Raw genomic sequence first — 288,358 nt, 5'->3', positions numbered from 1 at the left:
TTATTGTGTGCATGTGTGTGTGTAAGAGGAGGGGGGTCCATAAACCACTTGTGCCCAGGGGCCTCTGAATTCTTAATCCGGGCCTGGTCTTTAGTTCTGTATTTTTAGTTCTACACAAAAGTGGGACTTCCTATTTTTTTATTTCCTATTCCTCTCGTTTGTGGTTTAAAAAACACACTTTAATCCTGCTGTACTGTAAATATAAATCCTCATTTTATTCCTGTGCTTTGTCTGGCCTTTCGAGCAAGTTTACTTCCTCTGTACCTTTTTGGTTCGGCAGATCCAGAAAACTCATTCATTTTCTTGAAGCATGCAAATATTGGGGAATGCTTCATTTGACAATAAAAGATCATTCAAATGTTCGGGAAGGCTTCATTTGAAAATGCAAGGCATTCACACTCACGCAGAGCCGCGCATGACGTCGGACGGCTAGGCAAGGGACTTCGCAACCCCTGAATGCTCTACCCAAGCAACCATGACTAAAGTGGCCATTCAGTGCCGGTCAATATTAAACAGTATATGCGACATGCGATCGCTATCCATTCATCCGAGGTTCCCGGTTAGCGAGCAAAGTTCAGGCCCTGTCAAATCCTAACACACACGACACAGAACCCTGCGGTTCTCGCGACCCTGCCGATCATCATTTCCCATCTGTGCTCGTGTTTCTGCATCATTAGAAGAGTCGCTGTTGGGTTTCAGCGTGGCTCAGGTTCACCGTCGGACTTGATCTTCGCGTTACCCAACAGGGTTCTTCTGCACGACGCTCTCGTCACATCTTCACCAAAGTGTGAATTATTAAAGCGTAACAAGCTGTCGGGACACCAAACTCAATTGTGCGTTGTAATTAAATGTCTTTCTGTCGTTCCCTCTCCCTCTTTCTGCTGACAGAGAGACTGTGCTGTTTGTGAGCAGACGGAGGACACACGGCAAATGGACCGGCCTTATCTGCTTACACAACGTGTTGAAGCTTTAACCAATGGTTTCGTGATTCGCCCGTGTAATTATTCGTGTATTGGTGGTGTTTGCTTAGGCAAGAATCACTAGCACTATTGCTAATACTTATTTTTAAGCCCAAACCCTTCAGCAAGAAACTTCCACACCGTGCTATTACCTTTCTTAGCAATCACACTTATCATTTTCTGATGAATAAAAAAAGAAATAAACATTTAGACTTGTATAAAGAGGAACCCAAAGAAGATATTTTGAGAAATGTCCATACAACGGAAGTCGATGGGGTCCAATGTTGTTTGGTTACCAGTGCTCTTCAGAATATCTTCTTTTGTGTTCTGCAGAAGAAAGAAAGTCATACAGGTTAATGACACGAGGATGAGTAAATGATGATAGACTTTTTTTATTTTTGGGCGAACCATCCCTTTAAATCTGCTTTGAATGTCTAACTATGTAAACACTTGTAGGTTTGTGGTGTTGTGACCCCTTTGAGGTTAACCTCAGCAACTCGAAAACACATAAACACAGTTCCTCATATCACACACAAACACATACTGTACACACACGCTGTGGCAGATCACTGGACTCAGCAGTAAATGAGCAAACGCAAGGCTTGTGTAGCAGAAGATCACAGGTGTGCTGACAGAACACAGACACTGTCCCTGAGCAGACAAATGCTGAAACCACACGCACATACACAACAAACAAACACGCACACACACACTGAAGATACACTGCACGCAAGCGTGAACACCAAGTTCCGTATTAAGACTCTGAGACTCAATAATTTACATGAATGAACACGTTGCAGACACACCCAGGCATCTCAAGTGCTTGTTGGTCCTTATGTAAAATCAAAAAAAGAGCTTGTTATAAAGTTAATAGAGATCATACTGATGCAAAAAAGGCACGAATGTATTAGTGAGGATTGTACTAATGTCAACAGTTTATGGTTTTTATTAATCTAGTTCACAAAGAAAACATATGCCAAACCTAACTTTAATAATCCCCCCCACTTCATTCCTTAGTACATAATACAAATACTGTTTTTTATGTATATGTCTACATACAAATCAGCTTAATATACAATTTGCATTTAAAATGTTGTAATCTATCAACTAAATGTAATTTGAGCTGAACTTGCCTTCTTCAATAATAGATAGTATCATGCTGCCCTCTGGTGGACACAACATTAATACGCATGTAAGGAAAACCATGTAGAAAATGTATATGTAAATGTATAAAAATGTACAAAAATGTACTCTGTATTTCGCATGTGCTTTACGTTTTTTTTTTTTTTCAATCGTCACGATCAAAAAGGTGTGTTCGACTCTATGCCACGCGAGAGCAATACGGATGTTAGTAGAAAAATCCATTGTGTGAAGTCATTTTTAAAAGGTATTCTACGTATATCTATTGAACTATAAACAGTTTGAAAAAAACTTTCCAACAAAACTATTTATATTTAAAGATGATTGAGAACATAAAAAAAACTTAAGGGCTGCTTAGGGGCTTTCACTTTCACCGGAAGTAATAAATCTGATAGAACAAAAGCCCTACATTTCATTTAATAAATGAAACACATGTTTGTAGTTCGTTTTTATTTACGATAAAAGGCATAACAATGAATATTGTTTTATTTTATTTTACAATAGCTGACGTTTTGCAAATGCTTTTTTAAATAGTGCGTCATTTTATTTAAATGTTTTTATTATTCATTAAAAACTGAGTTTTTGTGCGTATGCATTTTTATCATTCCTTTTACTCAAGTTGCTGTTTTAATATCATCGTATTCTTTAATAAATCGTGTTTTTTAATAAAAATGACAAAAGTCACAGGAAGTGACGCATTACGGCCTTTTCCTGCTCAGCTCCAGCTAGCTGCCTGACGGACTGTCGAGAAATCGACAAACGCGTCCGGATTCCGTGCTTTTATTTTGGCACCGGAGTGTATTTGTCGTCCGTCGTCATGCCAATGTATCAGGTAAAACCCGTGAGTCCCGGTGAAATAAAGATTGATTTACCAACGTGCATGTACAAGTTACCGAATATCCACGCGCAGGGAACGAGCCGCGGCGAGCACGCGTTCCAGGTAATCGCATTGCTGATCTGATCTAAAGAGTGAATGAATACATTCAAACACCACATATAAACCTTACAAAAAAAACGAAATGCACAAAAGAAACACACAGCTAGTGTCAAGCTGTCTGATGCAATGGAGCCATGCGTGTGTGAAATGATTGACAGCTGCGTATCTGCACTTGGCATTGCTTTGAGCTCTGGAGTGAGAGGTTGGTCCATATGAGCCATGTTTGGTTATCTGGTATAAAACATCCAGTTCTTCCACTGCAGTGGATCAGAAAGCTGCAGTTCTCTCCAGTTGTGATCTTTTTAAGTTATAACGTATAATGCAGTTTTGTCAGGCACACAAGAAAGGGGAGGGCTCATTCTAGAATGGATGAGGATGATGTGGTAAATTGATCATCTCATGCATTCTATAACAGTCTGTTTAACACAGCCCTGTGTTGATTTGTTGTGTTAAACTGCATATTCGCCAACAATTGTTTTAAAATCTGTGTTTCACCAGAACGGGGAAGTGGATCCTGCTGTGAAGGTGCTGGAGGCTCAGCAGGATGACATCTTGAAAAAACTTTATGAACTGAAGGCAACGGTCGATGGGCTCACAAAGACCGTGACCACACCTGATGCAGACCTGGACGCCACAACACTCTCACAAGGAGTTTCGGCAACAGTGTCTAAGGGCACAGCAGACCTGGACTCCTTACTGGGCAAGGTGAGCTGCTGATCATACAGTTTACAGTATTATGTGACTGTCATCGTCACTTACCAGAAACAAAAACGTACGTTCACTCAAACAATAAGCAGAACGTTTAAGTATAATCCTTAAATCATATGGGTCTTTGAACTGGGTGGGTGAACTGAAAACAATTGTTCGTCCTCCACCCTTTCACTTTCACCCCTGTTTGTGTTAAACTGGTTGATCAAGTTTGAGTTAAAGACAACAAGCTTGTTATGCATGAGTTTTTTTTTATTGTACTTTTTGTCTTGCAGGATCTGGGTGCGCTGAGGGACATAGTAATAAACGCGAACCCCTCCAATCCTCCCCTGTCTCTGCTGGTTCTTCACAGTCTGCTGTGCCAGCGGTATCGGGTGCTTTCCACCGTGCACGTGCACTCCTCCGTGACCTCCGTGCCCCCTACGCTGCTGTCCTGCTTGGGCCCGCGGCACGCAGACAGCTACACACGCCATCGCTTTGAGCTTGGCTTCACTCTCATATGGAAAGACGGTGAGAACGGGCCGCTTTTAAATAAAGAGAGCTCATTACAGCAAACACGCAAATGCTAAATCACTGTGCCCATGTGTCTCTGTTCAGTGTCAAAACTGCAGATGAAGTTTAACACACAGAACATGTGCCCCATCGAGGGAGAGGCCAACGTCGCACGCTTCCTCTACCGGCTCTTGGGTGCCGAACCCCAGGACCCCGTCCTCGCCACGCAGATGGACAGCTGGATCGATACGGCGGTGTTCCAGCTGGCCGAAGGGAGCAGTAAAGAACAGGCGGCCGTGCTGCGGTCGCTAAACGGGGCTCTGGGCCGTTCACCCTGGCTTCTGGGTCAGGAGTTCTCGCTCGCCGACATCGTGTCTGCCTGCTGCGTCCTGCAAGCTAGCGACAGCACCTTGGCACCTGCAAACGTACAGCGCTGGCTCAAGTCCTGCCAGAACCTGGGCCACTTCAACTGCGCGTATGAGTTACTACATTGACCGGAACTGTGAGATCAGTACGGGCCGTGCTCCAGTTAAAGAGAGGCGATAGATACACCGATGTTTAAAAAAAGGGAAATGGTGGTGTGACATCATTGTAGACCAAATGTAAATGGACACGGAGATCGGTTCTGTAAAACAAACCGTTACTTCCCAGAATTCAATCTGAGCTCGGTCATAATGGGTGTTCCAGTTAGTATGATAATGTCGTTGATGCTGTTTTAACTGGAGTCGATCTGAAACTGATCCCAGGTCAGGGTCGTAACTGCAAACACTTTCAAACAGAAAGAGCATTTGGAACAGATTTTAGGGTAATGATACTGTAAACGCAACTCCCTCCCGCCTTGTGCCTAATAGAACGCTGTACTAGAAAATGTGTGTTATATATTACGTTAGGTCGAAGCGTTTGAAATGTGAACCACAGGACCTACTGGTATGTATGAGGGGTGATACTTTGTAGCGTCTTTTTCTTAAAATCTATTAAATGTTTTCACTGGGGATTAAATGTGTGTGTTATTATTTTTAAATACAATTAGATGTACTGTAGTGTGAAGCAATTGCTGTTTATGAGAGTTAGACAAGAGAAACGCAAAGCAGCTTTATATGCAATAATGTTGTTCTTTGACAGAACAAAATATGCAGATTGTGTTAATTTTAGTAGTAGAGTAGTAACTCATAAAAAACATTAATGAGAAACTAGGCTTTTCCATGTTTGTGTGTAAATTTTGGATGCAAACTCGTATCATAACAAAGGTGTCTTGTCACTGCTTATTGGTTTTGAAACAAGCCGCAAATGTAGATCAAATTGTCTGCCATAGATATTTGCTGTCTCTCCTTCAACGTGAACGATGTCCATCAGGTGAAAATGTCTAATACATCACTTTTGCCCAGCGCTTTATTTTTATATTTAAAACAAAAAATCCCATTAAAAACTATTTTACAATTTAAAAAAAATATTTTAGCAGTTAATATTTTCTGGAGCGCCAGAAAAATAAAGAAAAGTAACATTTTTGTAAAGTACATGTTTTCATATTTTACACCTGACACACATTTTTTGCTGTAAATTTCTGTAATTTGACATTTCGAAAATATGTAAAAATTCCATCAAATAAAACTGTCAAATTCTGTTAAAATACCATGTTTTACAGTGATGACATAGCACACCTGTCCTATTTTACATTTACATAAACAAGAATGTATAGGTCCAGAAGTGACACCGTGGGCTGTAATAGTTCATATGTCCTGCAGATGGCAGCGTGTTCCTCATGATAACTCCCATCATGATATTCAAGCACACTTGAATATCTCCCTGTAGTCAAAATCATTGTAATTTCTCAGGTCTGTTGTGTAAAGCAGGGCTGTGCAAAATTCAGAATTTAATTCAATTGAATGAATTTGAATTGACTCCACCCTACAGGATGTTGAATTGAATTTGAATTACAGGAAGTGGAACTGAATTCATTGCAATTCAGTGAAATTCATTCTTATCACATATCAGTGACAATGTGATACTTTTAACATATATTTTTTTCCTAATGGACGTACAGACACTAACATTAAGCATACATTCCCTTAATGTTGAATTATTAGCAATATCTTCATTTCAAAGTAATCAAATGAAACAATGTTTTGGTAAATGCAATTATCATTTATTAAAGTACTTTACAAGGTAACATTGTTGCATCTAATGGTCAAAAGTTCCTCAAATGTTTGGTCAACCATTTTGAAAACTTGGATACAGCAAGGTATTCTGGGAAATGAAGTACTATCCTATCATTTTCCACAATTTGAAAGTTATTACAATTTTAATTATCTGTTTTATAGAGTATGTTTTTAATGTTAATTTGTGGTAAAATTATACAATTATATCTACTATAATAAAGTATTGTGTACATAAAGTCCATACAATAACATCTGTATGACATTTATGTGGTAATCATATGTAATATATACTGTAAAGCTTCATTGTTAAATACACCTTAATTATGTATCATAAATTTCTTTGAATTTTATGGAATTCCAATTCTACTTTCTGCAATTTGAATTGCAATTCAGCTTCCTGTTTGCAATCTCAATTCAATTTCTAATTCAAATTCAAGAATTGAACTGGAATTTAGGGGTCATTCTCAATTCAATTAAGAATTTTGTACAACCCTGACTCACAGAGGATGGAATTCACACAGCACACAACACAAATGACACTATAAAGACAGACTGAAGCAATGCTTGTGTATCTGGATCAGCTTATGTTGGTCCTGGAGGTTGTAATCACATTTTGGATTGGTTTCAGTTTACTGCTTATTTAATAATATAACATGACATTTGGCAGATTCTTTTATCCAAAACAATATACAATCCATTCAAGGTGATCTATCTATCTATCTATCTATCTATCTATCTATCTATCTATCTATCTATCTATCTATCTATCTATCTATCTATCTATCTATCTATCTATCCATCCATCCATCCATCCATCCATCCATCCATCCATCCATCCATCCATCCATCGGTTTAGCTAGACCAGTGGTCACCAACCCTATTCCTGGAGATCGAGCGTCCTGCAGACTGCAGCTCCAACCCTGCTTCAGCGCACCTGTCTGTAATACGCCCTTTTCACAGTGACGTCACTTAACTCCCGCCTTTTTGCAAAGCAGTGTATCATAACATCCGTCTTGCAACAAACAAGAAGAAGAAGAAGAAGAACTTCCGTTTTGCCGTCGCGCTGGAATTTAACAACAGCGAGAGAAAAAATTGACAGAACACGTATTGAAGTACTTATCCTAGCACCTTCGCTAACACAAAAAGAAAACAAAACACTTACCTTCATAATCAAACAGGTACTCTTCAACGAAGAATTTGTATCCTTTCTCTAGCTTTGATCTTGTCTTTATCGAAAATTTGTCTGCAAGACGTTGTACATCATTTAGTCGTATTTGTGGCAGATGTGCAAGCCACTTGGTAAACTCCATTCTGAGGCGCTAGCGGAAGTAACTTCTTCTTCTTGAGTTTTACTGGTGGTTGGCAAATCAGCTTATAGGTGCATTAACGCCACCTTATGAACTGGAGTGCTAGCGGAAGTAATGATACACTGCTTCGCGGCAGAACGGAACATGCGTGACGTCATGTGAAAAGGGCGTAAGCAAACCTGAACACCTTGATTAGATAGTTCAGGTGTGTTTGATTGGGGTTGGAGCTGAAATCTTCAGGACGGTCGATCTCCAGGAGCAGGGTTGGTGACCACTGAGCTAGAGAAACAAAATACTGTAACTACAGGAACATTATTTGAGGGGTTGGGTGTCTTTGATGGTTACATTTCCTCCAAAAACATCATACGATCCCTTAAACAGTCCAGTTGTGTACACAGATTTTGGCTAAAAGAAAGTGAATTGAAACTAAAACTCCTACACTTAAAAATAAAGGTGCTTCACGATGCCATAGAAGAACCTTTTCTCCTAAATGGTTCATAAATGGTTCCATTGTGGCGAACAAGGTTCTTCAGATTATAAAAAGTTAGGAAAGAGATGGTTCTGTAAAGAACCTTTGACTGAATGCTTCTTTGTGGAACCAAAAATGGTTCTTCGATGGCATCGCTGTGAAGAACCCTTTAAGCACCATTTTTAAGAGTGTGTAGCAGTAGGGGGTGGGGCTTCCTTTTAATTGTTGATCCCCGCTTGAATGAGCAATTAGGGTAATAAGGGCTGGTGTATTTAACCGCATTAGCCGAACGCATTCGAACGTAGGTGTTATGCCTGTCCCTCTTCCGGTCTTCAGTGACTGTCGTTCATTCGTTCCGTCAAGTGCCCGATGAACGCTTGTAGGTAGGATTGATATCGAATTGCTATGTTGTTGTTAGATTTTGTCTCGTGGACTTAAGGTTCTCTTGTGTTTTTAGTGGAACAGTTATGAAGGCATCTTAACACCTAGATGTTTGTGGATTTGATTATGTATGATTTAGTTATTTTTTGTTGTTGACTAATCTGAGTTTCTTATTCATTGGTATGTTTTGTTTGCAGTCTCCCGCAGCTCACGTGCTGAACCGTGTGTCGTGCTGCTGTTTGTTTTCCCCGTTTTGGTTTATTATCTTTTGTTGTAATTCTGTTATTTCATTTTCGTTATATTTGTTCCGAGTTTTTGTGTAATCAGTTGGCTCCGGGCCGTCAGGCTGAGTTGTAGCGTTGGTGTTCTTATCCCCGTGACATTTACAGTGTTTCTGTTTAGGTTTACGGCTAGACTGAGGTAGGACGCCGAGTACGCTATCCACTAACGTTTGTTGCTAGTTATTGAATGGTTTTCCTTTGTCCTTTTTGGTGCGTTTGATATTTGAATGAATGGTTAAGATGTGTATTGGACCTAATTACTTTTGTTGTTTTCCAGTTTGAATCAAGGCTGAGTGTGCTGAGGGGGAGGCTAGTCACGTGGGTGGAGCACACCGTTGTGAGTTTGGAGCACCAGGTTGTGAACACCTCTTACTACTGTTTGATGTGTGCGTGTGGTTGAACACGATTCTTTTCAGCTAGTTTTCCACCCCTGAGGTAAGCTTTAGCCTTGTTAGCTTCTGGTAATTAACTTAACTTTTTGCGTGTGGTCCAATTTATTCGTCCACATTTGATTGTCATTTGAATGACCCTTATGCATGTTTTGAAGATGTCCATTTTCCTGTCTTGAGTTTTTTTTTAAATGATTGTTATAATAAACTTTGTGCCTTTACTTTTAACAATTTAGGGTTACATTCTACTTTTTTTTTTTTTAAATAAACATGCCCCTTATTGAATGCAATTACACGTCTCGGTCTGCTCTTTGCACCATCCAACTTGTTCCATTGTTCACTGAATTCCTTGGGTGCAATTCCCAGGGTGGCGTAGTCGTTACCTAAACCTAGCCAGAGAATACCATTCGGTTACAAGTGTATACTGACCAGTGACCATTAAGTTCATAAGCATATGGCTACAAGCATTTGTTTCCCCTTAAGAGAGGAATTAGCGTTTGTATTGAGTGCTATTGGATACATCAACCCTGTGTCAATAATGCTGATTACACGTATATTAACTTTCTTCCATGAATGTTAATGAGTAAATCATTCAGCATTTCTTGAGTATTGAGTGAATGCACACAGAGTAGTGATTTTCTTTATTGCAACTGGAATAAACGCCTTTGAGTATTTTGACAGCTGTGCCCAAGACACTTAACTACATGATAGCTTTAGACATACAGGACTGCAGGCAGGAGAACAAAAACACTTGATGTCTTTATTTTTTACTCCTTTCAGTATACCAACCATTATTCTAGTCATGTATTTAAAGGGGTTATATAACACAAATACATGTTTTTCTGTGTCTCTGGTGTGATATAAGTTGCCCATGCATGTATTAGACTCGTAAAATTGCAAAAATGAAAAGTGTGGGAACAAAAGATGCATTCTATCTAAAAGCGAATGCTCACCCAGACCTGCCTGAAACGCCTCGTAACCACACCCCGGCGAATGTATGTCACTTCGTAAAATGACTAGGACTGCCCAAATCTAAACGCAAGTAAGGTGGGCGTACCTGTAAATCTCTATCGTCACTGTCGCAGCCATGTCGCGGAGATGCTGTGTGTTTCGTTGCGAAAAGAGACTCTTTGTTTGCCCTGCCAAAAGATGAGGCAACTAAAAACGAATGCTCAAACTCTGTATGATGTATATGGTTGTTTGTTTATAACCTCGTGTATATAAAAGGTAAAACGGTTAGCTATAGTTTTTAACTATTTAACTTTTTTTTTTTTTTTAATAAAACCTTACCAATCCTTTACATCCTGCTCAAGTCGCGCTGGCAAAGTTGATGTATTGGCTCGATCATCTTTTTCCGTATCAGATTTGGGCTTGAAATGATACAAGGAAATACCGATGACATTTTTTTCACCTGTCGGTACAATTGCTTGGGAACATGATGTTCCGAATATGGTAAGAGGTGTAACATTTCCGTCAACGCTTGCTGTATTTGACCAATCACTACGTACTGGTTAACTGGCCAATCATTTACGTTTACATTTAGTCATTTAGCAGACGCTTTTATCCAAAGCGGCTTACAGATGAGGGAAACAATGGAAGCAATTGGAACAACATAAGGACAACAAAAAGCGTAAGTGCAATAAAAGAAAATTGGTCTCACATAACCTATCACAGTGTACAGGGCTAAGGTGTTTTTTCTTTTAAGAGAAGTCAGAACTGTTTAGTAAGGAGTTGACAGAAGAGATGTTTTCAGACGGTTCTTAAAGATGGCTACAGAATCTGCTGATCTTGTAGCAGAGGGCAGATCATTCCATAAATGTGGAACCGATCCCGAGAAGGTACGTGAGAGATTTTTTACGTTTTTGGGATGGCACCACACGAGACGTCGTTCGTTTGCGGAGCGTAAGGATCTGGCGGGTATATAAGTCTGCATTAGTGAGTGAAGGTAAGGGGGTGCCAAATCAGTGGTGGTCTTGTAGGCCAGGAGCAGAGTCTTGAATTTGATGCGAGTGACTATAGGGAGACAGTGTAACTTAATGAAGAGAGGGGTGAAGTGTGCTCTCTTCAGTTCATTGAAGACCACTCTTGCTGCTCTTCTGGATCATCTGTAGAGGTTTGGTTGTGCAAGCTGGGAGTCCAGCCAGTAGCTCATTGCAGTAGTCCAGTTGGACAAAACAAGAGCCTGGACTAAAACTTGCGTAGCATGCTCTGATAGGAAGAGTCTTATTTTCCTAATATTGTAGAGGATGAATCTACAGTGGTTCTGGCAACATGATCAGTGAAGTTAAGCCAATCGTCGATCACCACTCCCAGGTTTCTGGCCATTCTGGAAGATGTGATGGTTGATGAGCCCAGTTGAATGGAGAAGTTGTGATGACTCGGTGTCGGCCGGGATTACAAGCAGTTCTGTTTTAGCAAGGTTCAGCTGCAGGTGATGGTCGTTCATCCAGAGCGAGATGTCGGCTAGGCATGCTGAAATGCGTGCAGAAACAGTCGGATCGTCAGGCTGAAATGACAGGTGGAGTTGTGTATCATCCGCATAGCAGTGATAGGAAAAGCCATGTTTCCGAATGACAGAGCCTAGGGATGTCATGTATATAGAAAATAGCAACGGACCAAGCACTGAGCCCTGAGGCACCCCTGTGTCGAGTTTTAGCCATGAAGGGGAGGAGAGATACCGGTCTGTCATAGCACACCTCACTTTTCAGAGCGATGAGCTTTGTAAAAAATCTGTGCGTTTCAGAGAGGCGGGGCAAAGAGGAGATACAAACATGCACGGTATGTGGAAAATACAGCGTTTTTGAACATTAAATCGTGTATACACATTGCATTACATCTAAAACAAATGGTAATATTCGTTTAGCCATGTCATTTGACCACTTTAATATAGTTTAGGCAAAAAAGTAAAACTTTGTGTAAGAGGTTAAATCTAAGCAAAATAAGAAGGTAATACAACTATACTAAATAACCTGTGGGCAGTTTTCTCTTATGATGTAGAGATGATCAAGCTAGAGACAAACCATTACACTGCATGATCATTTCCTAACACCGTGTCTACACCGCATCCAGTGTGGACAAAATTGTAAATTATAATGGGTTCTAATGCGTTTCTAATGTCTTTTGTCACGTTGCGCCGGTCGCGTCCGGTGTAGACACGTTGTGAGTGAAGATGGAGTCTAAATAATATACTGCGTTTATATATTACATACAGTACATATCACACATGGAATTTATTTTAAAGATAAAGATGAATATTTAAAAGAAAATATTTTTAAGCAAACAGAGTTTATGAGGTTGACACATGACTAATCCAAACATCTCTGTCATTGTTTGAACAGTTGTTGCAGAAATGACATCCAGCATCATTTGTTTGCAGATGTCTCTTTGTTTCAAGTGTTTCCATATACATTTTTGAGGCCACTGTATATTGATTATGTTTAATATCAATATTATTGATGCCTAGAAACATGTAGTTCTGACTCTGAGATCTTTCCTCATGCATACTGTGGGTCAAGGTTTCATCAAATGCAATGCGCTTTCTAAAAATAACACTATAAAGGGCACTATATAGTGTTTACCTTTGTTGTGTTTGTCCAGGATGTCAGACAATGAGCTCTCTCCTCTCAGATCAACACACTCAACCTGCAGTTTTAATTGGTGTTAACATCACGCTTTCAGACTTTTATCACACCCGCCTCTCTTCCGCTACCACGCTCGCATTCATGGCAACATAATCTCAAGTGCTTTCATTTGCACGGCATACATACAGCCGTGAAGACACGTGGGATATGTCTCTTACTATGTTGTACGAAAGATGAAATGAGGACAATGATACAGCATATCAGAGTTTGTGTTGCAGACGTCTATTTTTGGATTTAATTTAATAGTGGTGCTCACTAATGTAAGCATTAAAGATCTCTGGACTCATGTGGCTGGTTGAGGAGAGGTGTGCGATTACCTTACATGTGCTTAAAATCACTTAGCAAACGTAGCAAATCCTTACACAAAACCCTTGCCGTCATACACCACAGTATGATGCTATGATTTGTAACATTTCATTACCTATTGATAATGGTTTGTATTTTCCAAATGTTACAAAATTTAATTTCTTTGTTGTTGGTGAAAGCTACATTTTTGGCTTAAAAACATGATGGCTAAATGTACATTACCATTAAAAAATACACTCTAAAAAATGTTGGGTTACTCAACCCAGTGTTGGATCGAAAGGGAAGAACCCAGCCGATGGGTTAAATTCAACCAGAAAATGTTTCAACTGTATTTGACTCAACAATGGGCTAAAACAACCCCAGCATAGGCCAGCATTTAGAATGCAAAATAAATTAAAACTGTTATATGTGATCATCTTCAGTGTAGAAGTCACTGAGAATTTGCAGAAATGTTTTCTTGTCATTTTATTATCAAGTTCACTCAAAAATAAAAAATATTAAAATGGTTGTCAAAGGTGCCCCAGAATTTCCTAAATTCTTCAAAATATTTTCTTTTGTGTTCAACAGAACAATCGGAACAAAGAATTTTAAACTGGTTTAGAACAACTTGAGGGTGAGTAAATCATGACAGAATTCTATTTTTTTTTAGTGAATTATCCCTTTAATGAATTCACCTGTATTCTGCACTCTTATTCACTATTCATCCATTTCATTTTTGTTAAACTTTTAGTTTTCTAATGAAAGGAACGAATATATTAGCTGAATGATATTTTTGTCAACAGAAGTACTTTCCAACATGTAAGCAAATGCCATTCGATAAAAAAATAAAATCATGAGAAACATTTCAGTCACGTGACCCGAAACTTTTGAAAGGTAGTGCACATAAAAGTACCTAAATTACCCATTACAGGAACTCCACATACACCTGTTTTTCTGTCTTTTTCCTTTCTAGAAGGTAGAGTCATGGGTATCTGTGAATAGATCCTTTTCATTAACTGGCTATTGATGAGGTTCTGTGTTCATGTCCACCAGAGCAATCAGTGGAGCTGCAGTCTGAGTGTTCAGAGCTGATTTCAGCCACACATCCTCCATCGATCTGCTGAGCTGATCACACACTCATCCGGTGGTCAGGCTGATTTTCTTACAGCCCCTCCTCCAGCTTATTACACTATAAATATCAAAGATAAACTACAGTCTCATATAAAAACACCATACCGGCCCCTTTACGTCTTTATTACGATCCCTGAGAAACATTCATATCGCTAATGGATTTAGCGGCTTCCTGTTCAATAGTGCAATTTTTGTGCGAGACGTGTTAAGCTAACGGCTTGCTGTTGTAATCTCTATGTCTCCCTGGAGAGACTGACTAATGGTTTTGCTCTGCGGGTCCGGTTGAACTGGATTGAAGGAAAACAGATCTATCAGATACTTGACATAAACTCAGTAAACAGTCGCTTTTTAATGCCTCCCAATGAGAAACGATTTGATTTGTCCTTCAGAGCACTTTGAACACAGATGATTCAAAGAGCTGTGTTTCATCAGACAGTGTTGTATAAATGACATTTGCCAAGAATGATGTTATTACTGATTGACCTCTTGTGTTACGCCAAGACGTAGGCTACCTAGCTTTGTGTACCATGTGGGTCCTGAATTATAGTATAGACGGTTTCATCTTAACAACATAAACAAACGTTACTGCGCATTCGTCAACTGAACTTCCAGTACACATTCACAAACAATAGAGTGCCTGTAGATTATTTCTGATAACAATCAAAAGAAACCGAGAAGAACCGTAACTTGGCTAAACTTGTCTCTCCAATAATTTTGACTGTGATACCAAGCTCAACCACTAGATGTCAATGTACCATACGGTTTCTTTAAATTTGACCAAACTACAGGACCCATTCAACAAACTGTTTATTTAATAAAATGAACATACAGCAAAATTCAACCAATCGTTTATTTAATACAATTATTACACAGTAAAATAATAATACAGATTAATATTAACATAAATTAAATAAAATATAAATAGTTATAATTCACTAGCCAAACACAAACCGGAAGTTAACTGGGGGTCAGGCGCGTGCGCGTCCGATGAAAGGTCTATAGCAGGGCTATTCAATTAGTTCGTCATGGGGGCCAGTTCTTGAAAAACTTTCCAAATGGGAGACATGAGAGATATGTCTTGCAATATGAGGGATGACACAACAATAATAAGAAATCCGTTTTAATTTTTCCCAAATTCAAGTTTTAAAGGGGAGATTTTTTTCTACTTTTACACAAATGTAATATAAATCTTAGGGGTCCACAGAATGTGCCTGTGAAGTTTCAGCTCAAAGTTCACCACATATATTTTATTATACCATGCTCTAATTGCCCAGTTCTGCATGTGTGTTTTGGTGTGTGTCTCTTTAAGTGCAAATGGGATGCTAGTCTCCGCCCCCTTTTCAGCAGAAAACGCAGCCAGGGCTGTGAGCCTTTGCTTCCAATGACAAAACAAGAAAGAAGGGTCACATAAAGCGAATGAGAAATGCTGTGTCTCGTCTTTAAACACCAAACACATTGTTTTCTATAAGCAAACAGACAAAATAAATCCATTGCTCTCTTATCTCCTGTGAGGCTGGGAACAGTGTTCTGTGTTGGTCCGTGCAGCCAACAACAGAGCAGTTGGCATTCTTTGCTTTGCTTTGCTTACTTTTGCCATGGTGTCGGAACTAATTCATACGCGAAAACAAAAATGGCGGCAGCGCCATGGGTGGACACTTTCAGAAAAAAGGGCGGTAATATTATAATGATAACGACTACCTAAATCTGAATGGCTCATTTTCTCACAGGCTTGCAGAGATAAGCTCACATAAACAAAGTTACTGGGTTGTAATTTTTCACATTTTCTGAGTTGGCAGATGCAACAGAGACCCGATTATAGCACATAAACATGGAAAAAGTCTGATTTTCATGAAATGGCCCCTTTAATATTTCTGGATTCTGTGTTTTCCGTCCTTTACTACACTACACACAATAGTAATATATTTGCCCACATGAAAAAATACTTCAGTATACTACAGTATTCACTTATAAACTATATTAAAAAACCTGCAGTAGATAGGTTGAACTATACAGGGAAAAATAAAGTCTATATATTTTTTTATAATATTTTTTATAAGTTCTAATTTTGTATAATGTTACTAGCACATTTACTTTAGTTTACTAAAGTAAATAATATACTCAGTAAAAATCAAGAGGGATGGTGTGGTAAAATGTGGGTGTGTTATAACTTGTTCAAGTTAACCGGACTTTTATTTTGACGGGTCGCCGCAAAAGGTGTTTGACAGTTGCTTTTCTCACATGATGAAACAGTTCATGTGCACGCGTTCTCTGAAAGCTCCACAAGCACACGCAAAACATTTAAACACCATCTGAATATTTCTAAAGTTATTCATGCACAATTTGAATTTTGTTAGCTGTTCGGTGCTACTTTCTGATTAAGAAATAATACATTTGCCAGATCCTAAGTCATTCCGCATTATACAGCAAAATCTGTGTTATGCCTGGAATCCGCGATTCAATCATAGGGCCCTAAATATGGGAGCCCGTGTGGTATTTTTATACACCCAAACTTTTTTCCTACATTTAAACATGCTGATGTTGTATTTTAAACTGCACAACAACAACATCGGTGCATTGTAAGACGCCCAAGCATGCAACCTGTTCATTTGTTGTATTTTGAAACTGCATAACAAAAAATAGAAATTCAATCAAACAACATTAACCTACACAGGCGCTGTTCTCCGACGTATTATTCTCCGCCCTTGCCTCTGTAGTTTTGAAATTGTGGTCCTATTCGTGCTAGCAAAATGTCAGAAATGAAACTAATAAAAGTTTGTCCACAGGAGAGAACGGCTGAATCCGAAATCGCATACTGTCATACTATATACTAGGCGAAAAGCAGTAGGCAAACGAATAGTATGTCCGAAACCTCGGTCTTCATAAAACAGTAGGCGAGAATTTCCCGGCTGGTGCACTATTTCTCGCGAGATTTGGAGTGCGTATACTACTGTTGCGTCCGAATACGCCTACTTACCTACTATATAGTATGAGAAAACAGAGTAGTATGTCCGAATCCTCAGTATTCGAGTAGATGAGAAATTCCCGGATGGCTTACTGGTTACGCCCACATTCTGAAGCACCCAGCGACAGATACTTGGGATACTACTCTATCCCATGAGCCCACAGGACAAAATAAATTCATACAGGAGCATGGCGGAGAACTGCGAGGCAGGTGTTTTCAAAAGTGAGTATTACTAGCCAACAACGCGTTACTTTGCGTTGCAGTCGCATTTGTTAAAGTGTTGTAGCGTAAAGTTAAACTGTAAGATGCTAGATAGTAAAGTATATTTGTGATTTTGATGTGGAAATGCAGTGTTTTAATATGTCTAGCTTAAAGAGAGCTCCACGCACACGCGTCTTCGAAGTAGACTTAACGTTACATATACTAAAACCATACCCAAGTGAAAGTGACCTATTAGTCAGATATGGTGACCCATACCCGAAATGTGACCTCTGCATTTAACCCATCCAGAGAGTAGTGAACACACGCACAGCAAGTGGTGAACACACGTACACCCAGAGCAGTGGGCAGCTATCACTGCAGCAAGTAGGGGTAAGGTGCCTTGCTCAAGGGCACCTCAGTCGTTACCCGCCGGCCCTGGGAATCGAACCGGCAACCTTCTGGTCTCGAGTCCGACTCTCTAACCATTAGGATATATAAGTAATGTAAATAAACATATTTACTTAAGTAACTAAACATAATGTATATATTTTATTTGTCCATTACTACAGTTGAGTTAACACATGTGCAACTACCTCCACATTTAAATGCAGTATTGATCACAAATCACAGAGGTCACTTGAATCTTGTTTGACTGTTACAGGGACAGATGAGCACACTCGTTAAAATCACGAAGGTGGCGACGGTGGTCCGCTGCGAGATGGCAGTAGGATGTGGGGTTCAACGCCTGTAGATACAGGATATAATTTATTACAACAATAAATTGAAATAAAGCTTTGATTTATGTGATGTTTACTTGTATATGTATTAATAATTATTAAATTCATTAATTTTCTTACATCAAATTTACGTATTTTTTAATCATGTTTCTTCTATATATCATTCAGGAAAAAAATAAGTATTGGTACATTTAATTTATAAGCAATAATACTTATATTCCTTGACAATAAAATCAGCAGTGCTCTCCTAAGGCGAGATCGTCGAACAGCTATCCGACGCCTCCTTTGTGAAGGCATTACAAACATGTTGCAAATGCTGGAAAACTCATGGAAGGTAAAGTTAGCATTACTGATGTTAATGCACCTGTCTCTCATAACTTAAGTTGTTGCGCTTGTTATTACGTCGCATGGTTAATCTCTGGCCCGTGTACACTCCAGTACAGTAGGTGGCGGATATGCACCACAAACGTAATTGCTCCCCGCCATTAAAAAGGAAAAGAAGATCATCAATATGGCGGACAACAGCCGATCGCATTCATACTACACCCATTCAGGGAAAACAGTACGTACCCATTTAGCCCCGTTGAGTACGTACCGACTGAAATTAAGTATCTACTCATTGAGTATGCGATTTTGGACTCAGCCACTGCTTGCAAGTCGCACCCCTCACCTAACGCCACGTGACTCCTGCTCTGTGCTGCTCTGCCCTGCAAAGGCAAAGGGCAATAACTTTACTTTTGGTCGAAAATCAGTTAATTATATTTTTGGGACATTCAAGACCTCTTTTATCATGTGGATTAGTATCTTGAGTAAATTTCTATGTTTTTTCAAGAAATAAATGGGCTGTAACTTCAAAACGTCAATGAGAAAATAACAGGTAAAAATATTTAAAGCCATTTATCTCAGTTTCACACTCTAGCGAATAAGGTCTTTTGCCTTTGTAGGGCAGCGCTGCAGCGCGTGCTGAATGGAACAGATGCGCGTCACTTCATAACTGTAGGGTCCATCCCGACTGAACTAAATTATTCTAGACATTATTTTTCTTGCTACATGAAGAGCCGGAACAGAAATGAAGCATCGAGGGCCGTGTTCGACCCGCAGGCCGCCAATTGAATAGTCTGGGTCTATAGCCTGACATCAGTGTTGGGTGTAACTAGTTACTAAGTAATTAGTTACTGTAATTTAATTACTTTTCCCTTGAAAAAGTAAAGTAAGGGATTACTCTTATTTTTTCTGTAATTTAATTACAGTTACTTTTGATGTAATTAAACTAAATACTTTGTGTAATATGTGTGTGCAATAGTGGAATTGACATCAAAATTCAAAGTCTAACTTTAAAATCTGTGCTTTAATATATAATTCTCACATTTGTAATACGTTGGTCAGTTAATAAGACTACTTTATGTAGTTTAATATTATTTATTTAAATGAATTAAAAGAGCCCTTTCATGTCTATCCTTGAATCACTTAACTAATCAAGGTTGATGTAGGATATAGAAAGTAATTAGTAATAAGTAACTAAATACATTTTGGAGAGAGTAATTTGTACAGTAATCTAATTACACTATTGAATATGTAATTAGTAACTAGTAATTAATTACTTTTTGAGAGTAACTGACCCAACACTGCCTGACATTACAATTTGATAGAATATTGTAAAAAACAATGTTTTCTAACGGTAAACTTCCAGAAAGAACTAAAAGCAAAGAAACAATACATGAAAATCGCATGCATTACGACAAAGTTTTGTCTTTAATTATTTGATATATAACAGATCATATAAATCTTCTTTGTAGTCTACCTAATGGAGAGCCACATGATGAATCAAAGTTTATCACTAGTGGGAGGAGAGATGGTGCTCATATAGTCATACAAAAACACTTGTGACAATAATGCTACAAACATGATTAACATCAGTGGTTCTCAAACTCCATGATCCAGGGGGGCACAGATTTTGTGGCATTTTATGAAATATAGAAATGTATTATACATTTTATGCAAACAAACATGGGTCATTTTCAAAATATGGTCACAAACCTGTCCCTACACTTTACAGGCATGTAAAAAGCTTCCAAATGAAAATATACCCGTTTTAGCCATTAATACGCAACTCAGCGCCTTTTTATAATGATGATTGTTGAATGAAGTCTTTATAGTTTTGTACATTTTTTCTAAATTAATTTGAATTTCATTTGTACTTGAAAAAACACATGTCCCCCTCCCTGTGTTTAACTCTTTTGTATGGTGTATCTCCTTTTCTTTTTTAAAATTAAGTTAACCAATTAAACACAAGTATAGGGTCTAATAAATGCATAAAAATGCAAACCAAAATAATTATTTATTAATACAAATTATTAAAAATATATATCTGTCCTTTGATTTTGTGTCATTTGTTGTTATTGGTGACACAAACTATATTTTTGAAATAATAAAAATATGCAAGTAAGTACTTACAATTCAAAGGTCAACAAAGAAGATGCTCTGTTCAAGCACACATGGTGAGTGTCCCTTTCCTTAATTATACTTTTTTTTAAATGTCGGTTTTTGGCGTAGTTCTTTAAAAGCGTCATTAGTGTTGCTTTGGTTTGTGTCAGTATGAAGGATTTTTTTATTGAAAAAAAAGAATGTTTATCAGTATAATGTATAGATTTTAGTGTGCCTCATCATGCTAGTTTTGAGGTGACTTGGCCATCATTTTGGAAAAATAGCCTTTCATGGAAATTCGTCACTGGTGTTATACTGTACAAATGAAAAGAAGACAACCAAGCCAAAGAATTGATGTTCAACATTGTATAACTGAATCTGTTTTTGGTTTAATTCAAATGTTAAGTTTAAGATCATAAGTCTTGCAAAGCGATGCACTCTACACAAGGGGGCCTTGCAATAAAAAAGTTTGAGAACCGCTAATTTAACTGGTAACAAATATATAAAACATGATTATTTAAATCCGATCTCATCAAATGTGAGAATTCACACAGGAATATGTAAATGTCATTTATGTAAATCTCTTGTTTTAATGTTGACTTGTTTTTTATATTTTTACCTTAACTAACTCAACTAAAAATATTCCTACTTTGTGACGATTTGTTACTTTGCAAAACAGTATTTTCATGTTTACTGTGAGTGAATTATTTTAATCCTGTGGTTTATTAGTTATCATGTTTTAGGCTACTTTAGCATTTTTTTGTTTTTGTTTCGTTTTATCACCCCTTAGTACTTTTACACGGTATTCTGAAGATAAATATTATAAATACATAAACAGACATGGACATGTTACTGTATAATGATGTGCACACACATTAGATTCAAGTATGGTAATGAATGCAGAGCATTAGCTGAATAATGAAGATGCATTTATCAGTGAGATAGCAGCTTGTCGAGATCTGTGGCCGAATATATGAAATAAGTGATTTCTATCTTTTTAAGTGGTTGTATTCTACAGTAGGCTAATGTTAAAATATCCTTTATTAGTATGCAGCATTTATTTTATGTATAATATTTGGCAAGACAATGCAGTTTACCATCAGTGATATTTTAGTATAATGGATTTATGACAATTGTTAGATCATTATGACTGATTAAGACAGGTTTATGCTATAAATCTAATGTTTTATGCGTGTTCTAACTGTGAATATGTTTTACAGGGACGCCTAGCAAAATTTGACGCCCACCAAATCATCTGAAAATAAATATTTTGTGAAATCATGCATTTGGTGCTTGTAATTCATGTGTCGAGTAACCTGCGTTTGCCTTTCAGTGTGTTTCCTTTTCACTCTTGGTTTCTTTGAGGCTCAATAAAAACATGTTTCCCATCATGAAAGAGACGAGCGCATCATTTTATTCTTAAGCCCACACACGAGTTTCTCATTGGTTCGTGTGACTGAAGGTGGGGTCTTAACATCGCAATCCTAAATTAAAGCCGTCTGAGTTTGGAAAAGAGGGGTTTGGTTATGGCAAACGGACACGGTGATGGCCAAAACTCCACATAAAGCAAACGTGATGGGTGAGCTCAGAGGGGCTCGCTATATAAACAGCAACATGTGGAGGAGATGCGCTCAAGTTTCCTGACACGCGGGATGCGATGATCAGATCTGAACAAAAGAGCGCAAATGGTACCCAAAACATGACGCGCTCCTGCGCTTGAGCGGCGCGTGGATTATTGTCGCTGTTGTTACTAATATGAGTGGCCATGGCTTGGCGTGACCGTGGAGTTCAGATGCTGCTGGCCACCGTCGGGGCTTTTTTGGCGTTTAGTTTGATGAGCATCGCCATCGGGACCGACTATTGGCTTTATTCTCGGGCTTATATCTGTAACGCCACCAACACCACGGCGGACGAGACGCAGACGCAACCCAAGAAAGTCCGCGGAGATCTCACGCACTCCGGGCTTTGGAGGATCTGCTGTATTGAAGGTATAGGGCGTTTTGTATGCTTTAGTAAAAGAGAGTGAAAGAGAGAAGAAAGTTCATTATTCTTGGTCTTGCGCGATGGAGACCGAGAGGCTTTGTTGGGAAGCTTTTGTTCCTCACCCCAAGTGAAGTCAAAATACAGATGCTTAATGCATTTTTTGACTGGGATTTAGTTCAAGTGTGTGTAACTGGTGCGCAAAGGGAGTTTAACTTGCCTATGGAGACATTCGAGTTACCCAACATCACTTTTCCTTTAACCCTTCAATAACCCTTTCTCTCCGGGGTTTTCCAAAGCGGCCATGAGATCATTCACGAGATCAATCTTCTGTTTACTAAATGTGTATCCACAGTCATCTCACTTCGGTATTTTTAGAGTTTTAAAAATGTCTCAAACTGTTCCCTGATTTGTCAATGTAGGCTAAAATCAAAGTCAATTTCAAATGTGAAATCAAATTATGTTGACATTAACATTTAAACAAATCAACGCTCAAAACTCTCACAACGTCAACAAATGTCTCAGTTTTATTTCCCCAAAGGAATGTTAGGAGAGATGAAGTTGATGACTAAATTGAAACCCAACCCGAGAATTATCATGTGCCTGTAAGTATCATGTGCTAGGAAAGAGCAGCAATTGAGCAATAAAAATGATGTTCTACCATCCAGAGCAACTCGTTGAAATGCTTTCATTTGGGTTCAGCGGCTCGCTCTAACTTGACATCCACTCAGAAAGAACTGAAAATGTTTTCCATTTCTCTCTTTTGACGAGTTTCTTGAATGGACAGAAAGGTGGAATCAGACCGGCGATTCTCCTTTTAAATCTCTTCCTTCATTCATGTCTTTTTTGCATTTAATGCTGTTGCTTGGAAACAATATGTCTGAAATCGCTATGGTAACGTGGCCAATGTTTAAAAATAGATGAATCTGTTGCTTCTTGTCCTTGTCCATAGAAAGGAAAATAGAGGACAGACAGGGAAAAGGGCTTGACATATGTTTTTAAAACAAATATCATTTTAAGAGGCACACGTTTTTCACTGATGTAAGTGATGTTGGGGAGCTTTGAGACTGATTACATCATACATGCGTGCAAAGGCTAAACAACAAGGATAAAATCTGGTCATTTACAACCATACCTTCTAAAAGTGTCTTTTGTCATTTTCATGATCTTCCACGTAAAAACAGTGCTTATATTGCTATCAACAGTGTTTTTAGGATCAAAAACATTAGTTGATGCCAGAAATGACTACTTATCTTGATTCACAACAGTATAAGCATATAATAATGAACCGTCTGGCATGATTTCATGGCAAATGTCAGACACTTTGATACACATAAGAATAAGTACATAAAAGTAACCTGCAAATCTATGTTTTAAACAGAGATGGTGATATAGAGGCAAGAGTTACAGATTCCAGCTTAAAGGGATGCTCCACCCAAAAATGACAAAATTCTGTCATGAATTACTCACTCTCAAGTCGTTCCAAACCTGTATACATTTCTTTGTTCGATGAACACACAGAAAGATGGAAAATGTTAGCAACTGACATTTCTGGGACATCATTGACTACCATAGTGGGAAAAATTTAAATGGTAGTCAAATGTGCCCTAGAACTGTTTGCTTTCCTAAATTCTTCAAAATATCACATTTTGTGTTCAACAGAAGAAGAAAAAAACAATACAATATTTTTTCCTACTATGGCAGTTGCTAACATTCTTCCAAATATCCTTCTGTGTATTCATCAGAACAAAGACATTTATACAGGTTTGGATGGGTGAGTAATTTGAGGATGAGTAATTGATGACAGAATTTTCATTTTTGAGTGAACTATCCCTTTAAAACTGACAAGAGATGTAAGCATAGTCTGCACAAGTCTGGCCTCATTGCTTAGTTGAAAGGCATGTCAAGGCAGCCAAAATCTAATCAAGAAATAAAACGAAATACAAACCAAACTCTGGATTTGTACAAGATCAATAAATCCAGACAGCTTTACACTACTCGGCACACTTCAAGGTAACTCAGTAAGTTGTGTGTTAAATAGTTGCATATAAAACAAGCAAATAAATATTTTATTGTGCTCCTGAAGCTCAATTGGGAGAACATTGGTAGCACAAGTCATGGGTCCGGTTCATAGAGAACACATGTATTGATAGTATCCAAGCTGATTTAGATAGAAGCATCTGCCAAATGTATGTATGCTTGATCAATTCTATTAAATCATTCAGACTTGGAGCATTTAGTAGTTAATAGCCGTATGCTTATCATTGCGTTTGTTTGTGGAGGATTTTAAGTGTCTTCTCTGTTCTCAGATCTGCAGCGGCTGAAAGGGCATCGAGTCTGTAATTATATCCATCGCCTTTCACTTCAGCAGTCATCACCACGTGCCTTTCTGTCCGCTCACCTTATAAACCTCAACACACTTTCATGTCTGATGGAAAACTCCATATGTTTTTCAATAAAAGAAGAATGATCCATTGCTGCTGATGAGATACAAAAATGATTCTCTGTGATCGTATTACATTTTATCCAAACAGAAATACAGTTTCTTGTCATGGGTCCCGAAGAGCCACACAGGTTCTTATCCGGGCTGTATTGCTGTACCACTTGTTTTATCTGGAAAATGGATGGATAAGGACCAAAGGCCCAAGAGTGTTGAAATATTCAAATGAAGGGGGTCCGAGTGATTCAAATTTCATTATTACAATTCAATTATTTTGCTGTTTGCTTTGATATGGTGTCTGACAGGCTGTAAACACGTAAGCATTAAGCAAAGGCATTCCTGTGGACTTCAATGTGTTATGGTGGCCTGGGTGCTTTTCTTACTGACGCAAGTCAAAACATCCCACCGCAAGGTCTATATGATATTCTAGTCTTTAAGATATTATATTATGTTGAAATTGTTTCACATAGGACACATATTTTTATAAGTATATTTTGCTGCTCAGCAACTCATACAATTTTTTTGATTCAAAGTTCCAGACTAAACCCGAGATAGTGGCACCACGTTTGATGATACATGGCCTAAACACCATTAATAAATAAGGAGCGAATGTGTTCTTCGCTGTGTACTTCACCGGTTTAATCGCCATATTGACAGATTTGTGATGACAAGGGAGGGCAAACAAACTGCCCTAACATCCAAAGCAGTGATTGGTTGAATACATCAACGAGGTGTACGATTGGCTCCCCACCCCGATTCACAATTATAGCTAAACGAACTCTTGAGGCGGCGCGAGGAGTGGAATGTGACAGCTGTTTCCTCAGCTCGCTGAATCTGCCCGGCGGGGATGTGAGTTCGGGGGACAGGAGGGGGCTTTTGGCACGGGGAGAGTAGAGCATGGCTGTCTGCTGTATTAAACCACAATGAAGATGTCAAAGGCATCCTTGGAGACATTATGGAAATAAGATTGCTGGATCAGACCTGAGGTTGCCATGGAGGAGACATGCTCATTGATACCTCCTGGGAGGCCGGAGGGAGCGAACGCTCGCTTTCTCCATTCTCTCTCTCTTGCATGCATCTCCGTGTCAGTCAAGCAAGGTCTTTTATTTTGTCGTTATGAGGCCGGGTACACTTCAATCGCGGAGTCGCTAACCACCACCCACATATCAACAGACTGAGAGCATCTCCTATGACACATCCCGCTCATTGTACACATTTAGGAAAGTTCTCAAATAAACGTTTAAAAGCAGTTTGGGTAGTTTGCTGAAGTTCTGGTACACTGGTGGGTGTGAGAAGATGAAGAGTTTGGTTACAAAATGAGATAACATTTGAAAAAAAATATATTATAATGTTATCATATTTTTATTGTGTTTTTTTTTAAACCGAGTATCTCCAAACTCTTCAGATGGTTCCAAGCATGATGGGTTATCATTGAATTGAAAGAATAAAGACTGCCTTTACCATGGCCCAGCAGCCCTGATAGTCGCCAGTGTTAAAAAGGGTCAAATGAACTCTCACAGTGTTTATATAATCCACACTTTGAGAGTGTGGATTAGATATACACCGTGAGTGTTAATAGGACCCTTTTTAACACTGGCGATTTTACTGTGTGGGATCTTAGTGTCACAGTGAAATCTTTTACATGTTTCAGAAGGACAGTAGACATAAATACAGTATGTATGTATTATATATGATATATACCATCCAACTGTTTGCCAAATGTATAGTTGACAATATTTGAAGAGTTTGGTTCCAAAATGAGATAACTCATGAGATGTTAATTGTGATGTCAATTAATATCAATCAAACTGCAGTTGGTTTGTTTTGATTCGAGCCATATTAACTAAAAAAATAAAGCTAACTAACACAAGAAAAACACGATAACATAATAAAAAACATGATTTTTGAATTTGTTTAAAAACTGAGTTATCTCATTTTGGAAACAAACTCTTCATTTACACTTATAGTGTACTCACCCAACAAAATATATGTACTTGATATGGGTTAGAGTCAGGTTTAGGGTCGTATATAGTTTCAGAGTTGGTACTTGCCGTATACAATTACACAGTAAGCACATAGCACCTACAGAATTATACGTGTAGAACAGTACTGCAAAATAAATCTATATACCATAATATCTGTATCTAAGGTTTCTCACAGAATAGGCTATTTTTGAAACAATCCTTATAATATTTCATATACTGTTTAGTCGTTCTTTTTACAGTTTTTTAATACAATGACTAGACTAGAAAACACACGTCCCACTTTCTCAGACCTATTTAATATTAATTCATTTGCTCCTTTTTTAACACTAGACCCAATTAATGGCGCACAGAAGCTGTGTCACACAGAAAACACTCACCTGGAGGCTGATGTGTAATGGGACTCTTTATTACAGTATGTGTTTCCAGCATGTATCACCTCGCTTGAAGTGAAAACCAAGCTTAATTTACCTCTATTCGCTTTCTCAACACACGTCCCCTAACTGTGTTGTGCACAGTATTCAAAAGAAAGAAACCATTATCTCGTACAAAACAATTGCCAAGCAAACCTAGTCTTACATAGCCGACCTTTCATTGGCTAAGCACCACCCATGAGGCTGTCTGACATGTGAAGAAACCAATCACAGTAGGTTGTTTAGTCATGTCATGACTCTGCCTTATCTTGTGATGGTTTTCTTGGTCTTGTGGCAGAGTCATGACAAAGCCTTTGGTTTTGTGTGGAGAAGAACAGATTATCGTCATTATTGACATAATATGCATCCTCTCCGGTCTTGTCATTGGCCCCGCCCCTCTCATTCCCTGTATAGCCTTCCTGCCGTGTCTCATGTTCCTCACCTGCCCCTTGTTATCTTCCTTTGTTAGTTACCCTATATAATGCCCTCATGTTCATTGTCCTGTGTTCGTTCATTGTATTGTATTCACGCCTGTTCGTCTTGATTCCTAGCTTTTTTTTTTTTTTGTTCTTTCTTTTTTTATTTTTTTTTTTTTTTTTTTTTTTTTTTTTTTTTTTTTTTTTTTTTTTTTTTTTTATTGTTCCAGCCTAGTCTGTTATATATTCCCTGTGGCATTGTTATTTTACCCCCGCGTGGGTTTTTCCTTTGTTGTTTGTTATAAATAAAACTGTCTTGTTAACCCCTTCACCACCGGCTGCCTGCATTTGGGTTCTTCTCACTCATACCTTGACAAGTCATGTTTAGGTGGGTGAAAATGTTGATGCCCTTACAGGTATGTCTTCTAGAAGTCCTATGTCTCCAATCTGCAACAATGACTTCAGATATTCTGAAATTGTTTCTAATGTTGTGTGTCTTATGCATCAGACGTTCAGCCTATGGCCTGTGGGTGTGATGGCTGAGGCTGAAACTAACAAAAAACCTGATAACTACTGAAGCATATATGTCATGACTCTGCTTCATCATGTCATGTCTATTCTTGGTCTTGTAGCAGAGTCATGGCAAAGCCTTAGGTTTTATGTGGAGAGAGAGATTGTTGACCTTTCGGCCTTCCATACTCTCTCTCTCCGGTCCGCGTCTCTGTTCCCGCCATCTCGTTTCCTCGTTAACTTTCCCTGAGTGTTTTATTACCCACACCTGCCCCTTGCTAATTATCCTTTGTCTGTCTCCCTATATAATGCCCTCATGTTTCTTTGTTTTGTGCTGTTGGATTACGTTGTATGTACGTTGTGTATGTATGCGGTCTGTATATGCTTGTTTGTTTACCCGTGTTCTTGTTGCCTTGCCCTGTCTGTGGATTTTAGTTTTATTTTGATCTTGTCTTTGCGTTTTGCCCCCACGTGGGAAGTCTTTGTTTTTTATAAATCTCTCAGTTCTGTTTTCCCCATCGAGGGTGTTTTGTTTTCATTATTAAAGTCTTGTTTTTGTTAACCCCTTCACTGCCTGCCTGCATTTGGGTTCTTTCCACCGCATTCCGTGACAATATACTGTTGTCATAACTACTGAAGCATACTGTTACGAAGTAATCTACCATTGGTTAACATAAAAGCAAATGCATTTAGAGAAAGGTTTAAAGGCTCTTTTAAGGGTAGAGCATTCGACATGTTCCTGTCAAGAATTCACAGAAAATATATTTTTTGAATTTTGTGAGGGTTGCGGATGACCGGAGCCAATTTGGAAGATGCCGCTATGCCGGATGCTATGGATGATGTTCTTTGTTGTTTCTCATCTGTGCTACATCGGGTGTTTCTTATAGATCATGTCACAATGAAACAAATCTTGACTTCTTTTATTTTTCAGGTCTCAACAAAGGAAGTTGTTACAGAATCAATCATTTCCCTGATGATAATGATTATGACACAGACAGCTCTGAATATCTCCTACGTGAGTGAACTTGTTGTATCTTCAAGAAAAATTCTGCCTCAAGGCCTGTTCACACTGAGATTGATGACTAAAGATAGCGATTCATGCATTGTGTTTATTTGAAAGCTCGTGTGCTACGGTTTCACATTTTAAATGTGCTAGCCCTTTAAACTGGAATGTTGTCAATCGTTGATCAGCTGGAAAAAATCACTCTGAATGTGATCCCAACAATATTGTTTTTCAGTATTGTTATACTCATAGTATGGCATCTCTTAAATTTACAAAGATTTTTTTTAAATCTATAGCTATCATCAGTGCTTAATTAGTAAATTCCGAGGTGTCGGAACAAGGGGGGGTGGCCGATCCGGCAAGTTAGTGTGGTGGGGAGAAGTAACGGACTGTGCCATCTCTGAAGGGTTTTCTATCCAACTATATAGATGTTTGAAAAAGCGCATAAGGCCATGTTCACACTTGACTTCTTTTTTGACAAGAAAAAGTTGACAATGGCGCTTTTTTAGTCAAAAAAACGCTGGCAGCGTTTGGTTACAAATAGCAGCCGAACGCCATGACTTCGGAGGCAGCGTCTGTGCACGAAGGCAGCCCAGAGAAACCGATAGGCAGCGTAATTTGAAAAAAGCCTATTTGAATTATTAACAGAGAGCGTCTTTGCAATAACAAATCACCTATTTTAAAACTACAATACTAATTTCTCGCTAGAAATGCAATCAGAAGTTGTTGAAAGTGAAAAATTAAACTTACATTTATACAAAACTATGCACCAACGTGTGTTTCGGCCGCCATTAAATTTTTTGATGACATTGCGAATATTTGTGCTTGTAAAACACCAAAAGCACCGCCCTTCAACATTTGTGTAGAATTCAGAAGTTTAACGTTAAACTTAAATGACACCTGCGGGTGCAGGTGGAGGCTGCCGTGTATAACGCATATTAAGCATTTAATCATTTTTCATCAGTTCTTCTTCGTCTCTTCGCAGCATTTAGTAATGCTTTGTCCAACAACAGAAATATCTCTCTCTGAAGTGTCCATCACGATAATTTCCCTTCAATATACTGTATAATGCAAAGCATGCGAAGTGTCAGAAAACCACGTCCCACATTCAGAGGTGGACAGTAACGAAGTAAATTTGCCTGAGTACTGTACTTAAGTACACTTTCTGAGTATCTGTACTTTACTTGAGTATTATTTTTTCTGAGTACTTGTACTTTAACTTCACTACATTTGAAAGACAAATATCATACTTTTTACTCCACTACATTTATAAAAAGGTCTAAAAGTAGAAAATGGTTTCTATGCAGCGGGTTTTCCTGTGTGCGCAACTTATCTGGCTTGCGATCTGCCAGGACCTTTTACTGTTGCCAAGTATTTCAGTTTTTCTTAGCTCGCGGTTTTCTGGCAAGCTTTGAATGGCCATTTGGCAGATTATTTTACGCAAATTTGGCAACTCTGGGATCTTCCCCGCTAACTAATGTAAACGTAGGCGCTGCTACACCGTTGATAGCGCTCTAAAAAGGCAAATAGAACAATAAAAGCTGAAAAAGGCACATGTTAAAGTGTGGTGTAATCATCTGTGAGTTACGATCAGTCAAAGATCGTAGAAACATTGTCACGAAAATTATAGGCATAACGGCTAAACGGTAAATAAGCATCACATACACCTTGAGCTACGCGTGCGTGTTAACTTCTGATTTGCTGCTATATCATTTAAAGTGATTTGGAAAATGAATGATGTTTTTACTGAAGTAACTATAGTTGAAGTATTCCTGTTGAAATAAAAACTATAGAACCCTGCCCAAAATACAACATAAAATGTAATGGATTTAATGGTTATAATGGGAATTGTACTATGGATAATTGTTGTCTACTTGTGTGTGATGGATTCTATTGGTGGGATGGTAAATCCTATTGGAATAAAACCCAAAACACACTACAAAGAGGAATTTAATTTAAAAATTAATTTTAAAAAGTTTTTTTCAGCAGGGATGGTATTTGCAGTAAAACCACAGTATCTACATATTTACCATTTTCTATATATAGGAACCATACTCCAATTAATAATCTTTAGTAAAACCACAGCAACTAAACATACCATAGTTTCATTATACTAGCTATAGTTTATGTTTGTAGTTAAATTATGGTAATACAAATGGTAATAAATCCAACAAACTCATGGCTTCTACACTTTACTATTTCAAGAACCTTACTACTTACTGGTAAATTGCTGCTAAAACTGGTAAAGGGAATATACAAAATAAAAGAACACTGCTCATAAACGCATATAGGCCTAGGGGGCTAATGAGGATAATTAGGCTAAATGATCATACAGTATTATATCTAAACTAAACATACTGTATATGTGCTAAACATATAAAGCTCTTAAACGAGTTGCTCACTGCAAAATTTGCCCCCACTGACTTTCCATAGTAGGAACAAAAATTACTATGGAAAGTCAATGGGGGCAAATTTTGAAGTGAACTACTCCTTTAATACAACTGATACTGTGAGCTACTCTGTGTATTAAGTAGGTTGCTTCAGAGGCATAAGGTATAGGACAATAAAACAATGCATAACTGACATGAAGGAAATTTACTTTTAATACTTGAGTACTTTTAAAAGCACGTACTTCTGTACTTTTACTTAAGTAAGAATCTGTCTTTACAACTTTTACTTGTAGTGGAGTAATATTTGACCGGTAGTATCTGTACTTTCACTCAAGTAAGGAAGTTGTGTACTTCGTCCATCTCTGCCCACATTTCAGAAGTACATCGACGTTTTTAGAATGATGTAGTCATAGTCTTATCTGTTTGACCATAAATCATCACAGAGTTTTTAAGTTGTTTCTGCAGTTTTAAGTAACAGCTCAAGTGATTGTGCCGGCACCTTACGTGTACACACAATTTTCCAGCAATCGCAGCATCTTGACTGCTTGGTCGTGAACAAAATAAAATACTGTAGTTATTTCCATTATAATTATTATATGCGCTTTTTGATTAATTATATGCACGCAACAGGTCAGCACAAACATTTTCCATTGGCGTTTGAGAAGCGGGATCTGCCAAATGAGGTGAAATTAAACCTCGGTTATCATCATCCTTGCTGCGAATGGGCCTTTACTATCTGTTTCTCAACATGAAAAGTTTTTTTGGGGGTAGCATTCAAGCCTGGAGTCACTGAAAATGTGTTTGTGCACAGGTATCGTGCGTGCCTCCAGTATGTTCCCCATCCTCTGTACCATTCTACTGATGCTGGGGGGTCTGTGTGTCGGGGTGAGCCGTATCTACAGCAAGAGGAACAACATATTACTGAGTGCTGGGATACTGTTCGTGGCAGCAGGTATGTGATCTTTCAGTTCATTATACTTACTATCAACTTTAGCAAACACAGGTTTTTTACTAAATATAATTGTAAAATAGAACAAAAAACATTGTAATAAATGTGGAATTTCACTTCTTTAAATTTAGTTAGTGAGTAGTATAGTTGTTTGAGCATAAACAACATCTGCCAAGTCGCAACACTCAAAGTTCACAGAAAGGAAGATATTTTCCACAATGAGACTACAATGAATTGTGAACATATACTGTAGTTACTATTATGGTTATTATGATTTTACTACAAATAAAAACTATGGTTACTATAGTTTAACCATGGTTAAAGTTCAACTAACTTCCAACAAAAACAGTTTCCAAGTAAAAAGTTGGCACAATATGGTTCCAAAAATATATTTTTTAAAGGAGTCATATTGCACAGCTAAAACGAATATTATTGTTTGTTTTAGATGTAACGCAATGTGTATACACCATTTAAGGTTCAAAAACATTGTATTTTCCACATACCTTGCATGTTTGTATCTCCTCTTTGCTCCGCCTCTCTGAAACGTGCTGATTTTTTACAAAGCTCATGGCTCTGAAAAGCGAGGTGTGCTATGATTGGCCAGTTAACCAGTGCGTAGTGATTGGTCAAATACTGCAAGCATTTCACGGAAATGTGACGCCTCTTACCATATTCGGAACATCAGGTTCCAAAGCAATTGTACTGACAGGCGATACAATGAGATTTACAATTACGCCCACCTTAACTATGTGTAGATTTGTGCGGTCTTAGTCAAATCACACCACGAACTGACGTAGATTCGCCGGGGTGTGGTTACACGAGGCGTTTCAGGCAAGTCTGGTTGAGCATTCGCTTTTAGATAGAATGCATCTTTTGTGCCCACACTTTCATTTGTGCAATTTTACGAGTCTAATACATGCATGGGCAACTTATAACACACCAAAGACACAGAAAAACACGTACTTGCGCTATATGACCCCTTTAAATAACAATTTTATTAGTTATTTTATTGCCACATATAAAACTGTACAAAGTTGTTTGTCACTCAAAGTAGTAAATAGTGTTGGGTTAAAAACTAAAGCTGATCTAATATGGTCTACATGTGCATTTAATATGCGGTGCAGGTTTGGGTCACAAAATTCAACAGACAACATGACTGGACCATCCGAGGAGGTTATCTAACAAAGCCAGTATAACACAAACATTATTACTTAAGTCTAGGCCTATTCAAAAATCAAATCAAATGCTGATTACAAAAAGAAAACAGTCACACCCTTCACATTCTCTGCTCCTCATGATTTTGTATTTGATGTTCTATCAAACACCATTCTTGTTTTTTGAGATTTAGATCTGTTTAATGTGCCAAATGTTATTTGACTGTCTTTCTAGGTTAGCATAAATGAACAAGACACGCAAGTTGTTCTCAGTCTTTCTCCTCTCTGTTTTTTGTCCGGCAGGTCTGAGCAACATCATCGGCATAATCGTCTACATCTCCAGCAACGCCGGAGACCCCAGCGACAAGCGGGATGAGGACAAGAAGAACCAGTATAACTACGGCTGGTCTTTCTACTTCGGCGCGCTCTCGTTCATCGTGGCCGAGGCCGTGGCCGTTCTGGCCGTCAACATATACATCGAGAAGAACAAAGAAGTACGTTTCAAAGCGCACCGAGAGTTCATCAAGTCTACCTCTTCTTCTTCTCCGTACTCCCGCATGCCCAGTTTCCGCTACCGCAGACGGCACTCGCGCTCCAGCTCTCGTTCCTCTGAAGCTTCTCGCGAGGCGTCACCCGTGGGGCTCAAGATGATGAGCTCAGCGCCTTTAGGAGAAATTAACATGTACACGTTGACAAGAGATCCCCTCAAGTCAGGGACGGACAGCTCGTACAGCCCTGACCACGATTCTGGATTCCTCCAAGTGCACAACTGCTTTTCCAAAGACCTTAATGACGGTGTCAACAGGAGGACAACGCCCGTATGAGGCTACAAATTGGAGAACCGTTTGGTAAGGATAGCCAGTTGGGGTCGGTGGCCTGTGACAGATGCCGGAGGAAAGGATTCTCATCGGTGCAGCCAGTCAAGAAATGGCACGGCTCGTTGGTGAAGGAGAAGCACTGTGTTAAGAAGAACAGATTTGGTTTTGGATTGCTGGTGTGTGTTTTGGAGAATGTTGGGAATCTTTTGAGAAGTTGGAAATTCTCAGAGACTCTTTGAGACTAGACGTGAAGCGAACGGTCTTCGAACGATACAGCATTTAAACTTCATATAAGCCACTCAATGACTCTGTCGATAAATATATTTTGCGTTTGTCAGTACAGTGCCATACTCCTAATGTATACCGATATGAAAATGACTTATGAATTATTTGGTGCTAATGTTGGCTCACAGCTGAAGCCTTCCCCTCCAAGTGTGTTTAGCTCGAACCCGAGTTGAATACTGAACGTCTTTGCACATGTCCTGATGTTTGTAGCCATAGTTGTCTAGTCCTCATTGTGCCTATCAGCTTGGCAGTGCTCACACTTACTCTAGAGCCACTTTCAAACAGCTGCAGAGTTTCTCGGTTTGTGTCGTTGTAAAACTACTGTAGGAGTATTAGTTAAAGGTGTTGTGAGTGATCCTCAGACGTATCCACTGAAGTACACATGCGTTTTGCTTTTTGTGTAGTAGATCGAACTGTTTTGATCTTCTTGTGTCCCATATTTTGGCTGCCCTTACAAGAGGAAATAGATTGACCAGCAGAAAGTTGGCTCAAAGTAAAAAATTTTAAGCTGCTTACAAATTCTAGGGAGTCACACAGATGGAAGTGATGTTTTATAACACATGTTACAGTGATAGGTATCTATAGAAAATCACTTACAGCACCTTTAATTTGTAAATGTTCACTGGCTAAGGGATTCACGATTGTTATTGTACACACTGCTGAAAAAGACCGGTTTAGACCAGTGGGAATTTCCATGTCTGTGTATTCTGGTTTATGCTGGTTGTTGCTGGTCTAGCTGGTTGACCAGGATAGTCTGGTGAAACTTGTTGATGAAGGAACACTCCTAAAAATAAAGGTGCTTAAAAAGTTCCTCACAGCGATGCCATAGAAGAACCATTTTTCTGGTTCCACAAAGAAGCATTCAGTGTACGGTTCTTTAAAGAACCATCTCTTTCTTCGTTTTTTATAATCTGAAGAACCTATTTTTGCCACAAAGAACATTTTGTGAAACACAAAGGTTCTTCAGATGTTAAAGGTAGGGATGCACCGATATGTAATTTTTTGTCGATAACCGATAATTATTTAACATTGGAAGCCGATAATCGATATATTGGCCGATATACAGTATCTAAATATTAATATGACATTTTCTGAGACTGAAAAAAAGGCAAAAAAAGTGGACAACTGCTTTTATTTGAAACATTCACTGTAGAAAACAAGGTTAAAAATCATTAATTCTCTTTTCCCCCCGAAAATCATGTACCAAACCTACTTTTAGGGTTGGGAATCGAAAATCAATTCCAATTTGGAATCGGAATCGAAAGGCTAGGAATCGGATCGGAATCGAAAGGAATAGGAATCGGATACTTGAGATTAAAATTTGAATTCCTCTTATCAATCCCTGTGTGCATACTTTCAGAAAAGTACATGCGTTGCATGATCTGCTGATATCTCAATAAAAGCCCTTATGAAAATTATCGATATTTTTTACTATAGTGAGCATAGTTTAGCTATAGAATTTGCATTAAAGCACAGGAATCACAAATTAACCATTGTTGCATTATGGTAACTGCAGTTTAACCATGATGTAGTTCAACCATGATAATACAAATTGTAATAAATCAGAAAAGGTGTGTTTCTATGTGTAAATATACACAAAACGGTGCTCATAAATATATAAATATATTTTGCAAACAAGTCAATAAGCAGGCTAAATGACCATACAGGTTGATATCTAAATGTTTTACTTCAACTGTGGAATCGAAACTGGGAATCGATAAGAATCGAAATCGATAAGCAGAATCGGAATTGGAATCGATAAAATTGAAACGATTCCCAACCCTACCTACTTTACACTAGTGAAAGATTCTTTAACTTTTAAACTTTTCTGGTATAATGTTTACTAAATAATCAAATGATAGATGTTCTTCCAGAGCAACCCAGAAAAGTGTTCTTAGCCACGAGTCTAACAGGTCTCAAGACAGAAAGCATTCAGACAGCAGTCTGATTCAAACAAAATGCTTTTGTTCCTATAATTTACACATTCGTAAATCTCTACATAATGTAGGCCTACCTACTGTACATCAACAATGTTTTACACTGCTAACAGCAGTAAGTGAATGATCATGACAGAAAGACAGTGCTGTACTGGGTTTTAACTGTGAGCTGAGTACGATAACATTAAAACTGACCATTTATCGGTCAATACCGATATAGCCGATAATTGATCATGCATCCCTAGTTAAAGGTTCTTTATGGAACCAAAAGGTTCTTCTATGGCATCGAAGAACCTTTTGAAGCAACTTTTTTAAGAGTGAAGTCTTGGTTTACGTAAATCGGTATTGGCAACCAATGTTACCTCTCTATTGAGACATATTTCAGAGTAAAGCAGGTCATACAGTAAGAATTTTAAATTTGCGTTAGATACAATGTTAGTTATTGATGAATTATTTTCTTTAGCATAATTTGTGCTGGTAAATGATGCGCAATAAGAGCATCATCATAAGTCTGTTGACTTAAACTTGATACAAAGTCTGTTGGAGATATTAGTGTCTTATTCTGGGGACCATCGTCCAAGAAACATATGATCACCAATGGTTGGTGGTCTCTTCAGCAGGGCAGATCCACAGTACTCAACACATTGACATGTGACTACGGTGGTCAACAATCAACAGTCAGTAGTTAACCAGCCAGTGTTGTTTCCTCCCATTGTGAATCTGTCAAAGAGTGATGTTGTATAATCTCTGCCGAAGTTTAACTTCTTCTTGGTATTTGTCTGAATGTGGGTTAAACATAGCCACGCCTTCTCGCGAATTTGAGTGATGGCCGTGTTGCGTCTGAATGGACCACCACTGGGGATCTGACATTGTGTGAGTCCACTGATAAAAGGATGCTGAGAAATGTCAGACATCAGGAAATGAAAGACCATTTTTGGAGTTGGTCAGCCCAGAGAAGCGTCTCAGAGACAGCTGATAAATATCTAGACGAGAGCAGCATTAGAGACATCAGTGTGGCCGATCCAGCCCTTTAGAAGACCATTCAAAGTGTCTTACCCTCACCAGAGCCTTACGCCTGGAGTTGACATCATAACCTTCTCCCCTCCTTTGTTTCATCTCCGTCCCGTGTCCAGGCTCCTTCGTGGAAAGTCAGTTTTCCAACAGTGGTCTCGGAAGATTTCATTATCCGCACGAGTGGTCAAATTCATGTCGCTAAAATTGTTTCCTCAGCTGGAGGAAACAGCTAGCTGTATATATCTGGTAGGTGTGTGACTAAATCAAAGCATTTACTGCCACACGTTTTCTTAGTAAAGCCATTATGACCTGAGCTTTAAGCCATGGCTTTGTAGAGCGGTGTGTGATGGGTAGGTGTAAATGTTTGCATGTTTTTCTTTACCCCATTCACTTTGTGCTTTTAACAGTATTATTAACAGATGGATCTCACTGCCAAGCATCAAGCACTATAAATTCCTGTAATGTTCTCTCTGTTCATGGAAGGCATTTAGCCATTTTCTTGATTTAATAATGTTGATCTCAGTATTTCTCTGTACCACAGATGATGTCAACATATCGTTGCTCACCTAAATAAAGTAAACCGGGGTGTGTTGTCTCGCTCGTGTATTTGTGATTTGTTATGTGTCTGGTGTGTTTTGCAGAACAAGTGCAATGCAGAAATTGATTTCAAACTCATTTTAAACAGTATTTTGTCTTCTTTTCCAGTTGTAATATATCCAAACGGGTTAAATGGCTTTGGTAAGGTCACGTAAACAACAGAAATTTGTGTTAAATATAATGTTATTACACATTGAAGGATTATAAAGAGATAAAATATTTCAAATTCATCTTAAGCAGTATTTTGTCTTCTTTTCAGTTATTATATCTGAATACCCAAAACAAGATAAATTTACTTGAGATATCAAAAAAGAACATAGAGAATCAAGAGAATATATTTTACTCAACTCAACTTTATTTATATAGCGCTTTTTACAATTTTCATTGTTACAAAGCAGCTGTACATGAGACATATTGACTATAAGCAAAACAATTAAAGTTGTACATGTAAAAACAAGAAAAAGTTGAACACAGAAGACAGACATACCCACATACAAAACACTCCACACACACAATATGCACACGTACTAACACATACACACGGACGTACACATACACACACACACAGACAAGCACGCACACACACACACAGACACGCATGCACAGTGAAAGCACACATTTAAGATGAAGGAGAGAGAAACACAGGTCAAATATTAAACAGACTATAAATTCCTATATGCAATATTAATTAAGTAAAACTGTAAAATTCTAAAGCAGCCCCCCTGCCAGGCAAATAGTGCAAAACAGTATGCAAACGGTGGCGAGGAACCCAAAACTCCAATCGAGAAAAAAACCTCAGGAGAACCCAGGCCCAACCAGGGGATTCCAGTTCCCCTCTGGCAAAAGCTGCTGCCTCTGCACAAGCTCCACAGTGCTTGCACAACAAGGCTAAATAAAAATAAATAAACTTACTAATAAGGTAAATTATAGTTTAAGATTATCATTAATAATCTAATAGCATTTGAAATTTTGTTGTGAAGACTTGTTATGTTTCCGCTTCCTTCTTTATCCAGCTCTATCATCTCAGCTCTTGTCAGGTCTCCTCTTTCCATTCTCTTCTCTACCATCAGGTCAGGCCATGAACTGCATCCTGCTCGCTGTGGTAACCTTGGAACAATGAGACAAGACTGGCTGAGAGTAGAGTACTGTTCTTCACTCTTTGATGCAACAAGTACATCAGTTGTGTTCCTGGTTCCGGTTGATCTAACTAATGCAGCCTAAGCCCTCAGAGGATTTATATTATGGAAGTGTAGTGTATGCAAGATTAAAAAGATGCGTCTTTAGTCTAGATTTAAACTGACAGAGTGTGTCTGCCTCCCGGACAGTGCAGGGAAGACTATTCCAGGTTTAGGCGCTAGATAGGAGAAGGATCTACCACCTGCACTTGATTTTGAAATTCTAGGTATTACCAACTGACAGGACGCCTGAGAGCTTAATGCACGTGAAGGACTGTAATACAAGAGGAGTTCATTCAAGTACTGAGGAGCTAAACCATGTAGGGCTTTATAGGTAATAAGCAAGATTTTAAAGTTAATGCGATGCTTTATAGGTAACAAGTGCAAGGTTGACAGAACCGGGCTAATATGTTCATACTTTTTTGTACGTTTAAGAACTCGAGCTGCCGCGTTTTGGACCAGTTGGAGTAACATTTTACATGTTACTTTTTTCTCTGAACCAATTAAAAATCTGGAGTAAGAAAAATGAACTTTAATATGTAATATTTAATAAATAGGTCTTATTATTTTACACAATTTTCCTTCTAAAGTGAATATATTGCTAAGAATGACCATGACCTTCAGGAGATTAAGATTGAATTTCACATATAATTACTTCTTGAAGTTTAACATTTTGATTTGGTTATAAATGTTCTGATGGTTGTATTTCAAACATTTGTAGTGTTAAAACATGCTTCCGGACCAGCATTGAACCAGCTTTGTTTACATCTTACGAAGTGGTCTACACAGGAATGGTTAAATATTAGATGGGAATACACTTTCCAAACATGTGTTGGAATTTCATTCAGATATTTTTATTAGGAAATAAAACTGCTCAACAGATGTGTGACAGTCCAAATTTTAAACCAGATTTTGAGCATTTTTACAATACAGTGACAAGCCTGATGTTTTAACACCTAGATGAGGTTTTATTAAAGGGGTCATATGACACGACTAAAACGAATATTATGGTTTGTTTTAGATGTAAGGCAATGTGTATACAGGATTTAAAGTTCGAAAGCGCTGTATTTTCCACTTACCGTGCATGTTTGTATCTCCTCTTTGCCCCGCCTCTCTGAAACGCGCAGATTTTTTACAAAGCTCATGGCTCTGAAAAGCAAGGTGTGCTATGATTGGCCAGTTAACCAGTGCGTAGTGATTGGTCGAATACTGCAAGCGTGTGATGGAAATGTAACGCCTCGTACCATATTTAGAACATCAGGTTCCAAAGCAGTTGTACTGACAGGTATGCCCACCTTACTTGCGTATACATTTGGGCGGTCTTAGTCAACTCATACCACGAACTGACGTAGATTTGTGGGGGTGTGGTTACACGAGGCGTTTCAGGCAGGTCTGGGTGAGCATTCGCTTTTAGATAGAATGCATCTTTTGTTCCCACACTTTCATTTTTGCAAAGTCTAATACATGCATGGGCAACTTATAACACACCAAAGACACAGAAAAACACATATTCGCGCCATATGACCCCTTTAAAATAAAAGAGATTTCCATTCACTTCTGTATAATGACTGAGTCAGACCTTCCAATGTCATGTATTACGGGGTTGAAAGATTTGTGCAGTGAAGTGATATCAGCTGAAAGATTGTCGGTTGCTTATTCAACAAAAAATATCTATGAACACGGATTGGTTTCGATCTCAAACAAATGTGACTGTTTTTACTTGAACTGAGGTGTAGACCTCCTAGTTGCACAACATTACTGCACTATTTTTAATACAATTTATTAAACTATTTGTTTGAACTACATTAAACAATGGTTTACATTGTTCATGGTTATGGAGAGTTCATGCTGCTAGTACTTTTTTAGCAATGAGTGGATCAATTTTCAAAAGCTGATAAATCATTGTAGGAGGTACCTGAGTCATATCTCCAGAACATCACAGAAACCTGAAGGTGGACTCTTTTGACCTGAGCCAGTAAACAACGATTTACCCATCACTCAGAATACCCTAGCAACCACTCAGAACACCTTAGCAACCACATACCAAGGCTTTAGAAAGCACCCAAAACACATCAGCAAGCACAGGCAAACACTGCCTAATCTTCAGATGATGTAAAAATGATGAACACCTTTTTTTGTCTCACATAGAAATACCGATGTGCTCTTACTGTATTTAAGATTGTCACACAATGGAACGACATAAAAAGCTTAGGCAAATGTTTAACATTTACTGCCATTTACGGCCCCCACTCCCCCTCCCTCAGGCCCGCAACTGACATCAAAAATATAACGCAATCCGGCCCGCAAAAATATTATTATTTTTAAAATTATTATTATTTGTAATTGTTTTATAGCAATTTAAACTACCCAATTCAATATGTACTAAAAACACGGTTAAAAAAACCCTGCGCTTGCCGGAAGACTTGATAAGACGTTAGCTGGTTTCTGGGCTTTAGCAGTTTCTTTTTTTGTTTGGCTGTGAACGAAAATATGTTTAATTCCAAACCGAAAAGGAAAGTGGATGATGAACACAGACTGTTTCAAGAAAGATGGACACTGCAGTATTTTTTTGTGGAGTTTAATGGAAACGCCACCTGTTTGATATGCAAAGAAAAAGTTGTCGTTCTGAAGGAATACAATCTCAAGCGTCATTACTCGACTAAACACGGAGACCAATATGAGAAGTACCAGGAAGACGAGAGAAAAAAACGAGCCACACAGTTGCAGAGAGAGCTAACGTCCCAGCAAAGCCTTTTCCACAGAGCCAAAAAGGATGCTGATGCTGCTGTTGAAGCGAGTTATGTGGTGAGTGAAATGATCGCTAAAGCAGGAAAGCCATTCACTGAAGGGCAGTTTATGAAGGACTGCATGTTGAAGGTCGCTGATATTCTATGTCCAGAAAAGAAGAACATGTTCAACAATCTCTCTTTATCGGCAAATACAGTGGCAGAGCGGATTACCGAGTTATCGAGTGACATTTATGATCAGCTACGCGGGAAAGCTAGAGTTTTCACTGCATACTCTGTGGCGCTTGACGAAAGTACAGACAAAACTGACACTGCTCAGCTAGCTATTTTCATCAGAGGTATTAATGACCAGTTTGAGGTGACGGAAGAATTGCTGAGTTTGTGTCCAATGCACGGCCGTACAACAGCCAAAGATATATTTCAGCAGCTGTGCGACGCGATTGAACGCGCTGGTTTGCCGTGGAGCAGACTAGTAGGCATTACCACCGATGGCGCCCCGTCTATGACAGGTAAAAAAAATGGACTGGTAGCGCTGGTACAAAGAAAGTTGGAAGAGGAAAATGCAGATCCAGCAGTTGTTCTGCACTGCATTATACACCAGCAGGCACTGTGCAACAAATGCTTAAAATATGAACACGTCATGTCTGTTGTCCTAAGATGCATCAATTACATCAGGTCAAGAAGTTTACAGCACCGCCAGTTTCGAGCCTTTTTGGAAGAAATTGAGGCAACATATGGTGATGTACTTTACTTTACTGAGGTACGCTGGCTCAGCAGGGGAAATGTCTTGAAGAGATTTTTTGAGTTAAGAACAGAGGTGAAGAGATTTATGGAAGATGGCAGAATGGATGTTCCTGAATTTGATGATCCTAAATGGGTCATGGACCTTGCATTCCTAGTGGACATTACACAGGAGCTGAACATCCTTAACCTGAAGCTCCAGGGCCCTGGTCAGCTCATCACAGCAGTGTATGAAAGTGTGAAAGCCTTCTCCACAAAATTGAGATTGTGGAAAACTCAGCTTTCTGCAAAAAATCTCAGTCATTTCACAACATGCAGATCTCTTGTGGAGGAGGGCATAGCATTCAATGGTGATGAATATGCCTCTGCTGTTGAAAACCTACTTCAGGAATTTGATCAGCGTTTTGCTGACTTCAAGGCACACCGTGACACTTTCCAACTGTTTGCAGACCCCTTCTCAGCTGATGTGGAGAGTGTCCCAAATTTGTTGCAAATGGAACTTATTGACTTGCAGTGCAACAGTGAGCTAAAAACAAAATTCAGAGAAGCACAAGGAAACGCAGACAAGACTGCACAGTTTCTGAGAGAATTAAATCCATGCTTCCCAGAGCTTTCCAAAGTGTTCAGTTGGTTAATGTGCCTTTTTGGAAGCACATACCTGTGTGAGAAACTTTTCTCAACTATGAACTTCAATAAATGCAAATTCAGGTCCAGGCTTTGTGATGCTCATCTTGAAGCTGTACTCAGGGTTTCAACTGTGAACTCCATCAGGGCAAACGTGGCTCAGTTGTGTGAGCAGAAGCGCTGCCAAGTGTCTGGCAAGAAATAGAATAGTTTGCAAATGTATTCAGAGATCGCAGTTGTTAAATGTAAGGTTCAGCACAGTTTTGATAAGTTACTTAAGTTAAAATAAAGTAGGTAACTGTTAACAATTTTTAATTATATAACAATGCACAGACACTGTTGTTTGTATTTTTGTTAAGCATGACACAAATATGTTAGTAATGTTTTAAAAGAAATGTGAGCTAATATCTCAGCAATTAAAGTAAATTCCAGAACTTTTGTGCTATCTTTTTGTGCTTCAATGTTAAAACGGCCCTCCTATGAGATGTCAGTCACAGCAATGGCCCCCAGCCAATTTGAGTTTGAGACCCCTGATTTAATGTGAAATCTGTATTCTTCAGGGTTATTATGGTGCCATCTTTAGCAAGTGTGTCTATGACCTTGCATGGCCATGCTCTCTAATGGCCCCTATTAACACCCTGTTTACTGTGTATCAAGAAATTAGTCCATTTGAATGGTCTGATCAGCCGGTTCTGCCGCATTACTGCCCATCCAGTCTGTAGCACAGATTGAAAGTAATGTAGGATGGTACAAACCGATTCGGTATGCGACAGATCTATTTTCAGTGACCTTTATGGAGATTGGCCCGAGGGCTCTGGTAATCTAATTTAGCTTGAATAATATTGCCTGTCATTAGGAAACGCATACACCTCCTTCTTCTGCTCTGCATAAAATCTGAAACCAATCACCATTGTCTTCCTATTTGGACACTAATGCATTTAAAAGAATCCAATTGTTTGCCATTTATTTTTATTTCAGTGAAGGTAAATGAAACGCTGGAGACAGGGTGAGATGGATTTCGCATTACGAATGTCATGTATTTGTGACACGCTCAGTGCAGTGTTCCACAGGACCGGGTGAGCTGTACGTATGATTGGAGATCAGCTGGGGGTCCAACAGTGTCAGAGAGAGGGGAAGATGCTGCGGTGCTGATGCTGATTGTGAGGGACTCATCTGACGGATAAGCTGTTGCTTGTGACCCACAAATATCAGCGCCCATGTGACAAAAACTGTACCATAGTAGGGAGCTGATCAAATGAGCACACATGGGCCAAATAACAGCTGATAAACAAAATTCTTTCAACTTTACCCCACGATAAAATGTGAATATGCACACCAGAAAACGACAGACTATAGTCATTAAGTAAGGGATAATGTACAGGTAGCCGGTTGTTATCGCAGAAATAAACCCTGACAGTGCCATCAGGTGTTGGATCAGGACCCTACTAGAAGCGGAGGGTCTTGTATCACAATGAAGGGGCTTATTTCGCTGCTTGTACATTATCCCGCTTATTACATGGCTACTTGCCACATGAGAAAAAACTGGACATGAAATGTGAATTTGAAATATTTAATTAACTGATTTTTACCGAATCCAGACCTTCTGCGTGGAAAAGCCATTTACTTTCAGTTTTAAGTTAAGAAACGGGGTTCAAATGTCACAAACAGGCAACTTGGTTTAATCATTTGTAAATATAATGTCATATATGTTATTAAAAAACATATTTATATTTAATTTGTCAAAAAAAAACTGTCAAAATGATTTGCTGGATCCAGGTTACCGTGTGTTATAAGTTTTGCGAGGTTGTTATCTGGGAATTAGAATCGTGTAATAATCATTAATATTATTAGTCATCCTTAATGTTTGGCACTGGGTTTTGCAAATATCTAACCAATAAAAAATATTAAAGCCACAATATGGACTAATTTTGTTATGAAATATCCAAAAATCACTTTCACAGTGTGATATATTTCAGGCAGTTGTGTACTTACATTATCCCAAATGTTCCCAAGAATGTGCAAATCCAGAGAAATTCCTATTTAAAATAATGGCCCGTCCCTTGTCTCCCTTGTATTTGTGGCATATCAGTGACTTAATATCCGGTGCTCCGCACTACCCTCAGTTTCCGGTTGTAGAAACTACGGCAACACGCAAATGCGGAAGTGGTTTGCAGCATCTGGGACGCAGCATCTGTTGTTCTGTTATTATGGATCACGATTACACTTTGGCGAGTAAAGGAAACCCAAAAAAGCATAAACGTGGGCCAAATGAAGTAAGCAGGTTAATGGACAGAAAGATTAATATCAGCATGGCGTTTTCTAAATGGAGAGAGCTTCGCGACCAACTTGGACTCGACAGAGACTCCGCTCTCGCATGTGTTTTAATAGACAGATAAGCACTTTTTTTTTATTGTACACGAAATACTCATGCACAGATTATTTGAATAGTTATGAATGCAGTTACCCTATGAAATACAGTATATGTCGCACAAAAATATGTAGTCAGTAATGTTACTTATAAATGCTGAAGGGTCCTTCAAATTTACTTTTTAAACGACTGCTTTATGACTGTTTTAAACAGGTAAAACTGTGTAGCATTACGCTACCAAAGCAATTGACAAAGTCGATTATCAGTCGCGTTCTAACTTAGCATTACAGTCCACGTTTCTTGCAAGCTAATTCATTACAATGACATAAAATAAAATTAATTCATTACCTCGTACGTGAACATGATGGGCGATCTCCATATGCCTCTGGATGGTGAAAACGACATGTCCCATAATTTCACTCTCCTGCATAAGGTCATTTAGTTTCGCCTTTTGTTGTTGTTAAGAAAGTGCACCATCTAGCGGTCCACATACTCCATATTGTGGCTTTAAAAAGTGCTTGTCATCTTTGAAATATGGAGGACCGAGAATGCCGATTAGACTTTGACAACACAGTATTTAATCATTTAAAAGTTCAGTGTTTTTTCCATTTCCTCAAAAACAGCAAATTTGGACATGCAAGTTTTGAGAAGGACAGCGATGATATGTAACACAGTTGAATGGGGGACGTTTGTCTTTTTCTACACTGTTTAAGCACATTATTACATTTCAGTTGACACATTGTTCACAACACAAATCCACAAACACAAAACACTTCAGAATCTACAATCAAACCTTTTTCTACTTCTGAAACGATTTTCATTTCTGTCATGTTTCTTGCTTTTCAATTCCTAACCTGCCTTCATTCTGATATAGCTGACTCACTTTCATGATACAATCATTCCTGATGGATAGCATCAAGTCCTGCCCTGGTTCTTTCTACGTAAATATCCTGTTTCAGTCCAATATGCATCAAATTCCCAAAATAGAATGGGCTGTAAATTTCATTTCATGTTGCCCTTTAAACAGAACCTATGAGATGAAGACCTGAAATGTTTTACTAATTCAACTGCCTATTCATTCCTGATAGTTATAATGCACATATTTGGCTTGCTTTCCTTTAAAGTCAACATGACATCAAAACAATGACAATTCGTATTCGTATACCTATATATATATATATATATATATAGTATATTATAAATATATATATATATAGGTTTTATGAAACATTGAAGTGTTTTTTATAAATTATATATCCGTGAAGATAATAATCCTTTTTATACTTCATGTGCTTTCAAAACCTTTCATCAAAAACTAAATCTTTTCTGCATGATGCGAGGTGAGACAGTAGTTTTGATACATTTTTAGCAATTTTGTTATTTCTTCATTTTTTATGTTGCTAGCCTATAGGAGATTAATTTACTTTTATTTTATTATTTGTTTTTTATTAATTGTAGTGCCTTTAACTTATATCAGTTTAATTCTGAGGCAACATTTCAATTTTTTTCAATAATTTTTAGGCCAATATTTTATTTGATTTTGATAAACTGATGTATTTAAAGTATAAATTTTAGTAAATAACCTTGCTGTCCAATGACCCAACTACCAATAGTCCATCAATTCCCAGAGGACAAAAGCCCTGCCCTATATTTCTTTCTCATTCCAGGGACATTTCCATCAGCTATACATCACAATTCAGAAGAAAACACCATCTTGATTGAAACCCTTCCAGCCCACTAACATATTAGATAAATGGATGAAATAAGGTTAATTAGAATAGAGCAAAAATTGGTGTGGAATTGTGAAATCAGTGTCCTTGGCTGTGTACTGTACATACACATGAGAGTGAGATGATTGACAGGACTAAAAGATCTGACTCATCCCCAACTTACAACTTTAGATTTCCCTTGTCATTTGGAAGAGATAAAGACTGCAGAAAATAATGTTTAAACAATTGCACTGGGAAGACCTGGAAACAAGTCTTTCTTTTGATTAAAATCTACTCTGAAATTGCTGGGTTGTTGTCAACCCATGGCTGGGTAAAATATGGACAGAACAAACATTTGTTATACAACCCATGGTGTATAAATCTAGTTTACTGTTTAACATTTAAAACTGATAGAAAATGTGGTCCCCATGAATGTTGGAGGTCATTGTAATGTCAAAAACAATCTATTTATAAGCGCTAAATTATTTCTGGTTATTTTGGGTGTTATTATAAAACATCTCATTTCATTCACAAATTGTCATGCTTCAGCTTTGTTGACCCCATGAATGTTTGGTTGTGACCTGTCCAAAAATAAAAACCATAACAATAAAAAAGATATGTTGTCTTCCATTGCACTGAAAAACATAATAATTTACTTAATAAAATCCTCATAACAATTTGCACAAATATTATTTAAGTAAAATGCGCTGCTATAATTCAAGCACCACTTACTAACCAGAATAAAGCAAATTCTACTTATTAAATACATTTAGAATTCGTTAAAATATTAAGTATATCTTACTTAAAGTAAACAAAAAATTCAAACTTCACGGTTCACTTACTTTTATATTGAAATTTACTATTTTTTACAACATGGATGGTCAACTGAAAAGAAACTGGTGGTCTCTGGCATTAGCACAGTTACTCTGCTCTTCTGAACAATGGTAACCACTTAAAAAACCCAAACTTAAAAATAATACAAAATCTCTCCTAAATCTCACAGATAAATCAAAACGCGAACAAGTCTTTCTTTTTACTGAAAAACACTTAAAATGACAGTTAATATGGAAATTAATCTCCTAATGCAGTCAGATGTAAAGCATGCTGGGAACTACAGATCAACTGCCAATGCAGTTATATCTACAAAAATTATTTATGTAGTCTCAACACAAAATAAATAAGTAAACTTAATTTTATTGAAATGGTATCAATTAAAATTACTTGAACAATTGTTTTAAAATCTTAACAACCAAATTGAGTAGATTTAATTCCCAAGCTTTTTACATTATTTTAACTCAACTTTTAAACTTCTTGTTAAAAACAGGAACATAATTCTATTAAGTATGTTTTAATTAGGGCTGTCAACGTTAACGCGTTAACGCATGCGATCAATTTTTTCAAATTAAATATTTATCGCAATTAACGCAGCATCCGTTTGTTTTGACATCCTTTGTCTAGCGTTACATTATGTAATCACGCTCTTATTCGTGTACAGGCTTTTAAACCATTTAAGCGCGATTTGAAACAGTTGCTTTGACGCGTTCAATGAAGATAGACAGCTTCTAAACTGTGGGACGCGACAAAACGCAACGCGAGGTCCAGTCTGGTGTAAACAGTCTCTGGCTGAAGGCTGCGTCGGTGAATCTCTGTCAGACAGCGCATCCGTGTTAAGTTCTCTTTCGTGCTTGAATGGATAAAACCACACAAGATTATGTCAGAAAGCCCGTTTTGTCTAGCATTTTCTTAAGCAAGACTTCAAAGTGTAAAATAAAATCTTAAATGAATGCAAAGAGTTGTGAAAATGGGAGTGCGGTGACGGTCAGATCTGCGTACTGAGACAGCTCTTAAAGGGGCCGCGTTCTTAAACGTGCTGCTCTGACTCCTGTCACTAATGTTAATCAAAGAACAAAATAAAAGAAGAAATTAATGTGATTTTGTAGCTTTAATGAGAATTCTTCTGCATTTAATTTATAATTTAGCATTAAAGACTGTAAAGTGTCCTTCAATTTCTGTATATTTCCTACATGAGCTCTCAATTATACTGTTGAATGGCTATAATTCATGTTAAAATAATCAATTTATTAGAGACATCAGTTACAATACTAATATCAAAATGTTATCTTTCATAAAATGATGCTGTTAAAGAAATATGTTGTTTCTACATCAATTTGAAGATTAAATGTGAAATTATTAAAATGTAAATGTATATTTTAAAATATAATTGTTATGTGTGATTAATCGTGATTAATCACAGAAAAAAAGTGTGATTAATCCGATTAATTATTTTAATCGAGTGACAGCACTAATTTTAATAATTTCGTTTCATAAAATCTACTAAAGCACATAATCATTTTTTTTCCAATGTTGAACAGTAATCCAGAATAAAAGTTGGCTCATAAATAGTGGCCTCATTACATGTAAATTCTCCCTGTTGTTATAAAAGAATCATAAGTGGTGCTTCTCATTTATAAATCTCTGAAAGACTGATGCATGAGGGGCTGTTTGAACCACAGCTACATGCAACCTCTGCCCATCATCTGAATCTCTGCTTTTTCGTAGCTACCATCAGCCTGTGGATGAACCCTCCATCTCAATGACTCTGTGTACACAACATACATTAGACCTAAGATGTTTTTTTTAGCCATATATGTTTTTTTGGCGTGTGTCATCTTTTGACACGTGTTTTGTGTAAAAATGGAAAAGGACATGAGGAAAACGAGAAAAACAAGACTAGGGACCAATGGGAGTGTCACAGTACTCCCCCTCCCGGTAGGTGCGACCTCGCGCCGAGGAACACCCAGGGGGGGGGGTGGGCGTCCTGGAGACTCCCTGTCTTGTCCCCCGTGAGTCGCCACCAACATCCGACATCCACCGCGGGAATCCACCACGGTGCCGGTAGCTCGGGAGGCCTGGAGGGTGCTGGCCGCACCGGAAGCCTGGAAGGTGACGGCCGCTCAGGAGGCCTGGAGGGCGCCGATCGCACCGGAAGCCTGGAGGGTGCCGGCCGTTTGGGAGGCCTGGAGGGTGCTGGTCGCACCGGAAGCCTGGAGGTTGCCAGCCGCTCGGGAGGTCTGGAGGGCGCCGGCCACACCGGAAGCCTGGAGGGCACCGGAAACAAGATGGCCGTCCTGTCCCTATACTGCGCCCCCCAAAAAATGTTTGCCGCGAGTCCAGGGGCTCTTGGCCGTCTTCAGGACGGGGCTCTGGGTAGGCTTTAGGACGGGGTTCTGGGAAGGCTTTGGGACACTCTGCAAGGCCGGACGGGACCGGCTTGGAACACTCTGGAAGTCCGGACGGGACCGGCCCGAAACACACTGGGAGGCCGGGCGGGACCGGCCCGGAACACACTGGCAGGCCGGGCCGGACGGGACCGGCTCGGGACACTCTGGAAGGCCAGACGGGACCGGCTTGGGACACTCTGGAAGGCCGGACGGGACCGGCTCTAAACACACAGGAAGTCCGGACGGGACCGGCTCGAAACACACTGGAAGGCCGGACAGGACCAGCCTGGAACACACTGGAAGGCCGGACGGGACCGGCTCGAAGAAGAGCTGGGCAGCGGGCTCAGAGAACCCGGATTACTGCGGGACTCATCTCTGGTGGAGGACTTCGGGGTGAGGTGAGCTGGGTCGCTCAACGCTTGTTTGGACAGGATCGGATGATGATCGATCTCATCCGGGATGGTCTCGCTCACACCGAGGTGAGATCCCATTATCCACCGGATGAGATCGATAAACTCCCCAACAGGTCTGCCCCTGAACTCGGGAGCCAGACACCGATGGGAGACATCATCCAACCCCATCAAAAAACACGCATTGAGTGAGCGATCATCCCAACTCACCTCACAGCTCAGCAGTGATGTAAAGAGTACCTGAAAACCATACTTAAGTAAAAGTACAGATACCTTGCAGCGAAAACTACTCCATTACAAGTTACAAGTCACCAATTCAAAAATGACTTCAGTAAAAGTCTTAGAGTATCTGAATTTAACAGTACTTGAGTATTTTACTCGTACTGAATGTAGGCTCAAAGCAGCACTAGTCCTTGAACACTTAAGAGACATGTCAGTGAAAAACAAGAAACAGTTGATTCATGAGGAGAGCAATCACATTTATTTTCTTAAATCAAAATAAGACTGAACACCTCAAAATTGCAACAAATCATGGTGGACACCATAACACTCAAGTCTCATTTAAGCTCAAGTGATCATAATAAACCAAACTCTTTCAAAAGGTTTCTTCAATATAACGGATAAATAAAATAATGTTAAGTCCAATTAAAAAGTCAAAGCCTTTTTAAACTGGGCATGCTGGTTTTGGCCTCATCATCAGCTGCTGTCATGTCCTCATTTCACATAAACCGCCAGCGATTGACATTGATAACCCTATCCTAACCCTAATTGATAATGCACTCTTTATTGACATAAAGAAGCCATGTTAACAAGTTTTAGTAAGTAAGAGCAAAACCCACAAGATATAGTACCTTCAATGCCTTGTAAATGGCTATATTAATTCTTCTGTATCAAAAATAAACTGCCGCAAAAGAATGATGGGTACCAGGTGAAATGTAATGTGTAATTGCATTAGTCATTACAAATGTAGTGGAGTAAAGAGTACATATACTTGTTCAAAAATGTAGTCAAGTAGAGAGTAAAAGTTGCTAATATCTTTAATACTCAGTACAACTACAAAGTAGCCAAAAAGATACTTAAGTACAGTAACTAAGTACATTTACTCCAATACTTTACACCACTGCAGCTCAGTACGAGGAAGTCCTCCATATCACTTCAGAAGATGGCCATCCTGGCTGAGATGGTGTCTTAGATTGTCGTCTGGAGAGATGTTGAGCCGCAAGTAATCCACCATGTTAGCGGTCGGTTATTCTGTAACAGTCCACAGATGACGGTGACGAGGAACGGATGGTGAGTAAAAAAGGTCTATACCCTGTGGTACTGCCACATTACTGCCTGCATAGATATACTTCCATTTATTATAGAAATTCACTTTGGCTTCAGTTAGAATTCATCAGAAAACATCATTTCTATTATGATTTAGAAACAGGATGAATAATAAGATTTGTCAAATACATTTCACAATGAAAAGGGAAGCATTTACATGTAAAACTGCAATGATGATATTTGGATATTAAGGTGTAGGCACTCACTCACATTAACTGACTGTAGGAAAGTAGACCATCTACTAATAAAAGGAAATTTCCCATGAGCCTCTTGGATCAAGTAGGCACCAGCAGCAGGAAATAATTAAACTGCCTGAGAAAATCAAGGCACAGGATAAATTAATCAAAGTCATCACAATCAAATCATCAGAGAAGTAAAATGATGTATAAAGTGTATCGGCTATTTAGTGTATCTAGTTTTCCCTCTTAATTTTCTTTTCAATTCATAAATTAAAATGCAGAGCCTTTATATAAATATGTTTTGTATTCATGTATTTATAAAACCATAGTTCATTTTCAGGACTTGCCCTCATGCTACAAGATGTTGAACTGGAGAGACAGGAAGAGAAATTCAGCACAAAGCCTTTCTTTGGCTCAATTCTGAAGTTAAATTAATCCAGATTACAAAAAGTGTTTCTTCCAATGGCGTAAAATGAAAGTTTATTACATGAAATGAAACAACATGAAATGTAAATTTCATTGTAAAATGCTGAATATTACTTTCATCTAATGTTTCTGGAAATACCCCATAGGTTATACACAGAATTAAAGGTTTAAGTATTTATTTTTGTAATTTTTCTTGATATATGAAACTACTTGAATTAGTTAAAAGTAGGGATGAACCCGATACCAAGCTGATATACTCGTACTCGTACTCATACAGATACACCGATACCTCACGTGACATACCTGCAGAACTGACTGAAATTTGTGCTTTGAAAGTTTGTGAGAAGCACATAAAATTGTCTTTTTCATAATGTGTTTTGAGGCAGAGGTATTAGTTTCAGTGTGTTGTGCTTGGAAAATATAGGTACAGGCATCGATATTGGTATCGGTGTCGGAGTACCAAAAAAACATATTAATCTCTTTCTTTAAAAAATGGTATCAGAGCATCCCTGGTAACAAGACATCACAAACCAGTTCTGAGAGCTCCCCAATCCATGTCCTCACACCCGCGCCCTATGGCATGTCAAATGTGGTGCTAAATGATCATTTTTCTATTTCAGTGTCTCCCAGTGGGAGCGGCAGTTGTAGGGTATTAGTTAATACGCTTTTCTCAGTCTACATGGTGAAGGCTGTATTCTAAAGGCACAGCCCACCATACTAAATGTCTTTCTGGGAGGGAGAGAGAGAGAAAACTAGGGCACTATTATCTGGCCTCTTTTTCCAGGCAGAAGCAGAGGTTTGTGGACAGCGAGCTGAAGTGAAGAGACAGAGTGTTTCTGGATGATTTTCCTATTTCCCTTCGTGCATTGAGAAGTAATCTAAACAAAAGCGAAAGTTCAAGGGTTCAAGGACACCTTCAAAACTCGTAGCTCGCTTATCTCCAACGGCCACCATGCTGGAGGACAAGAAGACCAAGATGAAGATCACCTTCCTGGTTATTCTGGTGGGCATCTCGTCCATGTTGGTGGCGGTGGTGACGGACCACTGGGCGGTGCTGAGTCCTAGGGTGGAGCGCCTCAACACCACCTGTGAAGCGGCCCACTTCGGGCTCTGGAGGCTGTGTAAGAAGAGCATCTTCATTGTGGAGGAAGACCCTCAGGGCAAAGGCTGTGGCCCTATCAGCCTGCCAGGAGGTAAGGAAGTTCAGTTCAAGCTACCTTTAGCCATTACTAGACTTTACGCCTGGTGTAGCCCCGAGGCATAGACGTCCACAAAGAGTTTTTGGAAGAGTACCTCATTCATATTACTGTAAGTTTGTAAATGGAAATTGGGAAGTCTTGGAAGCCAAGCATACTCTCAAAGTCTTTAGTGCGGCACATGAATCAAAGTGAGCCGATGTCTCCCCACAGTAGCCTACCTAAAAAGTCACGAAGAAGATTCATTTGAAGAGTAATCTTTACAATTTGGGTTTGAATTTCATCTTTGAATGTTGTTTCAACATAGTGAGTCTTGTGTCTTTGAGTTGCTAAGTGAGGTCAATGGGCACACTGTTAATGAAAAGAACAGGCGTTGATTTGTGTTTGTGATATCAGAGGGTTGTATAAGGCTGAAATAGATAGGTTAAGGTGATTTATGAGGTTGTAGATTAAAGAAATGCGGGTGAACTGTATCTACCTGTGGGAGATGGCGAATAACTCGACTTCTTTACGGTACACTTGGGAGGAATCAGCCTCATTTCTCTCCCGTGCCCCAGGTCAGATAGATTTAGAAGATAAGAGAGCAAAAAGGTAAAAGCAATTTACTAGCAGCTTGATGAAGACCTATAGAATTTACAGACAGATCATATCTTTCAGTCTCTTGCATTCCAGACATTTGACCGTCAAATGTGTGCTGGAGAAATGCTTATATTTTTAGACTCTTAGGTCATGACCGTGACCAATGGCAGATTTTTATGACTGATGGATGAGAGGGTTAAGACACAAATCTCAGACAAATTGAGTTAATAGGTAATTGGATCCAGGCTGTCACCTGTGTGATGTAGGGTTCTGTAAGAAGCAGTATTGCGCATCCTTATCCTTATTTATCAGAGCTGTGGGGATAAATGGAGAGATCACTCACTTCCTGTCAGCCAGCATGCATGTGTTCCTGTGAACATCTGAAGAGAACCTCCCTCTTCAGCAACATTACCTCCCTCTTCAGCAACATTACCTCTGGATGAGAGATGGACAAGGAGGCCAGAGCCTTGCAGTCTTAAATTGTCTGTTGTTTAGCATTATTTTATCATTTCGAGTTTTGAAAAATAATCAGAAGGTGGTTGGTTTTTACATAAGAACCCACAATGGCACAAACACTGGTGCGGCTCTGGAAAGGTCTTTTTTTAAAGCTTTATCTCTTTTAACTCATGAAGTCTAGGTCATGTGACAATGTGTGAGTTTTATGTTGCCATGACAACATTTCCAATATTGTGGTCTGTCTGATTGCCACATCTTGCAGTGTCTGTGTTACTAAAGGTGGGTTTTCAACCTATCTATCAATTGTAGTAACGTTCTATATCACATGTAACCTGCTAAAAGAAGATGTTTTCAAACATGATGATAAGAAGTCCCTTTTCACACTGACCTAGCAGGAAGAGAGAGCCTAAGCATTCATTAGAGACTTAAACCATGAATTATTCTGTACTTTCTGTATCAGAAAAGGTTGGTGTTAATCATGCTTAAATCATCCATTTAAAATAAGATAATGCTGAATAATAATTGATTAATATTTGTCAAAACCACATAAAAATATTTATATTTGAAGTAAGGTGAAGCCACGTCACTGGTCCCTTCACAACACTGTTTGCATTTGCTCAAACCGAACCCTGCAGCTTTTACTTGAGATCATTGGAGATAAGCAGCTCAGTCAGGATGGTGGATTCCAGTCTTGGCAGACACCTACAGATACTCCAGCCACAGCGGGAGAATTCGAGTTGGAATGGGTCAGTAAACGTCTAACCCTAGAGGATCCGCAGACACCTCACTGTGCTCAACCTTTCAAAGGGACGTCCCGTGAGACCTGGTCTGGCCCAGTTCGGGCTAGCCTAGCATAGCAAACCTCATGGCCTGGGGAGTGGCTAGATTTGGAAAGCCTCTTGAACTGCATAAACGAAGTCATGAGCCAAAACATTAGCACTTAAGCCATTATGTTCCTGCGTGCTCAATGATGCTTGGCTTCAATCCCAGACCTGCGTCTCAGAGAGGGGAAGCTTTCAGTGTTGGCGAGACTCTGCAGGTTCTTCAAGGGAATCTAGCGTTTCATACTCATTCAAGACTCAAGTCTGTTAAAATGACGAGATCATCCCAGTGGAGTTCATTATGTTAAAATCGCAGTTTGGCACGGCACCAGCTGAAAATGAAACCAGAGTGTGATTCTGATATAGGAGTGCAGGATGTAATTGTGAAGGGAATAATTTACCCTCATCTTCTTATTGGGATGGGAATAACCTTACCCTCTGGTGTAGATTTCATTCACGCATGAACATGTTTTGAACTTGACGTTGGATGACAACAAATCTACGGTAGATATCTTGACCCACATTAGAATGCATTCATTGATTGGAGAAAAGCAGTTTGAACATCCTCCTTTCTTGGAAGTAAGTCATACTGCTTTGAAACAACACAAGGGTGAGGAAATCATGACAGACTCTACATTCTTGGGTGAAGCATTCATTTCATAGCCTTGTAACGTCATGGCTTTATCTCAGTTTGGCAGCCAAACTCCTGCAGAGGCACGAAGGCCCCGGAGGAAGCCTCTCCCCTTGTGTGACCCAGATATGAGCACCCTTAGCGGGTCAGCAGCGTTAAATGTGTCCTCCTCTCACATTGACCCAGAACCTGACGGTCACTCTGCATGTGGACAAAAGAGGACGGACTTGATCCACTGCTTCGTATTTAGAGTAAAAAACAACACGGTCACCCGACAGAGTTTGGAAATCTCCCTCCAAAGGCAACTGGTCCAGCATAGTGGAGTGCAATAGGGAGTTTTAATCAAGATCTAAGAAACTATTATGACAGCAATCCAGTGCTTCCATTAACAAACCTGCAAGGTCAATGCTACGCCCCAAATCGCTATTTTTGTCTCTTCGTTTTGCTCGATGGTGCCGCAGAACTCATTTTGAGCTTTAGATCCAATCACGCTGAAAAGCAGGTCTGCCTACACGGCAAACAAGATGCACGACACAGGTCTCGCCTCTGATTTGTGCCGGGTGAAGAAATGACAGATTTGTCAAGAGCGGCCCTTTTATCAGGGTCTGATTCATGATCAGTCCGTCCTTGCATATTGCTGTCAGTCTGATGAAGGACTCTGACAGGCCCACTGAAGCAAAAACAGGTGAAGAGGACACGAAAAGACATGGCTCTGGAAACATAGAGGCGCGCCAGTGAACCCACCCACAGCCAAAAGGGCCACCTAAACACAATTGAATCAAGCTTCGCATCGTGAAGTGAGGGCGGGCAATGCAAACAATGGGCTATTTTTGTCAAAACAACTGACCGTGACCCAACACGCGTATTAGTCCATACATGGCAGTTAAAGGCTCTCCAAGGCCGTTCGTGAGATGAACTCATCCAAAACAGCTTGCGCTAAGGGCTTGTGATGGGAATAGTAAATCACGGTCTAAAGCAGCACAGCTCCGATGCATCCCATTCCCTAGCTGCTGTCAGTCTGCCTTTTACTAACAAAGCTAAGACCAGCCTGTTGCTAGGTAACCCTTACATACTGTAGGTCTACCACCACCCCCCACCCCGGTGGAGATTCTGGGTCCAGTGTAACAAACAGCTCCTCTGTTTCTCCCGGTGCGGAAGACGGCGTGCTTGCTTTATGAGTTTAATCTAAAGAAGAGGTGTCTACAGTGTGAACTATTGCATAACTTTCCATTCGGTCTGGCAGATACAGGACAAAGGTCTCAGACGGGTGGTCGTTTTGTAACGTTGTGGGTGTGTAACCTGAGGAAAGGTTTAATTGAAGATGTTGCAATGCACGACACGAAGTGTAATTTTGTTGTGTTAGTGGAGGCGGAATAGATGAACAAATTTCACAGGCTAATTTGTCTCACTCGCCAAAAAACATGCACACAATTTGCACACATATATACTTTATAACAGGGTTTTGTTGTTAATAACAGCAAATAACAGAAATGTAATCACAGGTTTATGCCCTCGGCGCGTAATTCAGAATTCACGATCCATCTCATGGACGCACACGAATGCTTGGCTTGTTGTCGAGTGCCCACGGTCTCTGGAGGAAATGTCAAGCGGGCTCATTGGTAGTTCAGATGCATCGTATCGACAGAATACGTCGGCACCTGCAACCCTCAGCTACAATCAATGTTTTCATCTCTTTTTACAGTGAAGAACTGCTCCTACTTCAAACACTTCACATCAGGGGAGGAGGCCGAAGTTTTTGAAGTAAAGACTCAGAAAGGTAAGGTTTACTCCCTTGATATCTTGGGAGGAGGGTGCAAAGGGTTTCACTTTAGACCGAGCAGAGATTAGAGGAACTGGGCAGAAAAATATGCTCCGAGATCTGTTTGGAGGAGTAATATGTTCTTGTAGATATTTGAATCAAGAAAAAGGATTTGGACGCACATAAAACCCTCAGATATTTGTAATAATTCTGTAATGAACAATTTAAAAATGAGGTCAATTAAAATGGGTAATACATCCCAGAGGAAAATGTTAGAGGCTCTTTCAGGAGATTTTCTGTTTTTCCATTTAAGTTTCGACTCAGATGTTTCTCCTAAAATTGCTTGGAAAAATTATGAGATATAATTGAGATCTTATCGAGTTTTGAATGCAGACTTGGCAATTCTGAGCTCCGTTTGTGACGTAGTTGAGATCTCTTCAGAAAGGAGAAATATCTGAAATGAAAGAAGACTTACATTTGCGCTTCAATTAGTCTTATTTACATCTAGTAGAAATAGTTGAGATATTCATGAAATCTCACCTGTTTTTTTAGGACAGTTCAAAAAACATATAACCATATAAGTCAATAAAACAATAAAGTTAATAAAAACAAAGGAATAGATGTTGTTGGCATGTTCAGTATTATCTTTACATAGCAGTTTTGTTTTTATATAGTACTTTGTGTGCATCAAGTTTCGTTTTTTTACATCATGAAAACAAAAAATGCTATGTAAATATAACAATGAACATATATAAAACATGGTACACATAAATTATTCAAGATTTGAAAATAAATCTTAAATGTAGGCAAATATGTTTTTTATATTTATAATTAAAAAATTCTTTATCATGATTTATTTTATTTTAAATAAAATAATTTTGTTAAGTTTTATTAAATGATAAAAGTGACGAATATTGTAGAATGTAAAATCCAGTTAATTTGTTAATTATTCTTAAATGTTTTTTGAGATGTCTCATTCTTCAGGCAAGAGTATGGAAGTAAAATAGAGACAAATGTGTTTGAAGCAAAAAGACGTGCTGAATAGATCTAACTGAAAAAAGATGCATTGTATTAACAGTGCTCGCATTTTAAGGTTCTGCAACTCAACATGGTTGCATATTTAAGCAGTGAATTTTTTAAATGGAAAGATTTCACACACAGTTTCACCATTTAAAAATTAAATAATCAAAATTCACCTTTTAAATTTCATTAAAAAAATTCAACTTGTTATAAAATACAAGCTGTTACGTTTGGAATATTTGTTTAATTTGTAATTATTTATCTTATTTAAAGCTTACGAAATTGAGTATATATTTTTTGTTTACATTTACCGTTGAGTCATTATGTGTGTTAACCAAGGACTTTTATTTTGATAAGGCTGTTTATGGAATGGATATGAAGCGTGTGTGTCTCATAGCGCTTCAAGAGCAAGTGGAGTTGCGTCAAGCTCAAACGCACACCGTTAGCTTGCGCTAAGGCTAATAGCGTATTAAAGGTTATCTAGCTCCTGGTTTTGAATGGAGACCAAGTTCTTACGGTGGATTTCACACTTCAAACGATTTTAATCGCATTGTGATGAAGACGGGTGTATGAATAAAGGCGTGTGAACCATCAGTAGAAGAATCTATCTTTCTTTCGAATCAGAGAGCTACACAAGCTTTAATATTCGACAGACAATTTTCAGTCCATATAATTTCGGTTTAAAAATTCGCTTCCACAAATTCAGTGGTTCAAATTCGACTTGAAATTCAAACTTTCACATCCGGGAATCCCAGGAGAAGCAATAGAGCGCCGATTCCGCCAATGCTCTACCTGGCCTGACCGCTTCACCAGCAGGTGGTGCAAGTCCGTTCTGACGAAGACCAAAGCAAGAAATGCAGATACTTTTTATATGTTTGCAGCACAGTCCACTCATCTGCTCGATTAAGTGAATTTATTTGTTCTCATAGATATCCTCTTATGCATCAAGAAAAAAAATTATTGTTTCTTGTACTGGCAGCTTAGCTCACCACTATCAGCCCTGGAACGGACATGGAGCACGGGGACAATTCCAGGTGGCCTGGAATCAGTGGACTATTCATACATTTATAATATTAATTTAATTATTTAAATATCCTACCCGATCTAGTACTGCCTATCTATAGTAAGAGTTTATGTTTGTATTTGGCTTGCTATTTATACGCATTCATTACTTTTTACGTGCATATGACTACCCGCTTGGTTAAGATGGTGTGGGTTAAGTCGGTATGTACATAAAAAGTGCACGCAAAACACATGCGTATCATATGCACGCAAAAGATAATTTCTGTAGCTCGCCAAATACAAACATAAAATCTCGCTTTTGATAAGCATGATCTTAAGTCATCAAATAATGGTTTGAGTTTCGAGGATGAGAAAATTGTATATGTTACAGTGAATTACTGAATCATACTGTGTTTGAATAAAATAAGCTAATTGCATGAAGCTATTTGAATGACACATGCAATGGTATCTGTGTCACGTACTGTGGCAGGAAGAACCCAAATGCAGGCAGGCAGTGAAGGGGTTAACTCAACAAGACTTTAATAACTAATAAAACACAAAACAAACACCCTCAATGGGGGAAAACGAAACTAAGAGATATAAAGAAAACGAAGACTTCCCACGTTGGGGCAAAACATAAAACAAGAACAGCAAATAACCTAACTAAAAAGCACGACACAACGTCTTACAAAAAACACAGCAGGGTAACAAAGGCAGGGGCAGGGTAACTCACAACACGAACAATCCACGGACAAGGCAAGGAACGGGAAACATGGGTAGACACTGAGACTTCACTTACACAATTACAGGGTACACGGTACAAACAATTTATTCCATGAACACAAGACAAAGAAACAAGAGGGTATTTAAAGGCAAGACAAACGAGGGATAACGACACAGGGCAGGTGTGGGTAATAAAACACTCAGGGAAAGTTAACGAGGAAACGAGATGGCGGGAACAGAGACGAGACACTGGAGAGAACGTATATTATTGTCAAAAGGACAATAATATATTTCTCTCCACACATAACAAAAGGCTTTGTCATGACTCTGCTACAGGACCAAGAAAAACATGACTAAACGAAGCAGAGCCATGACATGATCCAGCCGGCGTCCAGTCCGGTGATCCAGTCCGGGTTCCAGTCTCGGTGTCCAGTCCGGTTCTCCAGTCCGTGTCCAGTCCGGTGCCAGTCCGTGCCCAGTCCGGTGTCCAGTCCGGTGCAGCCAGCCGGCCTCTCCAGCCGGTCTCCAGCCGGCGTCAAGCCCTGTCCAGCCGGCCTTCCAGCCGGCGTCAAGCCCTGTCCAGCCGGCCTTCCAGCCGGCGTCAAGCCCTGTCCAGCCGGCCTTCCAGCCGGCGTCAAGCCCTGTCCAGCCGGCCTTCCAGCCGGCGTCAAGCCCTGTCCAGCCGGCCTTCCAGCCGGCGTCAAGCCCTGTCCAGCCGGCCTTCCAGCCGGCGTCAAGCCCTGTCCAGCCGGCCTTCCAGCCGGCGTCAAGCCCTGTCCAGCCGGCCTTCCAGCCGGCGTCAAGCCCTGTCCAGCCGGCCTTCCAGCCGGCGTCAAGCCCTGTCCAGCCGGCCTTCCAGCCGGCGTCAAGCCCTGTCCAGCCGGCCTTCCAGCCGGCGTCAAGCCCTGTCCAGCCGGTCCCTGGGAGCACCTCCCAGGGCCAAAGACTGTCCCCCCCGGACTCCGCGACTCGCGCCCTCGAGCGCAGCCGGGGACTGGGACTGTTCCCCCCCCTTTGGACTGCCTCCATGAGCCTGTTTTGCCCCCCCCCCCTCCCTGTTTGTTATTTTTGTTAAGTCCACCCATCCCTTGTCTTGTTGTCTGTCTGCCCCTTGTCTGTTCACCATGTTTGTCTGGTTTTTGTCTTGTCTCAGTCTGCCTTGTCTCGTCCGTCTACCCCTTGGTGAGCACCTGGAGGTGCTCATTAAAGGGGGGGCTTCNAAGATAATACTGAACATGCCAACAACATCTATTCCTTTGTTTTTATTAACTTTATTGTTTTATTGACTTATATGGTTATATGTTTTTTGAACTGTCCTAAAAAAACAGGTGAGATTTCATGAATATCTCAACTATTTCTACTAGATGTAAATAAGACTAATTGAAGCGCAAATGTAAGTCTTCTTTCATTTCAGATATTTCTCCTTTCTGAAGAGATCTCAACTACGTCACAAACGGAGCTCAGAATTGCCAAGTCTGCATTCAAAACTCGATAAGATCTCAATTATATCTCATAATTTTTCCAAGCAATTTTAGGAGAAACATCTGAGTCGAAACTTAAATGGAAAAACAGAAAATCTCCTGAAAGAGCCTCTAACATTTTCCTCTGGGATGTATTACCCATTTTAATTGACCTCATTTTTAAATTGTTCATTACAGAATTATTACAAATATCTGAGGGTTTTATGTGCGTCCAAATCCTTTTTCTTGATTCAAATATCTACAAGAACATATTACTCCTCCAAACAGATCTCGGAGCATATTTTTCTGCCCAGTTCCTCTAATCTCTGCTCGGTCTAAAGTGAAACCCTTTGCACCCTCCTCCCAAGATATCAAGGGAGTAAACCTTACCTTTCTGAGTCTTTACTTCAAAAACTTCGGCCTCCTCCCCTGATGTGAAGTGTTTGAAGTAGGAGCAGTTCTTCACTGTAAAAAGAGATGAAAACATTGATTGTAGCTGAGGGTTGCAGGTGCCGACGTATTCTGTCGATACGATGCATCTGAACTACCAATGAGCCCGCTTGACATTTCCTCCAGAGACCGTGGGCACTCGACAACAAGCCAAGCATTCGTGTGCGTCCATGAGATGGATCGTGAATTCTGAATTACGCGCCGAGGGCATAAACCTGTGATTACATTTCTGTTATTTGCTGTTATTAACAACAAAACCCTGTTATAAAGTATATATGTGTGCAAATTGTGTGCATGTTTTTTGGCGAGTGAGACAAATTAGCCTGTGAAATTTGTTCATCTATTCCGCCTCCACTAACACAACAAAATTACACTTCGTGTCGTGCATTGCAACATCTTCAATTAAACCTTTCCTCAGGTTACACACCCACAACGTTACAAAACGACCACCCGTCTGAGACCTTTGTCCTGTATCTGCCAGACCGAATGGAAAGTTATGCAATAGTTCACACTGTAGACACCTCTTCTTTAGATTAAACTCATAAAGCAAGCACGCCGTCTTCCGCACCGGGAGAAACAGAGGAGCTGTTTGTTACACTGGACCCAGAATCTCCACCGGGGTGGGGGGTGGTGGTAGACCTACAGTATGTAAGGGTTACCTAGCAACAGGCTGGTCTTAGCTTTGTTAGTAAAAGGCAGACTGACAGCAGCTAGGGAATGGGATGCATCGGAGCTGTGCTGCTTTAGACCGTGATTTACTATTCCCATCACAAGCCCTTAGCGCAAGCTGTTTTGGATGAGTTCATCTCACGAACGGCCTTGGAGAGCCTTTAACTGCCATGTATGGACTAATACGCGTGTTGGGTCACGGTCAGTTGTTTTGACAAAAATAGCCCATTGTTTGCATTGCCCGCCCTCACTTCACGATGCGAAGCTTGATTCAATTGTGTTTAGGTGGCCCTTTTGGCTGTGGGTGGGTTCACTGGCGCGCCTCTATGTTTCCAGAGCCATGTCTTTTCGTGTCCTCTTCACCTGTTTTTGCTTCAGTGGGCCTGTCAGAGTCCTTCATCAGACTGACAGCAATATGCAAGGACGGACTGATCATGAATCAGACCCTGATAAAAGGGCCGCTCTTGACAAATCTGTCATTTCTTCACCCGGCACAAATCAGAGGCGAGACCTGTGTCGTGCATCTTGTTTGCCGTGTAGGCAGACCTGCTTTTCAGCGTGATTGGATCTAAAGCTCAAAATGAGTTCTGCGGCACCATCGAGCAAAACGAAGAGACAAAAATAGCGATTTGGGGCGTAGCATTGACCTTGCAGGTTTGTTAATGGAAGCACTGGATTGCTGTCATAATAGTTTCTTAGATCTTGATTAAAACTCCCTATTGCACTCCACTATGCTGGACCAGTTGCCTTTGGAGGGAGATTTCCAAACTCTGTCGGGTGACCGTGTTGTTTTTTACTCTAAATACGAAGCAGTGGATCAAGTCCGTCCTCTTTTGTCCACATGCAGAGTGACCGTCAGGTTCTGGGTCAATGTGAGAGGAGGACACATTTAACGCTGCTGACCCGCTAAGGGTGCTCATATCTGGGTCACACAAGGGGAGAGGCTTCCTCCGGGGCCTTCGTGCCTCTGCAGGAGTTTGGCTGCCAAACTGAGATAAAGCCATGACGTTACAAGGCTATGAAATGAATGCTTCACCCAAGAATGTAGAGTCTGTCATGATTTCCTCACCCTTGTGTTGTTTCAAAGCAGTATGACTTACTTCCAAGAAAGGAGGATGTTCAAACTGCTTTTCTCCAATCAATGAATGCATTCTAATGTGGGTCAAGATATCTACCGTAGATTTGTTGTCATCCAACGTCAAGTTCAAAACATGTTCATGCGTGAATGAAATCTACACCAGAGGGTAAGGTTATTCCCATCCCAATAAGAAGATGAGGGTAAATTATTCCCTTCACAATTACATCCTGCACTCCTATATCAGAATCACACTCTGGTTTCATTTTCAGCTGGTGCCGTGCCAAACTGCGATTTTAACATAATGAACTCCACTGGGATGATCTCGTCATTTTAACAGACTTGAGTCTTGAATGAGTATGAAACGCTAGATTCCCTTGAAGAACCTGCAGAGTCTCGCCAACACTGAAAGCTTCCCCTCTCTGAGACGCAGGTCTGGGATTGAAGCCAAGCATCATTGAGCACGCAGGAACATAATGGCTTAAGTGCTAATGTTTTGGCTCATGACTTCGTTTATGCAGTTCAAGAGGCTTTCCAAATCTAGCCACTCCCCAGGCCATGAGGTTTGCTATGCTAGGCTAGCCCGAACTGGGCCAGACCAGGTCTCACGGGACGTCCCTTTGAAAGGTTGAGCACAGTGAGGTGTCTGCGGATCCTCTAGGGTTAGACGTTTACTGACCCATTCCAACTCGAATTCTCCCGCTGTGGCTGGAGTATCTGTAGGTGTCTGCCAAGACTGGAATCCACCATCCTGACTGAGCTGCTTATCTCCAATGATCTCAAGTAAAAGCTGCAGGGTTCGGTTTGAGCAAATGCAAACAGTGTTGTGAAGGGACCAGTGACGTGGCTTCACCTTACTTCAAATATAAATATTTTTATGTGGTTTTGACAAATATTAATCAATTATTATTCAGCATTATCTTATTTTAAATGGATGATTTAAGCATGATTAACACCAACCTTTTCTGATACAGAAAGTACAGAATAATTCATGGTTTAAGTCTCTAATGAATGCTTAGGCTCTCTCTTCCTGCTAGGTCAGTGTGAAAAGGGACTTCTTATCATCATGTTTGAAAACATCTTCTTTTAGCAGGTTACATGTGATATAGAACGTTACTACAATTGATAGATAGGTTGAAAACCCACCTTTAGTAACACAGACACTGCAAGATGTGGCAATCAGACAGACCACAATATTGGAAATGTTGTCATGGCAACATAAAACTCACACATTGTCACATGACCTAGACTTCATGAGTTAAAAGAGATAAAGCTTTAAAAAAAGACCTTTCCAGAGCCGCACCAGTGTTTGTGCCATTGTGGGTTCTTATGTAAAAACCAACCACCTTCTGATTATTTTTCAAAACTCGAAATGATAAAATAATGCTAAACAACAGACAATTTAAGACTGCAAGGCTCTGGCCTCCTTGTCCATCTCTCATCCAGAGGTAATGTTGCTGAAGAGGGAGGTAATGTTGCTGAAGAGGGAGGTTCTCTTCAGATGTTCACAGGAACACATGCATGCTGGCTGACAGGAAGTGAGTGATCTCTCCATTTATCCCCACAGCTCTGATAAATAAGGATAAGGATGCGCAATACTGCTTCTTACAGAACCCTACATCACACAGGTGACAGCCTGGATCCAATTACCTATTAACTCAATTTGTCTGAGATTTGTGTCTTAACCCTCTCATCCATCAGTCATAAAAATCTGCCATTGGTCACGGTCATGACCTAAGAGTCTAAAAATATAAGCATTTCTCCAGCACACATTTGACGGTCAAATGTCTGGAATGCAAGAGACTGAAAGATATGATCTGTCTGTAAATTCTATAGGTCTTCATCAAGCTGCTAGTAAATTGCTTTTACCTTTTTGCTCTCTTATCTTCTAAATCTATCTGACCTGGGGCACGGGAGAGAAATGAGGCTGATTCCTCCCAAGTGTACCGTAAAGAAGTCGAGTTATTCGCCATCTCCCACAGGTAGATACAGTTCACCCGCATTTCTTTAATCTACAACCTCATAAATCACCTTAACCTATCTATTTCAGCCTTATACAACCCTCTGATATCACAAACACAAATCAACGCCTGTTCTTTTCATTAACAGTGTGCCCATTGACCTCACTTAGCAACTCAAAGACACAAGACTCACTATGTTGAAACAACATTCAAAGATGAAATTCAAACCCAAATTGTAAAGATTACTCTTCAAATGAATCTTCTTCGTGACTTTTTAGGTAGGCTACTGTGGGGAGACATCGGCTCACTTTGATTCATGTGCCGCACTAAAGACTTTGAGAGTATGCTTGGCTTCCAAGACTTCCCAATTTCCATTTACAAACTTACAGTAATATGAATGAGGTACTCTTCCAAAAACTCTTTGTGGACGTCTATGCCTCGGGGCTACACCAGGCGTAAAGTCTAGTAATGGCTAAAGGTAGCTTGAACTGAACTTCCTTACCTCCTGGCAGGCTGATAGGGCCACAGCCTTTGCCCTGAGGGTCTTCCTCCACAATGAAGATGCTCTTCTTACACAGCCTCCAGAGCCCGAAGTGGGCCGCTTCACAGGTGGTGTTGAGGCGCTCCACCCTAGGACTCAGCACCGCCCAGTGGTCCGTCACCACCGCCACCAACATGGACGAGATGCCCACCAGAATAACCAGGAAGGTGATCTTCATCTTGGTCTTCTTGTCCTCCAGCATGGTGGCCGTTGGAGATAAGCGAGCTACGAGTTTTGAAGGTGTCCTTGAACCCTTGAACTTTCGCTTTTGTTTAGATTACTTCTCAATGCACGAAGGGAAATAGGAAAATCATCCAGAAACACTCTGTCTCTTCACTTCAGCTCGCTGTCCACAAACCTCTGCTTCTGCCTGGAAAAAGAGGCCAGATAATAGTGCCCTAGTTTTCTCTCTCTCTCCCTCCCAGAAAGACATTTAGTATGGTGGGCTGTGCCTTTAGAATACAGCCTTCACCATGTAGACTGAGAAAAGCGTATTAACTAATACCCTACAACTGCCGCTCCCACTGGGAGACACTGAAATAGAAAAATGATCATTTAGCACCACATTTGACATGCCATAGGGCGCGGGTGTGAGGACATGGATTGGGGAGCTCTCAGAACTGGTTTGTGATGTCTTGTTACCAGGGATGCTCTGATACCATTTTTTAAAGAAAGAGATTAATATGTTTTTTTGGTACTCCGACACCGATACCAATATCGATGCCTGTACCTATATTTTCCAAGCACAACACACTGAAACTAATACCTCTGCCTCAAAACACATTATGAAAAAGACAATTTTATGTGCTTCTCACAAACTTTCAAAGCACAAATTTCAGTCAGTTCTGCAGGTATGTCACGTGAGGTATCGGTGTATCTGTATGAGTACGAGTACGAGTATATCAGCTTGGTATCGGGTTCATCCCTACTTTTAACTAATTCAAGTAGTTTCATATATCAAGAAAAATTACAAAAATAAATACTTAAACCTTTAATTCTGTGTATAACCTATGGGGTATTTCCAGAAACATTAGATGAAAGTAATATTCAGCATTTTACAATGAAATTTACATTTCATGTTGTTTCATTTCATGTAATAAACTTTCATTTTACGCCATTGGAAGAAACACTTTTTGTAATCTGGATTAATTTAACTTCAGAATTGAGCCAAAGAAAGGCTTTGTGCTGAATTTCTCTTCCTGTCTCTCCAGTTCAACATCTTGTAGCATGAGGGCAAGTCCTGAAAATGAACTATGGTTTTATAAATACATGAATACAAAACATATTTATATAAAGGCTCTGCATTTTAATTTATGAATTGAAAAGAAAATTAAGAGGGAAAACTAGATACACTAAATAGCCGATACACTTTATACATCATTTTACTTCTCTGATGATTTGATTGTGATGACTTTGATTAATTTATCCTGTGCCTTGATTTTCTCAGGCAGTTTAATTATTTCCTGCTGCTGGTGCCTACTTGATCCAAGAGGCTCATGGGAAATTTCCTTTTATTAGTAGATGGTCTACTTTCCTACAGTCAGTTAATGTGAGTGAGTGCCTACACCTTAATATCCAAATATCATCATTGCAGTTTTACATGTAAATGCTTCCCTTTTCATTGTGAAATGTATTTGACAAATCTTATTATTCATCCTGTTTCTAAATCATAATAGAAATGATGTTTTCTGATGAATTCTAACTGAAGCCAAAGTGAATTTCTATAATAAATGGAAGTATATCTATGCAGGCAGTAATGTGGCAGTACCACAGGGTATAGACCTTTTTTACTCACCATCCGTTCCTCGTCACCGTCATCTGTGGACTGTTACAGAATAACCGACCGCTAACATGGTGGATTACTTGCGGCTCAACATCTCTCCAGACGACAATCTAAGACACCATCTCAGCCAGGATGGCCATCTTCTGAAGTGATATGGAGGACTTCCTCGTACTGAGCTGCAGTGGTGTAAAGTATTGGAGTAAATGTACTTAGTTACTGTACTTAAGTATCTTTTTGGCTACTTTGTAGTTGTACTGAGTATTAAAGATATTAGCAACTTTTACTCTCTACTTGACTACATTTTTGAACAAGTATATGTACTCTTTACTCCACTACATTTGTAATGACTAATGCAATTACACATTACATTTCACCTGGTACCCATCATTCTTTTGCGGCAGTTTATTTTTGATACAGAAGAATTAATATAGCCATTTACAAGGCATTGAAGGTACTATATCTTGTGGGTTTTGCTCTTACTTACTAAAACTTGTTAACATGGCTTCTTTATGTCAATAAAGAGTGCATTATCAATTAGGGTTAGGATAGGGTTATCAATGTCAATCGCTGGCGGTTTATGTGAAATGAGGACATGACAGCAGCTGATGATGAGGCCAAAACCAGCATGCCCAGTTTAAAAAGGCTTTGACTTTTTAATTGGACTTAACATTATTTTATTTATCCGTTATATTGAAGAAACCTTTTGAAAGAGTTTGGTTTATTATGATCACTTGAGCTTAAATGAGACTTGAGTGTTATGGTGTCCACCATGATTTGTTGCAATTTTGAGGTGTTCAGTCTTATTTTGATTTAAGAAAATAAATGTGATTGCTCTCCTCATGAATCAACTGTTTCTTGTTTTTCACTGACATGTCTCTTAAGTGTTCAAGGACTAGTGCTGCTTTGAGCCTACATTCAGTACGAGTAAAATACTCAAGTACTGTTAAATTCAGATACTCTAAGACTTTTACTGAAGTCATTTTTGAATTGGTGACTTGTAACTTGTAATGGAGTAGTTTTCGCTGCAAGGTATCTGTACTTTTACTTAAGTATGGTTTTCAGGTACTCTTTACATCACTGCTGAGCTGTGAGGTGAGTTGGGATGATCGCTCACTCAATGCGTGTTTTTTGATGGGGTTGGATGATGTCTCCCATCGGTGTCTGGCTCCCGAGTTCAGGGGCAGACCTGTTGGGGAGTTTATCGATCTCATCCGGTGGATAATGGGATCTCACCTCGGTGTGAGCGAGACCATCCCGGATGAGATCGATCATCATCCGATCCTGTCCAAACAAGCGTTGAGCGACCCAGCTCACCTCACCCCGAAGTCCTCCACCAGAGATGAGTCCCGCAGTAATCCGGGTTCTCTGAGCCCGCTGCCCAGCTCTTCTTCGAGCCGGTCCCGTCCGGCCTTCCAGTGTGTTCCAGGCTGGTCCTGTCCGGCCTTCCAGTGTGTTTCGAGCCGGTCCCGTCCGGACTTCCTGTGTGTTTAGAGCCGGTCCCGTCCGGCCTTCCAGAGTGTCCCAAGCCGGTCCCGTCTGGCCTTCCAGAGTGTCCCGAGCCGGTCCCGTCCGGCCCGGCCTGCCAGTGTGTTCCGGGCCGGTCCCGCCCGGCCTCCCAGTGTGTTTCGGGCCGGTCCCGTCCGGACTTCCAGAGTGTTCCAAGCCGGTCCCGTCCGGCCTTGCAGAGTGTCCCAAAGCCTTCCCAGAACCCCGTCCTAAAGCCTACCCAGAGCCCCGTCCTGAAGACGGCCAAGAGCCCCTGGACTCGCGGCAAACATTTTTTGGGGGGCGCAGTATAGGGACAGGACGGCCATCTTGTTTCCGGTGCCCTCCAGGCTTCCGGTGTGGCCGGCGCCCTCCAGACCTCCCGAGCGGCTGGCAACCTCCAGGCTTCCGGTGCGACCAGCACCCTCCAGGCCTCCCAAACGGCCGGCACCCTCCAGGCTTCCGGTGCGATCGGCGCCCTCCAGGCCTCCTGAGCGGCCGTCACCTTCCAGGCTTCCGGTGCGGCCAGCACCCTCCAGGCCTCCCGAGCTACCGGCACCGTGGTGGATTCCCGCGGTGGATGTCGGATGTTGGTGGCGACTCACGGGGGACAAGACAGGGAGTCTCCAGGACGCCCACCCCCCCCCCTGGGTGTTCCTCGGCGCGAGGTCGCACCTACCGGGAGGGGGAGTACTGTGACACTCCCATTGGTCCCTAGTCTTGTTTTTCTCGTTTTCCTCATGTCCTTTTCCATTTTTACACAAAACACGTGTCAAAAGATGACACACGCCAAAAAAACATATATGGCTAAAAAAAACATCTTAGGTCTAATGTATGTTGTGTACACAGAGTCATTGAGATGGAGGGTTCATCCACAGGCTGATGGTAGCTACGAAAAAGCAGAGATTCAGATGATGGGCAGAGGTTGCATGTAGCTGTGGTTCAAACAGCCCCTCATGCATCAGTCTTTCAGAGATTTATAAATGAGAAGCACCACTTATGATTCTTTTATAACAACAGGGAGAATTTACATGTAATGAGGCCACTATTTATGAGCCAACTTTTATTCTGGATTACTGTTCAACATTGGAAAAAAAATGATTATGTGCTTTAGTAGATTTTATGAAACGAAATTATTAAAATTAGTGCTGTCACTCGATTAAAATAATTAATCGGATTAATCACACTTTTTTTCTGTGATTAATCACGATTAATCACACATAACAATTATATTTTAAAATATACATTTACATTTTAATAATTTCACATTTAATCTTCAAATTGATGTAGAAACAACATATTTCTTTAACAGCATCATTTTATGAAAGATAACATTTTGATATTAGTATTGTAACTGATGTCTCTAATAAATTGATTATTTTAACATGAATTATAGCCATTCAACAGTATAATTGAGAGCTCATGTAGGAAATATACAGAAATTGAAGGACACTTTACAGTCTTTAATGCTAAATTATAAATTAAATGCAGAAGAATTCTCATTAAAGCTACAAAATCACATTCATTTCTTCTTTTATTTTGTTCTTTGATTAACATTAGTGACAGGAGTCACAGCAGCACGTTTAAGAGCGCGGCCCCTTTAAGAGCTGTCTCAGTACGCAAATCTGACCGTCACCGCACTCCCATTTTCACAACTCTTTGCATTCATTTAAGATTTTATTTTACACTTTGAAGTCTTGCTTAAGAAAATGCTAGACAAAACGGGCTTTCTGACATAATCTTGTGTGGTTTTATCCATTCAAGCACGAAAGAGAACTTAACACGGATGCGCTGTCTGACAGAGATTCACCGACGCAGCCTTCAGCCAGAGACTGTTTACACCAGACTGGACCTCGCGTTGCGTTTTGTCGCGTCCCACAGTTTAGAAGCTGTCTATCTTCATTGAACGCGTCAAAGCAACTGTTTCAAATCGCGCTTAAATGGTTTAAAAGCCTGTACACGAATAAGAGCGTGATTACATAATGTAACGCTAGACAAAGGATGTCAAAACAAACGGATGCTGCGTTAATTGCGATAAATATTTAATTTGAAAAAATTGATCGCATGCGTTAACGCGTTAACGTTGACAGCCCTAATTAAAACATACTTAATAGAATTATGTTCCTGTTTTTAACAAGAAGTTTAAAAGTTGAGTTAAAATAATGTAAAAAGCTTGGGAATTAAATCTACTCAATTTGGTTGTTAAGATTTTAAAACAATTGTTCAAGTAATTTTAATTGATACCATTTCAATAAAATTAAGTTTACTTATTTATTTTGTGTTGAGACTACATAAATAATTTTTGTAGATATAACTGCATTGGCAGTTGATCTGTAGTTCCCAGCATGCTTTACATCTGACTGCATTAGGAGATTAATTTCCATATTAACTGTCATTTTAAGTGTTTTTCAGTAAAAAGAAAGACTTGTTCGCGTTTTGATTTATCTGTGAGATTTAGGAGAGATTTTGTATTATTTTTAAGTTTGGGTTTTTTAAGTGGTTACCATTGTTCAGAAGAGCAGAGTAACTGTGCTAATGCCAGAGACCACCAGTTTCTTTTCAGTTGACCATCCATGTTGTAAAAAATAGTAAATTTCAATATAAAAGTAAGTGAACCGTGAAGTTTGAATTTTTTGTTTACTTTAAGTAAGATATACTTAATATTTTAACGAATTCTAAATGTATTTAATAAGTAGAATTTGCTTTATTCTGGTTAGTAAGTGGTGCTTGAATTATAGCAGCGCATTTTACTTAAATAATATTTGTGCAAATTGTTATGAGGATTTTATTAAGTAAATTATTATGTTTTTCAGTGCAATGGAAGACAACATATCTTTTTTATTGTTATGGTTTTTATTTTTGGACAGGTCACAACCAAACATTCATGGGGTCAACAAAGCTGAAGCATGACAATTTGTGAATGAAATGAGATGTTTTATAATAACACCCAAAATAACCAGAAATAATTTAGCGCTTATAAATAGATTGTTTTTGACATTACAATGACCTCCAACATTCATGGGGACCACATTTTCTATCAGTTTTAAATGTTAAACAGTAAACTAGATTTATACACCATGGGTTGTATAACAAATGTTTGTTCTGTCCATATTTTACCCAGCCATGGGTTGACAACAACCCAGCAATTTCAGAGTAGATTTTAATCAAAAGAAAGACTTGTTTCCAGGTCTTCCCAGTGCAATTGTTTAAACATTATTTTCTGCAGTCTTTATCTCTTCCAAATGACAAGGGAAATCTAAAGTTGTAAGTTGGGGATGAGTCAGATCTTTTAGTCCTGTCAATCATCTCACTCTCATGTGTATGTACAGTACACAGCCAAGGACACTGATTTCACAATTCCACACCAATTTTTGCTCTATTCTAATTAACCTTATTTCATCCATTTATCTAATATGTTAGTGGGCTGGAAGGGTTTCAATCAAGATGGTGTTTTCTTCTGAATTGTGATGTATAGCTGATGGAAATGTCCCTGGAATGAGAAAGAAATATAGGGCAGGGCTTTTGTCCTCTGGGAATTGATGGACTATTGGTAGTTGGGTCATTGGACAGCAAGGTTATTTACTAAAATTTATACTTTAAATACATCAGTTTATCAAAATCAAATAAAATATTGGCCTAAAAATTATTGAAAAAAATTGAAATGTTGCCTCAGAATTAAACTGATATAAGTTAAAGGCACTACAATTAATAAAAAACAAATAATAAAATAAAAGTAAATTAATCTCCTATAGGCTAGCAACATAAAAAATGAAGAAATAACAAAATTGCTAAAAATGTATCAAAACTACTGTCTCACCTCGCATCATGCAGAAAAGATTTAGTTTTTGATGAAAGGTTTTGAAAGCACATGAAGTATAAAAAGGATTATTATCTTCACGGATATATAATTTATAAAAAACACTTCAATGTTTCATAAAACCTATATATATATATATAATATCATATAAATATATATATATATATATATATAGGTATACGAATACGAATTGTCATTGTTTTGATGTCATGTTGACTTTAAAGGAAAGCAAGCCAAATATGTGCATTATAACTATCAGGAATGAATAGGCAGTTGAATTAGTAAAACATTTCAGGTCTTCATCTCATAGGTTCTGTTTAAAGGGCAACATGAAATGAAATTTACAGCCCATTCTATTTACATAGCAGTTTTGTTTTTATATAGTACTTTGTGTGCATCAAGTTTCGTTTTTTTACATCATGAAAACAAAAAATGCTATGTAAATATAACAATGAACATATATAAAACATGGTACACATAAATTATTCAAGATTTGAAAATAAATCTTAAATGTAGGCAAATATGTTTTTTATATTTATAATTAAAAAATTCTTTATCATGATTTATTTTATTTTAAATAAAATAATTTTGTTAAGTTTTATTAAATGATAAAAGTGACGAATATTGTAGAATGTAAAATCCAGTTAATTTGTTAATTATTCTTAAATGTTTTTTGAGATGTCTCATTCTTCAGGCAAGAGTATGGAAGTAAAATAGAGACAAATGTGTTTGAAGCAAAAAGACGTGCTGAATAGATCTAACTGAAAAAAGATGCATTGTATTAACAGTGCTCGCATTTTAAGGTTCTGCAACTCAACATGGTTGCATATTTAAGCAGTGAATTTTTTAAATGGAAAGATTTCACACACAGTTTCACCATTTAAAAATTAAATAATCAAAATTCACCTTTTAAATTTCATTAAAAAAATTCAACTTGTTATAAAATACAAGCTGTTACGTTTGGAATATTTGTTTAATTTGTAATTATTTATCTTATTTAAAGCTTACGAAATTGAGTATATATTTTTTGTTTACATTTACCGTTGAGTCATTATGTGTGTTAACCAAGGACTTTTATTTTGATAAGGCTGTTTATGGAATGGATATGAAGCGTGTGTGTCTCATAGCGCTTCAAGAGCAAGTGGAGTTGCGTCAAGCTCAAACGCACACCGTTAGCTTGCGCTAAGGCTAATAGCGTATTAAAGGTTATCTAGCTCCTGGTTTTGAATGGAGACCAAGTTCTTACGGTGGATTTCACACTTCAAACGATTTTAATCGCATTGTGATGAAGACGGGTGTATGAATAAAGGCGTGTGAACCATCAGTAGAAGAATCTATCTTTCTTTCGAATCAGAGAGCTACACAAGCTTTAATATTCGACAGACAATTTTCAGTCCATATAATTTCGGTTTAAAAATTCGCTTCCACAAATTCAGTGGTTCAAATTCGACTTGAAATTCAAACTTTCACATCCGGGAATCCCAGGAGAAGCAATAGAGCGCCGATTCCGCCAATGCTCTACCTGGCCTGACCGCTTCACCAGCAGGTGGTGCAAGTCCGTTCTGACGAAGACCAAAGCAAGAAATGCAGATACTTTTTATATGTTTGCAGCACAGTCCACTCATCTGCTCGATTAAGTGAATTTATTTGTTCTCATAGATATCCTCTTATGCATCAAGAAAAAAAATTATTGTTTCTTGTACTGGCAGCTTAGCTCACCACTATCAGCCCTGGAACGGACATGGAGCACGGGGACAATTCCAGGTGGCCTGGAATCAGTGGACTATTCATACATTTATAATATTAATTTAATTATTTAAATATCCTACCCGATCTAGTACTGCCTATCTATAGTAAGAGTTTATGTTTGTATTTGGCTTGCTATTTATACGCATTCATTACTTTTTACGTGCATATGACTACCCGCTTGGTTAAGATGGTGTGGGTTAAGTCGGTATGTACATAAAAAGTGCACGCAAAACACATGCGTATCATATGCACGCAAAAGATAATTTCTGTAGCTCGCCAAATACAAACATAAAATCTCGCTTTTGATAAGCATGATCTTAAGTCATCAAATAATGGTTTGAGTTTCGAGGATGAGAAAATTGTATATGTTACAGTGAATTACTGAATCATACTGTGTTTGAATAAAATAAGCTAATTGCATGAAGCTATTTGAATGACACATGCAATGGTATCTGTGTCACGTACTGTGGCAGGAAGAACCCAAATGCAGGCAGGCAGTGAAGGGGTTAACTCAACAAGACTTTAATAACTAATAAAACACAAAACAAACACCCTCAATGGGGGAAAACGAAACTAAGAGATATAAAGAAAACAAAGACTTCCCACATTGGGGCAAAACATAAAACAACAGCAAATAACCTAACTAAAAAGCACGACACAACGTCTTACAAAAAACACAGCAGGGTAACAAAGGCAGGGGCAGGGTAACTCACAACACGAACAATCCACGGACAAGGCAAGGAACGGGAAACACGGGTAGACACGGAGACTTCACTTACACAATTACAGGGTACACGGTACAAACAACACAGTCCATGAACACAAGACAAAGAAACAAGAGGGTATTTAAAGGCAAGACAAACGAGGGATAACGACACAGGGCAGGTGTGGGTAATAAAACACTCAGGGAAAGTTAACGAGGAAACGAGATGGCGGGAACAGAGACGAGACACTGGAGAGAACGTATATTATTGTCAAAAGGACAATAATATATTTCTCTCCACACATAACAAAAGGCTTTGTCATGACTCTGCTACAGGACCAAGAAAAACATGACTAAACGAAGCAGAGCCATGACAATCTGATTAAATGTGCCAGAAAACAAGACAACAAGATTTTAAAGCATTACATTAGTTACATAACACCATCACAATAAACTTAACATTTAAATTCAAATAAAACATTTTATTTCGGTTTAAAACTAAATAGGAAAAATAGCAATAATTATACATTTTAAACAGACAATAGTAGTAGGCTAACTGAAATAGTAGTGAAAACAGATGTAAGAACAAGCCATGAACAATTTTCCACCAGAACGTAAAATAATCTACAATATAAATAACAGTCTTTTCTTAAAAACGTAATTGTAAGATATTTAGTAAATGTAGGATATAAATGTAACTTAAACGAATAACTACACCACTTAAAAGAGAAATATCAATGGAAATAATCATGCCTATACTTTTCATCTGAAATCTCAGAACGCAAACAAAATAAAGCCAATTATAACCTATTGTATGAACGAATTAATAAAAAAACAAACTGAAATACTGCAACAATAAAGCCACCTATACCTATTCGTTCTGGTATTATGTGAGAAATACGGCGGGACATGCTACAATTCTTATTTTGTCATTTTGTGCTTTTTGCATTCATATTTAGGGCTCTTCCGCATTTCTGTAGCCTACGGTTATTAAAAAGGTGTAGGCTATACTAATCATCTGGTCTGAAGATTAAGCAACATTAAGCGTTTTAGCACGGTACACCGGCCGTGATGGCGTGGTCCGTGGACGCTAAAGGGACAAAGGCACTTAGCAAATCTTGCAATAACGTTTTTGTTCCACCATGCCACCATATATGTTGTGGATATTCAGCTAAATGTTTAGCTTAAGTTTAAAGAGGGTAAATTTGATCATTTAACTGAACTGTACGCATACATTTTAGACACGTACATTACGTGCTTTCTCCAACGTGCAGGTTTCAGTGTATTTCTGTCATTTAAAATGCATAAATTTAACAATATGTTGACTTATTATGTGAGCATATAGATTAAAAATTAGTAATCGTAATTTCGTTTTGATATGTTATATTAGTATTGGGTAAGCTAATTAAAAAGAAAGGCTATAGCCTAATATAAAAGTATACGAAATACAATGCGCCAAACAGCAACATCTACAGATAGTTGTGTATATTGCCATGGAGCACTCATATTGTTTTCTGACCAGTAATTAAATATATTTTTCACTGCTCGGCCATGCAAACTGACTTGCATTGATGTGTATGTTAGAGAGGTCCTCATGTGTCCCAGCGGCATCGGGTCTAAAACGTTGACAAAATATGCCTTGGCACAGGTCGTGTCCGATATGGCATGGGGTCTCTGGTCATTTATAATGAATGTGCTTTTACCAATCGCCCCGAAAGACACAAATTAATTACATTTTATGGTTAGGTAAACAACAAATATTTGTTACGCCAAACTTTACAAGACATAATTAGGTTAATATACCGTGAGTGATTGACATTTTAGCATTTAATGAACAGACAGCAACTCATGCAATTAGCGTGTAGTCATACTCGCATGTTCGTGTGTGGCACATTATTGGGAAACGCACACAGCATACAACACAAGTTTTTATCTTTGCGCTTAAAAACCATCTTACAGCTGTATAGATCCTAACGCCGTGAGGTATCTTGCTTTGCTGCAGGCTGCACAAGACGTTTCGGGTCTAGTCGGGTTCTAAAGAAAGTGCTGACTATTTTTATCTGGTTCGTTTTATCTGTCCTGCTCAAGAAGTTCGCTTGGCTAAAATATCAGTTTTTCTGTCTCGTATTAACAAACGAACGTTTCCACAATTCCACAACATCCAGCATTTTCTGAGAGTCTCAAATTAAAACAAGATCATGCGAGAAAATAAAAAGAATGTTTATTGAGATTGCAGCTACTTCATATAAACAGAAGCACATGGGAGAGTACGCGTTAAAATCAGAGCATTTGTCAATAAGCTCATAGTTGAGATCTCAGTTATTTGACCGCTTCAAACACAATACATGTCCTGTAAATGCTGATGATGCATAGTATTTATGTGAACACGATGTGCTGAAGTAAAAAAATAACTTAATTCCTTCTAGCCAGAGCAGGAAACCTAAAATTTCTGATGTTGATGATGCATAAGAAGAGATCTATGAGATCAAATAAATTCACTTAATCGAGCAGATGAGTGGACTGTGCTGCAAACATAAAAAGTATCTGCATTTCTTGCTTTGGTCTTCGTCAGAAGCGACTTGCACCACCTGCTGGTGAAGCGGTCAGGCAGCAGGTAGAGATCATGCATTGGCGGAATCGGCGCTCTATTGCTTCTCCTGGGATTCCAGGATGTGAAACTTTGAATTTCAAGTCGAATTTGAACCACTGAATTTGTGGAAGCGAATTTTTAAACCGAAATTATATGGACTGATAATTGTCTGTCGAATATTAAAGCTTGTATTTTATAACAAGTTGAATTTTTTAAATGAAATTTAAAAGGTGAATTTTGATTTAATTTTTAAACGGTGAAACTGTGTGTGAAATGTTTCCATTTAAAAAATTCACATCTTAAATATGCAGCCATGTTGAATTGCAGAACCTTAAAATGCGAGCACTGTTAATACAATGCATCTTTTTTCAGTTAGTGCTATTCACGTCTTTTTGCTTCAAACACATTTTTCTCTATTTTACTTCCATACAAGAGGCTCATCTCCCGATCTCTCGCAGTGCAATCTGGCAACCACATTGAGCTATTGGCCTTTGAGCAGACAGCATCTTGGCTATTTCACGCTCCAGCTCGGCCATTGAGTATATGACATAAACCTTTATCTGAATAGGATAAAGTGGAGAATGCAATGAGACATGAAACCTTGCTTGAACGCTTGGTTGTCAGCCGTTTCCGCCATCACGCTCGCATGCTAAAATGTCAATAGTCGTCCACAGTAGGCTATTGATCTGTCTTTATTGTTAATGATTGACTTGTTAAATGCAACATGAGTCTAGAGGTCAGACTGATTAAACAGATTATCTGAATTAACAGCGCTGATGAAGTCATTCTCAAAGGATTTAGCTTGATTCTGAATACATGCGTCTGCAGGTCTGATTAAACATTTTCAAGAAACTGTTTTTGAAACTATAAACAATGCAAACCATCACAGGAATGTGAATGGATTATGGTAATAATGGGAATTGTATTGCTTTGAAATGAAGCTATAATGGTCTCTGATGGTCTCCATAGGAAACTTGTTGGGTTTTAATGGTGGGGTGTTATCTGGCGGATAGGATCCAATCAAACACTATTAAATCCTACTGGATTGAGACACAAAACACACTATATTCAGCAATGTTCTACTTGTTTGGTAAACAGCAGATGGTCCATTATGCTATTAGTAATGAAAACCATTAATTTTCCATTGTTTATTTCATCAGGGTTTACAGCCTAGTTGACAGAGGATGAAAACCTGATAAAAACAGTTGGCGTGTGTTAAAGCATTTGTGTTAAATCAAAGAGAAAATTCTTACAGTGGGAGCACAGTCTACTGACAATAAATGCGGATTGTGTTGGTATCCCCCCCCAAAAAGGCTTAACCCATTGGAGCCCTAAACTATTACTTCTAAGTTATTAGTTGCTGTTCTGTTTATTATATTACTTGCTCGTGAACTATGAAAGCTTTGTACAATGTCGCACTATAAGTCTTAGCAAATCAGCATAGTAATACTGTGATGAGGTTACAGTCAACATGAGTCTTGAAGGGGGAATTTCTCCCCAAATTTTGATGATGATGAAAAAAAACATAAAATATGTTTTATTTGTATATCTATTATGATCTGTCAATTTAACCACAGAAAAAATAATAATTTATGCATGCAATGAACTATGAGTATATAACTAGAGAAATTGTCCCCCCAGTCCAGCCAAGAACTAGATCTTAAAAGGGAAATCTTTTTTCTTAAAATAATGTGCACTGATGGACATAAGACTAAAAATGTGTACATTTGATATTTTTCAAATTTGATTTGATGATTGTTGGATATAATTATTATTAGCAGGTGTCACATAACTATTTATTTTAGATTTAATAAAATGTGTTGTTCACATTAATGTACTGTTTAATTATAACTGCATTTATACCCAATATATATTTTAAGGCATTATAAACAATTACCCCAAAGGGGTTTAAATAGTATAATAAGACTTTAACAAGAGTGCATAAGTGCATAAACATTTAGATTTTGTAAAACTATAGACCACTTCAGATGATGCAAACAATGCTAGTCCAACGCTGGTTCGCTGCTTCAGTTTATCACTGCACAAACATTTGAACAAAATGTATAACCGATTTAAAATGTCAAACGAATATCTTTTATCACACGATAAGATTTTATTATACAGGTGCTGGTCATATAATTAGAATATCATCAAAAAGTTGATTTATTTCACTAATTCCATTCAAAAAGTGAAACTTGTATATTATATTCATTCATTACACACAGACTGATATATTTCAAATGTTTATTTCTTTTAATTTGATGATTATAACTGACAACTAATGAAAATCCCAAATTCAGTATCTCAGAAAATTAGAATATTACTTAAGACCAATACAAAGAAAGGATTTTTAGAAATCTTGGCCAACTGAAATGTATTCTAATTATATGACCAGCACCTGTATATGAAAGATTTAAAACATACTAAATGAAAACGAATCTGGAAGTGCTTGGACCTGTGTTTGCATTTTGCGAAGTTGGCTATGGTTTATAAAGAAGTGGTCTTTGATTCCTGTGTGTTTCTCCTCTGTCAGAGTACAACATCTCAGCTGCTGCTATAGCCATCTTCAGTCTGGCCTTCATGACTCTGGGCAGTCTCTGCCTCCTGGGGGCTTTTGGGAAGAGCAGAGACTACCTGCTGAGACCAGCTGGTATGTTCTTCGCTTTTGCAGGTAAGCCCCACATTTAAGCAAAGATTAAGACTTGTGTGTGTAAAATGTATGTTCAGTTATTTGCTTTAAAGTCCCTATGAAGTGAAGGACATGTTATGGGATTGGTGCATTATTTTCAATAGCCGGTAGTCTTAACAAACTGTGGCTTTAAAGAACACCATAGTACACAGAGCCGGCCCTTCCTATAAGCGAACTAAGCGGCTGCTTAGGGCCTCGCTGTCACTAGGGGGCCCACAAGAGCACATGAAATTAAAGTTTTTTTGTGATATATTCAGGACACGCATCCATTTTCTCACGCAGGGCTGTACCCACTATTTTTTCTGTGTTGTGTGTCAAAATTACACTAAATACACAAATTAAAAAGATTAAATCATCCTCAAGGGCTGTGTGGCTTTAAAGGGGGGTTTATAGGTTGTGGTTAAAATAAAATAAAAATGAATTTTAAAATGAAATCTTTGAATGAAATGATCATATGTTTTGACAATCACAATACACGTAATGCAAGGTTTATGTGTTCTTGTTTTTATGACATTCCTACATCCCAAACACATCTACAACTAATAGAATTGGGTGTGTTAGGTTTAAAGTGTGCGTGCAAATAATCAAACATTGATAATAGTCAACTGTATTGGGGCCAAAAAGACTGATCTCACAAGGAAACATAACTATTTTCTGATTTTATATGGATTTATGATATGGATCAAAACCAGTGTATGATTATTAGGAAAAAAGCAAGAATGAAGCTCCACCCCTAAACCTAAACATCACCGAGGTGCAAACAGACCATACCAAAACCTACATGATATTTATAAAATACTTACAAACCTCAACATTGTGTTGGTATTCCCACGGTACCTTTTTTGTACACTGTAAAAAGTAATATCGTAGATCTACATAATAAAATTATGGCAACAGATTACAAGCAATTTTTTTAATTAAATACAACTTATTAGAAATGAGTCAATTTCAATCAATTGTACTGCTTAACAGTACATTTTGATATCTAGAAACATTTGTGAAAGCCGGATGTAAATAAAAACTTAATCTACAGCATAACTGCAACACACAGACATCAAGAATCAGTGTATGAACCTCAATAATGGTGACAATCAACAGACTAATTCAGATAAACAGATAAACCACAATGCATGCTGGGAATCATGAATGAGTTTTGTACTATGATGTTACCCAGCATGCATTGCAGTACAAAATTTGGTGATTGTCACCATTATTGAGGTTCATACACTGATTCTTGATGTCTGTGTGTTGCAGTTTTGCTGTATTTTGCTGTGTTTTGACGCATTTCCGAGTGAAGTGGAATTTCTAAGGAGAAAAAATGGTGGGCGTGGCTTTTGTCTTTCTCTGCGACTTGATTGGATGGATAAAAACAGCTGTCGCGTTTTGAAATGAACTGACAGTTGAAGGGGAGGAGTTAACAGATGCTCCGCCCAAGCCATCTAACATACATCATTTAAGATGGATAGTCAACTCATTACAGGAAGGAAGTGCATTTACAGATTTTAACTAAAGATTATGAGGGCACATGAATTTTAAAAAGAGAATGACCCACATTGATAAACTATTTACTATAAACGCTGCAATATTTCATGAAAAACTGTGAAATGAATCATTTTTAATTTCACTGGGACTTTAACTGATCATAACTTATGTTTGTCTACTAGCAGTTGACCAGCAGCTAACCCAGCTGTAGGTCAAAACCAGCTGGGAGCATTTCAAGGACATACAGGCGGTGTAATTTAACGCAGGCGAATTGATAGTCTGGAAACCCCAGACGTCAACCACAAAACCACCATCTTTTCTCTCCGTTTGACCTCAGTGACCTTTCTCAACCCTCACAGGCCTGTGCATCGTCATCTCTGTGGAGGTCATGAGGCAGTCAGTCAAGCGCATGGTTGACAGCGACGAGACCATATGGATCGAGTACTACTATTCTTGGTCGTTCACCTGCGCCTGCGCAGCCTTCACTCTTCTCTTCCTGAGCGGTCTCTGCCTGCTCATCATCTCCATGCCGCACATGCCCAGAAACCCCTGGGAGACCTGCATGGATGCCGAGCCGGAGCCCATAGACTAGTACACTGCGAATGGAGACGAGGTGCATTGATAGATGATGACGATTGTAGAGATGCATTGATACTTTTAATTCACTTAAGCATTGACAATGACGTCTAAGTACTTAAGTTACATGTAAAATATCTATAACAGCACTTTTATATGTTTTGCAGTATTGTGCTTTTGTGCTTACGAATAATAGATGACGGCTTAGAATGTACATTTAGAGATGTTATAATATAAAATATACAGTGTGTTATTTCTGAAAAAGTAATGCTAGAGCACATTTTTTATTTTTTTGAACACTGTGTGGGTAAATCTCGCTGTTTCGAACATGTATGATTTATACTTCTCCCTAAATAAGCTTTTTTTAAAGACCATTAAAATTGTCGCATTATTTTATTGATAATTTATCAACAATAAATATATGATATTTAAGATATTTAAGTTATTCCCCAATTGTCAATAGCCCACTGTTATGGGAAAAAATATATTAGTTCAAATGTAAAGTACATGACCCACACATTTCGTTATAATGAGATGGACATTATTTTCTATTTGACAGTTAAACACCTTCCAGTTTCAGCAAATATAGACTGGACTATGAACTAAGGTGAAACTAACAGTATTAGTAGTACCGATTTATACTTTTAAGGTATTTTAAACCATGTAATCTGAATGGTTTCAATGATTTACCTCTACATTTATAAAACAGTTAAAGACCCTCTACGAATAATTTCCTCCTTACAGGGAACAGGACTTTGGACATTTTCTTTGTCTTTCCTTTTTTTAAAGCCAACGCCCTTTCATTTACATCACAGCCCGACTAAATCATGATTTGCCACCAAACCAGTCAGAGGCAAATTATTTATTGAAAAAGATATGAAAATATTCAACATTTTATTGAAATATTTATTTCTTACTGTTTAGGGGGAGGAGATTGCTATTGCTATGTAATCAATGTATTGTACAGAATACTTGTAGCATTCCTGCAAAGATTAATATGTAGATTTTGTCCTATTTAAATGCATATACAGTATTTGCTAATAGTTTATATCATAATTTTAACAGTGCTCTTACATATAAAGCAGCTTCAAAATGGTTTTGCTATTTGTTTATACTGTAGAATTTTTACTCTTTGTTGTTTTGCCCTGTGCACCAGGACATGTTTAATGCTTTTATGTTGTTCCATATATTTTGAACAAGATCAAAGAGTTTAGTGTTGAATCTACTGCAGAATGTTTTGCCAAAAACTAAGAATGAGAAATAAGAGGTCATTATTCAAACAATTGTAAAGTTCAACATTGCGACGGATGAATGTTGCGGTTGTGTATAGATGAAGCTGTGTTCACATGAGAATGGTGATGTAAATAAATTGCAGTGTTACAGTTTAAACAATCACCAACATCTCATCAGATAGGCTACTCCTCACGGGGGCTTAACTCATTTACAAAGAAATGAAGCAATCGCATCTCACCCTGTTCACAAAACAAAAACATGCTCAGGCTTGTAAAAACTACATTTCTTGGATTCTTTGGATTTTTCATCCATGTGTTTTGTGCAAATCAAATACCTGCAAATTCATCTGCTTTGTTAAAGTCCCCGTGAACCAGAAGTTGCAATCGTTTTTACTTCCGTATTTTGACGCATTTACGAGTGAAAAGGAATTTCAAAGCAGAAAATTAGTGGGCGTGGCTTTTGCTTTTTACTGCGAATTGATTGGATGTATAAAAACAAGTGTTGCATTTTGAAATGAAACTAGCAGCAGACTGACAGTTGATAGGGGAGGAGTTAACAGATGCTCCGCCCAAGCCGTCTAATTTACGTCATTTGAGATGGATTGTCATTTCAGGGCGGAAGTGTATTTTCAGATTTTAACTGAAGATTATGAGGGCATATGAATTTTAAAAAGAAAATGACCCACATTGATAAGGTATTTACTGTAAACGCTGCAATATTTCATGAAAAAATAAGAATTGTCATTTTTAATTTCACTGGGACTTTAAAGCCACTTTTTACATGTCTTTGTAAACCTACAAAATATTGGTATGGCTCATTTGATGGAAATAAAACATTCTAGGTTTTGAGCTTCTGTTCATGCGTGTCAGTAGAGGAATAAGGCGAACACACTCTTGATCTCATGTAGTCATTTATTCATATGTACAGGGCTGAGAAAAGTCTGTCTACATCTATACAACTTTTTATAATATTTTTGATCCGAGTCGGTTCACCACTCAGCTGCAAGCACAAGAAAACACACCAATAATGATCAAGAACTAAACATCATAAAAAAATGCCAGCTGGGAAAAATCACTTCAACAGGTTTCACTTCTGGGAGTGGATGCAAAGAGAGCAGACGAAATTACAGGAGAGACGGGCAGCTCAGTGGTCAACCAATTCAAGGTGTTTTTAAAAATCTTTTTCTCATAAATCTTTTTTTGTTATTGATTTTTTCCCAAAATGTTTTGGTATTCATGATATATTTATATTTATGTATATATATTATATATATATATATATGCCGATTCGGTTTGTAAAATCACAGATGCCAAACTGTAAAAGAACCAACTAGTACTAAAGCGAGTAAAAAATAATAAAACGCAAATTGTCTAACTATTCCACAAAATCAAAAGACGTTTTTATTGTTTTTTTTGGATCGTTATTCTATTTTTTTTTTCAATCGTTTTTTTTTTATCGGGTGTATATAGTTCATATATATTGACTTATTTAAAATACGTGTAATAGCCATTGCTACTGTTTGAACTGCCTATGCTAAGTTCCTGTAACAGAGAGATGGGGTCGCTGTTCTTCTTGACCTGCTCGGGCACCGGGCGGGGCTTTGGAGGGGCTCGGAGGGCGCTGGCGTAGGACATGGTCGGGGGCTTGGAGTTGCCTGGCCTCTGCGGGCCCCCGGGACTGGTGTTGCCCCCTCCTGGATCCGGCGGGGTTTGTTTGCTGGGCATGAGGGGTGGGAACTGTCCGTGGTGCTGGAGGGCTGCGGCGCTAGCGGGGTGAGGTGACTGCGGGAGACGCTCGGGCTTGACGTGTTCATCTGCGACATTCATCGCCTTTGAAACTGAGGGACAAGAAGCACGTGTCAATATTACTTCAGCACTACATACATATAAAATCGTGTAGAGGGTTTCATGTTAATAAAGCGTTTTGTAGCACATTTTCTTCCCTTCTTTTTTAGTTTGTGTAAAATTTATTTAATGTATAATTGGTATATTGCAAACTAAATCGATCAGGTTTAGTTAGGGTTAGGTCCACCAGACCTTGATGATCTATTGAAAGATCCTGACAAACAAACAACATTGAACCCCACTGACTAATTGACTTCCATTGTATTAACAAAATCACTAAGACATATCTCAAAATATCTTATTTTGTGTTCCACTGAAGAAAGTGTCTTATACAGGTTTTGAATGACAAAAGAATGACTTTTTTGCATGAACTGTCCCTTTAACACCTAAAAAGACGCACCTAAAACGTCCCTGTGCAGGACGAGGTGGCTCGCTCCGTTACATGGAATGTTGTGGAGAGGAGCGGAGCCCGGGCCGGGGCCGCTGTTGCCTAGCCATAAGTCTGCTGTGGGGTATCTGTAGGAGGGTGTGGGGTGGTCCTGAGGATCCAGGCTATCCGGATACGGCTGGGGGGAGCTGGAGGAGATCCTTCTCTGGTACAGAGGCCGCCCAGGACCCCGTGGTTCATACTGAGAGACGGTGAAAGAGAGACAGAATGAGGATTTTTTTTAAAAATCAAAAATTAAAGCAGTCAATAGTTTTATGTCAAAACAAGCTTCACATTTCTGCTCTTGACTAACACAGAGTGTATTTGCATTTGTTTTTACAAAATAAGGTATTGTACACAAAAAAATGCTATAGGTCCCAATGAGATTCAAATGCCGCCGTATTTAAATACACTGTGCAGATCGTTTTGTTTCCATGGAAACACAAGCCATTGATTGCTTAATAAGATTAAAATATGGGATGCCATGAGGGTTTTTCATATCTGGGCGAATCATCCCTTCAATCTTCAAATGCAAATGAACAGTGACATAATTTGACGTCAACCAATGGGAGCGCAGTCTTCCATTGGTGAGGTAAAACCCAGAGCCATTGAGTTACGACACTCGCATGCGTTGGAAGAATGACATGCTGAAGTAACTCGAGTCATGGAGGGCTCTATAGTTCCAAACATTGCATTGAAGCCCATTCACCATTCATTTCCCAAACACATTCGCAGGTAAGTTGATAAACAAAATATTGTTTCCTAAATAAAAATGGCTTTTCTGTGTGTCTGTATGTATGGTTGAATGATTTTCTACAAAGACTGCTCATTAAATAAAATGTTATCAACCCTCTCCCTGTTTAAACTATATAATAAAATCTCTTACTGTCTGAAATTGATTGTCTTGTTCATTTTTCAGCGTTCTTTGTGATGCATTTACTTGCAATCATTGATTATTAATTGATAAATTACTTGGGCATTTTTATGTGAATGTCTTAACATAATTTAACATTGGTATGTACTCATGATGTGGTATGATGTAGAAGCATACAAAACAAAAGAATGCATGCATACGGTTCATGTATTGCACATTATGCATTCTTCCTAGTCAAATTAAACACACAAAACGGATTAATACTGTCTTATCAAACAAAATGTTATTATGCATTCAATCAACATGGTAATCAGTGCATATATTGTGTTGGTATTAGGGCTGTCACGATTCTGAAATTTGACTGACGATTAATTGTCTTATAAATCATTGCGATTATGACGATTAATTGTCTGTTTTAGGGCTTTGACGATTATGCCGATTAATTGTCTGTTTTTGAGCTTTGACATTTAATTCTCATACATTTTTGATTCAGCAATTGAAACGACCATATTGTTCTGAATACAAGACTGTTTTTTTCTTGGAAATACATCAGAAAACATTGGGTCATCATATATTTAAGGTTTAGGCTTTTACCTGTCAATAATACAACCACCAAATACTTGTAAATGAAGTAAATTGATCAGGAGTGAATTGAAGCCACCATTAAAATGCTATCAGTCATAGAAAATTTCTAGTCTGTTTTTTTCTCACTTGCAAGACTACAATAAAATTTTACCTGTGTGTTAATAAAATTTTGGTAGACTGGTTTTCACACTGAGATTCGCTTAAATAATATTAAATTGTACTGCAGGTAATTTGTATATGTTTTAGTTTTTTTTTTTTAAGTGATTGTGTTGTGGTGGTACATTTTACAAGTATTACCATGCTTTAGTAACAATATATACACTAAAATATGCAATATGCAGATGCACTACAGCTCCCCCTAGTGTCTTCTATAGAGATGTGCAATAATTGCGATGATCTGAAACCATCGCGATGAGGTCAAACAATCGCGATGAGACGATTATTTAATAATCGTGACAGCCCTAGTTGGTATTTAGTGAAATTTGTTGCAAACACAGCTGCTTCTACTGTCTCTCCTGCTTAAACCCCTTCAAACAGACTGACAGGTGTGAAACTATTGAGAGCTCCACGTGACCACGCGGCGACGAGATCAAAGTGTGTCGCAACTCTGTTTTTCAACGACTCTGGTAAAACCCGGTTCGGTCTGAACCCCTCACCTCTTCTACACTGTGCAGGTTGCTCTGCGGGGCCTGGAGCTGCTGTTTCTGCTGCTGGTGTTGGACCTGCGTGAGCGGGCCCTGCTCCTGTCTGTGTGCCATCGCCTGCAGACCGTAGGGCAAGCCGTGGCCCAGCACGTGGCTCTGGGGCAGACTGGGGTGAGGCCAGTGGGCCTCCTGGAGGAGGTACTTCACCGGAAGAGGACCCGCTGTGTGCTCGGGTGGCATGGAGAAGGACGCCTGGTTGAAGGCCTGGTGCTGTTGGAAGGGCTGGCCGCCCATGGACAGCTCTCGGCTGGTGTCGGGGTATGAGGGCGGAGCGGAGAAGGAGCTGTGGTTGGGAGCGTTGGATGAGGAGGGTGAGGGCAGGTCCCCAGGGCTTCGGGGCTGGACTTGACGATACTGAAGGAGACGAGACTGTGGAGGGGGCATGTCGGCCGGCTCGCGCTGCTCATAATGCTCCTGGGGGAGCATCTCACGCAACAGACTGGGATATCTGGAGAGGGAAAGAGAGAAGTGATCACAGATGAATAAACAAATCATTAGCATATTAGTCAATGACACCAGCAATGCGTTTTATTTAGAGAGAATTAATGAAATATTATTCAGGAAGACAGTTAAAGGGTCTCTTTTCACCTGGGCATGGCAGGTCTTTGCTCTTCTTCAGCAGATGGTCCCAGGCCCCAGCCGGCTCGGAGAAGCTGCTGGGGGAGCCGCACACCCGGCTGGCCGAGATGAGCCAACTGCTGGGGCAGAGGAAAAGGAGGGACTCCAGGCTGCATGAAGGGGGTGTGTTCACCCCACTGACCCATACGAGCATGATGCTGATGCTGGCCCAGAGCATCCAGCCCTGAGGATACCTGACCATCTGTGACCAACACAACACGAGAATGTTGAGAAAATGAAGAGTACTTCAGTAGACAAACACATTTGCAAGGACAAAGGCATTTCATTGCCTACGTTTACATGCACCCTCATAATGCGACTACTTTACCTAAGTAAACATAATAATTTGATTATAATAAGCTCATAATCGAAGTAACGTATGTGGTGTGCGCCAGTTTTAGTCGCGTCTATGCTGCTCTGACCAAGTGCGCATGTGCTTCTTTCGTGCATCTTAAGCGTCAACACAACTTGCTGTCAGCAGTCCCCGCTCCTTATTTTTATACAGAAACAGCGCGAACGTGATAACAGCATACACCGCCGTTGCAGAGGCATTTTCCTTAGATTTCTATATTTGTGACGGCGCCAAATAACCATCTAATATGTCCACATAACGTGTTTTGCATTTGACGTGAATATAGGGCTGTGCAATTAATCGAAAATGAATTGTAATCGTCAATTTTGGCCTTCAAAAAAATCGAGGTAAAACGATTATTGTGGCACATTCCATTTTGCAAGGATCCTCTCTTTTCTTGTGGTATAAATCCACAGCGCACCCCTTTCCTTTACAGTGGTTCAGCTGTGCTATTTCTTTACATTTATTTTTCAGTTGAATTCACAGTTTAAAAGTTTAAAGTTATTTATCTTCTATGTTGTTTTAAAAGTTAATGAGTAACCGTGTTAAATAATCGGGGGGTCTCAATATTGGCCAAAATAATCGTGATTATGTTTTTTGTCATAATCGAGCAGCCCTACGTGAATATGTCATAAAACAATAGCCAGTCGCACACACCTACGGTTTCCGAGATCACGGTTTGTGCTGTGCATTATAGCAAACAATCAGATTTATAAAACATTCACGGATATAATAATCGCATTATTGGTACACATGTAAACATGGTCAATGGTAGAACTGTATGGTAATGTGATGATTTGAAGCAATAAAGCCTGTTCACGCCAAATGTTAAGTGCAACATTGACAGTAGCTCTAAATATTATCATCAATAGCATAGTAACAAAAACGAGAAACCAAAACAAAACCATACACAAACCACAACAAACAAGCAAAAAAACCAAAAAAACCAAACAAACAACAAAAAACGAATAAAACAACAAAACAATATTTACAGACAATTCGAGTTTGTTTTAAGGTCTTTTCTATTGTCAAAATTCTCTGGCACTACACTGAGAATCAGTGTCTGGAACATGGACTGAACCTAAACGGCAATATCAAAACTTGCCAGTCCGGCCCATCGCAGCTGTCGGAGATGATTCATTACTGCAACACAGCAGACATGTTTGTACATACCCAGAGTATCACCCAGCAGAGAGTCTAAACTCTCCTCTCCGAAGCTGTTGAGACGCAGGGGCTGCTGGTGCGTCTGTGGAGGCAGACCTCTCACCACACCCTTCAGATCCTCAGACACACCTCCTGGAATGGCTCCCATCGAGCCCTCGCCCTTCAAACCCTCCAGGACGGGTGACTGAAGTCCACGGTGTGCCATCGGAGGTCCGCTGAAGAACGAAGGGGGGAAAGAGGAGGACTGGGGATGGACGGGGGTCTGCATACGGAGAGGGGGTCTGGAAAGTCCGTACTGCTGTGGGAACTGGTTGTTCGGGTGGTGAGGGGGGAAAGCGGGATGCGGGGGCCCCAGGTGGAAGTTTAGGCCCCTCTGGGTCTGTGGGTCTTTGCGCATGAGACGGCTGGCGGGGAAGCCCACGCTGGACTGGGGCTCGGGACTCTTGTTCTGCGCCGACTCCGGGTCTCCCTGAGGAGAGCAAAGAGTCTGATCACTACCGACACTAATGGAGAGTGTGAACGAGCGAGATGTTTCGAGCGTTTAAAGATGAATGGTCCACGTTACAAGGTGAGGAGGTGCACCTCTGATTTATTTCAGATTAAACAAGGAACAACACAGGATACAGATAAATGGATCTGGAAACAGACAGATAGATGGTACCTGTTTTCCTTTCAGCTCAGGGGCTTTCCGCTCAGGCGTCAGCAGCCTGCAATGCTCCGCTTTTCCATTAATATCGATTTTCCCTAAAGAAAAACAAAAAATCAGAACACCCCAAAGTAGAGCCGCACCAACAGCTCCATATGACAGACCCAAAACACATTCACCGGGTTCAAATACTTTTAAAGCAAACTTTTCAAAACGAACAAGGGAAATCAGCCAAAGCACCACTGTCGAACAGAAAATGATGTGCGTGCGATACCGTTGCCGCTGGGCTCTTGTAGAAGCTCTTTATCAGTGTTGGCCTGCTGGTTTAGGCCTAGAGGAGACGGGTGACTGAATCCATACAACACAGGCGAGGTTCGATTGGCTGCCGGTCGCAAGTACGCAGCCATGGCAGCCTGATGACTCATGATGCGAGGATCCATAGCAAAGCGACTCTGATAGCTGGGCCACGGCAACTGGAGAGGATGATAGTCAAACAAAACAACAGTTTATTTAATGAAACCCTTTCAGTAGGATTTATGAAATCAGATCGAAACAGATCTATGTCTAAGTAAACGTGTGGTCTGTTCAACAACTTACAGGAAGCTGTCCAGAACTTATAGGAAGAGGCATGGGCATGACCACATTGCCCCCGTACACTGCAGGCACATATAGGATACTGGCTCCAGGGTCGAGTCTCTGGACAGGGCTGGGGGATTTACCCGAGGTGGGAGCTCCTGTCCCCGGCGGGGTGAACGCCTGAATGGGGTTTCCCATCAACACAGCAGCACTGGGCTGAACTGAAGGTTAAGAGAAACATTAACTGAAACCGCAATGATGGAAATAAAACAAATACAATGAGATTACAACCACGAGAGGGAATAAATAAAGACAGATTGTTTTTATTTTGGAACACACTAACCTTTTAAATGGCACTACACAACAAACTGTTGGGTTACACTTTATTTTAACAGTACGTGTACCTATAGTGTACTTACCTAAGAAAGCACTGGGGAGTGTAGGGTAACTACAAGGTATAAGGAGCTCTACACCCTAATATGGCCCAATCTGTACCCAACTTCAGGGTCAACCCAACTTCAGATTGAATCACTGTGGTGAAAGCCTAACTCGCACAACCACCTCTGAAACGTCCTCATGTGCACTGAACAGCACACATACACGCACACACACTTGGCTCAAGTCATTTGGCCGGACACACAGGGCAATCTAAGGAAGTAATTCAGAGAGAATTGGCGCTGCTGCCACACATTATCGGCGAGAGTGCGTTTTGATTGGACAAGCAGTGAAACTGGAAGGAAGCTAGATATACTTCAGTGATCTCATCTCTCTCTCTCCACATACCCTGTGGCGCTTTTCTTTCGCCGATGACATCCAGTCAAGCAGTGCTTTACAAACTAATGACCTCGATTCGTCCTGACAGCCCCGTCATATCACACCAATAATATCCCCAAAGTGTCCCATCAGAGGTCGAAGGCATAAAAAATATGTGCTGTTAATATTGCGATTTTTTATGGGGTTTTTTATGTATTGCGATTTCAAAATTGCAATATATTGCGATGTTTTACTCATTTGTTGTCAGCCTGCTTCTATTGCCTTCAATCTATGGCTTTATTTAGCACAAAACTCTTGTGGATTAGCTGCACAACGGACAACCGAACATTTAATATCCTGTTGTGCTCTATAACATGCAATGGCATGAGAGGGGGGCAATGAGAAAATATTCCTTTTTTGGCTAAACTGTTCCTTCAAGGTAACGTGACAGTAGCACCTCAAAGCCACAAAACACAAAATGGCAGCAGACTTGCTTTAGAAGGAAGTGCCTGACAAATGTGTGAAAATGTTCAGGCCTTCAAGAGGAAGTGGTCAAAGAGAGAGTCTTACCAAAGCCTTCAGGGGGGAACGGCTCCGTGTGATTGGCCAGCTGTCCTTTCACCTGAGGAGGAGAGGAAGAGAAGGGTTCGAGTGAATCAGTGCTGGAAGATGAAAGCGTTTGTATCTTACACATCTAGGCCCGGTCTCACAGACACAGCTTGGCTTAAGCCAGGACTATGCCTTGACTGATGATTTATTCTGATTGGCCAGTCGCGACATTTGCAGGTTTGTTATTCCCAGATAACAACCTCTCAAAACTAATAACACACGGTAACCCGGGTGCAGCAAATCATTTTGACAGGTTTTTTGACAAATTAACTATAAATATGTCTTTTAATGACATGTACGACATTATATTTACAAAATGATTAAACCAAATTGCCTGTTCGTGACATTTGAACGTCGTTTCTCACCTTAAAACCGAAACTAAACGGCTTTTCCTCACGGAAGGTCTGCATTCGGTAAAAATGAGCTAATAAAATGTTTCAAATTTACATTTCATGTCCAGTTTTTTCTCATGTGGCAAGTAGTCATGTAATAAGCGGGATAATGTACAAGCAGCCGAAATAAGCCCCTTCAGTGTGACACAAGACCCTCCGCTTCTCGTCGGGTCCTGATCACACTGTCTGGGCTTATTTCTGCAATAACAACCGGCTGCCTGTACATTATCCCTTACTTAAGACAGCTCAAACATTCATGTTTGTCTGGGACTAGCCTTAAGCATTGTCTGTGAACCTGGGCCCTAGCTCAACTATAGCCGGGGGTATAAGGGGTCGTGCTTTCTCGTTGCTTGAATATTGCTGTGAGGCGGCACTGATTTGTCCAAACGGTTACAGCGCTTTACTTCCGCATGGTCAGGCAGAACTCATCCGTGACGTTCTTGATATGTGGGTGGAGGGGTGTTGGGTCCACGCGAGTGGAGCTCGAGATAAATGAGAGCAGAGGGTCGGTTAAGGGGGCAAGTTTAAGGAAAACGCAGCAAGAACTGGAAAAATGCATTTAGGTGCAACACGCTCACGTTCTCTCAGCCTGAAATGCATCTTGCACATGCAGAGAAAAATCCTGCTTGTATTCGATTGCCAAACACTTCCAAATCAGAGCGCACTGACGCCGTCGATTGGGAATTCTCCCCTTTTGAAAACAGATCAATGTGGTTTGAGTGCTTTACAGAATGGCGATTCAGTCATTCTGCTGGCCCGAGTCCTGCCGTCTGCGAGCGACACTGCTCGGGGGTGACAGCGAACGCGTGCGAAATCGACAGCCGATCGCGCATAATCACGCTTGCCGTTTCAATGGTGTGTGATGAGCGTCGTTCCGTTCAATGCCTTTGAAATTACACGCGCAAAAAATGGGGAAGCGCCTGTCGAGAGACGGACGAAACTGATGTCTGTAATTATGCACGAGAGATGACCATAACATAATGCTTATTGTGTGAAGTTTCTCCTACATGTGTAGGACAAAAGCTGGTGCAGGACTGCGATTAACATCATTTCTCTCAGTGTACAGCACTACTCACCCATTCATTCAGGCTTTTAGTCATAAAAGTAGGCCGTCGCCATGGCAATGCTGAGCTAATCCTCGCATCAAATAACCTCAAACAGAAAAGGCGGCTTTTCGTCATGCCGTTTAGAAGAACCACAAAATCACATCAATGTTCTATGATCATCTACACTTTCTGTATGACATCCAGACACGTTTTTACGTTTCATTTTTATGATTACGCATCATTTTCTACTTGGAAAGTAACAAAAAAATCCAATATTATTGAATTTTACAAAGCCTGAAAAATAGATCTGGTTCATATTTTATCTTTACATTATCTTTACAAATATTTCATATTTTAACTTTTTTGGAGCAACATTACTCACATTTTTGACTAGTTTGTTCTACGGCCTATGCTGACGTATTTTAACTAAAACAACTAAAACGATTAATTCGAATCGTTTTTGCAAAACAAAATGTTATTTCCATTTAATTCAAGTTTATCAGGACAGATATTTTCGACAGATTCTGCGAGTCAAACAGCTGGTTCCCATTTATAATTGAACAATGAAAGCGCAAACGAAGCAGGTTAGTAAAACGGATCAAAAATTTGATTAACAAAATTAAAAAGCGAGTCTCTTCTCTCACTCATCTATTATGACATGTCTACTTTTCTCCCTTTAGGACGGATGATTGATTGGCACACTATTCGTTTGAGGATGCGAGACCTTGCTAGCGCTTAGACGGATACTCTCTGCCGCTTTGGAGAATCAAACCCTTTTATTAATGTCAGAGAGAGATCGTGAGCATGACTTCACGTCATAGCGCATCACATCAATCCCGACCGTATCTGACCGCCACGTCCTCAGCGGAGGCTCGAGAAATAAACGGAGTGATAAAACTGGCCCGTCTGGAACGCCAAGAATATCTTTCTATTGTGAGGAGGCCTAAAGGTGCTTTTAAAAGATCTGCCGTGGCATTCATTGAGAGCACAACTCAAAATGAAAGTCAAAACAGCTCTGGTGATGTAGCGTTGGTATATTTCTCCAATTGGTACTGTGCGCCAACCGAGAAACAGAGGGAGGAACAGGTGGGAGGCTCTTACCTTCGGTGGGGAGTGCTGGTGCTTGCCGGGACCCTGCAGATGGTGCGAGCGCAGGGCGCGGGGGATGAACTCAGGGGCCAGTGGGTTGAGCACATAGGTCTTCTTCAGCTCCAGGGCCTCCAGCTGGATCTTAATCTGTTCAAAAGTGATGCCGTGTAGACTGTGGTTCTCATGACATATGGAGATGAAGGTCTCCCAGAACTTTCTGTAATGGACCGAAGAGATGCAAAGATTTAGAGTGCAGTCGGTGTTACATCATTAAACACAATGTGCTACTACACGCGGTTTCAATATATAAATGCAAGAAAAGGGATTTTCCCACATCAACAGTGCTTGCAAGGAACTAGTATTGTGTTTTCAATTCCTCCAGTTGTGGACACCATCTGAAAGATGAATAAGCAAGTGTTCTACTGATATATGGTTTACTAGGCTTGGACAATGTTTGGTCGAGATACAACTATTTAAAAGTCTGCAATCTGAGGGTGCAAAAAAATCATAATATTGAGAAAATCGCCTTTGAAGTTGTCCAACAGAGGCGCTGTAGCAGGCCGCTGCTATGAAGAAACAGGTTTGTTTTAACGCTCTCTATTAAGGCTTACCGCTGTAATGACGTGGAGAGCAGATGAACACGAAAGCAGAAATTCTAAGGTTTACATAGACACCAAACTTTAGTGGGTAATTCTCAAAGAGCGTGCAGCAGCGAGCGAAGTTTGTAGGTGGGTCAAAGATGTCCCCATCAAAAGAAATGTACAAAAGCAATTTTATGTCCATAGAAAGCATATTAAATGCAAGTACGTTTTTGGAGAATAAAATGTCAAAATGTGGTTGAAATAATGTTACTTTGTCATTCAGTGTAACACAATATTTATGTACAAATTCAAACAACATGCTTATTCTGACTTGTACATATTAAAATATATAAAAGAATAAGGGAGCGTATTACATTTTATTGTGCTTTAAATGAGTTAAAAATTCTTATTGACAAACGGGCACAACCTAGGATAGTGGCAAATGAAAAAAAAGAAGTAAAATTACAACTAATTAGCATTTGGAGTGAAAGTAATTAGTCTTTTAATGTGTCATAAATAGATTTTTGTTGTAAATATGCCTGACAAGATTGTTACACTGAAGGACATTTTAGTGGGCATCTTCTGTAAATCAGGGGAAAATGTATATTTATTTTTTGCTTAGGAAACAAAAATGCAATTACATTTTTTTTAACAACAATTTAAATCTGTATTACACTTATTGTTTTTGACCCAGGTGTGTTCACTCAAAAATGAAAATTATGTCATAATTTATTCACCCAATTGTCATTTCAAAAGATATTTTATATATAAGAGTGTTGGTAACCAAACAACAGCGGTACCCATTGATGTGCATTGGTTGTGTTTCACTCCCATTGTTCGGTGACCAACATTCTTCAAAATATCTTCTTTTGTGTTCTGCAGAAAAAATAAGGTCATGACAAAATTTATTTTGGGTGAACTATCCCTATAAACCACTAAAACTGTTCCTGGAGATAAATGAAAACTAAACTAAACTAAATCTGGAATAAATAAATAAACAAACGATTAAATTGAAAATGAATCAAATTTAAAAAAAAAGTTAAATTAAATTAAACAAAATTTTTAAAGATCATGAATATTGAAAGTATAAAAAATTAAAAGCTAGTTTGAAATGTACTTAAAACTACATTAAAATCTAAAAAAAACTCAGTCCTTTACACTTCACTTTTTTAAGAAGTCAACTAAAAACATAACAGCTGAGCATCTTAACAGTAAAAGCCTTTCATTTACACACAGCAAAAATAAATAAAACTACTCTCTTTGTGCCTGCAAATGCAAATCTAGTTGGCATTCCTGCAGCCTGCTCAACTACGAACAAAAACACAAAAGTAATCTTTTTAGCATCACAAAACACAAAAATAAACCACTTCATCAGAACCTTTAACATTATTCGTGACTAATAATCACCAACAGCCCAAATCTAAACTAAGCCACATTAAATCTCTAAAACACCAAACCTCTAAAAACGATACAGCCAACCCAGGGAGAAATAGTGTGAACAAAACCACTCTTCATAATCAATAAGTATCAATATAAAGTATTTTAACACCAAGACAAGCAGCCATAAGCAGATTTGTTATGCCCAATGGCTGTCATCCGAGGATATGATAATATGACGTGGGGTGTGAAAGGAGAGGGTTCGGGTGGGGGATTCTGGGTGGGTTTTAACTGGAGCATTACACAAGCAGTATTGGGAAAACTACTTACGTGTAACTTTAGTCTCTCAAGCTGTAGGCTATTCTTTTGAGAAAGCAGCTACACTACAGGCTACTAACAAACCTACATTTTCTGCCAACTATGAAGAATACAATGATTCACACCCTAAGTTGTATAGGTCTTTTAGTTGTGGGAGGGGCTCCTACCCTGCCTCTTAAAGTGACAGTTCACCCAAAATGAAAATTCTTACATCATTTATTCACCATGTCATTTCAAACCTGTCTGACTTTCTTCCTTCCGCAGAACACAAAAAAAGATGAACACTTGAAGAACAATGATAACCAAACAACACTGGACCCCATTGACTTCTATTGTTTGAACACCAAGACATTTCTCAAAATATCTTCTTTTGTGTTTCACTGTCATACACATTTTTAACCAAATGAAGACAGAATTTGTATTTTTGGATGAACTATCACAAAGTTAAATCAATCCCCAACACAAGGATAAGCACATAGAGAATTTCACCCAAATCAATTCCCTAATGGAGAAAAACATCCATTATTAATACAGCAAGTAGAAAAATGCAGACAACTGAAACGCTTGTAAAACAAAGCGAGACGTCAATTGTATTCGCATATTTTACAGACTCGGTCAAGAGTGAAAACAAGTTGTGCGCCACTGCACATCAATTTATTGAGTTACAAATGAATTCCAAAAATAAATGCCGAGAAACACACAAGTCAAGAACCAAATCTGATCACATGCGTGACCGGCAAAGCCCCAAACTGACACATGAAATGTACAAAAATATTACAGATCGTTTCGCTAAGAGCCATATTTCATATCGCTTGAACTCGGATGAGAAAATACTCAATCCCCATCTCTGGTGACATCAATCTCAGACCTCCGCAGAGACACACCGCTGGAGAAACTCAATGCATCAACATGTAATGTAGCAGCTGATCTCTGCCTCTGAAAAAAGGCCAAAGCGAGGTGGTGTTGTATCTCTTTAAGCTGTAAGAAGTTGTTCAGTTTAAGGTTCACTTATGAACCTTATGGTGCAGACAGTATTAGTGGTCCACAGATATGAGTTTTTCACTGGGCTTTTGAGCCACAGAGAGCCCAATTTAATATCACATCTATAAGACTTGTCTTCTAAAATGCGGACCATACTGTTTTTTATTCCAAGTTTATATAATATGAGGCGACAAACTTAAATGTAAGGCATAGTTCACCCAAAAATGACAATTAGGTAAGTATTGTAATGATATGTGATTCTATTGTTGCACTAAACACAAAAGGAGATATTTCGAAGAATGTTTGTAACCGAACAGATCTGCACTGCAAAAAATGACATTTTTACTAAGCATTTTCGTCTTGTTTTCTAGTAAAAAAAATATCTACATTTTCTTGACAAGAAAATATTGAAGCTATTTAGAATAAGGAAAAACATAAGAATTAGGGAAATTTATGTTTAAAACAAGCAAAAAATCTGTCAATGGGACGAGAAGAAAAGGTCAAACTAAATTCAAGTGTATTTTTCTCACCTTTTGCTTGTTTTACACATACCGTGTCTACACCGGACGCGACAAGACAAAAGACATTACATCATAAAACAAGACTAAATATCTTCGGTTACTTTTCTGGTCAAGAAAATGCATCCTGATTTAAGAATGTTAAGATATTTGTACTAGAAAACAATACAAAAATGCCTAGTAAGAATGTCAGTTTTGCAGTGTGGGGCACCATTGACTACTACAGTAGGAAACTAAACTACTATGGTAGTCAATGGTGCCCCAGAATGGTTTGGTTTGCCACATTCTTAGAATATTTTCTTTTGTGTTTAACAGAACTAAGAAATGTATAACAACAACAATGATTTGAAACAACATGAGGGCGATTCAATGAAGACAGTATTTTCATTTTTGGGTGAACTAACCCTAAAACTACATAAAATAAGTGTTTCCCAGTCTTCAAAGCAGAGAGTAAGGGTTCTTTTTCCAATGAGAAGTATTAAAACAAACAAAACCTCATTAAATTTTATGAATCGTTTCAAAACCAGATTATAGCCATGAACAGTTACATGTGCTTTATTTTGGTATTACAGCATCATTCACACATGCAACAAATTCAGTAATTCACGTTGCGGTCTTCCCTAGATACGTGAATGCTTACTATCTGTCGACAATGATAATTGCTGTTGTTTATGCGAGGGTAAACAACAAAGTTAATTGTCAAAGCGGACACAGCTATCAGCCAATGCCAACAGTCTCAAACAGCCCAATATTGGCATATAAATCAGTCTGGTTGATGTCTCAGTCTATTACAAGAAAGCATCTGGCACATCAGCTGAACTCATTACAGCTGGAGATAATGAATCTGTACAACTGATCCGAAATAATAAACATCTGTAGAGTTGAAATGAACTGGCGACATGTTAAAGCTGAACGCGCTTAATACTGCGCTGTCAACCCACTGTGCAAATCTCTATAGCAACACACCGACCACAGAACCTACTTCAATCTGTCCTGATGCCAGCAGTGTTAAAAACGCTCACATCTCACAATTTCACCAACAACAGCAACAGGCAATATCAGCGGCAGACAGCAAAAGACATCAAGTTGAGTTAGTGCTTGCAATAGTGTTGGCAAGCGATGGCTTCAGATCCCGCCGCCCATTAGACAGCAGAAGTCATTTCAGATAATGTGACGAGACCTTGAGGAAGCAGAACTGATTGAACTAATCGGGAGCTTGATCACGACTTGACAAGCTGAAGATACAGTGACAGACTCAATTACATGCAAAACAGCTTGTAGACAACAGAGAACTGTACCTGCAGTCTTCTGTCACAGGTGAATTGCACAAAAACCTGACAAGAACACGTCCTGCTCGCATTCGTTTACCACAAAACTCAAAAGACAAGATATTATATTTTGGATGATTTAGTTACGGATATGCCCGTTAGCTTTTAAGGTGATCCTATTTTAGTATCGCCAATGTACATCTTTTTCATTCTGAACAATACAGTATATTTTAAAACGCAATGCATTTGATAATTTTCCTGCTTTTAACATTTTTTTTTTCCATTTTTGTGTTTTCGCTACAGAAATAAACATCAATTAAAATAGTTTGCATTAGGGAAACTAGATTATGATTTTCTGTTGTAAAGTATAAAACATGAGTGCCTCAGAGATGAGGTATTTCTGTAGGCTAACCCGGAAGTAAGCGTCGCACGTTCCCTCGACCGAAAACCTATGCATTTTTCCCACAGACTTTTGGAAGATCGCAAAGAATAAGATCTGTGATTAACAAATGTTCATGATGTTTACACGTTTTGTCTGTCAAGATCATCTTTACAGATAAACACAATATTTGCTATTTTTGAAGCCGAAATACAATCAGCAGAAGTTAAAAGCTAACGCGAGACTATAAACAGACTACACTTAAGGTCGCTCAATATCAACGTCACCACCACCAAGCCTCCGACAACTTTCTCAAACTTTATTAAAACGTGTTCCCTGGTAAGTAATTAGTCCGTGAATGAATCCGCATCTACGTTTAAGAGATTTGTGACCATGTTGCATTATTTGTGAGATTTATATGCGCGATGACATCTAACGTCCCCGCCAAAGGTAGTAGTCGCTTTTAGCAACCTGTTACAAACTGTCGTTTTTAAGACACAATAAAACTTTCAAAACTGGTGTGTATTATGTCATAGATTAAAACGTGAAAATATTTAGAGGTTTCGTTAGCTAGAAGACTTATTTCAGGCGATTTACCAAAAACCCATTAAAAAAAAAAAGATTTTGGGGCGATGGAACTAGAAGTCTTAAAATCAGAATCAGAATCAGAGATTCAAAATGCTAACTCGCTTCTGGGGTTTGCATACAAAAATACATCATCTCTGCGGGTAAATATAACTTCATATGAAGTGTCAGTATAATTGTTTCGGATTCTGAGTGCTAAAGTTTGCTTCCAAGCGTTTTACCTAGTGTCTGAAGTTGGTTATACTCTCCGTGATTGCTATAGAACAAAGGCAAGCAGTAAATATTATTAGTGGCAGGGCTGTACATTAACTTTTACATAGCACTGGTGTTACAGAGGTTTTGTAGCACAGGCCAAACAGTCGTAGCTAGTGTTGTAGTTGAGACCACCTAAACCGAGACCAAGACGTTGAGGGGCCGAGACCAAGGCAGGCCGAGACCGAGTCAAGACCAAGACCAGTACTCCTAAAATTCATCTAAAAGATCCACGTAACACTAAAAAGTCATAATTACAGAATCATGTGTGTACTATTCAGTAGCAAAACATCATGTTTTCAAATCACGTCAGTCTTTGCAAAAAAGGTACTTGTATTAAATCTTGTTTCTTTTTATTATAATCACATCTTGGATATTGTGGACCTTTGTATTCATTTTGTTGACAGATTTCTTCTAGGACAATCCCCCATTCATCTCTTACCGGCACAACTGTCAAGGCTTAGCTTAAGCCAGGAGTCCAGGACTAGGGTTGGGTACCGAAACCCGGTGCCAATATGGCTCCGGTACCCATGTATCCGGTATGTAACTGGACTGAATCAAAACGCAGATTCCGGTGCCACTTAAATGCTGACTTAGCCGTCGATTGAGACATTTGCCCTTATTCACGTGAACGAAAGTTGGAAACCTCAGATAATACAAATCCAACACATCTTATACAATTGTTAAACGGATCGCGAATGATCTGTGATCCGCACGGATCGCGCGCGCCCCACGGATCGGAACGTGCATGACCCGTGGATTCACCATAGTGATAGACAGTTTTAATGCGCGCACTCGTCTCCCTCCCTCCATCTCGGCGAGTTCAGTCTTTAACTTCAACCGCCGCATAAGGCAAGTTTTAAAGTGAAACTAACGTTCATTCGAAAAGCATATGACGCGTCTGTAATTCAAGCGATCACAATAAAAAATTAGTTAAATTAGGATATTGAAGTCACTTTTATTAAAATGCCTTGGATAAAAATACTGCTGGTGTTGAGACAAAACAATGGCAACGACATATTTTAAGATATGTCAGGGCTATTTATTTTCAGTTAAGACAGCTCAAACTTTTATTTTAGTCTGGGACTAGTCTTAAGCCTTGTGTGTGAAACCGGGCATTAAAGTTTTACATCCAATCACATTAATAATGTTAACACTTAAATCAGACAATGCACCATCATTTTATTGTAATCCCCACAGAAAAAAAATCCAGAGACCACCAAGTCTGAGACCAAAGACGAGACCGAGACCAAAGACAGTTGAGACCGAGACAAGACCAAGACCATCACAAAATGGTCTTGAGACCAGACTCGAGACATGAGACCAAGACCGGTCTCGAGTACTACAACACTAGCCGTAGCACAAGTATAAAACGTCTGTTGTCATCATAAAAAAATGTGCAAGTGCAGTTCATCACATGAATAGGCAGGTAACTGACAAATGACATTAATTCTACAAACACAAATAATTCTAAAATTCCTAGATACTATAGTGTTTTTGAACTTTACAATAGTATACTATGTGTTTACTCTAGTTTATCAATTTACTACAAGGGCACTACAATTTTCCATAGCAAAAACTATAGTACACTACAGTATTTTTTCGTCTGAGTGTTCAGTTTAACGTGACTTTTATTTTGACGACTTGACGGAAAGACGCTCAAGTTAATATGTTTTTGACGATAGTTTCACTCAAACAGTACAATGCTGGTAAAATAAACTCTTATCAACTCTGGAGATGAAGTTCATGTGTTCATATCCATGCAGACGCAGACAAATCCAAGACCAACACTTGTGTAGTATGTTAAATTGTGCACCTCATTCCCTCAGACATTTTTTTCAAGTTACTTGTCCGGTCGGGCAAGTAAAATTCTCTCGACTCGAGCCCTGGTTGTAACAGGTAGCAGGATTGAGTCTGTCTCTGGCTCAGTGCCAGTCAAAGCGCTGAATGTTCTAATCACACCGTTGTGATCGTATGCGTCAAACGGTTAACATCAAGTGAATTTATGACATTAAGGACAGGCGGGAACCCTGCAATTGACAGAAATCCGTCGTAGACTCGCCGCAATTGACAGAAATCCGTCGTAGACTCGCCGCAATTGACAGAAATCCGTCGTAGACTCGCTGCAATTAACGGAAATCCGTCGTAGCGATGGAGAACTTTAATCCATGAGGAGACAAAAGTGAACACAGGCAATAAGACGTGAAGCGTCAGCAGGAAGAATGGGTAAATTGCGGGATCCTGACACACTCAGTATGCCTAACGTTACGTGTGCAGTAAACATTTTGTCACTGGTAAGTCAAATATCCAAATGTCAGTTTTATATATTATATTTCTGTATGCTAAGCTCTAGCATTTTGACAGCATGCAACTTGTTAGAATGTGGCTAAAGCAGAAAGCAATGCAGTAAGGTTATATTTGCGAGTGCTAATATTAGCTAATATAGCTAACAGCTTCCCAACAGCTTGTCCCGCCATCGTTTTAGTTAAAAAATGACAATATGACACATTGCACTACACTTTTGTGTCCTTAAATGCCCGTTTTTGGGGGTCGACAGCTTATAAAAATGTAGTTCTGTTTTTTTTTAGCTTGTTTACTGTACACCCTGTCACACAGCAGTTTTTAAACATCGTTCTGTTTTTTGTAATAAGTCAGAAATGACAAGGAGGCAGCTTGCCCCAATACAAAGTCAATGGAGAGGGTTGGATTGTTTTCCCCCGGTGGGCGTGGTTTTAAGATTATGTCTCTATGGTTTAAGGTATAATTATGTAAAGTTAATAAAAATCTCTGAGAGTATGAAGGGATTGTATTGCAAAGATAAGAATTTGCATTTACTGCAAAACAACTCTAATGTAAAAAGGGCCGAGTTATCCGTTACCTTGATGTTGCTGACTGGCGCTCAATGTTTTCTCATTTATCAGCTGGAAAAAAACTCTGAAAGGGACCCAAACTATATTGTTCCTCTGTGTTGTTTTTGCTGTGTTGTGGTGTGGACTCCTGTTATTCTCAATAAAAAATTATAACAATTTTTAAAACTCCATAGTTTTTACACTTTGTTGGAAAATCAACTTATCATGGCATTCTCATAGTTGTCACAGCGTATTAAACTGAGAGAACGCTTCACCAATATAATTTATGAAACGTGGCTTGCGTTTGCAATCTTGAACTGTGAATTAGTCACATCTTGTGATATAAACATTTGAAATGAAAGGATGAATCTAAGATATCAGTGTGATTTGATCATCAGGTGTGTCACAAGAGTAACATCAGGATTACTGAGCGCTGTTTAACACGCACACACGCACGCACTTAATTGCCAAGCCCTTCGGCTTGACATTTCCTGTGGCCAGGCTGTAGCGATTGGTTGATGCGAGTCTGTCTCCATAGCGACAAGGGAGCTGCAGCTAGGGAGGATAGAGCCGGCGGAGCAGCAGGCTGCTGGTGAAGTGACAGACAGCTCTCGGAGGGAGTGTCAACACAAACAAACAAACAAGACACAAAACAGACAGACAGAAAGCCTAACCCTGCCCAACAGCAATACACACTGCCATAACCTGATCAAAGAACTGCTGCCAGAGTTCAAAGGTCATGACTCGAGTAAATGCACATAACCTCTAGATAGCTGACTAGATTATACTTATATCTCATGCAGTTTCATTTTTCAGGGTTTTGGTTCAATAATGAGTTTTAGTTAATCTGTAAAACATATGATATGGAATATAAACCGTTTCAGAACGACTCGCACACGAATGACTCATTTGAACAGATTCATTTAAACTATTGAACTTTTCAGTCACTAGCGAATATAAGAGATCCTTGAATCATTTAAAGTGAACCACAGAGAATGCAAGATGTGGATGAGCTTTGCTCATTTAGAAAGACTGGTTAATTCAGTTGGCTATTGTGGGCTGAAAAGTTAGTTGAAATGATAAAAAAGCTTTATTTGATAAAAAAACATTTATTTTTGGTTGAATAAAAGTAATGTTTTATATAACTTAATAATTGTCATTTTTATCTAATTTTATTAGAACTTTTAATATGTCAAACTCAAAGTCAATTTGGTTAAGCCACTTAAAGTACGGTAGGCCTACGCGTGTGTACAAGATCAGGATGGCACCACCTCAGCCTCATTTTGAGCCAGGAAAAACCCTGCAATGAGTGGTGATATACCAAGCCCTAGCAAAGATGTGTTTCACACTGCCAGTGTCATTCTGCATAAAAGCAGATTCAATGAACGTCATTCCTTAATGAATGAAAATTGAATGTAAATCTGAACATATTTACAGTTTATATGGTCTTCTGAAGCCATTCATTACACCTCAGGGCAGACGCATACAAGTAAAAAAAGTAGAATCTGCCTCAGACTCAAATGAAATGACATCTAATAAATCAGAATCAAACTGGTGCATCAGCACCAATAGCAAACCACAATCATAATGAAATAACAGTGTGCTGTGGTTAAGAGGGTGCGTATACATAAACGTCACACGTCTATCAAACAGAAACCCTGAAGAGAGCTGCCAAATGATTTGACGTCTCTACTGCGGACGTGGCGTCTGAAGCATCCACGCGTGAGGAACGCCTTAGACATGGGCTGACAGCGGTGCGTCATGGGAACTCTGACTACTCAGGTACTCGCCACAACCAAACAGCAGTGAGCAACAAACCAAAGGCTTATTCTGTGCCTATAGTCGTGTAAAACCTAATGTTTTATTTTGATATTAAACTGAAAATACAAAACTGAGTCCGAGTACCTGCAGCGTCCCACCGAGCAGAGCGCTATGGGGTCTCCCACCACAGCCACCAGGGACTGCGCTCGAGTGATGGCTGTGTTGAGCAGCTTGTAGTTGGAGAGAAAGCCGTAGTCCAGATCTTCTGTGGAGTCCTCCACCAGCTGCTCCTTTCTCTTGATGGCCGTCTGCTTGTGTTTGCAGGTGTGACGGGTGCGAACGGTGCTCAGGAACAGCACACGGAACTGCTTGCCTACGGACGGAAAGAGAACCGTGTTAAGTATTGTTTCACTTCGAGCATTCGAAGTGCATGCGGACAAAGGAACATCAGCAGAAATGGATATACGCAAAGTAATGTGTATTAGAAAAATAAACACAGTTTATGTTGACTTAAAGTGACATCTGTAGAGTCACAAATAAACACTAATCCTGAATCAAAACACAAATCAGAGTTATTACTTTACTTTACAGAGAGATTAGTTTAAAGGAATTTCTCTGCCGTGTAAAAGGCGATTTCAATGCAACTGGTCGAGTTGTCAAACATCATCAATTATGCGCAAAGCAATCTGGACACCTACAGCTCTTCTCTGACAACCAAACACACGACTGGGTGAATTACCATCAGGTAAACTCTCTCTTCTATCCAAATCCTTGGTGCTTTCCACAAATGGGCTTCAAATTGGTGCACCTTTTTATTTTTTTTAAGAACTTAACCAATCTTAAATGAATATTTCAGTGGCAAAACAAAATTCTTCTCGAGGAATAATTCAGTCAGAGTTATAATACCACGTATCCTTTTTATTCCAAGCGGTAGAATGGGGGGCAATTTTTTGAAGCTCCAAAAAGAGCATCCATCGATCAAAGAACAGCTCGACACGGCTCCGTGGTCTTGACAAAGGTCTTCTGAAGCAAATCAATGCGTTTGTTTAAAGGGGTCATATGGCGCGAACACGTGTTTTTCTGTGTCTTTGGTGTGTTATAAGTTGCCCATGCATGTATTAAGACACATAAAACTGCAAAAATGAAAGTGTGGGAACAAAAGATGCATTCTATCTAAAAGCGAAACCTGCCTGAAACGCCTCGTGTAACCACACCCCCACAAATCTATGTCAGTTCATGGTGTGATTTGACTAAGGCCCGATTCACATTTTGTATCTAAAACCGCACGGAAAACGCGAGCCGCGCCTCTTTCTTTCTTCAAATGCACGTGCGGCACTGCGAAAAGTTGAACTATTTCCATCTCGATGCGGCGCCGACGCGCCTAGAAAAATGTGCAAGCCGCGCGCGTCGCCCCCTATTTGCGCGCGCCTGCGTCTACATTTAAAATAACGAATATGCGCGCGGAAAAGACGCGAAATGTGAAACGGGCCTAAGACGCCCAATTGTATACGCAAGTAAGGTGGGCGTACCTGTCAGTACAATTGCTTTGGAACCTGATGTTCCAAATATGGTAAGAGGCGTTACATTTCCGTCACACGCTTGCAGTATTCGACCAATCACTACGCACTGGTTAACTGGCCAATCATAGCACACCTCGCTTTTCAGAGCCATGAGCTTTGTAAAAAATCTGCGCGTTTCAGAGAGGCGGGGCAAAGAGGAGATACGAACATGCACGGTATGTGGAAAATACAGCATTTTTGAACCTTCAATCGTGTATACACATTACATTACATCTAAAACAAACCATAATATTCGTTTCAGCCATGTCATATCACCCCTTTAAGAGAAATATCCATATTGACAGTGCTATTAACGTAGATGTCAAGCTTCTGATATTCCTCGGCTGCGTGTGAACCAGAGGCTTGTTTTTCCAGCAAATGATGGTAATGAATGCACCCGTACAGAGGAGACAGCATCCTATTAGAACAAAACGAAAAATGCAACGTTCGTTTACTTGGGATTAAGGGTGCTCCGATCAGGATTTTTGGAGGCGATCACCGATAAACGATCCTTAGAACCAGTACCGGCCGATACGATCACAGGATCTATATGAAGCCTTCTATTTATCATGTAGAATTATTTATTTAACAATTTCAACGAACAGTGTATATCACCTAATGAATTAAGAGAGGAAAAGGAATCATAAATTGACAACTTGCAAACAACATATTCCTCTCCCTTTTCAGAAAGTAAACATAAATGATAGCAGCCATAGGAATAGCTTAAGAGTATAACATAGCTTTCCTGTTTAATAATTATGAAAAACAAAAAAACACGTACAAACTAGGGCTGCAGCTATCGATTCTTTTACTAATCGAGTATTCTACTGATTTTCCATCGATTAATCGGGTATTCGGATAATAAGTACTTTTTCTTTATTAAAAAGCAATACTAATTATACAAGAGAAAATAAGACAGGTCTCTTAAAATGAGTAAAACAACTAATTTGTTTCCTTTTTAGAACAATTAGTTTTTATTGCTGAAATAGCATACATTAATATCTGTGAAAACTAAACCCATTTAGTACATTCCATTGCCATATTAAATTCAAAATGCAATATAATACAAATATATAAATAAGAAACATGAATAAAAATGGAAATAATAATTTCAAACAATAGCCTATGACTTTTATTTTGGCAGGTTGTCAGAAGACGCTTATTTTTTAGTATGTCTGTTTCTTCACTCAAACAATAACATGTTTGTGAAATAAACTCTCAGCGCAACTCTGGAGGTGAAGTTCATGTCCTCATTCAGCGCAGACGCAGACAAATTCATGAGCATCACGCGTGTAGCACGTTAAACTGTGCAGTTCATTCACTCAGTCACGCAGACCAGACAGATGAAATGTGTAAATAACAGGATTCGGTGTCCACTAGTCCGCATCTAGTTTGATGGACTCAATGCAGCCGGAAAACAAGTTTCACTCGTAAAATAGACTAAAACTAAGTAAAATATCAGTTCACCATTTCAATAAGCTATTAGGGCTGTGACGGTGGCATTTTTTTACCACCGCGGTGGTAATAGACAAATCGACCGCGGTGGTGCGGTGGTTGAGAAATATATATTATTTATATAAATAATATTTATATTATTATATTTGCGTGTAGCAACCACATGACGAGTGGAAGAGAAATATAGACCTTATTTAAATACTTGAAATTGTTAAATAATTGAAATATGATATCTGAAATAAATGAGGATGAAACATCCGTCAATGTTTAACGCGCAAATCCATCAGTGAAACGGCACACTACAGCATATAAAACATTTAAATAAACATCAGTAAATAATGAAAACTTAAATGATATAAGAAAGCTAAATACTAAATAAAAAAGCTCTTGTTGCAGTAACTTCAGTCAGTGGCGTATTAACCCTTACAGTCCTTAACAATTCCATTTGAAACAAACTGTTTAAACCTACATTGGCTTTCCTATTCAGATTGCCATAAAAACTTTACTTTTTCCGACTCGTTGATGTGAAACTTACTTGTTGACATTGTCCAGATTAAAATGTGTACAGCTGCACTAAATGCGCGTTCAGAAGATGTGCACAGGAGCGCAAATGAAGAGATGTCTCTCCGCAACCGCGGCAAAACCTGCGCGCGCTCCGACACTAAGCAAGCGGGTCATAGCCAGTTTTGATTTTACGTATCTGTTCATTTCACAATAAGATCCATTGCAAAACCCGCAGAATAACCTGGGTTTTGCCGTGCAGGCCTGCGCTCGAACGCACCAACGGAAACGTATGCCAATAATTTCTGTTAATTTAAAATCTTTTAAATAAAACCATCCACAACTGAAAGGCTACAACTAGCAATCGTTATCGCAACTCTCATATTTATTACACCTATATTTGTCAGAGTGACGTGCACTACCGCCGGTGGCAGTTCTCCACCGTCATGGCACTTTACCATCGCTGTGGTGCGGTTGTTACGGCAACCGTCACAGCCCTATAAGCTATCAGTTATTTATCAGCATGAGAAACACGTGTGAGCGTGTGAACATACTAAAATGCGTGTGTCTCGCGGTGAATGCATGAGACTTGAGAGCCCTGTAACATGAATAGATTTTAGCGGGCTGTGCGTCAGTAATAACGGTCCGTGGGGAAACGCAGTGCTCCGTGTGTACTGTAGTTAAATGGATTAAACGAGGCTTCGAGGCAACAAAAATTGCCTCGATGATTTTTTGTATTCGAATAACTCGAGTTACTCGAGGAATCGTTTCAGCCCTAGTACAAACTGAAAACTTTCGGCAGTGACAACCCCATTTCAATGCAGGAGTGCCTTGCTAGGTCCATGTGTCCGCATTTGTGATGATTGATACACTAGTAACCAGTGTTGAGGAAGGTTACTTTTAAAAGTAACTAGTTACAATATTGAGTTACACTATAAAAAAGTAACTAAATACGTTACTTGGGTACTTTTTGTGGAAAGTAACTGAAAGTACTTTTGCATTACTTTTTCTCACCTAACTGATGCTCATGCTTTTCCAGACTTTGCTGTTCTTTAGTGTTTAACACTAATGCATTTAAAAATCCTATATAGCCTATAACACACCTTTATTTTCTTTAAAAAACACATTTCAAATATTTCCTGACCAGTAGTCCTCCACCTCATCAGAGCTCTGCCTACTGTTGACACTGCTAACTTCGGTGTCACTCTCCATATTTATTGTGTTTTGACAGCGCGGCTAGTTGGACAAGATGGCGCCGGTGAGCTTTTGGGATGGCAGAGTAGTTTCCAGTCGTATAACACTGTGTGGGAAAAGGAGGATTTTTGGCCGGCAAATATGGGTGTTTTTTTTAGATTTAAAAAAGTAATATATAAGCGATATGACAGATCCTCTAATTACGATTAATCTAACATATAATATATTACTAATATTATATAATATTATTCTGAGGGGAAAATTACATTTAACATATTATGTTGTATATATGCTGGTATTTGGTGAGGAGACAGAACAGATGACAGTTGTTTCCTCTCTTTCTCCCGTGCTCCGCCCACTACCCAACCCTTCTTCTAACAGTGACCATGCCCATTTAAATCTGCAGATCTGTCTGTGCGTGCAGCGCCACAAGCAGTCGAACACAGCTTATGTTTACATTCACGAGGCATGAGACCGTTGATTGCTGTTCCGTGTCATGACTTGCGCTAATTTCGCGATCTGAAAGTTATCTTCCAAACATGATCGGCATTAGCAGGACAATTGATTGCTGTTGCGACTCGCGCCAAATTCACGATCTCAAAGTTATCTATTGAGCATGACCGGCATTTGCAGGCATTTTGTCCATGGTGGCGAGTGCGGCCACACTATAGCTCCGCATCTGAGCTCTGGCCTTCCATCGCTGTGTCAAGGGTTGCCAGATTTGCGTAACAAAAACGAAGCCGGAACACTGCAGCACTGCAGACATGGCAACACTGCTCATGTCTGACTAGCGACTGTTTCTGCGCAAGCATGAGAGATCATGTCTACACTACATTTAATTGAGAATTTCACTTCTGCAGTTAAAAAAATGTTCATATAAATCAATGATTAGACTGAAAAGTAACTTGAGTTACTTGAAAAACAAAGTAACTCGAGTATTGATATGTAAACTTATACATTATAAAGATATTATAAATTTATACATATACGTTACATTATTCGTTACTTAAAAAGTACTCTTATTACGTAACGCACGTTACTTGTAACGCGTTACCCCAACACTGCTAGTAACCATAGCAACGTTCTGGCGTCTCACAGCTGTAAGAATATAAACCGTTTGGTATCTATTATTTTTAAGCTAAGATTCGCTTTGTCCATCAATTAAGCTAAAGACAGATACGCTGTGTTTTGTTGGAATGCGCTCTTTTGCAGTGTTGAAAGTGACCTATTAGTCAGATATGGTGACCCATACCCGAAATGTGACCTCTGCATTTAACCCATCCAGAGAGTAGTGAACACTCGCACAGAGAGTAGTGAACACACGTACACCCGGAGCAGTGGGCAGCTATCACTGTAGCGCCCGGGGAGCAAGTAGGGATAAGGTGCCTTTGCTCTAGGGGACCTCAGTCGTTACCCGCCGGCCCTGGGAATAGAACCCGGCAACCTTCTGGTCACGAGTCCGACTCTCTAACCATTAGGCCACGACTGTTAACCAATCAGGAGCTTGCTCTAGTAGTGACGTGCAGTGTCTGTGCATGAAGGCATCCCAGATAAGCAGCGCAACTGAAGTCTATTTGAATTATAAACAGAGAGCTTCTTTGCAATAACTAATCACACATTTAAAAACTACAATACTAATTTCTCGCTAGAAATGCAATCAGAGGTTGTTGAAAGTGAAAATGAAACTTACATTTATACAAAACTATGCTCCAACGGGCGTTTCAGCCGCCATTTTTTTTTTTCGAGCTTGCGTCTGTTGCGAATTTCACGCGCGAATGAAGCGAGTAAACTCAAAATGTTCAAGCGTCCAACTATGCGCGAATAGCGCGATTCATTCGCGCAAGTCGCGTTTGGTGGGAACGCTCAGTTAGGTTATAAAGCACTTTAGGTGTTAAAAATGGTCAGTTGCGGATATAAGAGATTTTTAGGGCTTATTAAATATAAATTATTTGTATTTTTAAGGTTTATTTTGGGATTGTCTGTTTGCGTTTTTTTTTTCTCAATTAATATCTGTCAACACTGTAGCGAAGGGCTCGTGAGAGCGGCTAACATTAGCCCCGAAAGCAAAGACTTCTGTTGTTTTCTAGCACCTCGCATACAGATGAAAACACATCTCTGATGGGTGTTTGGATACGTCATGAACACATAGTTATTGAGTTCGGTTCCGTACACACTGCGTCTAGGTTTGGTAAATCTGCAATTTTCGGGGGTTAATTCAATAGTAGAATGCAGTTACACTCTGGTTAACCGAATTTATCTGCAGTGTGCACATGTATCAGTTTACTTCAGAGTGCAACAAAAAGGAGTGACAGCAACCGACAGCTGAGTGAGTGACTGTGCTGAATGGTCCAGACGTCACACGCCGCTCGGTCTGCACAGCGTGGCAGTTGAACACACCCACGGTCTACACGTTTTGTGTCATTTGATCGGCCGTTATATCGATCGCTGAGCGATCAAGCTATTTAAAGTGATTATCAGACTATAATGATCGGCGACCGATCAATCAAAGCACCCTCAAGTTAGGATGCCTCGAGGGCGAGTAAAACATGGCTGAAATATCCCTTTAAAGAGTGAGAATAACCATTCGGATCCTAAAGACCAAGCGTTCGACCCCCGTGACTCACCCTGGACATTGAGCACTCTCTCCACGCTGACCTCTGGCATCCTCTTTTTACGCAGTTCGGCACGGATGCGGAAGACTTGGTCAGCGTAGGGCGAGACCACCCCGATGCTCCCCTCGTCCAGCTTTCCCCAAGCCACCGGCCACTTCTTCCTCATCTCCTCCACACGCTCAACTATCTCAAACACCTGCATGAGGGCAAAATAACACTTCAGATTCTCCATGATATGAACAGCCCATGAGAAATAATGTAGGTTCACACGTAATCTATTTGACTTGTAAATGAAACAGCTGTGTCGCTTTGGTTTCGTATACGAGTGCTGTATCAATGCAGCGCTAAAAAAAACACATGACAAATGTGTGCTCATCTCAAATGCTGGTTACAAGCAAAACACCCCTGATCGAAATCCTGACTGGTTTGCTTTTGTTAAAACCAACCTTCAAAAAGAAACAGACCATCGTGGATAATTTTGTCTCTGCTCAGTATTCGTTCAGTAGTTTGGAATTAAGAAGAAAAAAACACATTTGTTTATATTATTGACACACTACGCAAGACGTATTTGAGGTAAAAGTCAAACCTCGGCGTTGTTGTAGTAAGCCGTGCTGTTCTTCTCTTGCACGTCCTCTCCACGAGCGGTGAAGAAGGTAAGAGGGTAGAAGTCTTTATGGGGGGGCTGTTTCCCGCTGGCCATCAGTTTGCCATCGTAGAAGAGCTCAGACGTATAGCTGCAGTCAGACAGAAAATCCCTCAATCAACAACATAAACACATGAACTCCAAACTGTGAAATGTTATGGATCACTTCCAGTGAAACTACAGATCAAACATGGCGTTACGTCAACGAAACCATTAAACGAGATGAAACCATAGATATAAATCACTAGATGCCACATTAGCATCGGTTTCTATGGGGCGCTATACGTAGGTCGTCCGCCATCTTGGAACGGTGCGAGCCGGTCCGTTAACACTCAAGAGCAAGCTGACTGTGTATCATTATGAAAACATATTTATTGTTGTGTAAACTCAAACATACAGTGAGGGAAATAATGATTTGATCTCCTGCTGATTTTGTAAGTTTGTCCTGCTTACAAAGAAATGAAGGGTCTATCATTTTTATGGTAGGTTTATTTTAACTGATAGAAACCGAATATCAACCAAAAAAATCTGGGAAAAAATATATACAAAGGTTATAAATTGATATGCATTTCAGTCAGTGAAACAAGTATTTGAGCCCCAGGCAAAACATAACTTTGTACTTGGTGGAGAAACCCTTGTTGGCAAGCACAGCGGTCAGACATTTCTGATAGTTGGTCACCAGGCTTGCACATGTGTCAGGATACATTTTAGTCCACTCCTCTGTCAATCTTTAAGGTTTCTTGGCTGTCGCTCAGCAAATCCTTTGTACCCTTCATTTCTTTGTAAGCAGGCAAACTTACAAAATCAAGTAGGGGATCAAATAATTATTTCCCCCACTGTATCTGCTACACTAGCACGGGTTATCCCACTTTTCGGGAATTTAAATCCAAGTGGTTTTCACAGTCATGGCTGCGCAGTGCTGGGGCATTCTAGCAAACTGGGAGTGACGTCAGCGGACCGTTCCAAGATGGCGGACACGTCTACATGCCTGGTGCTCTTGAAAGAGGGATCTAGTTATATATATCTATGGATGAAACAATGTCAATTTTTACAAGTATAGCCAGAAGGCCTAAACATTATGCGTGTTGGCATGAGACTGGTGTACGAGAGTCGTCATCCAAATAATTTTCTATGGTATCAGAATGAGGCCGTAAACACCACCTTAACTGGTACTGAGCCGCATTGGGTTTCAATTGGACGTCAGTCACTCAAACGGCACAATATATGCAGATTTATGTAAAACGATACAATAAAATCAGATGCTGTGTCAATTCTGACGCCGAAGACGCTCATATCCATTTGTATTAACATTATGACACCCAATCAAGGGCAGTTTGTATAACTTCTGAAGTGTTAGAAACACCAGGAGGCATGATGATGAGGATGGGGGGTGCAAATAATGCCCGGATCCCTCCGAATCAGACCGGCACTCAATTTACTGAGCCCCAGCACGGGTGTCAACAAGCCCCCTGCGGCTTCGAGACATCTTCTGTCAGATCTCAATCGCATAACACCCTGCTGCGGGCGTTTCACACAGGAGAATTACAGCAAATATCTTACAGTTGTCACTGAATGTGTTTTGTTTAACACAATTGAACCTTAAAAAGATGTTCTATCAGAGAACACCGTTTCTCCACCACGCTGTCAAAAATCCAGCCTGTCTTCAGTACGGTTTAGTATGTACCAATGGCACCTTTTACAAAATTACAGTGACTTCCACTTCTCAATGTGACATCACATTTCAATGACTTTAATATCAGGATGTTAATGTGATCGGTTTCATTCCGAACCTTTTCAATGACTCACACATTTTAAGAATAGGAATTTTAACGGCGCTATCCTGTTACACAACAGGGTGGAATATATTTAACAGAGGGGAGAACAATACTTTTGGTATAACCTACGACACGTGTAATTTTGTGTCGGAGGCGTAAATGTTTTGTGTGTTTGAACGCATCTCTCCACAGGACGAGTGCTGTGAAAATGTTCACACCTACTTGATGATTGCCTCATGAGAGCGGTAGTTTTCACACAGCAGGATCCTGCAGGGGTACTCGGAGGGGTAATGCTCGTACAGACGGTCCAGCAGAGACACGTGCAGGTTCCGCTCACGCGCAAACTCGCTGTACACAAACGGACTGAGCTGCGGGACACAAGAGACGCATGACACGTTTGACATCAGCGAATCGCTTTAACCGTGTGGAAAGAGTCTCACTTTAATTATCATAGATGTACACATATAGATGCCACACAGATTGGACTGGAATACAGTACAGGATACATACAGATCACAGATAACACTTATAATTCTCCTAAATTGTGCTTTTGCACAGCTCAGTGGTCTGTCCCGAGCGGCAACCTTCCGGTCTCTCTCGTGAAACCAACAGGAAGTGACTTAAACTGCAATTCATCGACTGGCCGCTAGAGGCCATTGAGCCCCATGTTAAAATGCCCAACTTTACAGCAGGAAAAAACATGTATACATGTTTGTATACATATATGGCTAATTTTGCCCTTCATAAAAACTGTGAGGGGGTTAATATTTGTATAACTTATCTGTCTTAATTATATTAAGCCTTAAAATGCTGCATAATTAAGGGCGTGGCCACTTGAGTGACAAGTGGTTTCACCAACCCAGAGCCATTGAGAGAGTCGTGTCAACGGAAGTTACATTTTTTTAGGCGTTACGTGATTCATGAGCCTTCAGATAGTTCCAGGAAGTTATGTTTTCTCTCTAAATGCTTTACTTTCATTTTTTTATTCATTAAATGACTCACGTCATAAAATGGGTTAAATGTTTGTCACAATTGGTCTGTTTTGCCGCAGCTCCGTGCGTTACTAGTAACATCCGGGAACTATTGAGAGGCTCCATGAACCGCCATTGCATGAACAGACAAAACTGTTCCATTGGAGTCAACGGGAGTTGACGCAACTCTCTCTCTCAAATGAACATTTCATAAACCATTGCTTGAATCTCGTGCATCGACTGATATTTAGCACTGCAGTTGGTTTGAACTTGACATACTTCAACTATTTCTCAAATGATTTTGAGCGAGCGAAATGTAAATTTATTTGCAATTTTTGCATACATCTCTTCAGCCATCTGCTACCCCACTCTCTAGATACCAGCATCGGCCCTAGAACAGCCCACGTCAGTGAACCTCTTCCTCACAATTATTCCAAACGCGTCCATTCCTAACTTGATCCTTCCTCCACATAAGAGCAGACACAGGTGGGATGTGAGATGAATTATTAATACAGCAGGAAGTGTGTGTGTGGGGGGGGTGATGAGGTTTCTATCTAAAGGGTATTTAATTAGAAGCCCATTGGTTCCAGTCGGCCAGCACCAGTTTGGCCGAGCCGGAGTCATACGCTGATGTGACACAGTATGGAGAGTGAGGGCAGCGCGGTGAGACCGAATGTGACAGCGTGAAGAGTCTGTTGCTCTGATCATGGCCTGAGCTCACCGGTGTCAGGTCCACTTCTGATCCGCCGTTAAAGGGATAGTTCACCCAAAAATGAAAATTCTGTCATCATTTACTCACCTTCGAGTTGTTCCAAATCTGTCTAAATGTCTTTGTTCTGATGAACACAGAGAAAGATATTTGGAAGAATGCTTATAACCAGACAGATTTTGCCCCCCATTGATGAAGTATCCCTTTAATGAGCTGATATAGTTTGCTCTCTCTCTCTACTTTAAGTGCTTCCGTAATGTGATGTGAGGTTTGAAAAGATGTAAAGGTTCATTCACACAAGAATAATAACTATAACCATATAATAACTATAAAGCCAATCAAAATGTTTAGATTGTTTGTCATCTTCCAAGAATGAGACAACAGAATGTCCTTATGGTCAAAGAAGTTATTAAAGTCTTAGTGAAATGAAAAATGACAATGCCTATTTTTTCATGAAATATTGCAGCGTTTATAGTAAATAGCTTATCAATGCGGGTCATTCCCTTTGAAGATTATGAGGGCACACAATTTTTACAGTTAAAATCTGAAAATGCACTTCCGTCCTGTATGACTATCCATCTTAAATGACGTATGTTAGACGGCTTGGGCAGAGCATCCGTTAACTCCTCCCCTTCAACCGTCAGTCTGCTGCCAGTGCCATTTCAAAATGCGACAGCTGTTTTTCTACATCCACTCAAATCGCAGAGAAAGACGAAAGCCACGCCCACCATTTTTCACATTAGAAATTCCATTTCACTTGGAAATGCCTCAAAATACAGAAATAAAAACGATCGCAACTTCCGGTTCACGTGGACTTTAACAACAAATCTTGGATTGGCCCATAAAAAGTATGATTTTTTTAGGTGTTAATCTTATGACAAAAAGTTTTTCCCCGACGTCATCATCATTCTGGTACCTGCATGTGATCTCCTGCCAGCACCACACGAGTGCCCTTAGTGGCCAGCGCCAGTGGCATGATGGTCTCGCACTCCATGGCTTGAGCTGCCTCGTCCAACAGGATATGTGTGAAGATCCCTTTGGAAACACACACGCAGGAATGAAATATTCATTACGTGAAGCTTCACAGAGCCTGCTGCTATTAATAATAGATAAACACACACACGCACCATCCATTAACACCAAGAGCTGCATTAGATGCTGAAGGAAAGGTCCCGCACACACGTGCGTGTGACTGACAGATCGATACATACACATATAGACATTCGGATATACATGTGACTAGGGCTGATATATTCTCATATACATTTTATATAAATTAGGGCTGTCAACGTTAACGCGTTAAGGCATGCGATTATTTTTTTCAGATTAACACACTAAAAATATTTAACACAGCATCTGTTTTTTGTCATCCTTTGTCTAGCGTTACATTAATTAATCACCCTCTTATTCATGTTAAGCGTGATTTGAAACAGTTGCTTTGATGCGTTCAGTGTAGATAGACAACTTCTAGCTGTGGGGCGCGGCAAAACGCAACGCGACGTCCAGTCTGGTGTATACAGTCATGGGCTAAAGGCTGCGTCCGTGAATGTCAGACAGCACAGCATCAGTATTAAGTTCTCTTTCGTGCTTGAATGAACAAAAACACACAAGATTATGTCAGAAAGCCCGTTTGGCCTAGCATTTCCATAAGCACAGACTTCAACGTGTTAAATAAAATCATAAATGAATGTAAAGAATTGTGAAAATGGGAGAGGGCGTCACATCTGCGTAAAGCGGCAGCTCTTAAAGGGGCGGCGTTCTTAAACCTGCTGCTGTGACTCCTGTCACTAATGTTCATCAAAGAACAAAAGAAAAGAGCAATTCATTGTGTTTTATAGCTTTAATTCTGTATTTAATTTAGAATTTAGCATTAAAGACTGTAAAGTGTTCGAGAACTTCATTCAATTTCTGTATCTTTCCTACCTGTTAGACATGAGAGCTCTCAAATATACTGTTGAATGGCTATAATTAATGTTAAAATAAATAAAAAACAATCAATTTAATAGAGACAGTTGCAGTACTAATATCAGAATGTTGGCTTTCATTCATAAAATAATGCTGAAATCTGTTGTTTCTACATTAATTTGGAAATTAAGTGTGAAATTACTAGAATGTAAAAGTATACTTAAAAACAATGATGTTATGTGCGACTAATCACAATTAATCACATAAAAAAACAATTGACAGCAATAACATAAATGTTCTCTGATATAAATTTATTATTTTGAATAATATTTTTCCAGTGTTATGAAATTCTAAGGTGTTTTTATATAGCTTTTGGTTCCAATAGATAATGTGTGACTAGTTTTCCCAAGAGTTTGAAAGTTGAATTCATTTTATTTGCATTAGTTGCAATATCTATTGGCAGCCTTGTCAACAATAGTACATAAAACATAAATATTGTGTGCCCTGTGTGTTCGGCTTCTTTTGAAAATGTTGTTCATATCTCCTTCCCCATCATTAAAATGGCATTACACACCACCATTACATCCGCCATCAGACAAAAACAAAAATCAAAGGATGAAAAAGCCAAACATGCGAACACGCCTCCGAGACTGCAGATGCTGAAAGGTTTGCGTTATTTAACCAAACAAGCACCACCACACTCCCCACCAAAAACCACGTCAGGCCTGAAATCAGCAATAATGACTTTAAATGAACAGATAATAAGGGGCGGGAGGCGAAATAAAAAAGACTGCACTGGGTGTTAATGATGTTGAGCGTGTTCGACAGGCGAGCCGGGTCTCTTAGCAACAGATGATCCCGTGTGCAGACACACAGGAGCAGGAAATTAGCCTCTCCTAATAAACTGTTTTACGGCTCCTGCAGGAGGGGTTTAAAGCGGCCACATCCAGCTGCGCCGCCGTTCTGTCGTGTATTTTTTTGTTTTAATCAGATGTGTGTAGATATAAAGACCAGCTGCAAGAATTGCCTTAAGCATGCCGAGAGCAGGAAAAAGAAAAAAACGGTGAAGTTCGGCATGGCGCGTGCTCTCACCTGGCTCTAGGTCAAGCTGGCAGAGGTACTGGGATGTGCTGAGCGTCACCACCACCACGCGGTGGTGCTCCACGTCCTGTCTCGTGGGCATCTGGAAGGTGAAGTAGGCGCCAGAGATCAGGCAGTACTGTTGAACCAGCGGGTGTACCGTCTTTACCCAGCGGTTCCTGAAGTAAACCCTAGACAGACACACGCAGTGTGACAATTCTGAGCTGTTTGTGCAAGCTTTCAAACCGATAACAATTTCTGACTGAGAGTAAGTGTTAGCCATGTGAGGGCGGAGCAATAAAGACAGGCGTGTGTTTGGTTATAGATTTTAAATATCAACAGCATTTCTCAGACATCACTTACTGCACCTTTAATGGAAGCCCAGCTGTCACGTCACATGCATAAGACAGGCTTAAGGTCATGTGATTTTCAGCAGATGGTGTGTTACCTGAGAGGTCGTGCGTGTGGATTGCCAGCCTCCACGTATGGATGAAGATAATCTTTAATGTAGAGATCCGCAGCACTGTTTGAATGGGTACAGATCAAAACTCTGAAACAAAGAAAACAACTATAAACCTCACGGCACAGAGATGAAAATAACTCGGATCTCCTTCAACACAAAATTGCATAAATCAGAACAAAAGGCCGCAAATGTCTTGAACAGACGTCCGATAACACCGATCGTAAAAAGACAATATATTACAGGAATGTCCCGGGTTACATGTACATTTGGTCATTTCGCAAACGCTTTTATCCAAAGTGACTTACAAATAAGAAACAACACAAGCAGTCTGTTATACAAGGTCCACGACAACCAGACATAAAAAGCAGACATAAAATACAAAAAGACGAAACAAGAAAATGTGTTTAAAGCTGTCGACTGCCACATGTGATAAGTTTCAATTCTCTCCTTAAAGGGACACTTCACCCAAAAATGAACATTCTGTCATCATTTACTCACCCTCGAGTTGTTCCATATCTGTATACATTTCTTTGTTCTGATGAACACAGAGAGAGAGATTTGGACCAATGCTTGTAACCAAACAGTTCTTGGCCACCATTGACTCCCATAGTAGGTAAAAAAATACAATGGTACTCAAAAGTGCCCCAGAACTGCTGTCCAACGTTCTTAAAAATATCTTCTTTTGTGTTCAACAGAACAAATAAATAAATCAAGTAATTTTTCCTACTATGGGAGTCAGTGGTGGCCACGAACTGTCTGGTTATAAGCATTCTTCCAAATATCGTTCTCTGTGTTCATCAGAAAACAATAAAAACGTAACGTATTGAACAGACCAATCTGTCCTGTGTTTGTAGCGTGCACTGCTTCTCACCGTGTCTCGGGCTGTTTGAGGATGTGTTTGACAGCCTGGGCCAGCGTGAAGGTCTTGCCCGTGCCGTAGGGTCCGATGATGAGCACCGGCGGGAGGCTGATGGAGAGGGGGGTGGTGATGGCCAGAATAGCCTCCTTCTGTTTAGTGTTCAGACGGGGATCCAGCTGCTCGTCCCACTGCCTACGGAAACACGGAGCACGAGAACTCACACGCTGACTGAAAGAAATACAGAACCGACGCTGGAGTGGATGATATTCACAAGTGATTTTAAGCAGAGAAAATAGTGCTATAAAGCCACGTGAGAGTTCAGTGGTTCTGCATTAAACATACAAGCAACAAAATCAATGTTGCATCTACACAACGCCCTCAACAGCTGTGATTGGTCCATTTCATTACCGGAGGTCTGTTTAGGTTTTAAAAGAAATCACGAAAGTGAAGTTATTTCGCATGTATCGAGTCGTGACACATGTATTGAGAAAGTCAATTTGGCGACACCCAAATAATAATGGTCATTGGACAACATCATTGAGCACTTTGGCTCTCTACTTGGAAGCAGACGTCTAGGTGTGTGTATCTGTGGCCGCACTCATTCAAGGGTGAGCGTACCTGTTGGGACTCCAGGGAATTGTGGGAGTGAGGCTGACATCTGGGAACAGGATGCTGTTATCTCGGATGCGATCCAGAGCGTAGTGCATCTCACACAGAGGAAGTCTGTTAAGCTGAAACTGCAGCTCCACCTTCACACACACAAATGCTAGCGTTACAAACACACTCGGCTTAAAACCACATTCGAGAAAATAAAGGATGCTTTATGAGAAAGGGTGACTTTTTTGGTCCTTTAGCTGTGGGAATAAATTCATTATCATCGCCCACAGGTTTATTTCATATTCCATCCTTGTAACATTCAGGGATGACATTACAATCATCTTAGTAGTCATTAGAATTTATCGCCGGAAACCCCCAACCCACACAGGGATTCCATGAGACAAACGGATTCAACACTATTAAAATACAATGACGAGTGTGTGTGTTATGCTGGAGGGCACGGTGATGAATAGGATCTGCAAGGTTGGTTAAATGGGTAATTTGGGTCATATCCCGCTCTTTGTAGGGCAGCTGGCATGCTGACAGCGTCTCGCCGATCACAAAAAGACCCTGGGGTTTCGGCCAAGGCGATTCAATTTACGACGCTAAACGGTGTGTAAGCTGCTAAATCCAATTCCCTCACATGAATTCTCTGTTACGAGAAAAAGCTGTACGCAACCAATGGAAAACAGTCTTGCACACCTCATTGTTAACATACTAAATATGACATCAACCATTCACTATTTTACCATAAGGGCTGTTTGCTTAGAAGAGTCACTTCACCCCAAAATGACAATTTGCTTATTAAGCCGTGACATTTCAAAATATGTCGTTTCTTTTTTCTTGAAAACAAACAAGCGAATTGAGTATAATTTCATATCATATAATGAAAGTGAATGGGGACTGGAGCGGTCAAAAAAAATTCTACAATGTTTTCTAAAATTGTTCTAAAATCAAGCATCAGGCCACTTAATATCAGTTAAGCACCAAAGACTGAACACAACACGCTTTTTGCATATCATTTCACAGCTATAGCTTGGAATATAGCACGCAAGTTATGAACTCATTTTTTTCTTTTGCTTGACAACACCAGTCCCCATTCACTTTCATTATATGTATAGTTCCACCGATTGATCGGCAGATTATGGGGATTTTTTAATCAATTGGCATCGGCCGATTGTGCCGCAAACTAGGCTGATTAACACGCATCAGTGAGCAGCTAAGTGTTGTTGTGGAACACATGACGCTGCCCCTTGCGGCATGACACTGTGATGTCCCTCTGCCTGCTAACTTTTTAACTACCTGATAACTTCACAAGTAAACATTAAAACTTAAATTCTTTTTATCCTTCATTCTTAATCTAGCCTTTGCAATTTCATTGATTAAATATGATGCTACTTGAGAATGCGAGTAACTTTTTGGAACTCTACTGTTAGCGAGCCTTCAACCACATAGTTTAGGCTACATTTATGCACGAGTACCAAAACCTGGTGACGAGCCCAGCGGCTAAATTATTACAGTTGTCCGCATTGTATAGCTAGATAAACTCCGACGTTATCAATACTGTTTCTGTGCCGGAGAATTTCTGTCCCTCTGGGGCTGCGTGTGAGACGGAGAAACTCACTTTCTGCAGTCATGCCTTGATAAAGACGAAACTTCTGGCTAAAATATTCACATAAACTTTCCTGTTTCCTGTCTATGGGTCGGACTGTGTTTATACTTGGTATTAAGATGCGTTTTGGTCAATCTTTCAAATCGACGAAATAAGTGCACATTTACAAATGAACGCGACCGGGGCAGACAAACATACAGAGAGAAGCGTTTTTTTTCTGCTCTGACAGCCGCGAGACACGCTGAACACTGTAAGTGTGTGTTAGAAATCTGAAATGGAGAGAAAGCGTTCTGCTTGCTTGGTTTTCGACATTAAACCAAACTTTAAAGTCTTCAGTTTAATTTAAGCAATATTCTGTATCACTTCTTATTACTTAGATTTATTGAGATGAAGGTGGAAAAAAGAAAATCGGCCAAACATATCGGCCATCGGCTGGCCTGATTTCTAAAAATCGGCATCGGCCAGAGAAAAACCCATTTCGGTCGACCTCTAATTATTTGATGACTTCATGCCTTGCGTGCTATATTCCAAACTATACAGGGCTCTAGACTCATTTTTCCCCCTGGTCGCACTGGTGTGACCCACTTTCTCAGTGGGTCGCACCAACTTACAATTTGGTTGCACATTTTTTATGGTAATCACCTTGCATAATGACCTCAGTTGATGAATCGTGCTGTTAATTTGTCACTTAGTCTTTTAAAATAGTCAGCTATAGACCGCTTCATATTTGCGCTTTAACACTTGCGAGTCCAATAAATCCAAAATAAATGCAAAGAAACTTTGTATTTGTTATTTTATACAATTGTTATTATTTAGTTTTGTATTCAAGTTATATATTGGTTATGAACTCTTCACAATCCTCCTTTATTGCCCTCTATGCAAAAAGCTGTAATTTTGCCACTGGCCTTCTTTATTTTTACCACATAAAATTAAATTAGCTAGCTCAAAACTCAAAAGTAACTCGGAACTAAATTATTATACATGTACTTTATTACTACACATTGTCATAAATAAACTTTAACTACTAAATCTTACAAACCACTCTTGTTAAATAGTCTAAGCACGCTTGTGTTCTGAGGTGTTTTGAGTGACTGATTTGATGTGATGAGTCTTGTAAGTTCAGTGTTTGAAATATGAGTTGAATCGGTTCAAATGAGTCATCACGTCGCGAATCGGACATTAGCGGACATTGTCGTGCTGTTTGCTTTTCACTGCTGTTAGGACATCGCAAAAGATAGAAGATAACACGGAAAACACTTCATTGGATAGGATTTTTCCGTTATGTCAGCTGCATGTGCAAAATGCAAAATGTTTTTGAGCACAGTCACACCCAGCTGTAATTCAGGTAAAATATTCTCCGAATGCGCCACGTGAAACATGGGTTCTGTCTTCTGACCTTACTTTTGATTAAAGTGTGAGGGAGAGAGACATGTTCGGTCTTTGGCATTAACCTGATATTAAGTGGCCTGATGCTTGATTTTTAGAAGAAAAAAAAAATTCACAGCTCCAGTCCCCATTCACTTTCAATGTAATGCAACAAACAAGTTTCTGTCAACATTGCGACTAACATCTTCCCGTAAAATGAAAGCCATACGAGTTTGGAATGCCATAAAAGCGACAAGATTTCCTGTTTTTTATTTCAGTGCACTGTTTCTTTAAATGATGTCATCATACCTGCATCTCCTGATCCGCGACAAGTCCCAGCTCCTCACAGCAGTGCTTACAGACCCGTAGAAAGATGTAGTCTTTTGTCTTTTCCTCGATCACGGCCTCGTACACACGCTCCTTGGCTCCTGACGGCTGGTTCTGACCCAGTCGCTCCTTAAAGACAGGCAGGAGCAGGACGGAGTTGACCTTTGTCATGACGAGTCTGCCGGCCAGAGTGTCTTCAGACAATGTCTCTGTCAGTTTGAAGCGTGCGAACAGCTGTCCGTTCTGAGCGTACTTTGCACCGCCAGAAATGCCAGTCAACATAAAGCTGTTCACCAGCTGCAGGTTAACTTTGATGTTGAATCTGTGAGGAAAAGATGTTGTTTTAGGAAACCCATAACTGACTTACACACACGTGCATTGAGGAATGTAGAGATAGAGATGTAGCGACTTAAAGAGATAATTCACCCAAAAATGAAAGTTCTGTCATCATGAACACACCCTCAGATTGTTCCAAACCTCAATGTCTTTGTTTTGCTGAACGCGCAAGAAGATATTTGGAAAAATGTCAGATCTCTCCCGCCCATTGACTCCCAAAGTAGGGAAAATAAATACTATGGAAGTCAATGGGTCGAGATCTGACATTCTTCTAAATATCTTCCTGTGTGTTCAGAAAAACTAAGAAATTGATAGAGGTTTGGAACAATCTGAGGGTGTGTAAATGATGACAGAATTATCATTTTTGGATTAATTATCTCTTTAAAATGGAAATTCTGGCATCATTTACTTACCCTAATGTCATTTAAAACCTATATGACATACTTTCCTCTTCAGAACTAAAATGAAGATATATTGAAGAATGAACCACTGAACCACTGATGGCCACAAAACTACAGAGACATTTTTCAAAATAATTTGTGTAAAGAAAGACTTGTGTATATACAGGTTTTGAATGACATGAGGGTGAATAAATGATGACAGAATTTCTATTTTTTGGGAACTCTCTCTCATTCGACCAACACCTCTGTTTCAAATCTCTGTAGTTATGGTAACACGGTCCAAGAAAACGCACTTGCAAGAGCACAATGACCTCTAGTGGTAACAAACAGTAATGAATAATAAACGTCAGGTTTATTATGTTGCTGTTTGATTACATCATCAACTACAGACATGACTGATGACTGAAAACAAAGACATGGGGTGATAAATCACGCCTTGTGTTGAATGAAGGACTCTGGCCAAATCTAGGGATGCCATTTTGTGAAGATTTGAGCCCTTTTCACTTAAACAACCACCTATTAACATTTATCAACATGATAGGAAAGGGGTATTACAGAAGCATCCTAACTGGACGAAAAATCGTCTTAATGTTATGGTTGGAATTACTATTGGGATCATCTTTTACTTCTACAGTAAATCACTCACGTTCGTTCAGATTCGCTGGTGAACCTGTGTCGTCCAACAATATATAAAAAAACTAACTATAAACTTAATTCTGTGATCACTCGACGCGAACATGAATGCCCACTTTATATTTCACCGACTCCTTTCTGTGTTCTCACAGGCATGTCTAACAATTTTGGAAACTGTGTATTGTAGCATTTCTAATATTATTGCCCTTTAAGGATGAATCACTGAGTTGTTTTGCTGTCTGGGGCGTCTGCTAAATATTTAAAGGGATAGTTCTCACAAAAAATTTAATTCTGTCATCACTTTCCTCTAGTCACTTCAAACCCGTATGACTTTCTTTCTTCTGCAAAACACAAAAGAAGATATTTTGAAGAATGTTGGTAACTGTTTGTCCCCATTGACTTGCATTGGTTTTGTGTTCATGCAATAGAAGTCAATGGGTTCCAAAACAATTCTTTTTTTTCTGCTAAAGAAAGTCATACAGGTTTGAAATGACAAGAGGGTGATTAAATGATAACAGAATTTTCATTTTGGGGTAAACTATACCTTTAAATGCAAATGTAACTTAAAGATGATGTGCTACACCTCAACAACAAAACAATTACAGACTCCAGCAAAAAATTCTACACAGCTCATTAAAACGTATTTTTCTGCCGCATTGAAATAGAAATGATGAGAAGTTTGTGTTTTAATCGCATATTACATCACAGCAGCAGCTCGCACATTCTCTGTTGCTTGGAAACAGAGAGAGTAGATTGTTGAACTTGATGTAACAATTTAAGATGTCCTAGCTAGAGATGAAATAAGAATCCTAAATCAACTTTTTGTCTTATGTAATACGAAATCCTAAATTTAGACCGAAGATAAGAACATTTCTGTAATATGTCCCCATGTTTGTGTACCAGACTTCCATGCAAACATCAAACTTACTTGCTGACTTCTTTATACTGAGCAATCTCCTCGATGTAGAGCAGGTCGTGGAAGCGGGACTGATAGTTGTCTCTGGTGAGGGTTTTGTCCATGACGGACTGGGTGAAGAGCTGATCAGCAGATAGCGGGATCTGATATCGGGTCAGTAGACTGCGTTCCAGCTCCATGTTCTCATTCGGGACGAACTCAACAATGGTTTTACACAACGAGTCCCAGCGCTTGGCCGTCATCAGAAGCTGCTGCCGCGCTTGCATCAGATGCTCTAGATCTATGGCATTATGGGTGATAGAAAGTGATGAATCGTTGATCTAGAGGCTTTGACTGCATACTGAATGTAATACAAGCGTCTACTATTTCCTACTAATCTAAAGATACATTTGTGTATCTCTGTGTCATCGATAGTATTTTCATTAAAAAAATGTAATGTTACAAAAACATTTTGTTTAGTAGTTCAATAGATGTAAAATGTACTTTTCATTTTTTTGGAGCATGACAACAAAAATCACCATCAGCCTACATTTGTTTAAAGAGCAGTGCTAAAAATCTCTCCACAGAAATAAGCAAGTCACAAACGTCATTTTTCTGCCCTACCTTCAATGGAGGCGGCGTCCACCATCACTCGATGCATGAGCACGGGCTCCGATCCGAAATCAAACACCACGGTCTGCCGAAACGTACCGAAGATCTCCGTGCTGAAGGAGACCACCACGGTGTACACGCAGTGGTCCATGCCGTTCTGTACCAGACCGGCTGCGCTCCACTCCTGACAGCCCCCCTCAGCCACCTCCTGAGGCACCTGGGTGGACGCGTCCCCGGCCGAGACCGCCGCGATGGAGAAGTGAGGCCGATTGGCATCGTAAAGCAGAGCGATGCGGTGCAGCGTACGAACCGGCTGGTCGGGATAAAACAAACCATGTTTGTAACCAAGTTATTGCTGCAAGACCACCAACAATGTGTGTTGGGGTTTAAATCAACATGACATTCAAAGCACATGCTATTTGTAACGTGTATATAATATATATACATATATTTCTACTGTGTATCGGAAAGATTTTCCATGTGAATATCAAAGTAATTTCCTCGTGAATACAGATCAGTAATGTCTGGCCATGACGTGTGTCCTGTATTGAGATTTCCCAGACCTTGCAGAAGAGGTTGAATGTCCAGGAGTGAGATGATTTCTTGCTGTTGACAGTAATTGAGAGGTCTGAGTTGTGGTTCACAGTAACCCCATCCACACAGTCACTCATCTGCAAGACACCACAAACCATCCAAATCAATACAAGAGCAGGAACATCTGGCATGTCTCACTGCCGACCACTTCTGACAATATTGACTACACAGGACAGGCTATAGCTTATCGTTTGACTAAAAATACGCTCTTGACGGTCGCATTGACTGGCGAGCTTTGACATCAGAGACAATAATGATGTCAGATTACGCACAGGAAAGCGCAGTCATTCATTAGGCTTTCATGCAAAGTGTGTCTGCAGAATATTCAGCTTGTTTCTGCTAAGCTAATAACGCTTTTAGCAACGATAACAGTGTGGTGCTAATCAGCTCCAGTGAACATTTGAAAGATGAAGTGCGTCACAAAATTGCAAATATAACATCCGTCTATAAAGATATTATAGTGCTTGTCTAGTGAAGGGTGTAGACGTTCAGTGTTTAAAGAGGACTGTACCACTCTCTCGGGCGTGAGGGAGTTGATCCATTTCTCAATGAGTGCCTCCATGTAGTTCTCTGTGAAATGTTTCCCTTCCTGCTGCTGTTTGAGGCGGATGAGTCGAGAGGCATAACGTTGCTGCCACTCCGTCAGCTCCTCCTGCGAGTGAGCCGATGTGCACTGAGCCCCGTACCGACACAGACCCTGCTCCAAAAACCTGAACATATTCAATACACAGCATAGGACTTAAAGATCTGCACGCTTGTGCTCCAGAAACCTGCGAGGTAAATATTTCAATTAATACATATCATTATGTATGTATTTATGAAATGTTATATTTAATATCTACAACATTAACCTTTTAGAACCTGAAGCAAAAATAGGCTGTCATCATCATGTGCAAGGCATCATATTTTTCAGAAAACAAAAAAGAAAATTACCGTGTGTTGTGAGTTTTTGAGAATTGTGTTGAGACCGTGTGTTGAGAATTTAAATGAAATATTATTTTACAGATTTTTATTTAATTCTCAAAAAACGAAAGAATCTAGCACTTCAGACTTGAAAGATATACTGTAGTACATGCATAAAAGTCTTTTTAGTGTCACTCGTACATAGTTTTCTTTCGTGAGCCTTTTTTACCCCAGTTCTCCGGGTGTATTTTTTTGCACCATTCACTCAAATGTGGTGGTGTCTGAAGCGGTTCCTGTCTAATTGCAAGCACAGGCCCACATCACACATGTTTCATTGTCAAAAATCATCCCAATCGCCGCCTCTGTTGTGTATCTCCTCTCTTTGCCATGTTTTGTTTGCTAATTTTATTAGAGCGCTCTACGAAAACAGCAGCTCCGTAACTACCTGTTCATATTCGCCCCCTGCCGCTCTCCACGAAAAGAGCAGCGATTGGCTCGAGACAATACCGTAAGATACCATGTTCAAAAAGCACAGTTTGTCTACTTTTAGGAGCAATTCAAAAATGTTTATAGCCCAAATGGAAAAAAGGAAAACAATTGCATAAATAGACAATTTATGCAGCAAAATTGTAATTTTATGAACTATTTGAAATATTTACACTTAAAGGAATAGTTCATTTAAATATAAAAAATTCCCACAATATACTCACCCTCATGCCATCCAAGATGAATATGACTATATTTCTTCAGTTTGACACAAACTTTTTCTTTTAAATATTAACATTCGCACATTTTGCAGATGCTTTAATTGTCAGCAATTTATCCTTTTTTTTTAGTGCGTTTCTCGGCAATCGAACCCACAATGTTTGTGCTGCCCAAAGGAATGTGAGGCATTATGTCCACATACTGTATATGACACAAAATGTTAAAGCCCCAAAAATGACATACATCGCTTAAAATAACCCAAACAACTATAGTGGTTTAATGATTGTATGCTCGACTGAACTCATTTAGTGAAACAAAACAAATAGTCAGCGTAATTTAATGTCAGCATATCGATAACTTCAAATCCTATTGGATCCAATGAAATCTAAACGCGTTAATGTGTCGCCATATTTGAATTTTGCATCAACATGTTTTTGATTTGGTTTGAGTTACATTTCCGTGAAATGCTTGCAGTATTTGACCAATCACTATGCACTGGTGAACCGGTGAACACGTGAAAATTCATGTGCACTCATAAACTTCAGTTAAAATCTGAAAATGCACTTCGGTCCTCTAATAACTATCCATCTTAAATGACGCAAGTTAGACGGCTTGGGCGGAACATCTGTTAACTCCTCCCCTTCAACATGTCAGTCTGCTGCCAGGTGCATTATAATTTTTATTTAATTCTCATTTTTTCTATCTTAATGTATATTTGCACTATGTTCGCACCATGTGTACACTTTCTTCTGCACTAAGATCCTGTCGCCAAGTCAAATTCCTTGTGTGGGTAATAAAGCTCCTTCTGATTCTGATTTCAAAATGCAACGGCTGTTTTTATACATCCAATCAAATCGCAGAGAAATACTAAAGTCACGCCCACTATTTTTCTCATTCGAAATTCCATTTCACTTGGATATGCGTCAAAATACGAAATAAAAATGATAGCAACTTCCGGTTAATGTGGACTTTAATGTCAAGCCCTGTAAGTGTTTACTGTATGTGGTGGAGTTTCAACACCTTGGATCATATACATACTTTATAGTAGTCATTGATGTCTTTACAAAAAAAAACTTCTTTTGAGTTTAGTTGAAGAAACAAAGTCATAAACATCCGAGATTGCATGAGGGTGAGTCAATTATTGTAACAATAAGCAGGAATCGGTAATAGGAGTAATATCAAGAACTGGTCATAATTATACAGTGAACATCATTAAATACAATACACATGACATACATAACCCATTAAACATTATTTTGCATTTTCTGTGCTGTCTGTGAGTTCTGCTAGAGTCAGTGCTGTACCTTTTACACAGCGTGTACTCTTCACTGCTGGTGACTCCTCTAGGTGGAGGACGAAACTGCCAGCCCTCCTCAACATCTAAACACCACACAGAAAAAAAGTGGAAGAGAGAGAGAGAACACATCAGCGCACGGAAGAGCTAAAATATCACAGATGAAAGTAGATCCTGCATGTATTGAGTACTTACCCTCCTCGATCTCTACAGGCATCTCTGACTCCATTTTACTCCTCACGGCCTGCGATTGAGAAAAACTCTGTGAATCATATGCAAAAACACACACACGAATGATCTGGAACATGTACAAAAGCTGGGGTGAGGGCTACAGACTGGGAATCTGGAAAAGTGGTTTAAAGCCAAGGGCCACACCACTCTTTCACACACAGAGAAATAAAAAATACAAGAACACGCTCACAGAAACACAAACTGACCTCTATCTCTGAGAGCAGCCTCTTCAGTCGTGTCATGTCTTTAGTCATGATGCCATTCTAGGACAAGCACATGTTTTGTAAAGTCATTTGAAAGTAAGAAAAAAAAATCTAATCTAAAGCTTACAGTTCTGGTTGATTTCAGAGAACAAATGTAGTGTAAAAAAATATTAAAACACAATGGCATTAAGTTTTCAATTGTACTGCAATAAAACGAAGAAAAATGTCCAAAAAACATCAGATAAAAGCTGAAGACAGCAGAGAAGCATGATGAAATCGGTGGTACACATCATGACGTGCTCGGGGAACACTTGAGTGCAATTAATCAAACTGGTATGGAAATGAAATGTGGGTTGATTTACCAGCGGTTCTCCATAGAGCGCTTTAGAGAGAACACTGCACACTTCCTGTAAGCTTCCGTCCAGCAGCAGGTTCTGAAGCCCCGCCCTAAAACCGCCTTCTCCCGCCCCCAGCTCCTCAGCAAACACTACAAAACGCACAAACACACCCGCACTGATCAAACCAGCCCACATACACGCAAGGTATCCCACAATCCTCTTCTGTTCGATGCGAAGAATGGCTCTGCATGAGAGCATTTCATCAAATAAAGACAAGGATGTTACAAAACGATGGCCAATACCATCAATACCATTTTTTACATGATGGATATGCAATTAATTTCTTTTTTAATAGTGTTCATACAACAAGTGAAAAAAAAACACAGTAAAAGACAGATGACATTTCAAGCCTGTATGACTATCTTTATTCTGAAGAACACAAGAGAGGACTTTATGGAAGAATGTTGGTAACTGACCCCATTGACTTCTATTGTATGGACCAAAACCACGGAGAAATTTTTCAGAATATCACCTTTTGTGTTCCTCAGAAGAATGGGAGTCATATTCAAGTTTTGAACCGCATGAGGGAAATGAAAGGAAGACAGATTTTTTTGGGGGGGGGGTGAACTGTCACTTTAACTGCAGACTGAGGTAAGAAAATAAATGTTTTATCTCACCATGCTTGCAGTCTTCATCAGCCTGGTCGTAGTCCTTCTGTTAAATGAAATCAAGCTTTGTTTTAATGCTAACAAGATTTTCTTCCCAAACCGAAGAATTTTATCAAACAGGAAACTCACACAAATATTGCATGTTAGCCATGTAAAATCTAATACAGAAGCCAAACTCAGCATAACAAAGTTCTTCAAAAACACAGACGTCTCACCAGCTGCAGTCGAGCTGCTATACGGTAGAGCAGCGCGCGCTTGTAAAGGAGGGCCGTGCCGGGGGTCGGGGTCCTGGGCCCCAAAGCCAGCAGGGCATCTGTGCTGTGGGCCACTGCCGCCTCATACTCCTGCCTCACTAATGATCCGATGGCCTCGTCACATGACTTCTGTGGCCTCCTGTCCTCCATGACTCTGGGACAGAGTTTCTGTCACAGAACATACAGCGGTTTAAACGCCTCATCACACAACAATCTGTAAACAAAGTTATTGGACATTTTAATTAGGGCTGCACGATATATTGAAAAAAACCATCGTTATCTCGATAATAGTATATGCGATATCCATATCGCAGAGAGTTGCGATAAATTAAATTTGTTTCATGTGTCAATCATTTGTGTGTTGCATGCGTAGATTGTCCAAATTGGACCAATCAGAAGGGGTATACTATCTTTATACCCGCCAAGTAGGTGCTATTATACCTATTGGCTCAAAGCAGAGAGCAGAGAATAAATATGGCAGGAATAGAGACGAGCTCGGAAAATGACAGCGACGAACTTGTGCCTAAAAAGAACGGTACGTTACGTCCGAAATATGGCAATATTTTGCAGGGCTCGACGCTCTTAACGCTTGTCTGGGAGAAGCGAATGTTTTGTATGGGCAAGTGAGAGGGACTTTTACTTGCCCGACCGGACAAGTAACTTGAAAAAAAGAACAGTGTGACATATATGTAGGATAATAAGAATATGTGTATTAGACAGAGCTGCGTGTTTGTCGTGGTTGTGCTCGTTTGTGTGTGAAATAATCAATGGTGCACCGCACTGAGTCCACGCTGACGCGGAATCCTGTTATTTACTGTAAATGTCATCTGGCTGTTCTGCGTGTCTGAGTGAATTATGTGCACAGTTTAACCAGTGGTGGACGAAGTACACAACTTCCTTACCTGAGTGAAAGTACAGATACTACTGGTTAGTGTTGGGCGATATTCAATATAATCAGATCGTTCTATCGCCAGCCTGTGGATCGCCGATACACGATAGTATCGAGGGGCGGGGCAATTACGCATTTATCTATGACAAGCTGGATTTGTGGACAAAAACAGAAGCTTATGTGTCTAGAAAATGCTCATGTGTGACTGCAATTAGCATTCTATCAGAGTTTAAGGTCAGTGCAGTTGGCAACATTGTTACTTACCACCGCAACCTTTTAAACAAGAGAAAGTAAACTATTGCTATAACTCAATATCATTCATCCAAATGCGTCATTGATGCCCACGCGGCGTGCGCTGTTATTACTTGATTGCCAAACGGGAACAACTCGTGCAGTGGTTTTAAACCCTCACACGCATAGCAATTCCTGAAAGGAAAACCCAGAGTTTATCACATCACAAGGAAAACCCCGAGTTTTAGCACATCACAAGTTTATCGTGCACTGAAAACCGAAAGCCCGCACATGATAAACTCTCTCTGGCGCGAGGAAAAGCCCAAGCGCACACATCACAAGCTCTCTCGTGCACTGAAAACTCAAAACCCGCACATGATAAACTCTCTCTGGCGTGAGGAAAAGCCCGAGCCGCGTGCATTGCAAGCTCTCTTGCATGAAGAAATGCGCAATGCGCGTTTGTAATATTGATTTGCAACATATATTGTCAAACAGCCAACTATCGTCTAGGGAATCAGCTATCGCCGATAGGTCTGAGGATCGTCGATACACGATAGTATCATCTATCGGAACAACCCTACTACTGGTCAAATATTACTCCACTACAAGTAAAAGTTGTAAAGACAGATTCTTACTTAAGTAAAAGTACAGAAGTATGTGCTTTTAAAAGTACTCAAGTATTAAAAGTAAATTTCCTTTATGTCAGTTGTGCATTGTTTTATTGTCCTATACCTTATGCCTCTGAAGCAACCTACTGAATACACTGAGTAGCTCACAGTATCAGTTGTATTAAAGGAGTAGTCCACTTCAAAATTTGCCCCCATTGACTTTCCATAGTAGTTTTTATTCCTACTATGGAAAGTCAATGGGGGCAAATGTTGCAGTGAGCAACTCCTTTAAGAGCTTTATATGTTTATCACATATATGTTTAGTCTAGATATAAAATCTATTACCATAATTTAACTACAAACATAAACTATAGCTAGTATAATGTAACTATGGTATGTTTAGTTGCTGTGGTTTTACTAAAGATTATTAATTGGAGTATGGTTCCTATATTTAGAAAATGGTAAATTTGTGGATACTGTGGTTTTACTGCAAATACCATCCCTGCTGAAAAAAAAACTAGTGTTGTCAAAAGTACCGGTACTTCCGGTCCAAGTCGGTACCTAAAAATAAAAAAGTTGTCGGTACCTCATTTTCATAAGACCCGGTACCACCGACATACCGGGTCAACCGGATACTGATGCTCTGTCTGACAGGTTGTCAGTCTGAATCTTTTCATAGACGCAACAAGACGTGATGAGCGGATAAGCGCGGCGCCGATCCACAAGAGATGCGCGCAGAAATACTTCAGATTAAAGTCATATCACGAAGAAAACGAACAGAGTTTTGTTGTGAAAGGAGGAAACATCCGGATTTAAGTTAACAAGTTCAAGCGGTAAGTTTTAAATTCTGTTCGCGTTTGCATTATGAATGTTGTATCATATGTTAAGTTAAAGGTTACGTTAAAATAAACGTCCCTGTTTGTGTGTTAATTTGTTAGCGCCAATGCTAATCCAGTCAAGTGTCTTTAGTAACCATTTAATGCTTTTATAACTGTAATGGGGTCAAATAAATGGGAGGACAGGGTGGGGTTTACAGTACCTATTTTATATAGGCCTATCTGCAATCTATGTGCTAGAAAACTATCATACTAACTGTATGACTATCAATGTGTATGTCTTGGATAGATAACTCTATTAGGTTTAAAAAGCCATATTTAAACTAAAGAAAAATACTGTATATCTGTTGCATTTATTATTTTAATATACAGTTACCTTAATGTAAGTAATCTTGTGTAAATGCAGTATAAAAACTGATGTTTGATTTAATATTGCATTATGCATGTTTGTTCAGTCAGTTGACTTACTGAAGTTTATTCTATTTGTCTTGTACAGCAGCAGACTGAGGAGGATGTTCATCAGCATGAAAGACCCCAGTGAGCACACAACCGTTTCGGGAACAATTAACTTGTATACTTCATGTATACTAAATGGCATTGCTTTCTATACATTTATATTAATAATGAGCTTTATTAATAAAATTGTGTTTCAATTAGCATGTACTTGTGTTTTGCTTTGGTACCGAAATTGGTACCGAGAACCGTGGAATTTTACTGGTATTGGTACCGACTACTGAAATGTTGGTACCGTGACAACACTAAAAAAAACAATGAATTTTTTAACTAGAATGAGATTTTTAAATTAAATTCCTCTTTGTAGTGTGTTTTGGGTTTTATTCCAATAGGATTTACCATCCCACCAATAGAATCCATCACATAGAAGTAGACCATAGTACAATTCCCATTATAACCATTAAACCATTCAATTTTCTATTGTATTTTGTGCAGGGATCTATTGTTTTTATTTCAACAGGAATACTTCAACTATAGTTACTTCAGTAAAAACATCATTCATTTTCCAAATCGCTTTAAATGATACAGCAGCAGATCAGAAGTTAACACGCACGCGTAGCTCAAGGTGTACGTGATGCTTATTTACCTTTTAGACGTTATGCCGATCATTTTCATGACAATGTTTCTACGATCTTTGACTGATCGTAACCCACAGATGACTGAATGACACCACATTTTAACATGTGCCTTTTTCGTCTTTTATTGTTCTATTTGCCTTTTTAGAGCGCTATCAACGGTGTAGCAGCGCCTACGTTTACATTAGTTTAGCGGGGAAGATCCCAGAGTTGCCAGATTTGCGTTTAAAATTCTGCCAAATGGCCATTCAAAGCTTGCCGGAAAACGGCGAGCATAGAAAAACTGAAATACTTGGCAACAGTAAAAGGTCCTGGCAGATCGCAAGCCAGATAAATTGCGCACACAGGAAAACCCCGCTGCATAGAAACCATTTTCTACTTTTGGACCTTTTTTATAAATGTAGTGGAGTAAAAAGTATGATATTTGTCTTTCAAATGTAGTGAAGTTAAAGTACAAGTACTCAGACAAAATAATACTCAAGTAAAGTACAGATACTCAAAAAGTGTACTTAAGTACAGTACTCAGGTAAATTTACTTTGTTACTGTCCACCTCCGAGTTTAACATACAACACGAGTGATGGTCGAGGATTTATCTGTGCTGCACTGTATGAGGACATGAACTTCATCTCCAGAGTTGCTCTGAGAGTTTATTTTACGAGCGTTTTAGTGTTTGAGTGAAGCTATCTGCAAACAAGCGTCTTCCCAAAGACCCGTCAAAATAAAAGTCCCGTTAAATTGAACACTCAGACAAAAAATACTGTAGTGTACTATTGAAAATTGAAGTGCCCTTGTAGTAAATTGATAAACACTGTATACTATAGTAAAGTTCAAAAACAATATAGTAGGAATTTTACTGCAGTTTACTGTAGTAAATACTATAGTATCCTACAGTAATTTATGTGGACAAATATACCACTATTGTATAGTAAAAAAGGAAAAACACAGAACTTAGAAATATTAAAACAAATTTAGGTAATCTAAAAATGATATGGCCCTAATTTATCCATCTGTATGTAACATTTATGTCTTTTGTCAGTTACATCAGAAGAATATATATTACCTGTTTATTTCAGTATGATAATTACATATATAAATAATTTTTAAAAAAGCATTTCTCTAGGAAACGTTATATCGCAAGAAATATCGTTATCGCAATATTCAACAACAAAATCGCATATCGCATATTTTCTCAATATCGTGCAGCCCTAATTTTAATTGCACCATTACAAAAAGTTGGCATATAGTGGAAATAGCAACCTAATTTACTTCTGTATCATGACTGATTTAAGACATAAATAGGTTCATTTTGATTTCATGATTAAAGGGATACTTCACCCAAAAATGAAAATTCTGTCATCATTTACTCACCTTCGAGTTGTTCCAAATCTGTATAAATGTCTTTGTTCTGATGAACACAGAGAAAGATATTTGGAAGAATGCTTATAACCAAACAGATCTTGCCCCCTATTGACTCCCATAGTAGGAAAAAATACAATGGTAGTTAAAAGTGCCTTAAAACTGTTTGCTGTCCTACATTCTTCAAAATATCTTCTTTTGATTTCAACAGAACAAAAAACAAATAAAGTAATTTTTCCTACTATGGGAGTCAATGGGAGGCAAGATCTGTCTGGTTATAAGCATTTTTCCAAATTTCTTTCTCTGTGTTCATCAGAACAAAGACATTTATACAGTTTTGGAACAACTCGAAGGTGAGTAATTGATGACAGAATTTTCATTTTTGGGTGAAGTATCCCTTTAAACATCAACGCAAAAGTGTTGAGGAGTGGTTAAAGGGATAGTTCACCCAAATGAAAATTCTGTCATCATTTACACACCCTCTAGTCATTTCAAACTTGTATGACTTTCTTTTTTCTGCAGGACAAGTTATTTTGAAAAAATGTTGGTTACAGAACAGCACTGGACCCCATTCACTTCTATTGATAACCAATGCAAGTGAATGTGGGGCTGTTAACAACATTTTTCAAAATATCTTCTTTTGTATTATGCGGAAGAAAGTCATACAGGTTTGAAATGACAAGAGAGGGTGAGTAAATGATAACAGAATTTTCATTTTGAAGGTGAACTACTCCTTGAACCAAGCAAACTTCTCTTCATATAGCTGAAAAACCAACACATTGAAATTCTGAGCATACAAAACTTGATTTCTTTTAATTACACATTATCAGATGGACACTGGTTGAGGAGATCCTGTTCTATTGTTGAGTTATATGTCCCTGACTATCACAATTAGGTCACAGCTAGAACATCCAGCTGGACTGAGTTAGCCGAGGCTGCTGTGAACACATTTTCCATATTATTTGGGAAAAGGCAGTGAAAGAACGCTTCAAAAATCATAATCCAACTGCAACAATTTCCAACCCACTGTGAAACATCCAAATAGTGTAACGCCTCTCGCACTCCAGGATCAACTCTTACATACCAGCAATTAGGGATGCACCGATACCATTTTTTAAAGACCGAGTACCGATATTTTTTTCTGGTACTCACCGATACCTATAACCGATGCCTGTATAATGTACAACAATGTTAATAAACCAGTATCTTACCGGTACATTTTCTTTTTTTCTTTTGTTTTTAGGTCTACTTAAATGTAAGTACTATTTTTTAATCAAGTTCTATTTTTTATGATAAGTAGCACAATTTTACTAGCACATTTACTTCAGTTTACTAAAGTAAACAATATACTCTGTGGTCAAATTATAAAAAAATTAAGGGGGGTGGTGTGGTAAAATGTGAGTGTATTATAACTTGTTCAATTTAACCGGACTTTTATTTTGACGGATCGCCACAAATGGTGTTTGTTTATGTGTTCGTGTCCTTGTGCAGTGAAACGCTGGCACTGAAAGCTTCACAAACGCAATGCGTTCAGTACATGCAACCGCACCACTCTTTCACACACGGTAACGCAAAACAAGCAGAATATATATTTAAACAGTGTCTGAATATTTTGTTAACTGTTACGTTAGTTGTTCAGCGCTAATTTCTTGTTAGGAAATGCCTGGATTCCTCGATTCCGTCCGCGTTTTTCGCATTGCGGAAATCATAGGGCTCTATGTATGTCACGTGAGGTATCGGTCTCATGGATTAAAGTGAAAAAAATTCTTCTGACTGATTTTTTTTTTCAGGCCAAGTCATATTCCTTTAACCATTTTGATCCACTTTACATAGTATTGCCAGTTTGTGTATTTTAAAAGCTATTTTTAATCTATGAAAAAATTATACTTACCTAGACAAATAATCAACCATCTACAACTTTTCAGTGCATTTTTGTATTTATCTTATAAGACCAAACAATGTTTTCTGAAACTCTTAATAATTAACAGAAAAAAAGAACAAAATAAAAGGACCACTAAAGACCAAAAATGTTGTTTGTATTTGTCTCCAGAGTGCTTTTCACTTTTTCTGCCTTTTGGCTGTGAAACCATATTCCTGAAGCTTGGCTACACCTGATACCCGTTTCAGTGTTTGACAAGCTATATGACTAGTTTCAGTGTTTGACTAGCTACAATGACTAGTTACAGTGTTTGACTAGCTTGTCCAAGGCGACCGTTAAGAAGATAGCCTATCACTTTAACATTTCCGTGGCGACGCGGCACTGCTTATTACGTGACACACCGCAGAGCCACAGCAGCTGTATGACTGATGCATTGCTTTTACATCATTTTTCTTTTTTACTCAAAAAAATTCACAAACTGTTAACTGTCATGAAATATCTGACATTCCGATTGTCAAATATGTGCATGTGAATGTGTTTTGTTGTTTAAACACTTTTATAATGATCGCGTTAGTTGAGCTATAAACGGGCTCCAACATGTTTGTTTCTGCCGCGGTCTGAGATCTGTCGGATTTACGTCACGTGAATTCATCCACTTCTCTTAAAAACACAAACGTAAGTGCCTGGTTAACTGGTAGAAGAATTGAGTGATCTTAACAATTGCTTAAATTGCAGATACTGTGTCTGATCTGAATAAAACATCCGTCAAACTACATTTGAGGATATTTTTATTGCCGCTTCCATAGACATCAGTGTGTATTATGCAATCTCTAAATGTATTTTGTGCTTGCAGGCACGTGTATATGTCTGAAGGCTAAATTAAACACTATGTGGTTGAAAGCACTGCATAGTTGTGATATGTGACAGGATTGAGTCTGTCTCTGGCTCAGTGCCAGCTAAAGCGCTGAATGTTCTAATCACACCGTTGTGATCGTACGCGTCAAAGGGTTAACAACATTATGAAAAGTGAATTTAAGACATTAAGGACAGGCTGGAACCCTGCAACTGATGGAAATCCGTCGTAGACTCGCTGCAATTAACGGAAATCCGTCGTAGCGACGGAGAACTTTAATCCATGCGGTCTTTGGTATCGGTGTGTCATTACGAGTACATGAGCTTGGTATCGGGCCGATACCGATACTGGTATTGGTGCATCCCTACCAGCAGCAATACAGTTTGTTAGTGTTTCTACACTAACGTAAAAGGTGATGATATTATGTTTATGGACATGTTTGAAGAATCTTGGAGTATAACCTAAATGCTGAATATGGTAATCAGTTGAATGAATGCGTGTTCGTGTAGCTCTCATTGTAGAGCGTTGGATTGGTGGCTGTCGGTTTGATTCCCCGGAAACACACACTGATAAAAATGTATGCCTAAAGGGATAGATTAGACACAAATGAAAATACTGTCAACATTTATTAACCCCCATGTTGTTCAAACCCTGTATATGACTCTTTATACTGTGAAACACAAGAGAATATATTTTGAGAAATGTCTCAGTGGTTTTGTATATATGCAATGGAAGCCAATGGAGGCTAATGCTGTTTGGTTATCAATGTTCCTCAAAATATTAAGAGTTTATTTCCAAAATAAGATAACTACGTTTTTTATATTTTTCAAAAATCATGTTGTTTTATTGTGCATTCCAATTAATATCAATCAAACTGCAGTTGGTTTGTTTTGATTTAAAGGGATAGTTCACCCAAAAATGAAAATTCTGTCATCATTTACTCATCTTCGAGTTTTTCCAAATGTGTATAAATGTCTCTGTTCTGATGAACACAGAGAAAGATATTTGGAAGAATGCTTATAACCAAACAGATCTCAACACCAACTGACTACCATAGTAGGAAAAATTATTCTGTTTGGTTAAAAGCATTCTTCCAAATATCTTTCTCTGTGTTCATCAGAACAAAGAAATGTATACAGATTTGGAACAACACGAAGGTGAGTAAATGATGATAGAATTTTCATTTTTTGGCTAAGTATCACTTTAAGCCATAATAACAAAACAAAAAAACACAGCTAACTAACACAATAAAAACATGATAACATAATAAAAAACATGATTTCTGATTTTCTTTTAAAACGGTGTATTCTTTTGTGTTCTGCAGAAGAAAGAAAGACCAAGTTTGGAGATTGACATGAGGGTGAGTAAATGATGACAGATTGTTTATGCTGGGGTGAACTGTCTCTTTAAATGCATTGCAAGTCAGCTTGGATGAAACTGAGCATCTGCCAAATGTATAAATGTAAATGTAGCATTACAGTATTTTTAAGGATGAATATTTACAGTCGGTACAACAATTCACATTAAACAAAGCATCCGTTTCGAATAACCCTGGAAACACCACCACCATTCTCCCAAACACTAGTTACAACAGTGAGGAACATGAGCTCATCATCAAACACGTTTTCTCAAGTCATTTAAAAAAAATGTTTAAAGACAGTTCCCATTAAAAACAAAAAATGAAACAAGAAAAATAAAAAAAGACATTCCACAATTACTTTAATTACCATAAAATTACCGATATTTGTTTATTATGAAATAGACACACACACACACGCGCGCGCGCGCACACACGCGCACTCCCTCTCTTCATCAGGGTGAATGTGACAGAAATCACATTATAACACATCGTCCTAACAAACCGATGTCTAATTAACATCCACAAACCAAACAAGGCAACGGAGCCACGGTAAAATATATAAACACTCTATATTTGGATTACGGGTCAGTTAATAATAGATGTCCCGCCGCCTGAGTACGAGTGTGTGGCCGCGTCTCAAAGCCTAGCCAGCCGCCTACATAGACAGCATTACTGGACATCACTGGCGCATTCTGAACATTTATATCAAATATATGATACAAATGTAAAGCTCTGCTCGATTAAACGTACGATTCAAACGTTTAAAGCGCATCTACGCTGTTCGACAATGCTGTTTAGTGAGGAAGCTCACTGGGTTTTGAGACACAGCTAGTGTCCATCTAGAAATAACAACTGCGTGCGAGCATGTCACAGCCACACAAATATTACATAATATCGGCCAAAAGCACGCGGTGTTAAACTACACGTACGCACAGAGAGAGACGATGATGTCGATAACAATGAATCAACTGACATACGCAAGCCTTTAATCGTTTTATGTGTATCAGGACCGCAGCGGTGATCGCGGCTCTCATGGCCTTGAGCTGCAGCCGCCCCCAGACACTCGTATTCGTATTATTCTGCGACATGTACGCAAATCTCCATGAGATATAAGATCGTTTCACCCTAAGATGATATATCTGTCCGTGTGCTGGTAATTAATAGCACGGATGAGATATAAATATCACAGTTATACACAATAAGATTTAACGTTAGCAGCTAGTGTGTGTAGCGCAACTGCGGTCGGGCCTTATGGTCATCACATTAATCGTGCAAAACAACGCAGCGATTATTCGACTTCACGTGTGCGTAATACGCGAGCTGACAATGGCATGTCGATGCAGGGATCGAGGGCAGAGAGATATGAGGAGCGTGAGAGGTGAACGATTGGAAGGTGTTGGAGGAAGTCTGCACTTACCTAGCTTTACTTTCTACGCCATCTTGGATCCACTTGTCAGCCTGAAGCGGTGCATTATGGGTCGATTTTTTCTGCGCACTCCTTCCTGCCACAATCACACACGTACCCCTCTTTGCACGTACTCTACAGTAGCGTTTACCAACCGTTTTGTCATGTGTAAGAAATCAGAAATCTTTTTTCAGGACGTTTTAAAATAGACGTAAAATTACTAAATTGACTCAATATGAACGCATTTTATTTTCTTGTTTTCTTCGCACTCGAACGTCTGTCTACAAACATTACAACATGATTTGTTATTAATTTAATATTATACTATAAAGGCTCATTTAACATTTCGAATTGAATCTCTGTTTTTTATTATATTTATTTCTTATATCCATTTCTTATGCTTCATTCAGATGCACTAACCAGTGAGCCCAGTTTATCAATTATTTATAAGTACTTAAATGATCATTTCTATATTTAAATTAATGATGATAGTTACTCAGAAGGATAGTACGACTATCAGAGAGTTAAAAAACAACATCACACTTAAGCTACGAGTGTTTATTATATTACTGGGCAAATAGTTTTTCGACTGCCATATACTATTGCTAACAAATACTACGCAAGAAGACGCGTATAAAGTTTTAAAAGCATCTCTAATTGGAACTTCACAGGACTTCACCAGTGTGGGTTTGCTTGCAAAAATTGGGTTTGCTTACAAAAAGCTAAAACTCCCCAGCTGCATCCCCAGCTAGTGTTCATTGTGTGCACAGTGGCGGCGCTAATCGGTTGAAGGCGGTACTGCACGATAAAACACTCGTGCGCTGCGCAACACCGCCACGGCGTGTCTTCCCCTCACAAACTTACCATCCCGCGTCACTGCAGCGAACAAAAACGGCAGCTGGACAACACCTCTCAACTCAATAGAGGAGTCTAAACAATGCCATTGACTCCAAGTGCGTCGCGTTTACTTTGAGATCTACCCGCCAAACCAAATAGCCTACGTGGAGCTGGACGGGACGGGTGCGCGGGGCTTCGTTCTAAAGACAAAAGAGCACTGATGCGATTCACTTCAAAGTTTTGACGATTTTAAACATCAGGACGCAGCTGCAGACGTCTGCTTGGCTGGATTTCTGATGCGTTTCTGACGCGTTTCCTTGTGCGTAAAACGCGCCAGTATCTGCAAATTCCGAGAGTGGATTCATTGCAACGATCTGCGCGTCTTTCCGCGAGCGATCACTTTAAACACAAGCGCCAGCGTGTTTCTGTTTCAGTGCACTGATATTTTCCTCCTTTCTTATGACAACTCGTGATTGCGTCCATCAGCGAATGGCTGAATAAATTTAGGTGATCATTGGCACTTGATCTGCTGTGGGAATCACAAGGAGAGGACAATGTTGATGAAGGAATACAGAATATGTATGCCACTCACTGTGGAAGAGGTAAGTTCATGTTTGGTGTTTGATCACACTGTTGGTGAAATGTTGGAAATGTTATGAAACACGTGCGAACATAAGCAATAGACTTGCTCTTGGAGACGCGTCTCGCCGTTTGGCATGGCTTTTATTTTATCCTGTGCATTTAACTCCACGTGCGATTTTCACATTCCCGTGCCTTATACGTTTACTTTGAATCTCAATTTTCGTTTGTGCAACTTTTGTGAGATAAAACGCAGAAAGCTGAAGTGATAACCACATGGTGGTGCTATTCATATTTCCATCAGTGTGGCTGCAGAAGTCACTCCTTATTTATGTGTGGTGGTTTGACATTGTTTAGATGTAGGGAAAACAAGAGGATGGCGATAACGTTGATCAATTGTTTATTACGGTTATTGGATGTTTGAGCTAAATATCTATTTCAGTGTAATTTTAGGGCGAATAAATCTTTGTTTACCTATAGACATGGCCAATAAATTAAATGCACGCTTTGGACTGTAATACAGTGGTTTGTTTGGAGCCATCTCGTGTTATTGAGAGATCGAGAGATAGAGAATGTATTAGGTAAATGGGCTGATCGTTATGCCTTCATTAGGTAAAATATGATGTGAAATTTCTGAATGCTTTAAATCTGTAAAATTGATTCTAAATGTGGAAACTTGGTCTATTTTCAATATCAGTATAGCAGCAAGATGCATAAATCATTTGAAATAGTATACTACCATACTGCTATTTCTGCATTAATACTACAACTGCTTTTGAAGTAAATAAAAAGGTCATGTGACGATGACGTTACATACTACTGTTTTTAATAGGCTTGTTCGACTTGATGCGGCGCCGCAAGATCCGACAGGCGGATGACATCGAAGTACCGCGAGAGCCATTCGAAAAACCATAAAATGTTTGGTTTCGAATCGCTCTCGCGGTACTTTGATGTCATCCGCCTGTCGGATCTTGCGGCGCCGCATCAAGTCGAACAAGCCTATTGTCTAGTCCAAACAGTGTGCACTGTGCGGTATTCATTGAGTAGTTAGCTACATAGTGTCCCATGCCTGTATGTAATTCGACAGGAGATAATCTGATGATGATAAACCTTCATGATATACAAGCCTGTATTTCTGTTGAACACAAACAGTAAATCTTTAAATAATATCCTTGTCACTCCTTTTCATATATTGAAAGTAAATGAGGACTGGGCTGTTGAGCATCAGTCACATGATAGCTTGTGTGCCTAAATGTATTTATTAACTGATAAGTGGACTATTACCCGTTGTTACCGCATCATTGTCAGCGAGTTGAACCAAAGAACAAGTGACTCAGTGAAAAGAGATCTTTTTCTCTTAAAGCAGAGCTGAGGTGAATGTCAATGTTTTCATCAAGTAATATTTTATTCCGATGAATATTAATCCAATTCATGCTCGTTCACTTAAGATTTGGCATTCTTATGCTGGGTTCACACCAAATGCCAATTAAGCGATTTGCGTGTGTAAATTACATACAAAGTCAATGCAAAGACGTGTATAGACGCGAACTCGAGGCAGGCGACTTGAATCTGGCGACGCGATTGCCGCGAACACGCGTGTCAATCTAGTCTTCCACGAAGTTTGAAAATATTTGTCAGATCCCATCACTCACGTGAAAATAACAAACTTTTCCCACGAGTAATAAAGAGCGTGGAACGTGATTGTTCGCGTTTGGTGTGAACCCAGCGTTAGGGGCGATTCACATTTTGCGTCTTTTGCGCGAGCAAGTTTGTTATTTTACATGTAGACACGTGGCAGGCGCGCGCAAGTAGGGAGCGACGCATCTTGATGGAAATAGTTAAACTTTACAGAGTGCCGTGCACGCACCGTGGGTCATTTGACTAGAGAAAGCGGCGTGGCTCGTGTTTTCCGCGCGGTTTTAGACGCATAATGTGAATCGCCGCTAATGGCACATGGCTCATAAAGCTTTTAAGAGTGGCTTTTAGTTCTGCAAAATATTCGTTCTGCATGAGGAAATAATCTAGATTTTTAATAACTTGCTAAATAATGTGATACACAGTATGTGATATGATAATGCTTATTGTAAAGTTTGTAAAATCAAATTGAAATATAATCAAATTGAAATATAATCAAATTGAAATATATTGCAAAACTGATAATATGTATATTATGTACAAAGTATCATTTTTTTGAAGCATAAACACTTTTGAGTTATTTTAAAGCGCTGTAATATGCACATTGCGTGTAGATATAAGGCTGAGTAGGTAACTGCAGAGTATGGGCTTTGAGTGAACCGTTGCGTTCTTCAGCAGTTTCTTTTGCAACCCATCTGCTGACTGACACCACATATGTATTTTGTGGATTAATGCATCATCACAACATCTTTAAGTGTAGAGAAACACCTTAAGTGTGTGTGTGTGTGTGTGTTCATGTTTGTATATCCCGGTGGGGACCTAAACCTGAATACACACCAACACATGGGGACCCGTGGGCAAAAAAGCTAATAAATTGTACAGAACAATATTTTTTACAAATCTAAAAATGCAAAAAGTGTTCTATGATCTTTAGGTTTAGGGATAGGGTTAGGGATAGGGGATAGAATATACAGTTTCTACAGTATAAAAACATTACGCCTATGGACTGTCCCCACGGATAGTAAACCAAAGCTGTGTGTGTGTGTGTGTGTGTGTGTGTGTGGTGCGTGCGTGCGTGCGTGGTGGTGCGTGCGTGTGTGTGTGGTGTGCGTGTGTGTGTTGCGTGTGTGTCGGTGTGTGTGTGTTTGTCAAAGGAACATCATTAAAACAAGCAATAAATTAGTGTGACAAAAAGTTCTTTATGTTTACTTGTCACAGAAATCTGATAATAATATTAACAAATGTTATCACATTTGTGCGCATGGGTGTGTGGTGTTTTAATACGAGGAAACCATCTGCTGAGTTTCTGTGTTGATTGACTTACCTAGCAACAACTGAGACTCTATAGTTGAACAATATTTGATCAATTTAAGAGGAGCGCTGATAGCACGAGTGCAGGTCATGAGACGTCTCGGATGTCTTTAAATAACTAACAATTTGCTTGTGTTGTTCGTTATGGCTGCCAGGAAGGACAGTTTCTTGAGCTTGGGTTTTTGTGTGTAATTGTTTCACATGTGAAGGTCATATACATTTAAGGAAAATGGGTTGCATGCTCGAGAGAGTTAAAGACGTTTAATTGACCTCCTCTCTCCTAGCTTCCGGACTTCATTTACTGTAGACAGTAGGTGTTGCCAAACACATTAGCACACGAGTGAGGTTATTGTGTTTTAAATCGGGAAAATGATGAAAGTGTTTCTCCTGAATGTTTATGTAAAACTCCATTAAGGGTTCGACGTCAACCCATCTGACGTGAAATTCTTGTCAATTACTACACTGTAAACCCCGATAACTCAAGATAACTCGAAAGTTTTGTGGTAATAAGTTCCACAAATGTTTTAAGTTGATAAATCAATTCTTTTGAGTAAAGAACACCAAACACCTAAGTATAGTAAACTCAAAATAATTCATTTTGAATAAACTTGATTTTTCATTTTACATTTACTTGAGTTTCACTTATCAATGTTGTCATGAAGGAACAACAGCCTGTGGCATTATCAATGTAATGCCTTTAGATAAAATTTGAAATGAGTCTGTTTTCCTCCTAAGCAAATGCTCTACTCGTCTGCACAATGGTTACCTCATTAAAATCACTAATGTCCCATAACTCTTTAAATAACAGAATAGAACAGAATACTAAACATGTCTAAGCCTCCTCCCATTGTAATTTTTATATAAATACATAAAATAACACTTTATTTCGAGATTTACTTCCATTATTCAGTCCACACAAAGCATGCTGGGAATCTCTCTGACGTCATTGGAAGATATAATTTATTTTTTTTTAGTTAAGTGACTTATTATTTTTGTGTCCCTGGAACTCAAAATATCAAAATAGTTAAACACACTTAAAAGTTATAAGATAAATGAACTTTTTCACAGTTTTGAGTACAGTTTGCTTATTTTTGTTGAGTAGATTATACTGTTCGGGAATACAGTGTACCAATTCAGATATTTAGAGAAATAAAATCATTTTCTAGTTGATTTTTAACCTGATCAAGTTTGCTGTTCTCTGATGTGTGTCTGTTGAGATCTCTTCTGAAACACTGTAGATGTTTTATATTACTAGTGTCTTTTCTTAAAGATAACAAAATTCTTGAGGAAAGTCAACAGTTGTTCAACTGTAGTGTAATAATTTGTATTCTTCAACTATGAAATAAAAACAGAAATATCTCAGATAGTTGGAATAATGTAGATGGAACTCAAGGTCCTTTTGACAAAAGTCTGAAATCCCTTTCACAATAGGACAGAGCCGGAGGATCTTTATCAAGGGTACAAGGATTCAGGATTACTTTTCACCTGACAAGCGTGGCCTCTGTTTAGTTTTATAGCTTGAGGTTGAATCATATATCCCTCAAGGCGAGCAGCGTTAGTTTGTGATTTACTGTACTTGTAAAGCTGCAGTAACATTTGATTGACACAATGCGAGTCTGATGTGGAAAGCGGCTTTTCACTTTGAATGCCACAAAGTGTTTTCTGTGCCGAGGTACATCAACTGGTGAGAATAAAGAATGTCAAGGGAAAGAAAGAATATCCCACTTCTATTATAGACGGTTTCATCTTAACAACATAAACAAACCCATTCAACAAATTGTTTATTTTATAAAATGAACATACAACAAAATTCAACAAATCGTTTATTTAATAAATAATAAAATTACAGTAAAATAGTAATACACATTAATATTAAAATAAATTAAATTAAATAAAAATAGTTGTGACTAGGGAGGCGTGACGAGAGCCATGGGAGGAGGAAGCGAGGCCGGTGACGCGATTGATAATGAGTGTCAGCTGGGCGCCACACCGGCCTCGTATCTCTCACGGAGGAGATCAGAAGCATAAAAGGCCGAGCGACAGGAGTATACGGAGAGAGAGGACCGGGCCCGGGCATTTAAGTTTTGTTTATGTTCGTGTGGCCGGCAGTCGTCCGTGAGGGGCTGCCGGCCTGTTTTGCTGCTGTTTATTGTTTATTTATTTTTGATTAAAGTCTTTAAATGTTTGCCGGTTCCCTCCTCCTTCCTTCCGTTTTATTGAGCTTATTACAATAGTTATTAGACATTAGCCAAACACAAAGCGGAAGTTAACTGGGGGTCAGGTGCGCACTTCCGATGAAACGGTCTATAATGGATAATTGAGCTGTTCATATAACTTTAATTTAATTTTAAAATAATTGTGCTTCATTTAAGAATGTACAAAATAAGTATATTTGGATGTTTAACAACAGATTGTGTTTTGAGGATTACACTTGAGTTGTGTTCTGTGGCGTCTCCATGGTTTTTCCAAAGTAATGATGAATTTTGTTATTCATTATTAGTTTAAATTATTATATTATCTTACTGTAACTATATCATCTGGACCCATGTAAATTGCACATCAAAATGTATAAAATGCAGATATTTTATAAAAGTAAAATGTCATGACAGTGCCCAATTCTCCGATATATTTTTTCTATGATGAAAGATGGAAGATTTTCGATAATATACAGCCAAGCAGCTACCATTAGGATAAACTGGAATGTTAATGGATGCCTTTTTCCAGTTATTATAGACCTCTTTGATTCCAGCTGTGAATGGGATTTAAAGTTTATTTTGAATGGTTGAATAGACTAATGCATTTCACTGGGGACTAAAACAAATATGCTGAGAGAGTTATTACAGCTCATGCAGATAATTGCTAAAAATAGTCCCATTGTGCATTTGACCGAGGAGAGAGATGACATTTTGTTTCGATGTGGTTTTTAAATACTTCATAATGTAGCTCTGATAGTCCAGAGGCTTTTATGTTCAGTTGCTTTGTTTTATTTTTTTAACAAAAGAATCACAGATTGTGTAAGAGACTTATAGACTTCAGTCATGTAAGCAAACATTTCTGATTTAATTCCATTAGATCAGGCTGTCAGGAGGAATGTACAGAAGACTGAACACAACTCTCTTTTTGTTTTCTGTGCCAATATGTGCACAGCAGGGTGTTTATACTGCTCGAGTCAAATAAACATGTTATTGTTTCCATATTCTATCAACAAAATATATCGGCCTGTGTAACCTGGGTTGTTGGCTGGATATTGTTTTTTAAGTTTGGCAAATTGAGGTTTGGGTTACATAATTTTACAAATATTTGTTTCATGTGGAATTGTAAATCATCTGATATGTTTACTTTCTCTAAGAGCTTTGTATTCTTAATTCAAAGGACTAGAGAGCATAAACATGAGGCATCTGTCAACATTGACCTTGCTATATGTTGTTCTGAACCTGCTGAGTTTCTGTCTTTGACCTTCCTTACCGTCTTCGTGCTGACTTTAGAGGAACTCTCTTCATAAAGTTACTGTATGCGCGTGTGGGGCACAAAGCTTATGTAAAATGCTTTTGCATTTGTGGAATCGTAGTTCAAGAACGTTTAGCCGGAACGTAGTATGTGCTTTTTGTCATGTTCGCACCACAGGAACTGAGAATGGTTTTAATTCATAAACTCATGAGTAATCTGCGATAAAATAAGCCCATTGCCATTTCCTGGAACTACAGGTAGCACGTATGCACTATTCTACACCATTTTGTAGTATAAATAGTGTGAGTAGTGCATTCACATTGAAAATTCTCAAAAAAGAAGTGCACTTTAAGAACCCGGTTGATGATGATTTAGCGGCTGTGTTAGAAATCTGAAATGGAGAGAAAACATTCTGCTTGCTTGGTACATTTTTTGTGATTAAACCAAACTTTAAAGTCTTCGGCCAAAGTTTAAATCTTGATTTGTTGTTTCCCCTCGTTTACGCATTATGTCCGTCTGCGGTCTTTTGCGGCTGTTTAAACTCATTCGACCACAAGATCGTCTACTTTCCTAGGAAAAGGCTAAAAGCTAAATATAACTAAATACGCCGTTATGAGCAGCAGGCGTATTATAGGTGTAATATGAGTGATATTTTTTATTTTTGTTTTAACTTAGATTATGACCATTTGACTAATAGCAGCGTCTGCCAACAAACAGAAACAAAAAACATGCTTCAGAACAGTTTGAGAAGGTGCTTAAAGTTTTGAGCAATGTGTTATTACTATTTATTACACGGCTCATTTGAATGCTTGATTCTGATTGGCCAGTCGCAACATTCCAAGGGTTGTTATTTTCAAATAACAACCGCTCAAAACTAATAACACCCTGTAACCTGGATGCTGCAAATCATTTTGAGAGGTGCAGTTTAATATTACACAAAAATGAATTATAAATATGTATTTTAATAATATATATGACATTATATTTACAAATGATTAAACCAATTTGCCTGTTTGTGATGTTTGAACGTCGTTTCTTACTTTAAAACCAAAACTAAATGGCTTTTCCTCACGGAAGGTCTGCATTCGATAAAAATGAGCTAATAAAATATTTCAAATTCACATTTTATGTCCAGTTTTTTTCTCACGTGGCAAGTAGCCGTGTAATAAGCGGGATAATGTACAAGCAGCCGGTTGTTATCGCGAAATAAGCCCCTTCAGTGTGATACAAGACCCTCCGCTTCGGGTCCTGATCACACTGTCGGGGCTTATTTCTGCGATAACAACCGGCTGCCTGTACATTATCCCTTATGAATTCGACTGCTATCTTGTACCCTGCAATAAACACTTACTCAATCTATCTCAATCAAGTGCACTGATTTGAAGAGACATGTCTTCAATAAATTTTTAATTTAAGCAATATTCTGTATCACTTTTATTACTTAATTAGATTGTATGAGATGAAGGTGGAAAAAAGAAAATCGGCCAAACATATCGGCCAAAAAATCGGCCTGATATATTACTTCTGGCATGGACCAGAGAAAACCCATATCGGTCGACCTCTACTGCAGACTGGCACAGACTTTCTGCAACAAGTCCAGACTGAAAATCTGGGCAAAATCTGAGCAAAAGTCTTGTAGTATATTTTAGCCTTTACGTATCGGAAAGGAGGCGGGGCTAAACTCTCCTGCAGAGTGATAACGCTTCAATCTGATGATGACCAAAGTATTGCGGATGAAAACTACTTTAATTGTACAATGTACAAGTTGAATTTTATTCACACGCATTATGACCTGCAATTGACGTCATTTTTGCTCGTCGGGGAAACCGATTTACTAAACTGTTTTATACTAACCTGTTTTGAAGTATTTCATTTGGGACGATACTACCCTTCTAAAATTCAAACACTAGATCGTTGAGTGCATAGTGCAGTTTAAGTGCACAGTATGTCATTTAGGACACAGCTTACATGTACTGTATAAATCATACTTCTTCTGTTGCCTGTATTTGGAGTTTCTGCGAGAGAGCGCCCTCTGGCTTTTAACCGTAATTCATTGAGAAACTGAGTATAAGAATTGCACGATACACTGTAAACCCGAATGTTCAAAGAAATTAAACAGTTTAAGTAGTGTAAACTTAATTTTATATAAAAAAATTCCTAACTTAAATGTTTTGAGTTCCTGTAACTAATTCTTACTTTTGAGTTAGTTTAACTTAATTTCAACAAGTTAATTCAAGATGATTTGTTGAGAATGAAATTCAGTTCCCAGCATGCTTTGCGTGAGACTGCATTAGGAAAGTAAATTTTGAAATGAAGTGTTATTTTATGAGTTTTTAGAAAGGAAAAAGCCTTGTTAATGATGAATGTTCAATTGTCTTGGATATTTAGAAGAGTTTGTTGTGTTTTTGACTTTTGGGGTTACCATCGTTCAGAAGAGTGGTGCTTATGCTTAGGTTGTGGGAGGTGCAATAGCAGTCGTGTGCGTGTGCGTGTGCGTGTTGCATCACTCTCTGTGAAGGCTGTTTGTTAATTCTTGATGCAGCTGAACTGTTTAGGTTGTCTTAAGACCTTTCATTTATTTAGCTGTAAATAAAAAAAGTTACTTTGCTAAATGTTCAAAATTAAAAGGAGTCAACAACAGTACAATAAACTCAAAACTGACTAGTTTTGCTTACTTAAAATTGTTCAAAATTAAAAGGAGTCAACAACAGTACAAAAACTCAAAACTTATTCCCAACTTATTCCCAGCCCTACACTGTAAACCCGAATAAGTTGGGAAAACTAAAAAAATTTGAGGTAATCAGTTGTACTGTTGTTGACTCCTTTTAATTTTGAACAATTTTAAGTAAGCAAAACTAGTAAGTTTTGAGTTTGTTGTACTGTTGTTGACTCCTTTTAATTTTGAACATTTAGCAAAGTTACTTTTTTTATTTACAGCTAAATAAATGAAAGGTCTTAAGACAACCTAAACAGTTCAGCTGCATCAACAATTAACAAACAGCCTTCACAGAGAGTGATGCAACACGCACGCACGCACGCACGCACGCACGCACGCACGCACACACACACACACACACACACGACTGCTATTGCACCTCCCACAACCTAAGCATAAGCACCACTCTTCTGAACGATGGTAACCCCAAAAGTCAAAAACACAACAAACTCTTCTAAATATCCAAGATAATTGAACATTCATCATTAACAAGGCTTTTTCCTTTCTAAAAACTCATAAATTAACACTTCATTTCAAAATTTACTTTCCTAATGCAGTCTCACGCAAAGCATGCTGGGAACTGAATTTCATTCTCAACAAATCATCTTGAATTAACTTGTTGAAATTAAGTTAAACTAACTCAAAAGTAAGAATTAGTTACAGGAACTCAAAACATTTAAGTTAGGAATTTTTTTTATATAAAATTAAGTTTACACTACTTAAACTGTTTAATTTCTTTGAACATTCGGGTTTACAGTGTAGCTCAGATCATGTCATCCTTGCTGGTTGTGTAACTACCAGGTTGTGCATTGTATCCATTTAAGTTGGCAAGCGTGTGTTTCGTTGTATTTAAAAATGTGTTTCGATTTTATGTCGTGTACTGTAAACTCCCCTTTAGCGTGCTGTATTTTTGACATGTACAATGAAAGTGAATGGTGACTCACTCTAAAAGTTTTTTCACTGAAGAAATAACACAAAGGAAAAGTTATCCACGTTCATTTTTAAAAAGTTATCCTTATTCATTTGTTGCAAGAGCATAACAATGAGTAAATTATGAATTTCTGGCATAGTGGGGAGTGATGGGACGGTATTGATAGACTGTCTAATGTTTGCAGCAAACGCTTTGCTGCCACTGGAACTGTGGGCATGACATCTGAGGCTGAGACTAGGTTTCAGGTTGTGACTTCATTATTGTTTTTCTAATAATTGTACAAATTCATTTGAATGAATTAATGGTTATTGGTCACGTTTCCCTTGAGATAAGGTTGGATTTTGCATGTCACCAAAAGTGAACCTGTATGTGAGTGAGAACACCACACCAACTGAAGATGAATTTTATAGAAGATTTTTTTTCTCAGCTATTTGAACCCGGCCCTTACAGTAAATTGAAGGTCAGATAGGTAGACAGCGGGCTGTTGTTGATGTATTATGAAATAGCTCCCGCTGAAGTCAATGTTGAGGTTGTTTGGAGGCTGACACATCAGCGGTGGCTGCATGACTAACGGATGGGGTCCCAGTCCAGTGTTTTATGTTTGTTTCCATCGGTCATGTTCTGTTGCCAGCGGGAAAGTTTCCATCGCCTGTGGTTGGCCAACTCAGTCCTGGCAGTCCAGATCATTGCTCGCTCAGTGTCTCCCTGTGAGAGGTGTTTCAACCTAAACCTTGCTTACGCTCTGCCCTCTGGCACCCTGACAGAAGAACAAAGGTTACAGATGAAAGTGAGGAACATTAGTGGAAGAGCAAAGGCAAATATAGCCCTACACACAGGGCATGATGGGATACTGACAGCGGCTGGAGTTTTTTCTGATTCAGTCAGGCTGTATCACCAATAATGCCGTTATACTTCATCTGTCTCTTTCCATTATAAAAGCCTTTATATTTTATGTTCTTTATTGCTTTTCTGATGAAAATCCTCTTTATTAAATTTTAACGATCGATGTAATCTTTCTTTTTAGTCTTCCGTTATGCCAACAGATGCTTTCAATAATATTGAATAATTCATATTACACATACTACCTCAACTCCCCTAAGGCTCCAGGGGTCGGTTGCACCAGCTGTGTGTAAGCTTAAACGGGCACTAAGTTACAACTTACGCATTACCAACATTTTTTGAGTTGCACCATTCAACTTAGTTGACGCGTAATGTTACGTATAAACTAAATATTTACGGAAGCCTCCCGTCAGGAGTAACTGTAGGAATAAGATACCAGACTCACTGAACGTACTGAATAAGCTCTTGTTTCACTCGACATTCTTTAATAATTTACACATGATAATGCTGACATTTACAATCTCTTACCTTTTAAAATAGAGAACATTATGTGATGACATTTAATTTTTGACGGCTCTAACAAGAACCGTCCTAGCACTCCTCCGTGTGTCAAAATAAAATCGTGTGTCAATTGTTGTTGGACACTCCGTAAACAAAGTAGGACCTTAAAAATCCCTAGTTATATACTCTTTAATCTAATTTGAAATATGTTATTCATGATAGGTTGTACTCTTATTCAATAAAAACATTTTTTACCGTTATTATTTGAGGTAAAATAAGTTTAAATCAAGAATGTTTTGAAATTCATAACATTTCAACACAATTTTTTCTCACGAATTTAAAGGCTGCTATTGTACGTCATTAAATGTCATAGTATGTGACTACGCATTACTTTACGGAGAGCTTATGAACTATTAGCTACGTTCTGCCTTAAGACCAAATGGTGCAACAAAAAACATACAGATTTAGTTACAAACTAGCTAGTAGTTACTAAGCCTCTGGTGTGGACTTTATGTTCACATTTAAGAAAGAACTTACGAATGGCTGGTGCAACCCTACCCAGATCCACCGAGGTGCTTTTTACGTGGCTGAAAACACCAGGCGTTGACTGAAAACGCCGATTGCAGGCGCTTGAGCTGCTTTTTTTTTTTCAAGCGGAGACGCGTTGGTTACTATGATACGTGTGAAAAAAATGCTGAGCGCCGGCGCTGAGCCTGCGGAAAAGAACGCCAGCTGTAGGCGTTTGCATTGGAAACAATTAAAAAACGTGCCGTACGCTGGCAGAAACGCCTCGGTGGACACAGCCCTTGTGAAGGGAAAAATATGCCCATGAATGTCTGTAATATATACAGTTAGTCAGTCAGGCACAAGACATTAGCTTTAGCTGTACATTGCTTTAGATGTATTTTGTTGTCTTTAATAACAGTATTTTTCTGTCATAGTATAAAAACAAGTTCAGGTTGTGATGCTAATCGCACAGTAATCCACTTTGAAAAAAGCATCTGTCCAACTCATGATCGTAAATGTTTAGTTAAACCGCTGGAATGGGGTTCACTGACATGGCAAGTCTCTGAATTAGCGGTATAGCATAGCTCAGGTTGGCGTAATGCCACCTGCGACCCATCGCTTTTTAAAAATTCTTATCAAATCCAGACAGCTTGAGTGAGAACAGATTCCCTCTGTGAACTCACACTTCCCTAAGACATATCATCAGCTGCCATAGATTGACATCACAAGCTAGAGATGGAGCTGAGATTGGACACCCTGAGGCTCAGATTCATTTTATGAGTCAAAAGACAGAAGACCAAACTAATGTCACTGGCAGTGATAGAAAACCTCCATCTCGAGATGTTTTAAAGGTAGCGGTTTGCATAGGAAATAGCACTGGTAATGAAGTGGTGTTGGTTTAATGGAGATACACTTCTAGGACTGTTCAGTGTCATGAATACAGAGCGCAGGAAACAAAACACATTTATGATTTGCAACAAAGATTTATGAGCTAAATCAATTAAAAATAAAATGTTTAAAGGTAGGATTTTAAAGCATGGACAAAAATAAGTAATCCTTATTGTTACCTATGATGGACTGAAGATGACTGACGCAGAACCAAGAAATGCACATATACAGTAGAGACAATTTCCAATGTCGTTGTAAAAAGTGTGTGAAGCCATGTTGGCTTTAACCCGATGATGAGTACTGAAGGAAAGGATGGTTTTGAAGAGTGAATATTTCAACATGGCTGTGCATATTTTGGCTCATACTTTGGTAGAAATAAAGATTAATGCCAATAGGATGCAAAGGGATGTTTCAGTTTTTCCTTCCTTTGTCTCTTGTGTTTATCTGAAGCTAAATTTGGAAAGGATTTTGTCACTCTGCCAAGAAGCCTGATATGTCACACAGGTGTTTCCCTTACGCATCTGAGATGTTGGCTGTATCTGGTGAGTCAGACTGAATTTGATGACTTGTGTCCTCTTGCACGAGGCCGGCCAATCAGAAATCCCCTCTGACGCTTAGCAACACTCATTAAATCCGTGCAGGTCCGTCAGCGAGAGAGCTTGCCTTTGTGATTGCCTCTCTCGCCACCACTTTAATGTGTTAATAAGAGTGGACAGCTTCCTTCAAGAGGATCTCAAGTTTCTGTTGGCTGACGACAGCAGTGTTCTTGCTGGAGGACTCCCCTGCTCCCGGATCAGACATTAATAATGACCAGCCTGATTAGTGTGGGTTTGAGTTTTTATAGTTACTTGAGTTATTATTAGTGCTGTCAATCGATTAAAAAAATTAATCTGATTAATCACACATTTTTTCTGTGATTAATCGCGATTAATCGCACATAACAGTAGGGGTGTAACGATACACTCAGCTCACAATTCGGTACATATCTCAATGCTGGGTTCACGATACGATACACATCTCGATGTTTTGAAAAAAATTAAAAATTCAAATAACATTTATTTTCAAAATATTAACAATTTCAGTAACTTATTTTGTTGCACATACAACTTCATAAAGAGTTTTAACATTTTAAGGCTTAACTGAAATTAGAATTAAGATCAGTGTCAATTTTGACAGCAAATTTTTATTTAGTTTTAGTCAAAGTCTTTTGACTAAAATGCAATTTATAATTTATAATTCCAAGATGGCGCCGCAGATGGCTGCCTCGGTGTGGAGCTCTCCAGTTGTTTTGGTGTTTTTGTTAGTTTTTCCTGTTTTATGTTTTTCCCATACAATCAGTTTCACAAGAGATGAACTGCTGAACATTCGGCAGTGCACACCATCTGATCTTTTACCGGTTTTTGATTATTCGGACGTTTTACTTAACATCGTAGCGCTCCAGGCTTTCTGCAAGCGTGGGAAGCGAGTCGGCGCGCTAATCAGGCTCATAAAGCACGGCTTTAAAACTGCGCTGCCTAGCATACATCTGGCGAATCTGCGCTCTCTGCCAAACAAAACGGACAAACTTCTTCTACTCTACCGAACAAATAAGGATTTTTCAAACTCTGCTGTTTTGTGTTTTGTGGAAACGTGACTAAATGACTTCATCCCGGACAGCGCGCTACATCTGCCCGGCTACCAGCTGTTCAGAGCGGAACGCGACGCAGAATCAACGGGGAAATCGCGCGATGGTGGGGTATGTTTGTACATCAATGAAAAGTGGTGTACAGATACAACAGTGATGAAGAAGATGTGCTGTCTCGACCTAGAAGCACTCTTCATTAACTGTAAGCCCTTTTACTCGCCGCGAGAGTTTTCCTCGTTCATTCTCATGTGTGTTTACATTCCACCGCAAGCGCACGTGAGCGTGGCGTTACAACAGCTCACCAATCACATCACGGATACTGAGCAACAACATCCGGACTCTGTTATTATTATTCTTGGCGACTTTAATCAGGCAAAACTTATACTCGAGCTGCCAAAATACTGTCTGTACACATCACATGCCCTACCAGAGACAAAAATATTTTGGACCATTGCTACACCACAATAAAGAATGCATATCGCTCTGTCCCTAGAGCAGCTTTAGGACTGTCTGATCACTGCCTGGTTCACCTTATCCCAGCCTACAGGCAGAAACTAAAAGCTGCCAAACCTATGGTAAGGACTGTTAAAAGATGGACCAACGAAACAGAGCGGGCCTTACAAGCCTGTTTCGAGTGCACCGATTGGAGTGTTTTTGAAGCTGCTACCACCGATCTGGACGAGCTCACAGAGACTGTAACATCATACATCAGTTTCTGTGTGGATTTGTGCATTCCTACCAGGACTTCCTTAAAATACAACAATGATAAACCATGGTTCTCAGCAAAACTCAGACAGATTCGCCAAGCCAAGGAGGATGCCTACAGAAAAGGGGACAAAGTCTTGTACAAGCAGGCTAGGAACACATTGACATAGAAAATCAGAGTGGCTAAGAGAAACTACTCTAAAAAGTTGGAAAACCGTTTTTCAGCCAACGACCCTGCGTCTGTGTGGAAAGGCCTTAAAGACATCACCAACTACAAGCCACCATCCCCCAATTTTGCAGGCAATCAACACCTGGTCAATGATCTGAATGACTTTTACTGCAGATTTGAAAATGCTAACTTTACACCTCACACCAACTCTGACATTCTCTCTACACAACACCTTTCACCTTCAGTCACCCCACCTCCTGCACTTCAGATCAGTGAAGAGGATGTGTGCCGAGTCTTTAGGAAACAAAAGACAAGAAAAGCACCAGGCCCAGATGGTATCTCCCCAGCCTGTCTTAAAAGCTGTGCTATTCAACTGGCCTTCATCTTCTCACAGATCTTCAACAGATCATTGGAGCTGTGCACAGTTCCTTCCTGTTTCAAGCGCTCCACCATAATCCCCATCCCAAAGAAACCCAAAATCACAGGACTGAATGACTACAGACCCGTCGCTCTCACATCTGTGGTCATGAAGTCATTCGAGAGACTGGTACTGGCTTATCTGAAGGACATCACAGAACCCTTACTGGACCCCCTGCAGTTTGCCTACAGAGCAAACAGGTCTGTTGAGGATGCAGTTAACATGGGGCTGCATTTTGTCCTGAAACATCTGGATAGACCAGGGACCTATGTGAGGATCCTGTTTGTGGACTTCAGCTCCGCTTTCAACACCATCATCCCATCACTGCACTGCAAAAATGTACTATAACACAAGACAAAAATGCTTGTCATTTTTTGCATTTATTTATTTATTATGTGCTTATGTCTTTTTTACTTTTTTATTTTTATGTATCTATGTAAGTTTCATTTATTTTATTTGAGTTTTCGTTTTTATTTATTGTTAGTTAATAAAATTCAAGTATAATAATCTAAAAAAATAAAAATCATTTAATCATCATATCATTTAAAGCAGGAGTCTTCAACTAAAATTGCTTGAGGTCCAGTAAACAAACCCTCCTTGCCAGTCGAGGTCCGGACAATTAAATACCTAAAATCATGAATTGATGGTTTTTGGCAGACCAAAGAAATAAACATGTCTTTTCATATCTATACAACGGCATAACAATGTCTGACAAGAATATAATGAAGGAAAATGTGCAAAATGCCATAATCTCTAAACCTGCATTGAACATACATTCATTTCAACATGATCAACTTTAAAAGAAAACTAAAGTGTTGTTTTCTGCTGAACTGAGATGAACAAATAGCAACATCAAGTTGCGACTGATCATCATCTGATAACATTTCAGCTCTTCTTGTGGCTGTTGCAGCTGAAAGGTGGGTTTGTTTAATATTTTCTTTTAGTTCATGTCTTTATTTTCCTTCTAAAAGTGTTTCACACGCATGCTCCATTCACTCTTTTACTATTTTCCCATCAGTAAAGGGCTTGTTATGTTTTCCTAAGATCCACTGTATTCTTAGCCGAACATTCGCTCGTTGTTGGGTGGTAAGTGAGTGAGGGAGGACCCATGTAGATCGCTACTACTGGGCTTTGAGCTAATATATTTTCCGTGTCCTTACCTCGGACTGCTGCTTGTAAGTTTCTTCAAAGTGTCTCTGTCTAATTTCATAATGCCGTTTAAGGTTTCCACTTTTGACAACCGCAACAGACTCCGAGCAAATGAGACAAACCGGTCTCGTGCATCTCGATGCAGGAAGAATAAATGCAAATCTCTCGACCCATTCATCTCGGAAAACATGGTTTTCAGCGTCAACTTTTCTAACTTTTGAAAAGGACATTGTTTTTCAGTCACTGACAGTTACATCTGTCTACGCGCTGTGCAGCGAGTCTGTCCCGGCTCTCTTCTCTCGTCGAGACGTCGATGTCTGAACTTGGCAACAGTGTGCATATGTTAACTGTCCGTGGCGCCGTAGGACCCAAACTGCTACTGAGCGGACCTTGATGTGCCTGGTATAAATTTGATTGCATTATAAAATAATGTTAGGCGTTCATTTATTTATTATGTCAAAAGGCTTTGAGGTCCGGACGGATGCATCTCGCGGTCCGCATCCGGACCGGAGTCCGCTAGTTAGTGACCCCTGATTTAAAGCATCACAGCTAAAGAGATTCTACTCTGAAAGGGTTTTGCAGTAGCATGCTGACAGTCCAACTTTCTGTCTAAAGGATTTGTAAAGTGGGATCCAAGCAAGCACAGATAAAGTATTTAATAAATCCAAATGTGAATGAGCAGATCCATCAACATGGCATGATAAACAAGAGCAAGACGTGGTAAACAAGAAGCGGAACATCACAACAGAACGATACATTTAGACCGACAGGATAGACGCGTGAAACACTAGAGGTTATTTGTACACAGAGAGGACACAATAAACACAATGCACATGGACACAATAGAGCTGTTCAACAGTGACAGAACTACAAAAGAACATGGACACGGCTACAACATCATACTAATCCATAACTCACATGAAAATACAAACAATGCACAATACACAGACCCACACATACAAAAGACGTCACGGCACAGGCATTTTGTAAAAACCCATTTGTATAGATTACTTTTATGCGTGTTTGAGCTTCAAAACCTTAAAGAAGAGCCAAGTTCCTCATTTGTTAAGACTGACTAGTTGATCAGTAGTTTTTTTTTAAGATCTTCATTCAGCATGAGACCATGTAAAGCTCCATCAGTCCGGTCGGGTTCTCGGCGTAAGGTCAAGCAATCCTTCACGATTGCTGTTCTGTCTGTCAGGATGGGAGTGCTTTATACCCGCAGACAAAAGCAACAGATGTCCGAGTAGGCGCGGTGCGGTTTGTAATGACAGCGTCACGCTGACATCGCCACCTGTGTGAGGCCTGTGCTGTAGCAGACATTGGGAGCGTTGAGTCAGGTCTGAGCCATCAGCCCAAACACTCAGATGGGGAGCGTCGTAAAGTCACGCTCGGAGCCAAACGCAACAGACGAGAGTCACGTAAGCCAAGGGTCCATAAAACTATTTGTCGATTTATGCGTGGGCCAGCGAGTCGTGTTGTGGGTAGAAAATGGCACGAGACAGGAATGTGCTGAAATGGACAGATATAAGCAGTTGTCTTGGCCGTGAGTTTAAGGTGGCTTTCACACTTGAAGTTTAGTTCGGAACAGGGCACGGAATGAAAAGTTGCTAATGTGAAAGCTGTCAAGCTAACCTGGGTGCGCACCTGGCTACCAAACCCAAGACTACATGAAGGAGGTGGTCTGAGTTCGGTTGCTCTCAAACTGTGGCGCGTTTTGTATGAATATGAAAGCAACACAGACCCGGGTGCGCACTTGATGATGAGGAAGTAAAGTAATTTTTTTATTTTGTAAAATTAAAATGAGAAATGTATAAAACACAATCATTTTAAAATGATATAATAAACATTACATGTTTATAATAAAAAACTACATTGTTAGATCTATACAATATATCATTGAAAAAAACATTATTTGTAACTCTGGTCCTGTATGTTTTTCCTGAACAGGAGTCATCCTCCTGGACTGAAGTCTTCTTCCTTGCAGTAAAAGACAAAAGACATAGACTCATTATATTCAGTGAAATTCATTCTGCAGAAGCTGCATCTGGCTTATTACACAGACTACCTGTATTTACACCACAACTCAATAATGTTATAAGATTTATGGTAACACTTTAGTATAAGTACCAATTCTCACTATTAACTAGTTGCTTATTAGCATGTCTATTATTAGCATATTGGCTGTTTATAAGCACTTATAAAGCACATATTCTGCATGACCATATTCTACATCCCTAATCCTACCCAACACCTAAACCTAACAACTACCTTACTAACTATTATTAACCAACAAATTAAGAGTTAACTAAGCAAAAGTCGTAGTTAATAGTTTACTAAAACCGAGAACTGGACCTTAAAATAAAGTGTGACCGATTAATGTAATTTTAAATGCATGTGTATACATTATGAAAAGATAAAGACAAAGTTTAAGGCTGAAGCTGTCTTTGAACTGAGTTAGATGAGCATATCACGTGTAATAAATATAAGAAACAGGCACTCTTTACAGTGGACTGAAATATTAAAAACATTATCTTAATATTACTGTTGATATTTTAATCATGATTATTGTCAAATAATAGAATATGTTAAAATTGTTTAGCATGCCATTCTTACAGTTCATTCTTATTGACTATAAAGACAAATAGTTCATGGGTGATATTGCTGTTTTTGCATTAATACATCTTTTAGTAGCATAAAAACTTTTTTTTCAAACTGGGAATAAACAGAACTTAAAAACTCATAACTGAAAAAGTAAATGACTGCAGTTATAATCTCGTGTTATGATGAATGAAGTTGACTGCATTAAACTTCCATTATAATACATGAATCTGACTTGCATCGTATCTGCAACCTGTTGTTTTTATAAGCAAGCGGTGACTCATCTAAACTTCTGATTGGCCATTACGTTCATGCACCGAGACTATGACAGGTTGTAAGGCTCACCGCTGTAAATAACACATGTAAAAGAAATATGCACAGTGATCAGATTTAATAAGACACTTTATTCACATTTTATTTTAATCGTAACAGTTTTAACACTTTTAGTTGTATTATTCAAGGGCATTTTTTTGGCCTTTTATGTTGAATTTTAAGGGCATTGTTTGCACAAAGCCCCCGTTATTCTCAGACATTGGTTGCTGCAGCTTGCCCTGCAATGGATCTTATAAAGAATATGAAATGTCTAACCATTAAAACTCTTTAAAAGTCTTACATGTTATTGCGTTTTTTTTCAGCTCAGCACTCTTCAGTAATTTATCGGTTTCCTTCACATGGCTATGCACAAACACACACAACATACACACGGACACAATTCCAGATTATTTTAATAATAATATGCACACGCTATCATACCAGCTCATGTCTGTGTTGTTCTCGCCCAGTGCACTCATATTCAAAGCACTGATAACCTGACAAGAGGAAACTGCGCTAAATAAACAATAATAGCAACAAATAATGAGAAAAATGAGAAAAATTACTTTGCTGAAGTCAAGATTTTGAAGAATCTGTCGAGTCTCTTCAGATTTGTACTGACAAAAAAAAATGTTAAAAATGACTGTATGATGATTCACAGCATAAACATATTTACTGTAGAATTTTCCCGCCACCAAAACTTTCCCACAATGCTTTGCAGATCTACAGCAACCTGCTTTATACAAGTTCTACAGTAAGGATTTGATCATTTTACAGTAATAATGCTGTAAAAACTACAGAAATTTGTTACAGTGTAGTGTTGATGATTTACCTTGGATTTGAGTAAGAGTGAGCCTGCATCGTATTTCTGTGTTGCGAGTGGAATCAGAGCGGCGTGTCTTCACTGTTTCCTCAAAATAGTCAGTTTGTAAGCACCAAATTAATAAAAACAGTATATTGTTCCGTGTTCTGTTTTCTGTCATGCGCCGTGCACATTTTTGATGACGTAAGACGAACGCCCTAGGGTTCGACAGAATCAAGTTGAGTGTTAAACCAAACCAACGCTGCGGGAGGCGCCGGGAACAATCGCACTCAAGTTCGGACTGCAGCAAACAAGCCCAATTTGAAAATGGCCTAATTTTAATGACGCCGGGCTGGAGACCAAAGGTTGACCAATTATGTGAGAGATGAGAGAGTATCCAGATCTCTCGGTGTTCCAGGCAGTGTTGTGCAAGTTACTTCCAAACTGTAATACATTACAGATTATTTGTTACTGTTATTTAAAAGTAATCATTTACCTTACAATATTACTGTCTCAGAATTGTAATACGTTACATGACTCCTGCATTACTTTTGAGTTACTTTCACCAAAATAACTACAGAAGTAGAATTTAACATTCTAAAATAAGTCTTTGAATTTTTGTATTTTCAAAATATAAAATACTTTTTGCCAATCAACCTCTTTAGACTGCTGATTTCTTGAATTAACTAGGCTATACACAAATAAATACAAAAAAAATACTAGATTAAATGCATTTAAATACAAAATACTATTACAAAATAATAGTATTTTGTATTTCAAATGGATGTATTTGAAACACTGCCCATCCATGCAGTCTAATAAGGAGGTTGATTGGCAAAAAGTATTTCAGTTTGAAAATACTAAGATTAAACACATTTAAATACAAAATACAATAAAAAAAATTCAAAGGTATTTAAATACAAAATAGTCCCATCACTGAACTAGATTATATAGAATTCTAGCTAGTCATCATGTAAACGGTATGCTAACGTTATAGCATACCTTGTCATTGCTGCTGGTCACAGGGATCTTGCTAACTAGCTTCCTGAAAGCAGCCCAATGACCCCTCAAAACCCTCCCAAAAGGAATGAAAACTAGCCCAATTATTTTCCGGTGTCAAATCAAAGTTAACAACTGCCAAAAGACGTTTCTATTGCTATATTTACTTATCTGAATGGTTTCCTAGGTATTGTATATATTTTTTGTTCTGTTGAACTCAAAATATGTTTTGGGGGATTTAGGAAAGCAAACAATTCTGGGTCACCTTTGACTACATTATAATTTTTCTGTTACGGTTGTCAATGATGCCAAAGAATTTTCAGTAGCTAACATTCTACCAAATATCTTTGTGTTCAACTGAACAAAGACATTTATACAGGTTTGGAACAACTAGAGGGTGAGTAATCCATAACAGAATTTTCGTTTTTGGGGGGAGTGTCCCTTTAAAAAAGATCCCATGTGTGCTCGAGTCCATGCACGGAAATGGACGAGAAACGTGTTTTCTCTTCGTAAGACATGCACAAACTTGCTTAAGAAATAAGCATGGTTAAATATATTGCATATGTATAATGTGTACAAGCACGTCAATGTTTTTGTTGTTCTGGACTGCGTATAGTGCTGCTCAGACATGATATTTGGCAGCCGGAAGAATCAACTGTTGTACACTCACGCGTGATTTCTTTCATTGTGCAAGGTGACATGCACCTTAGTACGAAACATGGGTAAAAACATAATTCGGATGCATCGTCTCATACCACCGCTATATTTTCCTCTTTTGTTAAGCTGAGCTCCCGCGTCCCTCCCTGTACTGTAGCCTGCCTGTCAGACGCTCGTTCCCCACACTTTAGAGAACGGGTACCGGTCTTGGAGTTGCCAGGTATTCGGGCAATTAATACACATTAAGAATCTCATCAATTAACATTTATACTTAGAATATAAATTAACATTTTGCCTGCCGCAGTACATTATGAAAGTAGCCCAAAATCCCACAACCCGCGGCTCCATCATTTTTCCCGCAACTGCATTTTCAAAATAGCCCAATTGTGCGGTAAAACCGCGACCCTGGCAACACTGGCGCTAGGGCTTACAGCGAACCGGGCGGGGCCAATAGCCTCGGACCTCAAGCTCAGAGGCTGAAATCATGCCGCGTGTTGGAATCGAAAGAATCAATTCCAAGAATCGATTCCTAGCTGCTGTTTTCGATTCCCGCTCGATTCCCTGTTTTACTACAGATTTGAATTTGTTATTAAAAGGGTCATATGACACGGCTAAAATTAATATTATCGTTTGTTTTAGTTGTAATGCAATGTGTATTCATGATTTAAGGTTTAAAAACGCTGTATTTTCCACATACCGTGCATGTTTGTATCTCCTCTTTGCTCCGCCTCTCTGAAACTCGCTGTTTTTTTACAAAGCTCATGGCTCTGAAAAGCGAGGTGTGCTATGATTGGCCAGTTCACCAGTGCGTAGTGATTGGTGGAATACTGCAAGCATGTGAGGGAAATGTAATGCCTCTTACCATATTTGGAACATCAGGTTCCAAAGCAATTGTGCTGACAGGTACACCACCTTACTTGTGTATACAGTACATTTGGGCGGTCTTAGTCAAATCATACCATGAACTGACGTGGATTTGTGGGGATGTGGTTACACGAGGCGTTTCAGGCAGGTCTGGGTGAGCATTCGATTTTAGATAGAATTCATCTTTTGTTCCCACACTTTCATTTTTGCAATTTACATGTCTAATACATGCATGGGAAACTTATAACACACCAAAGACACAGAAAAACACGTGTTCGCTCCATATGACCCCTTTAAAAAAATTAACACATTTTTAATGCAATACAATTTTCTAAGCTTTCTCTTTTCACATTTGATTATTGTTAATTGTTTCTATAACGAAACCTTAACCAAATATGTCGATCTTGTCCTCCAATTCCAATGTATCATTAATATCATTAATAATCTTTCTCAGGATTTTTTATTTACTAGCCGTTTACAAAATAAAGAGAGATCAGGTAGGCCTACTAAGTGGCTCTATTTCTCTTTACTGACTAATAGATTCACACAAGTTTTATTGCTGCTGCTCTTTCTCGTCTTTAAATTTAATATTAAATGCAATATGCTATAGTGCAGACAGGTGTTGAAAAAGTTCTGTCCAGCTTTAACAGTTTTAAACAGACGTCCAAGTTTTGAAATATGTGTGAGACTGTGCTTTATACATGCAACTCTCTTCACGTGCACACTGAGCTCATCGGTAGAGAGTAAGAGAAGACCGTCCGTCCACCTTTAAATCATGTAAGTGGTGTCTTATGTGTTTTTAACAGCCATGACTTTCAAAAACACTTTTGCCAGGAGTTTTTTGGCCAAAACCACAACAGCACATTTAAAGGATTTATAATACAAGTGTATCTTAAATGTTTTGCTTATATTGCATATGAATGAGTGGAAAACGGTCGCATTACGTCATCAGTGTATTGTCTGAATCCCACTTTCATCATAACCTTCTGAAAAAAAACAGAAGGTAAAAAATAGACATCATGTTATATGCTTATATTGCATATGTGTGAGAGGAAAAGCAATCGCAAAACAAGTCAGTCACACTCTATGGTGAGTAAACCCTTTAGTGACTTGAATTGTATCCTTCAAAGCAGGATGGCTATTTTGCTCATTGATGTATTTAAAATGACGTAATACGAAATTGCATTGTTGTACTGTGGTACCCAGGCAGCGCAGTGCACGGTGCATATGCTGCCTGGTGAGAAAGGACAATGGGCACGCGCTGCGGTATGAAACGGGCGTTATTAAGGCTCTTAAAGAGGAGTCGATTCATAACGCCTTGGAATCGAGGAATCGATTCTTTTTGGAATCGATTCCCAGCCCTACACTTTAAACCCAAATGCTCAAAATAATCCAGATTAGGATTTTTATTAGGATTATTAGATAAAACAGATTAGGTCATGTAAATTTAATTTGATGAAAAAGTTCTATTCACTTAAATATTTGAAGTTCCTGAAACACAATTTTGCTTTTGAGTAAAGTATAATGATTCATTTTGATTACCTTGAAGTTTTAACTAAAACTCAAAAAAATGTATTTGCTCCTTGTTCAATTTACTTAATTTAAAGATGTAAATTCAACACAATTGGTGGAGAAGGATTTCCAATTCCCAGCATGCTTTGCGTCAGACTGCATTAGGAGAGTACATTTAAAAATATGATTATTTTATGTTTTTCAATAGTTAAAGAATTGTTAGTGTTTAATGTTCACTTATCTTGGATATTTAAAAGATATTTTCAGTTTTGTGGTTATCATCGTTAAGAAGAGCAGTGCATTAGGCTGTGGGAGGCCACATGTAACCTGTAACATGTGTTATGTCACCAGTGAGCAATGACTGTGCTTGTGCCAGTTGTATTTATGAGTTGAGTGTATGTGAACACCACCACAAAATGGTAATTATGAGTGGAAAGATTTGTTGAGGCCCAAGGTGGAATGTCCGCGATAAAACATGACGACGATGAACGCATCATTTGTAGTTGACGGTAAATTTGCTAAAATTATAAACATTTAAAATGATAGTTCACCCAAAAATGAAAATTCTGTCATCGTTTACTCGCCCTCTTGTCATTTCAAACCTGTATGGCTTTATGTCCTCCGCAGAACACAAACTGAGATATTTTGAAGAATTTTCAATTACTAAATATGAACGAATAATATCTATTTTAAGAGAGATCAGATTATAAATGTGACGGGTGTTATGAAGTGGCGATCATGAAGTATCTCGAACGACTTTTTCTCATTCTCTTGAGAGTGGGCGGCGCGTCGAAATTGCTGAAGTGGCGCACGTTTGCACATGAATCTCGTCATTTGGGCTTTGACTCAACACAACATTGCTGTTTACGCAGCAGTTAAAGTTAAGATATAGGCTAGAATGCGCTTTAATATTGTACTCGTCCAGATAATGGAGAGAGAGCGAGAGAGAGAGTGCGTGCATGCTAAAACTATCTTATGAATAAATTTACAGTTAATCCGTGGCTCACATGCTTTCGGAACCCTAGAGCACGATCCGTGACACGATTCACTGCTAATGTTTTGTCACATTCTCAGCGTTTAGACAAAAACTGAAGTTTAAAGCTTTGGTTAACAGGTTTAAGCAAATATGTTGCAACATTAAGAAGCATTAGCAGTGAATAAACTCGATTAGTTAATTCTTGATATAATTAGCCTAATGGTAAATGTGGTGTCTGTTGAGTAGAAACATATTAGCCAACATCTACCATTAAGCATGTAATTCAATTGAGCATTGAGTCTGAAATGGCAAGAGTTTGGATGGAGATGAGGGTCATGTGATCAGTGAGCTATTAGTGTCACAATCTATCTGTGAGGTTTCATAGGGAGATTCATCTGCATTCACATCCTGTGTTCAGTCACACCACAAAATGACAGTGCTGATGAGTGCTGATTGACTAACAGAGGCTCCACCAAATTACCCTGTTGTCATTATGGTAACAGCGCCTAATGCCTGTGTGTGTGTGTGTGCGTGCGTGCGTGCGTGCGTGCGTGCGTGCGTGCGTGCGTGCACGCGTGTGTGTGCACGTGTGTGTGTGTGTGTGTATCCCGGTGGGGACCTAAACCTGAATGCACACCAACTCATGGGGACTCGTGTCACTGTGGGGACCAAAATTGAGGTCCCCATGGGCAAAAAGCTTATAACTTGTACAGAACAATATTTTTTTTTAATCTAAAAATGCAAAAAGTTTTCTATGATCTTTAGGTTTAGGGGTTGGGTTAGGGGATAAAATATACAGTTTGTACAGTATACAACTCATTACGCCTATGGACTGTCCCCACGGAGATAGTAAACCAGACATGTGTACGTGTGTGTGTGTGTGTGTGTGTGTGTGTGTGTGTGTGTGCGTGTGTGTGTGCGTGTTCATGTTTGTATATCCCGGTGGGGACCTAAACCTGAATACACACCAACACATGGGGACTCGTGTCACCGTGGGGACCAAAATTGAGGTCCCCAGGGGCAAAAAAGCTAATAAATTGTACAGAACAATATTTTTTACAAATCTAAAAATGCAAAAAGTGTTCTATGATCTTTAGGTTTAGGGATAGGGTTAGGGATAGAATATACAGTTTCTACAGTATAAAAACATTACGCCTATGGACTGTCCCCACGGGGATAGTCAACCAAAGCCTGTGTGTGTGCGTGCGTGCGTGTGTGTGTGTGAACGATCAACATAAAAGTCTCTAAGTCGAAGTGTCCAAATAGCTCATTAACTAAAATTGATTTAACACTACAAATAAAAAGTATTTTTTATTTGATCTAATATACCTGTTTTTGTTTCTGTAAATACTTGAATGTGCACCGTTGTCCACAACTAGGGCTGCCACAATATCAGATATTGTTGTCTACATGCTTGTTGTGTCCAGTGAATTCAAAATAGCAATGTTATTGCAATATCTATTGAAAAAATAAATAAGTGATGCAAAAATTGTTAATGTATAAAAATGTATATTTGTTATAAAACCAAACTTTAGTTTTTTAGTTGTTCTAGCTTATTGTAAGGCTCGCTTTGTCTCATTTTAAATCTTTTTAAGTCATCTAGAAGCCTTGTAGCGTGGACAGTGATGAATGATCGTATTATTATTTTAATGTCCTCATGACAAGAGACAGTTTATTATCATTGCGGACATGCTTTTAAATTGACAGAAAGGTTTGTTCTGTAAGCATTATGGCCAGATGAAGGCTGTCATAAAAAGATAATGGGTCAAATCAGAACAAAAATAGCTAATCCAAATTTCTCATAGAGTCACATGCTGACAATGGCACATTAGAGAAATTAGAATGACCGTTACGACCTCACAGGCCCACAGCCGCATGTTTCCTCTGCTTTAATGGTTTCAGTTGGATCCTATCTGTTGATCAGCAGTGAGCGCTTTCATAGTCTCTCTATATCGGTTGTAGATTTCATTAACTGATCGGCAATAAAGAAATGTGACTGGTGCCGTATCGACTACAGAAAATAATGTTGACGTCTTTGTTGGACCACAACATAAACAAAAAAATACCTTTGAATATTGCAGATATAATGAACAGCTATGGGGAAAGGCATTGCATTGAAACAGTTGCAAAGCAAAACTTCAAAGCTTACACTTCATACATGTGCATTAGCTTGACCTCATGCAACTCTGTACTTTTGACCATGTAGAGCTAGCAACTTTAACATGACGCATGCGAGAATACCATACCAGGAATGATGTTATATTATGTTTATATATCAATGCATAACCAAAAAAGTAGTCACACTGGTAAAATGAATGATTTAGATTATTTTACAGCTTAAATAACACCTTTTTTGTAAGTAACATGAGTAGTTAAAAAGCACTTGTCCCATAGACAAAGACATGTACATACTACATAGACATGTATTTTCTATACGCTTTCCACATAGTTTAACCCAAGAGGGTCCGCCCTTTTTCCAGTGTCACATCAGTCCCATGTAATTCCACTGCCACCCACAGATCCTCACCTGTCTCTGGGTTTTCCAGACATAGTTTCCATCAGGATCCAGCAGCTAGTATTGTTCCTCTATATTGAGCTGGAATGTGTCTGGTCCAGTTCACCTCTCAGTCTCGCCGGGAATCCGAGAACACTGTGGAAACAAATGGGAATGATGCAATTTGTGGGGACCCAGGGCTAATACTGTCCCACTGGCTTCCTGACCCAAATGCCAGTCTGTCACCGTGTGCTGTTGCTGGGTTATTTAATTTATAGAGAGATCTTTTGACATTTAATCTGATCATTAAAACATGATGTAGGGGTGTGCGAGATTAGGCATGGGCTGGTATGAGATTTTGACTTTATGATAACCTTTCGCAAAAGTTTTGCGGTATTGCAATTATAACACTAACATGTTATTTTCAAATGTCTGCGTATACAAACAACAACTTTTCAACTGGACACAAATACATTTTATTTTTAACCAACATTCATTGAACATATAATACTATAATACTCTTTCAAAACATTTATTTTTGTCATAGCCTACAGTATATATAAGGCCTAAACAACAAACATTACATTACATGACTTAATTATTCATTTTTTGTGTAAACGCAGCTCATACCTTAGAAACGGTATCACAGAAAATTTTAGTGGTGAAACCTTGTCTATTTCAAACCTCGGTATAACTTGAAACCGGTATTCGGCCCATGCCTATGCGAGATATATAGTGTGCGATAATATCGTAAATCTTGTTTTAACGATGTGCGAAATCATATTATCGAGTACGTAATGCGTTTTTTAAGCTCCACTAAAAACAGCCCTCAGTGTTCACAAATACTTTAGTCAAGCACTGCGCGGTTAGCATTTTAGCAGATCGCGCTGTCTCTTCCGTTCTGTGTCTGTGCCGGTTATTCAGTCCCTAAACTAGCACGAGTGATGCAAGCGCGCAGAACAGTTCCAAGAGCAGAAACACACCCTCGCGAGAGCACATTTAAGGCAAAGTATGGTACCGTAGGCGTGCGCCGTCCGCATGCCGCAATTTTCGTCATCAGAAGGGTCCGCGGTCGTCCGCGCACAGCCCATTTTTTGACACTGCGCAGACGTGACGCGTACAGCAGCGCATGCGCGAGAAAAGTGCATTAGTCCACTAGGGGTCAGTACACACACAGAAAGTGTGCAGTATGCCGTTGTCGAAGAAGAATGATATAAAACCAACACACTGAAACCAAGAACAGTAAGCTTAGAAGCATATCCTTCTCTATACGGTTTGGTTGTTGTTCTTGTTGTCTTGCTGTTTGCTCGGATTGTTTGCAATGGCAAATGACTTCTTCTATCATTCATTAGCAGTGGCTTTGTATATGACGTGACTCAGCGCTGCCCTCTGATGGTCTGGAAGAGCCTTTATACTCATTTGTACTGCGCATCTGTCGAACTCGGAAGTCTTATTCCGTGATGAGTATGCGCAAGAAGCTGTGCGGACGCATTTGTGCGCGAGACGGACACGGAAAGTCAAGTATACCTGGGGCTTTATGTGTATTACCTTGCCTTAGCTATGTATTTTCTGTTTTCAAGTCTGGGCAAACTACAGAGTATCAGAGGCCGCATTTTCATGTCATCATGTAGACTTCTTACAAAGTATTTTACAGTATTTTAAAACTACTAAAATACAATCCCTAAAGTATTTTGATACAAAATTTCATCAACCTTATCAAATACAATTTATAATACGTATTTCAAATACATGTATCATAAATACTGCCCATCCCTGAGTACATCATATTGTTATTTATAATAACTTGTGCTTTGAGTTGTACGGTTGTAGCCATTTATTAATGTTCATTTTATAACAATTTCATGAAAATTATTAACGATACAAAAGCAATTATGAATACACCTTACCGAACTATTTCATATTTAACTTCCTGTTAAGATGTCAAATATGTAGGTCCATAAAGACAATGGCATACATAACACTGTAACCCAAGTTTAAAAACGGAAAAAAGTATTGTGTTATGCCAAATGATGACGTTTCTGTACAACGGGGAAGATACAGGTCGGAGACTGTAGGTGGTGAGTGCATGTTAAAAGTGACCAATCAAAGGAGCGGTGAAATCTGCCATTTAAATCTGTCATTCAAATATTTATTCTAACATCGTTTATTTACTGTACCCTTATTTTGTTGAAAACCTGTATATGACTTCTGTGAAACACAAAAGAAGATATTTTGAGAAATGGCTTGATGGTTTGTGTCCATACAATGGAAGTCAGTGGGGTTCAGTGTTGTTTGGTTAACATCGTTCTTTAAAATATATTTTAAGTAATTCTCACAAAGGTTGACATGAGAATGAGTGAATGAAATCCCAGTCGGGAAATCCCAGAACATATCTAGAAATCATTTTTTGCCAATATCGCACACCCCCTACTCTGATTTCAAAAAGTAAGACTTGTGAGGAGGTCTGGTCGATTGAATCATGATTAAAAATCATAGAAGTTTTTCTTCAGATGTACTGTATCAACAAGCCTGGTATGAAAACAGCAGAAGTCCTCACCAATGTGCTGAAGCAAACACACGTGTCTGTGGGCTGTAATCTTTTCTAATGCACCTCAATCATTATAGCATGGGCCTTTCACCACATTACTGACCCCACGCTCTTTCATCTCTCCGTCACTCATCGTCACGCTTTGAGATTTTCTCAACCGCTCGGGTTAAACTATTTTTACTCTGCGGGGGAAGCGGTGCATGTTGACAGTAAAATCCTTTGCGCTGAAGGGAAGATATAAATAACTCACACTCCCCTGGGAGACTGTCACAAACACAGAGCCTTAAAGAGTTATTAAATAAATGAATGAATAATTATTTCATTAATAAAGACAACTAAGATACGGTCCTTCAGCAAGATAAAAGCATATTTCAAGTCAACAGAGACTTAAATTTACATTATTAGTAAATATTGTGCAAATTATTGTGCAATAACTGTGCCAATCATTGTTTATTTAAAATCGGTGATACCTAAACTAAATCAATAAAAGCTTTTCTGTTCATTGAAATGAATAAAATAAAGGTCTAAATATTTGAAAAAGTTATAAACTGGAATGCATTTAAGTTGGGGTACTAAAATGATTTACTAGAAAATAAATAAAAACTAAACTAAAACTAGAACTGAAATGAAAATTAAACTTGTATACCGAAATAAATAATAAAAGCACATAACGAAATTACTAACATTTAAAATAAAATCAACACAAAACAAAAATATAAATTAAGCTAATTCACAATATTAATTAAATATAAAATAACATAATACTAGAAAATCTGGTTTCATTTTCTATCGAATAATTGTATTTAGTGTATTATTCACGATATATAGATGTGTAAATAACACATATTTTCAAGACAGTTAAGCGCATTTTCATTTTTCTCATTACTGTAACATAGTAATAAAATCATCTTGTATGGTTCTTCAATAAAATATTTTCTCTCTTCTGTTTTTTTATGGATTAAACAAGGGCCGGGTCTGGGGGGGCAGGGGGCATCCCCACCCAGATTTTTCTTGAGCCCCTCGAAAAATGTCCAGCCTGACACTTGAAATGATTAAAAATGAAATACTACTTATTTGTATTATCTATGAAATACATACCTGTCGATTTAATCACAAAAAAATTCAAAAATGTATGCATGCAATGAACTATGATTATATAGCCTATCTGCCCAACCAATATATGATTGCGCACCCCAGTTGAGCCAGCCTAGTGCTGGGCCTGGGGTGAAATATATTCCAGAAAATTGCTAGGGTTGAGTTTTGCATTATTTTGGCTGTTAGCCACCCTGCGCTCCAGATATTGGGATTGGTCAGCTGTTATTTACATTTAACGCTCATGAAACTGCAAGAACTTAATTTGGCAACATCAGCATAAACTCTTTAGAGAACACAGATCTACCAGGCAGGTTATTTCTGATTGTATTTCCCATTTTTTGGGGGGGCAAAACTTTATACAAGATCTGCCATGCTCTCCTGCAAGCTGACATTAAGAACCGTTTTCATTCATTTCAGTGTCTTTCAAAGGCCCTACAGTGTGCTTCAGTTAGCTATAAAAAACTATGAAATTTGCCATTCTGTCCTCGAAATTGACATTGAGAACTGTTTAAACTTGTTTGTATTTATTTTCCGAAAGCAAGCATTAGTAAGTTGCAGATCCGTTTTGTAAATGAATATATGGACAAAAATGATCAATATTAAACTTGGCCTGTGTTTACACTTGAATTCTTTTTCGAAGCTGCTAGCGTCTGTTTTACATTATAATCCTATGGAGTAAACCGTGTTTTCACAAGCGTCCTGAGCGCTTTTTTAAACGCCAGCTCCGGCGTCTTTTTCTGCAGCTCACAGCGTCTTTTGAGGTTGAAAAAAGTTCAACTTTTCTGGGAAAAAAACGCCCACGTCAATCTCCTTTTCCCCAGCTAACTAATGACAGAGACCTGTCGTTTCCATAGCAACATGCGAGGGACGTGATTGGTCGAGAAGGCTCCAGCTCTAAAAAATAAAATGCCGGCCAAAACGCCCATTGGAGCATAGTTTTGTATAAATGTAAGTTTAATTTTCACTTTCAACAACTTCTGATTGCATTTCTAGCGAGAAATTAATATTATAGTTTTTAAATATGTGATTGGTTATTGCAAAGACTCTCTCTGTTTGTAATTTAAATAGACTTCCGTTACGCTGCCTATCTGTTTCTCTGTGCTGCCTTTGTGCATGCTGACGACGAAGTCTTGGCGTTCGGCTGCTGTTTGTAACCAATCGCTGCCAGCGGTTTTTTTACTAAAGCGCCTTGGTCAACTTTTTCTTCTCAAAAAAGAATTTAAGTGTGAACACGGGCTTAAACTAGAGATTTATACTGTGGCAAGATGGAGTGGCGCTCCATAACACCAGTAGCCGCTGCCGCGGAGCAGAGCTAGGGATCAGACCCGGAAGTGTAATGTATATTGAAATATCGAAAATGTGTTTAAAAACCATATCATCGTTATCGAAATTAATTCTATCGCAATAGTTATTGTTATTGAATTATTGTCCAGCCCTAACATAATGCATGTATAACACTTAAACCAGCCTATGGATGTTTGCTGGTCTTAGATGGTTTCAGCTGGTCTAGATGGTTTCCCAAACCAGCTGAAAGGCCCAAAATCTTTCTAAAACCGTCAAAGACCAGCCTTATTAGCTTGGTAAGGGTGGGTCACCATCTAAGGACTTTTTTAACATGGTTCTGGAATATTTGGACATTTACTCACTGACCTTTCAGAGGCATCCGCCTTTCATCTATTTAACGAGTAACTTTTATTACAATCAATCAAATGAGGCTGTCGAAAAGCACATCTGTACCACATATGATGATATGGTGCCAGGTCAGTGTCACACATCTAGCGGACAGAGGCTGTGGTATGGGCAAGCTACATTAAGACACGATACAGTTATTCTACCCCTGCAGAGTATTCGGAGGGCTCCTCTTCAAAGCAGCGGTTGCGGAATTCAGTGTAACGCGGTACATTAGGTGTATTACCCCACTTGCATTGCATTGCTCAGTTCACTGAGCTGTGTGATTGAATAAGGTTATGAAAGGTGGAAAACGCTGGTTGAGGGATAATCCCTTCCTCAGAATGTATCAGTGGGTGATCCACACTATGGGAGACTTGAGGTTTGAATGTGAGGTAAACCCATTCCTGTTGGTATGTGTAATTGCTTATGTACTATTGAACAACACATTTTTCTTCAATCTTTGTGAATAGTGCAAGTGCGTTTTTCGAGACGTTTTTCGGCATTCATACCAAACCGATTTTCACTGGCGATGAGCCGAGTGAATGTGCAAATTCACTCCCTGACATAGATGGCTCTTAATGAAAAACAGAAATACCCCAGTACACAAGGTGGCGCTGCGCAACGTTATGCTTCTGACACTCGCTTGTCACACAGAAGAAGAATTCATCTTGCTTCCTCTTCGTCAATGTGTGCTCAGCAAGACGGTTTTGTGCTTGAGTGCCACCAAGTCGTGTTTTACTGTAACTTCAGCAGCTCCAGGAATGTGAACAAAAGCAGCAATCTCATTGGCCGGCCAGTTTTTAATGCGGAACGTCAAAGGAAAAAAAACGAGCCCGATGCGTTTTTTTAAATGACGCTTTTACTCCAACCGTTTTGCGCCAATATTGGTGTGCACACTCACATTGGCGCCACTTGTTTAGCCACGAGGCGTTAAACGTCGACGATAAAGGCACACGATAATCGTCCCTGTGTGGACAAGCCTTAAAGCATTTGATTTGATTTTACATGATATTTCCACCATTTCATATGATTGCTGCTAATATAACATGACTTTGTAAGTGCGGAAGCTGAAACTGCAGGGTGTTAAGGCTTGTCCACACAGGGAAGATAATCGTGCACGTTTTTCGTCGTCGTTTAACGCCTCCTGACTAAACAAAGGGCGCCGATGTGAGTGTGCACACTGATGCGCAAAACGGCAGGCGTAAAAGTGTCTTTAAAAAAAATGCCTCTGGCTCGTTTTTTTTTGGTGTGACATGCCTCTTCAAAAACTGGCCGACCAATGAGATTGCCGCTTTTGTTCACGTGCCTGGAGCTGCTGAAGTTACAGTAAAACGACTTGATGGCATTCAAGCACAAAACGGTCTTGCCGAGCACACATTGGTTGTGTCCGAAATCACCTACTTTCATACTATATAGTAGGCGAAAATGAGTATGAGTCATGAATATTATGTCCGAAACTTCAGTATGCAAAAAAACAGTAGGCGAGAAATACCCGGATGGTCTACTACTTCTGCCGAGATTCGTGAGTGTGGATCGGATGGACACTTCTCTATCCCATGATGCCACGGGAGCTGAGCACATGACCATAAAACATGGCGGACGCAGTATGTCCGAAATGTATTCATACTACTCCCACTCATACTATATAGAACGTACTGTTTTAACGGCCGATAGGTAGGTACTTATTCAAATTCAGTACGTACTGTCACAGTATGCGATTTAGGATGCAGCCATTGACTAAGAGGAAGCAAGATGAATTCTTCTTCTGTGTGACAAGCAAGTGTCAGAAGTATAAAGTTGCGCAGCGCCACCTTGTGTATTGGGGTATTTCTGTTTTTCATTAAGCGCCATCTATGTCAGGGAGTGAATTTGCATGTTCACTCGGCTCATCGCCAGTTAAAATCGCTTGGTTACGAATGTCGAAAAACGTTGGCGATAAGCGCTTGCGATTATCGTATCGGTGTGTACAAGCTTTTACATTAGGATGGGATGCTGAAGTGACATTCTGGTGGTTTGAAGGAAATGACGTGTTCTTCTAGAACCTAAGCTATTAAAACATTTCTATCCTTTAAAGGTCCAGGGTGTCATTTTTTTGTAGAATCTATTGACAGAAATGCAATATAATATAATATACATAATTACATTTTACTAAGCTTACCGCTGTGTATCAGGGAAAGGTAACAGTGAACGTTGTTTTTTTATTTTATTTTAAATAAACAAGGTTACGGATTGCCTCAAGAGAAAGATATTTGGAAGAATGCTCATAACCAGACAGATTTTGCCCCCATTGACTCCCATAGTAGGAAAAATTACTTTATCATTTTTTTTGTTCTGTTGAACACGAATGTTGAAATCTGTCTGGTTATAAGCATTCTTCCAAATATCTTTCTCTGTGTTCATCAGAACAAAGAAATTTATACATATTTGGAACAACTCGAAGGTGAGTAAATGATGACAGAATTTTCATTTTGGGGTGAAGTATCCCTTTAAGAGCCGAACATTTTGTCATGTTGTGTAATGAATATGCTGTAGATAAACCTGAGAGATGTGAGAAACAACAATCCCTCAGATGCAGAGTAATATCTGTTTAATAGTCACTGTCAGTGATCTCCTGAATGACATCACAGCTGATTCAGTTTGACCTTTGCTTGTTGTCATTTCTTTGCACATTTAACCCGCCAAATCCATTGGCGAAGGATGACACTATAGTAATCATAAGAAAAAAGTCCTTCAGAGTGTTCATTTTTTTCCACAAAAATATTGCACCCACGTATATAGCTGAAATTTCGCCGGTGTAAGTGGTGCTTTCCACCGAGAGCGAAGGTCAATGAATTTGATCTGTCGTTTTAAAATAAACATGTTCCCCCGCTGAGAGCTGGATTGATACGAGTGCGTCGGGCACGCGTGCTGTTTGCTGTCTGAGTTAATGACTTCATTATATTCTGTGTGCTGGATGACCCCTCAATCTCTGAACTATGGCTCAAACATCATCCAGATGCGTGTCCGCTCCAAAGGCTCTCCCGGTTTCTGCATGCTTTACATACTAATGGTAACTGAGCGAGAGAGACATGCATGTATCAAAGTCTGAGTCCTGAGACATCTTCTGATAGGTGAATGCACATGCTTCTACACAAGCTTAATTTCTGACTAAATAAACATTTTAAAGTGATTAGTGAATGGGGACCGCCTTTGTTTGGTTACAAACATTCTTCAAAATATCTTCTTTTATGTTCTGAAAAAAAATGTCATACAGGTTTGAAATGTCCAGTGGGAGTAAATAATGAAAGATTTTTTATTTTTGGGTGAACTATCCCTTTAAGATCATCACATCTTTTATGTGGATGTTTGTGAATAATAAGGCACTGAAAAATGAAAAGACTGTTGGATGGCTTTTGGATTTGAAGCAGCGATCTGTAACTCTTGCCTCTATTTCACCATCTCTGTTGAAAACATAAAATGGTGAGTTACTTTATATACTTTAAGCGAGCTACCCTGGAAATAATGCTAATATGTTCATTCATGTGTCGCATACATATCTGCATGTGCCTTAAAAGAAGTGAGAGTGAATGAAAGAATGAACGGAGTCTGTCGCTTCTCTCATTCTGACTGTTTCACACTTTCGTTGCAGTATGTGTGCAAACACGCCATGTCAGCTCTCTCTCGCCATCTCACTGCGATAAGAAAGAACGAGAAATAGACTTTCAATTACACACACTCGGAGAACCTAGCAGCAACTTTCTTTCATTCGTAGATCTTTTGGCATGTCCATAGTATGAAGAAAAAAATGTGATCAAAAGATGTTGTTTTGCGAAGTTGATTTGTTTATCTTCATTTTTAAATACGGTATGTTTTTTCAGTGTTGACGTTTTCAGTGACAAGCCTTTTAAAGGGATAGTTCACCCAAAAATGCATTAATTAATTAACACCGACAATGATTTTATCGTGCATTAACGCAATTTTTTTAAGTATTATTTTATTTCGAAAGTCCGTTGCTTACTGGCTCTGAAACATATAGGCAAACCATGGGTCACAGAAGGGGTGGGATGTTGATCGGTACTGGCTGGGGAATGGCGTCACCACGCGTCGCAACCAATGAGAGCATTTGGGGTTGGCCTAAGACTGCTGAAGCGCGCACATGGACCAGGAACACCAGAACCGAATGGAAAGGTTTTAAATCTCGTCCAAACGGCGAGTTGATGGAACAAACCACTCCATTTCGTCTTCCCTCCTTCAGCCATGCGCTTTTCTATCAGTGCCCTCGCCTCACAAATACGTAATATGCGCAGGTGTAAGAGGCTTTAATGCTATTGATGATAAAGCGGAAGGAAATCAATAGCCTGCAGAATACAAAGATTTCCCCTGCTAATGTACCAAACAGCAACAACAACGAATTGTGTTGCGTGTATTGTGTGCAGTCTGAGGCTAATGCAGAAAACATGTTTAAACATGCGAACCTAGAGAGTCAGAGTTCAAACTACTAAACTATCACGTCTTCTTACTCTGAAATGGACAAATAAACACAAAATTATGTCAAAATTCCCATATTAGCAAGGGTCCTTGTAATAGTAGTCTGTTTTATGAACGTTAACAGCTGGGGAACAAAACGGACGCGTCACAGTATATTAGATCCGTATATCTGTATAGAGCGCTCTTAAAGGGGCAGCAGCATAATAAAGATCTCTGTTTATAATGTTCATCATACAACAAAGTACGGGCCCAAAACACTCACTCATTTTAAAGTAATTGTGTTCTCCTTATATGAATTGTTAAGATAAAGAAAAAAGTAGCATACAATAATTTAGTTGTTTAAAGATGTGCTTTAAATACACTTTAAATACAGTACACTTTACACTTTGTGTTGAAAGAGAGTTTCAACACAAAGTTTATGTATAAGCGAAATAAATCTATAATCATTATAACTTGTTTTTCTGTATCAAACTAGACAGAACGTTAATGCGTGGCAGATAGTTTTGGTTTTCTATTTAATTTGATTGCATTAATGTTTAAGTTGAGATTTACAAGAAATATTTCAAGTTAAAATTGTTAATGCTACTATGTAAAGGAAATACTGTTGTAAAAAAGCACATTGTTTGTTTAAACTGTTTGCAAACCACATCTTATTGATCTTTTGTTCATATAGCAGTACTTTTAAAATAAAAGTGCACAATACACTACTTTTGAATTCATTATTGAGTTTTACGCTTAACAATGCGATTAATCGCGATTAATCACAGAAAAGTCATGCGATTAATGTAACTGTTGCCCAGCACTAGTTTTTTTACTATACAGCCACGGAAAGAAATAAGAGATTATTTTTAGTTCTTCTGAATTTACTATTAAGATGTTTGTGTTTAGGTAAAATTGTCTTTTTTTTTCTGTAAACTGCTAACAGTATTTCTTCCAAATGTTAAATAGAAATATTGTTTCTATTTGGATTTATTTACAGAAAATGAAAACTGGAGAAACAGGTGAAAATAACAGAAAAGATGCTATGTATTTTTAGACCTGCAAAAAAAAACAAGTTCATATTCACTTTTAAGAAATACAACAGTCAATATTTCTACAGGTATTTATGAAAAGTGAATTTTTTTTTTCCGATAATCTGGACTTTTATCATAGTTTTTATGTGTCTTGTCATTACACGTTGCTGTTGGATGACATTGTCATAAATACCTGCGATAATCTGGACTTTTATCATAGTTTTTATGTGTCTTGTCATTACACGTTGCTGTTGGATGACATTGTCACTCCTGAGGTTTGATTTTGTTGAAATTTAACAGACACTGGACTGGGATGAACACAATACATCTAGAAATGCTGCTTAAATGAAAATGTAATATGGTCTCTTTATTTTTTCTGTGGCGTTTTTTAAAGAGACATGAGCTACTACAGAGTTTTTCAGGCAGAGGGTGAATTGCTATGAGTTGCTGCTGCAAGTTCAGTTTTTTCCCCAAAATATGTTTTATTTCAATGTTAAATCATGTAAATGTATTCTCACAGACCCCAAAAATAAAATGATAAACTTGATAGTGAGCCTCATGTGTGCTTTTTAAATGTGGACCAAGTGTGATGTGCTTTGTCCTGTAGAAACACTATGAACGTTGCTGCAAACGTGCTGTTGCTTGTGTCTTTGTGTTCCCATAATTCCTCACCCTTTCTCTCTCAACATGCGCACATTCATTAACACTTTGCTTGCGTCATATTCATGTGCGAACGCTCCCAATGTGTCTCATGCGACATTCACACCTTCAGCCCTACACACACACGCACACGCACGGCTGCTTCTTCAACTGCTGCCTTTTATGCCTAAAGACTTGCCTCTCCATCCAAAAATATAACTATGACCATTTATTTGAATAGCTCTATAAAATTATATATTGTAGGAATTATGGCCCCCAAATTTGACCCTGTTGTTGTTGTTTAGCATCTATTTCAAATGTTGTTTCCTCCCCCATTATTTTTATAAAGTTATTGTAAAAATAATGCTGAAGACGACAACGTCCACTGGAACAGAAGGGGCCATAGTTGTGTAAGTGCTGAGACTGCAGTCTCTTCTCCAATGATGGATGAGATGGAGAGAACTGCAGCCGCTTTGCACAAACCCTCCAATCATTTACTCCACAGTCGCTCACAGTCCCTGGGTAAAGGGCACCTTGCCCGGGTCTCCTCTCTTTCCACTCCTCATCTCTCTCCCGATGTTCCTGTAACATGCCGCGTCGTTCTCTTCTCCCCGCCGTCACCGCGGGTGCTAACGCTGAGTCGCGCTAACAACACATCGCTCACGGCAAGATTATCAATCACATGAGCTCACGCGCGGGATGTTGTCTCGTAAAAACAGCCCTGATGCTTCCTCTGTCAAAGTCTGCCGGTGGGCTTGAATTGGGTATCTCATCAACACTTAGGTGGGCAGGATGTCCTAAATAATTGCTGTTGGATCACATTTTTAACCCAGAATGCTTCGGGCTATCAGCATTGCGAGTGGTCTTGATGCCTCGATTATGCTGAAATTTCAAGTTTCCCCATGAAATGTACCAAAAAGTACTATGTTGAGACCATGTTTTTTGGATCTAGTAGCATCATAACACTGTGTTTTTTGACTATAGCAGTACCATGGTATCCTTTAAAGGACCGTGAACTGTAAGAACATGCATAAGGTAATCATTTAGGACTATGGTATCAAAAGTACCGTCACTGCAGCATACAGTACAGGAAAAGCCTCTGGCGTGCAGCTCGTGTTCAGCAGGTTTCTTGTCTGGTGTGATAAGAGACTAATTTGCTCTTTGTTCTGCTGAAGCTGGTAGAAGAACAGCACTCAACAGAAAGCGTTTGATTTGTACATGTGTCATGGGCATTAGATCTCTCTGGGTAATACTTGTTCACTGTTAGGTGTCGTTTGCTGTGAAAGGAGAGCGGAAATATCACCCAGCAATGGCTCTGCTGTATTTCTCCACTTGGCTCTAAAAACATGACCTACGGTTTAATCTTAAAGGGGTAGTTCACCCAAAAACGAAAATGCTGTCATCATTTACTCACCCTCTTGTCATTTCAAACCTGTATGACTTTCTTTCTTCCGCAGAACACAAAAGATCTTTTGAAGAATGTTGGTACCCATTAACTTGCATGGTTTTGTGTCCATACAATAAACGTGAATGGGTACTGCAGTTGTTCCAAACCTGTATAAATGTCTTAGTTTGATTGAACCCAAAAGAAGATATTTTGAAGAAAGTAGAAAACCAAACCGTTCTGGGTCACCATTAACTTCCATAGTGGTATTTTTTCCTACTGTGGTAGTCATTGGTGCGCCAGAACTGTTTGGTTACAAACAGTCTCGCAAGTAATTTTCTTTGTGTTCAACAGAACAAAAGCATTGATACATGGCAGAATGTTCATTTTTGGTGACAAGACACACAAGGACCTGTGAGATGTGTGGTCATATTCAAATTTAGCTGATGTGATTTGATGTTGTGTGTAGTACAGTATCAATAGTTTCACCCCCGCGGTTATTGTTATCACTGGTATATCGTGTCACCCCAAAAGACAGCCAAATGAAAGTCTTATTCTCCCGTTCCTTCTGAAAGACATGTTCTGAGCTCAAAATAAACCAGCAACTGCGGACAAACTAGTTTGACTCGAGCTTGTTTTTTTATAGTCAGTTGGCTTGTTTGAAGTTGTTCTAGAAGATCATACTTAATTTCCTGTTCTCCACGGGCACAAAATCCCAAAGCGTTCTAATTAGCAGCGAATGGGCGACATAAAAACGTGGCACATTGCTGTTGGTGTTTTAATGATATAGCGCTGTTTGAGAAGCATTGTGTAGATGATGGCTTTACAGTCATGTGCTACCGTAACTCGCCCACTCTCTCCACAGCCTGTTGCCAGAGATACGGTCTTCACTGTGTCTTCTCAACACCGAGGGTGCTTTTCTTGACGATACATCATCCATGGGGGCTTTAAAGCCTTTCTCGAGTGTTTTATTCATATAGCTCCCTGTTTTGTATAACTCCGTGCAATCTCCACTTTGAAGTGTTTGAAAAGGCGATGGGGAAATTAGGGATGTAACGCTTATGATAAACCACGATAAAAACGCCCAACGGGTAGTAATATCATATGTCATATTTTACTACCAACTTATTGTTACTAACAGTAAAAACTGTCCAGCATCAGCCAAAGTTAGCAGCAGTATAAAGAGGCGCATTATGAAATGCAAGTTTTGTTCATTTATGTCAGGAGTGCAAAAGAAACAAACAAAACAATATCTTATTGATATGAGACATTCTTATTCATCCTCGTCTGCTCCCTTTTATTTGTGATCACAGGGCTTTTAGTCCAAAAATGTGCATATTGGGGGAAATACAGATATACTGAAACACGTTTACTTCATTTTTCTTTAGACAGACTGATGATTTTAAAAAGATCCGTTCAACTCTGTCTGTTTCTTTAGCGATGGCTCTAATGACTGCTGGTGTCGCCTGGGTCCTAAAGTAAACCCAGTTGCTCACGACACATGCAGACCAAGAACAAGAGAAACTTTTACCTAATGCAGTGTTTCCGCTCGGATTTTGTGAAACTGTGGCGCTTGATGACATGAAACGCTAATTAAAGGGAACTCTGGGTATAGAGAGATGTATGGCTTAATACGTTGTAATAGCCTTACACTACTAGCATTTGTCGTTAGAAACGCATCAAATATTTTAATTTCTTGAAAAAACCCTAAATGTAAAACTCGTTTTAACCTAAGGAGGCCGCCATGTTCTTTTTCGATGACCTAAAATGGTGGCACGCTCAGGCAGCCAAACTGAACACAGACACACTAATCAGTGCTTCAGTAAATATAAGGTACTGTATGATAAAAAATATATAAAAATAATGCTAAAATAATAAAGAAAATAAAGACGCTTTTTGGTGTTTTTTCATACATTTTAATATTGTTGGTCAGAAACAATACAAACATATATTAATAACCAAAATCATTGCGAATTTAATATATACACAATGTTTTTAGCCATTATAAAATGCATTTTGTCCAGATTTTGACTTTTTGATGTTGATTTAACAACATCAGTTCTCTCTCTCAGTCATTAGCTGACGGGGGCTAATATTCTCATGAGCTCTAATACAGAATAAATAAGCAAACAGCAAGCAACTTTTTGTTTTGTTTATCAGTACAGTGCTGTGCTGTGAAAAAGTATTTGCCCCTTCCGGATTTCGTGTTTTTTGCATATTTGTCATGCTTAAATGATTCAGATCATCAAACAAATTTTAATATTACTCAAAGAAAACCAGCGTAAATACAAAATGCAGTTTTAAAATGATGGTCTTATTTATTAAGGGAAAAAACAATCCAAACATTTCTGACCCTATGTGAAAAAGTAATTTCCCCCTTGGTAAATCATGAATTAACTGTGATGAATTGAATAACTGAGTTAAATTTCACTAGCCACACTCAAGCCTAATTACTGCCAGACCTGTTGAATCAAGAAATCACTTAAGTAGAACCTGTCTGACAAACTGAAGTAGTCTAAAAGATCTCAAATGGCAACAAATCATGCCGCGATCTAAAGACATTCAAGAACAGATGAGAAACAAAGTAATTGAAATGTATCAGTCTAGAAAGGGTTACAAAGCCATATCTAAGGCTTTGAGACTCCAGCGAGTGTTCATGATTCTACAATAAGAAAGAAGCAAAAACCACTGCTGACCAAAAAGAACACAAAGGCTTGTCTCACATTTGCTAAAGAACATCTTGATGATCCCCAAAACTTTTGGGCAAATATTCTGTGGACTGATGAGACAAAGGTTGAACTTTTTGGAAGATGTGCGTCCCGTTACATCTTGCTTAAAACGAACACAGCATTTCATAAAAAGAACATCATACCAACAGTGAAACATGGTGGAGGTAGTGTGATGGTTTGGGGCTGCTTTGCAGAGCTTCAGGACCTGGACGACTGGCCATAATTGATGGAACCATGAATTCTGTGCTCTACCAGAAAATCCTAAAATAGAATGTCCGCCCATCGGTTTGTGACCTCAAGCTTAAACGCACTTGGGTTATGCAGCAGGACAATGATCCAAAACACACCAGCAAGTCCACCTCTGAATGGCTAAAAAAATAAATAAAGGTTTTGGAGTGGCCTAGTTAAAGTCCGGACTTAAATCCAATTGAAATGCTGTGGCATGACCTTAAAAAGGCTGTTCATGCTCGAAGACCCTCCAATGTGGCTGAATTAAAACAATTCTGCAAAGAAGAGTGGGCCAAATTCCTCCACAGCGATGTGAGACTCATTGCGAGCTATCGCAAACGCTTGATTGCAGTTGTTGCCGCCAAGGGTGGCACTAGTTATTAGGTTTAGGGGGCAATTACTTTTTCACATAGGGTCAGAAATGTTTGGATTGTTTTTCCCTTAATAAATAAAACCATCATTTAAAAACTGCATTTTGTATTTACTCTGGTTTTCTTTGTGTAATATTAAAATTTGTTTGATGATCTGGATCATTTAAGCATGACAAATATGCAACAACAAAAAAAATCAGGAAGGGGAAAATACTTTTTCACAGCACTGTATATTCTCATAATGTATGAAGTATACGATAATGATGGATGATGATGTCTTAAAAGTCTTAACTGTCTTAAAGACGGTAGTTTAAAGCTATGATTTCATGCATGTTTACCTTGAACAGACGCTTACTGAATGCATTCTTCTTTTACAGCAGGGAGGCTGGCTTGTGTCAAGAGGACATACCGCCACCTACTGTCCCTGTGTATTTATATATCTGATCTTATGTTTGACGTCTCATATTTTACTTTTATATATGGAAAACGTCATGCTTCGCTGTAGCGTTAAGAGAACGGGTTTAGGTTGCAACCATTTGACGTCACGGATTTTGACGCCAAAAATGGTGGCCTCCAGAGTAAAAATATTTCTTTTATTTAACATTTATAAAGTTATTAAATATATTAAGCCATACATCGCTCTATACCTAAGATTCCTTTTAACATATTCGTGACTTCATCACATAGTTTTAATACTGCGTTCAAGACACCTCAGTAGTGGGATATTTCCCACCACAAACGCAATAGTAACGTCTGGAGTTACTACCATTAAAAGTTTTTAGTAACATTAATGTTACTAATGATTTAGTAGCATTAAAACATTACAAGTATCTTTTAACATTGAAAGAGCACTGTTCCATTAATTATTTCCGGGTTGAAGGGGTAATTATTTAATTTCCGAGAGTGCGTGAAGGCAGAAAAAGTTGCAACTTCAGACCCGTTTTGATTTTACTCTCTGAACATTACAAACAGCTTATTGCCCAATAAAGCCATTGTCATTTACATATTTTCTGTTTCTGTTGTCAGTTCTGTTTTATTACTGTTTTATTATCTGTATTATTATTGATAAGACACATCATCTGATAAAATCACCACACACACCTTAAAGAGCGGAAGCCAGGGCATTAGCATTACCCTTTACGCTTTTTTGGCTAAAGGTTGTAGGCTTTCCATTTAACGTCTTTGGCATTTCTCCCTGCCGTCTGCCACTCACTCACAGACAAGTTTTCTGCACCAGGAAAAGCGAGACCTCGCGCAAGCGGGGCACTACTGACGACATTTTCCCACTGAATGAACGGTTTATCCAAAATGGGAATGGAGTGCGTCACTGTAGTCATGGTGAGGAGGATTTTTGGCGTGGTGGCCCGCCAAATGAATATGAATATGAATGTTTTTTAATTTATGTTTATGACAACAAAAAGTGCTTTTAACAAGTCCCATCAATGTAAAACTTGGTATCAATAGGCCTACTTTTTGGATATTCCAGCACGTTAACAAAACCGTGACAGCGCCGATAACCGTGATAATACCTTTCACTATAACCATGATGTGAAATGTTCATTTCGTTACATCTCTAGGGGAAATGTTAAGTGAAAGCTACTAACATTGTTATTCATTTCTGAGTTAAAGATTTATCCAGTGGCTTGTGTTGTGTCACTATGGACAGATGAGTGTTTGAGAACAATTGAGAGACTTTGGCATAACAACATGATCCAGGCCAGCTTCACCGTTGTACAGAGATGCAAATCGACAGTACCGTGACAACAGGAGATCAGAACATAATAGAGATTTGAGGTTGACTTGGGCCAGTATGCAACCAATCGCATCCCAGGCAAGAGGCACTAGCTCTTTTCTCCAAGCATATGGGGCACGCGAAGCCCTCTGCACTCGTGATTGAAGTCTTTCTTTAGTGCACCCGAGAGAGCTTTTTCACTATCAACAAAACCACAGTTTTCTCTCGCCGGCACAATGAGGGCAGCCCTCAAGAGCTCTCAAAGAGCAGACTGACAGCAGAATCTAATGACCGGCCATTAAGTAACTCTATTCCCCCGAAACACAGTCTCTCTCAAGGTAACACAGCAATGCTGTGAGTGAAACGAGAGCCGCACTCGAAAGAGCGAAAAAACAGCCAAGTTTGCAATCGAAGAAGATTGAGCGGTTGCTTAGGGGATGTGTAAAGCGCTCCTCGCCACGTCCCCGCCTCATTTATTTATTTTGTAAGGCCTGGTTTCGCTCTGCACTTTTTAATGTGCCTCTCATGCAGTCTGTCCGTCCCATCGAGTCTCTGCGCGCCTGACCGTCACACATAAAGTGAAAGTGGGGAATTATGAATTATTCACACCACTTGAACCTCCAACCCCCCCAAGCCTATCTGCTGTACTTCTGTCTCTTTTACTGCTGCTTTAATTGGCTTCCAGAGGATAACAATGAGGACAATATATCATTAATCAAACAAAGAGCCGGCGTTTTCTGAAACGCTCAGATGATTGGAGAAGGTGAAGGTGAACTTGGAGCGCTTTACGGGAGAGTGGATGTTGAACATGATAAGCGTTGTGTGCTGTCCCGCTTGTCGGAGCGTTTGAACTATCATTCTTTTCTGGGAGTTTAATGTTATTTGGGAAAAGTGAGGCAGTTAATGTACTATAATAGGATATTGTTGGTTAAACGCAGTATATCTCGGTTATGTCGTTCTTTTGTCAAAGGTTAATGTGCAGATACAAGGGCATTACTTATCCTCCTGTAGGGTCATTTTTCTCATATATGATCCAGTATTCATAAACTTCTGTGATGTAAAAATCTGTGACGTCAAATGGTTGCAACCTAAACCCGTTCTTTAAACGCTACAGTGAAGCACACACGTTTTCCATATATAACAGAAAAATATGAGACGTCAAACATAAGATCAGATATATAAATACACAGGGACAGTAGGTGGCGGTATGTCCTCTCGACACAAGCCAGCCTGCCAGCCGTAAAAGAAGAATTTCAGTATTAGACGTCTGTTCAAGGTGAGCGTGCATTAAATCATAGCTTTAAACTACCGTCTTTAAGACAATTTAAGACTTTTTAAGACATCAGCATCCACCATAATCGTATACTTTATACATTATGAGAATATACTGATAAACACAATAATGAGATGCTTGCGGTTGGGTTATTTATTCTGTATTAGAGCACACGTGAATATTAGCCCCCGTCAGCTAATGACAGAGAGAGAGAGAAGACAATAACGTTAGGCTACTGAGGTAAATCAACATCAAAAAGTCAAAATCTGGATAAAATGCATTTTATAACGCCTAAAAACATCGGGTATATATTAAATTTGCAATGATTTTGGTTATTAATATATGTTATTATTTTTATATATTTTTTATCATAAAGTACCTTATATTTACTGAATCACTGATTAGTGTGTCTGTGTTCAGTTTGGCTGCCTGTGCGTGCAACCATTTTAGGTCATCTAAAAAGAACATGGCGGCCTCCTTAGGTTAAAACGAGTTTTACATTTAGGGTTTTTTCAAGAAATGAAAATATGTGATGTGTTTCTAACGACAAATGCTAGTAGTGTAAGGCTATTACAACGTATTAAGCCATACATATCTCTATACCCTGGGTTCCTTTAAACACAATATCAGTAATCATGGTTGTCAATGTCAGGCTTATTGCCAAAACCGGTATGCGAAACCCCTAAAATATATTTATTTATACCCAAACCATGTCGTTACATCCCTATCTGCAAACCAATAGAATCAGTTATGTTTGCGGTTTCGTTTGGCCTAGAAAGTGCACATTACATGTTTAAGTTGAAAATGAATCTGAATGTTTCACTGAAAAACGTAAATACAGCTGTTTGAAATCAAGTTTATGGTCTTGCATGATGTTTGTGGGCAATCGTGTACAGTGTGTTTAAATACATGTGTGTCTGTGTGTGTGGTCTTGTTTGTCTTATGGGAGCCAAACCTGAGGTCCACCTACATTGTGGGGACCAGCCAGCAGCCCCCAAAGGGCAAAAAGGTTTCATTGAGGCTCGGGTGTAGCGGTGTGATTAAGGGTTAGGATATAGAAAATACTATTAGAATAGGATAAAAACAAAGTCCCCACAAACATACCAAAACAAACCTCTGTGTGCTCCATTACAGAAATAGTGAGAGCTTTTGTGAAGCTAGTGTGCATTTCAAAAGTCACACTTCTGCAAACACCGTGCGGGTTAGTCAGAGACAGGCGTGATATATTCGTTTGAAACGCAGAGCTTTCTGTAGAACACTTTGTCCGCGTAGATATATTTATCGCGACTAAGAATAGCAAGACAAACACACAGAGTCGGCTTGAAAGCTTTGAAATGGGAAATACATCACGTCTTACCCATATAGAAATATAACAGGATTAGCCACAGGGCCATAGTCATATGAAGCTTTTATAGATGTTCTGGCTCGATAAAGATCTCTGCATTTCTCCCGTGTGGAGGGTTTGAGATGCTGAGGGTTTGACGGGTCCCTGTAACCTGTTCTGTTCACACAGATAAGCAGCGTTCACATCTGTCATACGTTCAAACAGTTCATGTGTTCGCTGACGGGAGCAGTATCGCAGGACTGTGTATGAATTGTGTATGGCTGCTGGTGCAAAAAATCGTTTCTACACTAGTGGGTATGATGAAGTGTGTCAGGGTGAATGCTTAATACTGTGGTTGTGACTGTGTTCTGGTCTGTGTCTCTAGTACAGGATCGGTCAGCTGTACATGATCAGCAAGCACAGCCACGAGCAGAGCGAGAGAGGAGAGGGTGTGGAGGTGGTGCAGAACACACCTTATGAAGACCCCACGTACGGCCCAGGCCAGTTCACTGAGAAACGCATTTATCTCAACAAGTGAGTATAGCAACTGATCGTCTGTCTCGAAGCTTCTCTTGAGTTGCTTTGGTAAACTCAAGATGTTTGATTTATTTTCTGATAAAACTCTGTCAACACATGTCTCGCACTCACTGGTCTCAGACTGGTTTTATCTGGTTTAACTGGTCAGGCTGGAAGATCAGCTGACACGCCGACTCAAACCAGCTGAAAACCAGCTTGACCAGGCTGGAAGTTTGGCCAGCTTGGATAAACCGATCGACTGTTCTTAGCTGGTTTAAGATGGAAGTAGCTGGTTTAAACTGGTCCTCCCAGCCTGGCAAAGCTGGTCAAGCTGGTTTTAGATGGTGGGTCGGCTGATGTTCCATCGTGACCAGTTTAGGCTGGTTTTAGCTGGGGTTTTTTAAAGCAGGAACAATCTATGGTTTAAGTAAGCAATGAGGTAAATTATCGTGAATAAATCTTTGCTAAAGGGCGTTGTTAGGCATGCCGCTTCAGTGATTTATTCACAATATAGCACTAGCCTCAAGTACTTTATTGCTTTTATAAAACGGTAACCAGAAAATACAAATATTAAAGGCAAAAATCTGTATTAATGCAACTTCTATCACTTAAAGCCTTCCTTCTGCTGATCATCTGTGAACAGAAACCGAATAGCTGCATCCCAATTCACATACTATCCATCCTAAATAGTATTCGAAAATAGAATTAGTATTTCCTAAATCATTTGCTGCGTCCGAAATCGCATACTGTGACAGTACATACTGAACTTGAATAAGTACCTACCTATCGGCCGTTAAAACAGTACGTTCTATATAGTATGAGTGGGAGTAGTATGAATACATTTCGGACGTACTGCATCCGCCATGTTTTATGGTCATGTGACCTGTATGCTCTTTGACCGATTAACAACAACCTATACATGAGCGTTGATAAAAACATAATTTAGTCACGAGAAATTCATTTATTGGCACTTACGTTAAAAACGGACGTACGCCTTAAAGTTTTCCGCTATATTTATTTGATTTACTTTTGAAATTTGATCGTCGCTCAGCTCCCGTGGCATCATGGGATAGAGAAGTGTCCATCCGATCCACGCTCACGAATCTCGGCGGAAGTAGTAGACCATCCGGGTATTTCTCGCCTACTGTTTTTTGCATACTGAGGTTTCGGACATAATATTCATGACCAGTGTTGGGTAAGTTACTCTGAAAAAGTAATTAATTACTAGTTACTAATTACATATTCAATAATGTAATTAGATTACTGTACAAATTACTCTCTCCAAAAAGTATTTAATTACTTATTACTAATTACTTTCTATATTCTACATCAACCTTGATGAGTTAAGTGATTCAAGGATAGACATGAAACGGCTCTTTTAATTCATTCAAATAAATAATATAAAACTACATAAAGTAGTATTATTAATTACAAATGTGAGAATTATACATTAAAGCACAGATTTTAAAGTTAGACTTTGAATTTTGATGTCAATTCCACTATTGCACACACATATATTACACGAAGTATTTAGTTTAATTACATCAGAAGTAACTGTAATTATATTACGAAAAAATAAGAGTAATCCCTTACTTTACTTTTTCAAGGGAAAAGTAATTAAATTACAGTAACTAATTACTTAGTAACTAGTTACACCCAGCACTGTTCATGACTCATACTAATTTTCACCTACTGTATAGTATGGAAGTAGGCGATTTTGGACACAGCGATAATATACTGAAATGAGTATTAAAGTACCCGGATGGTCTTCTGTTTCCGGTGAAAATTCGAAGTGTGAATCCATGGACACTTAACGGCTGATAGTACTCACAACTCACCACGAGAGGGCAGAGTTTGGTGATGCTACACTGCATTAATAACATTTAATAAAAGATGCTTTGTTAAATTAATAAATGCAAGTATACAGTAAACATTACATATGAAATAATGAATGAATAAATGCTTAAATGCAAGGAAGAGCTGTATTTTGATGTTCGTGACAGTTAAGGATTATAGTGTTGTCTAGGCAACAATGGCCACTTCCGTTTCGCGTTATTATGTCCCAGTGCGTGCACACAGTTTTGCTACTTACTAAAATGTGTATACTTTCCCTTAACAAAAACAGCACATACTTTATGGGCATAGTATATCCACCTTTTTCTTGACGTCTCCATTGCCGCGAGTGACTTCCTGTTTGACGCACTTCCGTTTTGTATTTGTTACTATGTTAGAGGGCATTTCTGTTAATGGTTGTTAATAACGTTTCTCGAAGAATTTTTGCTGTAAAAGGCTGTCACAACAGCCACAGAAAGCTCAGAAAACCTTACGAACGAGTGTTACCACGTGACACAACAAGAGCGTAAGTAAATAACATTTAAAGACAGCTTGGTCTTAGCACTGACTACTGCATTCTGCACCTCTCAAAAACATCACAACATATTGTTTACTTCGTTATTTATTTTATTTTTATTGCATAGTACATCATTATTAACACATGAAGCATACATCCAAGGCTAAGTGACATTATGATCATTTATTTTTTATATAATTAATTTTTTATAAATAATAAATTTTTATAAGCTTTTGTTGCAGCTTGAGATGTTAAATACAGAAGCACAAACAATTGACTTGGATAATTCATTCGGAAATGCGTTTAAGTAAACATGACGCTTATCGCAGAGTTTTTTAACCAGAGGGAGGGGTTCAAACAGACCAATCACAGCGCTTGCGGTCCGCGTAGCGTTCGTGTTGAGTTGACGCGTTGTTACATTTTTGGAGAGGTGCACGTCAGGCAGAGGGTACACGGCTCTGCGTAGGCTACGGCGTCCTAGCACGAGTATAAACTGAGCTTTAAGCACCAGCCCTATGCGCATACGCAAGGCATAATGGGTAATTTCACACATTGTGAAAAAGGTTGATAGGCGAATTGGGACGCAGCACATGTTTAGTTTACGTTAGGGTGGTTGCTAAGAGAGCATAGTGATACACAGAATCTATTGACCAATCAGAATCAAAGACTAAGCGGAACTAAGCATTTCATAAAGTGCCATAAGCTTCAGAACTGAGCTGAGGTCTGTTCCTCATCTGGCTCTTATGAAAGGTGGTCCTGTAGCTCATCCGATAGCACTGTCAAGGTCGGGGGTTTGATTCTGAAGGACTCCACATACTGAACAAATGTTAACATGTACTGTAAGTCACTGTGAATAAAAGCATTTGACAAATTTACAAAAGTAACTAATAAAGTAATGTTGTTTTATCTGTGAATATTCAAGTCCTCTGTGTTACCTGTGTTCTCTTGCTTTTATAAAGCACATATGAAAGGGTTCTTACATTTGTTTCCATTTCAGGCTCTCCTTGACTTTATAACACGACAGCTTTTACTGAATTGAGCTGTGGTCACTCAAGTATTCCACAGCAAGAATTATTTCAGACATTTATGACAATGTCCAATGGTTTCACTGAAATATACTTTCTGGTAAAAGAAGAAAAATATTCTTTGGTTAAATGATTGTCTTTGTAATCATTCTTGAAAAAAAAAACTTTCCCTGTTGACAGATGTCACATAAGGCGCTTCACCTATTTGTTCATGTTAAAATACTGTAACAGTTTAGTTTCATCAGACTAGTCGGGACCTTTCATGATACAATTCCCAGTTAATAAAGTCATGTCCTAACCTACATCATTGAACATCCTTTCAGTTTATATTAGTGCTGTAGTACTCGAGTCCGGTCTCGAGACGTTTTTTTATGGTCTCGGACTTGTCTTGGACTCGTTGGTATTTGAACTCGGACTTGTCTCGGACTTGGTCATTGGTCTCGCAAATGTTCTAGTCGGTCTCATCCGAGTCCAGCGATATATGTTTTATTTTCTCCTTCAAAACAAAACATTGATAGAGCAATATTCTTGTGATCCGAAAACTAATGATCCGAAAACTGTTGCCGACTCTCGACTCTAGAACGAGAGCTGCACGTGCTCATAAGTTCTCTTTTCACACAGCAGTTCAGTTCAGTTCAGTGTGTGCTGTTGTTGTAATTAAATAACTCCGGTATATTGGTTCAAGTCCGCGGGACTGTCATGCACGCCAGAAAGTGAATAACTGAATTAATTTGTGGATAATATTAAGTGTTTACGGGAGACGCTAAACGGGAACGATTCAGCTGAACTGGTTCGACCGGTTCACTAAAAAGAAAGAACCGGTTCGAATGAATGATTCGTCCGCGGCGCGAACCAGCATCAAATCATTCATCAGGCACGATGTGAGCGAGCAGCGGCATAATACAGATTGGTTTTACAAACCATAATAAATGTATCGACAGTGCGCTTAAAAGGAAACTTTTTGCAACAAAACTTTCCCCGAAACATGTGGGACAACATCCAATTTCGTAAGACACCTGCAAAGGCATCACAAAGAGAGGTAAGTTAATGCCATGTTTCAGAGTTAGCATTGCATTTGAGTATTTTAGAAAGTTTGGAAAGTAGAGCTTAAAGATAAGAATGATCGTATTTTTATTGTAATTGTGATGAACATGTTATTTAAGTAATAAAATGACCTTATTTTATCTGCTTTTTGATCATTACAAACAATAATGAAAATGATTATCATAGAATAGAAGATATGCTGTCTCTTGCATCACATAAATTATCAATAGTTAAGTATGTGGTCTTGTAGTCATGATTTTTTTCTGTCTCTGTCTTGACTGTCTCAATTGGACTCGGTCTTGACTTGGACTCGAACCTCTCTGGACTTGGACTTGACTTGGACTCGAACCTCTTTGGACTTGGACTTGACTTGGACTCGAACCTCTTTGGACTCGGACTTGACTCGGTCTCGACTAGTCCTGGTCTTGGACTTGTCTTGGACTCGACAATGGTGGACTTGACTACAGCCCTACTTTATATACTGCATTCATAAAAGTCCTTGTGTTTGGGTGAAACCACTGCAGCACAGGTCTTCAGTTCTCTCTCACAGAAAGAGCAGAGTCTTGAAATAAACAATAGTTTAGCACCGATCAGTGAGGACATGACCAGAGACCCAAACACTGTACCAAAAATAGCCAGTAAACCACTTCACGGGACACCGTCACTCCCCCGGGATGCTGTCCATTCTGGGCACAGATAAATCAGTGAACTGCAGTCTGGCCTGGAGGGTATATTGAGCTTTATGGGGGTCACCGTCCCTTGACCTTGGATTTCTGATTAAAGGGATACGTCACCCAAAAATGAAAATTCTGTCATCATTTACTCACCTTCGAGTTGTTCCAAATCTGTATAAATGTCTTTGTTCTGATGAACACCGAGAAAGATATTTGGAAGATTGTGTATAACCAGACAGATCTCGCCCCCTATTGACTCCCATAGTAGGAAAAATTACTTTATCATTTTGTTTGTTCTGTTGAACAAAAGACATTTTGAAGAATGTAGGGCAGTAAACAGTTCTGGGGCACTTTTGACTACCATTGTATTTTTCCTACTATGAGAGTCAATGGGGGGCAAAATCTGTCTGGTTATAAGCATTCTTCCAAATATCTTTCTCTGTGTTCATCAGAACAAAGACATTTATACAGATTTGGAACAACTTGGAGGTGAGTAAATGACAGAATTTTCATTTTTGGGTGAAGTATCCCTTTAAGATGTTCCTCGGAGGGTCATGCTTGGCTGTTAGGTGGCCTTGACATTATTTCCAGCCACGTCGGGATTTTCTTCAGCACTGTAATTGACCAACCAAACATAATATAAAAGGCAAGTATATAAAGTATGTAATGCGAGTCATTAAACTACTTAAAATTAAAGAGTAATTCATTGCTTTACTCTCTTCATTGGTAGTGTAATTTTATTACTTTGTAATCCAACACTGATGATTTGTCTTTTATTTAGAGCCATGTTTATGACATATGTAGATTTTGTATGTGCTCACTGTAACCAGTCAGATGTTAAGCCACACCCCCTATGATGATGTCAGACAAATAAACAACCTTTGCAGTAATTATTCTCCCTGTTCCGTTTGATTGTCTCCTGCTATTTAAACGACAGTCAATCATGAAACCTTTTACCTCGGACTGTTGCTGAACTGACCCTAATGAAAAATCATTCCCTGTCTGATCATTCACCCTCCATCTCATGTGAATCAGAGACGATCAGCCGGAGATAAATGAAGACCTGCAGAAGATGAAAGACACGAGAATAAAGGGCGAATATGCAAACATGGAAATTCAGAAGCGGAGCGAGCACAAGAGAATTAAAGAGAGGCTGAAGGAAGGGATAAAATGAGAGCGCGAGGAGGCTGAGATGTGAGTGGGCCGGGAGACGACTGAGCTCCAGCTTTTCTGCTCTATAATTTGAGATTTAACTGTGGGAAGCTGTACCTGCGCTTTCGCCCACAGGCCACCTGCCTTTGCATACACATGAACGCGTTTGCGTCTGTGTCACTTGCGAGCTGTACCTCAGGAATAGATCTAAGTGTAACTTCATTTCACGCTGACGCTGGTTTAAAATACATAGTTTTATCGGTTTTTAATTTGAACATCTGGCAACAAAGCAATCCAACCCAATGTAATATAATCAGCTTATAAAGGTTTATGGAAATCTGAACGCTAGCGTAGACTCGTATCCGAAGAGCCGCTTGCATTTTAAAAGCCCTTAGGATGGGAAAATGTCCCTTCCATTTACATCACAGATGTGCCAAGTCATACGCCAACAGAATCTGCTGGGTCTGCATAAAAATGTTCCTTTAGCACTGGCACTGATCCCAGTTTGAGCCGACTCTGCATCTCTATAAGACACGACAGAGGACGAGAGTGCAGAAGAACTTCATCCCAGTCAGTTTATTAAATCGGGATGCAAATTTATCAAGCTCCTTGAACACGGAATGGATTTATTAGCGGCGTCACAGTGAACCCATCAACAATGAGGTTAAGGATGTACTGCGCAGTTTTGTGTTTCGAGTGGGACAAAACATATTCCGCAATTTAATCAGCCATTAGTTTTAGTTTTGAAAATGGCAACATTTCCACTTTGACATGGTCAATGAACAATCTTGGGATGTAACACACAGCCCATGATACCCAGGGTTCGCAATACAATAGCATTATAATATATGAAACAGTATTTAAAAAAAAAAGATTGATTTCCAAAAGGTTAACTATTTTTTCAATAACATTTATATGTAAAAATATGAATATATGCAACTTGAATAGGTCTGTCGCTATCACTGAAAAATAAAGTAAATAAATAAATAAATCATAAAATAAATCAATTAGAAAAGCTAAACCCTTGGAGGGAATGTCTTAAAAATACATTTTATATATTGATGCAGGTCACGTGTTGCGAACAAACAATAGGAAATCATAGCTCTACAACACTTTTTTTTGCATTGTCGTGTCACAATATTACACCTCTACAACACAAATGTGCCAATTTGTATTTAATTATATTAAATGTACATGATCACTCTTTAGATCTAAAATGACCTGCCCTGTACATTGTAAATAAGAATGTACAGTATATAGGCCTATACTATATGTAGAAAAATGAAGCACTTTTCTAAGGTTCACGCACAGCTATTAATAAATTTATTTATTTATTTATTTATCCATTTAATAAATTGCTTCTGTTTTCTGTCACAGCCATGGCCGGTCAAAATCCCCAAATGTTCCTGGTTTTAAGTGGGACCTTTTAAGAATATGAGACAATGAAATATTACTTGGTTTAAAAAACACCATTAGCTTTAAACTTAGATAGATTGAATTTTGCATTCTCAACTGAAACGAATGCTGGGTTTGTTTATGTAAAACAATAACTTGAAAAGAAAGAACGTCATATTATGGGAAAACGAACAAGAAAATGTGCACCAAAAAGCAGATGAAAACTGTTTTGCACTTCTGCAGCCTGTTTAGTCCCATGAACCGTGCTGAGACACGAGATGGTGTGAGCACAGTTGAAAGATTTCTCAACTCTCTAGTGATTGATTGTCCAGCCCTGTGCTTCCTGTTAGTAGTCCAAGTAGCCGCCCGTCCAGATTCACACCATTCACACAACTGTCTATTAGAGCCGAGGGACTGATTGAAGAGTGTTTTTGCAGCTGCTCTTAAATAGATTGACTTCTGGCAACAGTTCAGAGAACGTGATCTCAGATCAGAGCCAAAAAGCATCTTCCTCCCCTTTCTCACTGCAGTGTTTAGTCGGTCATTACCACTGTTGCTGCAGTCAGAGGGACAAGACCGCTTGGCACTCACAAAATGAGCCGGCACGTTATGTTCTCTCTACTTATCGGTTCCTTTTCTCTCTTTCAGCAAGCTGCCCAGCTGGGCCAGAGCTGTGGTGCCCAAAATCTTCTATGTGACGGAGAAAGCGTGGAATTATTACCCTTACACCATCACGGGTAACTACAGCTGCATGGATGTGCAACACTGCCAAAGCTGGCTGCTGTTACACTACATTCATGCCAATTTGTGTGCGTCCTCAGATGTTTGCCGTCGTGTGAATGAAACTGAATTGTGTCCCATATGTAAAACTGATTTAGGTCAAATATTGACAAACCCAACCATTGGGTTAAATTAGCCTAGAAAATGTCCGTATTTGACCCAAGCATGGGTTGCAATCTCCAATCAGTGGTTAGAGCATGGCGCTGGCAACGCCAAGGTCATGGGTTCGATCCCAGGGGATTGCACATACTGCAATGTAAGTCGCTTTGGATAAAAGAGTCTGCCAAATGCATAAATGTAAATTTACAGATCCTGTTCTGTTCAGTCTTCTTGGAAAGTACATGAATATGTATTCCTGTAGGGCGATTTACGCACCACTATGGAGATATTTCATTAAATTTAATTGGCTCTCCAAACAAGTTAATTTATTCTGTACAAAAAAGCATATTAATATTTCTGTTTCTTAATCTATTTCTTTCACCATCATACTTGTATGAATACGTCCACGTTAAAAATGTCTGATTTTAAACCTTTAGTAATGTTCATGACTTGTATTGAACCCAGACCATTGCGTTATGCAAGCTGTTCGTGTACAAACATCCAATAAACGTCTTAAAGAGCAGATTCCACATCTTAAATGACAAATATAGCTGCTAAATGCAATTTAGGGCATGAGGCACATGCTTTCAAAAGAAGACCAGAACCCGGTATACAGTTTCATTCACATGTGCACATACAGAAGTTAAACCTCATTTGCTCTTGGAATCCTGAAGGTCCTGCTGTGATTCAATGTGTGACTAAGCCAAGTTAATTGCGTAGACCATGACCTTTAACATGAAGTCTCTCTCTCTCTCTCTCTCTCTCTCTCTCTCTCTCTCTCTCGCTCTCTCTCTGTCCACCCCCACAACTGGCTCTCAGAGTACACGGTGAGTATTTTTTTCTGTTGGTTGTTTTTTCTGCATATACAGTATGGTTGAAACCGGAATGGACTTGAACCGAAATGTCACTGACATTGAAATAATGGAGCTCTTGTAGTCTTTGATGGGCTAATTGAATGTGTTAATGGCATTAGAGGCTCGGCAGGCTGTTCAGCGCTGATAATGTTTTTCAGCTCCCCTCCCACTGAGAGCACCAACCCCCCCCCCCCCCCCCCATGATGCACAATTCTGCGTTTGTCATTTATTGAGATGTGCACGCTGGGTCATTACATTGTGTGCATGCTTGACAAATGTGTGTATGGTATTAAACCCAAGAATATACTTCACACAACGCCGAGGTGAATGGAGGTGCATTGCAAGCATGCCTTTCCGTTGTACATACAAACTTGTGTTCTTATGTTAGTGTTTTGGTAACAAACTTCAAATAGATTTAACTGCACGAGTCTTTATTAATATAGATAGCTGATAACATGTTTATGAGCTCTAATGGTAACACTTTAAAATAAGGTCGTATTTGTTAACATTAGTAAATGCGTTAGCTACCATGCACTACTGAACAATGTAGTTTGTCAGGATTTATTCATCTTTTTTAATGCCAATGGGCAATTCCATGCAAAGTTTTTACCAAGGGTTTTAACTGCTGATAGCACAGATGTCAACATTTGGTGGTTCAAATACCCAAGTGCAGTTTTTAAAGCATTTGGTTTTTTTATTTTCAGTGCATGATTTTCCATCGTGCCATTTTTTAGGATTGTCACATTTATAACGGTCCATATTCCAAGGTTATTTTAGTTTAAAGCTTATCTAAAAATTATTGGGAAAAAATAAACTAACAAAAAATGTAAACGTTGCCTCAGAAATAAACCGAAATAAGTTTAAAGCACTAAAATTATAATGATAAACAATAATAAAACTAAAATCAATTAATCTTATATAGCAACATAAAAAACAAACAAATAAATAATAAAATGACAAAAGCATATAACAAGTTGCTAAATATTTAACTAAAATTAACATAAAAACATTAAAAAAGCTCATTTAATATATTAATTAAAACGAAATAAAAATACAATCGAAAATGTAAACAAATAAAATTTAATTAAAATAAAAAGTAGCTATTTTTGTTTTTGAAGAGCCTTGTCTTCTCAATTTGTTGGGTATTATTGCTTCTGTGTTGTGCATTTTAATTCACAGAAATCCTATGAAAGTACATTGTCTCTCAAAAATATGCGTCTATTTTTGTCACATCCATAACGCATGTTTATTTCCCTTTTTTTAAATAGAAAACTTGTGCATAGACTGATATTTTTCTGTTGTTTACACTCTATCAACAAGGGTCTAGAAAAAAAACGGTGGTTTAATATATTAGTAACAAACACATTCTCTGAGCGTTTTTCCGTAACTCTGGAATTGCCCCAAAACAATGAATTGTGCAATACCTAATGTTAACAAATACAACCCTATTGTAAAGTGTTTTAACTTGATCAAGATTGTCTTTAAACTGTTGTTCGAATGGTTTACACCATGACATCTGCGCTCACAAGCAAAACTAGAAAGCAAGGCGGCTTGCTGGGTTTCAGAGCAAAGATACTGTGTTTGGAAGCTAATTCCCATTAACCCTCATGTTATTACACTATCCCAGAATGCACCATTCTTGTTCTTCATTGCTTTGCTGTAATATAATTAGAGTGTATTGGAAAAGCAAACGGACCAGGTGTCTTCTAGCTCCTTGGAGACTGTATTAGGTTTCATGGAAAATGTATTTGTGCTTTCCAAAGACAGCTCCGGGTTTAACACACAAGACTCCGCTGAGCCCAATTAATATAATAAAGTAAAGATGTAACCTTGGCATGACATGTAAAATGGACGTTTTTTTCACAGACATCTGATGTGTGTGTGTTTGCCATCCACACACAGCCTGGAAGCTGTTAAAAGACAAGAGAAGCGACATGACAGATTGGTTTAAATGAGGGTTGGCTGTAGGTTTCGGTCTTGGGTATAGCCGGACCATAGCCAGTGAAGCTCGGAGTGGCTCTGCGTGCCCAGAGATGACCGAGAGAGCTCTTCATGAGAATACAGTACCATTATCATAATCGAGCATATGCCAGGAACCACAGGACACAAACAACTCAAATGAGGTCGCTGGAAGATGAGAAAAGACCAGAACAAATACAAATGAAAACAGCTACATTAGGCCCGATTTCGCGTCTTAAACCGCGCGGAAAATGCGAGCCGTGCCTCTTTCTCTCTTCAAATGATGCAGCACTCCGAAAAGTTGAACTATTTCCATCTCGATTCCATAGAAAAATGACGCATGCTCAGCATGCGCGTTGTGACCTTGTCGCCCCCTATTTGCGCGCGCCTACATTTAAAATAAAGAATATGCGCGCGGAAAAGACACGAAATGTGAATCAGGCCTAATGCAAGACAAAGTCACTTTCTCCACATTACGCTGTTTGAGACGCATACTGTCAGGGATTGGCAGAAGAGAACCCAAATGCAGGCAGCAGTGAAGGGGTTAACAAAGAATATATTTATTAACAAATAGACGAAACAAAAACCCACGATGGGGTAAATCAAGAAAACAGGAAAAACTCAAACAGAACATAGACTGACTAAAACTGGACTAAACTGAGAAACACTTGACAAACTATAACAAAACACTAAAAGACTTACTAGACTAGACTCAGAATATTAAACAGCACACTGGGACCGACAGGAACAAGAACACCAGCATACACACGTACAGATACATAATACAAGAGCACAGGACAAAGAAACAAGAGGGTATNAGAGGAATGGGGCCAATGACAAGACACTGGAGAGAACGTATATTATTGTCAAACGGACAATAATATGTTTCTCTCCACACATAACCAAAGACTTTGTCATGGCTCTGCTACAGGACCAAGAAAAACATGACTAAGGAAGCAGAGCCATGACACATACTGAAATATAGACGGGAAATCATCCATTTAGCGCTTGAGTGATTACAGAGTCAAAAATACATGTATATTCTGATGAAGTCTTAGATAAGAGATTTTATCTGCACGCTAAATATATTGCAGCTAATATATCAACGTTTGCATCTTTTCATTTATCCAGCACCGATTTAAATACAAAGTGATTTTTTTTAGTAGGGCTGTCACGATTATTAAATAATCGTCTCATTGTTATTGTTTGGCCTCATTGCGATGGTTTCAGATTATCGCAATTATTGCACATCTCTATAGAAGACACTAGGGGGAGCTGTAGTGCCTGCATATTACATATTTTGTAACTATTATATATTTATTGTAACTAAAGCATTGTAATACTTGTAAATTGTACCACCACAACACAATAAAAACTAAAGCATATACCATAAAATTAACCTGAAGTACAATTTAATATTATTTAAGATAATCTCAGTGTGAAAACCAGTCTACTAAAATTTCATTAACATAAAAGTAAAATTTTATTGTAGTCTTGTAAGCAGAGGTGGGTAGTAACGCGCTACATTTACTTCGTTACATTTACTTGAGTAACATTTTGGAAAATATGTACTTTTTAAAGAGTACATTCCTCGAGATCATAAAAAATACATTTCATGAAGTGTTTAATTTTGCCGTGTTTGAATGTAAGCAATCTGCCAAGTTGTAAATCCGAAGGTGAACGAATAACAAAGTTATTAGCTTATAAAAAAGGTAATCGACTCTGAATCACGCGAACAAGCCATGACCTGTCCGAATCTTTAACCACAATGTACCTACGTCACTAGAAAAATCCCCGCCTACTGACTGCGAAAACTTAACTCTCTCCTCCCCAAACACTGTACTAGCTCTTTCGTGACGTGTGCGTCATGTCTAAGAGAAGCTGTGTTCTATGTAGTGAAACTAAGTCAGTCTTATTTTCACTACCAAAGGAAGAACTTCTGAGGAAAAAATGGTTACTATTTATTTTTCAAACGACACCAAAGGAGTATAAACCGAACGTTTTACTTTGCGCACGTCATTTTACCGAAGATTGCTTCATCAATCTTGGCGCCTTTACTGCAGGATACATTAAACGTCTTTCCTTAAAAGATGTTGCAATACCAACTTTATTTGGACCTGTAAGCTCCACCGAATCACAACCTGTAAGTGTGACTCTTTATTTTTGTCTTTACTTAAAATTAAATTTGTGTGACGTTATCTCATGTCTGTGTTTAGCTAACGTTACCGTTATTTTTGGGGTTGTTACTGTTTGTTTACCTAACGTTAGCTATAAACTCGTTGCGCTAATGTAAGTGTTCAACCATATTAACTCGCAAAGTCTTTATTTCAAGAACTGCGTGGTGTACTATAGTTATAATAACATCTGAAGATACGAACACCGTACACTGTATGCCGTGATAACTAACTGTTACAAGAGAAGTGTCTAAAACAGTCCTTTTTCTTACTGGCATCTGTATAAGGATTAAAGAATGATTCGTCAGACTCGGGCTCGAACTGGTAAGGTAAAATCGACGCCATCTCTCTCTATACACTGTTAATATCCAACCACCTGCAAACCGTAATACAGCAGTAATGATAGGCGGTCCATTTGCGACACATGCTGAACGCGTTTGACCAATCACAGCAGACTAGACCATTTGACCAATCACAGCAGACTAGACCATCTGACCAATCACAGCAGACTACACTATCTGACCAATCAGATCAGACTACGCTGGCGGAAAGGCGGAGATTACACAGATGAATCGCGGAACGAATCATTTGAGAGTCAGTCAAGAAGTAAGGTAATAAAAACTGCTTATTATTACGAAATAATAGTATTTTTACATCATGTATGTACATAAACTTGTTGTCGGACACTCCATAAACCAAAATAAGCCCTTAAAAATATTGAGGAATGTACTCTTTAAGTAAAATTAAAAGTGTGTACTTTTACTCTTACTTGAGTAAATTTCTAATAGAAAATCTGTACTTTTACTTCGTTACATAACTTACATTCGTGACGTTCCTTCGTTCCTTCATTTTAAAATATGCTTTTTAAAACGCGTTGTTTATTTCAAGGTTGTCGTCTTTTTTACGGGCATTCCCGAGTGATCGATTCTTTTGAGTCGATTCTTTTGAAAGCATTAATTGAACAATGGGCAAAACCATTTGAATAGGCTAATGAATCAGTTCAAATGATTTGTTCAGTTCGCAGCACGATCTGAATCATCTGAAGCAGGATTACTCACTCCTCGTAGCGCGAAACTTAAGAACACGCAGAACACAAAGAGCGTTGGATGAAGTGGATATTAATCTATATCTATACAATCAAAACTGCAAATGTGTCATATTGTTTGCCAGCAATGATAAATGCCCGCCATATGCGCGCACCCGCGCGACCTGTTCGTCAGACACAGCAACATGCGCGTTACCTGTCAGACACAGAGACGTGGGCTTGCAGAAATATACATTTGAAGAACAGAAGGAAGAAAACTTGTTGATGGGCGTGTGGTTCACTGTTTACTGTTTGTTTACAAGTAAGAGCGTTTCACAACACACACGTGACACAACACGAGAAAACATGAGCTTTGTTCAAAAATGTGTATTTCATTTAAGAGAGCACTGCAGATGTTCTAGATCATCTTAGGAAATGCTCTGAGTTTAGTTCATGCTTTAGTTTGACATGGTCTGTTATTCTAAATAAGTTGTGTAAACTACATTGACATCAGGACTAGATGAAATTTACAGAAATGCTTGTCTCTTCTGTGTTTGTCTATTCTTTAGTTTCTCTAGTATATTGCAAAGATATCTGCTTATGGTAATTACAAATATTGATTAAAATGTAATATTAAAATATTGGCGTTAATATTAATTTTATGTAGTAGGCCTATATAATCAGATACAGAGTAACTATAAGTAACTAGCTACTTGAGTAGTTTTTTCATTGCATACTTTTTTACTTTTACTCAAGTAGTTTTTAAAATAGTGACTTGTACTTTTACTTGAGTACAATTTCTCTAGTTACTTGTACTTTTACTTGAGTAAAGATTTTGGCTACTCTACCCACCTCTGCTTGTAAGTGAGGAAAAAACAGACTAGAAGCTTTTCTATGACTGATAGCATATCAATGGTGGCTTCACTCCTGATCAATTTACTTAATTTACTTACTTTATTTGGCGGTTGTATTATTGACCGGTAAAAGCCTAAACCTTAACTATATGATAAACCAATATTTTCCAATGTATTTCCAAGAAAAAAAGCATATTTTTTTATATTCAGAACAATATGGTAGTTTCAAAGCTGAATCAAAAATGTATGAGAATTAACAGTCAAAGCTCTAAAACAGACAATTAATCACCATAATCGCAATGATTTACTAGACAATTAATCGTCAGCCAAATTTCATAATCGTGACAGCGGGCTTGTGTCACAAAGCACGTAATCAAACTACAAACACTATATACTACATGAGTTTCAACATATTTCTAGCAAAAACTTTGTTACAACTATATTACAACATATTTCAATATGTACACCTACAGTAGGCTATATACAGTAAAGCCTGGCTCAGATTATAGGATTCTCGGCCAGAATTTACCCCGATTTCCCCTCCCGAGAATCTTTGAAAAAATCGGGTCCAGAACGTCGATCGGGTCCGAGGTTCGGCCCAGATTATCACGTAATGTGAGGCGTTCACAGATCGAATCTTACACCTCCCGATCTGCTCCGAGAGAAATCGGGGCCGCCCCGATCATATCAAACATGTTTGATATTTAGGATTTTAAATCGGGGTGATGACGTTGGTACTTTCGCAACAGCCAATGAGAGGCACATCTGCAAGGTGACGGAGGTGACTGACAGACCTTTAAAAATGTCGACCGCGAAAGCTCCTGCAAGGTAATGTTGGACAGCGGAGATGGAGGAACAACTTGTGGCAACAACATGATTGTCTATATAATGTATCCTCCAAAACATACCACAGCCGCACAGATAAGCAAAAGAGCTGGGGAGAAGTCGCGTCGGTTTTAAATGTACCGGGTAAGATAACTGCTAACGTGCAGCTTGTAGTTTCGTTCAACAGATTGTTATTTGGCTATAGGCATACAGATAACATGCGTTTATGTGTTTGTTTTTATGCTGTATCTTATAATCACATTGGCATTCATCTTTATTCTCGGCAGCAACTATTTTTTTTCTTCCGTTATTTATTAACATTAAACTTAAGCGGCTCGCCCAAAGCACAGTCATAACTTCAGCCCTAGCAAAAAGCATTATAGCACCCCCTGCTCAAAATACATTCCCGCGGCTTTGGACAGACAGACAGAGAATCATTCAGAGAGCGACAAAGACGTTACACAACCGTTGCCAGGTGAGATCACGTGAAATTAACTTTGCGATGTCCCTTTGTTTACTTCTGTTTCCCGGTGAGATGACGTAAGAGGCGTCCTCTGGTATGATAATCTTAATATTATCCTGTAGTTTGGGTGTCTTAGAATGTCTTTTGATGTGCAATTATGAAATAAAAAAACTTCCAATCAAACTTTCTAAATTTTTATTTTTGCACTTGCTACCTTTAGGCTTATTTATAAACACAACTTTACGCCCCAACGTTTTCTTATCTGGACATTTCACATTCATAAATGCAAGTTTACAAAGGGCAAACCTATTTTTGTAGTGCTTGAAAAAGAGATTCAAATGTAGATGTGATGTCAACATCTAAAAATAGTAAACCCATTAAAACGGTTACTATTAGCTCCTTTTACAAAACTGCATATCCTATGGATATGTAAAATATGTGTAATTTAGTTGTACACTGATGAGTGTGAGCTTGTTTAAGAATTTAAATAAAATAATCTGTCAAGATTCTTTTTATGTGTGTGCTGCAACCAGATTTTTAATCTTTCCGGATTTTAAAACTCCTGTAGTCTGAGCCAGGTTTAAGATTTTAAATAAGAGAATCTGTCAAGATTCTCCTTATGTGTGTGCTGCAACCAGAATTTGAAATCTGTCAGGATTTTAAAACTCCTGTAGTCTGAGCCAGGTTTAAGATTTTAAATAAGAGAATCTGTCAAGATTCTCCTCATGTGTGTGCTGCAACCAGAATTTAAAATCTGTCAGGATTTTAAAACTCCTGTAGTCTGAGCCAGGCTTAAGTCGTTTGCATTGTTTGCAATGCCTGATGGGATTGGGCCGTCTTTGGGCTCTTTCACTTCGCTTTATGTTTCCATAGTAACAGCTGCTACAGATCTCTCTCCAGAATTATATTGTGGTTTTTCTACGAGGAATTCAGAGACGAGCAGATGGCAAACTGCACCTTTGTGTCATTGAAGAAAGCGTGTCTATCTCTTCAGATCACACGTGCCTCATAAAGTAACTAAATAATGATAATGGCCCGCCTCGCTATATACACGACCATCGGTCAGCTTTTGCGGAGACCTTATCAATGGCTTACTTCCAAAATGATATTTAATGGCAGACATTTGAATAGGCAGACAGCTTTGTTCGACGGATTGATGTGATTTCCGAAACAGGAAGTTAGGGCGGGACATATTGCTTGGCTCCTCCCCCTCTGAAATAGCATTTGCAAGTAGCATTTAGTATACCTCTCAGCCAGAAATTATGTCATAAAATTTCTTATCCATTTTGGCTGAAGGAAGAACTTTTTTTGTCAATGCTATGCGCACCACACTTGTTTATAAATAAAGCTAACTCAAAGCAACAACAACAAAAAAACGTTTAATGGGGCCGTAAAAGTTTTTTGCGTTGTGTAAAATTCGTTGCAATTGTATTGTTGCTTTCTATCAAAATGCACCATGTTGTCATGTTAAAACTGTTCAGTCTCTCTCTGCTGTGTTTTCGCTCTTCTCATTCTTAAATTCTCCTCCTTGTCTCTTATTATCTCACCTCTTTTCATATCACTGCATGTATTTTCCCTTTCTCTTTTCATGTCTTCTCGTCTCAAACCTTTCCCCTTCCCCCACTCAGAGACACCGGTGCTTTCTCCAGTGTTACGTAACACGTTCTGTATTGATCAGCAAAGCGATCGCGGGAGCAGTATTTAATCTAATCAGGAAGCGGTGTGTTGGGTCTCCGAGGGGGCAGCGGCCTCAGGACGTGCGGGGGGAACAGAGAGGCGGTAAATCCAGCGAGGCAGAAAAGAGCTCATCATTACAGCACAGCATCAGGCCCATAAAACACAATGGCACGGAACCGCAGAGCGCTGCATTGCACACGTGCTGCTGTAGTGAGAGCAATGTTCAGGAATCCAGCACTGGTCATCTTGGCAGAAATTAACATCTCCTGTTTGTTGACAAAGATGGTTACCATTAACTAATGGATAATTAGTTGTTTCATAAATTGGTTCATCATTTATGAAATTGTTTTTAGATTTGTTATCTGCTGTATCTCAAGAGAGTATATGGATACTTAAGGAACAGTTACAATTGCATTGCATGTCAAACCAGGTTGCATTTACTTAAAGAATGCCGATGCCGATAATCAGTAATGTAAAGTACCTGTGGTTACTCTGCATCTACTGTCTGTAATGCTGTTTTTTGTGATCATGTTTAATGATATTTTAAGTTATGAATGCATAATATCATGTTGTTTTGCTCTATAGCCTGTGCTGACTGAAATTTTCATTTGCAGTTTGCATGGAAATGTTTAACTCTTTGTTTCTTCTTCAGTGTTCTTTCCTGCCAAAGTTCTCCGTCCATGTAGAGACTAAGTATGAGGACAACAATGGCAACAATGACAATGTATGTATACTATGTATATTGCGTATGTTATGTGAAACCTGTGTGTGCGCATGTGTGTGTGATTGTGCCCTCTCAATTGGCAGAACAATTCACGTCATCAGTATTGTGGGTCTGTCACTGTTCTTACTTTCATTAAATATTAATTCAGTTAATAATTCCTCACAGAATTACCAAGTGGTTGTCAAAGGCGATTACCAAGTGGCTGTCAAGGATCAAGAAGTATAAAAAAATCTTCATGAAATTCGTTTATACGATTTGTGCAATATGTTCCAAAGCTATATATGTTAGGGCTGTCATGATAAACCGACGATAAATATCACGTGATTTATGCACAGCTTTTGAATGAAGTACGGGAAAATGCTGCTGCATCCGAAAGCCAGAGGGCGCTCTCTTGCTGAAACTCCAAATACGCACTGCAGAAGAAGACCATAACACCTTCTAGAATCTAGGAAATGCCTATGGACATCTTTTTATCACTGTTACTCAAGCCTCATCAGGTATTTTTATGATAATAAAGTATATTTATAATGATCGTGTTTGACAGGTGTTGCTTTTTCAAATGCACATTATAAGCGACTCAAACTCGCACTGCTTTTAGATCAAGCAGCATTTCCTACTGATCCCAGAGCCATGCTTCTCGGACAAGCTACGCATTAAAAAAATATCGACACATTGCATATCACAGCCAGCTTGATTACAATATGATTTAGTATTATCGCGATAAATTATCATGCAGCCCTAATATATGTTGAAGCCATATACGATACACTCTTAAAAATAAAAGTGATTAAAAGGTTCTTCACAGCGATGCCACAGAAGAACCAGTTTTGGTTCCACAAAGAAGTATTCAGTCAAAGGTTCTTTAAAGAACCATCTCTTTCTTACCTTTTTATCTGAATCTGAATTTTGAATCTGAAGATCCTTTTTAGCCACAAAGAACCTTTTTTGAAACGATTTAGACAAAAAAGGTTCTTCAATGGCATTGTGAAGCACCTTTACATTTAAGAGGGTAGGTCTGAAATATTAGTCGGTTTCTTACACTCTTAAAAAAAAGATGCTTTAAAAGGTTCTTTGATGCCATAGAAGAACATTTTGGTTCCATAAAGAACCTTTAACATTAAAAAGTAAGAAAGAGATGGTTCTTTGAAGAACCTCTGACTGAATGGTTCTTTGTGGAACCAAAAATGGTTCTTCTATGGCATCGCTGTGAAGAACCTTTTAAGCACTTTTATTTTTAAGAGTATGTATTTTTCAGTGATTTTTCACTGAAACTCTTCTACAAATCTCATCTTCTACAAATCTCAAGTGTTTCAGTGCGAGTTTGACTGTTTAATAGTTCAGGCCCGCAGTCTGTCTGAGAGCTTACATGCATCAAGATGCTCCAGACAGATGTTGCAGTCTGTCAGCCTGAGCCAATTCTGTCTGTTCTAGCCTGAGCTCTTGTTAAAGTCTTTGCGCACAAGCACTTGCTCACTTGTAAAGGATTTCACTCGTTTCTTCCCTTTTTTGGCAGTACTTTTATCTTCTGTCCCAAATGAGAGCATTTTGAGATCTGCGCGCTGGTAGTTTATTCTTTTCTGTGATGGTTTCGAGGTGTGTGGGTATGTGTTTGAAGATCTAACACATGCTTCAACTTTGATTAAATGTACTTTTGGCGAGGAGGGTGCATTCTTTTACCATCAATATTTCACACTCTGCTAAGCTGGCAGCAGTGCATTTATAGCTTCTGTTGATGAGCTGGAAGTGCAGCTGCGGATGTTACGCTGTCCATGGTGCTGAAACCCATGCTCCACCATGGGTATGTATACCTAGATGCAGCATTGGCGGCTATTTTTGTGGGCCACTGTACATATGTTGTCCACCATAATAGAACGGTTAACTCCAGACATTCGAGAGACTGTGCTTCTGGAACTGTAGTTACATGCATGTATGATGCCCACGTATGATTTGTAGATTCAACCGTTATAATTGCAAAATGAACACTAAACAACAAGACAAAGTTAAAAATTTTAAATGTATCATAGTTTGTCATGTTTTTAAGATGATTTCAAGATTTTACATCTGAACTTATGTTCTTAAGGTACTTTAAGTCCCAATGAACTGGAAGTTGCGATCGCTTTTACTTGCGTATTCTTCTGACACATTTTTGAGTGAAATTGAATTTTGAATGAGAAAAGTAGTGGGCGTGGCTTTCGTCTTTTTCTGCTATTTGATTGGATGTATAAAAACAGCTGTTGCATTTTGAAATTGAACTGGCAGCAGACTGACAGTTGAAGGGGAGGAGTTAATGGATGCTCCGCCCAAGCCGCCTAACAAACGTTATCTAAGATGGATAGTCATTACAGGAAGGAAGTGGATTTTCAGATTTTAACTGAAGATTATGAGGGCACATGATTTTTCAAAAGAGAATGACCCACATTGATAAACTATTTACAATAAGCGCTGCAATATTTCATGGAAAAATAGGCATTGCAATTTTGAATTTCACTGGGACTTTAAAGAGGATAGTTCACCTACAAATGAAAATGATTTCATAATTTATTCATCCTCATGTCATTTTAAACCTGTATATGACTTGGAAAGTGTGGAACAGAAAAAAGAAGATATTTTTTCCTCAGTGGTTTTGTGTCGATACAATGGAAGTCAATGAGGGTCAATATTGTTTGGATACCAGCATTCTTCAAAATATCTTCTTTTGTCTTCTGCAGAAGAAAGACAGTCATACAGGATTATAATGACATGAGAGTGAATAAATGATGGCAGAATTTTCATTTTTGGCTGAACTGAAACTGTTCTTTTGCAGCATCTCGCTACGTCTCATGGCATTTACTGTACATCCTTATGTTTAAAGGGGTGATATGACACGGCTAAAACTAATATTATGGTTTGTTTTAGATGTAATGCAATGTGTATACACGATTTAAGGTTCAAAAACACTGTATTTTCCACATACCGTGCATGTTTGCATCTCCTCTTTGCAAATGCGCAGATTTTTACAAAGCTCATGGCTCTGAAAAGCGAGGTGTGCTATGATTGGCCAGTTAACCAGTGCGTAGTGATTGGTGGAATACTGCAAGCGTGTGACAGAAATGTGACGCCTCTTACCATATTTAGAACATCAGGTTCCAAAGCAATTGCACTGACAGGTACGCCCACCTTACTTGCGTATACATTTGGGCGGTCTTAGTCAAATCGTACCACGAACTGACGTGGATTTGTGGGGGTGTGGTTACACGAGGCGTTTCAGGCAGGTCTGGGTGAGCATTCGCTAGATAGAATGCATCTTTTGCACATTTTTGCAATTTTACGTGTCTAATACATGCATGGGCAACTTATAACACAACAAAGACATAGAAAAACACGTGTTCGCGCCATATGACCCCTTTAAACAAGACACCCAGTCCCTGCATCCTAATGTACCACATATCACCATCAGTGTCGGCTAAAAGCCCTTTCAGTCTCATCTTTTTCCACATCACAGATGGATCATCATGCTTTTTGAGCCGCTCCAGACATGCTTTCAGATGGTTCCCATTGAGTAATGGCTTCTTTTAAGCCCAGTGTTATTCAGAGCCCTCGATGTGGTTGACCCACAGATTCGATGTGATCATCTGCCTCTCTGTAGCTGCTCTCAAAAGTTCACAACACACAAAAAGTTTCCAGAATTGACCTTTTCAGGCGGGCTGCTTTGATGCCCATTCCACTTCTCATAATAGAATGAACATGTGACTTCCACTTGACCATGTTTTACTGAACCTTTATTAGAATGTCTGTTAGCCTCTATATTTTCTCAGCTCTCATTTCATTCAACATAAAAATAAAAACATTTGTAGCTTATTTGGTTTCTCTAGTGTAAGGTGTTTCTGTGTCAATATGAAGACTTTCACAATCCCAGGTCTAAATATACAGTATACTTTTCATTATATACAATACATAAAGCTTGAAAGATCATGCAATATGGTCAGGCTACGTTCAGTGTAGCAGCAACACGGAGACGCTTTAATATCTTCGAGACATTTGATCCCCGTGTTTCTAGTCTTTTAGCACCTGCAGGAGAAAACGCAAATCCTTGATCTTTATTCCGCCTCCTCATGTGTCTGAGAGGCCTTTCTCATGTTCTCCCTTCATTTCACTCATGTTTAACCGCTGAACCCTAGCATGCATTAGGCTGAGCTGCATCAGGCGTGTTATTTAAAATACAACTGCTGTGTCTTTACAGTTCGTTGTCATGTTTTGTGCTTTGGCTTTGATAAACGTGTATGCCTCACATACAGTGCGTGCATAATTATTATGTACATTGATTTTCTGATCATATTTTTTTTCCAGGCACTTTTTACCAATTCCTAATCACATCAGTCTTAATAATTACAATGAATTGTGTATATAATCATAGAGCCTGAGAACCTTGTACTGCAGGTAGGTTGCAAGTCTGCATTCTTTTTGCAGTTAAACTGTATGTTTTCTTCTTTGTCTGTTTTTGTTTGACTGCTAACCCAATGAGCATTTTGCTACCCCATTGGTCACTCCTCAATGTTCTTATAAGGGGCATTTCAAAAGTTTCGACTTTTCTGTATATATTAAATGTCTTTTTTGACTCATTATAAAAGAAACCGTGCCTAATAATTCTGCACACCTAAATATAAAGCGTTTCTCACTTCAAGCCTTTGCTTTGCTAACTAGTATATATCACTTCAAAATGATTATATACACACTTGATGGTAATTATTAAGATTGATGTGGTTAGGAATTGGTCAAATGTGCCTGGAAAAAATGTGACCATAAAATCAATGTATCTAATCTTAAATTCGTATTTCATCCTTGTTAAGACTTGCCATGTCATGTCAGCCCCGTCTCATTCCATTTCATTTACACTATTCATTTCTGGCTACATTTGGACAAGAGAAGCAAGATGTTTGGTATATTTCTCCCCATGATCCCTGCAGCTCTGCGTCTGTAGCATCTGAAGAGAATTGTGACGTAATTCACAAATCCACACAGGTGCCAGACAACAGTAGAGCCTGGCTCTTACCTGAAAGCACCTGATCCTTTGATGCACCGAGAGCTCTCTCACCCATTAAAGTCTTTGTTAGAGTCGGATGAGTGGCAGCTGATGCAGTACGTGCACCCCCGCCGACTCGCGCATGCACACAGACCGAGAGCTCCTTACTGTGGACAGTGTGAAGCTTGCAGCTGTAGGGTTGGAGTATGCTGACGTTTCCTTTTTTAGATTGCCGGGTCAAGACCTGAGGAACGCGATTGCCGCAACAAAGTGAATGAAAAAGTCTGTCATGTCAATATTCTTTTTGATCTTCTCTCACTCTGCTGTAGATTTTTGATACAGAGCTCCGAGATGAAGAAACAGAAGTGTGCCTGATCGACATTGCCTACGATGAGATCCCAGAGCGCTACTATAAGGAGTCTGAAGTAAGTTGTATAGAAAAGACCATTCAATGATAGTCATTCAATAAGTCACTATACAAATTTAAGGGATGTAACAATACATTCAGCCCATGGTTTAATATAACAGACTTATCTCCAAAGCATTTACAGTTTTCAGTGACATTTTTGTACATACTTTGTGTAGATTTGACAACTTTAAAAGTTTAACCGAACCTTCTGTATATTCACTAATAAGATTCAAGATTGAGAAAACCCGATTTTAAAATAAAATTAAAAGTAAGAAAAGATTTAAGAAAGCTAAACACTAAGAGCACTTCTTAAAGCAGGAATAACGCAAAACTAGACACACACAAAACATTATAGAAATGCAGGTCACGTGCGGCAGCTCAACCAATAGGATTAAAGGAATAGTTCACTGACAAATTATGAAAACATGATCATTTACTCACCGTCTAGTTGTTCCAAACCTGTATACATTTCTTTGTTCTGTTGAACACAGAGAAAGATATTTGGAAGAATGTTAGCAATTTTCAGTTCCGGGACATCATCGACTACCATAGTAGAAAAATTATTGTATATATTTTTTGGTTTTTTGAACACTAAAGAAGATATTTTGAAGAATTTAGGAAAACACCTTCGACTACCATTTTAATTTTTCCTACTATGGTAGTCAATGATGTCCTTGAACTGAAAATTGCTAACATTCTTCCAAATATCTCTGTGTTTATCGGAAAACAAAGTCATTTATATTTCTTCTTCACAGAAGAAATTTTTGCAATATGCAATCATATTGCAAAACTATAGCCATATCTCAGTTACGCACCATAAAAGGTTTTGTGTTGCAATGTCATATCACAATATAATCATTACGCCACATACAAATTCTATATTATTTACAAACAAATCACTATTCAATTTGGATTGTAATGGTACATGAATACCTCATCATACTCTATATTTTCCTTACTGACCTCCATTATATTCATTTAAGTTATGGTGATGTGGTATTAGGTGCTGTTGGGATTTGGTTTAAAGAAGTGTACCAGAGTGTGCTTCTCCCAGAAAGAAGAAAACTAGGGAGTGCAGTTTCTTTTTGAGCTAACACTGAATTATTAAAGAGACCCCGTTGAGATCTCTACTGGATACACGCGACACTCTCCGTCACCCCAGTACAGTTCCTGCTGCAGTCATGTGCCTTCACGTGCTCCTCCTGCAGAGGAGGATAGACGGATTAGAGGAGTGCAGCGTTATCTTTTTCTGACAGCTGCTATCGGAGGATCCGGGCCGGTTTCTGTTTGATGGTTGAACTGCATGTGGAAGGGAAGAGAGCAGTTCTGAGACTACCAAGCGATCACTACAGTCATTGAGTCGTTGAAAAAAACACACATGTTAGAGTAAAGTAAAATTTACATAAGCATCATTTTTAAGTTGAATTTGCTAATAGGTGCATCAGACTCTGCATCTTCCTGCTTATTTGTCACCAATATCTGATCTCTCCACTAGATGTTGTGGTTTTTTAAAAAAAAGGAGTGTGACTAATTGTGTATTTGAGGTGCAACAACAACATTTCCCTTTTCCACTTTAGGATCCACGCCACTTTAAATCAGAGAAGACGGCACGAGGTTTGCTGCAGGAGGGCTGGAGAGACACGCAGGACCCCATCATGTGCTCCTATAAGCTAGTGACGGTCAAGTTCGAGGTGTGGGGTCTGCAGACACGCGTGGAGCAGTTTGTGCACAAGGTCACGTCCGCCCCTCCGCATGCATGTCCCGGACGAGCCCCCTGAAGTCTCAACCCTGCACTCTGTCTACTGTATAATGCCTCCTTCACGTGCTCAGGAATTATCGGAAATATGAACGCACATGAACACCCTCTGATTTATCGTGTTACCCACTGGGAAGTTGGGAAATCATTTTGATACCCGAGATGGGCGGGCGGGCCTTACACAATCAACATGGCGGATGGGAGAAGGATTTCTGCTGTTCCTTGTCTTGTTGTTAAATTTACATTTTGTCATTTAGCAGACACTTAAGAGACTTACAAATGAGGTAAACAATAGAAGCAATTGGAACAACACGAGGACAACAAAAAGCATAAGTGCAATAAAACTGGTCTCACATAGCCCACCACAGTATACAAAGCTAAGTTTTTTTTAAGGATAGAAAGAGTATAAAAGAAATAGAAGTCAGTACTAATCGGTCAGGTGTTGAAGAGATGTGTTTACAGCCGATTCTTAAAGATGGCTACAGAATCTACTGATCTTGTCCACAGATGGGGGACCGATACAGAGAAGGTACATGAGTGATTTTTTTCCTTTTTGGGATGGCACAACAAGACGACGTTCATTTGCAGAGCGTAAGGATCTGGTGGGTACATAAGTCTGTATTAGTGAGTGAAGATACGGGGGTGCCGAACCAGTGGTGGTCTTGTTCGTATTTACATACTGTATATGAGTAGGGGGACCACCCATCCCGCTTTGCGCTGTACCGCACAGCATTTTAACCCCTTGTCCCGTACGTTGCATATTGAGAAAATGTCCCACATTTTCATCAGTCTGTTGGTTTTCAGTTGTCACATTAAGAAACATTCTTTAACCCGAAACGCACATGAGATGCTTGTTTGCTCCATTGTTTATATACCAGTGCTGTGTCAAAAGCAGCAGCCCGGTGCCCGGTACATTTTATCCAATTTATGAGAAGACGGCGGTGATTTCAGTCATTAAGAGGCTGCGACATCTGTGTGTAGATCGGGTGGCGATCCTCCCATGTCAACTTGCCGGATAAAAACTCACTGAAACATCATAAACTGTGTGGCTTTTAAACTGTGTTTAGCCTATAGGTTGTGGTTGGCGTATTAAAATAAAAATTAATTGCAAATAATGAAATGCATTATTTAACAATAATACATTTTAAAAGAGAAACTCTTTTTCATTATTTGTTAGTTTTTTTATTCTTTTAGTTTTCTCTTTTTGAGAAGATCTTCAAAGTCTACAACATGATAACTCCGCGTCTGATCTGTTCTCAGAATTTAAAGAGACAGTTAACTTAACCTTAAATTGAAATCGCCATTAAAATTGTTTTATGTTATATAACGTTTTATCTAATTATGTTGTAGTTGGAATGGACTAAATAGCTAATTATTTTCATGAGCTACCAGGGCTCTAGACTAACTTTTTGCACTGGTTGCACTGGTGCGCCTAACTTTTTTTCTTAGGTGCACCAGCACAAAAGTAAGGTGCACCCAAATTTTCGACCGCATCGCATTTAACACCAGTTTTACAAGTTCACTTTTTTTAAAAATCGCTGTCCATATAGGCAATATTGACTTGTAAATGATTAACTAACAATCTGGTCAACGTAAAGTTCTTTATTTGAAGCACAATTCTACAAGAAAGCAGGGCTCTAGACTAACACTTGAGAGAGGTGGCACTGGTGCTACCAAGTTATTCAGCCCTTAATTTGATAGCACCAGAGTCGTGGGGTGAGGTAAGAAAAAATAATCACTAAAACTTAATTAAAATGTGTTTAATACATTAATAAATCAATTAGAAATTAATACAAATCATTGTTTATGATTGAATTATTTTTATTGTATATGTAAACTCTCTTTCAACACTTTACCATATTTAAAGCACATCTTTCTTAAAGCTACTTTCTTCCTTTATTTGTTGTGAACGACTCCTATAAGAGAACACAATTCCTTTAATATCAGTGAGTGTTTTTGGGCCCGTCCGTTGTTGTTTGATGAACATTATAAACAGAGATCTTTATTATGCTGCTGCCCCTTTAAGAGCTCGCGCAATATACTGGAACACGTGTTTTGTTTCCCAACTGTTTGGTCACGAAACAAACTGAATACCTTTACAAGGTTTCTTGTTAATATGGGAATTTTTAGGTTATTTTGTGTTAATATGTCCGTTTCAGAGTAAGAAGGCGTGAAAGAGAACTCCGTTTAGTATTTGTGCTCTGACTCTCTGGGCGCGCGCATATCTCAAACAACCCGCGAGACCTGAAGGCTTTTAGTGATTATTCTTCATGAAAGCTGCATTGATACACGTTTGGCTTCTATCAATATGCGATTCAGTATTTACGTTTATAATATGCTTAGTATTGTTTAGTGCATAAAGTTTAAACACTGTTTCCTGCATTAGCTTCACATGCATACAATACTTGCAACACATTTCGTTATCTTTGCTGTTTGTACCTTAGCAGGGGAAATTCTTGTATTCTGCATATTGTGTTTATAAATTGCAGATTGGCGATTATAAGTCATCATAAATTTTTATATTGCGTTTTACCTTTATTGTTACAGAGTGTACATGAGAAATTGACTAATGCAAAATAAGTTGTACTGCAAGAAAGGGTGAATACCAGAGGACCCAAACTCCAGAGGGAAAGCACAAAAAAAAAACTAACAATAGGAGAACGACCACAGGAAGGAGACCAACGGATGTGAAGACAACAAAAATCAAGTACGATAACGACAAGTAGCACAATCACGATCGTGGTTGACAGTTAGGATAAGAGAGAGTAGCAGGTAATATAAGAGTTATTCTATTTGATATTATTAAGTAGTGTTGGAGATTCTAAGAGCCGGTAAAGGGCAGATAGTGCAAAAACAGTATGAAACGTGGAGGACCAAATCTTTAATGAGAAAAAATCGGGCCGGCAAAGGGGATTCAGTTACTTGGAAAGGTGTGCTCTGCCAGTCAGAGAATTGACACAGGCTAATAAAATAAATTATAGTTTAAGATTATCATTAATAATCTAATAGCATTTGAAGTTTTGTGGACATGTCAAGAGACCGCGTCCTTCTTTATCCAGCTCTATCATCTCAGCTCTTGTCAGGTCTCCGCTCTACCATCAGGTCAGGCCATGAACTGCATCCTGCTCGCTGTGGTAACCTTGGAACAATGAGACAAGACTGGCTGAGAGTAGAGTACTGTTCTGTACTCTTTGATGCAACAAGTACATCAGTTGTGTTTTTGGTTCCGGTTGATCTAACTAATGCAGCCTAAACCCTCTGAAGATTTATATTATGGAAGAGTAGTGTATGCAAGATTAAAAAGATGCGTCTTTAGTCTAGATTTAAACTGACAGAGTGTGTCTGCCTCCCGGACAGTGCAGGGAAGACTATTCCAAAGTTTAGGCGCTAGATAGGAAAAGGATCTACCACCTGCACTTGATTTTGAAATTCTAGGTATTACCAACTGACAGGACGCCTGAGAGCGTAATGCACGTGAAGGACTGTAATACAAAAGGAGTTCATTCAAGTACTGAGGAGCTAAACCATGTAAGGCTTTATAGGTAATAAGCAAGATTTTAAAGTTAACGCGATGCTTTATAGGTAACCAGTGCAAGGTTGACAGAACCGGGCTAATATGTTCATACTTTTTTGTACGTGTAAGAACTCGAGCTGCCGCGTTTTGGACCAATTGGAGTTTTTGTAATAAGCCTGCAGGGCAACCACCTAACAGTGCATTACAGTAATCTAGTCTTGATGTCATGAATGCATGAATTAACTTCTCTGCATCTGAGATTGACAGCATATGACGTAGTTTAGATATATTCTTAAGATGGAAAAACGCAATTTTACAGGTGTTGGCGACGTGGCTCTCAAATGACAGATTACTATCGAATAGAACGCCAAGATTCTTTGCTGACGACGAGGGTTTTATGGAACATCCGTCAATAGTTAAACAGTATTCTTGGTTCAGTATTCACTCGTCTGCTCTTTCGGTCCTTCGCCTCTTACCCGTAAACCCGCAAATTACGTCTTTGGGGGCGGGGCCACTGATAGATAAGTGAATGGTTGAAGGAGGGGAGACGAAAATGAGTGACTGAATGTGCCGCTTGCGCAATATAACATTTCTGCGCATTAAATTTATAATACGCAAAAATTATATATTGATCAGTGTGACAGTTGCACCGGTGCGACCATTAAGAAAAACAGGCAGGAAAAACAGTCGCAAAATGAGACCATTTAGTCGCAGTCTAGCGTGTCGGAGCATTATTTATGATTTTCGGACGGATCAGGCCTTAACTTAACATTCTTAACTAAAAAGTTTTCTATCGTTCTTTTCATCTTCTCTCATCATCCGCGGCTACATCCACTCTGTTTATCTGACGGGCCTATAGGCTACTCACCTCTCTCTGTCTGACTGCAGCACAGCATTTTCAAACGTACACACGGCCAATCAGAGGGGGGTCAGCCCTTCACTAGCTCTGATTGGTTTAGACCACGATATGGGCCTAATGTGTCTGTTGTTGAACCACAGAGAGACTTTCTCTGTGGTTCAAAGAGACCAAATTGGTCGCACTCTAGAGCCCTGGCTACCTTTCAGTGGTGTCCCACACAAACGGATTACCTGTCCCACATTTGGTTTGTTGGGTGGTGGTCACCACCCTATATATGAGTAACCATTTGAAGCATACTGTATGTTTTGTACACTGCGTAAAGAGCATGTATTTCACCAATATTGAAGAACAGTCAGCAAGCTGACTAGTAAAACTATACAGGATGTACTGTTGAAAACTATTTTTACCATATAACATTTTCCCAAGACACACGCAAGCACCCAACACAAACAGCTTGGAATCATGAAATCAGAAGTGGGAACTGTCATGAGAGCACATGAAGGCAGCATTACTCCTTATTTACTTAAAATAATATTATCAATCCTTGGATTAACTTGCTTTTTTCCCCCCAGTAACCAGTCTATCATTTCCATTGATTGTTGACTTTTGTAAGGGTCAGGGTTAGGAAAGTGTTGTTCCAGGAGCACCAAAAGATTATTCAGGAACATGTTCTTCTAATCAAAATCAGAGTAACCATATATCTGTACATCTCTGTGTCTCTGTAGGTGGTACGAGATGTGCTGTTGCTGGGCCACAGACAGGCCTTTGCCTGGGTCGATGAGTGGATTGGTAAGTTCGGCATTGACCGTTTGCGTGTACAAAACCTTCCCTTCAGATTACTATCTGTTCATTGCTTTACCAGTGATTCTTTTTTGTGCGTGTCGACTGTGTTCAAGAGTCATGATGACTAACAAACATCATCACGTCGTGATCTATACCTCACGACGTGTTAGTGTCGCATGAGTCACTGAAAGAACAAACAGAAAGAAATACAGGATGTTCTCGTCGAAGACCTTGAACGGCTTGATACAATCTTCTTGTACATATTGTTCAGCTGAAAGTCTCTTTGAATGTTCTCTTAAAGACATGACGATGGAAGAGGTGAGAGAATATGAACGAGCCACTCAGGAAGCCACCAATAAGAAGCTGGGAACATTTCCGCCGGCGATTTCCATCAGCGAGACACCCCTGCCGGCCTGCGGTCGCAGCGGTCCGTCAAGTGCTCCCTCTACGCCGCTGTCCACCGAGGCCCCAGACTTCCTCTCCGTGCCCAAGGACAGACCACGGAAGAAGTCTGCTCCAGAAACCCTGACTCTGCCAGACTCAACGAGGAGAGACTCCGTCTTCCGCCTTCCAAATCTCTTTTCATGGGGTTCCACATCCCCGCAACCAGAATGATTTTTTTTGTTGTTCATAATGTTGAGTCGGTCTCTCTTTAAATGTCCAGGGGATTTCCCAAACACACAAAACACAGAGTGGCTTTTCAACCTGTGCGACCTCAATGAGTTAATTTCCAATAGGCCAAAAAGTGCATTCGGTCAATCCCACAGATCAGTGTTATCTCAGGAGTTGTGGACCGAGCTGACATTTTGCCCTTTTTTGTACTGCCGAGCCCTTTTTCCTGCTGATGTCAAATATGGAGAAGGATTTACAGCCATTGTTGATTTGTTGTAGTGATGTATTCAATGGTACATTTGGCTCGGTCAATATTTCACTTGTGATATTATGTTAACCCTTTCCTCAGGCTTCTGGATTTCCCAATAAAACTATTGTGGTAGACATGTACTGTAAATATTTGTTGGAATGTAAAGGTTAATAGGCGTTCACAATTCTCATGTCTTTATCTTTGATCTGTCCCATTCCCATGTACTTTACCGATCTAGGACTTGGACGCTTGGTCTGTTAATGGACGTTAGAAAGTGACACTGGTCTGTATATAGTTTATCGTCATGATATATTGGTTCATTTGAGGAGCAAATTGATCGTCCTGTTATTTACCTGATATGTTCATGGTTTGCTTTGATGTGATGCATTATTTTCCATGTATAGTAAATGAATCCGTAATAAATGCTTGTTCATTAGAATGTTGTAACAAGCTCTAAGGAATGTGTAATGCTGCTGGCCAATGTATACTATGTAAATTGAAAAGCTCTAGCTTGTATTCTTGATGGTTCACGCTTGCTGTATGTTCTTTTGAACTTTAGCACCCTTTTCTATAGCATTCAGAAATGCACATGTCAAATCTTGGGAAATCATGCCGTTGTCAACTACCATTGTGAAATTAAAGCATTTGATATCTCTTTGTACTTCTACTTCATTCAGACTCTACCAAGAAAAATAAGGGGCATGTAGATAACAAAAACTACTCTTGTTAAAACCAAAAACTCAAGCTTTTAAAACTCGGCGTTTACAAGAAATACTGATTATATGCTCGGATCAGGGCAGTTTTCATATTTTCAATTATTCAATGACTCTAGCCCTCATAGCATCTTAAGGCCATTTGGACTGAATTGAATGGCGTGGCCATGTGGTGCCTCTTACTTGTTCAGTACCAATCAAACTTGAGTAATGCCGGTTATTTGCTCTGATGGGAACAGTCTATTTCTGTAAATATTTAATGGTAATATGTATAAAACGGGCTATTACCTCAAAATGAATATCTCTGAAAAGAGTTTCTAATGTTATTACTGATTTTTATTCTCCAATATTTCAGAAGCAGAGCACTTGACATTATGAGTACAAATAGTTCTACAGCAAGAGATAAATTAATAGATTTATGAACCTTATTTTCGGGGCTTGTATTTTGAGACTTTTAATAAGTAGCCTGCTGAAATAAGTTCAATTCTTAGTTAAATCACTACAGCAGTTTTAACCGAGGCATTGAGCTAATGTGTTTATCAGTCTGACATCATAAAGACGATAACAAAAATATCTGTAGTTTTGCGTATTTTGCAGTGACCTCAAATTTGTGTTGTTATTGCAGTTTTTACTTTAACTTAACTGTTAGTAAAGTATGTGTTTCTCGTACTATTAAACGTTTAAACTAGGAGTATTGTACATTTTTAATTGCATGTTTTTTTTGCGCTTTAACATACCTTTATGTAGTTCAGGAGCACGGACGTGTAAACCTTTTATAAAGAGCTTTTATTTTGGAACTTGTAGCGTATTGTAAAGCGACTTTTATTTTGAACGTGCTTCCGTCGCTGTTGTTTGCGCTCGTGAAATGGTAACACGGAACTTTCCGTTTTAAATCTTTAGGTTTGATTATGGATGTTATTTACAGTATAATGTTTGTTTTCAGTGTGGTTTAAACAAAGACCTCATTACTGCGCTCGAGAAACACTAAAATTAATAAATAACGAAGGCGGAGTGATAACAGGTTCAGTAACGTTACTCTGTTTGTTTCATCATCACGAGGGGTTGTGTGGCGTTTGTGATTTAGCCGAATAAGAAATATAACGTTACGTTAAAAAGCCATGTTGTGATTATGGTGGTTGTATTCAACACGCATCTGTAGAAAAGACCAAGCCATGGCTGAACATTACCGCAGAGCTCCACACAGAGATCATCATGAATCCGTTTATAAAAGATCACGAGAGCCCAGTGACGATCATAACCCTCATAAACGACACGGAGCTGCTGTGACACTGGCCACACACAGACAGATGTATGAGAGGAACTTCCCCTTGTATAAACAGCCCGTGGAGGTGGGCTGCTTCTCCCTGGACTCTCACAGGAACTTCTTCAATGATCACAGACAGATGAGATATTATGTCCAGCCCAGAAAAAGGCCAGAGTTTAATTTAAGGGATGGATACACTGATCGTTTCATTAAAAGAGATGATGGCGTGAAAGAGAGACTTGATCACCTGCTGAAGTGGATTCTGGCAAACAGAGATCAGATCCAAAACAGAGACAAGACCTCCTCATCCAGCCGGTATGGCTTATATTACTAGTACAGTACAGAAGACTGTGTTGTTTCTATTAAATCCCCATTCATTTCAAAAGAGCAAAAGTCCTGTTTTATAATATGTCCACTTGCATGTTTTTTGCAGTGTTTTAGGTGTGGACTTTGTGACGTGGAGAGGACACTTAACCAAGGTGCTGACCACCCCATACGAGACTCACGAGGGATGGCTGCTGGCCGCATCCAAGTTTGGAGGCACCATCTACATCAGCGAGGTGGAAACGGAGGCCGCACGAACAGACCGAGAGAGCCGCTCGGAGCGTCAGGAGGAGATGATGTACTGGGGTTACAAATTTGAGCAATACACTTGCGCAGGTTTGAAGAGATCTACTGTTCTGTACTGTCAGACTGTTTGCGTGATGAAGTGCGCATCTTATTGACCGTGTTGTTTTAAGATGATGTGGACGGCACCCCAGACCCTGGAGGAGTGGTGAACACAAACGAGGCATTTTGCACAGTGGTACAGACGCGTCTAGCCGACCACAAGCTACTCTTCTCTGGGGAAGTGGACTGTCGGGTTACAGACGCCGATGCTCCCCCGGCTCCGGCCTGTTATGTGGAGCTCAAGACCTCGGCAGAGATCTGCACCCCGAAACAGCGCAGCAACTTCCACAGGTGTGACTTGAAAGAAAAACATCCACAACTGGCCAACACTAAAAGCACCATGAAACTATAGTCCGGCATAGTGGGCATTTTCCAAATGAAGTGAGCATCCCTATGCCCTACTCCCTTCGAAGGGCTGAGCCCTTGAAGTGAACCCTTTGAAGGGTGTAGGGAATTACTGTCTCTCGTGTATGCGTTTGGAACTCCATTCACAAAGGGAAAAACCTTGACAACGCCGCACATGCACTCTAAATCAAGCACTCAGTTGTACACAATACATGTAATATTTCTTGTTGAGTATATTCCACCTTGTTTTTTCACTCCACTTGGTATTAAAAAGGAAATATATGATAAAGGAAACCTATAAACAAGTAGCTATTATTAAACCTATAAACTCAATTATTTTACACTATATTTTAATCATCTGAAATCATATTCATCACTGACAAAAATAGTGTAAAACACACACAAACTCAATTATTGTACTTACATTTGTACGTATCGTCAAATCCCGCTTCAAAATGCTCCGCGAGAACTCGTAATCCAAGATCACGCGGTCACAAACGGAACTCACTTTCTTGAAGTGACCATGGCATGTACCTCTACAAATGGCGTCCCCTTCACGAAGTGCCCTTCAAGGGCGCATAAATGCTGTTTGTATATGCCCTATATTTCAGGTTTTGTGAAGCCGTATCATAGTTTTATTTAAAAAAACAGACCAATGTCTTCCATGTGTATTAGCCAATTGTCTTTGCTCTTAATACTTATGCACATGTGCGTCATATTCAGTTTTTCAGTACCAATGAAACTTGCCGGTTATTTGTACTGATGGGAACAGTCTATTTCTGTAAATATTTAATAGTAATATGTATAAAACGGGCTATTACCTCAAATGAATATCTCTAAAAAGAGTAGTCAGTTTGTTTAGAGACACCCATTTTGCTGTGCTATATTGGAATATAAAGTGAAAGAAATTTGAGTCATTCCGTTGCTTTAATGTTTCTGTTCTGTTTTTATTTTGTCCGTTTTGAAACGTAAAAATGCAGTTCCCATTAACTTTCATTGTATTGAAAGTAGCAGCTTGGGCCGTACAGGTTTGAAACCTGTTTGAATGTGAATTGTTATTTTAATGCCACATGAGGTGTTTTGGTTCATGTTTGATGATCAGTGCTGCAAATCGAGACATCTTTGATTTTTAATGTTTCTCATTCATTGAATGTTTCTCCTAAAGGTACAAGCTGCTGAAATGGTGGGCACAGTCATTTCTTCCTGGAGTGCCCCAGATAGTCGCTGGACTTCGAGACCATGATGGGGTGGTGGTGTCTATGGAGACAATCCAAACCTCAAAGATATCTCAACTGATCAAGGTATTTAAAAAGGAAACATTTAAGTACTAAATTCAAAACAGGATATCCCAAAGTGAAATATTTGCAGTTAATGCCCTCGCCCTACATACGAGTCATTAATAATGCTGAGATGTCTTTATTCTATAGAAAGAGTTTAACTGCTGGAAGCCCACAGTCTGTATGAATTTCTGCAGCGATTTCTTGTCCTTTGTCAAATCAGTCGTCGAAGAAGATGACCCAAGGTACTTGCACGCTACATAAAATATGTCTACCATAAATCTGCCAATGAATTTCATGAGTATTTTTTGGGTTTTTACTGTTCTGATGTAATGTGGTGATTCTCAGGCTGGTGTATCTGTTTGCATGGGATCCTCATAGAGATGTGAGCTACACAGTGCACAGAGACTCTCAGTATAACTTCATACCGGAGTGGTACGTGAAAGAATTGAGGAGTCCCAGCTCATCTCAGCATTAATATACCGATCTTACAGGAACTTACAGACTGAAGATCATTGTCATCTGGATGTAACTCATATCTACAGAACTGGTTGGATGTTTTCTCTCTGGATGGTTTAATCCAACATGGTCTCATCTGAGGGAACAAATGGTTTTGGACATGTGCACGTTTTTTTGCTTTTGTTCCTGGGGTGCTGCTTTTATTAAAATGTACAGTGGCGCTGTAGATTTGTTTCTGTTAAGAGTGTTACTGTATAACTTTTATAATGAACTTGACAAAAAAAACATTTATATGTATCTTTTACAAAATAGGAAACACAAGCAGCATGAATTTCTCTGTAAACTTTTAAAGTTATCTGGCATGAACCGTTGATTTAAATGCAAACATTAGATTTGATATGTAGTTCATATAAATTTGATTTCTAGATGCCACATTGCTGTGTTTTGTGAATGACACCATGATATCATCTGAAACCCAACAAGATTTTTCAAACCACCTTTATTAGCATTGTCCTTGTAACTTGTGATTTAAACATGCTCAAATTTTACAGTCATGTAAATACCAAATTTATACAAATAAAAGTGCAAAATATGGGTTACAAATAAAATAAACCTAAAGAACAGTCTTGGTTGTATTCTGTGTGGTCCAAGTCAACCACAGTTTTACAGTAACATATTAGTAACACGAGTTTCAATAAGAAACAGCAAATTTAAGGCAAGTATGATTACAAGAAATTCACATAGCTTTCAGTTCTGAGGCCTGTGTTTTTATAGACATGTTTATGCCAAATTACAATGTCTTCATGTGCATGTCATTGAATGAATTAAAAATAAAATGTACGATAAGTAACGCTATGTAACTTGTTCGTTAATTGTTATGAACACCAGTATGTCCCAGTGGTTCTCAAACTGATACACACACCACTTTAGGTACATGACACAGGAAATTAAAAACCTGTATATTCATTCCGTGTTTTAAATACAATGTCAAATGTTTAATACACGATCGATAAATACGGAGTACATCTCATATAGCCTATGTGCAATTTTAATACAGTTTATCGTTGGCGATGTAACGTTAATTCAGGCTCGTGACAGGCAACTCAAACACAGGGCGGAAGCAGACAGACGCTTGTGCGTCTCTCGGGCTGTGTCCGAAATAACCCCCTATACCCTAAATATAGTGCACTATTTTAAGGGACATCCATTTTTAGTGGTGTCTGAATTCATAGTGGACATTATTGAGTGCACTCACTCATTCAATCCCATGATGCAACATAATAACGAGTCTACAGCCGATGTACACTCACGGCTAGCTGCTAGCCATCTATCGTGATGCTCGCGCTGAATGAATTTCCGCATCTCGGCAGAAGATGGCGCCCGCAGTAGGGATGGGACACACACTATTGCTTCGAAACAGTGTTCCGGAGCATTGCTTGAATTGAGTCCGTCACGTGACCTGAGGAAACGAAGCTTCGTTACCCACTGACACGTCACGCAGGATCCAACGCTGTGTATAATATATATAATATATATATTATATATATTTATATTATAATATATATATATATATATATATATGAAGAGTTTGGTTCCAAACTTTTTTTATCATGTTTTTTTGTGTTAGATTGCCGCATTTTTCGAGTTATTATGGCTTAAACCAACTACAGTTTAATTGATATTAAGTGGAATGCACCATAAAAAACAATTTGTTAAAATTTTGATAAACAGAAATTTTAAAAATCTAATTTTGGAAGTCTTCATATATATTAAATTATTATTCATGTTACTTAAGAACTGGATGTGCTTATTTTTCTTTGTTACTTTGAGTTCTAATTCTATATATTATTAAATTATATATTAAATATACAAATAAAACTTATAATAACATTTCAATTAACAAAATATCTGAGTGACACAGTTGGTGTAGGAATTTGTATTGACCACCAGATGGCGAAGTAGAGCACTGTGTCAAAAGCTTCGAAGCACCGATACATTTTTTTTAAAAAGCCTCATTGATTCAGAAGCTTCATTCGGCACATCCCTAGCCCGCAGCATTTCGCGTGCACAGGGTGTCCGAATTTACTCACTCGTTTTCACCCGCTCCTTAAAGTAGACTATATTAGTGAACTAATGTAGGGAATCGTGAATGAGGGTATAGTGGGCGATTTCGGACACAGCATCGGCCTCTCTCTTCCGATGAGCTGCGTGCAAATTAAGCTTCTTATGTATTTCTGCACTTGAAGCGCTGTTTAAAGCGGTTGGTGTTGTTAATGCTGCAAAGCGCTAATTCAAACAGGCATCTGCATCTACTCGAGGTTAAAGTCACCATGAAATCAAACAGGAAAATTCTAAGTGTTTTACACAGTGACAGTGTTGCAGTGATTATTATAAATGTTTTATCCGTGCACACCACTATATTTTAAAAAATAATTTGCTCTTGTAATTTTTAATCAAACTCCGCTCACCCTCTCAACAACAACTCTTCACCATATGACGTAAGCAACCAAAAAGAGGTAGGACTATACTCACTGTCCAATGGCCAGGCATTTTTAGCCCTCCCCTCCAGGCCCATATTACAACAAACCAATCAAAAAGGAAAAGGCAAAATAAAGCCCCGCCCTACATTTTTTCATATTTCAGAAGCCGTTTCACTCGGACTTAAGTCATGATACGGAAAAGAAGTAAATCGCAACTTCCGTTTCATGGTGACTTTAAATCAATGAAACGCGTGTTGTGATTTATTTTTGATGCGGCACTGCAGTAAAGTCTCTGTTTGTTATATGAAGCTGTTCTTTTGACGTTTACTGTAAGTATACGTATATTTATCTTCTGTGTTAAATATCCTTTCTACATTGTCTGTCTTTGCTAAAGGTTTGTAGTCTTTCTGTAAGTCCCCACAAAGTTAATAAATCGCCCATAAAAGTCATTCACTGAGCCCTGTTTACTGTACACTTAGGGCTGGGCAAAAAAATCCATTAATCGTATTTTTTAAATGCGGTAAAATGATTCTCAAAAGCTGTGAAACGATTTTTTTCTTTCATATTTCTGCAAGCATTGAACATTCATTAACGTGAATGTTATTGCTGCTACTACTATCCACTAGATGTCACTTTTCTTTTTACAACGGGTAGTTGTTACAACAGGGAGCGTATCGTTCATTCTTGTTTAAATTAACATTGTGGATGCGGGTGTGTCCTGGAATTTAACAACACCTCCTTCACATATGAATTCAGCCTCTCTTTACAGCTAATTTTGTTTGTTATACGTATCTTAAATGTAAAATAACCTGTTCTGTTTCGATATACCAAATATTATCAAAAAGTAAAACTTACCCCAAATCAAACAGCTCCTAAAATATACCTACAGTATTTTTGTAAATATAAAATATAATAGTGAGATTCGACTTCAAAAGGTTGTAGTAAAGAAAAGTTAAATGAACTAAAGCTCAATAAACACATCATGTCATACCTAAAACTGTATAATATACTCTATTGTTGGGTGGAAACGATCGATCGCATCACGCTGTCAATCACTCTCACTTGAACTGTGTGAACCTTCTCTTCTCACAGCAACATACACTGAATCTGTCTATGACTCGCGCTACAGAAAGAGAACAGAAAAATGCAGATAAAAGAAATCTAATTAAATAATCCATGCTTTTATACGCTCATAAACGTATTTAAAATAATGTAATACAAACTCGCATTTTACTGTATGTAAACAGGCAGCAGTGCTGTGCACGCTGTGTCGCTATGAAAGCACATGTGGGCGCGAGCTGCGCACGGGACGCTCCGTTCATCCTGTATATAACAGGCAAGAAATCATATTAAACAATTTGCATAACATCTAACGAATGTTTAAATAAATACTTTTAGCCAAACTAAATGTTGTGGTGTAACGTATTATGACTATCAACGAATACTTAACAAACGAATTACATAAAACGAAAGTGAAACTAAACATGAACTCGGATGCATCTACAGTGCCAACCTAAACGAGATTTAGAGCTTTAGTGCAAACTCTTTCTCAGCTTCACGTCCGCCCTCCGCTATACCCGTTTTCACTTCACATATGAGCTGTGAATGGGTCTCACAAAGAAATACGTCATCAACTAGAATTTATCGTTTATATCACGGGAAGACTAATTCCTATCGTGTGGGGAATTTCTACCGGTATATCGCAAACGATATAATATCGCCCATCCTTGCTGCTGACTAACTTGAAAAACATGGAAAAAACATGTTTAGTTTGAAAACAGCCGGGAAAAAAAGTGTTTGTATAATTAATAATACATTAGAATTGGAGGACGAGGTGTAAAGATAAAGATTCAAAGCTCTACTATTCATTTTAATGTTTATTCATGTGATTTTTCTATGGCGGTCATTAGGTGGTACTTGGAACAACTCATGTTATTAAAGGTGGTACTTGATCTGAAAAGTTTGAGAACCACTGTGCTAGATAAATGAACTCAATCCAATCAGAAAGGACAGACGTAACATTCTTCATGTTAAAATGTGTTCTGCCTGGTAAGCCCTTTCAAAAACACCATCCAATACTATTATCTTCAGTTGCTTCGAGTTAAAATTGCCATTATATTATATTTGCTTTAAAGCTACTGTTGCCTGTTGGCACTAAGAAGTTTTACATTCAGACTCAGACATATTAAAGAAAATATGAATGCTTTTAAGGCAGCTATTAAAAATGAACAATTCAAAAACACCTCCATGGCTCCAGTTTTTAGGCAAACAATAAACGTCACTATACTGACCTATGTCATGGTAAAGCCGAGGTCATATTACATAAACCCATGTTAGTAGAGTGGTGACTGATGGGATATATGGAGCTCCTCCTGAGGGTTTGTGTTAGAGAGGTAGTATTTAGTCTCTCAGTAGTTGACATGGCTCAATGTCTCAATGCTGGAGTTTCTTCTGGATACCCATGAGTCTGAATGTGGCAGCAGTTATCTTCTCATAGACCACAAACATGAGCGCCGCCGTCAACACTGTCTGCAGGAGCTTCGCCTCTAAACCTTTATATAAACCCAACAGTCCATGTCTCCTGTGACAAAATCAATTTCAATTGAACAATTTTGTTAGTATAGTCAAATCATTTTTAATTAACACTATGTATTCTGTATATTTCAGACCAATGCAAAATTGTGAAAATCGCTGTAAAAATAAATTTGAATTGAAGTAAAATGTTTGATTAAATTATCAGCTCATGATTTTAAGAGTGGTACAGTCCTGGTATTAAAGCGTATAAACCAAATAATTAGCTAATATTAGCATCAGAACATCAGAACATTATTACTGTTGCATAGCAACATTCCCTTACAGCTACTTTAATTTAAAATGGATATTATATTCTAATATCCTTAACATACAGTGTGTTTAATATGTGGTATCCACTTAATAAAAGCAATATGACACTTGACGCAGTGTTATAGTTGCGTACTCTGAATATAGGCTAAATGCGACCTTGTTCCTTAAAGATGAGGTAACACACAAGAGTTTCTGCCAATCTCATATTAATCTTAAATTCCTATACAGTAGTATTTGAAGAGTTTGGTTCCAAAACGCTATAAATCCATTTTGATTAATTTGAGTAAAAATGTGTTTTCTTTCCAAAGAAAGTGGCAAGATGAAAACCACTATTTTCTGTTTTGAAGTTTCACTTAGCATCTTTAGGTTCTAGTAACATAAAAAAATTCAAATCCAGATTTTGATTTTAAAAGATTTATTATAAAAATTTATCATTTTTCCCAAAAATGCAATAAATCCATGACAATTTTTTTTCAAAATGCAATAAATCCATTGAATCAATATAAAATTTATTTTTCATATTGAAACTGTAGAAAATACACAACAAAGTGAGTTGATCCACATATGACAGCCTCTTACATACAGGCACTGGACAATCAGTCATCGCTCCTAAAATGAATTCAACGGGTCATCTTTTTAATGCTATAAATTAGTGCCTCATCTTCTTAATCTCCTCACGGAAATGATTAGATTTCGATGGTTTACGTTTCTTCCACACCGCAGAAACCAGAACAGGTAGACCAATGCCTTCAAAATTATTCATTTTTTTGAACACAAAGTACAAAGTAGATCAGGGAAACTAGGAGTCGACCGTATTCAGAGCGCCGCCATTACTGTTTACAGTGCGTGTAATGCTGTGCTGTGATTGGTTGAGCGGATATATCGCATTCTGCAGAGAAGTGAGACTGCCGTATATAGAGATTTGCACCTACGTCACGGATTGGTCAGTTACCCGGATGCGCGGCCATATTGGAGATACTCGGATCTAAACAACAGCATGGATTGCACGGTTAATGACGTTAATAACATAAGACGTTGTTTTACTAATTTATGATGTCTAAACCACGTAAAAAAAAACGCGTGGAAGCTGCTAAATCATATAGAGAAGGACTTGGTAAGCAGGAAAGGGCGCGATATTTTGACAAACTAAAATTAATAGGTGGTTATTAGGAATCACAATGGCCATATGCAGTAACATCACATACATATAAGGACTGACGACCCAATTTCCTATATTTCTCAGCCCGACGTAGTGAACTACTTATTTTGTTCGCCAATCAAGTCCTACCCCGAAACCTTATTCTCATCGAAAACTTTTGGAAGTTTTTTTGTTTAAAAAAAATCACCATTTAAACACACACACACACACCCAGGCTTTGGTTGACTATCCCCGTGGGGACAGTCCATAGGCGTAATGTTTTTATACTGTACAAACTGTATATTCTATCCCCTAAACCTAAAGATCATAGAACACTTTTTGCATTTTTAGATTTGTAAAAAATATTGTTCTGTACAATTTATTAGCTTTTTTGCCCCTGGGGACCTCAATTTTGGTCCCCACGGTGACCCGAGTCCCCATGTGTTGGTGTGTATCCCCCACCGGGATATACAAACATGAACACACACACACGCGCTGACAGTCTGGTCCCTTTTAACTAAATCACCTCCAAGTTATTTAATAAAACAGCGTGCCTCTTAACTGTTACAGGGATTCTTTACCCATGAATGTGTGTGTGTGTGTGTGTGTGTGTGGAATAGTTAAGTTAAACTACACACAGTAACGTTAAATACTACTGACTCGTGAGTGAAGTCAAGAGTAGAAAATAATGAATTATACTGCATGTGACGTTACAGCATATGGCTATAGCAATTCTCGGGTGTAATCGACTTGCATTAAAGCACTTTATTTTCAGTTATTTCTAAAGAAGCAGTGTTTACGTTCAATGCCTCCAACGTGGCCGACTTCCGGATTGATGACGCGTCGTGAAAACCCTCTATAGCGGTTTGGAAAGAAAGGGAGAAAACATGACAGAATAACACAGCGGATATCACATTTTGCGTAAAATTTAAAAGTGACTTCAATACCGACCTGACACAATACTGATTTTGGCAGAAACTCATTTTTTTTAAATGTCGTTTATCGCGTTTTGTAACCAAACTCTTCATTTAGTTTTTTTCAGATTTATAAAAGACAGATACAGCTGTATGATTATTTCCCTAAAAAGACGAGCGCCTTGAGGCGTGTGGGGGAACAAACAAACAAACACAGCTTTCTCGCGCGTGGGCGTGCTCTTTCGCTTGCTGGATGACACGTGGGCGTGCTTTTCCGGGAGAGTTGTCCAATAAGGGACAAGATCCCTTGTTACGAAACGGGAATCCATGTTCAAAAGAAACATTTTCCGAAAACTATACGAACCCCGGCGGAGTGAATCGAGCACAGAAATACTACGTCATACGTTCAACTCGTTTTTTGACAAATTGACCATGTGAAGCATGAGAAGTCAGCACGTTTAACGGTGTAAAGAAGTCAGAATGCATGAAATAGCATGTTACCTCCGCTTTAAAGACACAAGCTGATAGTTCATAGTTCATGGTCAGCTGTACTCTCATCTTTATGAATTCTGTTGGAGTCAGCAGATTCAAGGTCTACGGAGTCCGACTGAAGCGGTGCTTGGGTTTACCAGCACCAGTGAACAGGCGGTTTTAAACCCCACTACCATGTTACTGCCATTCATACATGACATCTATTCTTCCCCTCTTTAGATAAGACCCAGCTGATACTTCGCTTCAGATGATAATAATATTTCACAATGTCATTAAACTACAATGATACAGAAAGACTCACTTGATTCGGTCCATTAGTAAATACACCACGTTCCTCAGGCTGCCCAGCAGGCCTCCTTTTCCATCCGATTTATACTGGCCAAACTGTTCAGGAAGCAATGGGACATATTTCACACAGCCAAAAACTATGGTTTACTTAAATATCTACACCAAGTTTATTATATAATGTTGATGAAAAACTGTATTTACCCTCAGTATGGCCTGAACCGTCTGCAGTGGATATGTTGCAGATGTTGCAATAGCTTTAGCGATGGCACCAATAAGAAAAATCTCGAGTGATGATATCTGCACATAAACACATTTCAGTTATAGACCATACAATAGGTCTCCAGTTACAAAAATAACAACTTTTTCCAAACCTTCCTGTCTCCACGTCCCGCTTTCCTTTTCATAGCTTCATAGAACATGAACTGAACTGCAGGGTTGAACACCAGCACGAGAGACGGCAGAGTCCCGTTCCACAGAGTCCCCACTCCCTCACTAGCTATTATCTGGGAAAAGGCATCTTTTGGAGGAACACAGCATTGAGATGTTTGCAATGTTTGTCTTACCGGTAAAATATGTGTGTTGTTATTGCTTTAGTTTCTTATTAAATGCAACAGTGTTCAAATAACACAAAGGGAATAGCAGTACCAACACAAAGGATGAATGGAACTGGTTCATTTATGCTCATTGCTCATCATTAAAAAAAAAAAGAGTCTATACCTTAACAAATAAATGAGTGTTTAAGGGGTTCTGACCAAATATGCCCTTATAGTGGGTCTGATGGAAGTCCTCATTCCGGAACTTAGCCCCCTGAAGCTTCAGCCGCGTGTTGACCACCCACATGGGAGTCGTCAGGAGCACGTTAACAGCTCCTTAAAGAAGAAATAAATAAAGCATGATGAAAAGTGGATCTTATCGATTAATATCAGCATCTGATGCATCCGGTATTTACAAGGATTGCATTTTATTACTCACTAAAGTGTAATGCAACCAGTTTAAATACTTGAGTCAATTCGTCACCTGATATGAAGCCCATGAGCAGATCTTTGCCAGGTCTGGATCTGTCAGACACCATGACCTTCTTCAGGGTGTTGAATGTGTAGAAGTAGACAAAGTTAGAGCAGCACAGGCTAGAAATGACAGGAAACCAGCCACGATAGAGAGACAATCTGAAACCCACAGACATCAGATGCTTTCAAAGGTGCTGAATCTTAATCAGGGTTACAAGGGTCTGCACAATGGATACAGTACTCACATGCCCTCCTCCTTTGCTATCTCAGCCAGAATAATGGGAGTGGACATAGCCTTCCGGCTTTCATCCACTGAAACAGATGCAGGGAAATGCACAAATGACATAAGCGCATAATGGGCATGTTGGGTAGTGACGGCAGTGACGTGGGTCACGTACACGTCGTCTAAAACTTTGACACTCCATGGAATAAGTGTACTGTTAAAAATGTACTTGTAAGAGGACAAGACCATTCTTTATTATATAACTGAACAGCCAATACAGCAAGGCTAAGGATTTACAAATCATTTTGCAGAAAAATGATTAGTAGGGATGTAACGATTCACCGTGAGCCTGTTGAAAATCGATTATAATGTGTGACGATTCAAATCGGTTGAAGTGTGAACTGCATCGCAATACATTTTTTGAACAGCAGGGGCCGCCATGTTCACTGCAAACTGCAAACTGTGACTGTTGCATGACTAATAATCCGATGTTTGAGTAAAGTTATTTGGTTGTTACTGTATGTCATAAAGAGAATGAACGTCGGTCACTTTAAGAGTTACGTTAAATAGGAAGTGACGTTGACGCGGTAACGTAAGAAACACAGTTGAGGAAATACAAAAGTTGTTGTTGCTGTTGTTGAATAAAGAAGAAAGGAAATTTCGAACCGAGTCGTCTTTTCAGACAGAACACAGACACTATTAGTTTGTTTACATTAAAGAGACATTTTCTATTATTAATTTGTTATAAAATTGCAATTTAGTTTTGTTATTTGAAATAAAACATAATTTTATTATACAAAGAAACGTGAAACATTTAAGAAATAATGCAAGGGAAGTTGTTCATTTCTAATTTGTTTCAACTCATTTTGTAAAAATAAATCGTGACTAAATCGCATCGCATCGTGAGCTGAGTGAATCAAAATGTGTGAAAAGTTGCTATTCTCAATAGAAATTCTATTCATTAAAACTGAAAACATATTTTCATATATATATGGGAACCCTTAAAAAGTAAATAAAGATGGCAAAATAATAATAAAATAAGATAAGTCACATAAAAATGTGAAAAGTACGAAATATAGTCTTAATAAAAGATATTCAAAAATATAGAAAATAAAAAGCTCTTTATGGCATAAATACAGTATTATATATGAGGATATGAACTCACCCTGAAGTCTGATTCTGGCTGTGTCCAAAGGATAAAACACACTCATTGCTGTAACACTGCCCTGTAGAACAATAATAACACGCTTTAACAAACAGCACAGACACACATCTTAAACAGACGAGAAAGACACTATCCATGATTATTTAAGCCAGTGTTTCCTCACAATTGCACCTGCCACAGCATGCACCAGTGTTTCATATGACAGCAGGCCGACTGAGCTGCTGCTGTCTGACATCTTTCATTTACTCTTGATTCACTCCTATAAACCCTGATCAATGCGACACCGCAATCCAAATCACCCGCGACAAAAAACGATTACACCCAAACTTAATTCATGTTCAGTCATTCACGTTTTATTGCTGAACATCCGCATTCAGATGCTGTTACTTCTTCGCGCTGACTCTTGTTTGACTCACGCTGCTCGTTACCGCCTCTAGAGGTTATACATGGACGTACAGAGATCATAGTTTTGTACGAAAACCATTGAAACTTTTTGGGGGGGGTTGTCGTTTACGCTCCAGTTATCGATAGTTAGACTTGAAAAAAATATTTCTTGTCACGAGGAATTGTTTAAGGCACAGTTCACCCAAAAATGAAAATTCTGTCATCATTTACTCTCCCTGAGATTGTTCCAAACCTATATGAATGTATTTGTTCTGCTGAACACAATGGAAGATATTTGGAAGAATGTCAGTAACCGAACAGATCTCATCCCCCATTTACTGCCATAGTAGGGAAAGTAAATGCTATGGGAGTCAATGGGGGATGAGCCTACATGCTTGTCTAGCATTCATTTGGCTTATTTGCTAATAATTGTGCAGATATCCCAAAACTTGTCTTTATGTACTGTGTTTGGCTTTAACTTCACTTTAACCATGCTATCCATATTCGTTAAATTTGCAACATCGAATACTAAAGACGCTTACTCAAGGCGCAGCACTGGAACTTATTTCTGGAATTCAGCAGCTGTGATCATTGGACAGTCGGAGTATTATGTACCACATGACCACAGTAAACATACTCTTCCATCAGTGGCTTAATTTATGACACTTGTCAACGTTAATCCCTGTTATGAACTGTTAAATGTAGGACTTTTTATGTAGACCCCCTGTATTGTACCTTTAAGTCACGCCCATTTGTCCCTTAAAAGCAGTTCAGTTGCTTACGATAGTTAATTGGCAGATGGTATCGCAGCATCAGGACCCGAACCAGCAGAACGCGAGACAGCTTCTTCTCGCAGGCCATCAGACTGCTGAACTCCAGACAGAAAACGATGCCCACCCACCTACATGCAGTTCCATCTTCTCTTCTGCACTAACAACACCGCAAACACTACCAGTATACATCACTGGAAGTTATATATATATATATAAGCTATACGTACATCCATAAGTCCCTTGACAATACAGTGTACTATGTGTATATTATGGAAATGTGTGTACTGTATATTGTGTACAATTGTCTATTATTTATTGTATATTGTGTAAAGTGTGTATATTGTTGTTTATGTACAGTATATTGTACATTTTCATATCTTGTTGCTTGTACTGCCATGGCCAAGAGTCTTGTACCCAAGAATTTCACCATCAGTACACTTGTGTACATGATGTGTGACAATAAAGAGATTTGATGAGTAACTGAAATAACTGTGAATAAAACAAGTTGGCCATTGCTAAGAAATCAGAAGACCTGACATCACACTTCTGGTAACCCATCATTGATAACAAACACACACTGGACTTTAGTTTATGACACTGACAGTGACGCTGTGTTCGTGCAGTGAATTTCTCCTCCCTCAAACACACAGGCAGAGAAAGAGAGAGGTCTACAGGATGGTCCACTGATGATTCACGTCAGACATTTTACTTGTATATTTTGTTCTTGTTTTCACAACCATGTCAAGATACCACAAAGCAGCCATTGATGGTTATTTGGATCTTTTGAAAGAAGCCACCAGAAAGGATCTGAACACCCCGGATGAAGATGGCATGACGCCCACTCTCTGGGCGGCTTATCACGGACATATTGAGGCTCTTCAGCTCATATGCAGTAGAGGGTGAGCTCAATAAACCTGTTTGAACTATGCAATAAGACATTTCTTTACTAAACATGCATATTTACTAGAATTTACAGTGAATAATTGTTTCTAATAGAATAATATTCATAGCATTAAAGCTATGGCGATGAACTGTAATCATTGCAAGAAGATGACTAATTGGTACCTTGTTAGTTTCAATCCTTTTACGAGGTACATATTTCACATCTGACAAATGATTTTCCAGTTCAGACCAGTTTTACAATACTTTAGGTGGTTACTTTCTAGCTATTTCTTGTAAGATTGATTTTGTGTTTAAAGAGGCTCGTTGTTTTAACCCAATGGCTGGTGATTCTCACGAAATCTTGAAAATGTCAAACATGATTTTCTTATAAACACTGGCATCAACTCATTTCATTTTGATTCATTAAACACAAGGTATGCCATGTTTAAAAGCGTGAATTTAAAAACTTTTACTAACAGCTGAACATAATTTTTAAAATTTTTTACATAAAAAGCCTTAAAAATCTCATTACAGTAAACATTTAATCTGTCAACCCCATAGAATGTTTTGCTAAAACAAGATAAGTCATGATGGGTAACCAAGTTTCATTAATCATACATAATAGGACAATAATGAATTATATTTTAATAGGAAATTATACATGTAACATTTTTTTTAACGCAGAAAACTTCCTGTATCGGTAATGAAAGTGAAGAAAGCTGTGACAAGAGATTATTAAGCTTTTAAAATATGAAGTTATCTGTTAACCTGTCATTTGAAAGGTACAGACAGGTGTGTTTCTTCAAACAAAATCAAACTTAAACTTAATACGCAAAGGAGGATATTTGGAAGAATGTCAGTAACCAAACAGATCTCATCCCCATTCACTCCCATAGAATTTATTTCCCCTACTATGGCAGTAAATGGGGGATGAGATCTGTTTGTTTACTGACCTTCTTCCAGATATCTACCTTTGTGTTCATCAGAACAAAGAAATTTATACAGGTTTAGAACAACCTGAGGGTGAGTAAATGATGACAGAATTTTCATTTTGGGGTGAACTATCCCTTTAATGTAATTATCTTTGTGTGTGTTTAAACTGACTTTTTAGAAATATCAGTTATGGTTATCAGTTTGTTCATTTTTTATACATGAATATTCTGTCAATATTTTTGTTGTCATTTGAGAACATACAGAAGAACATTAATTATTTTCAAATTAAAATTATATTTAAATTTTACTCTGTTTAAATGACAACATATAATGCACTCCGACAAATCGGGACCCATTGAGAATTTCAGGAGAAAAGGCAAAAAAATACATAAATATTCATTATGGTAAAATTATGCTTTGTGCAAGGTAGAGAACACAGTTATGTTTATTGTGATCATTTTTTGTGTTACCCAATTATATGTTCTATACTTAAAATCTTTATTGACATGATGTTTCAGTGGTTTCGCGAGAACGACCCAGCTAGGTTTATCAGTGTTTCTGGCCTCTCTGTTTCTTGCATGATTTGCCATTTACATCATTCCTAAAATTCCCAGAGCTAAAGCCAAGCGCTTAATCAACCAAATGAATTATGCAAATATGGAACAATAGACCTCTTTATCTTCCACAGTTCATCTACTGCTAGCTCCAGCCAGAGTTTATTTATTTCTAGCATCATGAATTGATATTGTGAAATGATGTCCCTCAGACTGTACCAATCACCATTTTAAAAGGTAGACTGCTGTCACATGTGTTTGTTAAATGTATTGTATAACGAATGTGTTTTGTTATGAGTACTCAGAGACGCTTTGTCATGTTGCATGTCATCCCTTCAGGAACAGATGCTGTTCAGTTTGATAAGCGCTTTCTTGTACAGCAGATATTGTAATCTGACTTGTTATGGGTTAGCCAGTGGACTTTCATTTTATGACAAGTTACAGATTAACTTTTGCTGATGTTTATGACCTCTGGTTGATTCTTATGAATTATGAGAAAATATGTGAGGGTGGAATTTGAATTGCTGGAGGAACAAACACTTCTTGGGGCAGTTTCCCGGACAGGGCTTAGATTAAAACAGGATTTACCTCTTCAACCTACATTCATTTTAGACCTCCATACTCTTCATGGATTTTAACAATTACAGTCTCGTTTGTTTAAAGTTTTATTTCTGCACAGCAATTTCAGGAGAAACATCTGAGAGTAAGTTACAAAATGTAATAAAATGTAGGAAAGCTGCAATGAAATCTCCTTCGAGCAATTCAATTTTTGGTGGTTGCTATGTTGTTGCTAGGGTGCTCTGGTTGAATTTACAGGCCTCTTCTGATGACGTAAACAACGCTGGACTAACACTGGTCCAGAAGAACTTCCTGTTTCAGTTCTTTAACACTACACAAACATTTGGACAAAAGACAAACAACAGAATGTGTATAGCCGATTTAAAATGCTAAACAAACATCTTTAAGGTTTATTTATATATATATATAAACTACTACTAATAAATAAATAAAAACCGAAAAACTGAAAACTGAGAAGTGCTTCTGGACCAGTTCCATCTTGCAAAGTGGTCTATAGGATATCTGGGGCCAGATTCACAAAACTGTTCTTAAGACAAGATATAAGATTGTTCTTAAGATATATTATAGGAAGTTCATAAGAATGTTCCTAAGTGCGAGTCTCAAACATTTCTTAAGAAGTTCTCCAAAAAGCAATTCTTAAGAATAAATAACATACTTTGTCAATGATTACACTCTCCTGCTTGTGAGGTGCTGTATATATTAATCTATACAATAAACTTTATTCGTGTAACAAGCGGCTCTATGTCCTGTAGGGGGGATCCAGACAAGAGTGACATCTGGGGGAACACACCCCTACATCACGCCGCCGCCAACGGTCACATGCAGATCCTCAGCTTCCTGGTAAACTTCAGCGCTAACCTCTTCGCTTTGGACAATGACTTCCACACACCAATGGACGTTGCTGCCTCTCGAGACCACATGGACTGTGTCCGCTTCCTAGATGGTGCCGCGTCCAAACAGATGAGCCAGAATGCCAAAAAGGTAGCGCGTCTGAAGGAGCAGGCCACCAAAGATGCCGAGCGCAGGGTGAAGCAGTGCGAACGTGTGAAGAAGAAACACCAGAACAAGATGGATAAGATGTACCGCGGCTCGGTCTCTGAAGCCAGTTTAGCCTCTTCAACCACAGGTACCTTGAACAGCGTGAACAGAGAACAGTTCTCCAAACTCATTGCGGCAGACACCGACGGCTCTGTCAGAGCAACGATCAAGGGAACCCTCCAACGCAAGTTTGGGAAAAAAGACAAGGGGACCGTGAGCAGACAGGGGGACGACAATGTGATTTTCGTCAAACAGGACAGCGGCTCTAAGGCGAAGCCTGGTTTTGTTGACGTCTTCAATGAGCAAGATGAAAATGATGAGGATGAAGAGGAAGGTTTTGAAAATGAGGAAGAGGGGGCCAGTCAGTTCAAGTCTATTTTCGAAAGGCCCGGTCTTGGGAAAATGGTTTTCCGCAGGAACTTCTCCAGGGAAATGGGCATCGAACCTGAGGATCTCCCTAGGGGCAATACAGAAGACCTGGGCTTCCTCATTCGCCAGGAGGTGTTCGAGTCTGTGGAGGAGGGGCTAGAGGGTTTTGAGGAGGATTCAGAACTTCCTTGGAATGAAGCAGAGATCGGTCTGGATGAGGAAGAGGAGACGTCGCATTTGGATTCGTTCTTGGCTTCTATCTGTCTGATGGACTTTGCTCCCGTGTTCAGTCGTGAGCAGCTGGATCTCGACGCTCTCATGCTCTGCTCAGATGATGATCTTAAGAGCATCCGCATCCAACTTGGGCCACGCAAAAAGATTTTGGAAGCAGTGGCTCGCAGGAAGGCGGTCCTAGAGAGTTCTGCTGTTGTGAAGGACACTTTCCTTTAATAAAAACATGTTGCATGATTTTCTGCGGTTCATGTAACGTTTCTCTCTGATTCCTTTACAGTTTGGTTGTCGTTGTCTCTGCTTATACAGTAGGTGACTGTGATTTATTTAATTGGCTTTACAAAATAAAACACCAGTTAAAAATGTGTACTCAGTGTCTTTTTGATCATCGTAAAAACATTTTGCCTTTCGTTGTTGTACTCGCCAAATTTATGTAATTTATACACTATATTTGTGATTTCGTGTTTAATTTAAGTCCATCCATCTATCTATCTATCTATCTATCTATCTATCTATCTATCTATCTATCTATCTATCTATCTATCTATCTATCTATCTATCTATCTGTCTGTCTGTCTGTCTGTCTGTCTGTCTGTCTGTCTGTCTGTCTGTCTGTCTGTCTGTCTGTCTGTCTGTCTGTCTGTCTGTCTGTCTACTGTACCTATCTATCTAATATGTAAGGAATAATTGATGACTATGTTGCATGTTGCGGTGGTGCCGCCATCTTGGGAGGATAATACTCCACTGCTATTGTTGTTTTGATATGTACCGTTACTTGTTTTGTTTGATATATGGAGAAATGGAAAGTGAAAGAACCAGGGGCTTTTCCTGAATGACTCTGCGTAATGCTATTGCAGTTGGTTAACACAGCAAGACCGACCTACCATAGTTATGTTTCCTAATCAAACAAGAAAAACAAAACACTGCATTGAATGCACTAGCAGCCTTCCTCCCAAGATGGCACAACATTCAACGCGGCGTGAGGTCGATTAACGGTTCTTGCAGTGGCATAGAAAGCTTGCTGCTGCGGTGTGTTAAAAGTCCCGTTTACCCATTCCACAGACGAATTTAAGCTGCTTTTTTGTTTGTTATTTTCATGTTTCTTCGTGTTTTATCTTTAACCCGCTGATTGTGTCATGTAGTTTGCTGTTCCCTATCGCATCTAGTTTTTCATCTGAACCATCCTGCACAGCACTGTCGCCCTTGTTGAAATGTTCATGCTGTCCATAAATATGAATAGTGATTTCTTCTCAGACAATGGAATTTGCCTGTCATTTTGTCTGTTGTTAGATCTATATTCAGTGGTGGACAGTATAAACCTATTCAGTTAAACTTGGCGCAGTGATATGGAACTGTAATTCGGTCGACAGATCTGAAACTTCATAGGTGTGCATTTGACTTAAAAAATAAGGCACACCCGTGGTATATGTATGAAATAGTACACAGACAAAAGAGACAGAGGTACAGTACATTGCTGATAACTTTATAGTAATGGGAGTTCAAGTGAACTGGAGAGATGGAGTGAGACCATCTGAACTGGAAAACAGACAAATGATTAACGCCAACATCTCAGACATGAGAAACAGCCACAGGTCCTTCAGAGAGAGATGATGAATGAAACGAATTAGTTGCAAATACATGTGGTTTGCCTTTGATCACAATATTTTTCCTCATTCAGTGCAGCATTCACTCACTTTTTCTTTTTGGACTCAGTTCTGCATTCTGTTGTGATATTCAGTGCTATCTCCTCCATGAGCTCGTCCTGAATGTCCTCTCCTCCTCCTCCTCTGCTGTCTTCCCTCCTCTGTGCAGAACTGGTCCTTTGGCTCTCATTTGGGAGGGTTTGAGAATCCTGGTGCAACTTTTCCAGAGCAGCCTGTTGACGCTAATAGGAAAACAGATCATTCCATCACATGAATTGTGTCACAGATCACAATTAATGAAGGAAAGTGGCATTACAGTTGGTATTTGGTTTGTAAATGAGTTCTGCTGAGCCTGTGTTTCATCAATGATCTCATCCTCCTTAGAGCAAGCTTCTTGCATCTGAATGATGACCTGCATTTGAAAACATGATTATGAGTGCCATCGGTATACTGAAAACAAAACTCAGAATGATCCTTACGTCAGTAAGCAGGCCAGTGTAGTAATCCATCTGCTTCTCTTCTTCAAGAACAATCCTCTGGGAAATCAGAATAATACAGTAAGACATTTGCCTGCATCATGATTTTATTCGTTGTATTTAAAAAGTTTCTCATAACTGTTTTTATTACGTCAGGGTGTTTGTTTACTTAAAGTAAAGTCACACCAGACAAATCACTTTTTTTAAGGTGCATATCTCACCTCCAGACTGGGAAGTTCTTTCTTTATGTCCTTGATCCTCTCCTCAGCTCTCCCCACAGCAATGTAATCCAGAAACAGCTGAACAGAGAATAAACACGTTCCATTAAAAAACACAAAAAGCCTTTTGTCTGACATAGTCAACCAAATATTTATGTAATAATTACCAGTTGATCAAAAAGCGTGTTGAAGGCCGTCAAGATTGCAATCTCATATTCCTTTTGAAACAAACAGAAAAACTCTTTCCATTAAGTGCTATAAGATGAGTTTATTTGTTACCCTGTGAATGTGTATTCTAACCTGTTCAATGACTTTTAGATGCAGGTCATATAGATTGATAAGGAAGGATTGATCTGTGTTGGACGGATGCTCGGCAATTGAAAACGACCCAGCTGACATCTGAAGGAGTTAATGATACAGAGCCCAACAAATAACCAATTTAACATTAACCAAACATTTGAAGTGGAGAAAACCAACAGCAGCAACATTTTACAGTACACCACACTTACCAACAAAACATAACAAAGGATGTTCGAATATAAGAAAAAATATGTAAATTGTTAAATTGCTTTGTAGTAAAATAGCTAATTGTTAAATTGCTTTGTAGTTGAAGAGAAGAAAAGCACGCGCGTGTTCAGTAAAGTTCAACTGCAATGTTTTTAAATAAAAACATTTTATTGCTGCTGTTTGAACATTTCACCATAGCAACATTTGTCTTATTACTATCAACATACAAATGTGATTGGCTAATTTGACAAGACAATAACATTAATGTTGTTGAAAACAATAAGTAAATAAACAATGTAATGATAATAATAATAGACAATAAATAAACTATTAAAATAATCATGTATATTAATTATATATAATTATGCACTGAAAAAACAACTAGTATTTGGAAATATATATAATTTTACATAAATATACACACTGAAAAAACAACAACTAGGATTTACCCAATACTTTAAAAGCACTACTTTATAATAAATAAAACTACATTTCATTAATTTAATTTTTATAAAGCTTAACTTTTCAGTGTTTGCTTACATATAATGTCACAGTTCATTGTTAAGTCTAACAGAGCATGTGTATAAGCGAAAAAGAAAAAACATGCTGACCATATTTTTTAAATGCTCATTATGAACCATGCAAAAAAGTTATTCCTTGTGCATCTTAGGAATGATGTCACACTTTTGATGTCACTGATGCCATGAACCAAGCATTATAAATGATGGCTAGAAACACCAAAATGGTGATAATGTAAAGAATCATGGCAATAACATCGACTATCCGGGCTGCTCTGGTCCAGTACAGGCATCTTCTCTCCGCTCGGTTTTCATCTCCTGCAGTGTAAGAGTTCTTGTGGACATGGGACTGGTTGTCATTCCTGTCTGATGCTGGATCTGATGTGCAGTTAAAGTCTTTTACAGAATCTGTGAAGGGAAAAATAAAACGTGGCTCTAGATGAATTCTCTTACTGTTTTTGGCATACATCATCATTAGAGGTCGCAGACTCTCTGTATAGACTGAGGGTTTCTTATTGACCTTAATTTGACCCTAAGAAACAACATTTATAGTACACTCTAAAAAAATCACCTAAAAAACAGATAAAGTACTGGCAGAAAATTACCAGTACATTTTCCATTTATTTTACGGACATTTCCGTTAATGCTGAAATGTTAGTTAATGCAGCGCAAAATGTAAAATGAAATGAATACGGAGAATTCCTTCATATTAATACAGTATATTGTGCCCTGTTTTTATGGATTATTTTAGAGTGTACTGTTTTTCCTGTAATACGTTGTAATACCTCAATCATTGCCTTCCGGCATTGGGAATCGAATCTGTGACCTTCAGGTTACAGAGTCCAACTATCTAACCATTGGACCATGACTGCCCATATTAGGCCAAGAATGCCCCTGACAGCATGACCATACATACAGCCTGATCTGATGAAATACAACTAACAGAATCAAAATCCTAAACAAACATCTTATACAGTATGTGAATTTAAATAAAGAAACTGAATCACAAGTGCTTCTGGAACAGTGTATTTTACATTAAAATGATCTATTCTGATGAAATGAAACATGAATGACTTTATACATTTTCTGTGCTTTACCAAAATCATGAATGAAAGAAATCTTACTTTAGAAACAGAAGAACTGGTTGTTGTAGTTTAGTACATATCGCTGCTGTCTTTCTAAAACCTTGTATCTCCACATTTTGCAATTTTTACTTTTTTGCCGTAAATGATTATTATTATTCACCCTTTACGTTTGTCACTGGGTTTTGCAAACATCTAATCAATAAAAAGTATTTAAAACTGCTTGTCAACTTTGACAACACACTATTTAATTATTTAAAAAGTGCAGCGTTTTTACCATTTCCTGATAAACAATGAATTTGGACATCCGAGGTTTTGGAAAGACAGCGACGATATGTTAAATACTCACCAGTGACAGCAGATGTGGAATCTAGGGGTGCTTCTGAACTCTGAATCTGCTCTCCTTTAGCCATTAAAAAATTCACAAGGATGGCCTCCAGAATGCTGATGCCAATGAGAATGAAAATCAAACTGCAATAGACCCCTGCAGTGAAGATACATACTGTTGTTTCAATGTTTAATCACATTACCTCTGTTCACACTGTCTCGGATAGACAAGCTATCAGTAGTCCTCCATTATTAGTGAATGAGGTTGTACGGAGAGACCATTTTTGTAAATATTACATCCTAGGACATCAGGGAACATACTGACAGCTTTACAATAACCAACACAAGAGAATCCATCTATATTTGAGTTTTGTTTTCTTGCAATTTTTTGTAATGTAGCAAAACGTATACTCACCAATCCATGGGACTTCATTGGCGGTAGATGGCAGCTTGTCATTAAGAATGAGCAGCAACACAGAAATGGACAGCAGCAAAGTGACCTTAAAGCTCAGCTTCTCTCCTCCGCCCGCATCGATGAAGAAGGAGGCCACGTCCAACACAAGAAAGCAAAACACAGGTGATATGAAGGTGATGATGTACAGTAGAGGTCTCCTTTTTATGGTGATCTGCAAGAACAGACACTGTCTAAAACACTGGTTCCCAACCTTAAGTACCCCGTCATCAACACCAAACCAAACTGTTCATAGCCACAAAAAGCTCAATAAAATCTTTAATGACAAGGTCTTCTGGATGAGCTGTCTAAAATCATTAGATCATCTAAATCAACAACATGCATGCTAGACCCTATACCTACAAATCTACTGAAAGAGATGCTCCCAGAAATTATAGATCCTTAGTATTATTAACTCATCTCTGACATTAGGACATGTGCATAAAGCATATAAGGTGGTTGTTATAAGGCCCCTTGTCAAAAAAACCAACTCGACCCTAGAGAACTAGGGAACTACAGGCCTATATCGAATCTACCTTTCATATCTAAAGTTCTGGAAAAAGTAGTTTCAAATCAATTATGCTCCTTCCTCCAAAGGAATGACATCAATGAAGATTTCCAGTCTGGATTTAGAGCACGTGACGTCACAGTACAGAGAGTGCTTTGATCAGAGTTACAAATGATCTGCTTTTGCTGTCTGACCGAGGTTGTTTCTCGTTATTGGTGCTGCTAGACCTTAGTGCTGCATTCGACACCATTGACCACAGCACACTCCTACATAGACTCGAAAATTACGTCAGCAATGAGGTGTCACACAAATCACAAGACCAGTACGGTGTACCACAGGGCTCAGTCTTAGGGCCTCTGCTCTTCGCATTATACATGCTACCTCTAGGAGATATAATAAAGCGACACGGAGTTAGCTTTCACTTTTATGCTGATGATACTCAACTTTACATTTCCTCGAAGCCTCATGAAACACAGCAGTTCCATCGAATAATGGAATGCATAGGCGATATAAAAAACTGGATGAGTAACAACTTTTTATTACTGAACTCGGACAAAACAGAAGTGTTACTTATTGGACCAAAAACCGCCATACGTAACATCCAAGAATACTGCTTAACTATTGACGGATGTTCCATAAAACCCTCGTCGTCAGCAAAGAATCTTGGCGTTCTATTCGATAGTAATCTGTCATTTGAGAGCCATGTCGCCAACACCTGTAAAATTACGTTTTTCCATTTTAAGAATATATCTAAACTACGTCATATGCTGTCACTATCAGATGCAGAGAAGTTAATTCATGCATTTGTAGCAGTAGACCTCTTTATCTAATGAAATGATTGGACAGAAGGGGGTGCAATTAGACTCGGTTCAGGTGCGCTATAAATAAGTCGCGTTTGTGCTGCCTGGATGTGCGTCACTTGAGCGTCACTAACTTCTGGGTTGCTGCGTAGTCGTCCGAGAGTGGACGGAGGAACTAACCGGTGTGCCTGTAGTGATGGGCACTTTTGAAACAGGCTTCATGAAGCTTCGAAACCCGTATCGAATCTTTTGTGTCGAATCAGTGCGAAGCTCGTATCAAACTGGCTAAGTCACGTGATTTTTAGCAAACGAGGCTTCGTTACGTCATTACTGTTTCGAAACGTTTCAAAACTCGATGACATTTCGCCACTAGGGGGTGTTGATCTGAAAGTAAATTCATAAACCAGTGTCTATAACTGATTTAACTGTAAATCAAGAAATGAACAAATAACCATGTTTGTAGTGATCTATGGACAGTGATCATCTCAGGATAAGTATCACTTAATGTGAAATCTAGCCAAATTTGACCTAACAAACAGAGCCATATGTTGTGTTTTATATATACAGTATATAATGTATGTCAAATGCCAAATTATCCAACATAAAAGATGAGTGCAGTAAAAAGTCAAAGGTCAATTGTAGCCTATGGGACCATTTTGAAAACAGCCTTGGAGGTGTGTGATGTTAATCTTAACACTTATCAGTGTTGAAACACATGCACTCCTACCACCTTCATTTATTGGATGGGCATAGGTGTAGCCAAAACATCTGCTGTTCTTAAAAACTCGAACTCGTGCAGTGTGTTTGCTATGGTGTGAGTGCACGTGTGTTGCGGTGTCCTCTTGTGCTTTCAGACAGAAGAGTATTGTGGTTCCACCCAAAGTGTAGCTGCCAATTCCCCAACTCCTGAGTTCTGTTTTGACTTTATTTTCGTTTGTTTGTTATTTCTTCTGTTGTTTATACTGTGGAGAAATCCAAGTGTTGCTTTGATTTGATTTTGTATTTAAAGTGTTTTTTTTTCTTGTACGTATGTCTCATGCCTGTGTCCAGCCGAATCGAATCTGTGAGCCTTGCTCTGTTTATGTTGATTTCCCCAGTAATATCTCTGGGGTGGCGTAGTCGGTTATTATTGCTTTAGTTGTTTAATTTACCTTGTATCGCCACACATTCATGATATCAAGACTAGATTACTGTAATGCACTGTTAGGTGGTTGCCCTGCAGGCTTATTACAAAAACTCCAAATGGTCCAAAACGCGGCAGCTAGTACATGACTATAAGCAAAACATTTAAAGTTATACATGTAAAAACAAGATGAAAAAAAAGACAGACACACCCACATACAAAACACTCCACACACACAATATGCACACGTACAGCTGCTTTGTAACAATGGAAATTGTAAAAAGCGCTATATAAATAAAGTTGACTTGACTTGACTTGAGCCATTGCCTCAAAAAAAATGAAGCTGTACAGTCTTGAAAACAACATTTTCCTGTAAAGGTGACAAAATACAAACTATTCAGAGTAGCCACTGGTATAAAGAGCAGCATGTACCTTATATATCAGCTGATCCTCGTAGTATCCCAGAGAACTCATATTGGATTTAGACGTGTTTATACTGAGCAGTTCCCATTCGCCCTGAGTTTGAAAGGCCTTCTGGGAGCTGGATGTCAGGAACGATGAATCAGAAAACGTATCGAGTGTAAGCTCATCACCTGAGTGAAAATGTAAGCAAATGACAACATGAGAATGAGATGAATGTCAGACAATAGAGAAAGTGAATATTTGCAGACATTGATATCTGAGATTCAGATGTACTTGGATGCATTGGAGAGTGAATGGTCAGAGTGCAGGTTTGGACATCAAAGGGAAAATTGATCAAGTCCATCTTACAAGCGCTGGTCAGAGTTAGAGTTTCATACATGTACACAAAACCTGAAGAATACGTCTTCACGTATGGATTTTCCATAGTTGCAAACTCTGTCTTGATGCTTAACAGATAGAAACAAAAGCAATACTGTGTGATACCACATCAAGGCATTCGGTCAAAACTACACAATGCGATTTAGTCACATGAAACAAAAGGTGCGAATGGGTTTATTTGAAGGGTGTCATGGTTTCAGTCTGTTTGACGATAAGAATAAAGTACAGTAAACCAAAGTATATCTTTTTCATTTGTGTGGATTGTCTACTACACTACAACCATAACAGAAGAGCGGTCCCTCCTAACAAGCAGAAATATGGATCTGACAGCAGTGTTCGGCTTCTGTGTCCACGTTCGAGAACCGTCTCTAGTTGAAAAACACTGGCTCTCCAATCAGGGTCTCCACCCACATCCTCACCCCTGAATTCATTCCCCAATTGTGCGCTGTTAGTGGTCCATTAGATTACCTGATCCCACCCTGTAGCCTGTCCATCCTATTATTCCGCATAGCTCCTTCCTCCCTGGTGGTCACGCCCAGATCTGCCCAGTTCACTGGCTCCGCCCACTCCTCGGGATCCACTGCAGCTGCTGGTCCCTTTGCAGCTCCTCAGACCCATCTGCTCACTCCCTACAGCCTTTCGACTCTGCCTCGGATTCCTTTATGACCAGCTCAGCCTACACTCTTAAAAATAAAGGTGCTTGAAAGGTTCTTCACAGCGATGCCATAGAAGAACCATTTTTGGTTCCACAAAGAACCACCTCTTTCTTACTTTTTTCCCCCAAAGAAACTTTTGTGAAACAGAAAGGTTCTTTGGATGTTAAAGGTTCTTTGTGGAAACCATTTAGACAAAAAAGGTTCTTCTATGGCATCGTGAAGCACCTTTATTTTTAAGAGTGTAGAAGGCATATCCCCTGCCACCTTGGACTTCTGATTTGTCATCCTCTTGGCTCCGTCTGGGTCTCCTCATCTGGCTTTGCTTCTGTCAGTCGACCCCCAGGCTCCGCCCGGAACTCTAATCAGGGCTTCACCTAGACTCCTCCCACTGTCAGCTTACCGCTACGGTTCCCTGTCCTTCTGGAGCTCCTCCCTCCATCTTCATATGGGCTTGTTTTCTGTGTCTGATGACGTCCCCCCATCCCTTTGGTGTTTGTTACCACACAAGGACGTGCCCATAGAGAGGGTGGAGTCATGGTTTAGGTCTGTTTGTGTTCAGTTTCTATTGTTCATTGTGTTCCTTTTTCATTGAAGTAAATGATTACCTAATCATTTTCTGTTTAGTTGATTTGAGCTTCTAATTGAATTCTTCTTAGTTATTCATCGGTTCCACATGTGTTTGGTTAATTCTCCTGTGTATTTACTGTACACCTCTTGGTTTTGTTCTCCTTTCTTCCTGCATCCCTGTGTTTTTGTTATTGAAAGTATATTAAAGTTTATCTTGGTTTGTTGTGGATTATTTCTGCTGTAACAATATTATCCATCTAGTTTTGCCTAGTTATGACTTAATAGGATCTTCCAAATACATGATTCAGAACAATATTTTGCAGCTCAGTTTTAAGAAATGATGTTTTTAGGACTAGAGACTATAGTCGAAATTTACAGTATGTTTCAGTATTACATTAAACTGTTGTTGAATGACCCCTTTCAAGTAACCACCCATTCTCACATTCATCTCCATTTAGTAGAAAATTACGTCAAAAATAATTAACCTTTCAGCGATGACAATATCTGGAATCCAAATCTTATCTTTTTCTAATGAAATCTTAGAGGTCTCGCAAAACTCATTTTCGTTCCACTTTATGAATTCACTGATCCAACCCTGCAAAGGTATTAAGTTAACACCGATTATAACAAGTGCTTGAAAAAAATTTTTTTTAATAACCAATGCAGAACAAAACTGGGCAATAGCCACTATAAATATGATATATATCATAAAACATTGATGGACATAAAAAATATGAAATACATGATATATGCTTAAAGGTTTAATAATTGCTTTATTTTCCAAAGTTTTGATCATATAAGGAAAAGTGTGCAACACTTACAGCTTCATATATGACCTGTGTTGAAATGCTTTGCGCTTTTTCATTCTGTAAAGAAAGTGTTGATTGACACATCAACAGTTTAACATCAAATCTGGCTGTAGGATGGTAAAGAGTCATGCTGGATTCTTACCACATCTGAGATGGAGGTCACAAACAGGTCCACATAAAAATTGGTAGGGGTGCTCGAGTCATACACGGGTCTTATGGACTTCTGAATTTTATCATCGTTCAAGCCAAGATGTTCCATAAGTCTCTTATAACTGCAGTTACCAGTGGCGCTCACCCAACCTACATCCATGATATCATATAAACTCCACAAATACTGAAAGAGTATCACTTTCATTTATCTCTGTTAAAACATTTATCCTTTTAGGGCTGTCAAACGATTAATCGCATTCCGAATAAATGTTTATATAATATAAATCTGTGTACTGTGCATATTAATTTTGTATTCATAAACACATACACATACGTGTACACATATTTAGAAATTATTTACATGTATTTATTGATATTTACCAATAATTTAAATGATATACAAATGTTTATTAGTTTTTATATTTTTCTTAAATATATGCATGCATGTGTATGTATTTATAAATACAAAATGAATATGCACAGTACACAGATATGTATTATGTAAACACAAACTTTTATTCTGGATGCGATTAATCGCGATTAATCGTATGACAGCCCTAACTTTTTCTTTTACACACTTAAAATCGTCTTGGAATGTTTTAATCAGTTTCACCCTTATGAAACAAGGTTAAAATTGTAGATAAAAAAACTTACCAAATGCAAGAGAAAACATAAGGCAGTGCAGGTACATAGTGAAAGTGAACTTTCTGTGTCCTGTATGATGATTGAGTCTTAAACAGATTACTGTTATTCACTCATATTTATGCACTGTGAGTGAAACACATGCCCCACCTCCTGTGCTTTTAGTTTTACTACAGTAAAATGTGTGCAAGAAAATTATGTCAAAAGCTGACATCAGGCCTTTGTCAGCAGTTTAAATGCGTACAATACAAGACAAAAGTAAAAAAAAATATTTACATTAAAAAAAGCTTTAAATATTTATACATAAAAAATGAGTAATATTTCTACTGAAGTTCACTGTTAAACACTGACTTTCTAAAAGTTTAGTTGCTTTTTGGACAAACATTAGCAAAGAGTGTAGTTTTAATGTGTTGTCGCATTTAGTCTATTTATGCTGTCTAACAACACATTCAGCAACTTTAAACGCAGGCTTTAGCTACCTTTCAGTTAAAATATTTGCCAGCCGTGTCCGGAAATTATAGACTGATTTCAGGAGACAGGACAAAACATTCAATTTCCAGTAGCTGATATACAGTATTGTATGCACACACACACAAACCACGTACGCACGCACACTCTTATTTAATCACTTAATCAATTCATTTAAAGACACCTGCCCAAACATACAAAAGAAAGCTTTATTAAAGCTCAATATGGCAGGTTTATTTACTCAGCTTCGACTTCCAGAGGCATCAGTGAAATATGGAGTATGTTTGCACAGAACTTAATTAGTCATGAATAAAGGATGTACAGTATGTGTATATGCATCAGTATGCAGTGTGACTCGGTTGCTTTCAGTAAGGCAAAAAATCACTAGTTTAGATCCTCATTTTTACCTAAAACTTACTATTTCATTAATTACATGATATATAGAAATTACAGAGATACAGTATCTCACAGAAGTGAGTACATCCGTCACATTTTTGTAAATATTTTATTACATCTTTTCATGTGACAACACTGAAGAAATGACACTTTGCTACAATGTAAAGTAGTGAGTGTACAGCTTGTATAACAGTGTAAATGTGCTGTCCCCTCAAAATAACTCAACACACAGCCATTAATGTCTAAACCGCTGGCAACCCAAATTGGGCCCAATTAGCCATTTTCCCTCCCCGGTGTCATGTGATTCATTAGTGTTACAAGGTCTCAGGTGTGAATGGGGAGCAGGTGTGTTAAATTTGGTGTTATCGCTCTCACTCTCTCATACTGGTCACTATGTAACGATACTTCGTATTACGATATTTCGGCATGCAAAAATGTTACGATGCGCATCGTAGAGAGATGGGGATATTTTACGATATGATGTTTAATTCTATTCATTGAGCGGTCAAGACGCTACCTACTCTGCACCAACGCGTCACGTGTGCTTATCTCACATATGCGGTAGAGAGAGAAGTCTCTGGGAGAAGAGGAAGCACAAGACACAATCTGTGTCTCCACATGGTTTACAAAGCGTCTTATTTTCCTTCACAATCGCCGGTAAAACACAGCAAACTTGAAGCGTGACTGCTGGTGATTCACCCCGAAACTCATTACAAAGGCAGCACAAACGTTTTTATATGCCAATGTTAATTTATCCGCTAACGTCCACTAATGTGAAATGCAACATAAAGTAAACCAAATGAAACCAGCGCTGTACAGATTAGAGAAGTGATGAAGTGAGTCGTACTGTACATTAAAAGATTGAATGACATGCTAAAGATCGAACCAAGTGTGTGATGTGCATGATTGAAGAAATACAGTTTAATTTGTCTTTTTGAAAGATATTTCTCATTCATTACTGTCTCAAGCAAAGACAGCGCAGCTTCAAAGATATGTGAGCTAATGGCGTTTGAGTGTGAGCTCCCTTTACTGAACGAACGAGTCAACTGAGTCAAAATGAGACTGAATGAACTGGTACATGTCGTTCATGGTCTAATATTTTCTTTGTTGCAACACTGCACATCCAGTAGTTACTAAACATTTCTGTAATGACCTGATTTAATTAAATTCGAAGGTCTAGTAAATTATGTCAAAACAGTATGGAACATTTAATTACAGCAATTAAATTAGTTAAAACAGTTAGATTTTACTATGCTAAATATAATGTACATTTCGTCGACTAAAACTAAAATGATGGGGATGACTAAAATATGACTAAAACTAAATTGCATTTTAGTCAAAAGACTATGGCTAAAACTAAATTAAAATTTGCTGTCAAAATTGACACTGATCTTAATTTCATGTGTTACAGAATCACCAGGTTCCCAGCGCACTCTCCCGCAATGATCACAATCACCAGAGTACTAATCACCGTCACCTATCCCTCATCACCGCTCCCCACTATATGAACTGCACTCAGTCTTTGTCTGGTCTCGTTGAACATACCACGCTACGGTGTCTTTGTTTATACTCACCTGACTACACTGACCTTTCAAGGATAAGGAGTTGTCATTCTCATCGTCTCGTCCTCGTCAGTGAATCTACAAAAGAAGGAAAGTGATTCATCTTAGTGACTATCCCAGTGTATGTGTGGAGCTGCACCTTATGTCATCTGCCACTTGATTATTTACCTGCCTTTGTTCATATAAATACTTACCTGTTTATAACTCAGTCTCCTCTGGTCTGTGGTACCGTAACAGAAGACCAGACCATCACCGAACCATGAGCACTTCACCCACGGATCCCTTCCAGGAACTGGTCGACGGTCTCCGTGAGGCGCTCTTACGCACTCCCACTACATCAGTCACTGCACCGACTCAAGCTACCATTGTCGCAGGTCCCATGGCTAACCTGGCGCCCTATTCTGGTCTGGCGGAGGAATGTAAAGATTTCCTTCTTCAATGCTCTCTAATCTTCGAAATGCAACCTTACCGTTTCTCCACAGATCGAGGAAAGATAGCATTCATCATTTCACTCCTCACGGGAAAAGCATTGCGGTGGGCAGAATCGATCTGGCATCAGAACGGGTCGTTTATGCAATCCATCACCGACTTCATGGAATACTTTCAGGGGTTTTTTGGAATACCCTCAGGTGATTCCATGGTCTGTGACTCTCTTTATCATCTTAAACAGGGAAAGATGTTGGCTGCGGATTACAGATTGTTAGTATTTAGAAAATAAATGTTATTTGAATTTCAGTTTTATCTTTTAATTTTGAAAAATATTGTGATTCGTATCGTGAACCCAGCATCGAGATATGTACCGAATCGTGAGCTGAGTGTATCGTTACACCCCTACTGGTCACTGGAAGTTCAACATGGCACCTCATGGCAAAGATCTCTCTGAGGATCTGAAAAAATAAATTTTTGCTCTACGTAAAGATGGCCTAGGCCAGTGGTCACCAACCCTGCTCCTGGAGATCGACTGTCCTGAAGATTTCAGCTTTAACCCCCATCAAACACACCTGAACTATCTAATCAAGGTGTTCAGGTTTGCTTGATAATTACAGACAGGTGTGCTGAAGCAGGGTTGGAGCTGCAGTCTGCAGGACGGTTGATCTCCAGGAGCAGGGTTGGTGACCACTGGCCTAGGCTATAAGAAGATTGCCAAGACCCTGAAACTGAGCTGCAGCACGGTGGCCAAGACCATACAGCGGTTTAACAGCACAGGTTCCACTCAGAACAGGCCTCGGAATCATATCAGTCACTGCATGTATCTTACATTATATATTTTATTTTTATTATTATTATTATTATTATTGTTGTTGTTTAATTTATTCATTTTTTCCAACCATCAAAGGTGGATTGATCTCATGTGGAATGCACCGACCCATGCTGTCTCATGTCAGTGTTTCCCCTAGGTTTATGGATTTGGGGGGGGGCTGCGGTCTATATATATTTTTTGCGGCGGAGGTCCGGACAATACTTTTTTTAATAATGTTAAATCAATCAATCTAATGTTTTATCAGGCCATTTACTTTATAGTCACAGTCTGTATGAAACATAGAAGGTCTGGTAACTGAGAAAATGTGTTGTAGGCTCTGGTGCTGAAGCGAAGTACCAGTGATCTATTTTAATATAAAAAAAAAACTACTGAAAACAAACTGTAACAACTGAAATAAATATGCATGAGCAGGAGTACTTACAAAGTTACTAACAGCCTTTCCATGCCATTCATACTAGAACTGATTCTAAATATTCTTTCCAATTAAAACATGACTCACAATGAAATGCTCTTAACATGCTGATTATTTATGCTATTAATATCATAAATGCTATATGTAGATACAAGACGTTATGTTTTATAATCTGTCACAAACCTATATAGCAAACAGTAAACTGACTGGCAGCTAAAAATACTTTATTACTGCTGCATTTTCGTTTACATAAGCGTTACAGAAGAAGTGTCCATTTATTTACCTGCTCTTGGTGTCTTTGGCGGGAGAAGCAGCGCTCACGGAGCGGAAAGGGTTCAAATGAAGCGCATTTGGCGCTAAATAAAGATATTAGAGGATATAGCGGCAAAATATAATCAACATAAATGTCCCTGAGTTCGCGTGATGTGTACATCTCAGTTATGTACACGCGCTGCTCAATTTAAACTACAGAAAGATTTTTTTAATGGTTCATTATGTCTTGCAGTCCGGATGTAACGAAGGATATGCTAGCTGGGTGAAAACCTGTCATCCGGTGGTAACTGGACTGTTGCTTGTCAGGGGCAGGGCATGCATATTTTCACCACACTGTGTGCGTTTAAAAATGCAATTTTTAATCTGCTTTTCAGGTGGTTGACGCGACATATTTTCCCACACGCGCTCTCTGTCCGCTGGTGAAAGTGTGCTTACCTGTGTATGTGCGCGCATGTGTGTGTGTGTGTGTGCGCGCGCATCGGGTCGGAACTCGATACAGATAGCAGAGGAGAATTGTAAAGGCGCGACCACGTAGAAACAGAAATTACATGCCGCCATGTAAATAAGATGCTTATAAGATGACCATAATGCTATTTAGTTTGTTTAATACGAGAACGAGGTATAGACATGTTATATAGGAAAGGTAACCTTAATTGACTTCTCTTGTGATCTAACGAAACATAAAAAATTAAATTAACTTGACCTTCAAGGGAGGCGGGAGGTACCTTGGAGGGGCGGGGCGCCACCTTAAGGTAATGGTAGGGGAAACACTGCATGTTCCACGTTTGGTAGGCCTATAACTAATAAGCAAATGACCAAACGCTTGTTCAGCGCAGCACATTTAAAACCAAACAAATAAAACAAACAATGATTGTGCTTTTCATAATGCATGTCATAAATCTGTGTTTACCTGTATTGTAATGTACACGTGTTTTCCGGCCTCAGCGTATCGTGAGAGGAGTGCAACTGTCACGGTTACCACGCCCTCTGCATCAGACGTCACCACACGATTATCATGTTCCCAGTCACCGGAGTATTAATGGACTTCAATTCCCACAATCCTACTCAGCAGCCAGCCATGCTGATTGCACCCACACCTGTTCCCAATAACCCGGACGCTATTTATACTCGCATTGTGTACCATGTTATTGTCAGGTCTTACGTTATGGGAACCACGAAACATTAAAGACTTCTTGACTCCTGTTTTCTGATTCTTGGTTTTGTTGTGGATTACCCTTTGTTCGTTGCACTTTTGGATTTTAAAGTAAAGATTGTTGTGTGAGCACTCATCTCTGTGTTTGTCTTGTCAGTGTCGTAACAATTACCTTGTGTGAATTTACTTGCATTTGTCAGTTTCGTTCATTTAAATCTATGTCTGCATTTGAACACCCGTACAGAGTATACAATAAGACACGAAGTAGACATTGAATAAGATTTGACATTTTACATAGGGCTGTCACGATTATGAAATTTGATTGACGATTAATTGTCTAATAAATCATTGCGATTATGGCGATTAATTGCCTGTTTTAGGGCTTTGACATTTAATTCTCATTCATTTTTGATTCAGCGATTTAAATGACCATATTGTTCTGAATACAAGACTATGTTTTTTTCTTGGAAATACAACGGAAAAAATTGGATCATCATATATTTAAGGTTTAGGCTTTTACCTGTCAATAATACAACCACCAAATACTTGTAAATGAAGTAAATTGATCAGGTGTGAATTGAAGCCACCATTAAAATACTATCAGTCATAGAAAAGCTTCTAGTCTGTTTTTTTTCTCACTTGCAAGACTACAGTAAAATTTTACTTGTGTGTTAATGAAATTTTGGTAGACTGGTTTTCACACTGAGATTTGCTTAAATAATATTAAATTGTACTGCAGGTAATTTGTATATGTTTTAGGTTTTTTTTTTAAGTAATTGTGTTGTGGTGGTACATTTTACAAGTATTACCATGCTTTAGTAACAATATATACACTAAAATATGCAATATGCAGATGCACTACAGTTCCCCCTAGTGTCTTCTATAGAGATGTGCGATAATTGCGATGATCCGAAATCATGGCGATGAGGTCAAACAATCGCGATGAGACGATTATTTAATAATCGTGACAGCCCTAATTTTACAGGAGAAAGACAAAATGAGGACATCGATACAGTTGACATATCTAGGAGTAACCGATCCAAATGCGATTACGGTAAAGACAATATAAAATAAAATATAGAAAATCTTATCTATAGCTCATCTGATTCTTTAAGTCAAACTACTGAGAAATCTCCAAAACGTATTATTGTTTGGATAACAACAGCAACACTTCAAAGGTTACACTCTTGTTGAGTCTAAAAAAATAAAACGACTTAAAAGATTAATAGGCTATTATTTGCTGTTGGTGGAATTAAAGACTTTTTGTCAAGATAATTGTTTTGGTGAATATAAATGAATACAATACATGCACTTTTCAAGCCATTGTTGGGTCAAAAAAGGACAAACCGACAGGATTAAGTGTTTGGGCTAAATCAACCCAGCATAAATGTAAAACGCATCGGTTAGGTTTGCCTATTTCAACATATAGCATTTTTTAGAGTGTATTTAGTAAAATATGTATTGCTTTCTATAAAAAGCCTAAAAGTTTATTTATTGCAAAAAATAATGTCATCATTTTTTATTTTGCACATGTATAACTGACAAATCTATATTTCTTAATGATCTTTTCAAACCATGCAGAAAGTTAGCTCATCAATAAAGAGCAGCTGAATTTACTCTGTGAACCAAGCGTTATAAATGATTGCTAGAAGCACAATAATGGTGATGATGTAAAGAATCAAGAAGATAATGTTTATTATCTGGGCGGCTCTGGTCCAGTACAGGCATCTTCTCTCCACTCGATTCTCATGGGTCACAGTGTAAGGCTTCTTGAGGATCTGCTTCAGAGAACCAAGGATATGAGACTGGTTGTCATTCCTGTCTGACGCTGAATCCGATGGGCTGTTGATGTCTTTTACCGTATTTGTGAAGGGAGAAATAAAGCCTGGGTCTAGATTAATTCTGAATTGATTCTGGCATACAGCAACATTAGAGGTCACAAGGTCTCTTTAGACTTGTTGTCCGTCTGCTTAGTAAATCCATGGTGAAATATTACATGAGCTGTGCAAAGAGATCATCATAGTTATATGTTGGGTAAATACTCACCAGTAACAGCAGATGAGGAATCCACGGGTGGCTCTGGACTCTGAATCTGCTCTCCTTCAGCCATTAAAAAATTCACAAGGATGGTCTCCAGAATGCTGATGCCAATGAGAATGAAAATCGCAATGCAATAGACCCCTGCAGTGAAGATACATACAGCAAATTATCTTTTGATCGTTTCAATACATTTCTGTCTTTCACAACTAATGGCTAACAATTAGGGTTGGGAATCGATTAGGAATCGAAATCAAAAGGAATAGGAATCGGATACTTGGAATTAAAATTTCAATTCCTCTTATCAATTCCTGTGTGGATCTCTTCAGAAATGTGCATGTGTTAACTTGTGATAAAGCACAGGAACCACAAATTTACCATAGTTTCATTATATTAACTACAGTTTAACCATGATGCAGTTAAGCTATGGTAATACAAATTGTATTAAATCAGACAAAACATGGTTGCTATGTGTATATATACACAAAACGGTGCTCATTAATACGTGTATATCTGTATATATACGTATATATACACTCACCTAAAGGATTATTAGGAACACCTGTTCAATTTCTCATTAATGCAATTATCTAATCAACCAATCACATGGCAGTTGCTTCAATGCATTTAGGGGTGTGGTCCTGGTCAAGACAATCTCCTGAACTCCAAACTGAATGTCAGAATGGGAAAGAAAGGTGATTTAAGCAATTTTGAGCGTGGCATGGTTGTTGGTGCCAGACGGGCCGGTCTGAGTATTTCACAATCTGCTCAGTTACTGGGATTTTCACGCACAACCATTTCTAGGGTTTACAAAGAATGGTGTGAAAAGGGAAAAACATCCAGTATGCGGCAGTCCTGTGGGCGAAAATGCCTTGTTGATGCTAGAGGTCAGAGGAGAATGGGCCGACTGATTCAAGCTGATAGAAGAGCAACTTTGACTGAAATAACCACTCGTTACAACCGAGGTATGCAGCAAAGCATTTGTGAAGCCACAACACGCACAACCTTGAGGCAGATGGGCTACAACAGCAGAAGACCCCACCGGGTACCACTCATCTCCACTACAAATAGGAAAAAGAGGCTACAATTTGCACGAGCTCACCAAAATTGGACAGTTGAAGACTGGAAAAATGTTGCCTGGTCTGATGAGTCTCGATTTCTGTTGAGACATTCAAATGGTAGAGTCAGAATTTGGCGTAAACAGAATGAGAACATGGATCCATCATGCCTTGTTACCACTGTGCAGGCTGGTGGTGGTGGTGTAATGGTGTGGGGGATGTTTTCTTGGCACACTTTAGGCCCCTTAGTGCCAATTGGGCATCGTTTAAATGCCACGGCCTACCTGAGCATTGTTTCTGACCATGTCCATCCCTTTATGACCACCATGTACCCATCCTCTAATGGCTACTTCCAGCAGGATAATGCACCATGTCACAAAGCTCGAATCATTTCAAATTGGTTTCTTGAACATGACAATGAGTTCACTGTACTAGAATGGCCCCCACAGTCACCAGATCTCAACCCGATAGAACATCTTTGGGATGTGGTGGAACGGGAGCTTCGTGCCCTGGATGTGCATCCCACAAATCTCCATCAACTGCAAGATGCTATCCTATCAATATGGGCCAACATTTCTAAAGAATGCTTTCAGCACCTTGTTGAATCAATGCCACGTAGAATTAAGGCAGTTCTGAAGGCGAAAGGGGGTCAAACACCGTATTAGTATGGTGTTCCTAATAATCCTTTAGGTGAGTGTATATATATATGAAGAGTTTGGTTCCAAAATGAGATAATTCCGTTTTTCAAAAATGTCAAAAATCATGTATGTTATCATGTTTTTGTTGTGTTGTCTTGTGTTAGTAAGCTGTATTTTTCTTGTTATTATGACTGAGTTATCTCATTTTTGAACCAAACTCTTCATATACAGTATATATACTGTATATATTGCAAACCAGTCAATAAGCAGGCCAAATGACCATACAGGTTGATGTCTAAATGTTTTACTTCAACTTTGGAATCAAAACTGGGAATCGATAAGAATCGGAATCGATAAGAATTGGAATCGATAAAATTCAAACAATACCCAACCCTTCACTCTTAAAAATACATGCCATAGAAGAACCTTTTTTGTCTAGATGGTTCTATAAAGAACCTTTAACATCTGAAGAACCTTTCTGTCTCACAAAAGGTTCTTTGTGGAGAAAAAAGCTTCTTCAGATTATAAAAAGGTAAGAAAGAGATGGTTCGGAACCAGAAATGGTTCTTCTATGGCATCGCTGTGAAGAACCTTTTAAGCACCTTTATTTTTGAGAGCGACTAACAATAGTCCACAGACACAATAAGTCTTTAACATCTTGTGCCAGAATTTTCGTGAATATTTTCTTCTCTCTTTTATGTTCTATGAATATATATAGAATATATATTTACTTCACTATATAATGACCTTTTGGCAACCTTGGTGTCTCTATCATGTGAAACTTGTTTCTTGATATTCGGTCCTATTAATGATTCTTATAAATCATTTTAAACAATTTTGTTTTTCAATAAACATTGCATTCTTAACTGCATTGTACTTTATTTTGTTATGTGTTGATACTTGTTAGACTCACCAATCCATGGGACTTCATTGGCGGTGGATGGCAGCTTGTCATTAAGAATGAGCAGCAACACAGAAATGGACAGCAGCAAAGTGACCTTAAAGCTCAGCTTCTCTCCTCCGCCCGCATCGATGAAGAAGGAGGCCACGTCCAACACAAGAAAGCAAAACACAGGTGATATGAAGGTGATGACGTACAGTAGAGGTCTCCTTTTCATGGTGAACTGAAAAACACAAACGGTCTTAACAATGGAGCAGTGAAATACATGAATTAAAGCTTTTAAGAAGTTCTTGTGAGATTCTGTTAATATTTTATAGATGACCCAGTTCAATTTTTAATGCGTCGATTTTTGTGCGTCAAAAATGTTAGGCGCAGCATTGAAAACAAAATAAAACAATCTGCTATTGTCAAGAGAGCATTGGCATTTTTTCTGTCCTGTACCGTATATATCAGCTGATCCTGTAGGCTGTGTAGAGTGCTCGCATTGGCTTTCGACATATTTATATTGAGGAGTTCCCACTCGCCCTGAGTTTGAAAGGCCTTTTTGGAGCTGGACGTCAGGACTGATGCATCAGAATATGGGTCAAGTGTAAGCTCCATAGCTGAAAGAAAATGAAATCACCAATAGACATCAGTATGAGAGTAATGTCGGACAATACGGAAGGTTACAATTCATATTTGCAGACATTGACATGTGGGTTTCAGATGTACCTGGATGCATTGGAGAATGAATGGTCAGAGAGCAGGTTTGGACATCAAAGGGAAACTTGATCAAGTCTATCTTACAAGTGCTGGTCACAGCTAAAGTTTCAAACTGGGCTATCAAACCATAACTGATCAACTTTACGTATGGATTTTGTATAGTTGCAAAGTCTGTCTTGATACTAACAAGAAAAAACAACATTATTCAATGCGATACTACGAGCACAGACACAACGAATTTGGTCACATTATACGAAAGATGCAAAAATGGGTTATTTTCATGAATTGGGTCATGCCATACATTTTTATTACTTTTTCTATTCATAATGTTTAGTTTACAAAAAACCATTACCCACCCCCTGACTCTTGAAATTAAACAAGTTTTGCTGCTGTGACTTAAAAAAACAACAACTTCTAAATGTGGGGTTGAAACCCATTTTTGCAGCTCAGTTTCAATAAATGCTCTCTCAGGAGTACGTTCTGTAATGCACAATGAACTCTGTTGCCTTAATTCCCTGAAAACTCAATTAAAATGTGACCAAGATGGCAAGTCATTCTCACATTACTACAAACTACAGACCTTTCAGTGAAGACAATGTCTGGAATCCAGATCTTATCTTTTTCAACCGACAACATACAGATCCCACAAAAGTCACGTTCGCTCCACTTTGTAAATTCACTGACCCATCCCTGCAAAGATATGAGTCATGAAGTTAACACTGAATATAACTAGTGCTTGACCAATTTGGAGTTTTCAATAACCAGTGCAGAACAAAACGGCCAATGGGCAATATATCGTATAAAACATTCATAATTCAAACATTCATAATATACAGCAAACAAGAAAACTGCTTGTGTAGCATTTCTTAATTCTCAAATGAAGGCACATTTACTTGATAAGCAAGATGGTTTAAGGTATTAAGTTATAAAAATGTGTATAAAAACACATCAAAATGTAGTAAATGTAGGTGTAAAATTCTATTCAATTCAATTTCATTTAAAGTGCTTTTCACAATTTTGCAAAGCAGCTTTACATACATTTAGGCAGTTACTACAGTATATACATGGTATTATGTACAGCCACGGAAAAGAGACCGTTACAAATGTTCATTTATTCAGCGTTTCTAGTTGTAATGTGTCCAGTCCAGTGTCTGATGAATTTCAACAAAATCAAACCTCAGGAGTGACAAAGTCATCCAACAGCAATATGAAAGACTGACAGCATGACGATACGCATGAAAACGGATCAAAATCCATGTTATCATACCAAAAAATCATTTTAGAACTTTCCATGTAGAAATATTACAAGTGTATTGCTTAAACTTGAATATGAACTTGTTTTCTTTTTAGTATTTGAGGTCTGAAAAATACAGAGTGTCTTTTCTGTTATTTTAACCGGCAAACAAATGCAAATAGAAACAATCATTTTATTTGCAATTTGGGAGAAATATTGTTAGTAGTTCACAGAATGAAACACAAACGATCATTTCACCCAAACGCTTGAAATAATAAATTCAGAAAAAGAAAATGATTTTGATTATAGATCTTTTCTGATCTATTATGTTTGCTATGAAGTCCTGATGTAAATATCTGCAGTGGAAAACAAGACAAAGATCTTGAACTTCTGCTCATGCAATACTTACAGATTCATATGTAATTTGTGTTGAAATGCTTTGGGCTTTTTCATTCTGTAGATTAAAAGGAAAAAAGTGTTGACCTACACAACAGCATGTGACGTCACATGGAGGAAAATGCGAATGGATGTAAATCATGCTGGACTCATACCACATCTGTGATGGAGGTCACATACAGGTCCACAAAAGCTTTGGTAGGGGTTCTCCAGTTATACACAGGCCTCATGGACTTCATCTGAACGTTATCACCATCCAAGCCAAGATGTTCTATAAGACTCTTATAACTGCAGTTACCAGCGGCGCTCACCCAACCTACACACGAGATCAAAAAGAACATCACTTCTGTTTTTCTCCGATAACACGTTTATCCAGTAATCTAACAAAACTGAAAACAACTCCATTTTCAAGTTTCAGTGTTTAATAAGTGTTAGGCTTCAAAAAACTCACCGAACGCAAGAGAAAATATTATCCAGTGCAGGTACATGGTAAAGTGTGCAAAGATTCCAAAGTGAAGTTTCCTGTACGACGATGGAGTCTTGCACAGATTACTGTTATTCACTCATATTTATGCACTGAGTGAAACACATGCCCCACCTCCTCCTGTGCTTGTAGTTTAACTACAATAAGATATGTGCAAGAAAAGTATGTCAAAAGCTGACATCATGTCTTTGTCGGCATTTTTCATGCTTAAAATAAAGAACAAGTTCAATAAATAAAAACAACATTATTTCTGTAAATCGTGTAAAAAAACAACTTGAATTGATCAGGAATTTAAAAATGATTAATAGACACCTGCCCAAACACCCATACGTGTGGTTAAAAGGAATCATTGTAAAATACGACAGCTTTATTGACTCAGTATAGACTTCCAGAGGCGTCAGTGAAATATGGAGTGTGCTTGTACAGAACTTGATTAGCAATAATGAAAGTTGTGTCGTATGATGTATGCGTTTATGATTTATATGCATGACCTGCATGAACTGTAGGACGTTGATTCCATGCAACCAAAGCATATGGAGTGTTTTCCATTTCAACCTATGCATGTATTGCTGTTTCTTGTTTTGTTTTAAACACACATTTTCATCATAAAAGGCCTCATATTTCACTTAAATTGAGTTCTGTTGGCTGGTTTTATATGACAAACAGCATGTAATTACATTGACAATACTGGTGCACTTGTTTGTATTGTGTGAATATAATTAATCACACAAACCACTTAAATACTGAAAGCCAGTTGACCTGGTCGTCATTCTTCAAAAACCATTAGATTTATTGATAGCGCAAGCACAAAAGAACCAGATAGGGAGCATCCCGCTAATAAAAATAAGGCTTTGAAATGCAAACGTACCATCCATTCAAAAGGTTGTACGGTCACAATCTTTCTCACATCTAACAGGTTTTACAGAATCTTTGGCCAAGAGGAACCCCAAAGGTCAACATCAAAGTCCATTAAAAAGAACCTACATTGATTCCATACCAATAGACACCCGAGTTCTGTTTCATTGTTTCAGAAGGTGAACACCAATAATTCAACAACCTTCAAGAACTCGGACTTCCCAAAGATGCGCCTTAGTACATTCTTCCAGCAGCTAGAGAAATACACAATATAAGCACATGGCATCCGAATGATTGCTTTATTACCATTTAAGCAACGTGCCAAGCATTCACCATTCCAAATATTACTGTAAACTGCAACTGAACCGAATCTAAATAAAGAATGACCATCGATGTGAATACAGGTAAACCAAGGCAATATGAAGCACACAAATACACTAGGACCATAAAAACAAAGCTTGAGCCTTGAATGAACCCGGGTTGCTTAAACTACGCTGGCATATAAATGACATACAGTGTCTGCTGGTGTTATTGTAACAGTAAAAATGAAGCATGGCACAATTCTTTTTAATAAAATCACATGAATACCCTGAGATGAACATTTATGCAATTAGATGCAATTCATCTGAAATGTGGATGCGTTCACTCCTAAAAGTTTAATACACATCTGAGGGCAGTCGGAAGTTCTTGAAGCAGTAAAAGGAGATGTCTCCGTGGTCCACCGCCGCAAACGTCACTGGGACATCTCCACTTTGGCAGGACAACTGCTTCATGATGCGCAGATCAGGTACAGGACCGTCGAAACTGTGACAGGACGACAATGAGAGCTGCTGCAATATTTTGAAAATGTATAATATATGGTGAACCCAGTATCTGAATCGTGAGCTGATTGTATCATTACAGCCCTATTATTGATCTGTATTTTTAGGTCAAATAAAATCATAAATAAGTCAGACCTGTACAACTACACTGAAAAAAAATGATTATGTGCCTTAGTAGATTTTATGAAGACATTATTAAAATGTACTTAATAGAATTATGTTCCTGTTTTAAACAAAAAAAATTGAGTTAAAATAACAAAAATCTTGGGAATAAAATCTACACATTTTGGTCGTTAAGATTTTAATTATTTTGTTTGAGTCATTTTAATTTTAACAACTCAATTTTAGTATGTGAAACCCATTTAAATGGGTCAAATTAAGTTTACTTATTTATTTTGTGTTGAGACTACATAAATCATTTTTGTAGATATAACTACCTTGACAGTTGATATGTAGTTCCCAGCATGCTTTGCATCTGACTGCATTAGGAGATTAATTTCCAGATTAACTGTCATTTTAAGTGTTTTTCAGTTAAAAGAAAATGTTTTTTGTTGATTTAGCTTTGAGATTTAGGAGAGTTTTGCTATTATTTTTAAGTTTGGGTTTTTGAAGTGGTTATCGTTGTTGGGAAGAGGGGTGCTTGTGCCTAGGCTGAGGGAGGTTATATAATATTAGTCATGAAGTGTGTTACATTTTTACTTTTAATTGAGCAGTAACTGTGCTAATGCCACTACAGAGACCACCAGTCCCTTCTCACTTGACCATCTATGTTGTAAAAAATAGTATATTTCAATTTGGAAGGAAGTGAACCGTGACGTTTGAGTTAGACACATGTTTTTTTTTTTTACGTAACCTTCTTTTTTGACTTAGTAATATTTTTACTATATTTTTACTTAGTAATATTTAGATTAATGTATTTAATAAGTAGAATTTACTTTATTCTGGTTAGTAAATTGTACTTAAATTATAGCAGCACATTTTACTTAAATAATACAAGTTCTTTTTTCAGTGTAGTTTAAATACAGTAAATGTTTAATCCTTATTCGTTTTCATTTGAAATATTTCACATATTTTCTTAGCCATTGCTATTGTCTGCATTCACAGTCTTGTGTTCCAGCTTTGACAAGACTAAATCAAAATGATGAAATGCTTGTTCTTTACCAGCAGCAAACACTGATTGTGTGCATCATAATACATATCATAACTCAAGAGACTCTCTCATATGAAGGCATTGTGTCCGTGTGTTTACCTGCACACACAAATGCGGCTGTAGGGCTTTCCGGGGTGGCTCTTTTTAAATTCGGCCACCGTGTCCGGCTGGTAAACATCAAAGCTAATCTTCCACTGGTCAGCCGGGGGTGCTCTGAGAAAACACACGCGATAGTGACAATTAAAAATTGAGCTGTCAGTAATAAATTACATTTAATCAATATGACGTGTTGCTCAATGGCTTAAAAGAACAGACAGTAAGTTATATATACCTGGAAACACCCTCCCACCAGCTTGAAGATTTGATAATGCTGATCCGCTCCAGCACTTCACCTGCACCAACAACAGGATATACAAAATGTTTAGTTATAATTGTTTTCCAGTTTTATACCTTTATATATATATATTTTGAATTCGCCTTTATTTGTTATTTTAATTAAAGTTCATGTTAATTTTTAGCCATTTCGTTTTATTTACCCGTTTATAGATCTGTTTCATTTACTTTTATTCTGTTTTAATTTAGTTTTTATGTTTAGTTAGGCCCAATCCCAATTCTACCCCTTACCCCTACACTTTCCCCTACCCCTCCGTTTGGTGCGTTTTTTCGGTACCTCACTTCAAACGAAGGGCTAAGAGAAATTTCCAACATGGCTGCTCACTCGAGCAAGCAGACCCAAATGTAAGTCATTTTTGCCATTAATAAGGATTTTCATGACAATTTTTCATTTTATGTATGTTACATTCAATCTTGTGTTTGTATTTACGGTGATGTTCTTTTAACGTTTGCAAAAAAAATCGCTGAAGTTTGCTAGCGGATAGCACTGATTCCACGATATTAGAAAATATATTTTTATGTCATATACCCGGTGCATCGGCGCATGTCCTCTGACGTAACGTTAGGAGCTAGCAACGACGTATGATGACGTATACCAGTGTAGGAGTAGTGTCTCATTTCTTAGTGGAAAATTTGTAACCCTTCCCCTTGCCACTTTGTTTCAAGGGGCAAGTGGAAGGGGCGAGGGGTAGGCGAAGGGGTAGAAAATAGAATTGGGATTGGGCCTTAATCGTTTTAGTGCCTCAAACTTTATTTCTACTTTTAGTTTAGTTTAAGTTTAAATTAAATACAATTTATTTGTTTTAGACATGTTTAGACATTTTCCACACCATGGTAACTTTTATTGCGGAATATTGTTGATGTTATTAGTGATGCTTTTGAAAAAAGCTCACTATTACTATTGCCTCATACTTCTTATTATTCTTGTTCCGCCAGAAGTTTGCGCAACTTGTCCCGCAGTTTTTATCGTAGACCCATGACTGAGGGCTCAAATCGAGCGGCCCATTGAGGAATGGTGTGCTATGACTTTTAGAAGCGTTCGGGTGGGGGGTGTTCGATAGGGGGGGAAAAAACACCCGAAAAATCCCATAGACTTTTTATGATACAGACAGACAGACGTCACTTCCTGTTTGCTGAGAGCGCGTGGTTTGAGTCGGAGCTCTTTCAAACTTATTCTTAATACATCGTTTATTCTTGTTATATCTTAAGACTTGTGTTTTAAACTGTTATTCACCGAGGGTAAAACATATCCTTAAGTATATCCCATACCAAAAATCGTCCTTAAACGCACCGATAATTTATTTTTATCGGATCACTCGCTATTAGCCTCAGAACAATTACCTCGACTACTAAAGATAGTTTCGCAAAGAGCTTGCCAGATCTGACTCCTTTAATAACATACCAATAAATACAGAATCGCTCGATGACATGACCAGCAAATTGGGTACTATTTTCTCTAATACATTAGAAGCTGTCGCACCTATGAAGTCAAAAAAGATTAATGAGAAAAACGCAGCACCATGGTACAATAGCACCACTCGCGCCCTTAAAAGAGAAACACGTAAACTGGAGCGCAAATGGAAACAAACCCAATTAGAGGTCTTTAAAATTGCGTGGAAAGAGAGTGCAAACTGTTATAAAAAGGCACTAAAAGCAGCAAAGGCTGAGCACCTCCGTAACCTCATAGAAACTAACAAAAACAATCCAAGGTTTTTATTTAGTACAGTTGCTAAACTAACAAATAAACAGACTTCACCTGACCTGGGTATTCCGCCGCACCTTGGTAGCAATGATTTCATGAATTTTTTTACAGAGAAAATCAAAAACATACGAGACAAAATAGTAAAAACTCAACCTCCAAGTCTGTCCTATAAATTAGTACCAACCATCGCCCCAAAAGAAAGGCTACAGTGTTTTTCACCTATAAAACAGGAAGATTTAATTAAACTTATTGCAACATCTAAACCTACAACTTGCTTATTAGACCCCATACCAACTAAATTATTAAAAGAGTTATTACCCGTTGCAATTGAGCCCATTTATAACATTATCAACTCGTCAATTAATCTAGGCCATGTCCCAGGAGCCTTTAAACTGGCCGTCATTAAGCCTCTTATCAAGAAACCAAACTTAGACCCCAATGAACTAGGAAACTATAGACCGATTTCAAATCTCCCTTACCTGTCTAAAATACTAGAAAAAGTAGTGTCCACTCAGTTGTGCTCTTTCTTACAAAATAATGACATACACGAAAAATTCCAGTCAGGCTTTAGACCGCATCATAGTACTGAAACTGCGCTCGTTAAAATTACAAACGACCTGCTTATAGCATCAGATAAAGGTAACATCTCACTCCTAGTCCTGCTCGACCTTAGTGCTGCGTTCGATACTGTAGACCATAAAATACTTCTAGATCGCTTACACAATTATACCGGTATTCAGGGACAGGCACTACAATGGTTCAGATCTTACTTATCAGACAGACATCAATTTGTCCATTTAAATGGGGAATCATCAAATCTAACGCAAGTAAATTATGGATTACCTCAGGGATCGGTTTTAGGACCCTTGCTATTCTCCATATACATGCTGCCCCTTGGAAACATTATTAGAAAACATGGAATTAGCTTCCACTGTTATGCAGATGATACTCAGCTATATATCTCATCAAGACCAGATGATTCCTTCCAACTATCCAAATTGGCAGAGTGCATCGACGATATAAAGCATTGGATGACTTGTAATTTCCTTCTTTTAAATTCTAATAAAACAGAAATATTACTTATCGGACCAAAGACACGTGAGCAGAATATTTCGGATTATGACCTGCAAATTGAAGGCTGCACTGTTACTCCAACAAATACAGTTAAAGACCTCGGCGTTATATTAGACAGCAACCTGTCATTTAAAAATCACATCTCAAATGTCACAAAAACAGCCTTCTTCCACCTTAGAAATGTTGCCAAATTGCGAAATATTTTATGTGTGGCTGACGCAGAGAAGCTTATTCATGCATTTGTGACCTCAAGACTTGACTACTGTAATGCACTGCTTAGTGGTTGTCCTGCAGCATCAATAAACAAACTACAGTTAGTTCAGAATGCAGCTGCCAGAGTTCTAACCAGGTCCAGAAAATACGATCACATAACCCCAATGTTATCAACCCTTCACTGGTTACCCATTAAGTATCGTATTGACTTTAAAGTTCTTTTAATTACTTATAAAGCCTTAAACGGTTTAGCCCCTACCTACATAACAGAGCTTCTACCACACTACAACCCATCACGCTCTCTAAGATCTCAAAACTCCAGACTTTTGATAACACCTAGAATAACTAAATCCACCAAAGGGGGTAGAGCTTTCTCATACGTAGCACCTAAACTCTGGAATAGCCTCCCCGATACTATTCGAGGGTCAGACACACTCTCCCAATTTAAATCTAGATTAAAGACACATCTTTTCAGCCAAGCATTCACTAATACATAGCTAATGAACAGCAGCTACGCTAATTATTCTCTTTCTGTTTCTGCCCTCGCCTCGGGATGCCCATCCCGAGGTAGGGAGAGATTCCGCCAGGCCCAGATGAACGTCATATGCCCATCCACAACTAGAGATTACGCCAGCTACATCGGAAAATCCCGTGCCATCCTCCTGCGAGAGCCTGCGGACTGACTGACCATCCAGCTCCATCCAAGGCAATTCCATCACCACCCAAGAAAAAGGCGACCATCTGGCCGGCCCAGCTCAGACAATTCCATCCCCAACCGAGAGCAAAGACGGACTACCTGTCACATAAATGCTAAATTTACAATACTTGGTATTTAATGCTAAACTTACATCACATGACAGCAGTTTGAAGTTATGGCTGCACTCAGTGACTTTGATTGGAGGTAGCTGGGTGGGTGTTGTAGGGAGTGGGGGGGCTTGTTGGTTGTGGTTCGGGGCGTTTCATTTGTTGGGACTGTGTGGGTCTGGTCTGGTTGGTCTTGTTTTGTGGTCGATGTCGGACAACAGAGGAATAAAGTTAATTATGCCATTACTACTTTTCCCTGGTTGTTCCTCTGTTGTCTGTTGTTGATCGCGGAATGGGACCGGGTTGGACCTGCACGGTTTCGGCGGGTGGGGCTTCCTGGGTCGCGGCTCGTGGGCTCTCCCTGTTCTTCGTGGACGTTGCTCGGTGGCTTTGGTCGGGGTCACTGAGTGCAGCTATGACACGTCAGAGGAGATCTGGCCCTCCCGGCTGAGCCTGGTTTCTCCCGAGGTTTTTTTTTCTCCATTATTCATCATTGGAGTTTGGGTTCCTCGCCACAGCAGAGCAGTGCAGTGTTGGCTTGCTCACCGGGAGACTGCATTTATTTATTCATTTATTTATTAGATATTATTTATTATAATGATCTTGCTTGGTCTATAAACACCATGCACTGTGCTGTGTTTTACCTTTCTGTTTTTCTTATTTGCTCCTGTAAAGCTGCTTTGGAACAATGCACATTGTGAAAAGCGCTATATAAATAAAATTGAATTGAATTGAACTGAATAGACTTAACATTGCGCCCAACTTTGACGGGTCGTAGCTCCGAGCGAGGATTTCGTAGAAATGTGCGGGTTACCACATTTGAAGAGACTATCAGGCTCTGTAAGAACATCACTCACAATGGGGTGTAAGTTGCACCCCTCGAGTGTAAGAGCCACCCAAAATTCCCCATTGACAGGAAACATGCCTATATAAGGCGTAAAACTGTCCTGTGTTGAATATCTTCTCAGTACCACCACTTAGAGACAAGGAGGTGGGCTCATTTTACTCAGGCAACCAATCAGTGTCACATGATCATTATGAAGATATTGAGCCATGCCCATAGCAACCATTTACAGCAACCTAGAAACCGATCCCATAAGACTCCCATTATAAAAAGTCCAGGTGGATATCTATGCAACACAGTTTCATAGAGACAAGGGGGTGGGCTCATTTTATTCAGGCAACCATAACCATAGTTAGCTTAGCAACACCTATATCTCTGCATCAGAACATTATAGAGAAACGGGGGTTGGTTCGTATCACTCATAGCTTAGAGTATCATCACTTGGCAAATGCCAACCCACGCCCATAGCAACCAAACACATTAGCCTAGCAACCGTTTAACAATATGTTTATCTCTGCATCAAAACATCGTAGAGACATGGGGGTTGGTTAGATTAATTCGTGGCTTAATGTGTTATCACTCCAGTACCCAGTTCCGCGGTTTGCCACAAACCATCACTCACATTTTCTTCAGAAAATGTACCTATCTAATACTTTCCATGGACAACGTTTGCATTAAAGCATTCTTAATCTTGATTTATTAATAGAGAGTAAACTACTGTTATGTCAGAGAAATCTAAACAATTGTGCTAATAGGTTATTTAGAAATGTTTACAGTATTTTTTAATTGCTCTCCATAACAATATTATGCAAAACAATGATCATGATTAATCGTGTTATTTAACAGTGACACAAGTCTAGTTTAAGTTCTCGTAAACTATAACAAACTTGGTTTCTCCTAAGTGGAGAAAAAGCTTTACAATTTAAATATCAACTGACACATACAGCTGTGAAAAAAATTAAAACACCAATTCAGAGACTATTTATTTCATTTTAAAATGTACTATTTATATGTATGTGTTTAGGTAAAATTTCATTCTGTGAACTACTAACAATATTTATATAATGTTTCTATTTGCATTTATTTGCAGAAAATGAAAACTAGAGAACAGGTGAAAATAACAGAAAAGTTCAAAATTAATATTTCTATGTGATAACCTGGATTTATCTGTCAGTCTTTCACATTGCTGTTGGATGACTTTATGTCACTCCTGAGGTTTGATTTTGTTGAAATTCAACAGACACTGCACTGAAATGGCCACAATACACCTAGAAACGCTGATTTGAAATGAAAATGTGGAATGGTCTCTTCATTTTTTCCACAGCTGTATATGCGTGTTATTTATGTCCATTCCTAATGTTAACAGTTATAAAGGGAAGTTGATGGAGTGTGTGTTCTTACGGTGTGATGTGCACTGGCCAGGCTGAGTCAGAGGCGTCACCTCCCTCTCCCACAGGTGTGCAGGTCTCTGCTTCTGCTGTTGTCTCCTCCTCTCCTCCATCAGCTTTATATACTCCGCCCAGTTCCCGCAGTCCCGTACCTTGGGGTCACGATTAATATCCCTGTGGTAGCGATCTCGATCTCTCTGGCGGTCCCTTTGCCGGCGTGACAGCTTCTCTTCCTTCACGTTGAGTCTTCTCAGCCACGGAGTCATGTGACAGTCGCCCACCTCCAGAGCTCCAGGCAGCAGGCTCGGGTCCGGAGACTCCAGACAGGCCGAACGTGACCATGAGCCCAGGTCTGGGAAAGAGAGGTTTTTGAAGTCCCAGCGAGGAGCTCTGGTTTGGGACTGGGCAGATGGAGGTTGGATGTGCTCTTCCGTCCACCACGTCCTTTCAGAAGAGTCTTCTGGAGCTGGAAGTGACTCCATAAGCTCCCCCTGAGGTTGATCTGGAGTTGTTTGGCCTGCTAGTGACTCATTGGACTTAACTTGCTTTTCACTTTGGTGTTCAGCTGTCGTCTTCTCCAGCGGCGATGTGCTGCGGTTGTCGCTGAGGTCACATGATGATGGCGACAGTGATTATGAAGAATAATAAAAGAATTTTGTGAGTCGAGTGAGTTTGCGTGTACCTGGAGACGGGACTCTGACTGCGTTTCCTCTTCACCGGTTTTCTCTGTCTGTCTACTGATGCTGGCAGATTGAGCTGTCTCTCGTATTCAGATGGCACTGAACTGTGTGAAAGATGACGCTCCTTTTTAGAAATCATTTGTAATACTTTTTATAGGCCTGTACACAAACTTGAACAAAAATTTATATTACAAAATAAAAGTTCACGTTATTACCTGAGGTCAAATCTGTTCACAACATACCCCAGCCTTTTCAAATGTCCATAAACCTATATCAAGGACGATAAATAACACTTATAAATGTTTAATGGTGCAGGAGTCTTGGACCTCATACAGACGCAACTGTTGCTGCCGTTTCACACTATCTTTTGCTTGTATTCGCCTATTTCTGGTGTGATTTAAAGGGGTGATATGACAGGGCTAAAAAAAATATTATGGTTTGTTTTAGATGTTATGTAATGTGTATACACGATTTAAGGTTCAAAACGCTGTATTTTCCACAGACCGTGCATGTTTGTATCTCCTCTTTGCCCCGCCTCTCTGAAACAAGCAGATTTTTTACAAAGCTCATTGCTCTGAAAAGCGAGGTGTGCTATGATTGGCCAGTTAACCAGTGCGTAGTGATTGGTGGAATACTGCAAGCGTGTGACGGAAATGTGACGCCTCATCCCATATTTGGAACATCAGGTTCCAATGCAATTGTACTGCCAGGTACGCCCACCTTACTTGCGTATACATTTGGGCGGTCTTAGTCAAATCACACCACGAACTGACCTGGATTTGTGGGGGTGTGGTTACACGAGGCGTTTCAGGCAGGTCTGGGTGAGCATTCGCTTTTATATAGAATGCATCTTTTGTTACGACACTTCAGCAATTTTACTTGTCTAATACATGCATGGGCAACTTATAACACACCAAAGACACAGAAAATCACGAACACTGATCTCATCATTCATGGATCAAAATAATTTTAAGTATTTGACAAAACTATAGTCTTAAGAAAAAAAATGACAGAGTGTACCTTTAAGAATTGTTTCTCGTTCGGGTCACAAGGAGACTACAGAGACTAACCTGATACTGGTCAACAGTCAGAGTTTCGGAAGAGAGGAATCGTTCATATCCCTCCTGGATGGACAAGGGAAGATCACGGTAGAAGACCTGCACATTCCCCTGAATCCAGCAGAAAATATTGCACAGATACAGAGAAGAGGAGATGTCAGGAGAAATTTGATCATCCATGACATCATGTTTACTTTTTGTTGCTGGTATGTCATGCGGTACTGCATATTTGATTAATTACTGGGTTTGATTTTATTTTAAATATTTAGAATATTAAATAGCTACACTCACACATTCCATGAGGTAGAGAGCCTCTTCAGCATGTAGGCACTGCTTTCCTCTATCTGAAAAACCCATCGAGTGCCAAAACTTCCCCTGGAAAAACCATCAGATGTAACACTAAAATGAGATTACTTTTACAGCTTTGACACAATGCAATTTGTAAAACACGTTATAAAAATACATTTGACTTAACTAGATGTAAGATGATGTTTGACATTCACTCACCGCTGGTGACTGCAATTCCACTCGTCTTTCCTCAGAGACCCATACAGCTTTCACAAGATTTCCCCTATTCAGACCCATAAGAAAATGAACACAATACATTTACACTCAAATATGTGGCAGATGCTTTTATCTAAATATGCATTTAGCACATAAAGTATATTGCTGCGGAGTACATAAAAAGATTACTTGTCATCTTTTGATGACAAGTAGTCATCAGTAGTCAGTTTTGATGACAGTAGTTAGTCACAGTAGTCATCATAAATGACTACTGTGTCTACTGTAATGTCACAAGTATGTATCATTTGTGCGATGTTTTACTGACAGTCTCTCGACTCTCTCCTCCTGCAGCAGCGTCCAGTGTTCATCCAGACTCTGCTGTAGTCGACTCCTCTGATGCTCGGAAGCATTGGGCAGAAAATCTTTTTGACCCTTCACCGGTATCTTATGACTTTGGCATCTTGCCTGAAACAGTTCTGATGGACTGCAAGCAAAACATGTATTTAATAAACACAAAGTGTACAACATTATACAGTCTCTGACATCTGATCTCAGACTGCACATGTGGTTTATGAAGTTTTGATATTGTGGTCACAATACACTGGACTGTTTGTCAATATGGGCCATAGCCACAAATGTTTTGGCTCATATTTGTCAGATGATCTAATGAATTTTAATGTTTTATAAGATACATGTTTGTATTAAAGGTGTGTCTCTACATCAAGTGTCAAACACCGCTAACAGGATTGACAAACAAACTGCAGACTTAAACTTTAACAGGTAAACGATTATATTTGTATTATTTTCATCTAAATCACTTTTTTTTCTTTTTGACAACCACTTTCTCAGTAAACATTATTGGGCATTCTGAAACCAAACCACGCCGCTACTGGACGTCAACAACACAGAAAGCGGAAGTAATAACACTGAGGTGGAATTTAGAACTACAACAAGAAGCAAAGTATACAATATAGTACAAGTTACTATATTTTATGATACGTGTGATTATAAAATCATGTTTTGTTTTATTTAAGCAGTTATCTGCCTTTTCTTGACGCATGAAAGTTTGCTGCATACACGCACGCGCAGCAAAGTGTTGCTATAACAAATATTCACGTGAGATTACGAAGGAATCAGTAAAGTCATCTAAATTTTCATCCTTAATTCAAATAAAGTCATTAATGACGAGTTACCTAAGAAGCTCCTGAAAAATCTTGTGTTTGCGAGCATCTGCCGATGTTTCGCTGTCTGCCATATTTACTGAATCCGCTGTGTTCAGGGTCCTAATGCGCAAAGGGTTCGTGTCCATACATGCAAGAGACTGACCACACCAGTAGATGGAAGCAAAGTAATATTAAAGACAATGGCCTTTAATACTATTCAGTACATTTCGTATGTATTCTGATTTGTATGCAGACATATCGTGCTAATTTATGCATTGTAAACATATCATATTTGTATTTTTCTATTGATGTTAAGTAAAAAAAGGAATAAATTGAAAAGCAATGGCTACATTTGCAGTATACAGTACTGTACAAGTCTGACCATCTGAATCATTAGCTCACTGCAGTTGCGATATTTAGGCTAGTTTATTCATCTAACAGATTATTCATTTATCCAAAGCGACTTACAAATGAGCCGGTTGGGTGAAAGTTGGCAGCTCATTCCACCACACTGTTAAAAAGATAACGGAAAAATGTACTGGTAATTTTCTTCCAGTACATAATCCCTTCATGTTCGAATGTAAAACATGTGAAACTGTAATCTTTTTACAGTGCAGCTAGGAATCTTAATGTTTTAATGTTTTCAATGAATTTAAAATAGTTTACAAATCAATTTTATACATTTGTATAAACTCTCATAATTGACACCTATTTTTCTTAGTTCATATGTAATATAATATGGTGGCACCATTGAACTGTACATGGTGATGAGGTCATGTGACAACAATGCAAGTTATATTCAAAATAACACGAAACATAAAAAATATCAACGCTTTCTATATGCATACCTGGATGGACTACTGCACTTGTCAAAATGCACGAGGCACAACAGAGCACACTGCTTGTAATATTGCATCCCATAAGGCAATGCATTAACGTTCAATGAATGCAATGTAATATGTAATAATGGTGGTGATTTGCCATGTGATGATTCTCATAAGGTTTTTAACAACACACAATGACAAGAAAGTTGTACATTTTTATTTCTATACATTTTTCCATGGTCTCAGTGTTTCCACAGCCTAAAGTAATAAATTGTATTAA

The 288,358-nt window shown here is 38.8% G+C and overlaps 11 protein-coding genes and 1 long non-coding RNA gene across 16 annotated transcripts; 6 read left to right on the top strand and 6 right to left on the bottom strand.

The window, feature by feature from the left end:
• Positions 1–2,800: 2,800 nt before the first annotated feature.
• aimp2 (aminoacyl tRNA synthetase complex interacting multifunctional protein 2) lies at positions 2,801–5,235 on the top strand. Of its 2 annotated transcripts, none has more exons than XM_057345893.1 (4): positions 2,801–3,039; positions 3,535–3,741; positions 4,020–4,254; positions 4,342–5,235. In XM_057345893.1, the coding sequence occupies exons 1-4, from the start codon at positions 2,917–2,919 to the stop codon at positions 4,728–4,730; spliced, it is 954 nt and encodes a 317-aa protein (XP_057201876.1). In that variant the 5' UTR covers positions 2,801–2,916; the 3' UTR covers positions 4,731–5,235. The 2 variants fall into 2 exon arrangements, with proteins under 2 accessions (XP_057201876.1, XP_057201877.1); XM_057345894.1 differs by having other exon boundaries at positions 2,802–2,931.
• Positions 5,236–22,109: 16,874 nt separating this feature from the next.
• cacng4b (calcium channel, voltage-dependent, gamma subunit 4b) lies at positions 22,110–38,687 on the top strand. Its single transcript, XM_057346454.1, has 4 exons — positions 22,110–22,588; positions 29,273–29,356; positions 32,546–32,686; positions 34,141–38,687. Exons 1-4 carry the CDS (start codon positions 22,366–22,368, stop codon positions 34,659–34,661), a joined length of 969 nt encoding a protein of 322 aa, XP_057202437.1. The 5' UTR covers positions 22,110–22,365; the 3' UTR covers positions 34,662–38,687.
• Positions 38,688–54,156: 15,469 nt separating this feature from the next.
• Positions 54,157–86,706, top strand: cacng1b (calcium channel, voltage-dependent, gamma subunit 1b). Its single transcript, XM_057345388.1, has 4 exons — positions 54,157–54,607; positions 58,800–58,874; positions 82,418–82,555; positions 84,415–86,706. The coding sequence occupies exons 1-4, from the start codon at positions 54,367–54,369 to the stop codon at positions 84,645–84,647; spliced, it is 687 nt and encodes a 228-aa protein (XP_057201371.1). The 5' UTR covers positions 54,157–54,366; the 3' UTR covers positions 84,648–86,706.
• LOC130561209 (uncharacterized) lies at positions 63,480–64,093 on the bottom strand. The gene is made up of 3 exons (XR_008963798.1): positions 63,939–64,093; positions 63,610–63,726; positions 63,480–63,526 (listed from the first exon to the last, which is right to left on the bottom strand). It is a non-coding gene; the product is annotated as an uncharacterized LOC130561209 (long non-coding RNA).
• A 51-nt stretch (positions 86,707–86,757) lies between the features above and the next one.
• Positions 86,758–146,750, bottom strand: helz (helicase with zinc finger). Of its 3 annotated transcripts, none has more exons than XM_057345384.1 (31): positions 146,625–146,750; positions 136,068–136,274; positions 135,862–135,898; positions 135,209–135,333; positions 134,850–134,906; positions 134,608–134,656; positions 134,423–134,498; positions 132,022–132,220; positions 131,480–131,587; positions 130,929–131,229; positions 130,338–130,605; positions 128,022–128,361; positions 124,757–124,887; positions 124,151–124,366; positions 123,265–123,366; positions 122,829–123,007; positions 120,748–120,866; positions 118,374–118,519; positions 116,320–116,467; positions 115,746–115,929; positions 108,557–108,785; positions 97,556–97,760; positions 94,978–95,029; positions 93,676–93,875; positions 93,353–93,551; positions 93,094–93,176; positions 92,442–92,901; positions 90,887–91,118; positions 90,251–90,746; positions 88,109–88,337; positions 86,758–87,701 (listed from the first exon to the last, which is right to left on the bottom strand). In XM_057345384.1, exons 2-31 carry the CDS (start codon positions 136,254–136,256, stop codon positions 87,349–87,351), a joined length of 5,712 nt encoding a protein of 1,903 aa, XP_057201367.1. In that variant the 5' UTR covers positions 136,257–136,274; positions 146,625–146,750; the 3' UTR covers positions 86,758–87,348. The 3 variants fall into 3 exon arrangements, with proteins under 3 accessions (XP_057201367.1, XP_057201370.1, XP_057201369.1); XM_057345387.1 differs by having other exon boundaries at positions 124,151–124,330; XM_057345386.1 differs by having other exon boundaries at positions 136,068–136,320; positions 146,625–146,667.
• A 672-nt stretch (positions 146,751–147,422) lies between these two features.
• Positions 147,423–230,006, top strand: pitpnc1a (phosphatidylinositol transfer protein cytoplasmic 1a). Its single transcript, XM_057345683.1, has 9 exons — positions 147,423–148,051; positions 196,946–197,094; positions 205,365–205,453; positions 206,415–206,422; positions 216,078–216,149; positions 221,478–221,573; positions 223,135–223,290; positions 228,412–228,475; positions 228,771–230,006. The coding sequence occupies exons 1-9, from the start codon at positions 148,004–148,006 to the stop codon at positions 229,082–229,084; spliced, it is 996 nt and encodes a 331-aa protein (XP_057201666.1). The 5' UTR covers positions 147,423–148,003; the 3' UTR covers positions 229,085–230,006.
• An 831-nt stretch (positions 230,007–230,837) lies between these two features.
• dxo (decapping exoribonuclease) lies at positions 230,838–235,554 on the top strand. The gene is made up of 6 exons (XM_057345891.1): positions 230,838–231,623; positions 231,742–231,968; positions 232,049–232,268; positions 233,488–233,623; positions 233,750–233,844; positions 233,948–235,554. The coding sequence occupies exons 1-6, from the start codon at positions 231,217–231,219 to the stop codon at positions 234,075–234,077; spliced, it is 1,215 nt and encodes a 404-aa protein (XP_057201874.1). The 5' UTR covers positions 230,838–231,216; the 3' UTR covers positions 234,078–235,554.
• Positions 235,555–235,646: 92 nt separating this feature from the next.
• slc25a17l (solute carrier family 25 member 17-like) lies at positions 235,647–245,021 on the bottom strand. The gene is made up of 9 exons (XM_057346951.1): positions 244,773–245,021; positions 244,610–244,670; positions 243,467–243,533; positions 243,232–243,380; positions 242,967–243,083; positions 242,586–242,731; positions 242,416–242,511; positions 242,228–242,310; positions 235,647–239,119 (listed from the first exon to the last, which is right to left on the bottom strand). The coding sequence occupies exons 1-9, from the start codon at positions 244,842–244,844 to the stop codon at positions 238,972–238,974; spliced, it is 939 nt and encodes a 312-aa protein (XP_057202934.1). The 5' UTR covers positions 244,845–245,021; the 3' UTR covers positions 235,647–238,971.
• A 1,419-nt stretch (positions 245,022–246,440) lies between these two features.
• Positions 246,441–250,697, top strand: anks4b (ankyrin repeat and sterile alpha motif domain containing 4B). The gene is made up of 2 exons (XM_057346950.1): positions 246,441–246,665; positions 249,467–250,697. The coding sequence occupies exons 1-2, from the start codon at positions 246,505–246,507 to the stop codon at positions 250,569–250,571; spliced, it is 1,266 nt and encodes a 421-aa protein (XP_057202933.1). The 5' UTR covers positions 246,441–246,504; the 3' UTR covers positions 250,572–250,697.
• A 3,029-nt stretch (positions 250,698–253,726) lies between these two features.
• LOC130561748 (5-hydroxytryptamine receptor 3A-like) lies at positions 253,727–261,697 on the bottom strand. The gene is made up of 9 exons (XM_057346287.1): positions 261,643–261,697; positions 260,981–261,138; positions 260,851–260,895; positions 260,515–260,624; positions 258,702–258,874; positions 258,438–258,598; positions 255,539–255,749; positions 255,146–255,280; positions 253,727–254,122 (listed from the first exon to the last, which is right to left on the bottom strand). The coding sequence occupies exons 1-9, from the start codon at positions 261,677–261,679 to the stop codon at positions 253,875–253,877; spliced, it is 1,278 nt and encodes a 425-aa protein (XP_057202270.1). The 5' UTR covers positions 261,680–261,697; the 3' UTR covers positions 253,727–253,874.
• Positions 261,698–267,615: 5,918 nt separating this feature from the next.
• Positions 267,616–274,680, bottom strand: LOC130561697 (5-hydroxytryptamine receptor 3A-like). Of its 2 annotated transcripts, XM_057346182.1 has the most exons (9): positions 274,573–274,680; positions 274,277–274,437; positions 274,135–274,179; positions 273,072–273,181; positions 272,501–272,673; positions 272,231–272,391; positions 271,802–272,012; positions 269,202–269,336; positions 267,616–269,007 (listed from the first exon to the last, which is right to left on the bottom strand). In XM_057346182.1, the coding sequence occupies exons 1-9, from the start codon at positions 274,607–274,609 to the stop codon at positions 268,769–268,771; spliced, it is 1,272 nt and encodes a 423-aa protein (XP_057202165.1). In that variant the 5' UTR covers positions 274,610–274,680; the 3' UTR covers positions 267,616–268,768. The 2 variants fall into 2 exon arrangements, with proteins under 2 accessions (XP_057202165.1, XP_057202166.1); XM_057346183.1 differs by lacking the exons at positions 267,616–269,007; positions 269,202–269,336 and adding an exon at positions 269,733–270,351.
• Positions 274,659–287,389, bottom strand: tsen54 (TSEN54 tRNA splicing endonuclease subunit). The gene is made up of 11 exons (XM_057346181.1): positions 287,285–287,389; positions 286,417–286,575; positions 286,095–286,158; positions 285,879–285,962; positions 285,600–285,698; positions 284,745–284,797; positions 284,532–284,633; positions 283,863–284,452; positions 277,763–277,823; positions 277,531–277,644; positions 274,659–276,264 (listed from the first exon to the last, which is right to left on the bottom strand). The coding sequence occupies exons 1-11, from the start codon at positions 287,344–287,346 to the stop codon at positions 276,117–276,119; spliced, it is 1,536 nt and encodes a 511-aa protein (XP_057202164.1). The 5' UTR covers positions 287,347–287,389; the 3' UTR covers positions 274,659–276,116.
• Between the last annotated feature and the right edge of the window lie 969 nt (positions 287,390–288,358).

Source organism: Triplophysa rosa, linkage group LG11 (genome assembly GCF_024868665.1).
Source record: "Triplophysa rosa linkage group LG11, Trosa_1v2, whole genome shotgun sequence".
Taxonomy (NCBI): domain Eukaryota; kingdom Metazoa; phylum Chordata; class Actinopteri; order Cypriniformes; family Nemacheilidae; genus Triplophysa; species Triplophysa rosa.
The sequence above is the reverse complement of the archived record's forward strand: the minus strand, read 5'-3'. Positions and strand labels throughout refer to the sequence as shown.

Excerpts from the sequence above, each read along its gene's own strand:
- aimp2 (XM_057345893.1), top strand. The coding sequence starts at position 2,917 with ATGCCAATGTATCAGGTAAAACCCGTGAGTCCCGGTGAAATAAAGATT. Across the intron at positions 3,040-3,534 it reads GCGGCGAGCACGCGTTCCAG|AACGGGGAAGTGGATCCTGC; the intron begins GTAATCGCATTG and ends GTGTTTCACCAG. Across the intron at positions 4,255-4,341 it reads CACTCTCATATGGAAAGACG|TGTCAAAACTGCAGATGAAG; the intron begins GTGAGAACGGGC and ends GTCTCTGTTCAG.
- cacng4b (XM_057346454.1), top strand. The coding sequence starts at position 22,366 with ATGGCTTGGCGTGACCGTGGAGTTCAGATGCTGCTGGCCACCGTCGGG. Across the intron at positions 22,589-29,272 it reads GAGGATCTGCTGTATTGAAG|GTCTCAACAAAGGAAGTTGT; the intron begins GTATAGGGCGTT and ends TTTATTTTTCAG. Across the intron at positions 29,357-32,545 it reads CAGCTCTGAATATCTCCTAC|GTATCGTGCGTGCCTCCAGT; the intron begins GTGAGTGAACTT and ends GTTTGTGCACAG.
- cacng1b (XM_057345388.1), top strand. The coding sequence starts at position 54,367 with ATGCTGGAGGACAAGAAGACCAAGATGAAGATCACCTTCCTGGTTATT. Across the intron at positions 54,608-58,799 it reads CCCTATCAGCCTGCCAGGAG|TGAAGAACTGCTCCTACTTC; the intron begins GTAAGGAAGTTC and ends CTCTTTTTACAG. Across the intron at positions 58,875-82,417 it reads TGAAGTAAAGACTCAGAAAG|AGTACAACATCTCAGCTGCT; the intron begins GTAAGGTTTACT and ends CTCCTCTGTCAG.
- helz (XM_057345384.1), bottom strand. The coding sequence starts at position 136,256 with ATGGAGGACAGGAGGCCACAGAAGTCATGTGACGAGGCCATCGGATCA. Across the intron at positions 123,008-123,264 it reads CCACACGCACGACCTCTCAG|GGTTTACTTCAGGAACCGCT; the intron begins GTAACACACCAT and ends GTGTCTGTCTAG. Across the intron at positions 93,876-94,977 it reads GTTCCCCCCTGAAGGCTTTG|TTCAGCCCAGTGCTGCTGTG; the intron begins GTAAGACTCTCT and ends CTTAACCTTCAG.
- pitpnc1a (XM_057345683.1), top strand. The coding sequence starts at position 148,004 with ATGTTGATGAAGGAATACAGAATATGTATGCCACTCACTGTGGAAGAG. Across the intron at positions 148,052-196,945 it reads TGCCACTCACTGTGGAAGAG|TACAGGATCGGTCAGCTGTA; the intron begins GTAAGTTCATGT and ends CTGTGTCTCTAG. Across the intron at positions 223,291-228,411 it reads TGGAGCAGTTTGTGCACAAG|GTGGTACGAGATGTGCTGTT; the intron begins GTCACGTCCGCC and ends GTGTCTCTGTAG.
- dxo (XM_057345891.1), top strand. The coding sequence starts at position 231,217 with ATGGCTGAACATTACCGCAGAGCTCCACACAGAGATCATCATGAATCC. Across the intron at positions 231,969-232,048 it reads TGAGCAATACACTTGCGCAG|ATGATGTGGACGGCACCCCA; the intron begins GTTTGAAGAGAT and ends TGTTGTTTTAAG. Across the intron at positions 233,624-233,749 it reads AGATATCTCAACTGATCAAG|AAAGAGTTTAACTGCTGGAA; the intron begins GTATTTAAAAAG and ends TTTATTCTATAG.
- slc25a17l (XM_057346951.1), bottom strand. The coding sequence starts at position 244,844 with ATGTCAGACAGCAGCAGCTCAGTCGGCCTGCTGTCATATGAAACACTG. Across the intron at positions 244,671-244,772 it reads ATGCTGTGGCAGGTGCAATT|GGCAGTGTTACAGCAATGAG; the intron begins GTGAGGAAACAC and ends ATTGTTCTACAG. Across the intron at positions 243,084-243,231 it reads GCTCATGGGCTTCATATCAG|GAGCTGTTAACGTGCTCCTG; the intron begins GTGACGAATTGA and ends TTCTTCTTTAAG.
- anks4b (XM_057346950.1), top strand. The coding sequence starts at position 246,505 with ATGTCAAGATACCACAAAGCAGCCATTGATGGTTATTTGGATCTTTTG. Across the intron at positions 246,666-249,466 it reads CAGCTCATATGCAGTAGAGG|GGGGGATCCAGACAAGAGTG; the intron begins GTGAGCTCAATA and ends TATGTCCTGTAG.
- LOC130561748 (XM_057346287.1), bottom strand. The coding sequence starts at position 261,679 with ATGTACCTGCACTGCCTTATGTTTTCTCTTGCATTTG. Across the intron at positions 261,139-261,642 it reads TATGTTTTCTCTTGCATTTG|GTTGGGTGAGCGCCACTGGT; the intron begins GTAAGTTTTTTT and ends TCATGGATGTAG. Across the intron at positions 258,875-260,514 it reads GATATTGTCATCGCTGAAAG|CATCAAGACAGAGTTTGCAA; the intron begins GTTAATTATTTT and ends CTATCTGTTAAG.
- LOC130561697 (XM_057346182.1), bottom strand. The coding sequence starts at position 274,609 with ATGTACCTGCACTGGATAATATTTTCTCTTGCGTTCG. Across the intron at positions 273,182-274,134 it reads CACAAATTACATATGAATCT|GGATGGGTCAGTGAATTTAC; the intron begins GTAAGTATTGCA and ends ATATCTTTGCAG. Across the intron at positions 272,674-273,071 it reads GACATTGTCTTCACTGAAAG|TATCAAGACAGACTTTGCAA; the intron begins GTCTGTAGTTTG and ends TTTTCTTGTTAG.
- tsen54 (XM_057346181.1), bottom strand. The coding sequence starts at position 287,346 with ATGGCAGACAGCGAAACATCGGCAGATGCTCGCAAACACAAGATTTTT. Across the intron at positions 286,159-286,416 it reads GAGGAGAGAGTCGAGAGACT|GGGAAATCTTGTGAAAGCTG; the intron begins GTCAGTAAAACA and ends GGGTCTGAATAG. Across the intron at positions 276,265-277,530 it reads AGCCGCATTTGTGTGTGCAG|TTTCGACGGTCCTGTACCTG; the intron begins GTAAACACACGG and ends GTCCTGTCACAG.